The sequence below is a fragment of the Daphnia carinata genome, chromosome 9 (assembly GCF_022539665.2).
Source record: "Daphnia carinata strain CSIRO-1 chromosome 9, CSIRO_AGI_Dcar_HiC_V3, whole genome shotgun sequence".
Lineage (NCBI taxonomy): Eukaryota > Metazoa > Arthropoda > Branchiopoda > Diplostraca > Daphniidae > Daphnia > Daphnia carinata.
This window is the reverse complement of record NC_081339.1, coordinates 3,349,381-3,606,081: the sequence shown is the minus strand read 5'-3', so window position 1 is coordinate 3,606,081 and position 256,701 is coordinate 3,349,381. Positions and strand designations below refer to the sequence as shown.

General features: G+C 40.4%; 56 protein-coding genes, 6 long non-coding RNA genes and 1 pseudogene across 80 annotated transcripts in view; 39 read left to right on the top strand and 24 right to left on the bottom strand.

The window, feature by feature from the left end:
* Nucleotides 1-4,518, top strand: part of LOC130688668 (uncharacterized) — a 77,513-nt gene extending 72,995 nt beyond the window's left edge. The window contains exon 9 of the long non-coding RNA XR_009421810.1: nucleotides 4,509-4,518. This is a non-coding gene — a long non-coding RNA (uncharacterized LOC130688668). The remainder of the gene's footprint in view (nucleotides 1-4,508) is intronic.
* Nucleotides 4,519-17,875: 13,357 nt separating this feature from the next.
* Nucleotides 17,876-19,177, top strand: LOC130688662 (mitotic apparatus protein p62-like). Its single transcript, XM_057511661.1, has 3 exons — nucleotides 17,876-18,035; nucleotides 18,305-18,637; nucleotides 18,699-19,177. The coding sequence occupies exons 1-3, from the start codon at nucleotides 18,011-18,013 to the stop codon at nucleotides 18,869-18,871; spliced, it is 531 nt and encodes a 176-aa protein (XP_057367644.1). The 5' UTR covers nucleotides 17,876-18,010; the 3' UTR covers nucleotides 18,872-19,177.
* Nucleotides 19,178-19,633: 456 nt separating this feature from the next.
* Nucleotides 19,634-23,247, top strand: LOC130688665 (small G protein signaling modulator 3 homolog). Its single transcript, XM_057511666.2, is given in 13 exon segments — nucleotides 19,634-19,953; nucleotides 20,040-20,260; nucleotides 20,328-20,426; nucleotides 20,485-20,811; nucleotides 20,873-21,051; nucleotides 21,110-21,228; nucleotides 21,286-21,647; nucleotides 21,714-21,811; nucleotides 21,884-22,134; nucleotides 22,209-22,416; nucleotides 22,491-22,633; nucleotides 22,704-22,864; nucleotides 22,924-23,247. Coding segments are annotated over 13 exon segments (2,439 nt in total). The 5' UTR covers nucleotides 19,634-19,881; the 3' UTR covers nucleotides 23,123-23,247.
* Nucleotides 23,248-23,421: 174 nt separating this feature from the next.
* On the top strand, nucleotides 23,422-27,545 carry LOC130688655 (LIM domain-binding protein 2-like). 4 transcript variants are annotated; one of them, XM_059496967.1, is made up of 11 exons: nucleotides 23,422-23,515; nucleotides 23,881-23,958; nucleotides 24,891-25,284; nucleotides 25,369-25,970; nucleotides 26,055-26,157; nucleotides 26,221-26,503; nucleotides 26,584-26,680; nucleotides 26,747-26,870; nucleotides 26,938-27,074; nucleotides 27,141-27,321; nucleotides 27,421-27,545. In XM_059496967.1, the coding sequence occupies exons 4-11, from the start codon at nucleotides 25,596-25,598 to the stop codon at nucleotides 27,531-27,533; spliced, it is 1,413 nt and encodes a 470-aa protein (XP_059352950.1). In that variant the 5' UTR covers nucleotides 23,422-23,515; nucleotides 23,881-23,958; nucleotides 24,891-25,284; nucleotides 25,369-25,595; the 3' UTR covers nucleotides 27,534-27,545. The 4 variants fall into 4 exon arrangements, with proteins under 4 accessions (XP_059352950.1, XP_059352951.1, XP_057367634.1 ...); XM_059496968.1 differs by having other exon boundaries at nucleotides 23,428-23,793; XM_057511651.2 differs by lacking the exon at nucleotides 23,881-23,958 and having other exon boundaries at nucleotides 23,429-23,515.
* Nucleotides 27,546-27,996: 451 nt separating this feature from the next.
* LOC130688650 (intraflagellar transport protein 70A-like) lies at nucleotides 27,997-30,983 on the bottom strand. The gene is made up of 12 exons (XM_057511644.2): nucleotides 30,847-30,983; nucleotides 30,712-30,777; nucleotides 30,536-30,651; nucleotides 30,234-30,465; nucleotides 29,865-30,165; nucleotides 29,474-29,805; nucleotides 29,219-29,415; nucleotides 28,945-29,155; nucleotides 28,710-28,885; nucleotides 28,556-28,651; nucleotides 28,370-28,482; nucleotides 27,997-28,301 (listed from the first exon to the last, which is right to left on the bottom strand). The coding sequence occupies exons 1-12, from the start codon at nucleotides 30,898-30,900 to the stop codon at nucleotides 28,168-28,170; spliced, it is 2,028 nt and encodes a 675-aa protein (XP_057367627.1). The 5' UTR covers nucleotides 30,901-30,983; the 3' UTR covers nucleotides 27,997-28,167.
* A 105-nt stretch (nucleotides 30,984-31,088) lies between these two features.
* On the bottom strand, nucleotides 31,089-34,256 carry LOC130688666 (alpha-1,6-mannosyl-glycoprotein 2-beta-N-acetylglucosaminyltransferase-like). The gene is made up of 8 exons (XM_057511667.2): nucleotides 33,745-34,256; nucleotides 33,330-33,450; nucleotides 33,181-33,264; nucleotides 32,876-33,117; nucleotides 32,664-32,809; nucleotides 32,426-32,601; nucleotides 32,111-32,367; nucleotides 31,089-32,041 (listed from the first exon to the last, which is right to left on the bottom strand). The coding sequence occupies exons 1-8, from the start codon at nucleotides 33,879-33,881 to the stop codon at nucleotides 31,819-31,821; spliced, it is 1,386 nt and encodes a 461-aa protein (XP_057367650.1). The 5' UTR covers nucleotides 33,882-34,256; the 3' UTR covers nucleotides 31,089-31,818.
* A 74-nt stretch (nucleotides 34,257-34,330) lies between these two features.
* On the top strand, nucleotides 34,331-37,858 carry LOC132088317 (uncharacterized). 3 transcript variants are annotated; one of them, XR_009421809.1, is made up of 6 exons: nucleotides 34,331-34,696; nucleotides 34,754-34,848; nucleotides 34,916-35,092; nucleotides 37,326-37,410; nucleotides 37,475-37,633; nucleotides 37,721-37,858. It is a non-coding gene; the product is annotated as an uncharacterized LOC132088317 (long non-coding RNA). The 3 variants fall into 3 exon arrangements; XR_009421808.1 differs by having other exon boundaries at nucleotides 34,333-34,696; nucleotides 34,916-35,080; XR_009421807.1 differs by lacking the exons at nucleotides 34,331-34,696; nucleotides 34,754-34,848; nucleotides 34,916-35,092 and having other exon boundaries at nucleotides 36,831-37,410.
* LOC130688659 (apolipoprotein D-like) lies at nucleotides 35,412-36,744 on the bottom strand. Its single transcript, XM_057511659.2, has 6 exons — nucleotides 36,334-36,744; nucleotides 36,114-36,259; nucleotides 35,943-36,025; nucleotides 35,781-35,876; nucleotides 35,588-35,714; nucleotides 35,412-35,531 (listed from the first exon to the last, which is right to left on the bottom strand). The coding sequence occupies exons 1-6, from the start codon at nucleotides 36,454-36,456 to the stop codon at nucleotides 35,519-35,521; spliced, it is 588 nt and encodes a 195-aa protein (XP_057367642.1). The 5' UTR covers nucleotides 36,457-36,744; the 3' UTR covers nucleotides 35,412-35,518.
* Nucleotides 37,859-38,984: 1,126 nt separating the features above from the next.
* LOC130688651 (carboxy-terminal kinesin 2-like) lies at nucleotides 38,985-42,037 on the top strand. Its single transcript, XM_057511645.2, has 9 exons — nucleotides 38,985-39,364; nucleotides 39,423-39,569; nucleotides 39,646-39,726; nucleotides 39,786-39,984; nucleotides 40,046-40,340; nucleotides 40,399-40,801; nucleotides 40,918-41,135; nucleotides 41,207-41,372; nucleotides 41,434-42,037. Exons 1-9 carry the CDS (start codon nucleotides 39,217-39,219, stop codon nucleotides 41,766-41,768), a joined length of 1,992 nt encoding a protein of 663 aa, XP_057367628.1. The 5' UTR covers nucleotides 38,985-39,216; the 3' UTR covers nucleotides 41,769-42,037.
* Nucleotides 42,038-42,259: 222 nt separating this feature from the next.
* On the top strand, nucleotides 42,260-44,180 carry LOC130688657 (non-homologous end-joining factor 1-like). Its single transcript, XM_057511657.2, has 5 exons — nucleotides 42,260-43,141; nucleotides 43,199-43,396; nucleotides 43,457-43,595; nucleotides 43,657-43,907; nucleotides 43,973-44,180. The coding sequence occupies exons 1-5, from the start codon at nucleotides 42,992-42,994 to the stop codon at nucleotides 44,078-44,080; spliced, it is 846 nt and encodes a 281-aa protein (XP_057367640.1). The 5' UTR covers nucleotides 42,260-42,991; the 3' UTR covers nucleotides 44,081-44,180.
* A 2,334-nt stretch (nucleotides 44,181-46,514) lies between these two features.
* Nucleotides 46,515-48,426, top strand: LOC130688971 (carbonic anhydrase-like). The gene is made up of 8 exons (XM_057511993.2): nucleotides 46,515-46,560; nucleotides 46,625-46,810; nucleotides 47,013-47,033; nucleotides 47,184-47,348; nucleotides 47,437-47,587; nucleotides 47,663-47,768; nucleotides 47,833-48,060; nucleotides 48,117-48,426. Exons 1-8 carry the CDS (start codon nucleotides 46,530-46,532, stop codon nucleotides 48,324-48,326), a joined length of 1,098 nt encoding a protein of 365 aa, XP_057367976.1. The 5' UTR covers nucleotides 46,515-46,529; the 3' UTR covers nucleotides 48,327-48,426.
* A 1,956-nt stretch (nucleotides 48,427-50,382) lies between these two features.
* LOC130688970 (carbonic anhydrase 2-like) lies at nucleotides 50,383-53,885 on the top strand. The gene is made up of 10 exons (XM_057511992.2): nucleotides 50,383-50,522; nucleotides 50,586-50,780; nucleotides 50,858-51,061; nucleotides 51,129-51,288; nucleotides 52,239-52,262; nucleotides 52,337-52,498; nucleotides 52,605-52,755; nucleotides 52,810-52,918; nucleotides 52,980-53,207; nucleotides 53,266-53,885. The coding sequence occupies exons 4-10, from the start codon at nucleotides 51,129-51,131 to the stop codon at nucleotides 53,533-53,535; spliced, it is 1,104 nt and encodes a 367-aa protein (XP_057367975.1). The 5' UTR covers nucleotides 50,383-50,522; nucleotides 50,586-50,780; nucleotides 50,858-51,061; the 3' UTR covers nucleotides 53,536-53,885.
* Nucleotides 53,886-55,026: 1,141 nt separating this feature from the next.
* On the top strand, nucleotides 55,027-56,516 carry LOC130688291 (carbonic anhydrase 2-like; the record flags this gene model as incomplete). Its single annotated transcript, XM_057511267.2, has 6 exons — nucleotides 55,027-55,120; nucleotides 55,311-55,475; nucleotides 55,542-55,692; nucleotides 55,749-55,854; nucleotides 55,922-56,149; nucleotides 56,237-56,516. Coding segments are annotated over 6 exons (930 nt in total), but the record flags the coding sequence as incomplete, so codon positions are not given.
* Nucleotides 56,517-57,642: 1,126 nt separating this feature from the next.
* LOC130688289 (carbonic anhydrase 14-like) lies at nucleotides 57,643-61,063 on the top strand. Its single transcript, XM_057511265.2, has 8 exons — nucleotides 57,643-57,871; nucleotides 57,966-58,149; nucleotides 59,349-59,372; nucleotides 59,468-59,629; nucleotides 59,716-59,866; nucleotides 59,932-60,040; nucleotides 60,118-60,345; nucleotides 60,415-61,063. The coding sequence occupies exons 2-8, from the start codon at nucleotides 57,966-57,968 to the stop codon at nucleotides 60,634-60,636; spliced, it is 1,080 nt and encodes a 359-aa protein (XP_057367248.1). The 5' UTR covers nucleotides 57,643-57,871; the 3' UTR covers nucleotides 60,637-61,063.
* A 1,746-nt stretch (nucleotides 61,064-62,809) lies between these two features.
* LOC130688283 (carbonic anhydrase 2-like) lies at nucleotides 62,810-66,573 on the top strand. The gene is made up of 8 exons (XM_057511258.2): nucleotides 62,810-63,202; nucleotides 63,310-63,781; nucleotides 64,619-64,645; nucleotides 64,718-64,879; nucleotides 64,975-65,125; nucleotides 65,191-65,296; nucleotides 65,427-65,654; nucleotides 65,830-66,573. Exons 1-8 carry the CDS (start codon nucleotides 63,185-63,187, stop codon nucleotides 66,043-66,045), a joined length of 1,380 nt encoding a protein of 459 aa, XP_057367241.1. The 5' UTR covers nucleotides 62,810-63,184; the 3' UTR covers nucleotides 66,046-66,573.
* Nucleotides 66,574-67,683: 1,110 nt separating this feature from the next.
* Nucleotides 67,684-72,909, top strand: LOC130688290 (carbonic anhydrase 2-like; annotated as a pseudogene).
* A 7,668-nt stretch (nucleotides 72,910-80,577) lies between these two features.
* On the top strand, nucleotides 80,578-81,092 carry LOC130688302 (uncharacterized). The gene is made up of 3 exons (XR_009000406.1): nucleotides 80,578-80,692; nucleotides 80,767-80,928; nucleotides 80,988-81,092. It is a non-coding gene; the product is annotated as an uncharacterized LOC130688302 (long non-coding RNA).
* Nucleotides 81,093-82,140: 1,048 nt separating this feature from the next.
* Nucleotides 82,141-84,364, bottom strand: LOC130688299 (uncharacterized). The gene is made up of 3 exons (XM_057511277.2): nucleotides 83,184-84,364; nucleotides 82,843-82,946; nucleotides 82,141-82,778 (listed from the first exon to the last, which is right to left on the bottom strand). The coding sequence occupies exons 1-3, from the start codon at nucleotides 83,323-83,325 to the stop codon at nucleotides 82,620-82,622; spliced, it is 405 nt and encodes a 134-aa protein (XP_057367260.1). The 5' UTR covers nucleotides 83,326-84,364; the 3' UTR covers nucleotides 82,141-82,619.
* A 353-nt stretch (nucleotides 84,365-84,717) lies between these two features.
* LOC130688282 (BDNF/NT-3 growth factors receptor-like) lies at nucleotides 84,718-88,091 on the bottom strand. Its single transcript, XM_057511256.2, has 9 exons — nucleotides 88,002-88,091; nucleotides 87,698-87,856; nucleotides 86,720-86,823; nucleotides 86,097-86,658; nucleotides 85,900-86,033; nucleotides 85,676-85,844; nucleotides 85,576-85,613; nucleotides 85,345-85,503; nucleotides 84,718-85,261 (listed from the first exon to the last, which is right to left on the bottom strand). Exons 2-9 carry the CDS (start codon nucleotides 87,837-87,839, stop codon nucleotides 85,028-85,030), a joined length of 1,542 nt encoding a protein of 513 aa, XP_057367239.1. The 5' UTR covers nucleotides 87,840-87,856; nucleotides 88,002-88,091; the 3' UTR covers nucleotides 84,718-85,027.
* A 973-nt stretch (nucleotides 88,092-89,064) lies between these two features.
* Nucleotides 89,065-90,849, bottom strand: LOC130688288 (uncharacterized). The gene is made up of 6 exons (XM_057511264.2): nucleotides 90,648-90,849; nucleotides 90,378-90,581; nucleotides 90,024-90,314; nucleotides 89,677-89,961; nucleotides 89,479-89,598; nucleotides 89,065-89,385 (listed from the first exon to the last, which is right to left on the bottom strand). The coding sequence occupies exons 1-6, from the start codon at nucleotides 90,754-90,756 to the stop codon at nucleotides 89,288-89,290; spliced, it is 1,107 nt and encodes a 368-aa protein (XP_057367247.1). The 5' UTR covers nucleotides 90,757-90,849; the 3' UTR covers nucleotides 89,065-89,287.
* Nucleotides 90,850-91,095: 246 nt separating this feature from the next.
* On the bottom strand, nucleotides 91,096-92,679 carry LOC130688298 (uncharacterized). Of its 2 annotated transcripts, none has more exons than XM_057511275.2 (4): nucleotides 92,455-92,679; nucleotides 91,623-91,855; nucleotides 91,448-91,549; nucleotides 91,096-91,386 (listed from the first exon to the last, which is right to left on the bottom strand). In XM_057511275.2, exons 2-4 carry the CDS (start codon nucleotides 91,833-91,835, stop codon nucleotides 91,231-91,233), a joined length of 471 nt encoding a protein of 156 aa, XP_057367258.1. In that variant the 5' UTR covers nucleotides 91,836-91,855; nucleotides 92,455-92,679; the 3' UTR covers nucleotides 91,096-91,230. The 2 variants fall into 2 exon arrangements, with proteins under 2 accessions (XP_057367258.1, XP_059352959.1); XM_059496976.1 differs by having other exon boundaries at nucleotides 92,451-92,678.
* Nucleotides 92,680-93,716: 1,037 nt separating this feature from the next.
* LOC130688286 (actin-related protein 6-like) lies at nucleotides 93,717-95,516 on the bottom strand. 2 transcript variants are annotated; one of them, XM_057511261.2, is made up of 8 exons: nucleotides 95,478-95,516; nucleotides 95,254-95,364; nucleotides 95,083-95,200; nucleotides 94,824-95,016; nucleotides 94,561-94,753; nucleotides 94,287-94,494; nucleotides 93,951-94,213; nucleotides 93,717-93,880 (listed from the first exon to the last, which is right to left on the bottom strand). In XM_057511261.2, exons 2-8 carry the CDS (start codon nucleotides 95,331-95,333, stop codon nucleotides 93,751-93,753), a joined length of 1,185 nt encoding a protein of 394 aa, XP_057367244.1. In that variant the 5' UTR covers nucleotides 95,334-95,364; nucleotides 95,478-95,516; the 3' UTR covers nucleotides 93,717-93,750. The 2 variants fall into 2 exon arrangements, with proteins under 2 accessions (XP_057367244.1, XP_057367245.1); XM_057511262.2 differs by lacking the exon at nucleotides 95,478-95,516 and adding an exon at nucleotides 95,434-95,455.
* Nucleotides 95,517-97,822: 2,306 nt separating this feature from the next.
* On the bottom strand, nucleotides 97,823-102,103 carry LOC130688278 (uncharacterized). The gene is made up of 15 exons (XM_057511250.2): nucleotides 101,762-102,103; nucleotides 101,471-101,596; nucleotides 101,002-101,411; nucleotides 100,822-100,938; nucleotides 100,540-100,762; nucleotides 99,986-100,476; nucleotides 99,791-99,910; nucleotides 99,427-99,659; nucleotides 99,191-99,352; nucleotides 98,897-99,130; nucleotides 98,760-98,834; nucleotides 98,523-98,680; nucleotides 98,280-98,442; nucleotides 98,096-98,212; nucleotides 97,823-98,011 (listed from the first exon to the last, which is right to left on the bottom strand). The coding sequence occupies exons 1-15, from the start codon at nucleotides 102,043-102,045 to the stop codon at nucleotides 97,988-97,990; spliced, it is 2,937 nt and encodes a 978-aa protein (XP_057367233.2). The 5' UTR covers nucleotides 102,046-102,103; the 3' UTR covers nucleotides 97,823-97,987.
* Nucleotides 102,104-103,265: 1,162 nt separating this feature from the next.
* On the top strand, nucleotides 103,266-104,363 carry LOC130688296 (glutathione S-transferase Mu 1-like). The gene is made up of 5 exons (XM_057511273.2): nucleotides 103,266-103,435; nucleotides 103,492-103,629; nucleotides 103,698-103,880; nucleotides 103,946-104,041; nucleotides 104,106-104,363. Exons 1-5 carry the CDS (start codon nucleotides 103,400-103,402, stop codon nucleotides 104,304-104,306), a joined length of 654 nt encoding a protein of 217 aa, XP_057367256.1. The 5' UTR covers nucleotides 103,266-103,399; the 3' UTR covers nucleotides 104,307-104,363.
* A 60-nt stretch (nucleotides 104,364-104,423) lies between these two features.
* On the bottom strand, nucleotides 104,424-109,968 carry LOC130688275 (uncharacterized). The gene is made up of 2 exons (XM_057511248.2): nucleotides 109,632-109,968; nucleotides 104,424-108,702 (listed from the first exon to the last, which is right to left on the bottom strand). Exons 1-2 carry the CDS (start codon nucleotides 109,755-109,757, stop codon nucleotides 104,857-104,859), a joined length of 3,972 nt encoding a protein of 1,323 aa, XP_057367231.1. The 5' UTR covers nucleotides 109,758-109,968; the 3' UTR covers nucleotides 104,424-104,856.
* Nucleotides 109,969-111,007: 1,039 nt separating this feature from the next.
* Nucleotides 111,008-112,673, bottom strand: LOC130688293 (uncharacterized). Its single transcript, XM_057511271.2, has 4 exons — nucleotides 112,474-112,673; nucleotides 112,038-112,198; nucleotides 111,604-111,963; nucleotides 111,008-111,541 (listed from the first exon to the last, which is right to left on the bottom strand). The coding sequence occupies exons 1-4, from the start codon at nucleotides 112,490-112,492 to the stop codon at nucleotides 111,239-111,241; spliced, it is 843 nt and encodes a 280-aa protein (XP_057367254.1). The 5' UTR covers nucleotides 112,493-112,673; the 3' UTR covers nucleotides 111,008-111,238.
* A 650-nt stretch (nucleotides 112,674-113,323) lies between these two features.
* Nucleotides 113,324-115,660, bottom strand: LOC130688279 (golgin subfamily A member 5-like). Its single transcript, XM_057511251.2, has 7 exons — nucleotides 115,080-115,660; nucleotides 114,611-115,017; nucleotides 114,362-114,549; nucleotides 114,035-114,304; nucleotides 113,798-113,973; nucleotides 113,596-113,726; nucleotides 113,324-113,535 (listed from the first exon to the last, which is right to left on the bottom strand). Exons 1-7 carry the CDS (start codon nucleotides 115,537-115,539, stop codon nucleotides 113,446-113,448), a joined length of 1,722 nt encoding a protein of 573 aa, XP_057367234.1. The 5' UTR covers nucleotides 115,540-115,660; the 3' UTR covers nucleotides 113,324-113,445.
* Nucleotides 115,661-115,695: 35 nt separating this feature from the next.
* LOC130688285 (WD repeat-containing protein 74-like) lies at nucleotides 115,696-117,354 on the top strand. Its single transcript, XM_057511260.2, has 6 exons — nucleotides 115,696-115,852; nucleotides 115,916-116,150; nucleotides 116,215-116,431; nucleotides 116,504-116,605; nucleotides 116,673-116,776; nucleotides 116,855-117,354. Exons 1-6 carry the CDS (start codon nucleotides 115,759-115,761, stop codon nucleotides 117,294-117,296), a joined length of 1,194 nt encoding a protein of 397 aa, XP_057367243.1. The 5' UTR covers nucleotides 115,696-115,758; the 3' UTR covers nucleotides 117,297-117,354.
* Nucleotides 117,355-117,692: 338 nt separating this feature from the next.
* On the top strand, nucleotides 117,693-127,366 carry LOC130688273 (serine-protein kinase ATM-like). Its single transcript, XM_059496950.1, has 11 exons — nucleotides 117,693-117,960; nucleotides 118,016-118,806; nucleotides 118,879-119,704; nucleotides 119,772-123,563; nucleotides 123,627-125,103; nucleotides 125,167-125,443; nucleotides 125,504-126,156; nucleotides 126,213-126,535; nucleotides 126,593-126,672; nucleotides 126,738-126,979; nucleotides 127,050-127,366. The coding sequence occupies exons 1-11, from the start codon at nucleotides 117,754-117,756 to the stop codon at nucleotides 127,232-127,234; spliced, it is 8,853 nt and encodes a 2,950-aa protein (XP_059352933.1). The 5' UTR covers nucleotides 117,693-117,753; the 3' UTR covers nucleotides 127,235-127,366.
* Nucleotides 127,367-127,503: 137 nt separating this feature from the next.
* On the top strand, nucleotides 127,504-128,800 carry LOC130688292 (uncharacterized). 2 transcript variants are annotated; one of them, XM_057511270.2, is made up of 5 exons: nucleotides 127,504-127,845; nucleotides 127,918-128,045; nucleotides 128,110-128,321; nucleotides 128,385-128,503; nucleotides 128,592-128,800. In XM_057511270.2, exons 1-5 carry the CDS (start codon nucleotides 127,618-127,620, stop codon nucleotides 128,793-128,795), a joined length of 891 nt encoding a protein of 296 aa, XP_057367253.1. In that variant the 5' UTR covers nucleotides 127,504-127,617; the 3' UTR covers nucleotides 128,796-128,800. The 2 variants fall into 2 exon arrangements, with proteins under 2 accessions (XP_057367253.1, XP_057367252.1); XM_057511269.2 differs by having other exon boundaries at nucleotides 128,385-128,518.
* A 393-nt stretch (nucleotides 128,801-129,193) lies between these two features.
* Nucleotides 129,194-130,260, top strand: LOC130688294 (uncharacterized). The gene is made up of 5 exons (XM_057511272.1): nucleotides 129,194-129,416; nucleotides 129,481-129,608; nucleotides 129,684-129,820; nucleotides 129,902-130,020; nucleotides 130,088-130,260. Exons 1-5 carry the CDS (start codon nucleotides 129,222-129,224, stop codon nucleotides 130,247-130,249), a joined length of 741 nt encoding a protein of 246 aa, XP_057367255.1. The 5' UTR covers nucleotides 129,194-129,221; the 3' UTR covers nucleotides 130,250-130,260.
* Nucleotides 130,261-130,654: 394 nt separating this feature from the next.
* Nucleotides 130,655-147,015, top strand: LOC130688300 (dynein heavy chain, cytoplasmic-like). The gene is given in 26 exon segments (XM_057511279.2): nucleotides 130,655-130,734; nucleotides 130,802-131,072; nucleotides 131,170-131,278; nucleotides 131,340-131,817; nucleotides 131,880-132,935; nucleotides 132,991-133,126; nucleotides 133,191-133,567; nucleotides 133,821-133,853; nucleotides 134,187-134,258; nucleotides 134,321-134,775; nucleotides 134,841-135,885; nucleotides 135,949-137,037; nucleotides 137,105-137,908; nucleotides 137,970-139,087; nucleotides 139,150-139,607; nucleotides 139,676-139,780; nucleotides 139,852-141,633; nucleotides 141,701-143,016; nucleotides 143,094-143,688; nucleotides 143,754-144,314; nucleotides 144,379-144,734; nucleotides 144,736-144,899; nucleotides 144,959-145,281; nucleotides 145,346-146,097; nucleotides 146,162-146,434; nucleotides 146,505-147,015. Coding segments are annotated over 25 exon segments (14,055 nt in total). The 5' UTR covers nucleotides 130,655-130,734; nucleotides 130,802-130,837; the 3' UTR covers nucleotides 146,868-147,015.
* A 20-nt stretch (nucleotides 147,016-147,035) lies between these two features.
* LOC130688281 (mitochondrial ribonuclease P catalytic subunit-like) lies at nucleotides 147,036-148,786 on the bottom strand. 2 transcript variants are annotated; one of them, XM_057511254.2, is made up of 3 exons: nucleotides 147,646-148,786; nucleotides 147,447-147,577; nucleotides 147,036-147,388 (listed from the first exon to the last, which is right to left on the bottom strand). In XM_057511254.2, exons 1-3 carry the CDS (start codon nucleotides 148,771-148,773, stop codon nucleotides 147,061-147,063), a joined length of 1,587 nt encoding a protein of 528 aa, XP_057367237.1. In that variant the 5' UTR covers nucleotides 148,774-148,786; the 3' UTR covers nucleotides 147,036-147,060. The 2 variants fall into 2 exon arrangements, with proteins under 2 accessions (XP_057367237.1, XP_057367238.1); XM_057511255.2 differs by having other exon boundaries at nucleotides 147,036-147,348.
* A 238-nt stretch (nucleotides 148,787-149,024) lies between these two features.
* LOC130688274 (nuclear factor related to kappa-B-binding protein-like) lies at nucleotides 149,025-154,032 on the top strand. Of its 2 annotated transcripts, XM_057511247.1 has the most exons (10): nucleotides 149,025-149,295; nucleotides 149,393-149,940; nucleotides 150,028-150,698; nucleotides 150,758-151,218; nucleotides 151,300-151,741; nucleotides 151,875-151,962; nucleotides 152,021-152,353; nucleotides 152,424-152,715; nucleotides 152,777-153,077; nucleotides 153,133-154,032. In XM_057511247.1, exons 2-10 carry the CDS (start codon nucleotides 149,412-149,414, stop codon nucleotides 154,030-154,032), a joined length of 4,017 nt encoding a protein of 1,338 aa, XP_057367230.1. In that variant the 5' UTR covers nucleotides 149,025-149,295; nucleotides 149,393-149,411. The 2 variants fall into 2 exon arrangements, with proteins under 2 accessions (XP_057367230.1, XP_059352934.1); XM_059496951.1 differs by having other exon boundaries at nucleotides 149,025-149,940.
* Nucleotides 154,033-154,069: 37 nt separating this feature from the next.
* Nucleotides 154,070-155,288, bottom strand: LOC130688514 (probable cardiolipin synthase (CMP-forming)). Its single transcript, XM_059496973.1, has 5 exons — nucleotides 154,835-155,288; nucleotides 154,647-154,776; nucleotides 154,489-154,574; nucleotides 154,271-154,428; nucleotides 154,070-154,201 (listed from the first exon to the last, which is right to left on the bottom strand). Exons 1-5 carry the CDS (start codon nucleotides 155,219-155,221, stop codon nucleotides 154,108-154,110), a joined length of 855 nt encoding a protein of 284 aa, XP_059352956.1. The 5' UTR covers nucleotides 155,222-155,288; the 3' UTR covers nucleotides 154,070-154,107.
* Nucleotides 155,289-155,419: 131 nt separating this feature from the next.
* Nucleotides 155,420-159,334, top strand: LOC130688276 (2-oxoadipate dehydrogenase complex component E1-like). Its single transcript, XM_057511249.2, has 16 exons — nucleotides 155,420-155,622; nucleotides 155,686-155,809; nucleotides 155,881-156,263; nucleotides 156,322-156,417; nucleotides 156,478-156,625; nucleotides 156,700-156,782; nucleotides 156,845-157,127; nucleotides 157,204-157,305; nucleotides 157,382-157,541; nucleotides 157,602-157,818; nucleotides 157,875-158,020; nucleotides 158,087-158,135; nucleotides 158,201-158,266; nucleotides 158,333-158,374; nucleotides 158,440-158,591; nucleotides 158,651-159,334. Exons 1-16 carry the CDS (start codon nucleotides 155,472-155,474, stop codon nucleotides 159,200-159,202), a joined length of 2,754 nt encoding a protein of 917 aa, XP_057367232.1. The 5' UTR covers nucleotides 155,420-155,471; the 3' UTR covers nucleotides 159,203-159,334.
* Nucleotides 159,335-160,623: 1,289 nt separating this feature from the next.
* Nucleotides 160,624-164,036, top strand: LOC130688515 (histone acetyltransferase KAT7-like). The gene is made up of 10 exons (XM_059496957.1): nucleotides 160,624-160,662; nucleotides 160,915-161,393; nucleotides 161,452-161,621; nucleotides 161,693-161,986; nucleotides 162,048-162,185; nucleotides 162,243-162,505; nucleotides 162,562-162,788; nucleotides 163,123-163,316; nucleotides 163,386-163,472; nucleotides 163,537-164,036. The coding sequence occupies exons 1-10, from the start codon at nucleotides 160,639-160,641 to the stop codon at nucleotides 163,905-163,907; spliced, it is 2,247 nt and encodes a 748-aa protein (XP_059352940.1). The 5' UTR covers nucleotides 160,624-160,638; the 3' UTR covers nucleotides 163,908-164,036.
* Nucleotides 164,037-164,061: 25 nt separating this feature from the next.
* Nucleotides 164,062-166,020, top strand: LOC130688301 (protein C12orf4 homolog). Of its 2 annotated transcripts, XM_059496969.1 has the most exons (6): nucleotides 164,062-164,254; nucleotides 164,324-165,115; nucleotides 165,175-165,282; nucleotides 165,338-165,559; nucleotides 165,659-165,857; nucleotides 165,911-166,020. In XM_059496969.1, exons 1-5 carry the CDS (start codon nucleotides 164,165-164,167, stop codon nucleotides 165,845-165,847), a joined length of 1,401 nt encoding a protein of 466 aa, XP_059352952.1. In that variant the 5' UTR covers nucleotides 164,062-164,164; the 3' UTR covers nucleotides 165,848-165,857; nucleotides 165,911-166,020. The 2 variants fall into 2 exon arrangements, with proteins under 2 accessions (XP_059352952.1, XP_057367263.1); XM_057511280.2 differs by having other exon boundaries at nucleotides 165,659-166,020.
* Nucleotides 166,021-171,308: 5,288 nt separating this feature from the next.
* On the top strand, nucleotides 171,309-174,833 carry LOC130688303 (uncharacterized). The gene is made up of 2 exons (XR_009000407.1): nucleotides 171,309-173,522; nucleotides 173,611-174,833. It is a non-coding gene; the product is annotated as an uncharacterized LOC130688303 (long non-coding RNA).
* A 654-nt stretch (nucleotides 174,834-175,487) lies between these two features.
* On the top strand, nucleotides 175,488-177,977 carry LOC130688284 (adenosine 3'-phospho 5'-phosphosulfate transporter 1-like). Its single transcript, XM_057511259.2, has 9 exons — nucleotides 175,488-175,748; nucleotides 175,813-176,012; nucleotides 176,070-176,274; nucleotides 176,340-176,562; nucleotides 176,650-176,800; nucleotides 176,940-177,035; nucleotides 177,145-177,263; nucleotides 177,350-177,475; nucleotides 177,554-177,977. The coding sequence occupies exons 1-9, from the start codon at nucleotides 175,720-175,722 to the stop codon at nucleotides 177,719-177,721; spliced, it is 1,317 nt and encodes a 438-aa protein (XP_057367242.1). The 5' UTR covers nucleotides 175,488-175,719; the 3' UTR covers nucleotides 177,722-177,977.
* Nucleotides 177,978-179,158: 1,181 nt separating this feature from the next.
* LOC130688280 (transmembrane protein 87A-like) lies at nucleotides 179,159-182,292 on the top strand. The gene is made up of 13 exons (XM_057511252.2): nucleotides 179,159-179,563; nucleotides 179,626-179,720; nucleotides 179,786-179,920; nucleotides 180,003-180,221; nucleotides 180,289-180,423; nucleotides 180,497-180,645; nucleotides 180,713-180,931; nucleotides 180,999-181,119; nucleotides 181,194-181,371; nucleotides 181,432-181,514; nucleotides 181,576-181,628; nucleotides 181,700-181,727; nucleotides 181,785-182,292. The coding sequence occupies exons 1-13, from the start codon at nucleotides 179,398-179,400 to the stop codon at nucleotides 181,824-181,826; spliced, it is 1,623 nt and encodes a 540-aa protein (XP_057367235.1). The 5' UTR covers nucleotides 179,159-179,397; the 3' UTR covers nucleotides 181,827-182,292.
* A 1,872-nt stretch (nucleotides 182,293-184,164) lies between these two features.
* Nucleotides 184,165-186,778, top strand: LOC130688206 (DNA polymerase delta catalytic subunit-like). The gene is made up of 11 exons (XM_057511172.2): nucleotides 184,165-184,232; nucleotides 184,298-184,483; nucleotides 184,552-184,730; nucleotides 184,927-185,322; nucleotides 185,387-185,560; nucleotides 185,639-185,820; nucleotides 185,894-186,031; nucleotides 186,092-186,182; nucleotides 186,244-186,394; nucleotides 186,454-186,513; nucleotides 186,655-186,778. Exons 4-10 carry the CDS (start codon nucleotides 185,266-185,268, stop codon nucleotides 186,495-186,497), a joined length of 837 nt encoding a protein of 278 aa, XP_057367155.1. The 5' UTR covers nucleotides 184,165-184,232; nucleotides 184,298-184,483; nucleotides 184,552-184,730; nucleotides 184,927-185,265; the 3' UTR covers nucleotides 186,498-186,513; nucleotides 186,655-186,778.
* A 238-nt stretch (nucleotides 186,779-187,016) lies between these two features.
* Nucleotides 187,017-188,747, top strand: LOC132088311 (uncharacterized). Its single transcript, XR_009421791.1, has 6 exons — nucleotides 187,017-187,143; nucleotides 187,551-187,616; nucleotides 187,782-187,871; nucleotides 187,935-188,040; nucleotides 188,116-188,353; nucleotides 188,429-188,747. It is a non-coding gene; the product is annotated as an uncharacterized LOC132088311 (long non-coding RNA).
* A 634-nt stretch (nucleotides 188,748-189,381) lies between these two features.
* Nucleotides 189,382-190,332, top strand: LOC130688213 (uncharacterized). Its single transcript, XM_057511192.2, has 3 exons — nucleotides 189,382-189,593; nucleotides 189,661-189,731; nucleotides 189,820-190,332. The coding sequence occupies exons 1-3, from the start codon at nucleotides 189,569-189,571 to the stop codon at nucleotides 190,066-190,068; spliced, it is 345 nt and encodes a 114-aa protein (XP_057367175.1). The 5' UTR covers nucleotides 189,382-189,568; the 3' UTR covers nucleotides 190,069-190,332.
* Nucleotides 190,333-193,282: 2,950 nt separating this feature from the next.
* Nucleotides 193,283-200,832, bottom strand: LOC130688195 (uncharacterized). Of its 2 annotated transcripts, none has more exons than XM_057511156.2 (9): nucleotides 200,694-200,832; nucleotides 197,524-197,625; nucleotides 196,476-196,678; nucleotides 196,155-196,297; nucleotides 195,760-196,080; nucleotides 194,454-194,774; nucleotides 194,287-194,366; nucleotides 194,083-194,222; nucleotides 193,283-193,993 (listed from the first exon to the last, which is right to left on the bottom strand). In XM_057511156.2, the coding sequence occupies exons 3-9, from the start codon at nucleotides 196,498-196,500 to the stop codon at nucleotides 193,449-193,451; spliced, it is 1,575 nt and encodes a 524-aa protein (XP_057367139.2). In that variant the 5' UTR covers nucleotides 196,501-196,678; nucleotides 197,524-197,625; nucleotides 200,694-200,832; the 3' UTR covers nucleotides 193,283-193,448. The 2 variants fall into 2 exon arrangements, with proteins under 2 accessions (XP_057367139.2, XP_057367138.2); XM_057511155.2 differs by having other exon boundaries at nucleotides 196,586-196,678.
* LOC130688193 (polypeptide N-acetylgalactosaminyltransferase 2-like) lies at nucleotides 198,307-201,196 on the top strand. Of its 2 annotated transcripts, none has more exons than XM_057511151.2 (12): nucleotides 198,307-198,673; nucleotides 198,759-198,982; nucleotides 199,050-199,216; nucleotides 199,271-199,378; nucleotides 199,452-199,531; nucleotides 199,594-199,769; nucleotides 199,828-199,931; nucleotides 200,026-200,127; nucleotides 200,192-200,228; nucleotides 200,292-200,372; nucleotides 200,428-200,653; nucleotides 200,715-201,196. In XM_057511151.2, the coding sequence occupies exons 1-12, from the start codon at nucleotides 198,590-198,592 to the stop codon at nucleotides 200,982-200,984; spliced, it is 1,659 nt and encodes a 552-aa protein (XP_057367134.1). In that variant the 5' UTR covers nucleotides 198,307-198,589; the 3' UTR covers nucleotides 200,985-201,196. The 2 variants fall into 2 exon arrangements, with proteins under 2 accessions (XP_057367134.1, XP_057367133.1); XM_057511150.2 differs by having other exon boundaries at nucleotides 198,309-198,673; nucleotides 198,756-198,982.
* On the bottom strand, nucleotides 200,953-202,491 carry LOC130688204 (KRR1 small subunit processome component homolog). The gene is made up of 3 exons (XM_057511168.2): nucleotides 201,830-202,491; nucleotides 201,202-201,760; nucleotides 200,953-201,139 (listed from the first exon to the last, which is right to left on the bottom strand). Exons 1-2 carry the CDS (start codon nucleotides 202,325-202,327, stop codon nucleotides 201,239-201,241), a joined length of 1,020 nt encoding a protein of 339 aa, XP_057367151.1. The 5' UTR covers nucleotides 202,328-202,491; the 3' UTR covers nucleotides 200,953-201,139; nucleotides 201,202-201,238.
* Nucleotides 202,492-203,100: 609 nt separating this feature from the next.
* LOC130688208 (uncharacterized) lies at nucleotides 203,101-204,185 on the top strand. Its single transcript, XM_057511183.2, has 3 exons — nucleotides 203,101-203,330; nucleotides 203,409-203,594; nucleotides 203,690-204,185. Exons 1-3 carry the CDS (start codon nucleotides 203,288-203,290, stop codon nucleotides 204,037-204,039), a joined length of 579 nt encoding a protein of 192 aa, XP_057367166.1. The 5' UTR covers nucleotides 203,101-203,287; the 3' UTR covers nucleotides 204,040-204,185.
* On the bottom strand, nucleotides 204,048-207,542 carry LOC130688189 (mannosyl-oligosaccharide 1,2-alpha-mannosidase IA-like). 2 transcript variants are annotated; one of them, XM_057511145.2, is made up of 7 exons: nucleotides 206,829-207,542; nucleotides 206,612-206,750; nucleotides 206,009-206,227; nucleotides 205,755-205,934; nucleotides 205,249-205,687; nucleotides 204,791-205,191; nucleotides 204,048-204,728 (listed from the first exon to the last, which is right to left on the bottom strand). In XM_057511145.2, the coding sequence occupies exons 1-7, from the start codon at nucleotides 207,287-207,289 to the stop codon at nucleotides 204,612-204,614; spliced, it is 1,956 nt and encodes a 651-aa protein (XP_057367128.1). In that variant the 5' UTR covers nucleotides 207,290-207,542; the 3' UTR covers nucleotides 204,048-204,611. The 2 variants fall into 2 exon arrangements, with proteins under 2 accessions (XP_057367128.1, XP_057367129.2); XM_057511146.2 differs by having other exon boundaries at nucleotides 206,612-206,753; nucleotides 206,829-207,541.
* Nucleotides 207,543-208,007: 465 nt separating this feature from the next.
* Nucleotides 208,008-210,435, top strand: LOC130688218 (pre-mRNA-processing factor 17-like). Its single transcript, XM_057511198.2, has 9 exons — nucleotides 208,008-208,254; nucleotides 208,313-208,529; nucleotides 208,590-208,831; nucleotides 208,911-209,010; nucleotides 209,073-209,287; nucleotides 209,349-209,612; nucleotides 209,680-209,813; nucleotides 209,880-210,101; nucleotides 210,192-210,435. Exons 1-9 carry the CDS (start codon nucleotides 208,102-208,104, stop codon nucleotides 210,367-210,369), a joined length of 1,725 nt encoding a protein of 574 aa, XP_057367181.1. The 5' UTR covers nucleotides 208,008-208,101; the 3' UTR covers nucleotides 210,370-210,435.
* Nucleotides 210,436-210,468: 33 nt separating this feature from the next.
* Nucleotides 210,469-215,564, bottom strand: LOC130688217 (active breakpoint cluster region-related protein-like). Of its 2 annotated transcripts, XM_057511197.2 has the most exons (15): nucleotides 214,771-215,564; nucleotides 214,674-214,709; nucleotides 214,405-214,610; nucleotides 214,153-214,336; nucleotides 213,844-214,093; nucleotides 213,545-213,781; nucleotides 213,329-213,487; nucleotides 212,989-213,215; nucleotides 212,448-212,863; nucleotides 212,177-212,376; nucleotides 211,896-212,105; nucleotides 211,683-211,830; nucleotides 211,498-211,625; nucleotides 211,281-211,429; nucleotides 210,469-211,194 (listed from the first exon to the last, which is right to left on the bottom strand). In XM_057511197.2, the coding sequence occupies exons 1-15, from the start codon at nucleotides 215,439-215,441 to the stop codon at nucleotides 210,978-210,980; spliced, it is 3,438 nt and encodes a 1,145-aa protein (XP_057367180.1). In that variant the 5' UTR covers nucleotides 215,442-215,564; the 3' UTR covers nucleotides 210,469-210,977. The 2 variants fall into 2 exon arrangements, with proteins under 2 accessions (XP_057367180.1, XP_059352935.1); XM_059496952.1 differs by lacking the exon at nucleotides 214,674-214,709.
* Nucleotides 215,565-217,033: 1,469 nt separating this feature from the next.
* LOC130688219 (serine-rich adhesin for platelets-like) lies at nucleotides 217,034-221,148 on the bottom strand. The gene is made up of 6 exons (XM_057511199.2): nucleotides 220,888-221,148; nucleotides 220,691-220,802; nucleotides 220,447-220,605; nucleotides 217,532-220,352; nucleotides 217,396-217,458; nucleotides 217,034-217,217 (listed from the first exon to the last, which is right to left on the bottom strand). The coding sequence occupies exons 1-6, from the start codon at nucleotides 220,963-220,965 to the stop codon at nucleotides 217,157-217,159; spliced, it is 3,294 nt and encodes a 1,097-aa protein (XP_057367182.2). The 5' UTR covers nucleotides 220,966-221,148; the 3' UTR covers nucleotides 217,034-217,156.
* A 329-nt stretch (nucleotides 221,149-221,477) lies between these two features.
* Nucleotides 221,478-223,697, bottom strand: LOC132088316 (N(6)-adenine-specific methyltransferase METTL4-like). The gene is made up of 2 exons (XM_059496972.1): nucleotides 222,759-223,697; nucleotides 221,478-222,692 (listed from the first exon to the last, which is right to left on the bottom strand). Exons 1-2 carry the CDS (start codon nucleotides 223,524-223,526, stop codon nucleotides 222,363-222,365), a joined length of 1,098 nt encoding a protein of 365 aa, XP_059352955.1. The 5' UTR covers nucleotides 223,527-223,697; the 3' UTR covers nucleotides 221,478-222,362.
* A 130-nt stretch (nucleotides 223,698-223,827) lies between these two features.
* On the top strand, nucleotides 223,828-225,014 carry LOC130688205 (protein OSCP1-like). The gene is made up of 3 exons (XM_057511170.2): nucleotides 223,828-223,986; nucleotides 224,066-224,385; nucleotides 224,445-225,014. Exons 1-3 carry the CDS (start codon nucleotides 223,869-223,871, stop codon nucleotides 224,952-224,954), a joined length of 948 nt encoding a protein of 315 aa, XP_057367153.1. The 5' UTR covers nucleotides 223,828-223,868; the 3' UTR covers nucleotides 224,955-225,014.
* Nucleotides 225,015-225,542: 528 nt separating this feature from the next.
* LOC130688191 (ralBP1-associated Eps domain-containing protein 2-like) lies at nucleotides 225,543-228,053 on the bottom strand. Its single transcript, XM_059496963.1, has 7 exons — nucleotides 227,545-228,053; nucleotides 227,127-227,448; nucleotides 226,883-227,054; nucleotides 226,170-226,819; nucleotides 226,046-226,110; nucleotides 225,730-225,987; nucleotides 225,543-225,627 (listed from the first exon to the last, which is right to left on the bottom strand). The coding sequence occupies exons 1-7, from the start codon at nucleotides 227,788-227,790 to the stop codon at nucleotides 225,565-225,567; spliced, it is 1,776 nt and encodes a 591-aa protein (XP_059352946.1). The 5' UTR covers nucleotides 227,791-228,053; the 3' UTR covers nucleotides 225,543-225,564.
* Nucleotides 228,054-228,821: 768 nt separating this feature from the next.
* Nucleotides 228,822-230,888, top strand: LOC130688202 (ammonium transporter Rh type B-like). Of its 2 annotated transcripts, none has more exons than XM_057511166.1 (9): nucleotides 228,822-229,008; nucleotides 229,140-229,323; nucleotides 229,380-229,482; nucleotides 229,617-229,761; nucleotides 229,837-230,006; nucleotides 230,092-230,229; nucleotides 230,320-230,453; nucleotides 230,512-230,693; nucleotides 230,764-230,888. In XM_057511166.1, exons 1-9 carry the CDS (start codon nucleotides 228,822-228,824, stop codon nucleotides 230,829-230,831), a joined length of 1,311 nt encoding a protein of 436 aa, XP_057367149.1. In that variant the 3' UTR covers nucleotides 230,832-230,888. The 2 variants fall into 2 exon arrangements, with proteins under 2 accessions (XP_057367149.1, XP_057367148.1); XM_057511165.1 differs by having other exon boundaries at nucleotides 229,380-229,530.
* Nucleotides 230,889-231,430: 542 nt separating this feature from the next.
* LOC130688190 (cysteine/serine-rich nuclear protein 3-like) lies at nucleotides 231,431-234,949 on the bottom strand. Its single transcript, XM_059496960.1, has 4 exons — nucleotides 234,035-234,949; nucleotides 233,706-233,967; nucleotides 233,503-233,628; nucleotides 231,431-233,432 (listed from the first exon to the last, which is right to left on the bottom strand). The coding sequence occupies exons 1-4, from the start codon at nucleotides 234,583-234,585 to the stop codon at nucleotides 232,446-232,448; spliced, it is 1,926 nt and encodes a 641-aa protein (XP_059352943.1). The 5' UTR covers nucleotides 234,586-234,949; the 3' UTR covers nucleotides 231,431-232,445.
* A 278-nt stretch (nucleotides 234,950-235,227) lies between these two features.
* Nucleotides 235,228-236,010, top strand: LOC130688210 (uncharacterized). Its single transcript, XM_057511186.2, has 5 exons — nucleotides 235,228-235,301; nucleotides 235,355-235,426; nucleotides 235,478-235,617; nucleotides 235,688-235,871; nucleotides 235,934-236,010. The coding sequence occupies exons 1-5, from the start codon at nucleotides 235,274-235,276 to the stop codon at nucleotides 235,996-235,998; spliced, it is 489 nt and encodes a 162-aa protein (XP_057367169.1). The 5' UTR covers nucleotides 235,228-235,273; the 3' UTR covers nucleotides 235,999-236,010.
* Nucleotides 236,011-238,412: 2,402 nt separating this feature from the next.
* On the bottom strand, nucleotides 238,413-239,781 carry LOC130688211 (uncharacterized). The gene is made up of 4 exons (XR_009421802.1): nucleotides 239,649-239,781; nucleotides 239,395-239,578; nucleotides 238,988-239,332; nucleotides 238,413-238,884 (listed from the first exon to the last, which is right to left on the bottom strand). It is a non-coding gene; the product is annotated as an uncharacterized LOC130688211 (long non-coding RNA).
* Nucleotides 239,782-240,637: 856 nt separating this feature from the next.
* LOC130688199 (sodium-coupled neutral amino acid transporter 7-like) lies at nucleotides 240,638-242,829 on the top strand. Of its 2 annotated transcripts, none has more exons than XM_059496816.1 (7): nucleotides 240,638-241,008; nucleotides 241,068-241,267; nucleotides 241,338-241,498; nucleotides 241,573-241,819; nucleotides 241,897-242,159; nucleotides 242,221-242,423; nucleotides 242,506-242,829. In XM_059496816.1, the coding sequence occupies exons 1-7, from the start codon at nucleotides 240,849-240,851 to the stop codon at nucleotides 242,739-242,741; spliced, it is 1,470 nt and encodes a 489-aa protein (XP_059352799.1). In that variant the 5' UTR covers nucleotides 240,638-240,848; the 3' UTR covers nucleotides 242,742-242,829. The 2 variants fall into 2 exon arrangements, with proteins under 2 accessions (XP_059352799.1, XP_057367144.1); XM_057511161.2 differs by having other exon boundaries at nucleotides 241,065-241,267.
* A 228-nt stretch (nucleotides 242,830-243,057) lies between these two features.
* On the top strand, nucleotides 243,058-245,066 carry LOC130688203 (uncharacterized). The gene is made up of 4 exons (XM_057511167.2): nucleotides 243,058-243,196; nucleotides 243,274-243,441; nucleotides 243,502-244,378; nucleotides 244,512-245,066. Exons 1-4 carry the CDS (start codon nucleotides 243,140-243,142, stop codon nucleotides 244,727-244,729), a joined length of 1,320 nt encoding a protein of 439 aa, XP_057367150.1. The 5' UTR covers nucleotides 243,058-243,139; the 3' UTR covers nucleotides 244,730-245,066.
* Nucleotides 245,067-245,416: 350 nt separating this feature from the next.
* LOC130688187 (uncharacterized) lies at nucleotides 245,417-250,065 on the top strand. Of its 2 annotated transcripts, none has more exons than XM_057511142.2 (8): nucleotides 245,417-245,590; nucleotides 245,915-248,569; nucleotides 248,650-248,777; nucleotides 248,832-248,979; nucleotides 249,052-249,189; nucleotides 249,256-249,457; nucleotides 249,534-249,691; nucleotides 249,775-250,065. In XM_057511142.2, exons 1-8 carry the CDS (start codon nucleotides 245,527-245,529, stop codon nucleotides 250,020-250,022), a joined length of 3,741 nt encoding a protein of 1,246 aa, XP_057367125.1. In that variant the 5' UTR covers nucleotides 245,417-245,526; the 3' UTR covers nucleotides 250,023-250,065. The 2 variants fall into 2 exon arrangements, with proteins under 2 accessions (XP_057367125.1, XP_057367124.1); XM_057511141.2 differs by having other exon boundaries at nucleotides 249,052-249,177; nucleotides 249,241-249,457; nucleotides 249,775-250,061.
* Nucleotides 250,066-250,287: 222 nt separating this feature from the next.
* LOC130688201 (cholesterol 7-desaturase nvd-like) lies at nucleotides 250,288-253,425 on the bottom strand. The gene is made up of 6 exons (XM_057511164.2): nucleotides 253,097-253,425; nucleotides 251,909-252,252; nucleotides 251,660-251,852; nucleotides 251,320-251,511; nucleotides 250,603-251,234; nucleotides 250,288-250,536 (listed from the first exon to the last, which is right to left on the bottom strand). The coding sequence occupies exons 2-6, from the start codon at nucleotides 252,077-252,079 to the stop codon at nucleotides 250,363-250,365; spliced, it is 1,362 nt and encodes a 453-aa protein (XP_057367147.1). The 5' UTR covers nucleotides 252,080-252,252; nucleotides 253,097-253,425; the 3' UTR covers nucleotides 250,288-250,362.
* Nucleotides 253,426-256,701: the final 3,276 nt, after the last annotated feature.

Below are 256,701 nucleotides of genomic sequence, written 5' to 3'. Positions count from 1 at the left end.
AAGATAGCTGCTATTCGCACACCTTGCTTAGCTACACTTTTGCTTTTCCTTTTTTATCTGGGTTTCATTCCTCCTGTTCTTTTCAAAACTACCCATAGCCATAAGGACATAAATAGGCATCCCATAAAACTTTGTATGGAAAAAAAAAAAAAGAAGGGTCAGGAATAAACCTGTTCAAAAGGAACCCGGCCTTATATTTCAACGTCCTTCGTGCGTGAATATGAATAGACGTGGAACGTTGCACGTTCGAAAAACATCTCAGATGGGGTACAGATGTTTCCCTTTCTTTGACAGCCGCACAAAAGATGAACGTACTGCTCTCTTCAAAAGGAGCTATACGCAATAACGTAATCCTTCTTAGATGATTTTTTATTTGAAAAAAAAAAAAATGAGGAGGGGCTACAACTTCCGCATATTGCGGCAAAATATCAATATTGAATCTACACGAAGCCATTGCCTGGAACACGACAACTACGCACTGCCAACGGTAAGCGGTGGCGTTTAATGAAATCACCATTCAAAAGAAAATCACTCCCGTTTCCATGGCAACTGGCAAATGGGAAGCAATCTATCAGGTTCTGCAAACATGCGGAGATTCACTCTGTCGAACTCGAAATCTGGCGGCTTTGCAAAAAAAGAAATCGGGCAAGGAAAATCCAAAATAGAATGTCACGGAAGTTGACTGTCATCGCCATCACTTACTATGTCACACACACACCGGTTTCTTTTTATTGCCATTAAATCAGTGTATCATGCGATTTCATTTCAAAATATGGCCGCAATGCAAATTGATTAATGTATTCTTGATGAGTTTGAATTGCAAGTCGAGCGAAAGCGGATACGCGATTTGATGGATTTTATGAATTTATATTCTCCCCCCCCCCTTTTTGAATTTTTAAAAAATGATTCCTTTGGGGCTGGTTTGAATATCTGGCACAACTTTATACGGTGCGTGCAAAAGAAAACAAATGCCCGTCCATGAGCTGGCTCGCATCCATGCGGATAGATGAAGGCGGTTTGTGTAACATACTCTCAGCATAGCTTTTTGTGACTGGAACTATTCGTTACAACGAGGACACGGATGAGTAAAAACAAAAAAAGCCAGTCGGCTGCCCGCCAATTTCAAACAAACATAAAAAATCAAAAGAATGCATTTGCAAAAAGAAATGCCGGGACGTAAAAGGCTGTTGTCCGTAATCATTTTTTCGCACCTTTCCGACCCGTTCGTGGAATTGCAGTTTTAAATATTGCTTTCTCCTTTTTTATTTCCATATCCTTTTTGTTTTTTTCCAAATTCTTCTTTCCCGAAATCATAAAGCATATGGACATCTGACCTAAACTGCTTTAACTCATTTCGCAGTCTTTTTAGCGTTTCACTTTCGTGTTCATGCGCTGAACGCCCTTTGTAAACACAGATTGTATCACGATGACATAATTGGTATACGCTTAATTACCCACACCCGTATTCTGTTATGGGAGTGGCATCCAAAAAACATCAGCCTGGCAACACAATAGCGCACCGTATAGCAACAGCAAAAAGAAGGTTCGTCTTGCTGTGGACGGACGATGAACAGGAAATGAAACAAGTAAGCAACAACTCCCCCTGCTCTGAAATCCAAAATTGTTTTTTAATAAGTGAATAGAAATCCTTGAAGGGGGAAATAGAGCTGACGTGCGCCATTCGTTTCTATTTATACGAGTTGGGGTTTCTTTCTTACGAAATGTTCATTTCCTTCCAGCCTTTTTACTTTCCCCCTATGGAACAAGTTGATGGCAATCGTGTACGTCATATCAAATTCATTTTCAGGTTAATGGAGTCATCCGTTAGCTCGAACACAGTCAAACCCTTCGTTTATTAACTAAAGTTGTTCATTCGCAAATGTTGCCTTATCTGCGAGCTACTTCTAACCGATCATTTCACCTGATGGATGTTAATGGATAAATGACTGTTCACGCCCAACACTAAGTACGCTCTTGCACAATGTCCATCTTCCTTCGTGACACGCAAAACGGGCCTTAAAGTTAATGGATGATATTATAAAGGCCTTTTTGCTGGGCTGCAGAAGAGACTCGTGTTGTTCATAAGACGTCCAATAGGTACATAGAAAATCAGAATACGTGACAAAAAGACGAAACGACACAACTTCAAGAGATTACGTAAGATAGTAAACGCTCCTTTTGTTCGTATAATAAAAACGTACACGGCTTTTCCCCCTTTAGTATATATATGTAGTTTAAAAATAGGAGAGGATGAAGATCGTGACAATTCGTGAGTTCAGACGAAAGGGGCTAGTTAAAATACGAGCCGTACATTGAAACTTCATTTTATTTTAATCTGGCATTGAATCACTGACGCAATAACTCGTCTAAGCTCTCAATCCGATTGCTTTGTTTTATTCAGGATCTTCAAATGAATGTCAATTATGAAACGTCCAAACAGAGGAAATAAACGGACTCTTCTTTCCACTTTACGAAATTATTCCCCCAACACATTCCTTATAATCCTGTACTTAATCCCGACTGTTGGGGGAAATCCTTTTTCACGCTGCGGATTCTATCTGTCGTCGTCACTTCAACGTGATTAGAATCAACGCCGGGCTTTGAATTCAAAATAACGTGCCGTTAAAAGTACGTTAATTGCTTTCATGGCGATGCAAAGGGCAGTCGAGTTTCTAGGTGGTAAACGACAACTCCCGAAAAGAGGTGTGACCTTTTCACGTGCCTCCATTTCAATCCAACGCATTCATTATGTTCACGGTCACTACGATTCTAGGTAAGCATCCCAAATTAAGATGCTAAAATTGCTGGGTCTTAATTCAACGTATTGCTATAAACCTTTCTATTATTAACGAAGACGTACCACTTGAGCTTGTTTCTCCCGGACCGTCGTGAACATCCGCGAACGTCACACTCGGCCATTAATCATTTTCGAGTGGCGGGGGGGGACTAATGGTAATTTCCCTAACGAAGCATTTTGTATAACTTGCTTATATTGTTTTTGCTTTTGCTTTGTTAATTTGCTTGTATTCAATCGGATGAACTGCTATACAGTGTCAGCATTTTCTGTGTCAATTGCTCGGCTGTTTGAGTCCATTGTTTTTTACGAGACCGCTATACTGAAGATGGCTGATGGCGTTTTGCCCGTTTAACGCATCGTGCTAGACGGTTATGAAAAATGATGCGAGAGCCTCTCTTATATCACGTGAAGAACGCATGCTCTTGAGAAAATGATGCAACTATTTATTTAAAAATAGACGGACGAAATAATCTACTGATCCACTCGTGGAGCACAACACGCAAACGGCCTGATTTCAGGCTATCCCAGTTACATCACGTTCGTGATTGATGCAATCGTTCAACGATTACAAACTGCACAACAACAAACCGCAAGATTCAGAGGCACTTCTTATTGACGTTCGAGACGGACGTGAGTCACGCATTTGCATATTTCAGCCACTCTGATGAGCCTCGGTGAAGCAATTAGCCAGTGCCCAAAGTCCGCATCGAGCTGTGTTAATGTCAACACTTAAGACCCTAACCGTTTTTGCAGTTCCGGGACTCACGCGCGACCTTTAGTTTAATGTTTTTTTCGCACATCGTACATGGAGAGAATGAAAACTATACTGAAACCGTGTGCGTTCAATTAGAAATGTACCTGTTTGAAGGTCGGCTGGTTTGTTTTGTTTTTTATATTGAACCATTCGATTTGGGATACGCTCCAAGTTCAAAAGGGTCCGAACAAATTCAAGGGAAAACAGGTAACATGAGATAGCCCATAAAAACTTATTTTTGGTGACCAGTTTTCAACGCAATGACGGGCTTTTTCTTTTCCCCCCTTTTCGGAATTTGCATACAACCGGTACGACTCGAAACAAAATCTGGATAGCTCCACCCAAAGAAATCGGGTGGGATATGTTCCAAGCAGAAATATGATCGATGAGGCTATTGTGGTATGTTTACAAATGATAAAGAATGCTTGGGCAAGGATAATAACAGCCCCTCGAAGCTATTAAACAAACTTATAAATGATAAGAAATCCAGCTTTAAAATCAAATTCGTAGTACAGGTGAAAACGTCACAATCGTACAGATCAAAGGCTTTATGAATATCGACTCACGCCCTTATCAAATGGTTTCTCTTTTATAATTGAAGTAAACGCCCCAGAATGGCATTTCTCAAATAGTGGCAACGATCTTCGTTCTAATAAATACGTTTGAATTTTACCCTTATGGTATCCAGCAAAGGCTAAAAAGAGTATATATGCCGAGAACTTTGTATATCCGATCGAGAATCAAACTGTGTAAACCCCCCAATTTGAATAATGGAACGTAATCAATGCCCTTCTAGCCCATCGACGTTGCAGACTCTTTCACTGGCGGAACGCGACTGATAAAAACGAGACACACTGTTTCCCTTTTTACATGATTCAAAATAAGAGAGGAAAGAAGGCTCGATGAATTCAGTTTTACATAATGAATCGAAGCACTCTGGTCACGCTCGTACCGTAGTCGTCAAAACCAAGGGCTTGTCAAGTGCGTGCATCGCTTGTTATCTTGTGTACATTATTGAACGATACCGGGAAAAGACCAATATATATTTTTTAAAAAGTGGGACGACATTGATTATGCATCCATTGGCGTAATGGATTCGCCGAATCGCCTGCGCGCTAAGCCAAACCTGCTATATATTTATTGCAACATAACGGTATTGCATCATTGGGACCGCGTTATTCATTTTGCACGTTCGTTCACGTAGTGATCAACTGTCATCTTTTATTTGTTACTTGACGGATGACGTTTTCCTCGTGTCTATTGCTATCCCTGAATTATCATTTGCTAATTTGTCTAACTAATGGCTTGTACAATTTTGTTCCTGATGGGGGGAGGGAAACAAATCTAAAGTAATTTCCTTTTAATTCTTGTTTTTGTTTCATGGTAATCGAAACCTAAATGGCATTTCTGGCAAAGCAAATGGTAATCCATTTGGCCCTTTATGTTTTCTTTTTTCGACTTTGGCTGTCGAAAGAAACACGAAACCGGAAGGTCTCGTCATTGTTGTTTTTACATCCTCGATCTCCGAAAAGCCAGAAACATTTCCTTCATGAGGGAAGGAGGGCCTTTTTAAAGTGGAATGACCCACATGTATGAAAGGCCCTTCCGTAAGTGGAGGATCGCGGTACGCACGTCCGTGCGTGAACACACGAGCTGTGCGTTTAACACGAAACATGTCCCGACAGTCATTTGCGATTGGCAGGACAAGCCGGCACCGACACACACGCACTTCACAACTTCAAAAAGTGAATGTGCATGGAACTCTCTGCACGCGTGTGTGTACACAGCAAATGCATCTACACGTATTTATAGGGGAGGGGGGCATCAAAGTAAAACGTGTTTCTCCTCTCGATTTCTTTGTTGGGGTGCATGTCCAATCGCTGGAGGACATGCCAAGGACATGGGGAAAATTATATTTAAAAAAAAAGTATAAACTACCAACAATAACACAAAGCTGCCAATTATTCTAATTTCCATTTGTATATGGCGGACAACTGGTGAGACAATCAATCATCATGTTTCCGTCTAATCCTTCTATAACGCACTCAGACTGTGTGTAAGGCAATAAATAATGTACAACGGGTTCACCTCATTTCCATTGATATAAAAGTTCATCAAGAATTTAATTTCACGTCTAACATAACAAGCTTATGACGTGCAACAACCTGGAAGCCATCCAAAAGTTGATCATTTTCTTTTTGAGCGGCATGTACGTGAGCTGAGCGCTTGTGGCTGTACCAACAAATAACCTTTCTCTGTTAGATAACTTTCTGCTGCGTAATGGTGTAACTGTTTAAACCGACTATTCGTTATGACGTGGTGTCACATAAAACAAAAAGAACGAAAGCCGTTTTTCCCCGAGACACGGGCCCATTTACAATCGGCCTTTTCTCTTATTCTATTTATGGTCAAACATGTTCAAAAACAGAAAAACATATTTTAATGTTTAGGTCGTAATAAACAATTGCTTTCCATTCGTCCTTGTTCGCACCTGTTTATTGTTTTCACGTTCACGTTCTAGCTTTGGGTCAAACACGCATTCCAAAATCGTGGTGTTCTGGAACTCTCGGTTATGTGATCGTGTGCCCCCGTCGCTTACGATTTATGGTGATGAATGATTGACGGCCATCGTAGACATGTCAATCGGGAAAACTTCAACGAACAAGTCAATACGCGAAACTGACGTCTAACCTGTTGACGTTCGTGAACTGCTGGCAAACGAAGGACGCATGTCTACTCACGCAAATGATGAATGGTTTTAAGCCGTTAACGTCATGACAGATTGACACGTTTATAACGTTGAAAACGATATGTTTTCTTCGTCCTTCTCGTGTCAACAGTTCCAGGAGGGGAATTCGTGCATTTGCGCTTCCGTGTATATCCGTCAAAAAAATATATGCAAATGATGAATATTAAAAATTCGACACGCTGACGGACAGTCGGCGGGATTCGTCCTTTTTTTTGGAATGTTTACGACTTCGCCCTTCATCCCTATCCTTTTTTTCTTCACGAATTATTTTTTCTCCTAAATGTACTTGTCCGTAACAATATGCAAATCATGTCGTATGCCGCAATACGTACGGAAAATATGCTGGGCACATCCGAGGTGCGGACGTGACTCCATCCACAAGATGAAACCTCCCTTTCCAAAATGTTTGCAACGTACACGTAACACATTTTAATTCGACGTTCAGTTTATTTCCCGAAATCCGGGATCCCCTCCAACCTCGTCTTTTGATGTGTTTAGGCACGTCTCCGGTCAAAAGCCGATCGGGTTCATCGTTGGAAATATATAGGAACCGTTTGATTTGAACGACTTTTTTTGTTGTTGTTGTTGTCAGGCTGGAACAGAGCCAAAAAGAGCCTGTGAGAATTGCTGGAATAGTTGGCTCTGATGTGTACATTCGGTTCAGTAATGATGATTAGCTATGATGCCCCCTGCACGACCGGAATCACGAACTGATAACTGATACAGTGCGACGTATCAATTCAAGGCATTAAAAGACTGTGATCCAACTGATGTTCATTAAAAGGAAAGAGATTTAAGTCCCAAAAAAACAAATCCATTGAATTAAGAGAAACGTTTGACGCCACGTCTTTCGGGTACACGACGTCCGGCGTCCGTGACATTCAAAATCATTGAACGTCCCCAATTTCAGGACAAATCTGAGCGTTTGGCACTGCAGCCATTTTGGAGATCAATGTGGTGTAGTATGAACAATGTCCAAATCCACATCCGAACGTAACATTGTGCAATCGTCACGCACTTTATAAGAGAAGACGTGCAGTTTTATCGACGTTTCGTGAGTTTCCTTTCACTTAACGTTCCAAGTTGTTCTTCACTAAAGTACGTAGCGTAATCAGATCTGCGTACTAACAATGAAGTCGAGCAGGCAAGTAAACTTCTCTTCAACTTGCTTCATCTTATCGTTAGTATAAAACGTGAGCGTCTACCTGTTGGGGCTGTTGCGTTGAGAAATGAATATCAAATCTCGTTTTGGGATAAGTGAATTGAACTCAACTGTGAGAAGAGCGTACGATGGAACGTTATAGCCATTGGAGAAGACATCGTTCGATAATCGATGTAAAGAGGGACCCGATCATTTTCCACTCTATAGAGAAGCCACAAGAAAATAAATGAAAACGTGAAATGATCTAAACAATAAAAAAAGAAAAATGAAGGCAATAAAAAACAATAAGATGGCTGTCGTTCGTTATTGTCCATGACAACAGACAGGCTAAGAAAAAGAGGGGAAATTATTTTCTTCTCGAAATAAGGTACGTTGCGCAATAAAATAGCACACACACACAAAAAAAATGGCAACGTGATTCATTAAGTTGAAAACTGCCGAACGTGAAGAAAATTGAGGAAAATATATGAACACAGGTATGAGCAGTCAATTAAGGGAACAACATTATTAGCTAAATGCAACCCGTTAGATTCGTGCGTACTATAACGTCTCCTTTACATTTAATTGAATAAAAAAATAATAATAATCAACACTAATTGATTATTGAATTGTTAAGAGCGAGAAGACCAAGAAAGGAAAAAGGCTGAGGGACATGTTCCATGGCAAGGGCGGATCCAGGAAATGGGCATCGCTTGACACATTGAGCGAACGTCTCCCTCTAAATAAATTATTATGATATTTTTCTTAGGTCCAGTCCTTCCCTATGTTATTATTATTTTTGTTACGTATAGTATCTCGTACCATAGATGATCTATACATATAGTGTCATCAAAGATATTATTGGCAGTGTGCTCGCCTTAACTTGATCGATGATGTCGTTCGCTATAAATACACGCCATTGTATTACATGCTAAAGGGAAATCCTTCTGTATATATGGGATTCCCGTGCATTTAACAACTCGTATCAACACCAAAGAGGCTGTTGCACATCAGGCCATTAAATACGTCAAATGTTTTCAATTGTATTACACGTCACATGAAAGAAGGATATCTTTGCCCAGCTGGTTGGGTATAACCAACTTTTTTTTGACGACCCCCTGGACGACGCCAATCACAGACATTTTGAATATCATTTTGCCATCCACTTTGCCAACATCAGTCGACACACAGAATCTGGTTATGACTTTACGTTGGTGTTCAATCAGGGTCCCCTTTTCGGTATGTAGAACTTCCGTCTTTTTTCCATTATCCTGGACGTCTCTCTGTGAATACCATTGGCCAATGGAATGCAGAGAGCATTGATTCGGTCAGCCAGTGAACCGATTCCTTTGGCTTCGTTCCAGTTTATTGAACGCAAACCATGTAGGCGTGGTTGATGTTCAAACTCTTTAATGTTCCCTATTCTTATTCACGATCGAAAGCCTCCCTATCGGAATCAATCAACACGCACATATTGTTGCCATTCGAATGTTTCCAGTCGGGTACCGCGGGACTGACATTTGATTTAATTTCAATTAACCTGGAGTCAGGGTAAGGTCACCTTTTTAGTTAGCAGAACAACCTGGGTATAGTTTTGTTTCATTAAATGAATTAATGATTTCATTGTAGCAATTCATCTGTCTTTATTACCTTCTTTATTCTGTCCCTTCCCTAATTCCTTGGCAATTTGCATGCAAATGCCTCGATTAAAAAAAATTTGAATAATGATTCTTGTACAAGACGCTTGTCACTCGTCCGACTTAATGGGATAGCATTAATTATTAGACGATGAATTATTCTGTGTAACTTTGCCCTGAACAATGATTGAAGAGCATAAATGAAGACACACCAAGTCATCTTCCAGATGATTGATGAAGGACACATCATTCTAAATTGACGTGCTAAAATCTACCTCACGAATTTATTGCTCCCTTTCAGGAATTTAAACGATCGTGAATTTCAAAAGAAATTTTTTGCGTAATTTCAATTTGTTATTGATTGGCCAGTTCCTTTTGTTTTGTTTTCTTTTTCGGCTTCAACTCGCGGTACGTTGGCACACATTAAACGAAATAAATCAAGGAAGAAAAAAAACAAAGAGCTGTGCAGCTGCGTACATAATAAAGTGTCCCGCGTTCAGCCCACTCGGCTATATTTATGTACATTTGCCGATAAGAAAAAAAAAATCAGTTGCATATTTCCTTTTAAAATAACATCATATTTGAAATATGATTCGATGCCGACACGCTTTTTTCCATAGCGTGAAATTTACGTGTACATTAAAATATTCCCAATATAAAAGGTGAGTGCCGTCTCCCCCTCCCCTTTTTTATTGCCCATCACTTCGTTTTTTGTTTTTTGTTTTTTTCTAACGACATATCACGACCCCTTGGGCAGTTACCTACGGTTAACATTACGACACTCAGTTGCTTAAAGGAATTTAGAGAATCCAAAATAGATGTGTGCAGCCAACGTAAAGCTTTCTGAGAGATCCCACGTAAATATGGCGACAGATGTTGGGCGATGAGTTCCAACGGCGATGTCTTCCCCTACGTAGATACAGAGAACAGCTGTACATGTAAATCCAACATTGAAATGAAGGACTAGAGGGTATAAAAGCTTAAGGGTATCACGTTGGATAGAACTAGCTTATATTTAATATGAAAAAATGTTCTTTTCATTGTTTTTTTTTTAAATCCCACTGTCAAAATCTCGTATAAGAATTTGAATGTTTGCTATGGGGGAAGGGGTGAACAGAATTTCCAAGAATTCTTGAAATTAATAAAGAGATATTGCAGCTCAAGCTGGATAGAATTCTCGTTTGTATAGGAAATGACGCCATAAACTTTTCGTGAACGAAGGCACACCCAAAGACATTGAAAGCCAAGAAGTTTTCGAATAGGCGGCGTGTTTTGCTGTATACCCAGAGACACGAATGGTCTTATCATAATTACAAAATCTATCCGTTTTCTTCCAACCGAAATGGGTGTGTCGATAAATTTACCACGTCAAAACCAACTTTGAATCACAAAAATGTTTTTTTTTTTTGTTTCAAGGCTCTCCGTTATTAAAATTTTGTGTGAGTTTCACACAGGTATTAATGGATTACATTTGAGGTTGCTGAAGAGGACGATATTGAACTAAGAAATGCTTTTAATGTTAAAGCGAAAAAGAGGAGAGATGAAGGTCTGCCTCGTTCAACCTGAACGCAAAAATCTCCATAATAAGGCAATTGAATGAAGAAAAAAGGGCAGAGCGTTTTGTGGTTAAAAAGCCATTTGAAAAATATATATAGATGTGGGAGGACTTCAAAAAAAGTGTGTTGCAACGAAGCAATTGATTTCGTACGACATAAATGGCGATGTCTTTATTACTATACGTGTGTGTTGAGATTGCGCTTGTCAACGGTCTCTCAAAGTCAGCCGTTAAAATTTTGCAAAAATATAATTTAATGTTTCGTTCTGTGATTCAAAAGATACATGGCTATTTCGTAAGATTCAAGAATCGAACAGAAAAAAACAGACGTAGAAAAATCAAATCCAATGAAATATAGACTGGAAATAACTTATGGGCTGATCGTAAAAATGTGTGTTAGGTGTAAAATTGCTTGTTGCACCAAAATTCATTTTAGGACAGCCCACGTTTAGTTTCTTTGACTCGTTTTCCCTTTTACGAAAGAAAAGGATTTAACCCTTTTTTTCTTAAAATGGACACGTGACCTCTATTCCGGACGCACGAACGCAATCACGTGACATTGAATTATAAGAAGTAGTTGCGGAGAGCAAGACAATAGCCTCGACCGTACACCTGGTGGACGTCTGGTTTGATAAAATACCGAAAATAAACGATCCAAGATTATTCAGTTTTCAAAAAAAGAAGTTTGAATGCGTGTTGGTTGTCTGCGCATAAGAATCTTTTCTATAAAAGACTCTCTTTCGTCACATGATAAAAAAAAAGCCCAAAATAATTTTCAATCTCTATGGTTATTCTTTAAGTTAAAGGCTCGTTAGGCTTTCATCTTTCTAAAATGTGTGGAGTTTTTTTTTTAAATAAAAATATTCTCGCTAGAATGCGACCGCTTTTGTCAGAGGATGCTGGCAGTCCCTAACCACTTATATGCTAATAGGGTGAACGCACGAATTTTAAGGACAAAGAGAAAACAGGCCTATTTGAGAGCGATGGTCTGAAAAAGAAAAGCCATGCATATATAATATCCTACTGGCCTATATACATCATTAAGTATGCATAGCTCAAGATGTTCAATTCAGTCTTGTTGTTTTTTCTGTCGGTCTACTGTTGTGTAACATTTCTCCTTGTCACGGGACTTTGTCCAAAACTTTTATTTCTTCTTACCGGTTTTTTTTGGTCCTGTCGGGAGGTGATCAGTAACTCGTTCTTTTTTAAACGTGGAAACCATCAGTGAAATTTATGCACCAGACTTTGAACGATGGTCGTATATACCCAGTGAAGGGCAGTTTAACCACCACATTCTTTTGGGAAATGAATTATTTAAAGAAAAACACACACACACTTGCGGTCTATTTCTATTTAACATGCAGTGCTGTTTCACACCTAAATGTTTTAAAAACAATTTAAAAAATGTATGCCGACCTGTTTCAATTATTTGAAGATAACGATGTTGTTGATTATATCGAACCGATGCACGTGAATACAAAAACGAATGAAAGTGAAATTTCAAAATGGCACGAACTTTGTTTTATTCCAACAGTAGAAAACGATAGGTCAGTTCCAACACAGACGATGAGTCAGTCCTTGTAGTTACACACACCGCGTGACTATTCACGAAGACTGTTGGTCAATGGCCAAATGCAAATGAATGAATAATGAGAAAATGATTCACTTTTTTTTTGTCTTCCTTCTTCTCTTTGGAAAAAAAAATAAAATAAAATAAACACGCAACCTTATTTTGTCGGGATCTGAACTCGGCGCCCGACACAAGACGACTGTCGGCTAAACTTGAGAGACGACCATTACAAACGCTGCGTGTTTACTCGTGTCCACTTCTTTCCCCCATGCCCGGACACGCTCCCGCGGACATGGTAGCAAGAAAAAGAGACTGCCCGCGTTTTGCAGGAAAAAAAGGGGGGGATGCTGGACCTTGGATTTGAAAAAATCCTTCTTCATTTGGGTTGGATTATCAATGCGTACACACTGAATCTCGTTCTTAATTGCATACACACTTGTAGTTTCGTATTTTAATTGATCGAATAGAAAAGAAATTCCAAACCTCAATTTGTTTTTATGGTAATAGATTTGGATTTTCGTGGCATTGAGAACTGCATATTATTTTTATTTTTTTTTTGTTGCTTTAAGTTTTTCTTATCCAGCGGCTCTCCTTGAACTACCATGAGAATCATTGTCCTTCAAGTTTATTTGCATAGAATTGTCATATCGCAAATGATTCCCTTTTGAAAATTATGCACAAATTTTTGTCTCTCCCCACAATTTTTTTTTTTTTTGTTTCTCCCAATGTCTCGTTTTTAAATATCTTTCTTACTCTTCTTGCTCATAAAAGTCAGGGATAACAAAGAGGCCATGCCCGCTTACGCACCTATATTTTTAACTATAATCAAATTAAAGAAGAAAAGCGAGGATATCAGCAACCAGCTGTGAATCTCCATAGAACACTGTTCCACATCTTGTATGCTTACTCCATCTTACATAATAATGTTCATACAAGCAAAAAATAAATCAAAATTAAAATGTGCTCGTAAAGAAGGTCCATCCGGTTGCTTAGTTTTTCAAACGTTAAAGCTCTTATTTAGACGGGGGGTAACACTTGAACCCATTCACTTTGATCTTCGTCTTCGTTATAGCCATTGAGCACGCCCGTCTTATCTTTTTCGTTTCTCAACAAGGTCAGCATCTTGACGACGACGATTCAAAAACCTCAGATTTTTTCCACATCAAATCATTTCATCTATAAACGGCTAACACTCTCCGCCAAGTGCCATCAATTCTAACGTTGATAATCTGTTATTTTTAGAACCGTCGAGAAAATCCAATAGCCATCCCAACGGCAATAGAAATCAAAAAATAACCCACATTATTTAAAACTAGAACATTTCTTTCGTGTCTAGGCCTGTATACCCTTATGCGTGATCCTTGTAAAGGATTGCGGGTCGGACCTCGATGTTGTCTGGCGCAATGCGTGGACATGCGTTTAACACGAATATCTCAAGGGGACAAAGCTACCGGCCTGTTTTTTATTTATTTTTTTTTTTACAATTGAAATATAAAGCTTCAATGGTTTCGTGTTGTTTTACGTGACTGACCTACTTTACATAGGCCTATGGTCCCAAACTGCATCCAATTTTCTACCCGTGTAATACGTGTTTTTTTCGTGACCAGAGGCATGAGGTTTTTCTCGTTCGATATGACATTGGATGCCCGTATTCTTAAAAATGTTTCTAATATTGGCGAAGAGTATGTCTGATTGAAATTCAACGTTGGGACCGAGCCAGTCTAAATATATACACGTCTTTTGAACATTTCAGCTATCACGAGGTCAATAGCACAGCAGGCTGTTTGATCTGGGTTTAAAAAAAAAAATCGATAACTGGTCACTATCAAATGCTTCTCTGCTCCGTTACGTACAACCAGTCTTAACAGGAAGGATGTTGTTTACATCTCGCTGTACGCGCGTCTGTACGTAATCAATCAACGATATCAGCGTAGCGCACGTGATAGATGTGCGGATTCATAAACAATCGAATACTACAAGGCAATAATCGATATAATGTTTGAGCCACAGAAATAAAAGCCGACATTATTGGCAACTGTGTGTTGTTTATTTTTTTTTTCTCCACCATTAGCGTGACGTACGTTAAAAGTAACTTGATCCCTTTTTTTGTTCTTTTCTTGAAGGCAACAATCGCCAGAGGAGGAACACGGTAGACTTCTGTGTATAGAGCAACAGATAAGAAGATTAGTGGTAAGGAAAGAAATCTATTCTCATGTGTTTTTTGTTCTTTTACGTAGTCGGCATAATTAAATGACAAAGATTGGCCAGCTCAAGGCTAAATTGATGATTTAGCAATTGTTACCGCTACATAGTTTTTCTGTTTTTTTCGGGAACAAATTACTGGAACAGATCTTTTTGGATAACCAGCAAACAGGTTCGGGTTTTTCCCAGCAAAATAAGAACAAAAATGTGCACGTGTAACGCATTAACGAAATCTTTTTTTTTAACAAATGTTGTGCTACTATGTCCCCACGTCTTGCTTCTAATGAATCCTAGTTCGTGTCCCGCCATATGACCAGTAGTGACCTTTCATGTCAACGTCTCTTTAAAATCATTCTGGCAAAATCATCTCAACAGCAAAAAGTAATCAATTTTGAAAAAAAAAGCGTATAACATTTATCTTTGGCCATCAGTTTTCTTTCTATTTCAAGAGCTTCTTCGTTCCAACAGGATGTGTAATTTCATCCTGGAGGGGCATCAACGATCTCTATCGAACTAAAGGTAAACACTGAGAAAGGGGGGAAAGAACATACCAGTAGGCAACTATTATCTGACCTGTGTAGTTTGTTTGTCCTCGTTATGTACACTATTTGATATATTTACTCGTTTTTATTTGTCAAATTCTCAAGTGCACGACACACAACGCACTCTGTAATGGTGCTTACACGAATCCATCTGGCCCAATAAAAATGAAAAAAAAAAAAAACATTTATTGCAATCCGGGAAAAAAAATATCACTTACGTTTCACCCCATTGTGTTGCATGACGCAGGTTCAATCCATTTTCAAATCAGGAAAGAAAAAGAAAAAAAAAAAACGTTTTCTTTTGTTGATTGTTTAGCTTGCCGTTGTGGTGATCACGAACGACTGAAAAAAAAATAAATCACGCGGTCTTTTTTGCCGTTCGAATCGATGACGTCATACGTGTCTATGCAAAATCAATATACTCAGCACAATCCGTCATCAATTGCACAGATTGGACATTGATCTGAACTTTTCTATTGACAAATGCATCTCTAAAACGTGCTACGCATCAGGCACGCATTATGTTTTTACAATCAAGTAAAGGTCACATATTATGTAGATGAAAAAGAATCGATACGCTTTTTATTTTCTTAAACCATTAGCTTGTGCATCCGACGAACTCAGCGACCACTTGGTTAATCTTATTGCGTGCAGAGAGGGAAGAGAGGCTGCGGGCTCTTAGAATCAAACCACCCCGTACGTGACAAAAGGCAGTTCACGACGACCTGGAAGATGATGCAGGACGGCCTTATTCATCTAGCATTAGAAACATATTTTTTCAAAGAATATAAAAAAAAAGCTCTTCCTTTTTTTTTTTTACATAGAATTATATGCCTTGTTAGGTAGCTAGTTGCCTTCTTTTCTGGTATTTACATTTGATTGAAAATGGAGATGAATAGAAATATTGTTGTGATATTCCGATAATTTTCTTATCTTGCCTGTTCATTTCGTTCTAATTTTTTGCTCAATTTTCTGGAATTCATTTTATCTTCTCCGGCATTTAAAATATAATTTAGTGAGTCACAGGAATCGACACAACGAACTTAATTTCGTGTAAGCGAAAAAAAAACTTTTTGTATCCTCTGATGCAAGGTAAAGCCATGTCATTTTGCATTCTATGAGCCTCCGTTTCGGCATTTCCACAGTGACACTTGTGTGCCAGGAGGTGCGAATGAAATTGATGACTTTATTGACTAAAGAAAGCCGTCAGCAAAATGTCTCGACAGCACATTCCTCCACTCGTTACGTCTTTTCCTCGCTTTGACTAAGTTTTCAGGCATATCCCCGCTAGACAGTGCACACATGCACGTATAAGATAAACGACGGAATAATCTCGAAATCAATTAGACTCTATTCAGTGCGTTGCTCAACTGTCAAATAACGAAAAAGTCTGTCGAAGCAAAAAATGAACGTGTACGAAAAATGTTGACAAAATGATTTTGCATGGACCCTGTGTTATTTGAAGAAAATCATTTCTAAACAATGCACATCTATGTATGCCAGAATTCGTCTGCTATTCAAACGCCATATGGAGTAAACTGCGTGAACAATTTGGGCTCGTCCTGGTTAATGAGCGACTTCCGAGTCTGGGACTCTTTAACCTGACGACATTGTGCTCGGTACGTTCTGCTGCCAGCAGAATTTAATCAGTTGATCTATACAGAGCGACTGTGCTGTTGAATTAGGTCAATCAGTTGACGCATCCGTTCAGTAAAACGACAATCGTCCTTTGTCACCTTACATCGGGCTGTGAGCTTTGTTCTCAGTAGTCTCAACGTTCAATAATCTTCGTTTCGAGAAAATGTGCGAGCTGTCTGCTAAGAAATGAAGATCCCATTATAGTGGGAAAAACTTGCCAATCCACGCAAATCTTGTTGCAAAATTACTCGTTCTAATCATCCATTATTCTCTCTCATCTTAACTTCTTTATCTGAGTCAATTTCGTATGAATCCTGCCTAAGGTATATTGCTAAACTCGAGATCCTCTTATGTTTGTACAGCTCACTGTCCCCAGATTGATGTAGTCTACTCGCTGGACTTCTTTCTCCACGAAATACGTCTGTATTTCTCAGAAACTGGTGTTCTGCAACAGGCTTTTTCTGGTCTCAATGTCCCCGTTTTCCGTTTCATCCCTCTAATAGCTTCGTTTTATAACGCAGACATTTTGGTACGTACCTCCTTTCTTTTCTTATTATTTCAGTTGTTTGCTCACTGTCTTCCACGAAAAACGTGGGAGAGATCTCCTCTCCTTATCAGTCATGCCTAAGCCCAACCATGGGGTCATATTGGTAAAGGATTGGTGCAAACAAAAAAAAGTTATTTACAAATTTCGTTTGACGAAATATATGCTGCATGAAAGCTGCATTTTAAGTCTTGCCTAAACATCCGTTACTAAGACAGACAGCGTGTGACAGATAGTTTTCATTGGTATGTAATATGCACGTTTGGCCTGTTTTCTACCAACGTTTGTTGATAGAATGCAACTGAACTCGGGCTTTATGCAAGATCGACCTATTCTCTTTTGTCTTCTTGGAAGTGTCTGACCTCGAAGTTGACGTGCACTGGCAATTGATAGCTCGTCTGTTGGGGTCGTCGTGTACAACGTAAACAATTTCCAGTGGCCGTTACAAGTTCAGTGTACACAGAAATCGGTAGTTATTTTGACGTCGTCTTTGAAAAAAAAGGAGTATGCCTAATGGAAAACTGGCGCGCAAATGTTTGATGAAAAGAAATTCAACTCTTACAACCTTTTTACTTTAAAACTTCTACCTTCATAAATGAATATCTATAATCTTAAATTTAAATAATGGGAAATAAAGAAAATGAGCAAGCAACCGAGCATTTTTGTCAATTTGTCGTAATAAAATTGGCGGCGATTATTTAGGGGTGGTTTTCCAAGCTATTTGCATAGAACTGGCAACACATAAGAAAAAAGAAATCAAACTTCCATTTTTCAAGGGAACCGCGACGCGAGGACTAGCTGGAGTAGCCATCTGCACGTGGATTGATTTTCCTCACCGGCCCCATTTCATTTTCATCGTTCAGAATCATTATCTATACATCATGGTTGAAGAAGAATACTTTTGGGGTAACATTTTAAATTTTGTTTCAACTGTGCAGTCATCAGTTTCGACGCTTTTCCCGCGTGACAAGTTAATGGCAGCTCAGCCCCGTCTGATAAAAGATGCCGGTCGCGTGTTCTTTCTTGTAACTGAAAGATGGCCGCCCGCTGTTGCTAATATCTGCTACACAGTGGTGTGTCGTTTCGTTTGGGTTGTGTAGGGGGCACTTTGTCTGTTGGCTAGGTTTCTCCAGTTTCTAGTGGTGACTATCTAACACATTTCTCGTCTCCTTTAGGTGTCCAGCTCGATGCCAAAACCAAGGAAATTGAATGGAATCCGGAGAAGAACTTTCCCAAAGAAGAGAAAGATGATGGTATGCCCATTCCACGCCACAGCCTCATGATCAAGCAGGCCATCCTCAGTCATGAAGCAGCTGATGGAGAGATTGCTGTCATAGAAGCGGAAGCAGTTGGTTATGCACAGGCCAATATCAAAACCCTCATCTCAGTTTTGGTTCAAGGGAAAGACCATCAACGATCCCTCGACTTGGTTTTTCATGATGCCCCTGTCAAACTCAGGCTAGTCAAAGGTTCTGGGCCAGTGCATTTGGTTGGTGCTCATGGTGTTGGTATGCATTGCAAGTACGGTATTTTACCTAACTTCAAGACTAATTTCCTTTTCTCTAATAGCATATCGCTATATGGGTGAGGATGACAGTTCTGATGATGAAGATGGCATGGGAGAAGAAATGGAAGATGAAGATGATGAAGAAGAAGTTGATGTCAAACCCCCTAACAAGAAACTAAAGAAAGAAGAGACTCCCGCCAAGGGAAGTCCATCTAAACGAGGTGGCAAGAAATAGCGGGAAATTCGATCAATCAAGCATAAAATGGTGCTTCAAAGCGAGATCTGCTGGATTGCTCAATGATATACAAAATGTCATCTTTCAAAGGGATAGAGCGGCCAGTAGTTTTGCTTTTAAGTAAAACAAAATAGCTTTAGATCCAATTTTCCAAGTTTTCTTGTTTTCTTTTTCTTTGTTTTAAAAAATGATGTCGAGCTTTTTCTCGTGGTTTGTGAGGTTGAGTGAATCGCTCCGGGCCTAACGTGCTGCTCGGACCCTATGAATGAGACAAATACAAATGGTTGTCTCCATTGAAGGATAAAACAGTGGTGTTTGTTATGTGGTGGGAAAGTTTTACTAGAATGTTTTTCAAACCAGCCAAAATATGTTAAATTGTATTGAGATAAATAGTGATGCCATTTTAGATCACTAGTAAATCAAGCAATAGAGGACGCAGACTCCCAGTGGCCAGGCAGGTTTAGTGGTTAATCGATAGTGCAATCTGATTATTCAGTAGTGTGCGGTATGGGGTCTCATGAAGATGCAAATAAGACGTTAGAGGTACCTAGTTGTAAGTTAAGCAAGTAATAGGTAATGTGTAGGGCATTTTCGTTTGTGTTGTTTAACATGTTTTTCTTTCCAATCATTTGAATGCGGTATGAGTGTTTGGTTTTTTTATTTGTATTTTGTCCTCTTGGAATTCAGGAAGAATTTTTAATTCGTCAATTCATTTCCATCAGGAATTTGTCCAACGTTGTTTTATTCCGTTAGTCCTAGGGAAAAGTCTGTGGTTCATGAAACCACCACTTGGGAAAAAGGTACTGTCATCGTCACACTAGGGATGACTATGACGTCAACAAATTACGGTTTGAGCACAAGCAATTGTTGTTTGCTTCCACCATTATCATTCCCCTAAACTAAATTTACGCGTTTGCAACGTAGAAGGGAAACATACACGACCAACGGCGAAACTTGAAAGAGTTTTTGGAACAATTTGAAGTGAATTAGGCACACTACAGAAAAGTAAAATGGACCTTGCCCTCAGTTTGTTTGGAAATCACTCCACAGAAGGATATATTTCTGGCAAGGATATAGCATTGGTTAGTCATTTTGAAAAATTGTATATTACTTTAAAGTAGCAATTGAACACAAATATTAACTGAGCTTCATGATTTTTACTTCCAAGCAGAACTCTCAGGTTGCTTGTGCCGAAGATGATGATGGTGAATTCAATATTGACGTATCAGAAGGGATTACAATATCTGGAGATGGACAAATTCCTCCAGGACTAATTAATCCAGGTGGGCCTTTCTCAGCACTCATTCCTTCTATGGTTCCACAAGAGATATTAGTCAAATTAAATAACACAAAAGAAACTGAAGATCCAAATGAACAGCCAGAGTTTAGGTAACAAAGATCAAAGACAAAGACAAGGAATCTACTGCAAACAAAAATGATCAATTATCTGTTCTAGATTTGATGAATTTGGTTTTCGTGTAGAGGAGGAAGATGGTCCAGAGCCAGTATCTAACAAACTATTAAGCACACCATTTATAGAAGATCCACAGCAGAGGTATTTCAAAATCGTAAAATTTATACATACATTCAAAATACAGACATCTGTTTTCAAGATTGATGTGGATTGCATATCTGGAATTTACACACAATACTGAAGTTGGAGATTTGACATGGGACAAAGTGCAGCCTCGATTACTGCGTACAGAAAAGCTTTGCAATATGGTCAGAGCTGGCATCCCACATTCTCTGAGATCTCAGATTTGGATGAGGTTGTCTGGTGCATTGGAGAAAAAGATGAATTCTGATGTCTCTTACAAAGAAATAGTCAGAGCTTCGTCAAATGATCATCTGATGGTGTCAAGGCAAATTGAGAAGGACCTTTTACGAACGTTACCCAGCAATGTCTGCTTTTCTCTCCCCCAAGGAACAGGGATCGCGAGGTGAAAAGACAGTTTTTAAAATGCAAGCAAGCTGACGAAACTTTGAACCATGACTTTTTAGGTTACGCCGAGTATTACGAGGAATTGGGTGGTTGTATCCTGACTTGGGTTACTGCCAAGGAGTAGGTGTAATCGCTGCGGTTTTTCTATTACTTCTCGAGGAAGAGGATGCCTTTTGGTTATTGTGCGCCATTGTAGAAGACTTACTTCCAGCATCCTATTATACACCTTCATTGATTGGTTAGTTAAATATTCATTTACCACGAGAACTTTTAAATGACTTCAGTTATTTACTCAGGTGTCCAAGCAGATCAAAGGGTACTGCGACAATTACTTGTTAATTTTTTGCCTTCAGTTGATACGCTTTTACGAGATCACGATATCGAACTCTCTCTCATCGCCTTGCCATGGTAAGCAGTGGATTTGCGTGGCAGAGCTTCCGTGACTATATATTTCCATGTTTTTACACTATAGGTTCGTAATCTTTTTACGTCGGTGTTGCACATTCGTGTTTTGCTACGCGTTTGGGATTTATTTTTCTGCGAGGGCTCAGTGGCCATCTTCCGAATCGCCTTAGCTATGATAAAAAGCCACGAGCCGCAACTAAGAGAACTACAAAATTCAGCAGATATCTTTAACGCTTTATCAGACTTACCACGCCAAATTCATGAGGTTGATGAACTGCTAGACATTGCGTATTCTTTAGCCGGCTCTTTTAGCGATGTAACGCTCGATAGTTACCGTCGCCGTCATTTGGCCTACCTAATGTCAGATCGCGGCACATTAGTAGGCAATCCAGAATCAGCGGCCAATCTACCTAAGCAACATTTGAGCCGGTAAGTTTTATTGATGTTCGCCTGGTTCCGGTGAGATCCATTTCTTAAATACCGCCCAATTTCTAGGAGAAAAGTCAAAACGTCCCGCCCATTGCTACAAATGTTACTTTTTGGCGACGAAGAAGATCAAGATGATATGCGATCAAAGAACATCCGCCAAACTGGTTGGCCGAGCACCTTTGGTTTCACAACACGATGCAGTTAATATTTTTTTATCTCTCCATTTGATTTTTCAGAGGTCCTTGTCGATCTTCGGGAGGCAGTTCTGCAAATAGGTCGCCACTTCCAACTCTCAGATGCTAGGTTGGCTCATCTACCTCTAACACCGGACTATTCCATGGAAAGTCATACCCAAGACCACGAAATTTACGCTGGAGTGATGCGTAGTAAAAAGAGGAGAGCGAAAGCTTTGCTGGATTTTGAACGGCACGACGATGACGAGCTTGGATTCCGCAAAAATGATGTGATAACAGTAATCAGTCAAAAGGTATACCCAACAAAGACTAATTAAAAACTATTATCTTATTGAACAAGGGAAATAATGTTGTTTTGTTCCACAAGGACGAAGACTGCTGGATTGGAGAGTTAAACGGACTACGTGGTTGGTTTCCTGCAAAATTTGTGCAATTACTCGATGAGCGTTCTAAACAGTACAGTAGTGCTGGGGACGATTCCATAAACGAAAACATAGCGCATCTAGTTCGCGGTACTCTGGCACCTACAATCAAACATGTTTTAGAACATGGCATGAAGAAAGCTTCAATTTTAGGTAGGTTTGCGTGTTGTACAGATACTAAGTCGGAGCAGTAGATTATACCCGTCATTTTGTTCCGACTACATCAGGCACAACTTGTCACCCTTGGCTATTCATTGAAGAAGCTGCTAGCAAAGAAGTCGAGAAAGACTTTGCTTCGGTTTATTCTAGGTTAATACTATGTAAAACATTCCGGCTGGACGAAGATGGAAAGGTCCTTACCCCAGAGGAGGTTTGCTAATAGAAGAAACATCAATTAGTGTATTAATAATTGTTGTAATACTTTTCTGGTATCTTTTAAGCTTTTATACAGATGTGTTCAAGCCGTAAACATCACACACGACGTTGTTCATGCTCAAATGGATGTGAAACTGAGGAGTCTCATATGCATGGGTCTTAATGAACAAGTCCTCCACCTTTGGCTTGAAGTCCTTGGTTCAAGCATCAGTACAATCCAAAAATGGTGTGTTTGTTTTTTTAGCATTAGGTGTTTCATAGAGTTAACATTTGATTGTTTGGCAGGTACTATCCTGGCAGCTTTTTAGCCAGCCCTGGTTGGGTACAGGTTAAATGTGATCTACGAGTTTTGACCCAGTTTCCGTTCAATTTGAACCTCGAGTGGGAGCTACCTGCCAACAAAAAGAATGTCAATCGGCAACCCTTGAAAGAAGGCGTACGTGACATGCTAGTGAAACATCATCTTTTCAGCTGGGATTTGTGAATTCGCTACCACACTCCACCCACGCCACTATTTATATATAACTTATTGTTTCCGCAATCTAAATCCATTTTCAGTTTACATTTTTTCTCTTATCTAGTCTGCATTTCTGCCTTTAAAAAATCATAATACATATTTTTGAATGTTCAAAAAAAAAAATAAACATGACAACAGTTATGAAAACTCAAAACTTCGATTAATCGATAATGACGAACTATCGATACGGTAGTCCCCCTGGCGGGCAATAACAGCATTTCATGGCGTCCTGTTCCTGCCTATGACTTTCTTCGGCGGTGTTGAGTTTGTGTCTGTGAAAAATTTCATGTTCAATCAAGTCGACTAACGTGGAATTCCGTGTGTAATTGAACAAATACTTTATCCTCATTCCTGGCTATGGTGAGTAGTGTTCATTAGCGTTAGGTTTCAACCGGCATTCGGTTGTTTGGTTTGTTGACAACACCTTATGCACGGACGGCCAGAGAGGTTTTGGTGTGTTGTAGTGTGCGACTCGACAACTTCATGTTTTTCTTTACCCCTTGTTTTGCTGCGTTATTACTGGGCGAAAGTTAACTCCTTTTCCATCTACATTTAAACAACGTAGTGTGTCTTTTCAAATTTCATTCGAGTCGAGTGTTAAGTTCCTCCGGTGTCCATGTTCTCTCGTCTGTGTTTCTGTGAGTGGGAAACCTTGTGGCCAACAACGGCGATGTACCAGTAAAGTCAACACACACATCTAGCCTTGTATTTCTCTCTTGTTACAGAAGCTAAGAAGGAAACTAAAACATAGTTGAAGAACATTTGGAAAGAAAAAACGCCGTGATTATCTACTCGGTGTAGAGGTAAGGAATATCTACAGTTGATGTTCTAAATGTTCTCTGTAAGGTATTTTTGTTTTACGAAGTACGGGGTATCGAGTAGATCTCGCACTCCCTTCAGGCGATTTCAGATCTTTTTTTTTCTTTTTTGTAATTCTCTCTCTAGCGCGCTCTCCCCTCTCTTTCTCTCTGTTCAGAAGACTCGTCTCATTAAGATCCCTCCACAGTTTTTCTACCTGTGCGCGTGCCTTTCTTTTTCTATGCATATACCTTTTTTTTTCTGTTCTGCATCCGGCCTCTGTCAGGGTTTTTACACCTTTCCAGTTTTTAGCTGAAGAAGTCGTCTTCCAAAAAAATGGCAAACATTTTGACCGGATACTTAAAAAAAATAATAAAGTAACAAATAATGCCGGATGGAAAAGCCGGAATTGAATTGAGTATAATCTTTCTTCCAACGGATGTGCGGGGGGGAAGAAGAGGGGGGAGATGCTGGGCCTAGTATTGCGCTGCCGATGGATTTCTTTTATTCTCTTTTTATTACAATTTTTCCCTTCCTTCTCTTCTCTTTTCCCCTCTGTCGTGCACCTTGCTCTTCTTACGATCAATACTGCACACATACGTATACGCTAACAGAGGGGAGGGAAAACGAGGGACGGGTGGTGGAGGGAGGGAAGGAGGGGTTGGCAACGAATAGACACAGAAACTGTAGGAAGAAGATTAGAAGAGAATAAGAAAAAGAAAAGAATCTTATTTTGTTAATTTGGATGTTCATCAAATATTGGTAAAAGCCTGTTGTCTTCATAATTCCCCTCGTCTTTCAGTCTTCTGCCAGCATGAATAATTAGATGGGGAGCACAAGGAAGCGTTGGGTTGTCATAGCAAACGGCGGGATATTTGTTGCCCTGCCAACCGATGGAACTAATCCAGTTCTTCATTTGAATTTTGTTTGCGAGCAGACTGGATAGCAGCAGTCTCACTGTGGAGAGCCATCAACCACCCTGGAGCCACTTACAGCCTCGCTCCCTACCCCGGACTCGCTGAACCCGCACGGTGGTCCAGGAGGACAGGGGCTGAATAACGCGGGACCCGGTCCGGGCACGCCTCTCTATCCTGGTCCGTCGCCTGGACCGGGCCCCGGCCCGAATCCGGGATTCGCTACACCTACACACGGGGGAGGCGGGGGCGGGCATACACCACTTCCTGGACAAGGTAGTCACTTCGTTCACGGACCGCCTAGTTACAACTCGTCCCCCGTCCCGCCTGGACCCTCCACCCCTGGGCAAGGCGGAGGAAATTCCAACCATTTCCCATCGCCAGGACCCGGTTACAATCCTCAGGGAGGACCAGGAGGTAAGAACGAAACTTTTATTATTGGAAATAGCTTTTGATAAAAAAAAAAATCGCCAATCTAATCTAAAATTGTTCGCATTGTAGGACCGGGTCCTCATTTTAACGGACCTTCAGGCGCTCCTCCTCCGTTTGGATCGCCCTATCCAAGCCCCGGAAGTGTCGGTCCAGGTCCAGGCGGAAATTCGGGACCTCACCCTCCTCAGGGACACCCGGGATTCCCAGGTGGCTCGCATCCACAGTTCGGGCCAGGCCCGAACGGTGGCCCAGGTGGCCATCCGGGTTTCGTAGGCCACCCAGGACACGGACCAGTCATGCCGAGCGTCATGGCCAGCCCGATGGGCGGGCCAGGAGGTATGGGTGGCCATCCGCCTAACATGGGAGGTGTTGGACCTCCAATGGGTGGACCTGGATCGGGACCTGGTGGACCCAATCCCGGAATGGGTCCAATGGGTGGACCGGGACCTATGGGAGGAATGGGTGGACCAGGGGGACCTATGGGTGGACCAGGAGGACCTATGGGTGGCCCGCCTGGTCCTGGTATGGGTGGACCCGGAGAAAGAATAGACCACCCCGGAGGTCCACCTTTCTTCAACAGAAGGCATCCTGGTCCTTACTTTAACCAGCCGGATTACAGAATCTACGAACTAAATAAACGATTGCAGCAGAGAACCGAAGTAGTTGCAATGGTAAATTTTGCTTAAGTCATTCCACTTTATTTTGAGAGTATTTTTCATGATCCATGTTTTCTTGCTTGCGATTTTTATTGACAGGAAAGTGATAATCTTTGGTGGGACGCCTTTGCCACCGAGTTCTTCGAGGACGATGCCACTCTTACATTAACATTTTGTCTAGAAGACGGACCCAAACGATACAGTGAGTTTGGATTGCATTTCTTTTTGCAATACAACAAACGTTCATTTGTTAATGTTTTTTCAGCTATCGGTCGGACGTTGATTCCCCGCTATTTCCGCACCATCTTTGAGGGAGGCGTAACCGAGTTGAACTATCAGCTACGACACGCCAAGGAGTCCTTCCACCAGACAACCATCACTTTAGATTGCGATCAGTGCACTATGGTCACTCAGCACGGAAAGCCCATGTACACCAAAGTCTGTACCGAGGGTCGTTTGATATTAGAATTTACCTTCGATGATTTGATGCGCATCAAGTCATGGCATTTTGCTGTTCGAACACACCGAGAGCTCGTTCCCAGGCACGAGTAAAAACTGTTACCTCTTTTGAATGCAGCATCTTTCACGATCTTCATTTACTAATCTTTTTATGTATTTATCACGATAGATCTGTGTTGGCCAGCCAAGATCCTTCCTTGTTGGACCAAATGAGCAAAAATGTAACGAGGCAGGGAATTACGCCTGCCACCTTAAACTATTTGAGAGTAAGTCGTTTGTTCTTGATTTCGAGTGACATGAATCTAATTTGAATGATTGTATTTCCTTTATAGTTGTGTGTCATCTTGGAACCCATGCAGGAGCTTATGTCCAGGCACAAGGCTTATGCCCTCAGTCCACGGGACTGCCTCAAAACCACCCTTTTCCAAAAGTGGCAAAGAATGGTTGCCCCACCTGGTACGAATCAATTGAAATACACAATTTTTTGTTTAAGTTATTATTAACGTTTCATTTTTATTGACAGAAACTCAAAGGCCTCCAAATAAACGACGTAAGCGCAAAGGATCCCAAACTGGGGGAGGCGCGGGAATAAATCAAACTCAACCGGCAGCGCCCAACAAGAAACGATCACCTGGACCCAACTTCTCTCTAGCCTCTCAGGTATTTTGCTTTATCTAATTGAATTAAGATCAGCTTGTTACATTTGTCATTTTGTTGCAATGAAAGGATGTTATGGTAGTTGGAGAGCCGTCGCTTATGGGTGGCGAATTTGGCGATGAGGATGAGCGATTAATAACTCGATTAGAAAACACCCAGTATGACCCAGCCGTCTCTCTAGACGATCCTTCCGGCGGCGGCGGAGGTCCACCCTCCGCCCCTCCCTCCCAGTTCAACAGTGGGCCGCCTGGTAATTATCACGCTTTGAAAATTTCGTATCCCTCCCTTTTGTTTTGGTTTCCATTGACCGTAGTGAAATTTTCTTCTAATCAGCTGAACTTGGCTGCAGGACCTCAGGGACCGAACGATCCCAGTCCGTGGGGCGAGGTTCAAAAGCAGGGCGGCGGAAATAAAGGTGGTGGAGGAGACGCAGGGAAGAAAAGCCCAGCAGTAAGCCAGTGAGAAGACATTTTTTATTCAAACACAACATTCAGGTAAGTGGTACAAGATTCTTATCTTGATTTTTTGTTTATTTTTTAAATGTATTTATAATTTCTCTGTTCAGGCGAATCTCTCAAATCAGTCCCCCGTAGAAAATGAAGCCGAATTATATCCATCATTTGTAGTCTTCATGCGATTGCCAAAAATGGGGAACTGATCCTTTTTTTTTCGTATGTGGTTTTCATCTGAGAAAACGAAACAAATTTTACCATCTGATCGGCAGCCAAATCTGTGGAATCATTTCTGTATACAAAATGTGCAAATGATTTGGTGTTAAGAAACGGCCGCCTGTGTCCATCCCATAATACTTTGATGTTCTCCTTGCCCTTTGTCTCTTCCTCGCCCCGTGCATCCCGTTCCAATGGGGATTCTTTTATTATTATTATAATCAGTGTCATGAAATGTCATAGAGCGTGCAAATGGGTCTGTCGTATGTATTGTGTATTGTGGTGACACCTTTTGAATCTATCCTCCCTCATCCCTTCTCTCGTTTCAACCCATTCTTTGTTTCCCGTTCTGTTTTTTTTTTCACCCTTTTTTTTTGATTCAGTGAACCGGAGGATAAAGTGACAATACATCTTTACCCATTGTTACCTCAGTTTCGGATGATCTGAAGTAACAGACATTTAATAATCCTTGCTTCGTATGTTACAGTAAATCGGGCGCTGCTAACGTTTAAATTGACAGCTGTTGGATTTTCCAGGATCGTTTGTACTTCCCTTCCGTAAACTAGGTAAGAAGAAAGAAACGCTTTTTCAAAGTGAAGAAACACTGAAGAACACCAAAAGAAATCCTACACTGGCAGCTGTCGAGGAATTGCAGGATGTCGTCCAGAATTGAATCTTTAATGACCACAACTTGTTTGGCCATATTCTCCAGTAAGGACATGAGGCATCTCTTAGCGTAAAACCTAGCCCGGAAATTCAGGTAAAATGCAACTTAAATACGTTATCTTCCAAAAATTGCTACAAAAATTCTCTTACCAGGTATCGGTCCCAAGCTTCTGATGATATGGTTCCAGACTTTTGATCACGCGAGAGATGCCAAATTCGTAGTTGCCTTTGGAACAATACAGTGTCCTACGGAAGAGACAATCAGTGAAAGGATATTGATACATCGTTGGCCTGTTCTACATACCCAATAACCAGGTTAACTATAGACAAATGAAAGAACTTGGATTGAGGATTTTCAAGACTTTTCTGCTCTTCTTCTTTCTCTAGTTTCCTAAGAAGTTCTTCAGCTTCTTCGTTTTGTGACGTCACGAGATAGCAAACGCATAAATTGGCAAGCACCACGGCACTGACATCCAAGATCTGCAAGAAAAACACTTCATCAAGGTGATACAACATTTTACCATATAAAATAAACATACATTATCGTAATTTTGCTTAACCAGGGGCTCGTAGAAACTTGTGGCTTCCCGAAACTTGCTTTCTTGCATGAACAAAGTGTGCGCGACATTCAAACGCCAGACATCTGCATCTCCGCAAAGTTCTGCCGACTGCCGGAAAAGTTTCTCTACTTGAACGTAGTTTTCTCGATCCCAATAAATTTTAGCTTGATTCATCAAAACGGGCAAGTAACTACCGTAAAACATCGCTTAACAACTGGAATTTAAGGTAAGTTCAAAACCCTTATATTCTTACGTCTCCATGGCTTGTTCGTGCGCGAGCCCAGCTGCACTGATGGCGTGCGAACTCTGTTGTCGTCGAGCTTCTTTCAAGTTCGTACCGGTACGTCGAACCGTCTCCCCGTATCGAACACAAAGAGCGTCAAACTTGGCAAAGGCCTCTTCCGGTGACGTTTGCTGAATGATGAGCGCCTCGAGAAAATCAAACACGTACTAAAAAGAGAGAAACGTCGATCGTTAAAAAGCGTAGTGACGTAAGAGAATTGTTTACCGGACTAAGGTGTTTGTAAGTCATGTCTGCGTGCTCCGCCATCAAGTCGGCAGCCAAGTCGAAATATTCGTATTTACAGTAGAGGAGAAGCAGATTGGCGAATGTTTCAGGCGGGCAAACCAATGGCCCGGCACCAGTCAGTCGTGCCTCGGGATTTTCAAGTTGCTGTTGCATTTGTGTTACTTGCTGTAAGAGGAGGAACTGAAGTTTGTCGAAACTTTCACTCGGATTAGCATCGGCTGTTAATAGCGCCATGTTATGTAACGTCACCGGATCTAATTCCGATTCCAGTCTGGGGGGCATATCCGTCAGCGCTTCTTTGGCTCCGTCAACTAAAGAATGAATGGGTTACTAAGTAATGGATGATGAAACTGAAAAATAGATGCCTTACAATTCTTTAGTTGATACTCTGTTGCAGCTTTAAGATTGAAAGCTTCAACAAGGGCACTTTTATGTAGCGCTAGCGTGTTGCCAACCGACCGAACTTCCAATCCTTCGGTTGCCATGCCTACACTCAATTCCGGGTGATCTCGAATCCCGCGTTCGATAATGTCAGCGATAGACTTGATGGCGGGTGCGTATTCTTTCATTTTGTAGTGGCACACTGCCACATTATAGAGTAATTGGGGTTCGAAACCCGATACATGCACGGCACTTTGGAACTTGTTCAAGGCTCTTGAATAGTCTTCCTCCTACAAATTTTCGTAACATTTCTCGAGAATTTACATGCGGAATGCGAACGTATTTGAAATGCGCTTACTTTGAAACGGATACATCCCATGTTAACTAACGTATCAACGTCATTGCTGGAGCTCAGGGCAAAACATGCGTTCACGGTATTCATGGCTGCGGCCAAATCATCCTCGGCAAAGCGAATGGCTGCTTCTAGTTTTAACACTTTGCCCTTGAGTTTAGGATCCACGATTTGATTGCAAACCTTCAACGAGCTTCCATAAAGGCCGGCTTCGTAGAGCGACTGGGCCCAGTAGAGTCTATTTACAAGATAGAAGTAGATTAAAACCAACGAAATGCGGATATTTAGCTAACCATAGAACGACGTACTTGTATTCTTCTTGCTCGCTATAAAGACTGTACAGTTGTTCATAACAACTGGCAGCATTGAAAAAATCCTGGATTTGGAAGCAGCAATATCCTAATAATGACAGCCCTGCTTTTGACTTAAAGAAAAGAGACGTTTAAAACAGTTAGGTAACTTAATTTGCACTGCGTTTGCGTACTGTTGGGTTGGCATCCACAATTGTGACAAGGGTGGTGATAGCGTCGTGGTATCGCTCATCTTTGATCTGTTTGAAAGACATAGAAAACATTTTTGACGTTACAGATTAGTGATGCACATTTGTGTATAAAGTTACCATACTGTAGATCGTTTTTGTGAATTCGCCGTCTTTAATGTTATTGAAAGCCATGTCTAAACTCGCTGAAAAATCTTTGAAGCAAATCTAGTGAATGAAGTCGTACAAAACCCAATGTTTTTGTTTGAAACTGGTTGCCATGACAACATCACTAGGTGAACCAGTAAAAACCTACTGCGTGTTTTGTTGTTAAAACAAGTTTCATTCAATGGAATACTAAACTAGGTTAGCAACACGATCACTTACACCGTAAAGAAATCTATTCGTTTTGTAGAGGAAAATACACCGACAGCTAGGACACACAAATACACCCACACCACTCATTTAAATGGGACGAAAAAAAGAAAGGCTATTTTGACAGGGATTTGATTGACTAGTCGAGGATTACATTTCCATTTGCCTACACGCGTACGACGACAATTATAATTAGAAATAGACTCTGTTTCTATCTAGAATTATCGAGTAGGGTACATCGAAGGCACAGTCGATCGCATTACATGTAAAGGTCGGTGGATGAAACGAAGTTCAAAAAAGGTGAGAAAAATGAGAACACATCGTACCCAGAAAGGAAATCAAAAGCAGATTAACTTATGATTTTAAACGGACATAAATGCCTTAAAAAACACACCTTGTGAACTCGTGGCAGTTAACGCCTGTACCCAAAGACAGTAAGCTCACTAGAGTGTGCGCATGGAATTAAGACGTTTAATCCCCGATTTATGCGATTGGTTCACGTGACAATTTGCAGATTTCGTGCGAATCGAACTTTTTGGGAGACCGACTTGCCTGCTATTTTTAAGTGACTCTTGTCTACTGTATCACAATATTCCCACCATACTGTGCGACTGGGCTTTTTAAGTAGAAAGTATCGAAACACAAAATTTGTTCTACAAAGACGCCTGGTCGATAAGAACTACAACACTAAAATTGATTTAATCTTACCCTAGTGCAAGGGTACTTTACATGTGACAACTAGTCGATGACGGTGAGAGATAGGCACAGCTCTCTATCACGAGGATCCCCCCACCCACCATTTCCTTTTTTCAGACGAAGTGCTTTGCTACCCAACATATTTTTGGTTCTCAAAGTTGTTGGGAAAAGGGTTTCGGCCTTGCGCGCAGCCCTCAACGATGTTTCTGCTTTCTGCAACGTTGACGTGTCAGACGCACAACTCGCTTTACGGTGATGGACCCCACTGTCAAGAGAATATAAAACTGTAATTAGAAAAGCACGAGAAGGTAAAAGTGACATTGAAGAGGCGTACCATTCGCCTATATGGAATATTCGAGGAGCTTTCAAGACTAAAGCTCCCAAAATGAATTTCGTTTTCCCTTTCTCGTTGGGAAAATCGCCGAATAACGAAGGCAGACACTGTTGTGCAACGTGGAGTAGGGACCAGTCCCAATTGTAATCGTCCACAGAACAAAACATTTCAGAGCATTTTTGGAAATTTTGCCAAACTGAACGATTGAATGCCATGCCCATGTTATGTTTGCTGGACGCCCATGGTAACAATTCGACCTAAAGGAAGTCGGGGGTCAGGTTAATAGTTTCTTTTAATGCTGTTGATTCGAATTACCATATTCGATGCTTCCCGGTGGTTAAAGTATTTGGGATAAGATCCTAACGAGAGAATCTGGGCTTGATTGCAGAAATTGCATTGAGACCCTCCTCTAAGTAATGTCTGTTGAAGCCAAAGTACATGTAGAAAATCTTCTGCAACATAATGATCCTCTTCCATAAAAATGACTGGACCTGTTAAGAATCGTCCGATTAACTTTTATTAACCGTAATCCTAATGATTCTTTATTATTTACCATCGTAATCACGAAGAGCTCTGATTTTTCCAAATATGAAATTGGTCTTCCACCACCAGTGATGCTTGGTTTGACTGTATCGCGCTTCACGATAGTGGCCGTATAAATCTGGAGTTTCGGCGTTGCTACATCCGATCGCAATCGCCCTGATAATGAGGTATGGTAAAATACATTCAAACCGCATTATGAGCAGTACAATAGCCAATGTTTACCGTTCTTTGTTAATATCCCTCGGACAATCTGAAGGAGAGTCTCCCGGAAAACTGGACGGAAAAAGTTGAGTGGAATAGGGGAAATGAATTTGCATCACATTTGCAAAGGGAATGGACTGGATAATTTCATTCAGTTCTTCACTGTAAATGTTGTGTGAAAATACAAGTAAAGCTCTATCTATCCAAGCTGCTTGAGATAGACTTTGAAGTAGTTTCCTTAAGTACGAAATCCGATTGTGAACCTAGATAAAAACGCGAATCGTTAAAAATGTAACGTTAAGCTAGAAACTTGAGGAATAACGTACTTGAATTGTAATCACGATTCCTTTTGGCCAAATTTCAGTTTCATTAACTGGTGGCCATGAAATATGATTTGAATTCCAAATTTTCTGTAAAAATAATAATGCTTCTTTGCTTAAAGAGAACAAATAATTAAAGAACCATTTAAAAATACCTGTTCATTGTTTTCAAGAGTTATTTTTTCCATCAGTTCTGGAACAGTCAGGTTTGTGGGTTTGGCAAGTTCTATATTACTGAAGTTTGGATGATTTAATAAAACTGAGCTGCTATTAAACCTAAACGATTAGAATAAATACAAGTTCCGACAAAGGCAGATACCACAACCAAAAAGGTAAGGAAAACATGTTAGGATCAAAGTTCCCAAGCAAATTCAAATGATACTAATATCCCATTCATATCCACTATTACTGAATGTCCCTAGATTAGGAAAGTCTAAGGGACTTAATAAATATATATTATTATAGGACATTGATAACAAAGGAAGTGGTAGGGTTACAAAATCAGGATACCACAGCCAATGGCAAGAATTTCCCAGAGAGGAAAAATGATAAAGAACTTAGATAGCTTACCTATGTTCAAAGTCAATTTCAGCTCCACGATAAATGAAAACTCCAACATGGAGCCATAGGAGAGAGACTACTGCCAATGTTAGGCATACCCTCATCAAGAAACTCTTGCGTAGCTTTGTGACAAGAAACATTTTCATCTGGTTGATGGTGAAAGGGAGACTTTCACCGTCTCTCAAGCCTCCGAATTAAAAACTGTCACTATTCAACCGAGGTAGCGGAATAAGCACAAGTGATCAAGAAATGAATAAAAAAATAGATTTGGGGAGATTCGGTAGAGAATTCATTGTAGGATAAACAAATCTCTAGAAGCCATGGTACAGAATGAAGATGTCAAATTTCCGGAAGAAAGCCAAGGAGAAAGCGTCCCACTACACTCAACGACACAAACGCAGGGAGAACCCCGAAGCGGGCCGGAATTTCTCCACTGCTTTCCTACAACTGAGATCACGAAACTGATGAAAGTGGAACCAAAATACCGAATCCCGAACGAAAAAGCAGGCCAATCATGCCAAAATAAACAAGGAAGACGAGTTTATACAGGGCGCCTCTAGCGGTCGCATGCGATTATTGAAGTCAAATAAAAAAAGCATGAGTGCTACCTCCTTGTTTGGCATTGTTTCCACGTTACAAAATGTCACTAAGTTATCCAGGATTTCAGATGAACAATTTTGAAAACTCATGTTAATCTAATCTCATGTAAAACATGGTACAAGAATATTCTTAAAAAAGAAGCTTGAATAACCAGCACTGTGTGAGCCATGCTGTCTTCCTAGTCACTTGAAATAACAACAGACATCTTCCATGACGTCTTCCCGCCAAAAGCTATACCTAAACTCTTCCACAAAAATCTACTATATCTTTTTCATTTTTTCTGATGATTTAGGGAACTGTTTCATGTTTTAATAATGAGGACGCTGCTGGTGAACCAAGCAGCACAAACAACCCAAGAGAAGTAATAGATTAGTTCTCTAACATGCAAGAGTAATTACATGACTTACCTTGTCAATAGGTATTCTAACTTTTGGTACTCTTGGAGAACACCATCCGAAAAAAGAGTAACAGTAGTCAACGCCATGATCTGCATTATTCCCATGTGTGTAAAAGGTATGGTTTTCTGTGACAATCGATTAGCTGTGACTACTAATTTAGTGTCTTGCTTGCTTACCCACAGAAACCCACTAAATCGTCAGAACATTTCTTACCTTGGAAAGCAGCAAATGGTAAATCAGAAAATAATTGAGCAATACCTTGGCTGCAGCATTGGTCAGGACACATTGGTTCATTCATATTCCAGTTGCTGGTGGATGAACGCAACAACTTAATCGCAGTGTTTCCCGTGAGTATAGCGGTAAATCCGATTGGAATTGTTGCACACTTACTGCGCATCCTGATTACCATTTATTCGCCAATGTGGAAATATCTGGTAAACAGGTTTTGTCGCATCCTTAGGTTTAAGTTACCCACAGACATTAGTCGTCAAATTCGAATGCTACTCCCAGCAGGCTTTTATAGACCAACAACGTGCCGTTTGTTATTGAGCTTGAGCATGACTTTTGAAAGAATCCCACCGAATTCTTAACAAATGTCAAGCTCAAAATTACTTCTCACGATTATATAAGGAAATGCGGCTTTAATTTTATTTGCTTAAATAGTTTTGCTGGTCGGATAATGCGAGTACAGTACAAAGGTCGTCTTTGAGGGAACTGCATAAAAAAACTTTTATTTTGTAGCTGAGTAACACGGACTTTGGGGATTGATTGGAGCTATTCCCGTTTTAAGATTCCTCCCTGTAGAGAATTTATTTGTTACGAAACTGAAAAAGTATCGACATAGGTTTACTGACTTGCAACTGTTGTGATTAGTTGGGATCATCGACGCACGCCCCAACCCGTTACGGCTGAGGACATCCATAGCTGTTCGTAAAACAGAAGGATCCGGTTTGATTTCACGCGTTAATATCCACGTTATTTCTGCGTTACACGGGTAATTAGAGGAAGCCGAGTTCAACCTTGCTTTGAATGATGATTGTTACTTACGAGCATTAACTCCTGCCCTTGTAGAACAGCTCCAGACGACTGCATAATTTGTGTAGTCAGTGTCCAGCACCCAGTAAGGAACGTTTTCTGGTGAGACTATTTAAGTAGATTTTTCTTCAAGTTTACGGGAATATTTTAGTCTTTTGCTCAATAATCACTTACACGTGGAATCTTTAAAAGTAAATTCAAATTTTCCCGGGCTCACGAGTTTTCCGATACCTTTTACAGACACGAATCGGCTGATTCTGATAGAACGATGCAAAAACAGATATAAATATTTTTAAATCGACGTTAAATGTAGAGAAAGCTCACATAGAAAAAGAAAAATATTACATTGGAAGGACACGCTGGCCTTTGTTGTGAACGAGAATAGTATCATCGCCATCTAAGGTGTAGGTTTCGGAAGCACATTTCAATCCCGAATCCATGATGAACCAGTATCTTCTGTTCTTCATATTTTCATACCAAGTTCCGACGTACTGTTATCGGGATAAAAGATTTTTAAGTGAGAAAGAAATGCTGTAGTTTTTAGAGAGCTCTAAGAAAAATTTACCTTGGTCAAGTCGAAATCCTTTTTCACGTCAACTGTAGGACATCGTCCCATATTCAACGTTTGACAATTTATTACCCCGGTCAGCGTGGCAAGCAGTACGGTTAGTGCAGTACCGGAATGCATTGAAGGTTTAAGAACGTGAGTGTCTTCGCGATGCTACAAGAGATTAGCTTAGACTGGCTATGCGGACGCGGGATGTTTGAATGCGAGTTAATATTATATCTTCCTCGTCTGAGTAGGTCAAGTAACACATTCAAAAATTCCGGTCAAAAAGTCGCAGTTTATTCACACGTATACCGTTAGCATGGCCATAGGCATGGTCGTAAAGACTGTCGTGTAAATATTTTTACTATGCGACCTTTATCACCAGATACTAAAAAAAAAAGCTTGGTTGTTAAATACGGTATATTGGTTTTGTCGCGTACATGGAAGGAAACCGCACGCTGTGTCATTATTAAGTTAACAATTCAATTATGTATATGTTATGTTATGCACAGCTAGGCGAATAGCAATTACGAAGGCATCCTTCGATGATCGTGTCTGAAAAACGATTAAATTTGAACGACATTTTAACAACTTGTTCTGATTTGCGTGTTGTTTTGGATCCTACCTGCACCTGGAACGGTGATTAGTTTTAACCATAGACGTACGGCTAAGGCCGTTACGACTGAGTATGTCCATCGCAGCTCGAACGACAGAAGCTTCCGGTTTGATTTGACGCGTTAGAATCCACGTAATCTCTGTGTTATAAGAAAAAATTGACAACTATAAGGCAACTGGCATTTAACGTTTTTTGCACTTACCGGCCTTCATTCCGGCATTTTCAGAGCAGCTCCAAACAACGGCGTAGTTTTCATAATCAGTATCAAGAATCCAATAGGGCGCGTCCTCTACCGCCGTACCATGTACTTTTAAATTTAAATCATTATTGTTTTATTTGGTATCACAAGCAACAATAGAACTAAAATCTCCTACTTGTTACGTCATTAAAGGTAAATAGAAGTTTTCCTGGAGCCACATGTTTACCAACAGCTTTTACCGACACGTAACGATTGTTTCTGAAGAGTTTCACCAAAGGTACATAATTCTAAACCAATTACTTAACAGAAAACAAACTAAAATTTAATCCAATATCTTACAGAATCCGCTGGCCTTGGTGATGCATGAGAAGAGTGTCATTGCCGTCCAAAGTGTAGGTCTCTGAAGCGCATTTGAGTCCAGTATCCATGATGATCCAGTACCTTCTGTTTTTACTGTGTTCGTACCATTTTCCAGCATACTTTCAAAATTGAGAATCACAGTAAGTTTTCATTAACTTTGTCATAACTTCAACGAAAGTCTTTATTTACCTTGGCTAAATCGAAATCCTTTTTGGCGTCGATATTAGGACACCGTCCCAGCGTCAACGTCTGGCTATTGACGAAGCCAATCGTCATCGAAGCCAACATTAGAACAATAACAGGATGCATTTGACTGTTTTTAAACTCGGACTTGACTGAATCGACAAAACAGAATTCAAGGTTTGTTATATCCTCAGAGTAGGTCATATATAGTAAATATTTTAAGGAAGAAATTACGATAAAACAAGTTTTCGTTAACAAACAAGTCTACCGTTAGAATGGCTTTAGACTTGGGTCATCCCATCTGTTTTGCTTCTTCAATTTAAAGAGAAGTTAGCTATCAATTTTTTCTGACATTGCTAAGCGATAGGTGCGGGAAACAGGTTAATAATGAGACTCGTAATCTACGTAAGCACATACACTCATCCCTGTATTTTCGGAATTTCGATTAAGTGTAGTGTCTGACGTCTTCTCTAGCTTGTTTCGCCCAAGGCAAGCAACATTATGTCCCTAGAACAAAATGTTATATTCCATTAATTATGTAGCTGAGGGAGTTTTTGTCGATCAACATCGTAGGAATCCACTTATTATACCAGTTAATAAACTGCAATCATTGAAACCAAGTAATAGTGAATACAGATATCACTGCAGCAAGTTCCGTTAGCATATATCGTAAGCGCATTCAACGGCCGTTAGGGTCATGACGAAATAAAGTTCATCATTAAATTGAATATCCACAAAACAGTGGCTGAAAAATAAATTTGCAATGGAAATGCACCAAGTAACCCGGTTGACCCGCCCGTTCAACCCCAGCCCCGAATGACGCGCGTCATAGCACTTAGGGCTCGGCCCTGCGTTGATCTGTTTGGTTTTATGCTGATCGGGTTAGTCATTTTGTTTTCCATGAAAGGTCGACTAGGTTACGGAATGTGTTTTTTCTTTGCCCCGTGCCCCGTCGGGCTTTGGTCGGCTTGCCTAATTGGGGTGCGTAACCCGATTACAAGCAACTTACAGTTTGAATCAGCATAGTAGGTCTGTTTATCGCCTATTATTGATATAACAATAGACGGCAGGCCACTCAGCCTATTTTAGAAAATGAGATTCTTTAAACACAACTGTTTAAAATGTCGCCTGGTTGATTCCCGACACCACCCGCTGGAAAAATATCTGTCATTTTTCGGGGCGAGTGGGGCTGCCTGATCATAATTGATCGGGGCTGAGCTCTAGCCCGAAGGTCTGACATCACTGCGCTTTACTGACATTTTCCACGGAATGGCAACGCTGGTTTCATTCAAATTTCTGCCGTTAAAACGTTAATTCAAAGGCATCATCAGTAAAGTGGACCCCTAGTTGAGCTCTCGACTAGGCCGACATCAACATTTCCTGCTTTAAATAATTTTAGTAATTATAATTTAGTAAACTACGAAAGTTTTGAATTTTCCCTTAAAACTGTCAGGGTCTTCCATTGTGACTTTGCACTGTAGCTGCTTTCTAATCCAAAGTCTCAGAGACTGTCTTATTTACGTTTCAGCCAAACAAAGGGATGGCTAGCAAAATACCTGCTTTTACTTCGGGACTAAAACCCCCTTCTGCTGCATCTTCACTACCTCATCTGGCCAAACGCCGAGTTCCTGAAATGACTACATCCCAGCCAACAGAGAAACGTCCAAGAACAACGGATGACACTCAAAGTAAGTGAAATACTATTGATTAAATAATCCAAACCTATATTCTCTTTCTTATCTCTAGTCAGCAACCCATCAGCTAATAGATTGGTTCGTTCCAAGTCTGTCAGTAACCTAGCCACAGCTGCCCCAAATAGCAAATCAGCACCTGTGTCCCGAGCTCCCTCAAACACACTTCGACCTCAAACATCCTCCACTCTCAGCCGTGCAGGTAAATGTTCTTCAACATGAGCCTAACTTCCAGTGTTTGAGCTGTTTTTTCATATTCTTGCATTATAAATTTACAGCTTCCCGTCCCACTGCTTGTGCCAATATCACCAAAAAGGTTGAATCTATTTCAAATGCCATCTCCAACAAAGGTGTTAAAGGTGCAACAAATCATTATCTTTTGGTATGTTGTATGGTAATTTATTAGTTTAATATTTAGCCAAACCTCAAACATTGGAGAGCCGTATGATGATCATTGAGAAGCGTCTTGGAGAATTAGAAACTGAAAATGCTGAGAAAAAAGACACTATTACAGTACTGGATTCATCCAAGAAGAGTTTGGAAGTCCATTTAAAAGATAAAGAGAGTGTAGTAAATATCTTGTCAGAAGAAATTGACAACCTGAAAAAAGAAATCAGGTATTTGAAACTGCAGTATGGAGTTTATTCATCCCATTAATTTATTTTGTTCGTACTCTAGGACCTTGGAAGTATCGAATGCCACTGAAAAGAGTTTACTGGAAAATAAAATGCGGGAATTGGAATTTCAAAAAAGTCGGGCGGAACGCGAGCGGACCAACTTGGAAGGAGAGTTGATCGCTTCGCAGAAGGAGATAGTGGGACTCAAGTGTTCTATTGCTGAAATGAGCTCAGCCTCTGCTGGCTTGCGTGCTGAATTGGAAATCATTCAGCGACTGTTGAACAATGAAAAAACTGATAACATGCAACTTCGAAACAATCTTTCCGCGGCAACTGCGGAAATTCAAGAGCTACAGGTAAGGCTGTTTTATTTAATTTTAACTGTGTTCCATTCACTGAAGATATTTTTTGAAGACTCGTTTGCGACAAGAGGAAACTCTCAGGCGACAGTTGCACAATACGGTGCAAGAATTAAAAGGAAACATTCGAGTTTTCTGCCGAATCCGCTCAATCATTCCTTCAGACAAAATGCCTTCAGGAAAAATTCCCCATCTAAATGTTCTTCATCATCGCTCGCTTGAAGTTCACAAGTTAAACGCTGACATGACATTAAACGAAAGCGCTATGAATGCTCCAGCAAGCGGCAAAGGACCATCTAAATTCGAATTCACTTTTGATCGTGTATTCGGCCCTAATTCTACGCAACAGGAGATCTTTGAAGAATTATCGCAACTTGTTCAGTCAGCTTTGGACGGTTACAACGTTTGCATCTTTGCGTACGGCCAGACCGGATCCGGCAAAACTTTCACGATGGAAGGTAAAGCATTTTATTATTTTTAAATATTTTTTTCAAGATAAAAGCGCTTTATGCTTGTTTCTTTAAGATATTTATAGATGTTTATTTATTGTCATTATTCTTGTTTTGTTTTTCAGGGGGGACATCAGGCTCGGAATCAGACGGCATGATACCTCGTTCAGTGCGATTGATTTTCGCCGCTTGTGAATCGCTCAAGTCCAAGGGTTGGGTTTACAAGATTGAAGCATCGTTCTTGGAAATTTATAATGAGCAAATCCGTGATTTATTGGGGTCTTCGGGGGGAAACCATGAAATTCGCGTTGTCAATAATGAAACTGTTGTAACAAACTTAAAGGTGAAAATTCTAAATCTTATCTCCTATTGCTTTTCTTTTTAAATACTCAAATAACGGTTTTTGTTCCACAGGTTGAAGAAGTTACAAACGAGAAACAAGTGCACAACTTGCTTGCTAGAGCCCAACAACAAAGAGCAGTTGCTTCTACAAGTTGCAATGAGCATTCGTCGCGTAGTCACAGCGTTTTACGCCTAAAATTAACAGGAGTTAATGACGATACGGCTGAAACTTCAAATGGTAATGAGTTAATATACTTCCTTGACAAAGCATATCGTAAACACCTGGTCCTTTTTAATAGGTATCCTCTACATGGTTGATTTGGCAGGCTCCGAGCGTCTCAAAGAGTCTGGTGCCACTGGCGACCGACTTGTTGAAACTAAACATATTAACAAATCGCTTTCAAACTTGGGCAACGTTATCATGGCGCTTGCAACCAAAGAAAGTCATATTCCCTACCGGAACTCAAAGTTAACATTGCTTCTTCAGCAGGCTTTGGGTGGCAGCGCAAAGACACTCATGTTCGTCAACGTTTCTCCCAGGGAAAATTGTATCAACGAGACCGTTAACTCTTTGCGATTCGCTGCCAAAGTGAACTCCTGTCACATTGGTACTGCCGTCAAAAATAATAGTTAAATCTTTTGGTTGGGCATTTGAACTTCACAACACGATTGCAATTTATCCTATTTTTATGGTAGTATAGATTAGTACTTTTTGAGAAAAAATTAATTTACAAGACTTTATCCCCCTCCTATCGCATCTATGCAGTACTTTTATAATACTTCTCCGGATCATCATACTATCACACGAGTTTTGGCGAATGTTAAAATATTTGCTTGTATTCCTTCCTGCGTATATCATTGATCTCTTTTCCTTCTGCAAATAAAGTAAACGGCATCGTCTGACACCCAGAAAAGAACGAAAACAAAACAATTAAATTCGTTTCTTTTCTAACACGGCTAGAAACGAATAGAACTATATGGCAACAATGCAAACTGTTGCTATGGAAACAAGTATACAAATAAACATTGGCACGTCTCCCAGTTGTGGTCAACAGTAAAAAGGGAAGAACTATGATTCGAAGGAATCGGGCTGCTTGTGAATGCTGAAGAAAAGAAACTCGAATTAAGTGATATTAACTATATAAGAACCCTTTGTGCGTTCGCAAATCCACAACTTCTATTGACTTACTTAGACTTGATAGAACTGAATCATTTTGTTGTCTAAACATGATTCTCGTATGGTTTCTGCGAATTTTTGACAATTAAGTAATTGATTTAGTAGTAAACTTGCCAAATCAATACTTATTGCAGCTTTTGAGCAGAACAATCTATCAGGAGTGGCTCAATCCACATCTGTATAGGTTGATACATTTTAGTAGGCTACATTTTCACTTTCTTGGAACTGTGTAATTATTAGGTTTGTAAATTACTCGAACTTACCAGAATTTACAAAGTCATTTTAAAATTTAGAAACTTCTTGCATCATCTTTTCAACATCCCATTTAAAATTTGTCTTACTCCTGAAAAGCAAAAGTTTTATCAAATGCAATATTGTTTGTTGGTATCTACTGACAAAGCTTCTCTATGATTAAAAAAAATTACATGACAAAACTGTGTAGACAGAAAAACATTTCATGAAACTTCACTTTTCTCAGAGTTACAATGAATATATCTTCGACAAATGTTTTGGTGAAGTAAAATCTTCATAGAATTTGCAAGAAGGGTTTCTCGTGTAAAAAATATATATCTAAAGCATTGTGATGATGTCCTTGCTTTTGTTGGTTGTTATGTATTTTGCAATGTTGCTTGTCCCCAAAACCCACAATCTTTAACTTAAGCAGCCTGCTTTTCGACTTGATGGACGCGCTTGGTTGGTTGAAAATTGGGTCTGACGGATACGCAGTTCGTTTCGAATCGGACGAAGAAAAATATGTTACCTGTCTCACCGACATGGCTTCACTTTGGTGTCAACAACAAACCGCTAATGAAATCATGAAACGATGTCAGGTACATAGCTCTAGAGTAAGAGTATTTACTTCCTTATCTGCACGCTTTTATTTTTAGGATTTAAACCCATTGATTGAGACAACAGCAAAAGGTTTGATTCGACAACTTCGCGCTGTGCTGGCTAATAATCCCGAAAGTCATAATCTTCGTGTGGATTCCAATAATCAAATAGCTATTTTGAGAATAGAGTCTCGCTTGGAGAGTAATCTCCCTTTTATTTGGGAATTCGATTTGACACTGGAAAACGCTGATCAGGTAAACTGCCGCCAAATAAAATGATTTGCCTTTTATCGTAATTGCTAATTTAATTCATAGTTTCGTTCTTTTGTAATTCGCCCATTGTTGGCTATGCTAAGTGAGGCCGTAAGTATAGAAGACGAGCTGTGCACCATCATCAGAAGCAAAGATAAGCAGATTGATGACTACAAAGCCTCTGGTGCATCCGTATCCCGACGTAAGTTCGACAAAGAAAAATCTATTAATAGCCTACTATCATGATCACTTTCTATGAATAGGGAATTTGGAAACAAAAGAATTCAACGCAGAGGCCTTCTTCGCGTCACGTCCATGGCGTACAATCGATGAGAGCGTCAAAGAGGATATAACAGCGCTATTTTGTCGGGTCGTCGTTAGATTAAAACAGCTATATTCTACCATTGCCAAGAGGATTTTATCACAAAAACTAATGCCTGTTCTAAACGAATCATCAGAATCAACAAAATCAATTTCAGAAGAAATTGCCACCCCAAGAGAGTCGTCGTCAAAGGTCGCAAATCGAAGCGACACAAGTGTCTCTGTTGTTAACATCTCTATCTTTTTTCCGTGTTGTAGGAAAGTGAAACAAGCCGGGCAGAAGCCATTAGAAAGCGGTTATACGAAGAAGAACTGAATGAAATGGCTAAAAGCGCAAAAAAGGCCAAAATTAAGAAGATCTTGTAAATTTTGATTACTATAGGCTTTTTCCATTTTATATAATTGCATGGTAGCGTGACATTGGCTTTTGTATTATTCAATTAAACATCAACTGTACATAGGGCAACCATAGCAAAGGTGTTAAGGCATTGCCCACCGAATCACCCCAAGGGATTGATTTTCCCATCACCTTGGCATTAGTTTTTGTTTTCCTTACCTTTTTGTTTTGATAGTTCTCAGAAAGCTACAAATTTTCTAAATAGGCAGTTTGTCGGCACGTAAGAACTTGGGGAAAGGAAACTAAAATCCATTGTGGCCCCTCCTTTTCTTCGGTCACATTTTCTCACTCAGCCTCCAAGTCTAAAGGCTACCGTTGAAGTGGAGCAATACGACACATACGTACCGCAACCGAGCAGTTCAACATGTGTCTGTCTTCCAAAAAGTGTTGTGTTTAATTGTTAGTGGTTTATCACTGACCTATGGTAAATCCTAAATGATTTTTACTGTTTTCCTAAGCATGCTGACGCATAACTATCGCCTTTGAGCGTGTGGTAGTGTTTGTTTGAAGATGCAAAACAGTGGAATGGCTTAAACACGTTGTAAGAAAAGACAGGTTTGGTTCCTTGCCGTTTCAAACGGCTTTCTTCCCAACACTATCAGTATCCTTGTGACAGCTGTCCCGATTCAACATAAGGGTCAGGTGAGGCTGGAGCGCTTCATGGAAGAAACAACTAGCTGGAAACCAGGTCAGTACACAAACCGTAATTTACCCATTGAACCGGGAATTCGTAGCTTGTGTATCACTAAGTTAACTTGTTTGGCTATCGGTGTTAAACTGGTTCAAAAAATTGGGTTAAACTACAACTAGTCCACAGCCTTTTGTTATTGAGCGTTTAATCCTTTCAAAAGGGTATTATTATGAAAGTTTTAAGTGTGGAAGTGAAAAGGTAAATAACTGAGTTTTCATTTAACTGGAGGTATGTTGTTGCTTATCCGTAAGAATTTTCATACTTAAGAAGAGTGAAGAGAGACACAATCAATTACGTTCGATGACAGGAAACCCCATCTTGCTAGGACGAATGCCAGTAATAATTTGGACGGTTCCCCGAAGTTCAGCAGATAAAGGTGCAGCTGCAAATGCCCGTTGTATCACGCTAACAAGTAATAGTGTCTGTTTACAAGTTATAATCGGGCGTCTGGTAGTTAAATGAATTGCAATCCTACCACCGTACGTTATTGGCCGATGCCAGCAGCGTTTCTGAGCTGGTATTCCTCAAAGTTCAACGGACACAAGTACAACTAAAGCATGCCCGTCTGTATCAACTTAATTTGTAAATTTCCGTATATGATGTATGGTGTAGGTCACTGGTATCGTTGGGGTTACAGAACGCAGAGCGTAGGCACATCCGCTGCGGATGTGATCATGTAGGTTTCACCCATTGGTATGCATCAATTTCCAGTAGAACTTACTTACGCATTGTGTTAGGTGTAAAATATAATTAAGGTCTAGAAATATTATCCAAGTCATTCCAGTCCATTAAGGGTTTTTTTCACTAGGTTTAGCGCAACGAACGAACAACACCTTCGTAACACGAAGGAGTCTTTTTTTGTCTTTCTACATTAGTAGAAGTAAAACTGTTTCCTTCAAAAATGTGATGTATATGCGCAAGCACACTTGTCTGCATCATCCGCGAATACAATTCCAGACAACTTCTACAGACTTTTCTCAACACGCAGCTTAGGGTTGAGAAAAGTCAGTGTTCAACCCCAGGCAACTTATAGTTCAAAATGTCAGACACAGACACAAAGGGGGGAAACAACTTTTTGATGCTAGCAGCTCTCCTGTCATATCCCATAAATAGAATGTTGAGGGGTTTCGAAGATATTCCCCATTGGCGTAACCAAAACTTACGAAGAGAAACCAGTCTTTTGAAAAGAACCATGATAGTGATGCATCTTTCTTGTTTCGCTTCCTGGAAAACCTGGCTCCCCCCAGGTTACATGGCGGAACACGAATTTTACATTACGGTAGAAAAAAATAGAGCATCGCGTGTAAACGCAACAGCATTCAACTGAGCATTATTTCTTTCTTTTCATTCCTTTATTGGGAGAGATGGTCCACTCAAAATTAACTATTCAAAAACCTTGTCCATACCCATAGTTTTGGCCTATTTTAACAATGAACAACAACACAATGCAGGTCATCAAGCCCTTGATAGCATTTGCATTGCTGGCGTTGAGACGTGAGTGTGGGCGTTGTAGTTTTATATACAGTTCATACCAGATGAACTGCTGGACTCTGTCAGCAGACATTGCCAACGAAGGTTATCATAAGTCTTCGAACTTCCCAGCGCATCATCCGCAAGATCTGCACTCTCCAAAGTCATATTCACATTTGGACAATTCACTAAGAGCTAATCAGCTAGAATTGATTTCCCATAAAATTGCAAAGATCGTCTCGTTCAGTCTATGAACAATGGCAATGCGGAACATGCATGTTGGAAGCGGTGATAATGCGCTTTGATTTTCGTATTGTAACAACATTTTTATTTATTCATCTTTTAACAACAGATGGTCAAATGATTTCCATTCTTTGTGCTGTCGTCGTTTTCTGTCGACTGTTGCCAACTGGGAATGGGTTTCCAGTAATTGGTGACCACGAGACATCCGAATCAGGAAACGTTGAGAACGCGATTGCTCCGAAAAAAGTGTACACTTCTTCGATGTTTGAACATTGGAGTAAATCTGCATGGAAATGTAAGTTTCATTTTTAAATGTGCTTTAGTTCTAGGTCTGCTTTCTTTTAAACTTTTATATTGAGTATTGGCAATGAAGTTTCTCCGTATTAGTGCTCTGTTCGAGTGTAGTCAACTTTAATGTTCATTCTTTGTCGACAATTGAAAAGAAAGTATGCTTATTAAGCTGTTTAATTATGTTTTTTGTTCTCTTTATTTTGCAGCGCCGAGCTGGAGTTACAAAGGTAAGACAAAATCAATTGTAAATTTCTTTTATGTTGGTGCACAGTATTTTCAATTCCATATCTTCTAAATTTGGGGAGGGGCTGAGACAAAATAAAACTTGTTCTAATTACGATTAATTCAAAAAAATTTTTTAATCCCCTATCGTCAAGATCCTGCCGCTTGGGCAAGTATACCAGGTTCATCTTGCGGTGGCAACCAACAATCACCAATCGATATTGTTCCGAAATGGTCGGTCACGAGAGCTTATCCGAAATTCACGTTTCACAACTACGGAAATTTTGATCAAATGAATGCAATAAACAACGGACACACTGGTCAGATTCGTCATACATCATCCTCTTTTAAAATATCCAATCCAACGGTCACACTTGCTTTCTTATAAAATGAACATCCTTATGACAGTTGTGTACAGTCTGGACATCAACACTCCCGCAGATAGAATACCCTACATCACAGGTGGCGGATTGAACGACGAGTACCGGTTCCACTCTTTCCATCTGCATTGGGGAAGCGACTCTTCTAAAGGTAGTGAACACCTCATCAAATCAAAAAGGTATCATCTTTATTCATTTGCGTATTACCATAAAACTTATGAATCGATTACGTTTTTGCTTATTCCGCTTCAAAGTTATCCAGCCGAGTTGCATTTGGTTCATTACAACACCAAGTATAGTAGCTTTGCAGATGCCACAGGGCACTCAGATGGGCTGGCTGTCTTAGGAATTTTTATTAAGGTAACCTGGAACATTACATCCTGCATACCTTGACAACGATCCAATCTTGATTTTCCATTTGCAGGTGGGATTAGCTGACAATGAATTTTTCCAGCCTTTGGTCGACCAATTGGGCGATATCCTTGTTAATCAGGACGAGACTACTTTGACCAAGCTCGTCTCATTCCAAAACCTTTTGCCTCAAAAGACGACTTCATTCTTTCGCTACAGCGGCTCGTTGACCACGCCCAATTGCAATGAAATCGTTACCTGGACGGTTTTTGAAAACCCAATCAAAGTTTCAGAACGACAGGTGTTAATCTAAACGTGAATCTTTGTTTGTAAAACTATATTTAATTTTTATTACAGCTGAATAAGTTCAGAAGTCTCAGTGACGCTGAGGATGAACAACTCGTGAATAATTATCGTCCAGCGCAGCAGGTGAAAGGACGCATTATCTATTATCGACGCTATAATGGATGCGAACTTAAACAATCTTGGCCTTTGACGTCCACGCCCTTATTGGATATCTTCAAATGGGGTCAATGTCAACTTTACTATGCCTTATCTTGGCAATAAAGCAAATTAGCATCTGCTGACTGGCATAGAACGTCACCTCGATCGTAACATGTCGCTTGTTGGAACAATCGTTGCAGGATCAATGATGTTCATGTAACTATGATTTGTTACGCTTTACATTACTTTTAAATTAATATATTTATACGACTGAGAGACTTAATACAATTATATAAGCTAATTTAAATGCATGCTATTCTTAGATTAGGGAGGCTTAGTACTTTTCATCGTATTGATTACAGGAAGACATGCGGATGGTTGTTGACATAGAACATGCCTTTTTGCGCAAGATAAAATTGTTTCGAAAGTGATTAGTAAGTCTAAATTCGAATTTCACAAGTGGACTCTTATTCACTTTGCCGGAAGCTTGGAGAAACTTCTAAGTTTACAAGCGTTTCTTTATATCTGCATCTGTTCGCAGTTTCACCGATTAACAGAAAGTGAAAAGCTTATTCAGAAAGTTGTAATTAGTAACAAAAAAAATGCAAGAAAAAGGAAGTTTGTATCATTTCTCTTTCACCTCCGAACGATTATTGGCCAGAAAGAAAAACGATGAATAAAAAAAACATATTGATGCAATTACGATGTAGCCGCTGGAGATCAATTACGTTATCGTCTCCGGCAGAACATTTTAGCAACAGATGAATTCAACAACTTTCTAACACAAATCCATACGACGATTGACGCCACGTGATTGAGCTTTTCTTCTACGTTGCGTTTAGCGTCTAACTTATTTCTCGTCTATTTAGATCATTATCAGACGCGAAAGTGAATTTAAAGAACAGCATTCTCTCTGAACGAACGAATAAACTGACACCGGTCGTTTGCAGCTTTTCATTTTGTCTATTTGTTTTGATTGATCAACGGGGATTCATTTGGAGAACTCACCGGACGCCTTCCTAAGAAAGAAGTTACAAGAGGGAAATCAATGTCTGTCTGTGTCTGGGACACGTCTGTACACGTCATGCAAAACAACCGCTTGATATGTGCCGCCCTTAATGATATCTGTATCGTCAGACACATGGACTTACACAGGTAGAAAACCTGTTACGTGCTAAATTCAACATACCTGTGCTCATCGGTTTTAGATAGAGCAGGGCGTTTATGTTTCTAAACTTTGTGTCGTGCCACTTTCGGCGAATCCTATCGATACTTAACTGCCCACAGGTAAGATGGCATTTTACAATTGTTTTCGTACTATTTGCATTACAGTTTGATCACCTGCGTGTGACGTGCAATGGAGAGGGAAAACTAAACAAACTAGATTTTATGAGCAAGTGGCATGTATGCAAATGCTTTCAGGGATGGTTTTTGTATTTATGTTCCACCTGTTTTATCGCCTCCAGTAATTACTTTTTCTTTCATCCCATCGGCATTTTTGTTTTTTTGTTTTACCTTTTTTATTCCTGCAATTCCGAGAAACAGCAAATTTTTTCTCACTAGAAAATTCGTCATTGCACCGGAACATGGGGTAAGGGTGTTCAAAAATCCATAATGACCGCTTCTTTTTCTCATTTCTTTCTTTCTATCACCTTTTTTTCGACCCCATCCTTTACCTATAGAGGTCACCGCTATGACAAAAATCAAATGGCATTTAGTATCCGATTCGTGTGGTTCGACCTTTGCCTCTCTCCTTTTTCAAGCTGTGCGGACAGGTAAAAGCCCTAAAGTTTAATGTTTAATTGTTCAAATTTTCATTAACTTGTCATCGTGTTAAGCTTGGAAAGATTCCTTCTTTTTCACTCATTGCATAGAGCCATTACAGTCGTGTTTAAGTGTGTAACAATGTTGGGATTGGAGCTGACTAAACTAGGTTGGCGTGAATACATTGTTGTTGAGCAGCGCCTATTTGCGTCGTCACAGCTGGCCATATTCTTGAGATAAATCACCCAAGCCTAAGCAGCGAACAAGTTGCCTACGAGTTGTTAGATAGTAAGTACAACTTTGTTTCGTCCAATCATGTAAATGCCTGTTACATAATGTGTACGTCACAGGTAATGCGTAACGCTGTGCTCTTCGTTGCTGAGGTCGTTAATGTAGGGTGATTAGTTACCTAACCGTGTCGATGTCCAGCAGAATTGGTCTGTCAATCCATCAAGCGTAAAACATCGAGGTTATAGCCTGGTTCATCAAGAATTTCTTCCAGCACGTTTGAGTTTTCAATGGCTCGTTGAGTTCGAAGCACCTGTTGATGCTTAGGTAAACGACTTAAGTTCTCTGTATGATTATTAACAACACATTTTCCCTTTTGTGTAATTTCAGTACACAAAGTCAGAGTCGATTAAAGGGGTACGGGTGAATGATGGAATGATTTTACCTACCGGCCTGCCTTCAAGTGTATTTAGAAATCCTTCTTGAAACTGGTCCTGCCTTCGGTTTGTGCTAAAGCTGGCCGAAATGAAAGTAGTAAGCACTAAGAAAACGAGATTGACACGAAGAGAAAGGAAACAAGTGCAGGTATCCTCAAGTAACGACAAAAAATAATACTAGTACATATAAAACTAATTTTCCAAATGCTACCGTTGTTTACTCAGCGTTTAGACATCGTCAAGCAAACTTATCGCTTCAACGGCAGTCACGGCCGGCCATCGTCCGCTCTTCGGTATAATAATTGTGTAGTTTTATAGGGTCGTTCAGATTCAAACGATAACACGAAGTCAACGAGGTAAAACTGTCCAGTGTTAACCACCTGATGGTCATCCACAACGTTTTCAACACAAGGTGTTCTTTCGTTCAAGGTAACATACAGAATTTGATGTTTCTTTACTTTTAAGGATTTTATTTTCAATTGTGTGGATCTGCTAGATGTCGCGAACGAGCGTGATTAGTAGTCTTGTTATTACTCTCGTTTTCTTTCGACTTTTGGTGCCTACGACGTCGACGGAGACGTTAGAGGCATTACCAGCCACATCGGAAACTGTGAAAAGAAAATGGTCTTACAATTACAAGAGACCGGACCCAAAACGTAAGTACAAGTCTGTTTAGTATTATTGTATTGGGATGAACGCAAGTTAGTTATTTTCTTAGCTGTCTACGGAGTAGTCGTAGTATAGAGAAGGGCTAACGAAAAGCTTCTAATATCATGGAGAATGTGAAAATAAAAAGCGGACCGATAGTTAACATAATAGGAACTCGTTTAAAGACACACTGCTCTAGATTCACGACCAATTTGCTGCTGTAAATAATCAGGTTTTTTTTATTTGTAATCCAGTTTGTTTTTGCATTTGTTGTTAAAAAGGAATTTTTCTTGTAAATTGCTTTACAACTTTATCTCGGCGTGATGTCTATAATTTTTCTTACGTTTTTACAATTGTGGTTTGTTTTACTCGAACGCGCACGACCATATAGTTTTTGTTTGCTCTTTTTTATCTTGTTACCCATTGTTTACTAAATGTTCTTTGCTCTGCTACTTCAAAAGTCTATTTAGAACAACATTCTTTTAGCTGTATCAACTCGGGGACCTTCATTTCATCACGATGGGTTACTGCCGTTCATACTTTCGTTTCATTGTCTTGTTATTTTGATTACCACGATTATTACCTTCGAATTTCAAAAGTCCGAATTAAGATCGTTGTCCTTTGCTTCTTTATGTAACCTAAGGAGATGCCGCCCGCCGTTGTTACTGTCACAACTAGTTTTAATGGTGACCTGTTTAAGAACCGATATTCAAATTTAAATTTAGGTAAATTTATTCCATCATCCATGTTGAGCAGCTTTCCGTAATGGTGACTGCTTATATATAAGAATAGTTCAAGTTAAATTGTACTTTAAATGATAAGGACGATGTCATTTAAGGATGTGCGTGAGGAAATAGTGTCCGTTTGTTAACAATGTAGTTAAGAACGCTACGTTGCATAAAAATTGTTAGTTTGAATCAACGCAACTAACGTTTTCTTTTTAATGTATTTCTGGAAGCCAAGCCATCCTGGAGTCACAAAGGTAATATACAAGTTCTTACTCTTCGAAATAAATGAATTCATTATGTTGTATTTTCATTCGTGATTTCTTTTAAGAGCATGAAGCTTGGCCTCGGAAATTTCCAACGTGTGGTGGGAAACAGCAATCACCTATAAACATCCAACCAAATTCAACAATAATCACATCATACCCCAACTTTAAATTCCATAATTACGGTTTTGTCGAAGGCATGGAATTGATCAACAATGGACACAGCGGTGAGTTTTTTTCCTTTAAAAAATTTGTTGCTATCAAAAGAATTTGTTCCCGCCTCCATGTTTATATTACGATTATTTGTTGATGCGATTGTTTTCCTCAAGACAGCGGCTTACAATTTGCCAATTAACTATCCCAAAAAGAAGACTCCTCATATTAGCGGTGGTGGCCTGGATGGTATCTACCAATTCGCTCAGATTCATATGCATTGGGGCAATGATTCGAGTAAAGGTAGCGAACACCTCATCAAATCGAAAAGGTAAATACTTTCAAAATTTAACTGTCGAACTCTGTCGTCACATTCTGTTTGCAGCTATCCAGCCGAAATGCATTTGGTCCACTGGAACGTCAAATATGGTTCGTTTGCTGAAGCAAGTAAATATTCTTATGATGGTCTTGCTGTTCTGACAATTTTCGCAAAGGTAATTTGTTTACATTTATTGTGTAGAGTATGCACTATTTGTTTGGGTTCATTTTGTACAGGTGGTGCCCGACGATAATAAATCGTATCAGCCTTTGGTTGATCAACTGGGCGAGATAATTAAGAATGGCGATGAAACGATCTTAAGAAAACCCGTTTCGCTCTTTGATTTATTGCCTAAACGGACTACTACGTTCTATCGCTATTTTGGCTCTGTCACCACTCCAGCATGCCAGGAAATTGTCATCTGGACCATCTTCGACAAAGCGATTGAAATGTCTGAAAGACAAGTAAAAGCCTTTTTTTTTTATTCTTAAAATTATGAATTTTTATGGTATTTTCAAATAGCTAAACAAGTTTAGAAGCCTCGAAGATGAAGTAGGTGAACGGATGGTGGATAACTTCCGTCCACCGCAACCTGTTAATGATCGCACCGTATTTTATAGATCGCACAAAGTCCCCGACATTCCATTGTCTGTGACGGATCCTTATTCTCCATTTTCCGAAGCTTATAAATGGAGTAAATCGACATTCAAAAATTATGCAAACAGGTTTTGGGGAATGTTTGATCCGCCTGCCCATCTTCGTCACGCTTTTTGCCGAACTCGACCTTGTTAACTCCGATCCTGCCTACCTGTACGTAAAATGGCCCAAAGTCTTTGAAGGTTGTGTATAACTCGATCCGTGAAAGTGCGTCGTGAAAGAACAATTTATTGCGTGAGTCGATTGTGCTGAAAGAACTTTCGGCGAGAATTATATCAACAAGGTAATCGTTCAGTTTAGTCGAGTTTCATGCACGATGAAGCGGAGAACATCGGCGTAGGACATTGTTTGCCATTGGTATTTGAATCTTCTCACGTTTGGTCACGGTTTTCGTCCCTTAGCGTAAGTGTGGGGGAGATACGGTAACTGAAAGAATTAAATTTCCTTTTCTTTTTGTTTTGTTTCACCTAACGCATAAATATAGAATTTCTGTGGAAACCACTGAATTGTTAAATTCGTTTTCAAAACGTGAGTTATGCGTTTTTTCCTTTTTTTTTTTTAAACTACTGGCCGGATGGAAGGATGAAGTTTTTGCCGGAACAGAATTAGTTCTACGCATGGTGTAATTTCGCGGTGACAACACTTGCAGCCAGCACCGCTGAATTTGATAGGTAATTCTCACAACTGCCTTATTAGTGATTATGTAGTTGAAGAAACCGGTTTCCGTATCAAATTGTCAACACATGGTACATGTTATTTCCTTAAATGTATTTTGAAAGATGTCTTGCCTACTAGACTTTGACGCATGTACAGTATTTTCAAATGGGTGTGACCACATTGAATTATTCAAATTTGATGGGTTTATTGAACTACTGTTATTTAGCAGTGGGCAAAGGTTTGTTCTGAATCCACATTCCGATTTACAGAGTATACATATCACGCTGGTCTAAACCGTAAAAGGATAAGGACAGAAGAAACACAATGGATTGGGGTGACAGATGTCGTTTGTAGTGTCGTCCTCGTTGACCCGCAGTAGATGATAGTTATCGAACAACATCAGCTTCATATATGGCTTGATAATTACCATAACTTGAAGCGATGCCTTACGCCCCTCATCGAATTGTTACAACGGTAAGGTATGCCAAAATTATAAGCGTTTTTGCTTGATTTTTCCAACAGCTATGAACAGCAGATTTCGAGTTATTGATTCCATTGGCGAGGTCATTGGTCATGCACACCTGTAACTGTTTTCTATGCAGAATGTGGTCATACGGAGGTTAGATATTTAAGAGACGGAGTTTTGGTAGGGATTACTTGTTCGTTAGACTTTGGCAAAGAACATTCTCGGCAAGCTTCATAGCATTTCAATGGTGAATTTGTGGGCCAAGAGTTCAATGTGGAAAATTAGTTTCGTTGTTATTTTTAATCTTTTGTCATCCATGGACGCATTTCCGGTCGGTGACCAAAAAACCATCGCATCCGCAGATGGTTTTTCGCAGATCAGTCACAGCAGCTCGATGTTTGAACATTGGATTTATAAGAAATCAATGTCTAAGCGTAAGTATTCAAATAAATTTGTTTGAATTTTTAAATTGGTAAATATGTGCTTACGAATGATATCTTTAAACTAAAAATAACGGTTGCTCTTACAAAGATTATCAATTTCTCAAATGTTTTTTTTTTCTCATTACAGCTAGCAGTTGGAGTAAATGGTATGCAAGTAAGTGCTCTCGTTACGTTACAAAATTTAGCGGCAATAGATTTTTAGTCCTCATTTTACGGCTTCACTTTTGATCTCATGCTAAGTTACGTGCATCCGGAAAACCACCCTGCTTTTCAACCTTTTTAAAACTACATTGTATACCAGCTATATTAACGGTCGATTCAACTAAAAATGTATTGTTTCCAAGATCCAAATTCTTGGGCGGATTTATCAGGTTCATCTTGCGGTGGCAATCAGCAATCTCCGATTGACATCCAGCCAAGATCAACCGTGACGAAAGCTATCCCTAAATTTGCGTTCCACAATTACGGTAACATCGACAAAATGATTATGATGAACAACGGCCACACAGGTTAGTTTCCATTATTTTTCTCCCCTTACTTCTGGTAATCAATGGTTAAAATCGAATCATTAACAGCGGTTTACATTCTTCCGGGAGGACTTCCGAAAAACAGAGTACCTTACATCACCGGAGGTGGTCTCAATGGATCGTACGCGTTCATTCAATGTCATTTGCATTGGGGTGGTGATTCCACAAAAGGCAGCGAACATCTTATCAAATCTAAAAGGTACACTAGTTACTATTGTGTGATTGAATCAGTAGTTCAATTTCTTGTACACGTAGCTATCCCGCTGAACTGCATTTAGTTCACTATAATACCAAATATGGATCGTTTGCTGATGCCACAATGCATTCAGACGGCCTGGCCGTCTTGGGTATATTCCTCCAGGTGATTTGATATAAAAGAAACAGTCCTTTAGTGTCTTTAAAACTCAGTCAACTTCATTGTTGTACAGACAGGGTCGGATGACAATGAATCTTTCAAGCCTTTGGTCGACCAGTTGGGTGAAGTTGTAACAGATCACGACGAAACCACTTTAACGAACATAGTATCGTTCAAGGATTTGCTCCCGAAACAAACCACGTCGTTTTATCGCTATAATGGATCATTGACCACACCCAATTGTCAGCAAATCGTCATCTGGACCGTGTTTGATACTCCTGTGGAAATCTCTGAACGACAAGTGAGTAATGGTTTATTTGGTAGTGGGCTATAAATACTAAATTTAAAGTGACCTAATTAACGGATCAATAATCTTGTATGTCTATAGTTGAAAAAGTACAGGCAACTTGAGAATGCGGAGGGCGAACATCTGGTGAACAATTTTCGTCCAGCGCAGAAAGAAAATGATCGTGTAGTGTTTTACAGGTCGTCTACCAGATGCGAAATTTCGCAATCGTTACCGATCATGTCTTATTCATTTGCTTCCCAATTTTTGGCCTTTATTGGATGCTGAAATTCAGTAAAGTATGCGTAATGGTGCTTTATTATGGTAAAAGCTGATGGTGAGTGAACATGTCAGTTTTTGCCGTGTTTATTTTATATTTTAACTCCACCCTAGTAGCTTTATTAGAATCCCCCTGCACCTTTCGTGAAAAAAAACGCGTGCACCATACACGAAAATATACTTATTTAAATGCAACTAGGTGGCAAGGTAAAAGTTAGCTCTCTTTCAATATTAAATTAGATTCATTTGCGTTTTTTACTGTTTTATTATTTAAAATTCCGTACCAACATGGCAAAAAGAAGTTCAAAGATTTTTTTTCTATGAAATTCGATTAAGTAATCTGCCTTGGAGCGCACCAGTGCGTTAGTTGGGCGTGGCGTGAACGAACGGTGATTCAAATAGATTATGAAGTAAGTTCTTTTTCTTTTTTTTGTGGGTTCAATAAGCAGGTTAACTCGTTGAACCTTGCCACACTTCCAAGGGGCCCCGAATCGGTAGTTATTTCGGTTCACATTCGCTTACACTGCCCTCATACTGTCACGAAATTGAAATTCAGTTTTTCCAGGGTCGTTATGTTTTTCATATGCACGACGACATGAATTTTAATCAAAAATTTTAATCTCCATTTTTAAAATTGTTTTTCTTCTTAGCCTACCACCTACCCAAACAGTTGGCATCAACACGCAATGCATAAGTTATACGAGAGAAAAATGTTAATGAGAAATTTCACAACGTAAAAGTGAGCGTAACCTGTGTAAAAACAACTTCATTTTGAAAAGGGAATTCCGGTAAGTGATTGGTATGCACAAAGAGTTTGTTTTACTGAAAAGAAAAGCAAATAACTTGCTCTGTGTAAACCAGTAGCTAACGAAAATTTAGTTCACTAGACTGTGTAACCGAAACCGGGAAAGGTACAGCGTAACCTTTTCGCGTACAAGCTAGACTTCTAACTAAAAAAAAAATTTTGCTGCCAACAAAGTCAGTCTATAGCTGATAGAGTGATAGCATCGTTGGTTGTATTTATTTACACATGGCCTCCGTTCTCGCCAAACGAATTTGAAACCAAACCGGTCGCTTGTCGTTCAATTGGGCGAAAAGAAAGTATGGCTAGGTACGAGGGAAACGAGATTGACACAGATAGAAGAAAGGAAGGTTGGACCTCTAAAGTATTTCAAGAACTTCGAAGCATAATACGGCATATAAACAAATTCGTTCACCGTTAAGACCCGTTGATTCGACTGTTGGATACCCGCGTGAAAGCTACTCTCCCGCAAAGGTGGTAAAGTTTCATTTAGGGTACAACTGGTGGGTAGTTCACGGCGGTCGTGCACGTAATACTCGAAAACGATAAAGTGAATAGTGAAACATCACAAGTCTTCAAACACATCCGATCAAAGTCAAATTTGTGGTTATTACGAGGACGATATTCTTGTTCTTAATTAAAGAAGTGCATTCACGGTAGGGTGACAAATTCTAATTACCTTAACAGGTGTTAGTGCTTGTATTGACGTGACAAAAGTGTTCATTGTGCTTCGTTTCTTTACGTCTACAGATGTTGTTGCAGGCTTACGTAACAAATGTTTTGGCAATCGCTATTGTCTTCTTTCGAATTTTGGCGCTCGCAACGCCGGAGGCAGTAGCAGAAGCAGCAGTCAGGACAAAATGGCCACACAAGACTTCCAGTGTTCCAACAATCGACCACCGTAACTACGAGAAACCCAAACCTAAACCCAAACGTAAGTAAATCTATCTTACGTTTTAAACAGCACGATTGTTTATGTTGAGTACTTTGCAGTTGAAGATGAAATCAGTGTGGTAGCATATAGTTTATTACGTTGTGCAAAATCGTATGGTTTTCGAGAAAACCTGTTGTGCTAATTGCCCTTGTTTTGAGTTCAATTTTCGTAAGAGCAGTTATTTATCTAACCGTCGTGATAACTGAAAATGTTGTTACTGACAACAGAAAGCTGAAAAACTGTCATTAAATGTTTTCAACCTTACGTAATGGTAGCTATGAGAAATCGTTTTTAAATCAAAACTTATCAGTTGAAACACGACGAACTCTTTAGGGGAGCTAATGCATATGCACTGCATTCCAGCATTCGGGTGTAGAAAACATCAAGGCTAAACTTTCAATTAATGGTACACTTGATCTAGAACACGTGATAGGCTTTAATGTGTGTAAAAAAAAAAATGATTGCCTACATTCTTCTTATGACCAATGATAAGGTATTTGTTGTGCTTGTTCCTTTTTGTTTTGGCTAATTTTTGAAAGGGAAAATATTCCGTCTCTTAACAGTTGAATCTATTATTTACAACGTGAAATCGCTGTTAGAAAGCTCTTGTAACTCACTTTTCAATTTGCTGGAACAAGAAAATCGTGATGTCGACTCGCGACTAGTAGTTTTATGCTTATTCTCTCACGAGGCCATGTTTTTTAACTTTTGCATCATGAGCTTGTTCTGCTTTTCTGCTTTTTGATGAAAACGGGTTTAATCAGACAAAAATCTTTGGCTACTATGACCTTCTTTCTAGAAATCAAGGGAGCGAATACGTTAGCTCTTTATGGATGATAATCACGTTCGTTACAGCGAATTGAAAAGAGATGAAACGGCAAATGAGATCGGAGACGTGGCATTTTACATAGCTCAGATCGAAAGAAGGGACAACTACGTACACATTCAGCTCTCACTTTTCGTTTGTAAAAAGAGGCAAACTGGTTTACGCGAACTTCAGTTATGTCCAATATCGTTAGTCCGAAGAAGGTTAATTTGAATTGTTTACACATTTTTGATGAAACAAAGTTTCATTTACGCTCACCAATGGTTGCATGATATATAGTCTTAAGTTAGTCAGAAATTACTTTGTACATCGTTTGAAAGGCTTGTATTGCACAAAAAAAAATCACTAAAACATTTTCTTCTTAATTATTCAGATAAGCCGCACTGGACACACAAAGGTAAGCTTCTCTTTTCATCGTTTACCTAAAAATTTCCCGAAAATTCACTAGAAAACTCAACGTTTGTTTATTCGAATTCTATTGATTTAATTAAGATCAACTGGAATGGCCTCAGAAGTTTCCTACGTGCGGTGGAAGACAACAGTCTCCGATCAACATTCACCCAAAATCCACTGTGCTGGAAGCGTTTCCTAGTATAAAATTTCACAACTACGGGTTGATTGATAACCTGGAATTCGTCAATAACGGACACACCGGTTAGAACCATTTTTACATTCGGAAATAACCCCGTTGCGGAGATTTCTAAAATAGTTTTTTTTTTTTTTTACTGCACTAAAACAAGCTGCTGTCAATCTGCCCAAGGACTTTCCCAAACACAAGACGCCTAGCATTACCGGTGGAGGGTTGAATGGCACTTATGCGTTCGTTCAAATCCACATGCACTGGGGTTCCGACTCTTCTAAAGGAAGCGAACATGTCATCAAATCGCAAAGGTATATCTTTCATTTCATCACCTACTAGTTAACTTGTCTTAACATAAATTTAACTCGCTTTGTAGCTATCCTATTGAGCTACATCTCGTTCATTATAACACAAAGTATGGATCGTTCGCCGAAGCCAGTAAATACGCACGAGACGGCCTGGCCGTTTTAACAGTCTTGGCTACGGTAAGTGAATCGTGTCCTACATCTAGGAAATGGGATCTTCACCATCGATTATGAGTGAAATCTTTTTCATTTTACAGGTATCACCCAGTGATAGTAAAGCTTTTCAGCCAATGGTTGACCAACTCGGAGAGATCGTGCATAACGGTGACGAAACGATTTTAAGGTCACCTGTTGCGCTCAATCGTATACTACCCAGGCGGACATCATCGTTCTATCGCTACTTTGGCTCTTTGACCACACCCGACTGCCAGGAAATCGTCACGTGGACCGTTTTTGATAACATGATTGAAATTTCAGAAAGACAGGTGAGTGGAATTCTCTTGCATGGCATTTATAGTTTGAAATACGATCGTGATCGTTTACTCCGACAATAGTTGACCGCGTTCAGAATGATAAAAGACGAGGTTGGAGAACCAATGGTTAACAACTTCCGTACGCCACAGCCTTTGAACGAACGCACCGTATTTTACAGATCGTTCACTGGGTGCGAAATCTCTCGTTCGTTGTCCGATAATGAATCGCCCGTATCCGAAGCTTTGAAATGGAGCAAATGCTTGATGAGCTACGCTTTCAATTCGATTTTACCTTCATCCTAAACACGTTCATTAATATATATATATTATATTTAAATTTGTAATGTGACGTTGGTCGGTCGTGGTGAGTATCAGACTTTAGTGGGGTAACATCACCATCTCAATAGCAAAGATTTCGAAATAACATGTTTTCTAATTTATTCGAGAATCCTTAACGTAAGTGAATATTTAAAGAAATTTATACAGAAGTTTTTTTTTTCTGACGAGCACATCCCTTTTGGCCTTTATATTTTTTCTTGCACAACTGAGACATTCTGGCTTTGAGGCAACAGTATCACATAGACCTTTTACGACATGCATGCCATATTTTCAACTCAAAGTCAGTAATGGGTCTCCAAATAGTCTGGCGTCTTAAGTTCTCCTTTGTTTCTTGCATCTTTATGTATTTTACAACCCTTGACCAAATAGATTGTGAGACATTCTAATGTTATATCAATTGAATGTGGACAATCAATCTTTTCTTTTACATTTCACTTTTGAGGTTTGGGTCACCGATTGAAATGCAAACTATGTTGTGGGTTAAATTGATAAGAATTGTTTTCAAGGGTATCTTTTATTGTACACTGGCGGTCTCGTTATGCAGCCAGATGTCTGGAAAAATTCACCGCTTTTGGTTACCACTTAACGGTCACTCACTGGGTCTTTAAAAAAAAAAAATTTCTGCTGTTTGTTTTAGTTACGTTTCTCAAACCGCAGAGAAATTGGTTAACAGACCGACTATTGCCCCAACAACCTTCAGTAACGTGATAGTATAACACATTAGCCGGTGGAGGCAAATTGCTTACTCGTCTTTGACTAATATTAACCGATTAAAAACATTTTTAAAAACTATTTTAGGAATGGGGGTGATTGTTACTAAAAAGAAGTTGTAGTGTAACATCCATCTTCATCCTTTGCTTTTATTCTAAACAAAACAACTAATTATTTATTGCATTGCTGTAGACTCGTGTTATGGTTGGTCGTTCTTTTAGCCATCAGATTCGAGGACGCTTTTTGTTTAACCAATGTGTGGAACGGCGGCTGGAAAGGGAGAGTAAAAATTGCATAAATAGTTTTCAGTGACTATTAGCAAAATCGACAATGTGTCCTGAATAGATTCTGTCGGACGGAGAACGCTCTAATAACATACCAGTTCATCAACAAAGGTAAAAATGGCATTCATTTGAGACAAATAATTTTGCTTCATTATTGCTTAAGTCATTTTTTTTGTCGTCCTAGGAGCTATAACGTAGTTGTGAAACTCTCCAAAAGGACAGCCAGTCAAATGCCTCGCAGCCATACCTGCCAAATTCATTTCCTGATTCCGTGACCTTAAACAATCGCGTTCGCTGGAATTTACGTCTGACGTGGTAAGTTCACTGCACGAAATTTCTAAAGTACGGCGTACGTGGGGGATTACCACTCACGTAGTAGCTTAAGACTAAGCGAAAGCCCCGTTTTGAATATGTCTGATATTGAATTAACTAGCGCCAATCAATCATTTCGTTCGTTAGCACTAGGAAGTGTAATTTTTACGCAAAACGATCGTTAACCCAATATTTCAAATCTCACTTTCGCTAACGTCTCGTCCATGTCACGCAATACGTCCCAACTAAAATATTATGCAATTGATTGTGCATTTATTTCTTTGGCGACATAAGATAATTGTAATGTCGCAATTTGAGCTTAGGATTTCTACGTCTACCGGAAAAGGCCTTCAAAACAGTCAACACGATGTCGATAATAACAAGGAAGGCTGCCTTCAAATAAAATCTGTCCTTTATTCCGACAGTAAAACAAACGTGAAGCAAACAGGTTGGTGGGTTTTTTTGAGATGTACGGAATGTGGGTACATAAAAGGATTTACGTCGGACTGATAGGGTTCTACGCATTGTGATTCTTGCCGAATTAAGACGAGCGTGTGACCCTATATAGGATCTAGGTGTGTTCAAAATTGGTGCAATTTCAGGTGTTATCTATTGGTATAGTGCATAGTTTTCTAGCGCGCTGGAGCTTGCCGTTGGCAATGAAACCTGCTCCGATAGTATACACACTAATTTCACCTTCTCAGGGTCTCTGGTTTTTTATTTTTTTTTAGACGGTCTCGAAAAATCGATGCAAACCGGTCGGGTGTGGTCGATATCTTAGCGAATGGAAAGCTATGTAGACGAAGGAAAGAAGAAGGAAGTATGATAGATAGTAAAAAAAATAAATAAATAAATAAAAGGGTGGTTACATGTATCTTCCAATTTTTTGTTGTTAGTAAACTAGCATATGACCGAATGGTGGGCTGGGCAGTTTGTTGATTCGGCCTTTGGACATCGTCGAGGAAGCTTCTGGCAGTTGCGGCAATTTCCTAGTTTAAAAGCATCTCTTTGAAACGAACGAGGAAAACGAATTTCTAGTGCACATTCACGGTGTTGTCCTTACTATTTTCTAAAGCGATTAACGTGAAGAGTGAAACTAAAAAAAAAAAAATCTTTCCTCGGGCGGCACCGAATTGTGCTTAAAAATAAAGAGGAATTCTTGCGCGTTCTTCTGCGCTCGCGGACTCGACCTTCCCTCTTCGAGAATGCTATTTACATTTGCGGTAATCAGTTTTCACTTATCGGCTGAGAGATTTTTAATTGCAATAACAAAGGATCTTAATTTTTGAAATTTTTTATTTCCATTTTATTGCCAATTGCTTAATTACAGGTGTCGCAATCGAACGTGAATCGTAAATTGGCCAATGCTTTTGCTATCATCACTGTCCTCCTTCAAATTTTGGTGGATGTGGACGGATATCCCATCATTGGAGAGCCATTTATTAAGGATGCACCTTATACTCCGGAAGCTATTCCTGTTCCAACGAGTTCATCCACTGTAGAAGAAAGTCCGTCCACATCAACCACAGTAGCTCCAAAACTGTTGGATCCATCAACTACATCCGCTTCAGAATCGGAGCCATTACTTTCATCGACGACGTCAGCCTCGCCTTTATTGACGATGAAAACTTATCCATCGGAATTGATGTCGTCCACAAGTATTGCAGAAACGAGCTCTTCTTCGTCTGACTCGACTACGTCATTGCCTGTTAGCACGGAACTAACCACACATGCGAAAACATCCAACGCCGTTGTAGACGACACCATGTTTGAGCATTTTACGTTGAAACCGCAAATCAAAAGTAAGTAGTCTTTTTGCTTTAGATTTTCAATAGTTAGATCGCGTGTGAGTGCACTTTGGGCGGGATTTCCAAATGCTGTTCTGGATGGAGAATTCAAGGCTAATTTTTTATTTATCATTATTTTTTTTTAATTAATGACGAACTTGAAAACAAATAGGCGTAACCTGGTACATAAAAAAATTGATGTTAGACTCGCTGGCCGAACCATATGCCCTCACATTTCCTCTATATTTTTATTTTTTGTCGGTTATTTGTTTGGTTAGGGGGAGAATTCCAGACATCCTTTCGTTTTTTTTTTGTTCAACGTGAGCGGGAAACTCGTAATTCGAGCTGTTACGAAGGGCAGTTTTTTTGTAAAGTACTTTTATTTGCTTTTCACTTGTTGTACCCAAAATCAACTTGTGTGTAAACCGGTTGTGTTGGCCAACATACTTCTAGCTGCTAGCACGATGACCTTCTTTGAAAACTAATTGCGAGCCAACTGTCAGCAACAACTGGTGGCCCTTACTCGCGTGCGATGAAAGAACGCAACTCTTACTTTAGATAGTAAAGGCTTAAACTTCTTTACAAGAGAAGGCGCAATTGGAATTCCAGAGATAACAGATCGCAGATTTGAATCGGCTCCTTGTTGATCGATTCACCATTTTGGGCTACTGTTTGAACTGCAATGAAACCATGTAGCATAATCAGCATAGCTAAACCAGCTGAAATAAGATTTAGGAAATGGATTTAAATAGGTTTAGCGAAGGATTGCAAATGAGTAGCTATTCATCTTGCCGTTTTAATTAGTATGTTAAACAATGAAATATTCATCAATGCCTTTTTTTTTTTCCATAGAATCCAAACCATCCTGGACCCACAAAGGTAATGCTTAATACTTAAGCCATATTATTATATAATTCTTAATCAATTGTTTTTGCGATTATATTCATCAAGATACCACGGGTTGGCACAGCCAATTTCCGACTTGCGGAGGTCTTCAGCAATCTCCGATTGACATCCAGCCAAAGTCGACTGTCCTTACAGCTTACCCGAAATTTACGTTCCATAATTATGGCAACATCGAAAACATGGAATTAATCAACAACGGACATAGTGGTTAGCATTTATTTCTGTCTGGCCATGAAACAAAAAGTTCCTTTTCTTTCGACTTCATTGATCGTTTAAAAAATGCTTTTCAAATTTAAAAATAGCCGTGTTCAACTTACCACCAGACTACCCCACAGACGACATGCCTCACATTACTGGTGGTGGATTGGAAAATACCTTCGCATTCGTTCAATTTCACTTGCACTGGGGAAACGATTCGAGCCAAGGCAGCGAACACCTCATCAAATCTAAAGGGTACACAGTAATTAGATTTGCCTAAAATGCTCAACCTTTAACGTCTCATTTTTTCCCACGTCCAGCTATCCAGCTGAAATGCATATGGTTCATTTTAATACCAAGTACGGATCGTTCGCCGAGGCCAGTAAATATGAAGACGGTGTGGCAGTCTTGGCTATTTTCCTCAAGGTGATATTTGTAATTGACATAAAGGGCGTTTCCTTTTTTTTTATCTATCTCAATTTTAAATTAAAGTGAGGCTAAGAAAAATACGTGCCTCAACTATACGCTAATGAATTCATGAATTAAATATGTTTAGGTGGGATCCAGTGATAGCCAATCTTTTCAGCCTCTCGTCGAACAACTCGGAGAAATAGCCAAAGATGGTGATGAAGTCATTCTAAGAAACCCAATTTCACTTAGGGATTTGTTACCTGGACGGACTTCATCTTTTTATCGATACAGCGGCTCGTTGACAACTCCCGCGTGCCAACAAATCGTCATCTGGACCATTTTTGATACACCGTTGGAGGTTTCGGAAAATCAGGTAAGTTGAACGATGAAAAATCCTTGACTCTGTTGATAATTGATTGTTTATTCTACATACGATTTCTGAGAAAGACATTGAAATGTCTAAAAACTAAGGACCTCCATGAGAATTAGCTGAGTGAAAGTGTCCACTCTGATTAACCATTTTTTTTTTGTTTAACTTTATTTTTCAGCTCGAAAAATTCAGACATCTACGAAGCGATGACGGTACAAATATGGTCAACAACTTCCGTCCGACCTTGCCCGTGAACGGACGGACAATTTTTTATAGATCGTTCACTGGTTGTGAAATATCACGATCGTGGCCGATCACGTCGTCCCCTTTCTCAGAAGCTTACAAATGGAGCAAATGCCTGATGGGCTTCGCCTATAAGTCGGCCGCTCCATAGTTGTAGTGCGTTTGTCTTGCACGTCTTTTTTCGGTTGAATGTAAGCGATGCATTGAATGGATTTGATCACTTGTTCACAGATACGCCCTCCCTTGGCATTCCTCTAAAAGTAATTCCTAGTGTAGTGTTTAAACATTTATATTTTCAAATTATCACGAATATTCTAGTAGTCGAGACAGGAAATTTAATTTATAAGATGCACCAGGAGAAAAGCAAACATTGACGTGCTAATTTATCGAACCAATTTTCCCTATACGATTTTAGGGTATTCGCAGACAATTTCTATCCGTAACGATAATTAACGCACGAAAAGGCAATCAATTGGATACATCTTGAAAAATGGAGGACCACTTTGGCCTCTTTTCCTCAATACTTTTGTTCTCCCTGTTATTTCATCCCTTATGGCTGTCAACAAGCTCTGTGAATTCACATTTATACATTACTGAACATTTGACATTGTATGGCTGACTGTATGGATGTAACCTATTCGATATTCACCTACATATGAATATACTATAACAGTGTACATTTTTTGAGTCACTCTTATCAGATGCTTAAAATCACTACACAATCGAAAAATACGCCCGTAAAATCATTTTATTTGAGTACCATGTATGGTCAAGGTTGTGAATGGAGAACGTATGGCCACTTTCGAAGAAAACGGTCCTGTAAAACTGGTAATGTATCGTCCTTCGCCTCAATAATTAAAGTCGGCCAGGGTGTTTTGCAATTGAAAGATCATTTGATGCTCTTACATGTTAACCTGTTAATCAACTCTACTTTCAGTGAAGAGATTGGTAACCAAATATTGTTAGCCAGCAGTTTTCTGTTCAGCAACAAAACATTTGTTTTTCCAACATAAAACTGTGCTTGCATTATTAAGAATAGCAGTGAAGCAATTGGGTATTGCAAGAAAAAGGTAAAAGGCGTGTTAAACACCCACCTGAAAGTTTCAACTATGAAAACGAAAGAGAAATGCAACACAAGAGGTACAATCCCATCAAAGGGCTACACCTTGACCATGAAAACTGTTCCAAAAGGCTTCAAAAGAAGGGCATGATTCGGAGATATGTCGATAGTTGTAACCGGATCAACATTGTTTTATCGTCTCGTAACTCTATTCCGTCACGATAAAATCGGCACATAAAAAAACAACTGACTCTTCCCCAAACGATTGTCAAAATAAAACGTGACGATGCTAATAAACGCTTCCCAGATCACAATGCGTTATAGAGTTATTAATTTTTAAAGTAACAGTAAGATCGTGTGCAATGTAAACAAAGGAAAATAGGGATTGAAATGGCGTCTCATTCTGACTTGCACATCCGTTTCGTTTATCCTTGAGGCGTCCTGCAGGTGTTTCCAACACGAAGTGTTTGTCACATTTGACAAGTGTGTCTAACAATAGCCAACGCGTAAATGCAATGATACAGCAATTACAAATAAAAACCAAAAATCAATCAACATTTACTTTCGATATCTTTCTGAGAAAAATTTCATTTGCGTAATAGGTCATTTTTAACGATTTGGCAACTCGAAAATTTTTTGCTAAAGGAAGGGTAACGAAAAGGAAATAGCACCAAACCTTCTCAACTGTTTTGATGCCCATTCCACGTCTTCTACGTCAAGGTGATGAACCTCATCGTCATTAGCTTCAAAGTCAAATGCAGGGTAGATCTGTCATGGCCAGGTTCACCACCGTAAAGGACGGTCAATCATTCGTTTTGACATGCAGTTTTGGTCTGGAATGCTGATGTTATTAGTTTCCTTGTGGTTTACATAACCAAAGCCGATGCCCAAGCACCTTCGTGTTGAGTCTACGTGACAATGTAAGTTTTTGTTTTCTTTTCTTTTTTGGTTTCACAACTCGTTGGTATGTACCACCAGCAACTGTTTTCAGAGCCATAGCCGGATGCTGATTGATCAATTTTTTCGTTTGTGAATGTTGAAGGAACACAAAAAATGTTGAGTTAATTGGCAGTATGTGCTGGTTATTGGCCTTGAACTGCGGATTTATGGCGGCATGGGTGTTGGCCATACGCAGCATGTATTTTAAATGGCTAGGAAAATGTCATTTCCGCATCATGAAGCCACAAAGAGTCATCTTATGAGCTTTTACCTGCTATCCAAGTGGTTGCAACAAACCTAGTGGCATCTCAATTTATTGCTAAATAGATATTTTATCATTTAAATGTTTGAATAGAAACTAAGGCAATGAATCAGGCATTTGACTGTTCTTGGATAAATTTAGTCTTCCATGTATGTGACAATAGTTGACGTTACAATGGACAAGTCCCTTATTCCGGCAATGAAAGACGTTTTCTCAGACGGATAATTTGGCAAACGCTTTTCATTTTATTTGTAAATTAAAGTTTGATTTTTAAAGAATTTCATTGCTTTGGAGGCATGAATTACAGGTTTCATTGTAACGTTTTTGAAATGCTCGATTGTTGTTCCAAGAAAACGTGGTTGGTTGCCGAATTCCTACACAATGTATGGCTTGTTCCATGCACTGAGAAATGTTAAATATCTTGTTTTGTTGCTAACACTTTTGAATTGATCCAGGTCCAGTTGCATGAAAAGTCTGCCGAAATACTTTCCTGAACATTCTTGGATGGCAGATTATTTCGTAGATAGTCACGAACGTGACTAGGACAAAAACGAAGGATATCAAGGACGATTCGGATCTTTTACCAGTGAAGTCGTACACGACAGTTACCAGCCGGTCTTTAACACGAACAACGCCAGAGGTAAATGCATGTTCTATTCTTTTGTTGTATCCGGGAGTTTGTCCCCCCCCCCATTTTTTCAGAATTCCAGGTTACCTGATATTTCAAACCGAATGCGTTTTTTATCGAAACCCGATTGCACTGCTGGTTGCGAGTTTCCCTTTCACTTTTTGATGTTTGCGTAGCACAGCTTCTGGCGTTCTCTCATCAAGTGAGTATCTATTTGTGTCCCGTTGCCATAGTAGCTATTAAGACTAACCTGACAACCTGAAATTCTAAAAACGATTTTTTTGCGACATCTGAGAGTAGAAAAATTGTTTCGTAAACGTATATGCAACAAAATAGCAAGTCGATAGCTGATGCAAGTTTCTAACAACCAATTTGTCATTCGAATGTCAGGAATTGCTTAGTTGTATCCGTAAGAAGCGCTTTCCAAGTTGAATTGCTTTTCACATTTTATCGCACTGGTTTGCTATTCTTTGCCTTGGCGTTTGTTCTCGCTATTGCGATTTTAACCTTCGTATCCACTCGCTTACCCTACATTCCTGGGGGGAGTGGCGGGATGCCAACAATCTCAAACTGATAAATTCCATCTGGAATCGCGTAATAAGTAACATTTCACGGCAAGGTAGCATAGCATGTTGACAGCATACCCCAAAAGAATTTGAATGTCGTTATCCAATTTCTTTCTTGTGCTATTGGCATACCAGTTTTTTTTTTTCGAAGTAGAATGCAAACTTTGCACTCTTATTCGTCCTTTCATATGCATCATCATCATTCATTTGAACTTGTTTTCTATACACCAAGCTGTAGTTTGTTCATTGCCTCAGGAAAAATCAGACGATCAATTACGATGACGGCTATCGTGCATTTCATGAATAGAAAAGGAGCAGTAAAGGCGCTCGTTCAATTGTAAGTGATTGTGAGTAAGAATAATGCTATCGGCATAAAATAGGGCGAAGAAAAAGAAATAATGGAAAGTGATTTTAATGCAAAATTCGGTTTGTCTGGTACCACGCCCTTTTCATCAGCCTTTTATTTCCTTTCTATTATTTTTTTCTAGCGACCACGCCCAGCGAACAAAAATTGCTTGGCCCGTCAGTCGCCAATAAATGCACTTTCGATTTCGAGTTAGACGATTATTTAAAATGTATGTTAGCCCTCATTGTTTCAGGTGATTGATCGTTTTCCCATTTAGTTTTTGATATTGCAAAACGTAAAAGCTTCTGACGGTTTTTGCCATTGTTTTACAAATAACAGCGAGCCTTCTGGCGAAAATATTACATTCCCAGCAAACATGGTCTTCTCTGTGCAATCAGAGGAGAACAAGGTAATACTTTCAAAACCCGTTGATCCCTACTGGAATTTTCCTCATAAGACTTAACGTTCGTTGCCAACACAGTTTCGTAGACTTTCTGCGCTTTATTCCAAAAAGAAAATCATTCCCAACGTCCTTATTTCACGTGTACAAAGTAATATTGCGGCTTTTTGTGCTGGATGATAGGGGTGTAAAACCGGAGAAATCATCTGTTGTCTCAAGGTAAAAAGCAGGCGATGAATAATGAGACCATAAGGTATCACCCACAGTAGTTTTCAAGCTAGTTTCCCAATGCTGATTTCTTTTCCTGGTGCGATAAACAAAGGCCGTGTACCATTTATGAAAGACTCTCAGAAGGCCGTTCTTTTATTTTTAGCGACATTTGCATATAGTTTTATCATTTAATGTTAAACTAATAAGTTTTTTAAAAACAACTTACACAATTTTTAAACAATTCTACCGACATTTTTTCCCTAGAACTTGATATTACTCATGCAACTATCGGACGAATTGACTAGCGGTTTCACGTAGCGCTATTGCTCTGAAATCTAACTGGAACACTAACATTCTCTGCCAATTTTATCCCACAGGCGTGTCTAACGCCAAGGTAAAAATCTCACCTTCACGGATGTGTCTATATCCGGACAACGACCTTCTCGATGAGTGCCAATTTTCCTGCCTGGTTAATGAACTGTATTGGGCTCATTAGTACTATGCAAAAAAAAAAAAAGCACAAGACGTCAACGACTAAACTGCTGTTAGATTCTGAGGAACCACTTTGCTACCTGGCTCTTCCCTGCCACGGAAAAGCTAAGTAAAGAGCTAAATTATTGATCACTTCTTTTGGAGATTTTCATGGGTGAAGTATAGTGTTTGCATTCAAAAATTAAAGGGCAGCGAAATGAATGGTTTTTCTGCGGTGAACTTGTGCTATATTTCTTTTGTCCTTAATTACCAATCTGATTGATCGGGAATTTCATTCTTTTTCTCCCGTCAGATTATCTAAAGACATCGTTTAGTTACCTTATGGTACTATTCCTGTGCTACAGACTATCACAGGTTGTCCACAGCTCTTCGATCAAAATCGCAGAAAAAACGAAAGGTAATCGAGTAACAAAATTTAAAATTCTAGCTGCATAAAACATGTTTAACTTCATTAGAAATCGAAGCCGCAAATAAACACGTATTCGCCAAACCAAACGATGCGGTCCGCACTCATGAAAATCCTTGGTTTGAACATCAACCAATTTCAAGAGAGAAAGGTAAATACGTTTTTAATTGGTTGTAGTCTGACTGTTCACAAAGATTTTGTTGTGGGAACACTTTTCTTTCTGTCTGCTTCATCTAGACACCCAATCTTGGAGTTATTCAAGTATGTGGCATACCCAACTTACGTGTTTAAGAGTCTTGAAATGGCAAAACGACGATATTTGTATAGACCCAGATGCTTGGCCGTTTTTGTTTCCTACCTGTGCTGGTGATCGCCAGTCACCCGTTAACATTGGGACGGTCCTATTGCAATATTATTCAGAATTTTATTTTGGCAATTACGGTTGCATTGACCGGATGATTGTAACAAACAATGGCAACACAGGTAACTGTCCAATATGGATTATTATTTAATCGCCATTGGTGTTGACTGTTCTCTTAACGTGATTTACAGTCCTGTTTACTCTACCTCTCAGTTCTTCACCAGAATCTGTACCTTACATAATCGGTGGCGGATTACCTGACCGCTACAATTTTATCCAGTTCCATTGCCACTGGGGAAGTGATTCTTCGCAGGGTAGCGAGCACCGCATCGATTCCAAAAGGCAACGATATTTTGTTTTGGTGTCGATGTACAGTTTAACAAGAAGTGGATGTTCGGTTTTCTACTTGGAAAACCCTTGTAATTAATTAAAGTATTTTTAATACGTTACAGCTATCCGGCCGAACTTCACCTGGTTCATTACAATACGAAATATGATTCGTTTGCAAACGCGACCAACTACAGTGACGGGTTGGCCGTCTTAGGCATTCTTGTTACGGTTCGTTGTGCTCTTATTATTTTATTACCCATTTAGAAATAAAAAGTAATAAATTCGTTTTGGAATTGTTTTTTATTATCACCAGGTGGGAAAACCTGCCCGTTCAGCTCTTCGTACAGTTGCCGATCAGTTGAGCAAAGTTGAAAACGACTACGACGAAATGTCGTTGGAAAAACCTATTTCATTACACGAGTTATTACCATCTCGAGCTACCTTTTTTTTCGGTATTCAGGTTCTCTGACCACACCCAATTGCCAGCAATCAGTTGTCTGGACCATCTTCGACAATCTCATTGCTGTGTCGGAAGATCAGGTAGAATTACGAAATATCCACTGAAACCCTGCATTAACGAGGGATTTCAAATTCTTTTATTGACAGTTGTCAATGTTTCGAAACTTAAAAGGCAAAGGAGGTTTGATTTTGGTGAATAATTTCCGTCCCACACAGCCTTTGAAAAGACGCATTATCACGTATCGACCTCATACAGGATGTAATGTGTCTAGGAATTGGTCATTATTCCCCCTCACGTATCAAAGATGTCTATCGATATTGCACGTGTATTGCATCTTTTTATGCGATTTCTTTCCTCAACTTTTTTCTCATAAATTAGAAACGCAATGAAATGATTTCCTTAGATTTATATCTCATGACTGTATGGCTAGGTTTCGCCAACATGTTTCCTTCCCCTACTCCCCCAAAAAAAATCAAATTTCCACCATCTATGTTTCTTCAATGTCAACATCCTTTGCTATTTCGATTTCAAAAGCCATTTCCAATATAAAAGTTATCCCGTTTAGTGTAAACGAAAAACTGCTTAGAAGGATTACAGGCTCTTTAGTAAGAAATAGCAGAGAGACGTTGTTGGCAAATTTTAGGTACAAGAGGCATGCATGGCTGATGACAAGGAAAATCCTGTTTGAACAAAAGACAATCTAACATAAGTATCAACACAATTTTTAAATGCAAATTACTCACCCTACTTTTTAAAAAAGTAACCCTTCAAAACAACAAATTTCGAAACACTGCAAACATCAGTTTAACTTGTAAAAGGTAACCCCCCCCCCCCCCAAAAAAAAAAATATCGGCTTTTTTTTCTGTTTCACTGCTATCGCCATCTACCGGTCGGTAGATGGCGAAAGCAACCGAAACAAATGCCAGCAGAAAGCAAATAAATGCCAAAGGTGAGACATGCTGGAAAGGCTTGATACGAATGTGTAGGCGTAGTTTTGGAATTCAGAGGTGCTAGCTGGCTGTTTGGTAAAACTTCAGTTAAATTTGGTTTCAATTCAATATGTTTTATTTATTATTTGTGTGATTACGCAAAGGATAGGGCCATCCAGGCAATGTGGATATTCTGCCATGTACATGATAAACCTAGGATTCTTTGTCAACATGCAAGATGTTACCCCCTGGTAATGCTTTTCCGCTGAGTTTGTTTAGTTTTCTAATTTTAATCGTCAATGTCGTATTAGCAAACTACTGTTGACAGAAAAGCTGATACATTGGGACTATGGTTATGGCAATTGTGATGAATAAATCACCATAGATCAGTTGCCTTGCCTTCCCAATTGCAACAAAGACGAATCATGGGGTCAAAACTATTAAAAGTTGGTACTATTTTAATTGTTTTAATTAATATATCGCTAAGTGCTGATATTTGTGTAGAATGTGCTGGAATTCATGTCATCCTGGAGAGGACTAAACAAAAAGAGATGTATCCATGAAGCAGTTCATTAGTCATGTCCCAAATGAATGCCTGCGTCAACCAGCAATCTTTCAATGGCTAACAAGGATTTAATGGTTTTGAAAATCGTAGGCGACATTCCTAAATCCCACCTGTTAAAAGATTTGAATGCAACAATTTTTATTCTGAACTGATGCCTGCCAAATTCTTTTCCCATAAAATGAGGTGATATGAGGTTATAATGGAAATTGCTGTTAAGACTGCCGAGACCAGGTACATTATTTACCTTAACGTTTAGTGATCAAAACAACCAACTTTGTAACCTTTCTGTTTTTTATGGTGCATGGAACGTCCAATCGGAAAGCCCATGGAAGATCTCTGTGGCCAAGACGAAGAATTCTTCCAAACTTTCGTATTCAAGTTTTGGCCATGGTGATCATTTGCAACTGCATAGCCTTTTAGAAGCTCCTGCCAGGAATCTACAGGAATATTGCAGATGATGGATTTATGTACCATGTAAGCTATATCAATAAGAATGTTTTATGCTTATCTATGTTTTATTTTCTTAATTTAGATTAATATCAACAGTGAACCTGCGAAGGTTTCTGGTTGGGATGTGATGAGGAAAAGTTATGATAATTTGAAGTACGGAATTGAATTTCCCTCCATCAGCCGCCTGTGTATTCCCGCGTATTATGGTATTAATTATTTAAAAATTGAAGTGCATATCTGGGCTCCCTTCCTTTCCGTAGCCCCGTTTCCCCTTGACTCGTAATAAGCCCGTAGGGGGTCATGCCCCTACTGTACGGTATATATAAAAATAACATATACCGAGGTTTGGAGGGCTCTGGCCGGAAAGGGGACGTGGGGGTCCGCTTAGTCCGATGATGTGTTCACGGAGGGCGACGTGGCTACCCACAAATCCGAACTAAAGGTTAATCGCTCCAGTAAAAATGTTCCAAATCTTCGGCTCTTCTTCCGGCTTCTCTTAGCCAATCACCGGGTAATCTCCCCGGTGGGTCAACAAGGCAGTGTCTCCCCCTGCCTGGGTTGACGGCAACTTTTGAAAAGGCTATTTTGCCTTTTTAAAGTTGCAAAAATAATTGTAATGTGCAGAGAATTGTCAATAAAATTTTTTTTATAAAATATGTTTTGCAAAATTTGTTTCTTTCATTGTCTATGTTAGCTGTGTTCACACATTACATTTATCAACTTTTTTTTTATTTAGCTTGCTGATTTCACCTTTATTGTTTATACCACCTTTGATGGTAAGCATTGTTTCCATTGGTTTATCGTTTATCTGTAAGTATTCAATTAATATTTATTACATTCTTTGAATTCTTCAACTTAGATTCAAGGAACAACGTGTAATACCTGGATATTTTCTGAATTAATTTTGTATTTGTATTTTATCTTACTCGTAGTGGAACCGATCCCCAAACATTCAGCGTGCAACGCCGATGCTCTAACATTGAGCCACGAGATATATTTAAATTTTTTGTTATCGCATATCATATGTTATCCTCTAGGATGTCTATGCAGTCTTTCACAACTATATGTTTATCTCTCTATTGGTTTCAAAAGGTCCATAGCTCTGTGGTAGAGCCTTTAGCTGCGAGGGCCATATTATGGCAATCCGTTTTACACAAAAAAAAAAAAAAATTTCGCAAAAAAAAAAAAAAAAAATCACACTTTTTTCTTTTTTTCCGACACGTAGCCATCTACCGCTCAGACTCGTTATTACTGGCGTAGGCAATTTCAGTCCATTGGATGCCATTCGCAGTTAGTTCAGGAACGTGGATGTAGAATAACGCGTGGCTGGAGGAACAATTGAAAAATGGATAAGATAATACAACAAAAGGATGGTAAGTATAAACATTATTATATTGGTTTTCAATTATTAACTATTGTTTATTAGATCAAATTATGAAGCTGCAGGCCCAATTATTGGAACAACACAAAATATTAGATAACAGCAAAGCTAAGGATGGTAAGGCCTAATACATAATGATTCTATTTATTTGCTTTTATTCATTTGTGTTTTGTAGCTCAAATTTTGAGTCTACAAGCTCAGCTAAGGGAAAAGAACAAATTGGAACAGAACAGTTTCCAAACAGTGAAGGAGGTTTTTCCAAACTCAAACCTAACTGAACATGAGGATGAATTGGCATTAGGCGAACACAGTCAGGTACCTAAACTTTTCAAATAAGAATTCAAAATAAGTATAGAATTTTAACAAACAATTATTTATTGTTTAGTTATTCAGTCTACCACCTGACAGTGTGTTAAATTTAAATTCTGTTAGTGCTGCACAAAAAGAATCGTTAGTAATAAGCCCATGCAGTGAAGGAAGTGAACAATTGTGGGACCGTATTTGGGCCGAAAATGGGTGTGGTACGGAAACCAAGATATGGCACAAGTTCAACATGAAACATGGATTAGGTACTTTTCAGTTTTATGTCTATTGAAAAAGTATTTTTAATGCTATTATTTTGCATTCACAGAATTTAATGGGGGATCAAATCAAGTCTGGAAGTGTTACAGGATGGAAGAGTCAGCCTACAGATGAAAAAACACAGAGTGCATTACCATTAAGGTATGAGGTAAAGTAATAGAGTATGCACATTGTCTAATGAGAAGTACCATCTTGTGTTAATAAATCCAGTACAACAGCAATCCTTTATAGTTCTGTCACAGCTAGAAACCTCAAATAATTCTGCTTCTCTGTCTAAAGAACAACTTGTCCTTTACGTTCAGAGTGTTGGGGAAACTGGGTACTTAAATGGCCCTAAAGATGTTTTAATTTTGCTGCCATTGCAGAGATGAACATCATACATGGACTCTTTAGGTATGAAAGGATTTTTCTTCAAATAATTTTGAATTTATGACGAAGAATTTCTCCTCCTTTTTGCCAACCAGGTCTAATCTACCAAAAAAATTTTATCCAATAGGAAAGGATTTTCATGTACTGGGAACACAACTATCAACAATGCAACATTGTACAGGTGCTAGTTTATCATTCAAGAGCCTTATACAATGATGTTAATCTGCAATTTGTATGTCCTTCCCCAAGCTTCCACCAGAAGTTGAATCTATGAGTCATGTAAGTTACATGATCAACAGTTGATATGTTTAACGGTGTTGTTTTTCTTTTCTCAATATAGGTTAATAGTAACATTGGATCTGAAAAAAATTCTTGGTTGGGGCAAGACACTGAATAAATTGTATTGATTGGATGGATGACATGACATTTCTATACTTAATTCGGATTCCCCAGACGGTATTTGATATTAAAAAAATTGAAGTGCATATCTGGGCTCCCTTCTTTTCTGAAGCCCCGTTTCCCCTTGACTCGTAATAAGCCCGTAGGGGGTCATGCCCCTACTGTACGGTATATATAAAAACAACATATACCGAGGTTTGGAGGGCTCTGGCCGGAAAGGGGACGTGGGGTGCCGCTTAGTCCGATGATGTGTTCACGGAGGGCGATGTGGCTACCCACAAATCCGAACTAAAGGTTAATCGCTCCTGTAAAAATGTTCCAAATCTTCAGCTCTTCTTCCGGCTTCTCTTAGCCAATCACCGGGTAATCTCCCCGGTGGGTCAACAAGGCAGTGTCTCCCCCTGCCTGGGTTGACGGCAACTTTTGAAAGGGCTATTGTGCCTTTTTAAAGTTGCAAAAATAATTGTAATGTGCAGAGAATTGTCAATAAATTTTTTTTTTATAAAATTTTTTTGCAAAGTTTGTTGCCTTCATTGTCTGTGTTCACACATTACATTTATCAACTTTTTTTTTATTCAGTTGCGCAATTCAATTTCAATGTTTTTGCCACCGTTATATCGTTTATCTGTAAGTATTCAATTATTATTTATTACACTTTTTGAATTCATGAACTTAGACAAGGAACCACGTGTAATACCTTGATATTTTCTGAAGTAATTTTGTATATTGTTTTACTGACATGGGAATCGATCCTCAGACATTCAGCGTGCAACGCCGATGCTCTAACATTGAGCCACGAGATATATCTAAAATTTTAATTATCGCATATCATATGTTATCGTCTAGGATGTTTATGCAGTCTTTCACAACTATATGTTTATCTTTGTATTGATTTTATAATGTCCATAGCTATGTGGTAGAGCATTCAGCTGCGATAGCTGTTACACTGGGTTCAAACCTTACTAGATGTATAAAAATCTACATCTAAATGGAGGAAATAATATTGCAGTATTGCATTTCAGTTTTATTCAAAGTGTAAATGCAAGTCCGCAAGTGACTAGAAAAAAACCAACTTAACATCATATGATTCATGGCCCATTGGTAAAGCATCGGCGCGGAATGCCGAACATCTAGGGTTCGATCCCTGGATAATAATTGAATGCTTAAAGATAAACTATGCTTACAGGAAACAATGCTTACAGGAAACAATGCTTACCATTAAACGTGGCATAAACAATAAACGAGAATTGAGAAAGCTAAATAAAATGTGTGAACACAGACAAAGAAAGCAACGAATTTTGCAAAAAAATTTTATAAAAAAAAAATTTATTGACAATTCTCTGCACATTACAATTATTTTTGCAACTTTAAAAAGGCACAATAGCCCTTTCAAAAGTTGCCGTCAACCCAGGCAGGGGGAGACACTGCCTTGTTGACCCACCGGGGAGATTACCCGGTGATTGGCTAAGAGAAGCCGGAAGAAGAGCTGAAGATTTGGAACATTTTTACAGGAGCGATTAACCTTTAGTTCGGATTTGTGGGTAGCCACATCGCCCTCCGTGAACACATCATCGGACTAAGCGGCACCCCACGTCCCCTTTCCGGCCAGAGCCCTCCAAACCTCGGTATATGTTGTTTTTATATATACCGTACAGTAGGGGCATGACCCCCTACGGGCTTATTACGAGTCAAGGGGAAACGGGGCTTCAGAAAAGAAGGGAGCCCAGATATGCACTTCAATTTTTTTAATATCAAATACCGTCTGGGGAATCCGAATTAAGTATAGAAATGTCATGTCATCCATCCAATCAATACAATTTATTCAGTGTCTTGCCCCAACCAAGAATTTTTTTCAGATCCAATGTTACTATTAACCTATATTGAGAAAAGAAAAACAACACCGTTAAACATATCAACTGTTGATCATGTAACTTACATGACTCATAGATTCAACTTCTGGTGGAAGCTTGGGGAAGGACATACAAATTGCAGATTAACATCATTGTATAAGGCTCTTGAATGATAAACTAGCACCTGTACAATGTTGCATTGTTGATAGTTGTGTTCCCAGTACATGAAAATCCTTTCCTATTGGATAAAATTTTTTTTGGTAGATTAGACCTGGTTGGCAAATGGGAGGAGAAATTCTTCGTCATAAATTCAAAATTATTTGAAGAAAAATCCTTTCATACCTAAAGAGTCCATGTATGATGTTCATCTCTGCAATGGCAGCAAAATTAAAACATCTTTAGGGCCATTTAAGTACCCAGTTTCCCCAACACTCTGAACGTAAAGGACAAGTTGTTCTTTAGACAGAGAAGCAGAATTATTTGAGGTTTCTAGCTGTGACAGAACTATAAAGGATTGCTGTTGTACTGGATTTATTAACACAAGATGGTACTTCTCATTAGACAATGTGCATACTCTATTACTTTACCTCATACCTTAATGGTAATGCACTCTGTGTTTTTTCATCTGTAGGCTGACTCTTCCATCCTGTAACACTTCCAGACTTGATTTGATCCCCCATTAAATTCTGTGAATGCAAAATAATAGCATTAAAAATACTTTTTCAATAGACATAAAACTGAAAAGTACCTAATCCATGTTTCATGTTGAACTTGTGCCATATCTTGGTTTCCGTACCACACCCATTTTCGGCCCAAATACGGTCCCACAATTGTTCACTTCCTTCACTGCATGGGCTTATTACTAACGATTCTTTTTGTGCAGCACTAACAGAATTTAAATTTAACACACTGTCAGGTGGTAGACTGAATAACTAAACAATAAATAATTGTTTGTTAAAATTCTATACTTATTTTGAATTCTTATTTGAAAAGTTTAGGTACCTGACTGTGTTCGCCTAATGCCAATTCATCCTCATGTTCAGTTAGGTTTGAGTTTGGAAAAACCTCCTTCACTGTTTGGAAACTGTTCCATTCCAATTTGTTCTTTTCCCTTAGCTGAGCTTGTAGACTCAAAATTTGAGCTACAAAACACAAATGAATAAAAGCAAATAAATAGAATCATTATGTATTAGGCCTTACCATCCTTAGCTTTGCTGTTATCTAATATTTTGTGCTGTTGCAATAATTGAGCCTGCAGGTCCATAATTTGATCTAATAAACAATAATTAATAATTCAAAACAAATATAATAATGTTCATACTTACCATCCTTTTGTTGTATTATCTTATCCATTTTTCAATTGTTCCTCCAGCCACGCGTTATTCTCCATCCACGCTACTGAACTAACTGCGAATGGCATCCAATGGACTGAAATTGCCTACGCCAGTAATAATGAGTCTGAGCGGTAGATGGCTACGTGTCGGAAAAAAAGAAAAAAGTGCGATTTTTTATTTTTTTTCCGCCATTTTTTTTTTTTTTTTTTTATGTAAAACGGATTGCCATAGGCACGCCAAATAATTTTTGTCATGCATATTTTTCAAGACATCTAGTGGAGAAGTGGCTAACTCTGATTCGTTTTCATAGCTAACACGTCAGCTGCTCTGCCAAAATTTCTATCAGCTGTTTCATTTCGCGTGGCGTCGGATTGAGGATGGAAGCATGAAATGAACGTCTTCCTTCTTGAAATTTTACCGTCGATTTCGCCGTGTCTAAACCTGGATTTTGTGGGTTGAATCTGCGCTTAAAGGTAAAGGTAAGTTCTTAACGGTATTACGGCAGCTACTCGTTCATAAACTATTGTGTAACATATTCTAAATTATTTCAAAGGAGGAGCATTGCTTGGCTTAGCCAGCACGTTTTTGATCTCCATTACCAAATCCATCCCTTTCGCACCAGAGGTGCTACATAAAGAAGACAATTCTTTGCATTTGTTTTCACAACCTGGACCTCTTAATCCAGTTCTCCTTGTCCTTATCCAGTTTATATAAGGTAGTGTTAGATGATGTTAATATTTGTTAACTGTTTTAGTTTCGTTACTATTGTTTTAGGTCCTTGGGATTTACCTGGCATGCAGTGGTGGTCGCAGAAATCATCCTGGGACAGAAACAAATGCCATTAATGTTCTGTGTTAGTGTAATAAAAAATATCCAGTATCACTGTCGTGTTGTTAAATTACTATCCTGCACACAAGAAACAGAAGTTCCAGATGATTTGGAACTTGTACTTGTTCCCTATTGGATAGTCAATCTGTCACATTGTGAAGGTCTTTTTTTTTTTTTTTTTTAAGATGTTAACGAAATGTCTTTTTCATTGCAAAACGGATGTGCACTTACACTTTTGACGGCTGGAGAATCAGTAAAACTGGTAGGTGCTATTTCATTACTTTACCAACTTTCATTAGTTAGAAACAGTTTATATAGTAAAATGAAATACGAAACCAGGAAAATTAAATTTGAAACTGTTGATTGTCCCACCACCTCCCAACAATTTCACCACTGTTTTACAACAAAATACATAAACATTGAAATGCACACAAAAATACATACATACATACATACAAATACTTAACTAAATTAACTTGTTGGCTGCCACGCCGTGCAACCGTAGGTTGCTTCAACTACACTCGCTACATGTCGGGTCCGAAGGATCCCCGACCAAGGTGGGGCTTGTCCGAAGACAAGCCCGGGCTGGCACGGTGAAAGAGTCCATTCTGGGAATGCACACCCCAGGATATCTCTCACCGTGCCGACAAAGAGAAGTCCCTAATGGTGCATTGCCTAGGGCGCCTAATGGCTTTATGCCATTAGGCGCCCTAGGCAGTGGCGACTGCCCCCCCCCATGGCCATGAGGAGAACAGCGCCCAAGTCCCTACAACTACCAAAAAAAAATGGGAGCCAACGGCGTGGCAGCCAACGAGTTAACTTATACACTAACATGCAAAACAATATAAAACAATACCAAGGCGAAGGCGAGGGCGAGGGCGAAGGCGAAGGCGAAGACGGCGGCGAGACGAGGGCGAAGGCGAAGGCGAAGACGGCGGCGAGACGAGGGCGAAGGCGAAGGCGAAGACGGCGGCGAGACGAGGGCGAAGGCGAAGGCGAAGACGGCGGCGAGACGAGGGCGAAGGCGAAGACGGCGGCGAGACGAGGGCGAAGGCGAAGACGGCGGCGAGACGAGGGCGAAGGCGAAGACGGCGGCGAAACGATGGCGAAGACGGCGGCGAAACGATGGCGAAGGCGAAGACGGGACAATGGCAAAGGCAAAGGCAAAGATGAGGCGACTATCAGAAAAGTTTTTCTTATATGTCCTGCGTAACAGATGTAAACAAGTCAGATTCGAGAACCACGTTATTTTATAAAAAAGAGACAAAAGTATGGTTGGGGTGTCAAAATGGCACAAGTTGGGAAACAAAAACTAGATCGTGTGATTTCCTCAATTACTAGTATCATAATGTTGAAACTGACTGAAGTTAAGGAGTGCTATTCTAGGAGATGGCTTTTCATACTTAAAAAAGACATCTGCTACATGACAATCTTATATCTTCAATCTCCTTTCAACAAGAACTTGTCACAAACAGTTGTCATAAAGCTTTGCTTGTTGAATGAAGATTCAAGGAGTTCAAACAAGGAAATATCTAGCACAATCAGAAGTTAAAAGCTTGAATACAAAGGTGAAAAAGGTTAGTAAAATAAATTATATATCCAACGGATTAACCGGATTGAAAGCATTGCCAATCCAATCAGCGATATGGCGATAACTATGGGCGTGATGTAAACTAAGATCACAGATTTTACATCAGTGTAGCCTTGTTTAATATCAGGCGTCTCCGTTGAAGATGCCTGAAATGCATTTTTTTTTTTTAAACAGGCCGCTTTGCCAAAGCCTTGTTAACATAAATTTTACCTTAAAGATGCTATTCAATAGTTTATGTTCATCGCGTAACACATTTCGGTGGATGGTCACACGTGCCTTATTATTGCCAGGAAATTGGGAACTGTTTAAACTCACTAGGTAAAACAAATTTAGCATAAGTCAGTTGTCAGCTTCTTTGCGATGCAAAAATTATAAATGCAGACAACATAAGCGGTTGGTGATCCAGAAGCGAGAGGACCTAAGGTTTTAACCCCTATTTTTGATGACCTTCTCACCTGGTTTTCGTTCGCTTCCTTTTTAATTGTAGGCAAATTTTTGAAAACCATGATTTCGGCAAACAGATCACATCAAACCATAAACAAGTTACTTACCAACGTTCCGCGGGCAGGGCTTGTCAGGATTTTCAAGGCTTAAATCATGGGTGCAAATACAGATGAACGAGCCGTCTGATTCTCTCCTGCAACCGGCATCTATTCCACATCGAGCCGATAGACAGTCAGGTGCACCTTTCATTGAGTAATTATTTTTGAAAATTTTAAAAAGGTGTAAGTTTTTTTTTTTTTTTAGTGTCGGCTGGTAGTAACTCAGGTGAGATATGAAATCAAATCACGACTCAGTGTAGGTTGGCTACCAATTGAATCCTTCTTCAGCAACAGGTCCTATAAATCCCTTTATAGGCGAGATCTGGGCATTCGGATGTTACCGGCGGCGGCGCGGAAACTGCTGCAACGCTCCCGGATGAAAAATCGTATCGAAGTAGGCAGCCAAAATTTTACCTCATCCTTTTTTGTTTCAATAGAAAATTGGTTATGGAAGTAAATACATTTTTTTTTATTTCATCGGATACGATACCATCTAAAACACTACGGCTGGTTAGCACTAGAAGGAGTGTAGGCCAAACTGTCAATGTTTTTGCTGATTAGTCATGGAATTTCTTACGTCGGAAATTGTGGTGACATGAGGCGAACTATTACTAATTCACGTAAGTCAACTTCCTTTGTTTGGAAGTCTGCGGACAGCCGAAGGATACAATCTCTTTGTTAAAAACCTACTATCACGACGTTGATTGTGAGACAAAAAAAGGTCGGGTTGTCAGTAGATAGAAGAACTCAATAAACAGGTGCACCTGCTATCAAAATAACGACATGCACTATTCAGTATTGAATTATTTGATGAGCCAAAGTGAAGCACTCAGGCCTTTAGCAAATTGTACTCCAAGAGAGAAAAAAACTGCGATGTAGAAAGCGGACCCAAAACCTGTGCTACAATTGTTTACGCTTACACAAGTGTTTGTGAGCACAAAACAGTTGTTTAGAAACGATTTATCACACTTCAGTGGCTGGAAAAATTGTACCTTAGTCGTTGCCAAACAAACGTCTCTCGTTCGAGACTTCCTCTCATGTTAAATAAAAAAATAAAGCTCTCAAGTTTGCACTGCTTTGTTTTAGTAGCGTAACAGGTAAATTCAAGCGGAAAAAGAACAAAACCTACGAAAAAGAAAGAAGAGTGCGTTAATGTTGGTTTCGAAGACGCAACTTCAAAAGAGAAAGTTATATTGAAAAAATTTTTTTTTGACGAACCCTTGTTTGTGCATGACTAGCCCTCTTACCCACAACGTGCGTCCCTACCAGTGCGGATTGTTAATTTATACAACTTCCAACACAAAGGTTACACCCAATTCGAATACTAAATGGAAGTAATGGAACGCACCTTTGTTTTTCATGGATGAAATGCTTGACAAAGCTGATGGCCTCACATCCTCTATGAACCCAAAAATAAAATTTTTTTAAACATTTGTTTTGTATAGCTACTAAACCTATGCGGTGCCGACGTGTTCACTGATCAAAAAAAGTTTACGTTTTTATTCAAACACCGTCCCTACACCGTACCCTGTGATCAGAACGAGATGTAGACGAAGTTACAAAGTTCACACCGGTTCGGAGAGGATACGTAACGACAAAAAGTTTAAATAGACGTCACAAAATTCAACTTAGTCGGCGATCATGGAAACATGCGCCATAAATTACAAAAGGGTCGAACGCTTACCGACAACGATCAGGTAATGGGCTATCAGACATTAACACGATAATGCCACATAAACTACATTAGGTTATGTAGTTAAACTGCAGGATTATCACTATCCTTAAACGCCACTAAATTGATAATCTGGGCCCCATGAGAATATTTCTTAGTTTGATAGAGCGCAAGTAAGAAACTATTGTTCTAGATCAGGTAACGGTTGAAGGTAAACATAACGGTGGGAAGTTACTTGGGATTCCTCCTGTGGTGATGCGCTCGAAAATCCTGCAAGCTTAGCATGTATCTCCGTGAAGGATAGACGATCCGACGGCACCCTTTTCCAACAATGTTCGGTCATCAGCTGGCGGATATGTGGAGGTGTAGAATTCGGTGGTTCCAGATAAATAGAACCCACTATCATTGTGACTACCTGGAGGATATAGCATTAATAGTAAATATAATGAATTTCTTTTATTTAAGCCACAAAAAAAAAACTTAACATTAATGTCTGACCTCTTCATTAGCGTAGCCATAATAAGGTATTGCACCCATTGAGAAAATTTCCCAAAGAAGGACTCCAAACGACCAAACATCCGATTGTTCACTGAACTTGCCATATAGAATCGCTTCCGGAGGCATCCATCTGACGGGTAAGAATCGTGAGCCTCCCATCTACAATCAAGAGTGGTATCATCTGGCAAATTGTGCACGTGGATAAGAGAAATAACCGTGAACCTGTTTTACCTTGTAGTATTCATTGCTATGAAGGTCTCTGCTCATTCCTGAAAATTTAAAGTTTATCAAAATTATTTTCTGAATTTTTTAAATGAGTTTTAGTGCCTACCGAAATCGGATATTTTGATGATTAGATATGATCGCTCCTCTTTTGGTTGGAGAAATGGCCTTTCTCCCACCAGGCAATTGCGGCACGCTAGATCACGGTGGACGAAGTTTCGGGATGAAAGATATTTCATTCCATTAGCGATTTGCTCTGCTATCGGACCCAGATCCTCCTGTTACGGACAAGGGAAAATTAATGAGGAACTTTGAAAATTTGATTTCTTTTGCCTGAATCAAAGATCGTGTAGATGGATGATTCCCTTTTTCTTTGGAACTTGAGTAACCATTAGAAGTGCGTAGTAATTGAGCAAGGTCGCCCAATTCCATGTATTCAAACACCAACCAGGATCCCATGTTGCACTCTAGCATATTTTGTTGTTATTAATACACATGTGACTGTAAACACATTATTAATCAATACCTACCGTTGATAACAATACCATGTAAAGTCAAAATATTTTCGTGTGAAAACGAAGCCATCGTTTGGGCTTCACGGAGTAGTTCTCTTTCAGCTGTTGTGGAAGCGATTCCAGATGATGGATTTTTAAGCACTTTAATTGCTACTGCTTGGCTGTTATCTACTTTGATGTAGGATGGATCTGATGGCGGCAACGATGACTCAGGGCGTCGGAGGCGGCCGCTGAATACTTTACCAAAACAACCTTCACCAATTTCGTGTTCCAGTTCGATCCATTCGCGTAACAGGAATAAAGACACCTGTTCTGCATTGTCAATTCCCAAGGATTGGACATCAACGAATTCTTTTTGGATGGTGTTTTCACCAATATAACGTAAGTTTGGCCGGTTTCTGTTGGTCATTCGATAGATCCTTATCCACCGAATCAAACGGATTGAAAGCAATACAAGCCCAATCAATACGACGGCAATCATTATTGCCACCGTATACGAAAGTGCAAATGCTTTCGCAGTTGCAAATTCCCAGTCATCTTCATTACCATCCGCCAACCCAGGTGAAGACGGACGATCCTGTAGGTCAACAACAACTTATTGTACCGTGCAGCAGAAGTTAAGAAACTGCAAAGATTACCTTAACGCCCATGTTACTTGATCCGTGTTCTTGATTTAGACCAGCTCGGTGAACGGTAATCAGCGTTTTACTTTTGCCAGGTAACTCAGATCCAATTGAGAAGACTAAATTCAAAAGAAAATCATTTTTAGACTAAGTTCTGCTCGGTTTTAATTACATGGAAAATCGATAAGCTTGTCAAATCAGAGAAAAGAGGAAGAACGAATAAGGTAAGAACGCGAGAGCATATTTCCCAGAACAACCAAAAGCTAATGGCTTCCAGAAACAAGCTTGTATATAAGCAGAGAGTGGTTCCTTAGGATTTCTGACCGGGCCTAATGACAAACCAATGACGAAACATAACTTACCCAGATAGCCTTTGTTAATATTTAACGGGAATGATTTTCCCTTCCAACCGGTAAAAGGCGTCCTTTGTTGAGTGCTACAAATAAATGACTAGGTGTGTCTCTAACTTATAAGGTTACGCGAGGCCACTCACAATAAACGCGCTGCTCAAAACTAATGATTGCGAAAAACATCTATAGCTTCGCATCCCACAATTATTAACTGGAATTCTTTTCTTTTATTGCAAATAAACAGGTAAACTACTAGTAAAAGGTATGAATTGAGGTATGTTACAATGCATTTTTTCTATGACACGTGCCCCGCCACGGCGTACGTATTGACATTCAGGATGTAATCTCATCCGTCACTGTACATGACGTCAATTTTTTTTTTCAAGAGGGATACGCACGTGTGAATTAACGTACTGGAACGAAAACGCTATAAGACTAATGTACTGAAAACATTGCCCTAGTCTTTGATTAACATCTCCTCGCGGTAAAGGTCAAGATCAGAAGAAATGCAATTAAAACTAACCGCTTTGAAAGGCGGTAACGAAAGTGCACACAGAAATCTAATTTCGTCCCTTTTCTACAATCAAATGGTACTAAAAGACTTCTGATAGATTTAAGAGTTAAGACATTAAAATTCACTCACCAACATTTCGGGGACATGCTTTACCAGGTATCTCTGGACTGAAATCATGAGCACAAATGCAGATGAACGAACCGTCTTTCTCTTTCTTGCATCCCGCATCCATCCCGCACCGTGCTGACTGGCAGTCTGGGGCGCCTTTCATTTTACAAAATTTGGTACCTAAAAGATTAAATTGTTGAAGACGTTAATCTTCCGGCTGACGTGCTGCTTGCTATCGCAGAAGCAGTATTGTAAGGTTCATTTACTAATACCTAAGATCTTGTCAGCAGAATATACAGGAAAGGTGATATACAAGTGAGAATACCTCGTTCAGGTGGTAGGGTGTACTACCATTTGATCCGGGAACTATCCCAACATGTAAGACAAAGAGAGGATGTAGATCGTCAATGGAATAAGCGGAGACATCGACGGCGGCGACGCGAAATGAGCAGCAACAAGTTTTGCTTCCACCAGCACATACACCAGAACGAAATCGCCCACTCACCAATATGGCGCCCTTCAATAAGTGGCAAAAAGGGTTAAAGAAATTCGAATCACTTAAAGAATAAAATTTTTGCTTACATTTGTGCGATTTCCGTAAAAGTTTTTAAAAGCTAAGGATTTCGACCACCAATGATGTCCAATGGGTTCCAATAAAATCGCGACAGCACAAATGATTCAAGCCAAGGCCAAGAACAATTCTACCGAGTCATCAGTTCCAAATTGCTGTTCGTCCTTCTCGTGTTTCCAACCACCGAACCGCCAGGATCATATAACTTATTCCCACTTTGCTCAAATGAATCTAGTTCTGGCTTTGCTGATCAATATTGTGAAACAGAAAGCTAGAGTCATCGGAGACGTTCTCTTGTTACCCTACTTCTTCAACCGGGAATTGGTGTGACATTTTCGTGTCAAAAAACGAACAAAGTTAATGGAGTGTCGAACCTTGTCACCTCTCTAAAAATCTGAATAATAAAGTTTAGTTTTAAAGGTTATGTTAGCAAAATGTTATGTAAATAACGGAAAATAGAGCAACAGATTGGAAACCTACCACCATTATATCCGTTTCTTGCTTGTTGTTTACGTCCTACAACCGGGTCTTACAAAGAATTCGTTAGTATTCGGTCATACGGCCTATCAAATTTTAGTAGATTAAAACAAACAAATAAATAAGTTTTACGTTCCAGTCCCTCGGATACAGCTTCGTGCAGCTACTGCGAGATGCACTTTTGTTACTAGGTAACAACCAATGTCAGATCAACACAACTGCGTGCAGGAACTGTTGTCATTGCGGGTTAAACCGATGAGTTACTATTACACTCAACTCGCTCTGCTCGAGGCTTCGACGACAGTTTTTCGTAGAAGTGTGAAAAGCAGATAGAAATCCGGAATTTTCTATCTTTTATTAAACGGAAAAAAGCTTAAAGACTAGCATCAGCATGGGAAGGGGGGATCTCAAATGAAGTTTCCTTAAATAATGAATATCTGACTTTTACCGGTTACGTTTCAGTGGAGGGATGAAACTTTGAGAATCTGGGGCACCTCCCCCACAGACACCCACAACGAAAATAGAAAAAAATCTGCGAAATTTCAACCCCAAGAGATTTAGTACTAAATATCAAGAATTGTCTTTTTCACAGTGGTTCCTAAGGTAGAGCAGTCAACCACAGCTCTAACTAAGAAATCATTCGCGCTTCGATGAAATAAATCTAAAAGAAAGCAAACGAAAACAAAGTTATAAATTTTTACGACGTATCATAGATTACGTGTCCTTGGTAACATATAAGGTGAAAGATATTTACATCGTGTTTTGGGAATTCCATTGGTGAGCGCATCACATTTCAGACATGGAGGAAGATTCGTTGGCGAGGATGATCGTCCATATGCCAGAAATCGGCCAGTTATGTTCTTCCTATCAAAATCTGAATGAAATGGAAAAATAAAATAAAAATAACGTGATCGTTAAAATGAGAATAATATTCCATCATTAATTCGATTACCTGGAGGCTCTTTCAGACAAGGATTAGACATAACGTATGTAATAGAAATCGAATGGCCGATTGCTATACAGCTTGTATTTAAAGGGAATCGCCAAAGTAATTCTCCATTTCTGCCCGATAGGCCAATGAAAAGTTTCATCTTCGAATCACTTGTTATGATGGCAAGATCTGGAATGGTATCATTATCGAGATCAGCTAATGCATCGATATCAAGCACTTGTAAGCCAGAATCTTCTTTTGTTTTAAGATCATATGGAGGAAAATGGAATTCCCATATTACATCTCCTGCAAAGTCAAAATCATTATTGGTTACACAGAAATTTTGAATCACATTACATTCTAGATACCAGTTAGCGAGTTCAACGATGAGAGACTCTTTGCTACAGGAAACAATAGGCAGTCATCAACACCATCATTATTGACATCAATTAGGGAACAATTGATGTACTGAATTGCATCTGTGAAATTTTTCTCCCAAACTAATTTTCCATCTGCAGCACGAATGCCAAGCAAAGAATTGGATTCATTACTGAAGCAATAGGGAGTAGAAGCTAAGTGACTAGTTTCACTGCTTAGCAAAATCACCATTTCCTTTAATCTGCTTGTTGGTGAAGATGCCATTGCCATAGCCTGCACTCCTATGGGTAAAGAACAAATTTCAACTTTACATCTCATTTTGTATAATTTTTAACTATGATTACCTTTCCCAACAAGTTTCACTTCCCAATCTTTGGTTTTCACATCAGGTGTAGCTTTACATGTGTCAAAATCACAGGGCAGAATCCACAGAAACAGGATAATGAATACAATGCAGTTAATTATTGAAAATGCCAGGGCAATTTTTCTTCCTCTTGACATGGGAGGCTGCTCCATTTGCTGTTGAGGGGAAACTCCCCTTGAACGTTCTAGGTAAGAGAAGCAACTGTCATATTTAAGTTTCTAAATTTGTTACAGAGCTTGTTTGTACGTACCATACTGGGGAGACTTTTCTTCCAAGTTAAGGGTCGACGAATTAAACAACTCACTCTCAGAATCTTCACCTTCATTGCTGGATTGTACTTGTGGGACGGGCTTATACATTAGTACGATTAAGAGGGGAATATTACGTCTGGCGGACGGCCAATACTTAGTGTAAGGGGGATAAAAATTCAATACTGAAACTCCGCAATCAATCAAAACAAACAAAATTCTAATTTTCGATGAATCTAAGCAACCGGCGTTGCCAGGCCGTATTAAACAGGTTCAGAAATCTCCAAGTCTTAATGTCTTTACAAACTAACTCTTTCGGTTTCTTGGAAAATGGAAACTAGGCAAAACGAATCCAATATTCTACTCGGTTAGCTGTATCACAGTGTTTTCAATTTTTGTGTCTAGTAAATTTTATTTTCGAATTGGCAGATAATTTTCCCAACCATCGCATTCTACTAGGGGAATATCTTTATTTTGGGACGCGTGTAAAATACAGAAAAACAAACAAAATTTAATGGTTATATACCACAGCGTGTACGACAACGAGGAATAATTTTAAAGATTTGTTGCTTGGAAACATGTCGTTCACGCGAAGATACAGCTAAGAAGGCGCACACCCCAGCTTGTTTCGCCTTTCGGTTTATCCGAGTCATACTCGATTACAAGGTTTCTATTGACCCTAGGCTCGTTCCTGTTCGCGTTCCTGTTCAAATCATTGATCTGCTCGTTGCAGAACGCATCCTACACAAAGAATGAAAGACTTAAGATAGTCAGACGAGAAGGGTTAAAACAGAACGATTACTTTGTTTGGTTGTTCATAAAATGGTAAGGTGCGGTAAATAGCGTGAAGCGATTCGTTAGTCGGTCCGAATTCGTCCCATCCGTGATCAATCGTTGCTGTTATCTGACAATAGGATACAATTTTGCATAAATTCACTAATTCAGATTCAGCGAAGCAATGCCGTTTAATATGCTACCTGATTGAAGCGCCATGGCTGGTGGACAACACAACAGTTGAATCGATAAGCCGCCGTTCCTTTGCGAGATAAGTAACGTTGGATCTCTCTATCGCAAGCAGCCTGTTCACTGAAGTTTGCCGTCTTTCGACGCGTGGACAGTGCAAACCGAATTCGCCTGTCCGATTGGGACTTGGTAATCGCCATGAGCAACTCGTTCTCCGTCAACACCATTCTCTCTCCCGTATTTGTCCCTGTACGTAATACGCTTTAAGCTCCAACCGATCAGTAAGACTGGGTAGGACACAACCAAACGCGACTGCATTTGGCTTCTGTTAACAAAACAGAGGAGACCAAACGGAAAAACAAAGACTAAGCCCCGGCGTTGATATCTGAGATGTTTGTAAAAGAACTGTGGCATTCAGCAGGCAAAGCCAAATAGTTAATACTTTTTCCATTGAACTATGGCACACACTTTATGGCGCCTTTTGTCAAACGGTCGTCTTTTCTAGCTCTTGCAGCTGTTTTACTACTTGGAAAATCGAGAGAAACGTGAAACTTTGCCTTTGGCTATTAGGGGTGTATCAAATACTAGGCGAACGTTGGAAAAACGAAAAAAAATAAAATGCATGGATAACTGAAAGTATTCCATGGGTTTCACTACGGCAGGGTAAGTAAGCTACTCGATTCATATATACACAGCAACATTTAGGTCAAAGATTCCCTTTTCACACTAAACACGAAGCACACAATTGTCGGCCTGCAGCTCACATTAGGGAAACTATTAACTACATTTAACACGTTACTACACATACCAGAAACAGATGAAAACAAACAAAATCAATCAACTTACCAAAATCCTTTGGGTATCGAATCCAGAACAAGTCGAGTGTTTGAAAAACCCCTACCAGCTCCACCCGTGCGAATCAACACGTGCCAGCACTGGAATGTCTGTTGGATAGTTGTGAGTGTGAAGGTCGTTAAAGTTTTCAGAAATGCACTAGAACACTAAATTCATGTGGAAATGAATGTTAAAACTCTATTTCTTGTAGATAAACTTCTACAGAATTTAAAAAAGAGCGTATCAGTGAATGGATGACGCAGTTTTAACACATACTTTCTTCGCAACACTTGTTTGAAGACTGACAATACCCATTGGGGTTTTCCGGGATACTTGTGAATCGCGATGCAGAAATGCGATATATTAGTATCGATTGGCGCCAATTTCCGCCTTGATATTTTTCCATTGGTGCTTTTACCGAGATGCGTTTAATAATTTAAATCTTTAATCAGTTTTGACAAACAATGGCCAGTCGGTATCCTCTTTGATTTTCATAAAAAAGGGACCTAGTTTGGAGCTGACAGGCCATCAAAATCATTTAACGGTTTCTTTGTACTAATAGAAATAAAACTGACAACTGTCACTCGTCAACTGTGTTTACAGTACGTGCCTCTGCTCCAAATATCAGCAAACTACTCAGGTAACTGCTGTGACATAATCATCTTAGTGTTATCTGGGATTATCGTTCTGATGGCGAAATATTAGCCCTTGAATGTTGAGTCCATGCCCAGAAAATGAAGGAGTAACAACTCAACAATTCTTACCCTTTGGTCAATTGTTCGTAATTTCTTTTTGACGTTGTGGCAAGCTCGTGAAAATCGGTGCAAATGAAGCACAAATATCTAATTAACCTTTTTTGACTAACTAGTATGCATGCAATTGAAACATTGGTATTAAAAATATACAAATATTTACATATCGGCAATGCCACAAGTCTTATCTTTTCGTCAACGATAAACAATCACGTTTTCTAGCTGTTACTTTTGAGTTCGACGTTGACGTTCGCGGCATCATCAATAATGCCAGTGTAATACACCGATTTCTGTCCTAGCCGCCCTTCAGATAGGTATATTGCGTTGAAATAGAAAATTTCCCCGGAAAGCAATCTCTTAACCAAATCGGCGTCTTTCAGCTTGAAAATAAGTCAATATACAAATAACACCGAGTGCAGGGAACCATTATCTACCTGTGAACGGTGCCTAGCATTCGGAACGGCTCTAACTAGGACTGTTTCAAAACCTTATAGTTATCCATATCTCGTGGGAAAATAAAAACAAAAAAAACCGATACTTTATTGAATCACCTAAATCACACATCGAATCGTTGCTGACACAATGAAAATCCATGTTCTTCGTATTCTCGTCGTGTCACAAGTTGGGAAGAAAAATGGGGATCTTTCGTTAAGACACACCCGCCACGCCAGGCATCTGTGACTGGGCTATGGATGGAAATGGGTGGTTAGTCTATTGAAATAGTACAGTATTAAAGTATAAAATATTTTCGTATACTTGGATGCCAAATTGATGCGGACTTCGCATTCGGCCGGAGCCATTGTTCGCACATCTTTTTCTACCCTTTCTTTAAAGTTGGGCAAAGAGCAGGATCCACCAATCAGTAGAATGTTCTTGTACAAATGATACTGCACTTCCGATGGAAACTGTTCAATCACGTAGACGATGGCTTCTGATACGCCCATCTGCTGGATTCCAATATCAGACGGGTGGAAGAGTAACTCGGGGACAGCGAACCTTTCATTGTTCATCCTTATAACCTGTACCAAGTACAAATCATGCTAGATTACAACAACCAAAGAGCATATTAAGAAACGATGCAACGATTTGTACCTGTTCACCTGACCCTGCTTCATCCTTCGGTCGCATGTACCCTCTCCGAATGGTTGTGAAATCTGGAAGGACGTAATCTACGACGTATGGATTGTCTTTCCCTTTCTTTTGAGCTATCGCCATGTCGCCATTGAAATCTGTTGATACAAAGCAGGTGTCTTCTTTCAACTGGTTGATAACATACGTTTCATCCATGACATTCAATTGCCTATAAAAGAAAAAAAGGCATATGTAGTATCGATTCCTTTTCCTGTTACTGTTTTGTGGGATTTACCTATACGAAATTATGTCTTTCAAATGGTTGGTCAACATTTTCCCACCAATTTCGATTCTATGAACAAATTCTGTGATCTTCTTTCCTTGTACATAAGGAATCAGATGAGTAAAACTGTAACCACAATCCACGACCAAGCAGCAGAGTTCTGAGGGGTTTTCCTTTCCATATTTGTAGGCGCTCAGTGTTCCAGCTGTAAAAGTATCCACCATGTAAAGACTAAGCAAAACAAAGTTAACGATTTCAAAACTACCAAAACTTACGGTTAATTGTAAGAAGAGATTCACATTCCATTTCTTCAAACCAGTATTCACAAAGTCCTTCTTGTATAGATTGGAAATTCAAATATGGTTGAGTCAAAACAAGTGACATAGTATTTATGTGAACATTGAAACAGTCTTTCCCCATCAAGTAATCCCACACATCTTTTTGGGTATCCCAGTTTATCAGATAGCCCTAAATTATTGATATGTCAGTATCCAGTAAATTTTACTGTTTAATTATTTGAGTTTAGGTTTGTACCTTCTGAACTGGTAGAATGTAGTAGAGACCAGAAACATCCCGGCATTCATCAACCTGATCTCCTATGAATGGTCTTCTCCTCTCACTCTTTGCTTTCATCACTGCATTTGGCATAACTCTTAAAACAAATTTATCTATGACTCGGGCATGGGTTACTTAAATTAAATTTACCGTGGTTCTGAATTATTTGCAAAGCCGGCTTTTATGTTAAATCCGCCATTGTCCAACACGAAGATATGTTTGGCAGCCATGTTCAGTGCCAGTGTGTAGTGTATGTAATTTCTGATTTAAAGATAAAGGATAGGTGTAACGGTTTACATTTGAACTATGCTAATATAAGGTAATCAAAACCTTGAATAGTAAAATAATTAAAAGAAACCTTTCGAACGCGCTACCGTTAACAACAACAATAAGGATAGTGCACCATTTAGTATGGTGGCTCTAGTTCACAACATTCTCCAAAAACGAGGAACGCCTCCAACAGGGGTTGGGAATCATCTAGGGACTAGGTATCTCGCAAGCCGGGCCTGACCATCTCTGGGCCCGACTCGCATCACGCCTCCATCTCCTTTCCCTCCATAAGCTTTCGACCCTTTCCGCCCTCCGAATGGCGGGAAAATGTTAATGCCGCTTCAATTTCTGATGACGAAACGATATTTTGCAGCAGCATTAGGGATAGCTATTTGGCGCTGCCGCTGCAAAATAGCGTCCGTCAACAAAAATTGCACGGGTACGAAAATATCCCGCCATTCGACAAGGCCGATGGCAAATTGTTTCGTTATGGAGAGTTGGAAGCGAGCGTACTCATTTCTTTCTTTTGATTCGAAGTTCATGTGTAGATAAAATATAAAAAACGAGTGACCAATATAACAGTTTACGAATCAAATAGTGATATCCCCAAAAAGTTTCATGAAAGTCGAATTTTCTTTTCATGTATGTATACATTTTTGTGAATGTTGATGAAATATAGCCTAAGCAGACTCAGCAATAGATTTCTTTTACAAAATAGGTGCTTAATAATGTTTCTCTCACTGAGGCCAGACTACTGAAAAAGTTAGGGTATGTCAGTTCAGTGATTTAAAATTTTTCTGTTGAATGAATCTTGTCTAACCCATATTTGAAATGGTATTTATTAATCTAGGTAGAAATTGGCACAGATTCAAATTCCTTGCTTCATGTTTGCCTGTATGGCAGACGAGAAGAGAGGCTACCTACATTGGATATCACTGCACCATTCCATTAGTATCCATTGGCAGTCTAAATAGTTGATGCTGAGATAGGATTTGAGATTATGGTTGCCAAGGTATGTTTTGTGAACTATTCCATTTCAGATAGTTTGCACTATTGATCAGAAACTTTTTCAAGTTAAATGATATTTGTGTTTTTTACCTTAATCATTGGTTTTCATGTCTCCCTTGTAGATGGTGAATTCCAGACGTGCCTTGATGTTACCTTCAGTGCTCATTTTCTACTCTACACCTTCCCAATGTTTGCCCGCAGGATCCACGTCAACAGATGCATTCTGAATACAGCCATTGTATTTCAGATGGAAGTTTAGCACATGGTGAGATTTTAAGTTTGCATATCATTATTTATATTCTTTTTAACTACCAAGCATGACATTTAAAAAACAAGCTAATGTACAAGACTATTTTTTCTATAAAGCATTTGTTTCAGCTAGCCAATGAATGTTCCAATGAAATTTCCAAGCTTTCTATAGCATTGAAATAATAATACGCTGTTAAGATTATTTTAAACGGCTTTCGTTAGACTTTGTGGCTTTGACGCTTTAAGACGCAGACCAATGAGTGCGATATTTTTTTTATGGTTCCGTTCGCTATAAACAGAACGCCTAATGAATCGCGTGTATGACGTCAGTAGTTATACGTAGGTTAAGCTGAATAGTATATCAGCCGCAATTCTATTCGTGCCAAACCGTTGGTACAAACGTGCACAGAGATCGTGCACAGAGATCGTCAATGTAAATACGTCATTGTAGCCTTGTTCTTTCATTCTCCAGAAATCCCTGTGTTTGGCAAAAATTTCTAAATTCTCTGTCGAATGGTGTAAGGAACATTCTCCTAAAAGCATTGTGCGATTTAGACTTAGCACTTCAAAAACGCATTGGAATCTATGTGCGTTTTGTTTAAAAATATTGAAGAGTAGGATCTTTTCTTTCTCTTTTTTTTCCCTACCATTGTTGAGCGTTTCATGTTCGAATATTGGTACCATAGTGTGAAGTTTGACTGTGTTCCGTAAAACGACAGATATCGAACCCATCCCTATGGTAAATCATACAGCCATATTTGCAGTTTGACTTCTAATGGTCTATTTATTTTTTTAAATATTTGTATTTCTCTATACTTAATAGCAGATGGAATTATTGGACGCAGCGTTCGGATTTAGAAACATAAACCACTGTGGGATGTGCCCGCCGTTATTGAATGCGGATTGTTGAAGTTCACTACGATACATCAATATGTAAGTCTAAAACTACTTTTATTTTTAGTACTTTCGTTACTGATGGACCTTTTTGTTTCTTGTCGCCTATAATAGCTTTTTTGCCCTTTTGATTTGCACCGATAGCGGAAGTAATGTTGAGCGAAAAACACGACGGCAATAATTTTGGGCGGCTTTTTTTTTTGTCTTAGCGACGTGTTAGCCTCATAAAGCGTTTTTAAAAAATAGACTTATAGCAGGTTTTTTAAGCAGCTATCCGAGTTAGGTGTCCACATGTATTAACGTCGTCTCAATTTTAGAAAAAATGTTGAACAATTGCGATGTATCTTGTTTCGTTTTTCTAACTTTTTGCAAAAGCATCCTTTGTTTTTGCCACTATTTCTTTCATTGTTGCATGGTACCTGAATATTTTTTTTTCTTCCGTTTTGCACCATCGTCTTCATCTTCACCGTCGCTCGATCGCCTCTATCTGTATAGATAGTTCAATATTAGTTGACTGGTCTATAGTTTTTAGTTTTTTCCCGTACAAACAGGAAAGGCAAACGTCTCTTACATTGAATGCTGGTGAATAAGCTAGCAGAGCAGTGGTGCCTCCAGATAACTTAGCAGTAAACCATGACAAATGGTATGCTGTAAGCGATGTTTTTGTGGAAAAAACTCGTTTCCATGTCTAAAATTTTGATCGTGAAGCAGTGGTAGAATTCACTCATCTAATATAAATTTGAAAAAGGTATAACCTTAGCGCACCAGATGGTTATCTTTGACCCGTCTGATGAGGCTAGTAGTAGCCCATCGGACGAAAAAGCAAGAGAATGAATCGTATTTGAATGCCCGTCAAGAACACGGTTATTACTCTTTTCAGAGGGATTGCAAATCACAATGTTTCCGCCTAGTAATCCGCTAAAATGCAAAGTAAATAAATACGTAGTTAGAAATTAAAAGGATGTGTTGGTATGTAATTTCGGAAACCATCGACCGACCATGCGATAATTATGCTTGTTTGCAATTTTGTTGTGGTTTGCGCTTGGCTATCCATTTCTCTGGTCGGACGCAGTGCTAGGCAGTTGCAACCGGATGAAACTTCCAACGTGTGAAGGGGGTGTCCTACGAAAACCCGGCCCGCATCCATAGACCAAACCTCGTTTTTATAAGAAATAACCATCAACCTTTACTAGACACTCAGGTGCTACGTTTACAGATATAATTAAAAAAGATACCGAAATTAAATTGCTGAAGAAAGAATAGAAGACAAGAAGTCTTTTGACTTGGTTCCATTGTATAGAGACGCGACCCTAGACGTTGCATAAAATAAATGAAGCATTTTGCCACTATGCCCCAAGTGTTAAAAAAAAACCGTGTTAATGAAGCATTTTTCCATCCGATTGGAAATTATTTTCGCTTCGATGTTCTCATAAATCTTGACAACCAAAACATAACCATTTTGTGGAAAAGCGATATGGTTTTCAGATACCCATTGTACCATCCAGGTGAACTTGTCTTTAAACAATGGAGCTCGAATGATTTTATGGTCTCCGTTATTTGGTTTTTGACACGTCATGGTTAAGTCCCATATAGTAAGATTGTTATCCTGAAATAGTTAAAAGGTTAATCATCTGGCAGTAAAATCCTAACATTCGCTTCAACTTACTCCTTCAATAATGGCTAGCATATCATAATTGAAAGGATTCCAAGCGATCTCAGTGATTCGCGACGAATGCTCATTCATTTCGACGAGGGTTTCACCAGTTGGGTAGCGCCATACCATGACTACACCGTTAGCTCGTCCAGCAGCCAGTTGAGTTCCATCTGACTAATTAAAATATTTACTAGAAAGATAACGTACAGTCATTGGTCACTCTTATGAATAATTCGTTGAAGACTTACGCTCCATTCAAGTGCAGAAATTTCGCCCAGGTATTGATCTTGAACAGAAAGTACAATTTCGATTTTCCAATTCGAGAATGGTATGAATACATTTGCTGCTTTGAATATCATTACTCGTGTAGATCCACGTGCTAGTACCGGCTCGATTGGATGAAAACGACTAATGATGGTTACATGGCCGAGATCAATCATTTCACCGTGTGAGAGCTTTTTCTGAACTGGCCTAAATTCTCCTGCTCATTAAATTAAAATTCGGTAACGGGGGGCAATTTTTGTTTCTATGCTTTGTATCTATAATTTTCGTATCTATGCAGTAACTCTCCCTGACGTTAGGTGAAACCGAATATGTAATAGAACATCTTACGTTTAGGTGCAGGTAGTAAAGGGTGGAGTTGCTTCATGACTTCCGGTAACGTGATTCTTTCTGGTAACCTTTTGATCATGTTTTCGATTAAGATGTATGCAAAATGATCCTTTGGTAGATCTGAAAGTCGTATTTCGAGCAGTTACGCAATTATTTTTATTTTAAAGCAAATTACCAAATTTAAAAAATAATTACTTTCTGCAGTGATGAGTGCCGTTGGGTTGTTTTCTAATACGTTTGGTATGGCATAAGGATAAGTTCCAAAAGGATGGTTGCCATTCGTAAGAAAGTAGAAAAATACGCAACCCGCTGAATATGTGTCGCTTTGTATTGTTCCACGCGGGAGAGTGTCTTGTTCGTTGTCTTCTGCTTCGTTCAAAATCACCAACATTTCCGGAGCCATCCAACTCCAAGTTCCTTTCAATGCACTCTGCGAAAAACTTCCACGCACGTTCACTTTTTTACAAAACCCGAAATCCGATATTTTTATTTGGGCTGGACTAGTTAAAGAAATCAAAACATTTTCTGGTTTTATATCTCGGTGGACCAATCTGCTTGCATGAATGTAATCCAGCCCGTTGGCAATCTGGTAGAGAACTTGTGCATCTCTAGGCAAATTGAAGCCTTTCCTTCCTTTCTTAACACAGTCTTCAAGTGTTCCAGCGCAAAGTTCAAGCACAAGAAATCTATCAAATTCAATAAAAAAAAACTAATTCAGTTATTATGATAATTACAAGCAAATATCTTACAGGTATCGTTCATCTGTTTGAAAGTCGACGTTCAAGAGTTGCAAAACATTTTCGTGGTTGAGTTCCTTGGGTATCTCAGCTTCGCGTATTTCAGATACTTTACTTTCATGATCACCACCTTGAACAAATACTCTCTTGATTGCTACCCTTTTTCTTTGATATGTTCCTTCAAACACGACTCCAAATGCACCTGCGCCAAGTTTTTTGTTCTCATCGATATTTACTATGCGTGACAAGGAAACAATTAAATTGTTTTTCTTTGCAACTTTAAATAAGACATACCAGGAAGAATTTCAGCGAGTTCCGAAGCTGCTATGACTAAAAGCTGAGTTCCGTCCGCCGGTGGCTTTCCAATCATGTTTTTGATCGACTGATAAGCAAAATGCTTCGATGATAATTCTGCAATAAAATAATTGTATTAGGACAACTTTGGCAAGTGAGAGGAAAAAGTAATAATTTAACTATTTAGGTTGATTGGCCGTGACTCGGAAATGTTGGTTAGAATTTGCTTCGGACTGCCAAAAGGATGTGAACCTTTTTTTAGCAAATAGAAGAACAAGCATCCAGCGGCGAAGACATCATCATGGACGGTGGCGGTTGGGATTGAATCTTCATGTAATGCACCGGATCTATTTCTCCTCTTCCAGTACTTTGGGTGACTAAGCTCTAAATACTGTTGATAAATTTGCTTATATTGATCCTTTTCGTTCTTGTTTGAAAGTTCATCCGCTACATCTGATTCGACAGAATCAGTTGCCGAACTGAAATCGGTCGAGTTGGTTAGCCCGAATTCCGAAATCTTCACCCGAGGTGGTATGGAATAAGCGAAGAGAACCGTATTTGGATTTAGATTGCCATGAACAAGCCCCTTGCTGAAATAAGTAATCTTTTTCATAAGGTATGACAGAATCATGAAGAAACGTTTTATTACCTATGAATATAGTTGATTCCACTAGCCATCTGGAGAAGGAATAAAGCATCGGAAGGTAATCCGTGGTCATTACCGTAACGGCATCTTTGTTTGAGTGTGTCATAGAACAGTTCAAGAGCAAAATATCTGTTCGAAATTGTTTCATTAATTGTCAATTTCACAAAAAATTTTCACAGAGGCACAATAGGTAATAAAAAGAAATGAAGAAGCAAGAAAAAAATTGCCTACCTTTTCACCTATTTAACGCTGAGTTGCCAAATGGGAAACACAATGTAATTGTAAATAATTTACCTCCATTCAGTGTCCTCGGCGAATCCGATAATCTTCAAGACGTTTTCGTGGTTCAATGTTCCTTTTTCATGGCGTGCGACCAGCTTCTCCCACTGACTGTGACATTCCGTTTTCTGGTTTCTTCTGACGGCGACTTCTTTTTCCTTCCAGGTTCCTTTAAATAGATTGCTGTGGTACTGCTTTGGGTCAACCCAACTGCCTAGAAATAATTCATTTCTGCAGACTAAGTTCTTTCCAGCAAAAAGCTGGCCAATAGTTGCTTTAGAATTTTCACGGTTTGCCATTATTTAAAGTTTATTAGCAAAAATTTTTACGCTGAAGGAATGAGCAATACGTCGACAGAACAATCGCACAAAAGTAGCTGTCGTAGTTGCCCAGTTTTTTCTTTTATCTTATTTGCTATCTGTAACGTAGATTACCTTATCGAGTTCATGCATTGTTTTTAAATAGCTCCACATCAAATGCGATACGAACACCTTTTGGCTGTTGGCGTAGCTATTTGATTTGTGCATGTTTTATAACAATATTTTCTCTTGTACCAAAATAGATTATGCGTTGCTAATTCCAAAAGGCCGTAGACATAGCATCCGAGCAATTTTTCATCAACAATCTTACACAATTTGTTTGTCAACAGGACGGAGAACTCCCTCACACGGCGAGTGTTCTAAACATTGTTTCCTCGATAAAACAAAGGACGTTTTATGTTTTGTTCTAGTTTTAATCTAAATTGTTTTATCCTGTCCGCAGCTATAATTTCCCATATTTAATTGATGGTCGATACTTCCTTATTTAATCTAAAATCAGGACGAGCCATTCTAGTTTATCTGTAAAGTATTTTGTGTTAACGAAAAAGGAAAATGTGATTGTGCTCATCCACCCAGACGACAGACACTTCTTTTGCCAGTCAGTCCCATTTGTCGATATCTTTTTGTTTCCTCAAAACACTGGAAAACCAAGTCGTGCAAATCCAAGAAAAGCGAAAAATTCTTTTCGTTAAATTTCGAAAATTCGACACTGAACCCCCCATCAGCGGCTCTTTACAACCGCCGTTGTCGTTATATTTTTAACAGGAATGTGATTGTTAAACCGCCCAAAGGGACAATTTTTTGTTTTGTGTACACAACATCGCGGAATGACTTGTTCGTTCCGTGTTGTTGTACTCGAAGCAACGCTTTTTGTTATCACGATTGTCGCTTCAGCGGTTGAAGGCGTCGGTCGACTTACAGTTATGGCAAGAGGCACGTTCGTTTATGAATGAATCGTGCATTCTTCTTTTGGGCTTCAGACTACGGTTTTCTGAAAACAACTTTGTACTAAGAATATTGAACTTTTGCGCTGACTTTTGTTTTCGTATTTTTACACTCCCTCGAGCGAAACGTCCCTATTTAGCTATCCGTGTAATTCCGGGCTCTTCTTTACCGCATGACTGCGTCATGCAAATGTAACGTCACCTCTCAGTTCGAAAGCCTTCGAGCTATAACTATTCCTTTTTTTTTTTTCAATACAGAAAGCCCGTGCCTGAACTTACCGTCCTTGAATAAGACTCGAGATATGCGCTCTGACGGTTCAGTTGAAGCTTGATTTACCGAGCATCAAGTCGCTACATTTTCTAGTTCTCCCTTTTTCTTGGATTTCACGATGGCAGTTCGTCTTGGATACTGGAACATTAGAGCGGTAGGAAAGTCAATAAAAATTTTGAAATTATAAGCTATTAAACTTTTCGTTTTTAGTATGCTCAGCCGATTCGACTTTTGCTGGCCTATACCGGCACGGAAGTAGAAGAGAAACGCTACAACTTTATTGGACCAGAATGGGATCGTAGCGAATGGCTTAACGAAAAGTTTTCTCATGGGCTTGATTTCCCAAATGTAAGGTATTTTTTTTCCTTATCGTGAAAGCAGCAGACTTGAAATTTGATCTTTTCTTTTTTTATCAGCTTCCTTACTATATCGACGGAGATGTCAAATTGTCACAAACCTTTGCCATCTTGAAATACTTGGGTCGTAAACATGGATTGAACGCTCAAAATGAAGCTGAGCAAATCCGGATCGATTTGGTGGAAGCTGAGGCACTTGATATGCGTTCACGATGGGTTGCCCTTTGCTACGGTGCAGATTTCGTGAGTTGAATTGTTTAACTTGCTGATTTTGTATATTTTTTATCGATAAATATTTCATGAATTAGGAAGCAAACAAACCGGAATATTTAAAGAATCTTGCCTTGAAATTGAAAGAAGTGTCGGACTATTTGGGTACTCACAATTACTTTGCTGGCGATCACGTAAGTTTTATTTCCTGAAAAAAATTAAATGGAATAAAATTTTTATTGATTTCGCTTTTTTTAGATCACGTACATTGACTTCTTGATGTACGAATTGCTCGACCAAAACAGTCATTTGGAACCAATTGCTTTGGACGAGTTTCCCAATTTAAAAGCATTTCACGCTCGTATTCAAGGACTTGACCAAATTGCGGCTTACATGAAATCCGATAAGTTTCTTGCCCGTCCACTTAACGGCCCTATGGCATTCTTCGCCGGTAATTGATTTAAAATTACAGATACACACTATTAATTCGTGGTTACGTTGTTGTTGACATATAAAAATTAACCACTGAAAATATCGCTTTGTGTTTACTAAAATAAAAACACACCTGTTCGCACAAAAACCGTGTATTAATATCTGGACCAAGCAATATATATATATACGTAAAAATCTGTTTTAAAATTTGAGTAATAATCACGTTTGATTGACGATTAGAAAACGGATGATTAGGCTTAGATCAAGCCTTACGTGAATACGCCTTCGATGATAAAAAGCGATGAAAGGCGTAAGTGAAAACTGCAGAATTTTTTCTTTTTTTTTACAACCCAAATTTTCTTTTTGAAAAAAATAGGACGCGTCTATACTTTCTTTCGATGCTTTCAACCTGAAAGGAAGAGTAGTAAAAATAGGAGAAAAGACACATTCACACAGTTAAATGGCTACAGTTTTTCCTTTTTGTTTCTCAAGCGGTGATTTCACTAGCAAAATTGCAATTTTCTCATCATTCTCTTTTGTTAGCTAAAGTGAAGCAAATACTCCCTGCTGTGTGTTCTCATTCCGCTGGATTATCTTCCAATTCGATCGAATCGTACACGAGATCTAATCGTTCGATTGGTATAGCGTTCAGACTCCATTCCATCAAATCTTCTTTTGTCATCGCGTGATTTTCAATCATATCACTCTCCACATAATCACGACTCACGACCGATTGGTGAGCCGTTTCAGAGGCTACTAAATCGCCGTCCTTTTCATTTTGTCGGGTAACGCGTTCAGCCGTTTTCTGAACGAATCGTACCCTGGGTGGGAATCGAATTCGTGGCGACGTCCTGGGTAGCGTAACATTGGCCGTCGGTACGATTTCGTCTTTCACGATGACCGAGACGCTTTTTTTGCTGGCAGGCATTATAGTTCCGGTTCCATTGCCACGTTTCAATCCCTTAGTTCGAACTCGCTTCTTCTTCTTCTTCTTGCCCGCTTTCGTTGATGGTGTTACAGTCGATGTTGTTGTTTTCGTAGTTGTCGTTGTAGGTGCTATCGTTGTTAATGGAATTACAGTAGACGTAACGTATGGAACTTGTGTAGTTGTTGTTGGTACAATTTCAGCTATCGATTCTGTAACTACGTAGATGGGAACGTCGTCTGCTGCTGTAGTCGAAGTAACCTTATCACGTACACGTAACAGTAAGGGAGGAATCATACCGTCATCGAAGTAAAGGACGTCTGAATCAGATGAGTTACTTGAATAGAAATCTTCTTCAATAGGTAGGAAGCTATCAAGTTCGGATATCTGATCTTGATCGGGATTGGCAGTGATTAAATACGTATGATCGTTCTCAACACTTTGACTGTTGTATCCGACGGATTCACCCGCATCTTCTACCGGTGATGTTATTATTTTTAAATCACTTGTTTGTTTGGATGATTGTTTTCTTCTTGGTTGTGTCCTCTGGCCATATCCATCATCTGATTTCGATGAGCCTTTGAATTTATATTTAGCTAATAATGGAGATTCTTCATTGCTTGATGGTTTCTCTGTGACCTTTTCTGGAGCTCGAGTGCTGGATGGACGTGTTACTTTAGGACGGACAGGGCTATCTCTGAATGGCTTTCTAAATATCGGTTGATATGCTTTTCTAGGTGGTTCAGGTTTCCTTGTTGAAGTGGATGGAACTACATATCCTTCTGGTTCGAACTCTGGAGGTTCTGTTGGAGCTTCACCTTCTAGAGAATAGTCTAAATCGACGGTGAGTAAAGTTTGATTCTTTGGATTGAGAATTGGTCGGATTGACGTGACTCCAGAGGTTGATGTTCCAGGTGGATAGCCAGTATGTGGAACACCGTAAGGTCTTTTATACGGGGGTCGACGGTAGTTCACAGGTGGTCGTTTGTATATCGGACGGACGGGTTGCAATGGTCGTGGTGCGTACGGCCGATACGGATGACGGACTTCATCAGTTGGATGATCAATGAATGGACGTTCTGGTTGATATTGGGGTCGGTACTCTTCGCCCTGTGGAGGTGGTGATTGTTGCACTGGATACTCGGGATATAGAGGCTCGGTAACATGTTCGGGTTTATTTTCCGGTTCGTATGTTTCGACTGGTTTATCCGGGTAAGAAGATATTTTATAATCGTTGGCGTCGTAAGGAGGAGCAGTCTCAGCTTGGGGTTCATACGGGGTGTCCGGATAAACAGTGACAAGTTCGTATGATTGATCGACGTAAGGAGCAGGTTGGTACTCTGGTTTTTCTGGGCGTTCGTATTCAGGTTGGAATTTATACGGTGTTTCAGGTTTGTCCGGATAGGCAGCCACAGGTTCAGTTGGTTTGTTTGGATAAGCAGTGACAGGTTCATATGGATTGTCGCCATAAAAAGCCGGTTTATACTCTGATTTTTCAGGGCGCTTATATTCCGGCTTTTCAGGCCGCTCGTATTCTGGTTTTTCAGGCCGTTCGTATTCCGGTTTTTCCGGACGCTCATATTCTGGTTTTTGAGGCCGCTCGTATTCCGGTTTTTGAGGCCGCTCATATTCCGGTTTTTGAGGCCGTTCATATTCCGGCTTTTCAGGCCGCTCATATTCTGGTTTTTCAGGCCGCTCATATTCCTGTTTTCCGGGACGTTCATATTCTGCTTGCGGTTCATAAGGTGTATCCTCTTTGCCTGGATAGGCTGTGACAGGTTCGTATGGTTTCTCTCCGTAAGACGGTGCAGGTTTATATTCCGGTTTTTCAGGGCGTTTGTATTCCGGCTCAGCAGGACGCTCATATTCTTGCTTTTCAGGCCGCTCATATTCCTGTTTGCCAGGACGTACATATTCCGCTTGCGGTTCGTACGGTATATCCTCTTTGTCCGGATAAGGTTCATAGGGTTTGCTAGGATGAGCAGTCACCGGCTCATACAGTTTTTCGTCGTTAGGAACAGTAGGTTCATATCCGGGCTTCTGTTTTTGGTCATACGGTACACTCGGCTTGTCCAGATTAGGTTCATAAACAGGTTTCTTGTCAGGCTGGTATGGTTGGGTGGGTTCAGCTGGATAAGGTGGCAGGGTACCATATTCAGGTTTCTTTTCAGCTTCATACGTCTCTGCTGGTTTCTCCGAATACGAAGGTTTAATCGTGGGCTTTGCTTGCGGTTCAACGGCCTTTTCAGGATATTTCTGTTCAACCGGTTTATCAGGATACGAAGTCGCAGCTTCAATCGCAGGTCTTTGTTGCGGTCTGAAGCTTTGCGCAGGTGTGTCAGGATAGAAAGCAGGACGTTCGTAAGGTTGTTCGACATCCGTTTCAATTGGGTAAGGTACAGATGCCTTGAAAGGAAGTCGTTCTTTTGGTACGTACGATTCGGTTGGTTTTACTGGATAAGATGGAACAAAATCTTCAGTATTCGGTTTCGGTTCGTACGGTCGATACAGCGGTGTCCATTCATTACTAACTGGTTTATCCAGGTAAGGACGTTTTGTTTCTTGTTTGGGTCGTTCTTCGTCTTTCTTTGGGGGCACTGGTGGACGATGTTGGCTGGGTTCTTGAGGACGTTGTTGATTTTGCGTCGGAGGGACGGGCCGTTCCAAGTTCGTAACAAGTGATTGCTGTTGTTTGAAACGAGTTTCGTAGAACTGGTCAGGTAGATGGAATGGACGAATCGGCTGGACAGTGAGAATTTTCGGTTTCTCTATAGGTTGAAAGAAGGGATGGTACTCGTTTGGATCGTAGATTATGCTGTCCTTGATCTCGATCTTTGGCGGTTTTGCCTTTGGTATGTAAACTGGAGTGTCTGGGAATTTCTCAGGACGTGGGGCAGTATAAACCGGAGGTGGTGTAGTTGGCCTTGGTTGGCCCGTCGCATACGGTCGTGGTATATAAACCGGAGGTGGAGAAGAGGGAGATGAAGAAGCCACATCTTTCGAAAGTTGCGGAGGAGTTCGTTCAACATTTTCTTTCGGCTCTAATCCACCCTCAAAATGAGGTTGTTTACGCCCGTCGTCAGGTCTTTGTGTCGGGGTAGGGTGGATGATAAACGTATTCACCTGGCTCGTCAACACACCTGGATAAGGTGGACGATTAGGCGGTTTAAGTTGCGGCTGATATGGTGGTTTCTCATAACGAGGATCTTCAGAGTTATGCGGATTAAATCGATGCGGAATCCGAGGTGGAGTAATGGGGTTGTAAACTAAAGGATCAATGCGAGCCGCTTCATCATTAGGAAATGAAGATCCAGTTGTAAATCCCCAATGAGATTGTTCTTCCCGTAGGATGTCATGGGGTCCATTTTCGTAACGCACTGTCGCTCTGTAACCGTCATCGTCGGCAACGTAAGACACGATTTGCCATCGATTATCAGGTAAAAATATCCTGTACTCGCCTCTCGTTCTCCCTTGTTCCAGTTTTTGAGAATGGGTTGACTGCAAAAGAAAAAGGTGTAATAATAATATGATTTATTATACCACTATTATTGTAATGGGGACAAACATGTTGCACAACAAACCAATTTCGAATAAATAGAACTTTCGCTGTCGGACAATTTTTACTTAAACGGTGGCAATAAGTCCAGCCGACACTATTTTTAAATGCATTTCTAAAGTTCACGCCCTCATATATTCTCTCTTTTTTTTTACTCGGCATAAAAACAGGAATGTCATATTAAAACCCCCCGAAAACGAAGGCACTCGAGCGGATGTTTATAAGAGAAAAGCACACAAAAGTTACTGTGTGCGCACACACGCCATATGGGTCTTTGTTATGGTAGACTGCATTAGAGTGAAAGTGTAGCGAAAGGCAGTGAGCCTGAGTCAGTTAGCGTCGTGGCTGCATCAGCAGTCACGCAATTGCGATGACATGTAGTGACCACCTGCGATTCACCGAGATCATTTTGTTTTCCCTTTCTGCATATCTTGCGTCACTAATGCAATCCCTTTCATGAGAAAACGATAGACCACAACAGACGGCCAAAAATTTGGCTACGTTGGTAGGGGTTTTCTCATCTCTATACGCGAATTAAGAAATAACCGCGTGACTTACTGACCAAGTAGGGATAGTCTTTCTCATTTAAATTTCACTGTCGTGATCAACGAACACAGATCACTAACGAAAATGAATGAAAGATTCCAACCACAATATTCAGTTGTCGTTAAGATGCAGAGAAAGTAATATCGCTTGTTGTGGTTCGATCAATTCGTAAAGGGCAACGAGTTAACCTATCGCATCAACCGCAAACAATGTTTTTTTATTCTTTTTGTTATGAGCGAACTGAAAATTAGAAAGCTTGCAAAGTTGACACGAAAATTGTTAATAGCAAAGTGAAAATAAAAAATATGACATAGATTTGACTTACCCTTTTGGATTCCACTGCTTCTTGATCCTCGATTGGCTCTTGTGTAACGTGTTCCTCGGCACAAAAGACGGACACGATCAAAAGAGCGACGATGAACGTTGAGCGGAACATGGCAGACGGTGGCATCCACGCCAACAGTTTTTGAAACCTTTTTTCCGAATATGTTTTCGGCGTAGATAGTCGGAAACATGCGCCGGTTTGCACACAAAGAGAGAAGAAGCACGAATGGTTGGACTTTGCAAAAGACGAAGGCCTTTATATCAACTTGGGCCGTCCTCAGCTACGTTTCTTTGGGGATACCCGCCCAACAGTGGCATGCTCTTTTTTTTTGTAAACTTTCTCCGTGATGGCTCCCTGTTATAAATGGAAAAGTAAGAGAAAAACAATAATGATAAAACAAAACAAAAAAATATCAATGGGAAACGGTCAATTAAAAACACTGGGACAAAACGCACCGATGAGAGAGAAAGAGAGAAGGTTGTGTTGTTCGATCTTTCTTTCCTCATTGTAAATGCGTTTTATACAGTTCGTTTCTCCAGCTACTGATTTCCAACTTAGTCGACCACACAAAAGCTCCGTTGGCCCCAAATATTCCTCTTAAAATGTAATGGACGGGGACGATAAAATCGTGTTTTTTTCTTTTCCCTTAAAATCAGGTGATGATTTTAGAGCATCGAGCACGATTTTCAATCATCAAACATTTGAGAAATGCTGTTTAACTTTTGAGTAGCTGTAAGAGCTGCATCAACGAGCACGATAGCAATTTCAGACTAACATGCAATGCTTTAGCGTAACATTAAGTGGCGTTGCTCTACATCAACGCAATGACGGCAAATTCTTCCTATTATTTGCGTGTCAATTGCGTATGATGAATAAAAACAGTAATTGAAAGAAACCAAATCATAGGGTCGGAGAGAGAAAGTAGACAGGAGCTTCAGTTTAAGTACACAACCACCTCATTGAACACGTAAAACACCTCGACGAGAGGAGGGCAATTAAGAAACATCAACCACGTGAATTGGTGCCGAAAAGACTAACTTGCATAAGCACGAGAAATTCCGTCTAGAAGAACCTGATAAATGTCTGTTGAGCAAGTAGAAATTTCGGGTGATGTGGCGGTTTGTAAACTTATCTCGAGCGGATGAGTAACGAGTTCTCGTTTCGGTTTGCGACTTGTGCGTCTGCAATAGCTTTAATTCATCTTCCACTTTCTTTCAGCGACCGCGTCCTTGATGCTCTACCGACAAATGTCAAATAACGTTGTTTGCCAATATGCACATTTACTTTCGGTCAGTGGTCGAGAACCACCAATCCGTCTTTTTCTTATGCTAGATCGATCGAAATATGTAAAAAAAATGGAGACAAGGTTAATCAAACCGGATTGAAAAAGTTCTGGATTATTCACCTAGGTTTGGTAAAAGTAAGAACGATACAGCCAAATACAAATAAAAAACGGGGCGTCTTACACCGACAAGTAGTGCACGAGTTATTCACTCATGAAATTAACTGAGTTAATATCTAGATAAAACAATGCATAATAAAAGGGAAAATGGGCCGTGCATAGCAAGATACTGGCAGTGTAAAACGTTGAAAATATGAGATGCGGTTTAATTATTATTAATTTCATCGTAATCATAATAGTTACCGTTCTTCTCTGTTTTCATATACTGCGAATAAGATTCATAAGGCAGCGGATAACTGGGCACTGGGTGATGGGATGATCTCCAATCGGGTGGCAGATTGAAGTCAAGTGGCACTTGCTGCAGATCCGGTGTTTGGCAGTAGTTATGCAACGGCAGTGGCCAGAATGGGGATCCAGTAGTGGGCATCATCCAGCTATTTGCAGCTGCCATGTCGATTGGGTGGTGGGCAATTTTATATTGCTGTTGATCATTGTACCGAACGTTAACCTGACATTACAAACTGATGAGTACTTTGATCATATCATCGTGCATGGTGTATACATGATTACCTTGGGAGCTGCAGTTGACTGTTCCGATGTAAATGTGCCATTCTGAACTGACAAGGAAAAGGCAGATGGCACAACATTTTCTGCAGGAGTGGTCATCATATTTTCATTGGTCTCCCATTTAATTTCTTGGCTTTTTGAATTTGCAACGGATGAAGGAGCACATCCGGATTTTGCATGCGAGGAAGAGAACAGCACAATTGGCGGAGGAGCCACAGTTGGCAAACTCCAATAAGAAATGCATGGACGACGATCAGTATCTTGTAGATGTGCCTGCTCATTTATAGGCGCTTGAAAGAAACGACACATTCGGCAGATCTTTCCCGATTTCGAATCTCGTCGTCGTCGGTTGCAAAACCAGTTCTGAATTTTTCAAATAATAAGAATGGATATAAAAGAAAAGAAAATTAACAAACAAATAGTGTTCGCAACGTTACCTTGACACGTTGAAATGGTAGATTCATATCTTTGCACAGGTTTTCATACTCGGATTTCGACGGATAAGGATTGCTTCGGTAGACATGATCTAGATTCTTTACGATTTCCGGAGGCAGTACTAGTCGCTTTCGCGTAGGCTGTAAATCTATGATCAAGTTTTCTGCAAGGTAATAGAACACAAACAATTACGCAAGAAGCATGGCATTTATTGCCCGTAAGATTCCCAGAGACTTAAACCATGACGAAAATGAGGTTTCCAATGGTTTTCACCACGTGGCGAAAAGGCACAGGACTTCGATTCCCATTCCCAAACATTTTCGTAGAACTTGCCCTCTCTTTTTGGGGGAATTACTTTTATCATTACGAGTGGGAAACGATGTCTGGCACTATATAGCAAGTGGGGATATTCAGCTTAGAGATCAAGTATGAACTTGCCTGATGATAACTCGTCCATGACGACTATATTTGTGGGCAGCTATGCAAGGTCTTAAACCCACCTCAGTGCAATACTGGGTATAGAAAGTAGCATTCACTTCAATCAGAACTAGAACGGCACTTCAAAATTTAGGTAACGTTGGCAGAATAAACCGGCAAGTGAATTTAACGACATGCATTAACAAATTCATCCATTTTGTCCAAAGCGACCGATGTTACTGGACTGTTATACATTGAATCTCTTGACGATCAACGTAGCACATTCGAAGGGTCTCTGGGGAATTGAGACGAGTCCAGCATCAAGCGGGCAAACACATTAATAGGAAACTAAAGCTCATTTGTACGGCTTGTAGTACGTCTTTGTATGTTAATAAAATAATTAAGACCTGTAAAATGCAATGATATGATGGATTTTTCAAACAAAATAAAGACCGATACATATGGCAACTTGTTTTATTTCCGTTTGCTTCTTTCGTTTTCCCTCGCTTTTTTTTTCGCTATGGCCATCTAGCGATGGAATTAAAGGTGTTCTGATTGATATTTGACTGGCAGTTTTGTTACCGTTTTTAAAAAGATCGTGGTTATATTACGTAAAAACCTCCTGCTCTTTGCGATGTGCATCTGTAATGTAATTTAAACAAAGGTAATAGAAAAGTATATTATAACGATAGTGGCCGAAAAACCGAACATAGCAGCAGAAGTTTTATAGGCCATACCGCCATACTGGCCGTTGACTTGTGTCGTACAGTCAACATATTGATTTGAAGATTCAGCAGTATACAGACGGTTGACAGGTAAGTACCCTGTGCTTATCGGCTTACCAAGCTTACGCTTCCAAAGAATTTCATCATAACCATTAACAAAGTGTATTCAACAACCGAGTGATTATCACATAAGTCTAGAACGTATTTGCAGTCAAAGTTCAAGAAGTGAAGTGTACAAAGAATATGTAAAAAAGTGAATTCTTTTTTTTTATGAAGGGGATGTAGAATGGTTTGATACATGCATCTCTGGTGTATACGTTAAAAGCACGAAAGCAACCCAAAAATGAAGCACCACCATCTAAATGGAAAATAAAAAGATAGAGGTTAAGTAGTTAAAAAAAAGTAATATCTGTTTTACGTAGAAAAATAGCACTAGGCGAGCAGCAGGTCGTCGACGTAAGGCTTGCCCGAATCGAAAATTTAAGGAATCCAAGCTCGAATAGGCATGGCGCATGCGCCGAGAAACCCCCGTCGTTACTTTCGCCAATTCTAAGGCAACATACATCAATTCTGTTACCATCACCCTTCTATATAGCATTTTGTATATTACGACGCATTACCATCATCAGTTATATTGAGCAGAACGCGTGTTGAAGTCTCATTCTCCGATGGCGTTCCATTACTAGTCCGCTCTTTGGTAGCTCTTTCCAACTGGAGCAACAATGAACTACGCTCAGATTGCACTTTTTCCAACACGGCTTGTTTTGCAACTAAGGTCTCCGTTAACGTTCGAAGTCTGTATCGAAAACCAAAAATTATCTATCTATATTTATTTTTTATTCGACATTTAACTGTACCGTTGTTCAAGCTCATCTTGAGATGGTGTTTTGGAATTATTTTGTTTACTAGTCAGTTGGTTCCTCACCTTGCTCAATTCGATTTCAAGCTGTTGGATTCTACCAGCTGACTGTACTTTTTGTTGCGAGAGATCTTCGCGGACATAACGCAACTCTTCCTCTAACTGTCGTAGTTCGTTTTCTACCAGTTCTTTTTTTGCTCGCTCCTCTAGCACTCTAGTTTCTGCAAGACTGCTAGCTTCGCGAATTTGACGGATTTCCGCTTCGTACCTAAGCAAAAATAAAACATGTAGTAAACAAAAATATTTCGAAAGAAGCACCTCACACCTAGCTTCGAGACGTGCGATTTCTTTTCTACATTGTTGTAGTTGGGAATTAGTCTGGGCTGTTTCTTCTCGTAGAAGATCCCGTTCTTGTTGAAGTTGATCCAACTCTGCCATTAACAATTCACTAGGAAGCTGAAAACTTTCATCTGTTTTCTGTTGTTTAATGTCTTGCAATAGTCTATCCTTGTCCTACATAAATTTTGATAACGTTATGGATTGTGACTTACTATATCGCTTGATCAATTTAAACCTGTAAGATCCTTTGAGCCCGAAGTTTATATTCATTTAATGATTGATGAACTACTTCTAGTTCTTCCTTAGCTGTCTGCAGTTGATACTGATATTGTTGTGATTCAGCTAATAAGTTGCAACGCTCCTTTTCACTTTGGTTCCACTGAAGTTTCATTTCAACTTCTAGAGATTGCCTCTTCTGAGACTCTGTTTCCAGCTGTGATTGGATGTGTTCCAACTTTGTTTGATACCCCTGTTCAACATGGACTGCTTCTATTTTTCCCTTTAGAGTAGTTAGTTCAGCATCCTTGTCTAGGATTTGATCAGCTAAGGCCATGTTCTCTTTTCTTAAAGATGACAGTTGTTGTTCAACTAACTGGACTGCAGTTGCCTGACTTTTTAACTGCTGTTCAGCAACTTTGGCTTCTGAAATATGCAGAAATGGAATTCTAATTTTACATGAAATGGCAACAAGGAAAATCCTGTACCTTTTTGGGCTTGTTTTGCATGTTGCATAGATTGCCTTATTTCTTGGTTAAGTGATTTTATTTCCTGTTTCAGCAAACTGTTTTCTTGGATGATACTTAAATCACCATTTGAGTAGGCGCTAGAGCTTGATAATGTGATGTTAGTAGAAGCATCCAGTACATCACTATTTGTGTTGAGCGAAGCCATTAAAGTAGCATCAAGATCAGGTTTGGATTTGCCTGCTTTGGAAAGATCAGACATTGAAACACTGTTTTTAAAGTTAACAGCAGCTGGCCCAGTTTGTTGCCCATGGTTAGAGGAGAAATCCGAAGCTACAGATGCACCAGAGTCACGTCTCGATTGGTTGGGGGTGACACGTTCTTTTGTTACAAGCACTGATTGAGCAGCAACTGCAGCATTTTTGTCAATTTTAACGAGGAAATCTTCGGCTTTTCCTGCCAAATCGGTTAGCCAAGACATTTCGGCGACAACCCATTAACCGACTTTCTTAGTGCGGAAACTGTAAAACGAATGCACTATATTTCGGCTACAAGAAAAAACTGATGACGAAAACAAATCCACAAGTCAGCTGTCAAATTAAGAACTCAAAACAACATTGCCAAACTTTTGCTTTTTAATAGGTTTGGCAACATAAGTGTCAGACTCCGATCTCTAGCAGACAGTAATTTAAAATTTCAGATGCCATGCTGCTCCGTAGTCGGTAGTAGGTTGATAATGTCGTCAACACAAGATTTTAACGTCTATGTTGGGGCTGAAACGGGGTTGTTTAAAGGTAAACTAATTTTTAATTGCAAACGAAACAATATCACTAGCTTTAAACTCATGTCGTTGTTAGGTGTAAATTTCAACAATCACCAAACCATAACGAAAAACCTGAACAGTTTACAGTCGCTGGATCGCCAACAAGAAATAACATGTATGGCGTGGGGAAATGACGAAGAAACCGAAATATTAATGGGTCTTAGAAGCCAAAAGGTTAAGATATATGACACAGAATTTAAAGGCTTCTCTGGTTGTGTGGAAACACCATTTGGTAAAGGACCTTTACGTGGAGTAGGAAAGTTTAATGAGTAAGTGATAACTTAGCCATGTTTTTGCACTTGAAACAGTAATTTATCTATGTTTTGTCATCAGTTCCATTATCACAGCTTCTGAAAGTGGAGATGTCAAGCTTTGGAAATTCAAGGCAAGTCAGCAGATTGAATTTCATGCACTAACTGCTGGGGAAAGTCTATCACGTATGCGTGTCTCACCCTACAACAAAAACATAGTTGGCACAGGGGGTAAAAAGAATGACCTTCAGCTTTGGGATGTGGAGAATGCTCAGCACCCTGTATTTAAAGCAAAAAATGTATGTTTATCCTAAAAATGTGGTATTTTTTTCTGACTTGACTGTAATTTTCAAATTGTGTTTCAATAACAGGTCAGAAATGATTTTCTGGACATGCCAGTCCCTGTATGGGTTAGTGATCTTGCATTTGTGCCCAATTCTGAACAAGTAGCTACGTGCTCAAGACATGGACATGTAAAGAAAAAAAAATTTATTAAAAATCTATGTTTACCGTATGAATACTAACTTTTTAAACTTCAAGGTGCGGCTCTACGATCCAAAGTCGCGTGGCCGTCGCCCTGTTATCAGCTGTATTCCGGAGGCAGAAGAAGCCTGGACATGTATAAGCATAGCTTCGAGATCCAAGTAGAGATACTCTCACATTTATCGATTATGTTCAAACACTCTTATTTATATATATATATATATATATTATTTATGCAGCCAAGTTCTTGTCGGTAGTGGAAAAGGAAGAATGTTGCTGTATGATTTCCGCCAACAAAAAGTTGTTCACGCGTACCGCGGATTTACAGGGGCAATTCGACAGATAGTGTGCCATCCTACCAAACCGCTAGTTGTTAGTGTTGGACTTGATCGTTTCGTCCGCTTGCACCATTTAGATCGACAAACACCTCTTCAAAAAGCATACTTGAAATCAAGATTAAATGCTGTATTGATGCGTCAAGATTTTGGAGTACTAGCTGATCAAGATGTAGATCTTAATGAGGAAATAGTTGACACTGAAAAAGATACACTTTGGAATACCATGGAAGTAATCAAGGATCGAACATTTACCGAAACTGAAGACATAGTGGACAAAGAAGTGGATGCAACACCGACCAAAAACAATGGTAGTTCAAGGAAAAAAAGGAAAACATTACCCTAATTCTTTTGGGACCGTATGACATGACTTTTAAATGAATAAACCTAAAGCTTGTAACAAATTTGCGTTTCGTTAGATCCGCATTTTTGCCCGTCCGATTGACGAACTGGTCCGCCGATTGTGCCCCGAATGACTATTTTCGGGGCGGGAACCCGATTATAGGCAATCGGGGCCGATCCCGAACTGTGAGCAGTTGTTTTGGTTCGGTAGTAAAATGGAATTATGTGGCCTGATGTAACCGATTTATTATCTGAAAATTCTGATTATCTAAAAATTTAGGGGATTAAGACTATTGTGAGTAGATAAATTCTTATCAACTTCTTGGTTAGTCTATCGTGCAACCTCGCCCTCAAGCGGTGGAATTCGAGCTATGTTCAATTTGTTTTGATTTGCATAGTTTTTTTCAACACGTGTGTCGCCCAGTGTTTCCTCTAGGTGTTTCTCCCCCATAGTCACATACATGGGGGAATTTGAAATTTCCTCCATAATTGAAGCATCGAAATGCATGGGAAGTGACAAAATTACCGAAAGGCGGAAAAATGCAGAAACTATTACAAGATTGCTGGGCAATCAAAACTACATTGCAATTTTGGACGGTAACACTGATACAAACTATGGATTTACGTGGAACGATGTATTCCACGCGGCAGTAACTTACATGAGCAAGGTTATTCCAATTCACACAACTATTTGGAATGATTCAAACTATTTTTGTGTCACAGGAAGTGGACAAGTTTAAACAGGATGAAGCAAAAGGTGTTGGAATAACTCAAGCTCAGAAAACTCTAAGAGAAAATCAACTACAACTCAGTGCAAATTGCCTTTTAAATGTGATAGTTCTGGCCAGTGAACGCAAACCTAGACTTGATGTAGATGAAGTCTTGGATCACTGTTTGATGGCGTTAAAAGATCCTTTCATGCTGGAAAAATTTGGAAGAGATCACCTAACTGCACTTAATCGTGAAATTTTATCAAAAAGAGGCTATTGGTCTAAATTAAAACCAAATGCCTGGCTCAGTATTTTCCTTATAAGTTTGAAAATTCTACGAAGCCAACTTCCCAACAATGTTACTTATGTCTCCTTAGCCAATCTTCTGAATTATGTAATGTGTCATGGTACTCTCCAATCAGACATTCTACTTAAAGTGAGAAAAAAGTTGCAGTTTTTCAAAGACAACCTTAACAACAAAACTGTACTTCAAAAAGAGCATTTTCTAGTCCAAATCTGGATAGATTCAGCTATTCAATTGGCTTTTGCTGTAGGATGTGAAGATAGGTTTCTTTTGTGTAGGCTGACTGAAGCCACTCTAAACACAATCCTTGATCTCTGTCACGATCACCTAGAAGACATCGACCTAATAGTCCAGTACTCGCTCCTTGCTATGGTTGCCCATCATCCCTGCGGAATCGAACCAAACGAAATTGGCTTTATGGTCGCAGGAAATGTCGATGATTGGTTGCGAATTATGCGTCGATTGCATAGTTTGATCGATTTCATTATCAAGACAAACCGGTGATAATTAATCATTCCTTATCATTTTCAACTTCATCATTAATCTTTTGTCTTTATTGATTTTAATTATAGGCAACGAAACAAGACAGCAGAGAAGAAAGTATTTGACCTGGAACAAAACACCGTTACCCTGGCTGTCCGTGTAGCTCGGCAAATCTTTTCATTGCCAGATTTCAGCATGGACGTCACACGCATGGGCATTATGGATGAAACGTCCACCTCACAAATTTCTGGGCCATCTACTAAGAAAAAACGCTTGATGTCGGGCCTTTCGGAATTGATCGATCGTTTGAGGACGATGGGAGCTACTAACGAATCCATTCCATTGCTTCAAATTACCACGCATTTTGTCGCAATTTATCCAGAATTTCCTCAGACTCACGAGATGAAAGAGTTGCTCAACTACGTCGTAGACGTTACTCACGATTGCCGCCAATACGAAATGATGGCTCACTGCCTTAAATTATTTCGCATTGTGTGCATCGCCTTGTTCGAACAACGGCCAGACAGCAAGGAATTGATTCAATCTTCTCTTCAATTGGATAACGTGGCCAGATTGTTGGAATCTGCATTCAAATGTGTGGTAGCGCACAAATGCCACAAAGAAAGTTTCCTTCTTATGGCGACTTTGCTACTGTACCGACTACCTTCGGTACCAATGGCTCGTCAAATCGCTCAATTATTAGCTAGACCTGGCGGTTCCATTCCGTGTGATCGTCATTCCATGCTATGCTTAGCTGCCTTTCTTCATCGCTACGTCCTACCTGACCATTCTTTTATTCGGCCATTAGAAGTTAACTTCAAAAGTTCTTCCAACTCCATTTGGAATGTATGGGGTGACCCGGTTGGAGATCGCTCTATCCGTTTAATGTTAACGGAATGGCTATTAAATTGCAGGGTATATTATTTTTGATCTATTGGAAATATTAATAGATTGTTAATAATTTTAATTGTTACGTGTTTAGGGCAAAGAGTATGACGCAACAGCGGATCTACATTTTGGGTTACTAGCTGCCCTCGCTATGAAGCAGCCAATGGTCGAAAGGAGAGCCATTTGCTCTCAACTGAGCCAACTTGGAACCCAAACACAGTTTGACTTTGAATGTCATCGTCTAGAATCCAAATTTCGTTTCATCGAATTCCTGGATGGGGATCAATCGGTTCTAGCAAAAACCCCTAACTCCAGTACATTAAGGCCGTTAATCAACTACCCCATGTCAACAACAGTCCTGGAAGAACAAAGTGCATTGATCGTTGATCTCCTCGTTCGGATGGAACTTCACATACAAAATTACAAGAAGATAGTCATCGATCTACTTTCAGCACTAGATGATGCTATTCTTTTGCTCTCATTGGTGCGCAACTTTGTTTTGGCTGGTTTAACTTCAAACACGTCCCAGCTCCGCGAAATGGCTGTACTGCTTGTCAAGCCCATTTTTGCACTTATCTTGTCCGAAGAAACTATTTACTCCCGTCGATGTCTTCAAACCTTCACCGCCATGTTCAGCATTGAATCAAGTGGTGAAGACTATTTACGTCCGATCATCTGGGACCTTTGTTTTGGGAAACTTGTAAGCGTTTCTTCACGCACCGAGTCAAAAGATGACACTTTTGGTGAAATCCGTCGAGGTGGGGCAAGCCACCCTTCCATTCCAGTAGCCGATCAAAGTAAAGAAGAAAAGAAAACAAGCTTATTCGATCCTTGTCTGCTAACAGACCACGAAGCATGGCATGTGGAGTTGTATCGTTTATTGTCTATCGTCTCTAGTCCCTCCGATCCGTCCGAAGCAGTTCGTCCAGTTTATTGCACAATGAAAACGGATTTACTGCGAGCATTAGCAAATGCTGGAACGGATCCGGCTTCCTATTATCATCTTCAACAAAGTATCTGTTTACTCCAGGCCTATTGTCGAGCACCTCTGCAATTATTAGACGCCGTTCACGTCATGGACATGGTTGATTTGCTATCCGGATTAGGCCACCAATTCATCTACGATCACGAAGCTGCATCCACTATACTGCGTTTACTTCCTCCCTTAACCGTTCATGTATCCAATGTTGGTTGTTCATCTTCCAAAGCCAAAATCATCAGTTTATTTCTCCGCTTTCAAACGGAAATCCAGGAAGATATGTTCGGCCCTCCAGTTGAAAAAGCATTTTACCAATGCCTTGCAAGTCTTCCATCATCAGCCAACTGGCTTAAATGGGGTGCTGGAACAGTTGAATCGACAGACCCTATATCCCCAATTTGCATCGAGGCATTGGCTGGACTGAATCGCCCATTCAACTCCACAGCGATGGCCACCAGCCTAGTTCTACATCAGCTATTTGACTACGGTGATACTGTGTCCACCAGTTGGCAAGACAGTCTATTGGCTACCCTTTCATCTGCTGTTGTCACCAAAGAATTCATTAATTTAGATGAACAAAGAGATGTTGCTATCCGATCCGCATCAGTCCTTCAACTACTGTGTTCTCTGATCGTCAAAAGCCCTTGGGCAGAGAAAACAGCATTGGTTATGATGCTACGTTTTACTCGTTATCATTCAGTTGAAATTGATAATCTCCAACGTGCCTTGGAACTAGCAGCTCGCCAACTCAATCTGGACTATTATGGATGGCTCGATTCGCGACTGGAATTTCTGCTGGATCGGTGGCTGGACACGGAAGATTTCAACAACTTTCCATTCGGCATTTATCACTGTTCCAGCTTGATTAGCTTTGTGGAGAAAAACCAAGAAATTGTCGTGCCAATCATGTTTTTGAAAAAAGAGGCTCAAAAGATGGCTCAACTAGCGCAATTAATGGGTGTTGATGTGGCAGATATGGTGTGCCAGCACCTCGCTGCCATCATGGCCAAAATGTTGCCTCTTCTCTCCGAAGCCAAATTAAAAGGACCTGAAGTGCCAGTAACATTAAATCGATTTGCGCAGACCAAATATCAAGAGATACATCAACTTGTACTAGATCGAAGTCGCACAAGTCAAGCGCTTAAAAACAATTTACTGGAATTAACAAGTCGCCTTTTATGTAGTGTTTATGATGCCACCGTATCCGCCCAGCTCTTCGGTCCAGAAATAATTCTTCCGCTCACCGGATCATTCCGTTTTGAGAAAGCCGCTGTAATCGACGCTATTCGACATTTCTCACCTGATGTTATTGCTGATATCAACACCGAACCATTTGAAAATTTTGCCCTGTGGACTGCAACGCATCCGTGGGAAGTCCACACTCTTCTTGTGAAATTATTTATCGCCTTTGAGATGGGCTGTCGATTGACAGACAAGCAACAAGCTTTAGTTAACCTATCGGCAGCGTCGGATTTGCTAGTAAGTTCTATGGAAGAAAATCAACAGTCAATGCTGTTTTACGTCTTCTATTCAATCGTTCATCGGATGGGGCATGTAATTCGCAAAGATGAGACGGACGAAACGTTACGAAGAGGTGCACTAGTGATCGTCAAAGGACTTGTTGTTAAAATCATAAATACATGTCCACATATCGTCGGCCAGCTGTTGGTGACAATTGTCGGCTTCATCACCCCCTGGGCGAAAGCTTCTAATGGACTCCAATGGCTGGCGGTGGATATACTGGAACTCCTGATTGTGGAACACGGTGATACATTGAAAAATTCAATAGATCAGTTGAGTCCTTTTCCTAATTTACCACAGTTTGCTCGTTTGACCCGGGCATTTGAAAGCAGAAGACAAAATAGGAATCGTTCACTCGAAGAAGAGATTATCGTCTTTTTGGGTTTAGTAACTCAATTAGGATATGACGATATCCCAGTTGAAAGTGTGGAAAACCTTGCGAAGCTATTGGCCAAGCGGAAGAAGGAACTGACGGAACTCTACGCCAAACTAGAAACTGGAAACGGATCATCTTCCGACTGCATCCGCAGTACTATACATCGCCTCGTTTGCAGTTTGATCCAGCTTTGCAAATCCAAACAGAATTTAACAGAGGCAGTTGCAGTCGCCCTAGGAGAACTAGGGCCAGCTGATTTGACAACGTTGATTCTTCAACCGGACACTCCCGTTCCTGATACAACAACTGTACAAGGTCAGATGGAATACCACGCTCAAAGTCATTCCACTCTCCAATTGGCCGTGACCGTCTTCCCAATGCTGGTGCGATTCTTGTTCACGAGCGACAGCATCCAATTGCTCAACTTGTCCGGCCAGGTCATGCTAGCAGCTATGGATAGCGTAGAAGGCCAGCAATTTGCTTTACTAGCAAATAAATATTCATGGCCATCTCGTGATCTGATTCTACCATTCCGAATTAAACCGCAAAAGGATAAGAAGAGTTTATTCGTCGATATGCAGTACTTTGACAGCAACGTTGATGACAATTTACTATGGACACAAGCAGGACATTCTTCGTGGCTAGTCCGGCTGACCTGCACGCTCATAAGCGCATTCAGTCCGCCTAGTTTCTATGCTACTCTTTTGCCTGTTTGTCGCCTACAGCCGGAATTCTGTTCGGCCCTATTGCCGTTTGTTGTTCGCGCTATGCTGACCAGTGGTGAACAACGCATTCAAAGTGTTATATCAATGCACATCAATGCTATTTTAGACCCGTCCAACAATATGGCTGAAGCTTCTGTCAAGACGATCCTTCAAATTGTGCAACACCTGAGGTCCCAGAAAGGTGAAAAGAAAACAGATTCACCGTGGGATCGAAATTTTCGGCTTAATTTGAATTACCTCAATGCCGCCAGAGCAGCCCAGTCGTGTAAGGCTTATTTCAGCACGGTAAAATAATTGTTATTCTTTTTTAGCTGATTAAAAACTTAAAATTTATTTGCTATTTTTCAGATCATGTATGCCGAAATTTGGCTGGATCGTTTGAATACGACTGGCCATTCAGAGCCACTAAATGATGCTGGAGATAGTGGTTATAGGAAAATGCAACCTGTTCAAGATTTACTGTTTGAAGCTTACACTTGTACTGGTGAACCGGACGGCCGAACTGGATTCCAATCACTTCCGGACATCCGTCGCTACGAACAAGAGTCGGATTGGTTCCGAGCGCTCGAGTTTTACGACGCACAGGCTTCATATACTGACTCGGAAGATCAACAGACGATGGCATTATCCGCCTTATCACGATGTGGCCTCTACCGGACACTGTCTGATGTTACCTGCAATCAAGATAACCCAGCCATAAGGGAATATCAATACGAATGTGCTTGGCGTCTGTCGAATTGGGACCAACGTCACGAAGCAGAAAAGGAAGAGAAAGCAGGTTTCCAGCAATTACTTTTCAATTCACTCGTCGCGTTGAAACAGGGTGATCAACCTGAACTGATTCGCAATTTATCGCAATCACGTTCTCACGTTATCGACCATCTACGTCAAGCTGGCAGTCTAGAAAGCTGCCGCATTATCTATCCTGCTTTAACTCAGTTACGATTGATCTGCGACCTGGAGGATATCAGCCAGTCTGACAAACAATTGGCTGTTCTCAAAGAAAAGTGGACGCAAGATCGTTTAACTGTAAATGATTTTAACTACATAGAGCCATCTTTAACTCTGCGTGCGGTTATGCTGAAAGAGCTTTTGCCACGCTCTACCGAAACAACGGCAGCTTTAGTTGACACGTTGCTCGAGACTTGCCAGAAAGCCCGTCAGTATGGAAATTACCCTGCTGCTGAACGCTGCCTAACCCAACTATCGACGCTCACCGGACATAATAAAGAAGTTCAAATGAAATTTCATTTGGAAAAGGCGTTGACTGAATGGCAACGTAAAGACGGTGATCAAGCACTGAATACGTTACGCTCCTTGTCGGCTACGTTGGAAGCCGATGCGATTCGACATCCAATTTATCCGCGAGTTTTGAATCTTCTCGGCCAATGGCTGCATGAAACACGTTCCGAGAATCCTCGTCAAATTCTGTCCCTCTATTTCCGCAAATCTCTTGATGAGGCTGACGATGCTCAGACCCGTCATAAATGGAGCGGATTTGAAGGCAAAGAAAATCCATCCGCGTCTAACGTTTCAGAAGCGCGTCAAATTCTAGCAGCTTATGCCGATTCGCTTTACAAAGACCTGCAAAGCTACATCGAATCCAAGGATTTTGAGACGCAACAAAAACTTGCCAAAATCCGGCAGGGCCAGGCAGCCGAATTGAAAAAACTTAGAGCCAGCGCAACGGAAGGAAACAAGGATGAAGTAAGACGTGCCAATCTCTTCATGACAAATGAAACGACAAATGACATGTGCGAGTTTGAAACCTTGTTCAAAGAACGAGAATCGTATTTACTTGAAGCTGTCAAAAATTATTTAGTAAGTATTCTTCCATTTTGGTTGAGTTTTCATTACTAAATCATTTTTATTCAATTATTTTAGGAAGGCATTCGGCAAGAGACAGGAGGCGAGAACAAAAATATTTCTTTTGATGTGAGAATATCGCGATTGATTTCGCTGTGGTTCGACAATCGTGCCAACGTCGATCTCACGGAATTGATGACGAAAGGGATAGCTCAAATACCTTCTTATCATTTCATATCTGTACTGCCTCAGTTGGCTGCTCGTCTAGTATCTAAACCGAATCCACAACTGTATCACGATGATTTCCCCAAATTATTGCAAAATTTAATGGAAAAATGCGCGGTGGAACATCCTCATCAGTATACTTCTATTTATTGCATAGAATTATTTGATTGTTAAACGTATTTTTGTTAATGCAGCACGCTTCCTGTCATCTTAGCTCTTGCCATGACCAACAAAGATAAAGAAATTGAAGAAGGATCTCGTTCAGCAAACCATCAGCCGGATGAAGATCGTGTGATTGCAGCCAAGAAACTGTTACAGAAAGTGGCCAAACGCCCAGAGATCGGGGACCTTTGCAGAAAATTGGAACAGCTTCATTTAAGTTTGATCCAGCTTGCTAATAAGGAAGCGAACCCGAAGGATCGAAGTTTAGAGGCACTCAAACTTCCGCCCGAATTGCGTGACATCAAAAATATGGAGGACGTAGCTATTCCCACCTTCCCGCTAGCAGTGAATCCCAATGGCGTATACCAAAAAGAGCAGGTGGTAGGGATAGTCTCATTTGATCCCAATTTCATGCTAGTGGGCGGTATCAATGCTCCTAAGAAAATGGCCTGTTTGGGTACGGATGGCAAGACCAGGCCCATGCTACTTAAAGGAAAAGATGATTTACGTCAAGACGCTGTTATGCAGCAAGTATTCTCCACCATGAATCTGTTCCTGGAACGAGACGAACAGGCACGCCGACGCAAATTAAATATTAGAAAGTACAAAGTGGTTCCCCTGTCTAGAAGAAGTGGATTGCTGGAATGGTGTGAAGGAACGAATCCTATTGGATGTTATCTGATGGGTAAGAGTTTATGTTTTGATTGAATTAAGTATTTTTATTAAAATTGTTTATTCCAGGTAAAGATGGCAAGTCCGGTGCGCATTCGCGTTACGCTAAGCCGGGCGACCTGGGTACCGAGGAGGCCAGGAAAGAAATGGCTAATTTGATGAACATTAAAAGCTCAGAGCAACGTTTCCAGCGCTTCCAGGAGATTTGCGCCCGTTTCCCACCTGTGTTTCGCCATTTTTTTCTGGAACAATACTCAACGCCTTCGATTTGGTTCGAAAAACGAATAACATATACTCGCAGCGCTGCCGCATCTTCCATGGTTGGCTATATCCTTGGTCTAGGGGATCGCCATCTACAGAACATTCTCATCGATGAATACACAGCCGAGCTGGTAATTTCACGTAACTTCCAATCACCGTTAAAATTATAATACTTAAAAAATTTATAGATCCATATTGATCTTGGGATCGCCTTTGATCAAGGGACGGTTTTGCCCATTCCTGAAACAGTTCCATTCCGGCTGACTCGGTAATGACAAGACATTTAATATTCCCATGTATTCAATCATAATTATTTAATGGTTAAACCAACAGTGACATGGTAGATGCCATGGGCGTTATGGGTGTAGAGGGTATATTTCGCCGATGTTGTGAATTTACCATGGAGGTCATGCGGAAACAGCAGGATAGTATCTTAACTCTACTGGAAGTACTTCTCTACGACCCACTCTACGTATGGACAGTAACACCACAAAAAGCCGCTGCTTTGCAACAAAAGCAACGCAATTTGAGCAAACGTCGCGATTCATCTGCAATAGGCACCCTCCCCGAAGAAGGTATTTATTTCAGTGTTGATATCTCCTTATCGCGTCCTATCGATGAATAACAATCTTGCTGTATTTTCAGGGTCTGTCGATACAGAAGTTAACGAGTCCGCCAAACGTACTCTGGTTCGGCTGAGTCAGAAGCTTCGAGGAGTGGAAAAAGGAACTCCGTTGTCGGTACGAGGTCAGGTCAACTTACTCATCCAGCAGGCCACCGATCCTGCTAATTTGTACCGTATTTTCCATGGGTGGAGACCACAAGCTTGAAGAGCTACCTTCGCCAACGTTCGCTATTTTCAGTATTCCTTTTTTTTCAAATTTATTTTTTCTAGTTGGGGTTTTCCTTTTTTTAAATATTTCTTTTCGCTACAGTTTATCGCCTGCAGAAGTTGTGTTTGTGATATTTCGTTTACCGAGAATTAGAATAAAAGAAAAGAGGTGCTCTCCCAGGAGAGGAACCCAAAACAGGTTGAGACTACATCCTCAATTTGAAGCCAATTTCCCAGTAAAAGGCGACCAATCGACGTTAAACTGAATCATCGAGTCGACGTTCTTGTTTCTTTTTCATGTTTGTCTTTTATCACTCAACAATGTCATTCCTGCCTTGAATGCAGACAGAGAAACAAGTTTTGTATCCCAGGTAAAAAATAATGGCTTCAACTAGCAAGACCGTTGGGTCGGGACTAGAATTTCCAGGCAAACACGTTTATGTACGCTCCACCAATGAAGATACCGAGGCCCCCGAGCACCAAGCCCGCGTCCAAAGCTGGATCCAAGACTATGAAAAGAGTCGCCAAGTTTTCGTATTTCCAACCCAAACTGTACGCACGTTCGCAACTCTACTTCTTGTCCTAGGATTGCTGTCTCTTATAGTCCAGGTATTGCAAAGCAGCTTCGCTATTCAATTACAATTAAATTTATTTTGTCAATTTAATGGTTGTGTAACTTAGATTGCTTCGTCTTCATTGCGCTATGCATTCGCGCCCAGTCTTCTTGGCTCTGGGATCTGGATTGGCCTCTTCTGCGTGGCCACGGGTGCTGTTGGTTGGGTTGCTTCTATGAGGCTGAGTACCTCAATGTAACGTTAATTATCACCGATAAATTGCATAGAATTGGAAAATGAAGTTTTTTCCCCCCAATAGGCTATTAGATTTTAACATCATGGCCTTGATTTCCACCGCTCTCTCGGCCATTATCGTCGTTTTAAACAGCATCGGACTGGAAATGTACACCAAATTGTGTTACAAATCGATGGTACCGACGCAAGAGAATCTCATTACCAGCAATCAAAATGACACTGACGTCAGTGCTGGAAGACAGGCGTCTAACGCCCTTAACTGGGTCGGAGATTGCGGTACGACTTTATCTTTTAAATGCATATGATAGGCATGATTTCTTAATTGTGTTCGTCCCACAGATCAAGCATCTTTTATCCTGATGGGCATTGTTGTTTTTCTTCACGTACTTCTTTTCCTGACATCGGCCAGTTGCAGCTCGTACATTTGCCGAGCTCTTAACTCGTCTTACAGCGTGCGTGTAAGTCCCACACAGGTTCTGTACAAAAAAAAAAGGGACTTCCATTGCGAGGCATTTAATTAATTTGTAATTTTATTCACATATTCAGGCCCCACCGCTCGTCATCTATCATAGCGACACTGTCGAAGTAGGCAAGAGTGGACCTGGTTCCACCGCAGCTACAACAAGTACAGTACCTACTGGATCTGCTGGAGCTGCAGCTGAAAGAATGATGGAAAGGCTGCATCATGTTGGATTGGAACGAGGGCACGAACACCACGGTGGAGGCTTCAATACTCCTGCCGTTCCCTAAGAGAATAATAATGAAGCTTTAATGCCTGAATCCTCCATTTCAACTCGTTAGATGTTTTGGTTGTCATTAGAATATGTCAATAAAAGTCGGTAACTATACCTGTTAGTTTCTTTAATCTTTGTCTACCTGTTATAGGTTTTTTTTTTTTTTGCTAGGGGATCATGTATGATAAAAATTAGCTTGAAGATGTATTCCCAAGAGATTCTCGAGAAAATTCATTTGACCAACGCCGGAATAAACGTTGTGATTCGAGGAAAATAACGTTTAGATGGAGTCCGATTCAGTTACCGAAAACCCTGTTCTGATATCAGTTAGAAGACGACTTCGTTAAATCGCTAGTGTACTCTTAGACTCTTAACACTTGAGTAAACTCCATTCGAAAGGTGGTACTGAAAGTCTAAAGACAATCCTTTGTTTTCTCTGAAGATGATGGAATTTCCTGGAAGAATTTATATAAGGGCTGAAGATGACATACATTCAGCCGAACATCAGGCCATGGTGCAGAAATGGCTAGGGGAATTTGAGAAAATAAGCCGACAATCTTTTGTTTTCCCAGAGAAACACATCCGAAGCTTTGGATACGTGTTTATCGTTATCGGTCTGCTTTTAATGATTATCCAGGTACTGTCTTCTTGTTTTGTTTGTTTCTTTTGAATAGATGTTATTCTTTCCTTGCATGTGATAGATTACCTTGTCGTCTGTTCAACATGCTTATATCCCAAGTCTTCTTGGTTCGGGAATTTGGATCGGATTTCTTTGTATTGCGACAGGAATCGCAGGAGTTTATGCAGCTGGAAAAAAAAGCAATAAAAAGTTAGCGAATCTTTAAATTTCTGCAATTTTGGTGTGGAAATTTTAAATGGCTGACATGTCATCTGTTTTTTTCAGCTTACTGGATTTTATGGTCATGACGACAATTCTTAATATATTTTCGGCCATGATCGTCATTCTCAACACCATCGGCCTTGAAATGTATTCCAGACTTTGTTTCTCGGGAAGAGGCAAAGAATGGATAGGAGAATGTGGTAATGTGCAGTAACGTGAATACGACGTTATTAGTAAGGGAATCTTTTAGTTTTCATTGATTGAAATATCTCGTATTTTAGGCCAAACAACTATTATATTGCAATCGATTCTTGTGTTTTTGAATATCCTGCTGTTCCTATTATCGGCACTGTGTGGCGGTATCGTTAGTAGAACGCTGGATACATCATTTCAGATTCGGGTATGTACACATTCCATATCAAAATTCTGCATGTGTTTTACACTTACGTATTCACTTTTGGGTCCAGACACCTCCGCTGGTGATTTATTATAGCCAAAGTCCGATCGAAGAAGTCATCCAAACTGAAGAACAGCAGGCATCCAATACCGAAGACCAGCAGACATCCAATACCGAAATGACGCCAGAAAACAAGGATACCGAGCAACGTGGTGACATGCCAAGCGAATGAAGAGAAATCGAATGACGAAAATACACCTGAATAGCGTGAAACGCGTTTGAATGTGATTGGCAATCACGAAGTATTTTTACTTAAGATGTACACTAATCCCACATGTCTCGTTGACTTTGTTTTAAATGCGCTCTCTTCTGTAGCGTTAAGAGTTGCCGGATTACTATTATGTGGAGATTGCTCAAAAATATTACGTCATTTCGTTTTTTATTTTGTTGTAGTGTTTTTATGAAAAATAAATAAGCGTAAAACTATTTAATTACGATTGTTGGCAAAAAAAGTACATATATTTTTAAAGAATTGTCATATTCGAAATTTTAAAGTGGTCGTTCGCCATCGCACGAACGACTGTGTCACAGATCCCACACAGCTGTGAGCTGAGGGCTTGCAGTTGCAGTGACACTTCATTAACCAATAGGTAGTGTGGTAAGGAGTAAAACATTTGGCGGTCAAACGTCATCGCTGTTATTTAAATTTTTCGGAAGGTAAGTGATGTCATTTCATTAATATTTTGATTCGATAATTTGACATAGTTTTAATTTCAATTTCAAGTTGGTTGCATAATCAACAGGAAAAGATAGTTCGGAAATGACGGACGTTTCGGACGTGGGCGACCAAGCCCAAGTCCAAGTGGCTTTGGCCGACGTCAACAATTTCTTGAAGTATTTAAGAAAAGCTGTCCCCATTTGCTTGGAAGAAGATGTTGTCACTTCCCAGTCATTTGAAACTGCATTGGGGGACAAAGTTCACCAGGAAGCAATCAGAAAATTCATCAGCGACCCACAGACAAGAGCAATTTTCATTCAGCGCAGTTCAACAAAAGGCAAGTCTATTGTGAGAATTTTCTGTCAATGTTCCCAAAGTTGTTAGTATTGCAGTATAGTGTGTTCTTAACCTAAATGTGTTTTCCCTGTACCTAGATGAAGATGCAGTTGCTGGAGACCAGAGTGGAGAAACTGAGGATGACAAAGAGCTTGTAACTTATTACATCTCAACAAATGTGCAGTTCACTAGCTCAAAGATGAGCAGGTATGAGTGTCTGTTGGTATAAGAAAAGTTCATAGTAAAATTATTAAGTTTTTGTTTGCAGCATTGTTTGCATTAAACGTGGAGCAGTCCTTGAAGCAGACAAGCAAATCATTCAGCAGATTCAGCTGGTCAACTTTAGTGAAGGCTCTCCGTATGAAACACTGCACTCATTTGTCAGTGGTGCTATGGCTCCATACTTCAAATCTTACATCAAAGAATCGGGACGAGCTGATGCCCGTGATGGTGACAAGATGGCCCCATCTGTCGAGAAGAAAATCTCCGAGCTCGAGATGGGTTTGCTTCACCTCCAACAGAACATCGACATCCCCGAAATTTCCCTACCAATTCACCTCACCGTGAGCCAAGTTGTCAAGAAATGCCTTGAGGAGAACGTCAAGCCTAAAGTGGCTGATTTTGGCGATAAAGTTGAAGACTCATCTTTCCTCAATAGTCTTCAAAATGGAGTCAACCGCTGGATCAGAGAAATTCGCAAAGTTACCCGTTTGGACCGTGATCCTTCATCTGGAACCGCTTTACAGGTAAATATATTTTAATATTTGTTGTCGAATACCGAAATTGTATCGTAATATTGTATTTAAAGGAAATCAGTTTCTGGCTGAATTTGGAGCGGGCCCTTTTGCGCATTCAGGAAAAGCGTGAAAGCCTGGAAGTTGCCTTAACTTTGGACATCTTGAAGCATGGCAAACGCTTTCACGCCACCGTCAGCTTCGATACAGACACTGGTCTGAAGACAGCCCTGGCTATGGTCAACGACTACAACCCACTGATGAAAGATTTCCCCATCAACGACTTGCTGTCGGCCACAGAACTGGAGCGTATCCGTTCTGCGGTCATTGCCATCTTCAACCACCTTCGCAAAATTCGCAACACCAAGTACCCCATCCAGCGCGCTCTACGCTTGGTCGAGGCCATTTCGCGGGACCTTAGCAACCAGCTCTTGAAAGTTCTGAGCACCCGCCGCCTCATGCATGTTCCCTTTGACGAATTCGAGAAGGTGATGAACCAATGCTTCGAAGTCTTCAATACTTGGGACGACGAACACGAAAAGTTCCACGGATTGATGCGCGATATGGCCAAGAAGAAGCGCGAAGACATGAAGAGCTTTTGGCGCGTGACTCCGGCCCACAAGAAGCTACAGTCGCGCATGGAACAGATGCGCAAATTCCGGCGTCAACACGAGCAACTTTGCAGCGTCATCGGCCGCGTCTTGCCACCGATGCTACCTCCACGCCAGAACTTGAAAGGTCCGGATGCCGTCGCTCCGGAACAGCAACGCATCAGCCCCGAATTCGCCCTGATGAATCCAGCTGATATTAACGCCATCGAAGAAGTCAATCTTGCTTATGAGAACGTCAAGGTGGTCGATGGCTTGGACATTAGCAAAGAAGGCACTGAAGCTTGGGAGGCGGCTCTGCGTCGTTACGAAGAGCGCATCGACCGTGTCGAAACGCGAATTACAGCGCGTCTTCGCGACCAGCTCGGCACTGCTAAGAATGCCAACGAAATGTTCCGCATCTTTTCGCGCTTCAACGCTCTGTTCATCCGGCCCCACATCCGCGGCGCCATTCGCGAATACCAGACTCAGCTGATTCAGCGTGTCAAGGATGACATCGAAGCCCTCCATGAAAAGTTTAAGGTATTGCGAGCAATTATCTTTAATTATTCTTATTCTATTTAAATCTTTGCTCCAGGTTCAATATCCGGCGAGCAAAGCGTGTCGAATGAGTCATATCTGGGACCTTCCGCCTACGTCTGGTTCCATCATTTGGGCTCGTCAGGTCGAAAGGCAACTGAATACCTATATGAAGCGCGTCGAAGATGTTTTGGGTAATTTAACAAAATCTATTTCACCTTTACATTTACCTTCATTATTTAATCTTTCGACATCCAGGAAAAGGCTGGGAGAACCATGTCGAAGGTCAGAAACTGAAAGCCGATGGCGACAGTTTCCGTCTGAAGCTCAACACTCAAGAAATCTTCGAGGACTGGGCTCGTAAAGTTCAGCAGCGCAATTTGGGCGTTTCGGGCCGCATCTTTACGATCGACACGCAGCGAACTCGCATTGGAGGTCGGGGCAATACTCTCCGTCTCCGCGTCAATTTCCTGCCGGAGATCATCACGCTAGCGAAAGAAGTCCGCAACCTCAAGATCCTCAATTTCCGCGTGCCGCTGGCCATCGTCAACAAGGCTCACCAGGCCAATCAGCTCTACCCGTTTGCCGTCTCGCTGATTGAAAGTATCCGCACCTACGAGCGCACACTGGAGAAGGTATCAACGACTTTCTATCATTTAATAGTTATTATGATTGACCAACCTTTTTGGAATGTATTTAAATATTAATTGATGAGGACAAGACGCCCGTTATACGGGGACATAATTTTCTCACCGCCTTGTGAATAAGAGTGAATTGATAGAAATGTCCAGGGGGTTTTGAATAGCCCGCCTTTTTTGACACAAAACATTTCATCTCTTTTCTCTTCCTCCCCTCAACAATTGGGCTGTTGTTATGTCAACGCCATAGCTGGCTATTGGACAGCCTTCAGCCCCTTCCAAGGTTAGCCTTTAGGGCCGTTTTTCCTACAATTTTTTTTTTCTTTTTATCATGGCTTTTCTCTTCTTACCGTCTCAATAAGCCTGACCCACTCAATTGATTATACTAGTAGTACGAATCACGCACGTCCGCTTTACATTTCACAAATCCGGGTTAAATGCTCATGGCCGGGCTAACTGCGCATGCTAAAAAATTATGCTTTTTTTTTGTTCTATAATTTTTTTTCGTTTTTTCACTTTTTGGTGGAAAAAGACTCGGCTTTATTGACATGACTAATAGGATCAAGAACGAGCTAACTTTCATTACTAATTCCGAATAACTTACAAAATGTTACAGATGGAGGAGAAATACAACGTGAGTCTTCTGGCCGCCGGTATGCACCGCGAAGCCCAGCTCTTGATTGCTGAGGTAATTACATATTCTATTATCATAAAATTGTTTAGAAAATCTAATAAAATTTTGTTTAACAGGGTGTTGGCTTGGTATGGGAATCGTACAAGCTCGACCCGTATGTCCAGCGCCTCGCTGAATGCGTCTTCCACTTCCACGAGAAGGTTGACGATCTGCTGGCCATCGAAGAGCAGATTGATGTCGATGTCCGTTCGCTGGAGACTTGCGCCTACTCGGCCAACACCTTTGCCGACATTTTGGGCAAGATTCAAAAGATGGTCGATGACCTCAGTCTTCGCCAGTACTCGAACTTGCAACAGTGGGTCACCAAGGTGGACGAAGAGGTGGAGAAACGTTTGGCTTCTCGTTTGCAAGCTGGAATTCTGGCTTGGACTCAAGCTCTTGAGGGTCGCAAAGACGCCGATGTCGATAATACAATGGATACGGATGTGCCTCCAGCTCCCGCTGTGAAACTTGGAGGACAGCCCCAAATTCGCACGATCGTTCACGAGATTCGCATCACCAACCAGACAATGTGTGTTAATTATTAAATATCTCCAATTTAATCTGTTGTCGTGTAACAACATGTTTGTCTTTCAGGTATTTGCATCCGCCTCTTCCAGAAGCTCGTACCAAGATCTACGAGCTGATGTTTGCCTGGCAAGCGATTGTCACTTCTCTTACTCGCATCCAGAGCACTCGTTACCAAGTTGCGCTGGACCGTCCCACTTCGCAAACATATCGCGATCTTCTGACGAAGATGCCCGACGGCCCCGAAGTGTTGGCTGCCGCCTACACCGCCATTGAGGGACGCATGAAGGAGGTGAAGGTCTACGTCGACGAATGGTTCAACTACCAAGCGCTCTGGGACTTGCAGCCCGAGAAGCTCTACGGAACTCTGAAGGAGGACATCAGCTTGTGGATGCGCTGCTTGAACGACATAAAGAAGTCGCGCACCATCTTCGACACGACTGAAACGCGCAAGGAGTTTGGAGCTGTCGTCATCGACTACGGCAAAGTCCAGAGCAAGGTGACGCTCAAATACGATTCGTGGCACAAGGAAGTGCTGGGCAAGTTTGGCGCTTTGCTCGGTAACGAGATGGCCCAGTTCCACACCCACGTCAGCAAGTCGCGCAGCGAGCTGGAACAGCAGTCCCTGGAAGCCGGAAGCACCGCCGATGCTGTCGGACTCATCACGTACGTCCAGTCGCTCAAGCGCAAGATGAAGGCCTGGGAGAAGCAAGTGGACACTTACAAGGAAGGCCAGCGCATTTTGGAACGCCAGCGCTTCCAGTTCCCCAACCAGTGGCTCCACGTCGACAACATCGAGGGCGAATGGGGCGCTTTTAGCGAGATCATCAAGCGAAAGGACAACGCCATCCAAACACAAGTGGCCAGCCTGCAACAGAAGATTGTCGCCGAAGACAAAGCGGTCGAAAGTCGGACGCAGGATTACCTAGGCGATTGGGAGAAGACGAAGCCGGTTGAAGGCCACATGCGACCCGACGAGGCCCTCCAACGCCTGCAACTGTTTGAGACTAAATATTCACGCCTGAAAGAAGAACGTGATAAGGTAGGCAAGGCCAAAGAAGCCCTGGAACTGCAGGAAACTGGACCCATATCGACCAATGAAGAGCGCATGCAGGTAAATTCATTTTTATTTTTAATAATGGATTTTTTATAATGATGATATTCTTGTGATAAACAGGTGGCATTCGAGGAAATGCAAGATTTGAAAGGTGTTTGGTCCGAATTGCGAAAGATTTGGGAACAGATCGATGAAATGAAAGAGAAACCTTGGCTCTCCGTCCAACCTCGGAAATTGCGTCAGCAGATTGATAATCTTTTGTCTCAAATGAAAGAATTGCCATCCCGTCTTCGTCAATATGCGTCGTTCGAGTATGTCCGCAAAACTCTTCAATCCTATGGCAAGGTTAACGTCTTGGTGACGGAGTTGAAATCAGACGCTTTGAAAGAACGTCACTGGAAGCAGCTCATGAAACAGCTACGTGTTAATTGGATCCTTTCGGACCTCACTCTCGGTCAGGTCTGGGACATTGACTTACAGAAGAATGAGCCTGTTGTGCGTGATGTTATTCTTGTCGCACAAGGTGAAATGGCTTTGGAAGAATTCTTGAAACAAGTGAGAGAAGCCTGGCAAACATATGAGCTAGAGCTGATCAATTATCAAAACAAGTGCCGGCTCATCCGCGGCTGGGATGACTTATTCAACAAGGTGAAGGAACATATAAACTCCTTGGCCGCCATGAAGTTATCACCATACTACAAGGTGTTTGAAGAGGAGGCGCTTACTTGGGAGGAAAAGCTGAACCGAATCAACGCTCTATTTGACGTCTGGATCGACGTCCAGCGTCGGTGGGTCTACCTCGAAGGCATCTTCAGCGGCAGCGCTGACATCAAAGCTCTTCTCCCCGTGGAAACTTCACGATTCCAGAGTATCAGCTCTGAATTCTTGACCCTGATGAAGAAAGTTTCGAAATCTCCCATGGTCATGGATGTACTGAATATCCCTGGCGTCCAGCGTTCTCTTGAACGCCTTGCGGATCTTCTGGGCAAAATTCAGAAGGCACTCGGAGAGTACCTTGAACGGGAGCGTGCATCTTTCCCGCGATTCTATTTCGTCGGAGACGAAGATCTGCTGGAAATTATCGGCAACAGCAAAAATATTCCTCGTTTGCAGAAACATTTCAAAAAAATGTTTGCTGGTGTGAATGCTATTCTATTGAATGATGATAATAACGTTATTCTTGGCATTGCCTCACGCGAAGGAGAAGAGGTAAACAATTCGAAAATTCTATATTTGAAATTGTTCATAAATTTGTTTTTTTTTTCTTTTGTGTCAGGTGATTTTCAACACGTCAGTATCAACTGTTGAATACCCAAAAATTAATGAATGGCTTACGCAAGTGGAAAAAGAGATGCGTGTTACTTTGGCCCAGCATCTGGCGGATTCGGTTCGCGATATCCGCCAATTCAAGGAGGGCGTTATTGATCAGCCTGCATTTATGAGCTGGTGCGACAAATATGAAGCGCAAATTGTTGTTCTGGCTGCGCAGATTATGTGGAGTGAGGATGTCGAAGCGGCCTTGCAAGCGGTCAGCACAGCTGGTGACAATTCATTAGCGCCAGTCCAGCGTGTATTGAGCCAAGTAGAATCAACGCTTACAGTTTTGGCTGATTCTGTGCTCCAAGAACAACCAGCTCTCCGCCGCCGCAAGTTAGAACACCTCATCAATGAATTCGTTCATAAGCGCACGGTTACGCGACGGCTGATACAGTCACGCATAACTCATCCCAAGGCTTTCGAATGGCTCTGCCAGATGAGGTTTTACTTCGATCCCAAGCAGACGGACACCCTGAAGCAGCTTTCAATCTACATGGCCAACGCCAAATTCCAGTACGGCTTCGAATATCTGGGCGTTCAAGATCGACTTGTCCAGACGCCCCTTACAGATCGTTGTTATTTGACGATGACGCAAGCTCTCGAATCCCGTCTCGGTGGTTCGCCTTTTGGACCTGCCGGAACGGGCAAAACAGAATCCGTCAAGGCCCTGGGACACCAACTTGGTCGATTCGTCCTCGTTTTTAACTGTGATGAAACGTTCGATTTCCAGGCCATGGGCAGAATTTTTGTTGGTTTGTGTCAGGTATGGTGTCAAAATAGATTTTACGTCATTGGACGATGAACTAATTTGTTTGTTTCAACAGGTCGGAGCGTGGGGTTGTTTCGACGAGTTCAACCGTCTGGAAGAGCGTATGTTGTCGGCCGTCTCCCAGCAGGTACAAACGATTCAAGAAGCCTTGAAATCCCAAAAAGACAACAAGAAAGAAGGCAGTCTCGTCATCGAACTCGTCGGCAAACAAGTCAAAGTCTCCCAAGACATGGCCATTTTCATCACGATGAACCCTGGCTACGCCGGCCGCTCTAATCTGCCCGACAACTTGAAGAAACTCTTCAGATCGCTAGCAATGACATCGCCAGATCGCCAGCTCATCGCCGAAGTCATGCTCTTTTCTCAAGGATTCAGGACAGCCGAAAAACTAGCCCAGAAAATCGTCCCATTTTTCAAGCTGTGCGATGAGCAATTATCAAACCAATCTCACTATGACTTCGGCCTTCGTGCTCTGAAATCTGTGCTAGTATCAGCTGGCAATGTCAAACGCGATCGCATCCAGAAAATCAGAGAAGACATGGTTGAACGCGGAGAAACGTTCATAGACGAAAGCGTGATTGCTGAAAACCTACCTGAGCAGGAGATCCTTATCCAATCCGTCTGTGAGACGATGGTTCCGAAATTAGTTGCTGAGGATATTCCTCTTCTCTTTTCTCTCTTGACCGATGTCTTCCCTGGCATTGCCTACACACGCGCAGAAATGGCTGGTCTTCGTGAGCAGATCCGTAAAGTATGCCACGAGGAGTATCTCATCTGCGGCGAGAACGACGAGCAAGGCTCCATGTGGATGGAGAAAGTGCTCCAACTCTACCAGATCAGCCAATTGAATCATGGTTTGATGATGGTAGGTCCATCCGGATCGGGAAAATCGACCGCTTGGCGCGTTTTACTCAAATCGTTGGAACGGCTTGAGGGCACTGAAGGAGTGTCCCACGTTATCGATCCCAAAGCCATCTCCAAAGAGGCGCTGTACGGTGTCCTCGACCCCAACACTCGTGAGTGGACCGACGGCTTGTTTACGCACATCCTGCGTAAAATCATCGACAATGTCCGCGGTGAAATCAACAAGCGGCAATGGATTATATTCGATGGTGACGTCGATCCCGAATGGGTTGAAAATCTCAACTCGGTCTTGGATGACAATAAATTATTGTAATGTCACGTTATAAATTATCAAATCCTGTCTGTATTCATGACGTTTGATTGTTCTGCAGGACTCTGCCAAATGGTGAACGTCTCTCTATCCCGCCAAATGTTCGGATTATGTTTGAAGTACAAGATCTGAAGTACGCCACGTTGGCTACAGTATCGCGTTGCGGCATGGTGTGGTTCTCTGAAGATGTTCTCACGTCTGAAATCATCTTTGAGCATTACCTTGCTCGTCTACGTCACGTTCCTCTCGAAGAAGGCGAAGAGGACACTGTCCGCACTTCGTCTGGCAAACCGGGCGAGAAGAAAATTGAAGAAGTCTTATCGCCTACCATCCAAGTGCAGCGAGATGTGGCCAATATTCTGCAGCTCCATTTCTCACCTGATGGAATGGTTATCCGTGCTCTGGAACATGCAGCTACCCAGATTGAGCATATCATGGATTTCACGCGATTCCGGGCTCTAAACGCTTTGTTTTCCATGCTCAATCAATCTGTTCGTAACATCCTGAATTATAATCATAGTAAGTCTTTAACTTTCTCTTTATTTTGAATAAATTTTTAATTGTTTTCCATTGTTTAAAATAAATAGCTCACATGGATTTCCCGATGCAGTCGGATCAGCTAGAACGCTATGTTCCCAAAACTCTTGTTTATGCTATTTTGTGGAGCTTTGCAGGCGATGGCAAACTTAAAGGTAACAGTGAAATCTCTGTTGATTTTTTGCTATTAATTCGGTTATTTTTAAAATTTTCTTTTGTCTTACAGCACGAAATGATTTGGGAGAATTCTTACGGGGGCTGACGACTATCCCACTTCCACCACCAAACATGCCTATTATCGATTATGAGGTCAGCATCGGAGGTGAATGGGTACCTTGGTCTTCGAAAGTACCTCAGATTGAAGTGGAAACTCACAAAGTGGCCACTCCAGACATTGTCGTTCCTACACTGGACACCGTGCGGCACGAGTCACTACTCTACACCTGGCTGGCCGATCACAAACCATTGGTTCTCTGTGGTCCACCTGGATCTGGTAAAACCATGACCTTGTTTTCAGCACTAAGAGCCTTGCCAGACATGGAAGTCGTTGGTCTGAACTTTTCATCTGCCACTTCGCCGGAACTTCTTCTCAAAACATTCGACCATTACTGCGAATACCGCAAAACGCCAAACGGTATGGTTCTGTCGCCCGTCCAGCTGGGCAAGTGGCTCATCCTCTTCTGCGACGAAATCAACTTGCCGGACATGGACAAGTACGGCACGCAGCGCGTCATTTCTTTCCTCCGCCAAATGGTGGAGCAAGGCGGATTCTGGCGACCGACTCCGGGCGGTTCCAGCGGCGATCAGTCCTGGGTGCGGATCGAGCGCATCCAGTTCGTCGGAGCTTGCAACCCACCGACGGATCCTGGTCGCAAACCTTTGACGCATCGCTTCTTACGTCACGTTCCTATTGTATACGTCGATTACCCAGGACAAACTTCGCTTAAACAGATTTACGGAACGTTTAATCGAGCTATGCTGCGACTTGTTCCATCTTTGCGCACTTTCGCTGACCCGTTGACGAATGCCATGGTTGAATTTTACCTGCTCTCGCAAGAACGCTTTACTCAAGACATGCAACCGCATTACGTCTATTCTCCTCGTGAAATGACACGTTGGGTCCGCGGCATTTGCGAAGCCATTCGGCCGTTGGAAACGTTGTCTGTCGAAGGCCTCGTTCGTCTCTGGGCGCACGAAGCCCTACGCTTGTTCCAGGATCGTTTGGTGGAAGATGTTGAACGCCAATGGACGAATGAGAATATCGATAGTGTTGGTCTGAAACATTTCCCTAACATTAATCGCGAAGAAGCTTTGGCCCGTCCGATCCTCTTCTCCAACTGGCTGTCAAAGAACTACATCCCTGTCGACCGAGAGGAATTGCGTAGTTATGTCAAAGCTCGACTCAAAGTCTTCTACGAAGAAGAGCTTGATGTTCCCCTTGTTCTCTTCGACGAAGTCCTCGATCACGTCCTCCGGATCGATCGTATCTTCCGCCAGCCGCAGGGTCACTTGCTGTTGATCGGAGTTTCTGGAGCCGGCAAGACGACTCTGTCGCGTTTCGTCGCCTGGATGAATGGACTCTCTGTTTTCCAAGTCAAAGTCCATAACAAATACACCGCTGCTGATTTTGATGAAGATCTTCGTCAGTTGCTACGTCGAGCCGGCTGCAAGGATGAGAAGATTTGTTTCATGTTGGACGAGTCCAATGTCTTGGAGTCTGGATTCTTAGAAAGAATGAATACCCTCCTGGCCAACGGAGAAGTACCTGGTCTGTTCGAAGGTGATGAGTATACTACGCTCATGACGCAATGCAAAGAAGGTGCTCAACGAGAAGGCCTGATGCTTGATTCGGCTGAAGAACTTTACAAATGGTTTACGCATCAAGTTATGCGTAACCTCCACGTCGTCTTTACCATGAATCCTTCGTCAGAAGGATTAAAGGATCGTGCATCAACATCTCCAGCCTTGTTCAACCGTTGCGTACTGAACTGGTTTGGTGATTGGAGTGGTGAGTAGTATATTCAAAAGAATGTTGCTCAATGCTCTGGGATTATTTTTCATTCTTTCTTGTGTAGATTCTGCATTCTTCCAGGTCGGCAAGGAATTTACCAACAGAGTGGATCTTGAAAGACCCAACTGGATTGCCAGCGATCACTTCCCGGCAGCTTTCCCGGCTCTACGTTTACCACCTTCGCATCGTGATGCGGTCATTAATGCAACAGTGTACGTTCATCAGACGCTGCATCATGCTTGCGCAAGGCTGATAAAACGAGGGGGCCGCAGCACAGCCATCACTCCTCGCCATTACTTGGATTTCATTAACCAATTCGTGAATTTGTATCACGAAAAACGTTCCGACTTGGAAGAGCAACAGCTTCATTTGAATGTCGGTTTAAATAAGATCGCCGAGACTGTGGAACAGGTCGAAGAAATGCAAAAATCTCTAGCTGTGAAGTCACAAGAGCTTCAGACGAAGAACGAGGCTGCCAATTCGAAACTGCGCCAGATGGTGAAAGATCAAAACGAGGCCGAACAGAAGAAAATCACGAGTCAAGAGATTCAGGCCATGATCGAAAAGCAAACACACGAGATTGCTATCAAAAAGAAAGATGTCATGGCTGACTTGGATCAAGTGGAACCGGCCGTTATCGAAGCCCAACAGGCCGTCAAAGGCATTAAAAAACAGCATTTGGTTGAGTTGAAATCGCTCAACAATCCTCCAGCTCCAGTTAAATTGGCGTTGGAAGCCATCTGTCTTCTTCTTGGGGAAGCTACGTCCGATTGGAAGACCATCCGTTCCATCATCGTCCGTGAAAACTTCATTTCGACGATCGTTAATTTTTCTACTGAAGATATTTCCGATAACGTCCGCGATCAGATGATTAACAAATATCTTAACAATCCTGACTACAACTTCGATAAAGTTAACCGTGCTAGCGTTGCTTGTGGACCCCTGGTCAAATGGGCAACGGCACAGGTCAACTACGCTGACATGTTGAAGCGCGTTGAACCGTTGAGGAACGAACTGAAAAGCTTGGAAAAGCAAGCAGATGTTAACAAGAAACGAGGAGAAGAGACGACGACGCTGATCGCTACCCTTGAACATAGTATCGCTTCATATAAGGAAGAGTATGCCTTACTCATTTCGCAAGCACAAGCAATCAAAATGGATCTCGAAACAGTCCAGGGTAAAGTAGATCGCAGTATTGGTCTTCTAAAATCCCTGGGTATTGAGAAGGAGCGCTGGGAAGCTTCCAGTGAAACTTTCCGTACTCAGATGTCAACCATTGTTGGTGACACTCTTCTATCGTCCGCGTTTTTGGCGTATGCTGGTTACTTTGATCAGCAGTACCGTCACAGTTTGTTTACTCGATGGTGTGCACATCTTCAGGTAACGATAAAACAAAAGATTTGTGTCATTCCTTTTCTATATTTACAGTTTTTCATTTTATTCACAAACTTTTACAGGCGGCTAACATTCAATACCGCTCGGATATTGCCCGCACGGAATACTTGTCCAATCCAGATGAGCGATTACGCTGGCAAGCAAATGCCCTTCCAGCAGACGAACTCTGCACAGAAAACGCCATCATGTTGCGCCGATTCAACCGCTATCCGTTGATCATCGACCCGTCTGGACAGGCGACCGAATTCATCATGAACGAATTCAAAGACCGCAAGATCACTCGAACGAGCTTTTTGGACGACGCGTTCCGCAAGAACTTGGAATCAGCCTTGCGTTTCGGTAACCCACTCCTGGTACAAGATGTCGAAAACTACGATCCCATTCTCAATCCCGTCCTGAACCGCGAATTGCGACGAACTGGTGGCCGCGTTCTTATTACGTTGGGTGATCAAGACATCGATCTTTCTCCGTCGTTCACCATCTTCCTGTCGACTCGCGATCCTTCGGTCGAGTTCCCGCCCGACATTTGCTCTCGTGTCACCTTTGTGAATTTCACCGTCACCCGAAGTTCGCTGCAAAGTCAGTGTCTTAATTCCGTTCTTAAAGCTGAACGACCTGATATTGATGAGAAGCGATCAGATCTGCTTAAACTACAAGGTAAATATTATTTTTTATATCACAGTTGAAATCTGTAAGTTTATTTAAAATTTATCTAATTACAGGAGAGTACCATTTGCGTCTGCGTCAGTTGGAGAAGTCTTTACTTCAGGCGCTAAATGATGCCAAAGGCAAGATCCTTGACGATGATTCAGTCATAACATCTCTCGAAACGTTGAAGCAAGAAGCTTCTGAAATCAATAAGAAAGTGGAGGAAACGGATAAGGTCATCGGAGAAATCGAAACTGTTTCGCAGCAATACATGCCACTGTCGCAGGCATGCAGCAATATCTATTTCACGTTGGACTCGTTGAGTCAGGTCCATTTCCTGTATCAATATTCGCTACACTTCTTCCTCGACATCTTCCACTCTGTGCTATACAATAATGCCCGGCTGAAGGAAGTTAGCGACTATGGCCAACGTCTCTCCATCGTGACGTCAGATCTTTTCCAAGTGGTCTATTGCCGCGTTGCCCGTGGTATGTTGCACATTGACCGCCTTACTTTCGCTATCCTTCTCTGCCGTATTCATCTGCGAGGCCTTAACTCTGAACCACACTTGGATGCCGAATTTCAACACTTTTTACGCGGCAAAGACGGAGTCCTCAACAATACCGATTTGCCTGGTAATCGTTTTTATTTCGTTTCGTTATAAAATAGTGTTTATAACCAACTGTTTTTATTACATAGAACTTAAAAGCCTTGGTCTAAGCAGCGAGGAAATCGATGCTTTGGCTCGGCTCTCCATGAAATTGCCAGCCTTTAAAGGCCTTGTGAAGCGAATCAATGAGTCGTCTGACGAATTCACACAGTTTTTACATCATAACTTGCCTGAAACATGTGTGTCTGCCATTTGGGACACCGAAAAGCCATTGAGTGCCATCAGTCAGGCAATGATGAAACTGCTGGTTATCCAGGCAGTTCGCCCCGATCGAGTAATTGCAGCTGGTCACCAACTTGTTGATGCTGTTTTGAATGAGACGTTCATGCCGGCCGGCGAAAGAGAGTTGGACCTCGCCAAGATCGTCGACACGGAGGTGAAGGCTTGGAACTCCAGTTCTCCTCTGTTCCGCCCCTGGATTTGATGTTTCTGGTCGTCTCGACGACCTCGCCACAGAGCTTAACCGGCAAATCACCAGCATTGCCATCGGTTCGGCGGAGGGTTTCAGCCAGGCTGAAAAGGCCATTAATTCAGCTGTAAAAACTGGAAGGTATTTTGCTTTAAATGAATAGAATTGTATGAACTGGAAGTAACATAATTTGGTTACAGGTGGGTAATGTTGAAAAACGTTCATCTTGCTCCCCAATGGCTTGTTCAGCTTGAAAAGAAGTTGCATTCTCTTCAACCACACGCCAATTTCCGCTTGTTTTTGACAACTGAAATCAATCCAAAGATTCCAGTGAATCTGTTACGCGTCGGCGAGGTTTTAGTATTCGAACCGCCACCTGGCATCCGAGCGAATCTGTTGCGAACATTCAGCGCAGTGCCAGCTACTCGAATGATGAAAGCACCAAACGAACGTACTCGTCTCTACTTCCTATTGGCTTGGTTCCATGCTGTTGTCCAGGAACGCTTGCGCTACTGTCCTCTTGGTAAAATCACTTTATTAGACTTTTCTCCGTTAACCCAAATTACAGTTTTTCGTTTTTGTTCCAGGCTGGGCTAAATATTACGAGTTCAACGAATCAGATTTGAAGGTTGCATGCGACACTCTTGACACTTGGATCGATACGATGGCTTTAGGACGAACCAACCTTCCACCAGAAAAGGTGCCATGGGATGCACTAAGCACCCTCTTGTCCCAGTGCATCTATGGTGGCAAAATCGACAACGAATTCGATCAGCGTCTTTTAGCTTCTTTCCTCACCAAGCTCTTTACGCCTAAAAGCTTCGAAGCGGATTTCCTGCTTGTTTCCAGTCAAGAAGTGCAGTCTGCCGATTCGTGTCGTATAGTTATGCCGGAAGGAATTCGACGTGACCAGTTTTTGCAATGGATTGAGGGATTGTCTGATCGCCAATATCCAGCTTGGCTAGGATTGCCAAACAATGCAGAGAAAGTGCTGTTGACCACCCGAGGCACTGATATGGTTACCAAGTTGTTGAAGATGCAACTGCTGGAAGATGATGACGACGATGAAGATGAGTCAGCGTATTCGGCCTCAGCCCAACGGGACAAAGACGAAGCCGCCGCACAGCGCAGTGATGGACGTCCCGCTTGGATGCGTACTTTGCTTGAATCTGCTCGTACCTGGATGGGTCTCCTACCCGATTCACTTGTCACATTGCGCCGTACAGTTGAGAACATCAAGGACCCACTGTATCGCTTCTTTGAGCGTGAAGTCAATAGCGGTGCTAAATTGTTGCACGACGTCCGACAAGATTTGAATGATGTCATCCATATTTGCAAGGTAAAATTATTGATTAATTTAATTGTTTTTTTTATTGATTAATCGTATCTTTTCCATATTTCAGGGCGAGAAGAAACAGACAAACTACCATCGCCAGATGCTCAGTGAACTAGTTAAAGGAATTCTACCACGATCTTGGCGTCGCTACACAATTCCAGTTGGCACGACGGTTATTCAATGGATAACAGATTTCAGCTTGCGTGTGAAACAGCTTCAGCAAGTGTCACAGGTTGTTTCACAGAATGGGGCACGTGAGCTGCAAACTGTGACGGTCTGGCTCGGTGGACTCTTCAATCCGGAAGCGTACGTCACGGCTACACGCCAATGCGTGGCTCAGGTATGTTGACAGCATTGCTTTAATTACCGAGAACAACGGTATTCAAATGTATTTTTCCACTTATTTGCAGGCAAACAGCTGGTCTTTGGAAGAGCTTACACTTCAGGTGACTATTGAAGACCAGGTATCGTCGGTGTATGATGACCGCTGCTTCAGTCTCAAAGGATTGAAGCTGCAAGGAGCTGTGAGTAAGGAAAACAAACTTCTTCTCACATCTGCCATGATGACAGATTTATCTCTGACGCGACTACGCTGGAGCCGAGTTCAAGGAGTACAGCCAGTGGAAGCTGGATCAGTGACACTGCCCGTTTATCTAAACGCCAATAGAACGGAAATCCTGTTTACCGTTGATCTTGTTGTCGCCAATTCCGAAGAGAAACTCAGTTTCTATGAACGAGGAGTTGCTTTAATGGCTTCAACATCATTGAACTAAATTTGTGTTATTGCTTCTTTTTGTTCCCCTTTGTTTTGCTTGATTTATTTGGTGATTGGAGCATTTAGTTAGTCGCTTAAGTCGCATTATTGGAGTCGTTGTATCGTAACTCTAAACAGAAATACAATGGCATCTTATGTAACATTAATACACTGATAACAATATCCCAACTTGCACAACCAAATTTACTTCACTACGTTTGAGACTTGGGTTGCAAACATAGCCAAGTAGTAGGTGATTCGTAGCTGTAACGAGGAGTACCATCGTCGTAAGGGATGTGCCAGTATCCGTCGGCAAATTGAGATACTGTACGGTAAGGCCGGGGGTAGTGAAAGTTAACTGATCCATTTCTATCGATCCTGACTATTTGTACTTGTGCCCTACGCTGCCACAATCGGAAAATTGCTTGTAATCGAAAATCGGCCAGGCGGAAGAGATGGTCCCGGAAGAGATCGTCCGAGACAAACTTTGTGTGTTTACTCTGAACAGCAGCACACAGCAAGAAAGGATCATCACGCGATCTAAAGATTTCAACTTAATATAACATAATACTTAATATAAGACAAAAACAACAATTACAAGTTCTCTGTGATGAAAACGTGGGCTTCTTGCTTCATTCTCTGTAGAGCTACTCCTGTAAGCAAATGCTTTCTTGTAAGGACGAGTACTCGCAATTTCTGGTTTGTGAAATGCTTCACCACCGACACAAGCTGGCCCAAATAAGTAAACAGTTAAGTAAAATTCAATCAGAAATGCGAATATCACCCGAAAAACTTACCGCATCAACTTTTGCCGAAGGTTGTTTGCGATTTTTGGAACTCATATGATAAGCCACGTTCAATCCATCTATGACAATATCGTAAGGTGCAGTTGTTTTAATCAGCTCCTTGAATCGTTGAATTTCTTCTGGTTTCGACCCTAGAAACACGTCTGTTCCCAAAAGCACTTTCTCAGTGATCCTTTTCCGAAGAGCGGCGAACTCTTCGTCGGTTATATCCGTGTTCTGCAAAACCTTTTGACAGGATCCGCATCTTCCAGTGTCTTCATCAATTGCAGTAAACTGCCCAACAAAGGGATCTCTGGATCGATTTCGTAGCACTTCCTCAAGTTGTTGAACAATCGGTTGTTTTAGAAAAACGCCAGAACGAGCCAGGAAGTCCGAGAAGATTTCCCAACATTCGTGATGTGCTGCACACTTTCTGAGCCAATGTTCATAGACAAAGTCAGAAATAGGTCTCTCCTTTGCTATCATTTTCTCCATCCACGATACAGCTGTATCAAAATGATTGTGACTAAGTAGACAATCCACCATAGCATTCATAGCCAAACTAAATTGGGCTGTTTCGTCTTCCTCTAGTAGTTTTAAACCTTTCTGCCATGAATCAGTAATACTCAAGCCTAGGATAATGCTTTCTTTAGTGGCTGCATCAAGATATTCACCATGTGATTTAAGAACGCTACACAGTTTTTCTATTTCACTCTTATCCTCAACTTCTGCACTGCAAAAATAGCACAATGATAAGAATTTTGCTAAGGTTGCTGTGTTTGCTTGGCGACCTGTTTGGTCTATGTGGAGCAAAAACTGTTTACCTAACTGATAGTTACGGCACGCTAAACACATACGCATGAAAATTGCGTCAAAACTTTCCTTCGTCAATAATTTACTTTTATGTTTTGAAATTAGGTTTTCCTGAAATTGGTGAATACCAGTCAAACTATGGGTGGTTTTGATGAACTGTTCCATTTCACTTTCAAATTGATTCACATGGGGCGCATGTTGGTTTAACAATTTGGGTGCACTTTCGTTCAGAGCTTTCCTATTATTAAACGTAGCATACGCTGATTTTACGTGAAAAGTACCGGAACGGCGGAGGGCAAGAAACTTTGATAACAATGTACGGTTCATTTCGAAGTTCACAAATAGACGGTAATTTTTAAAAGGTTATTGTTAATTTCAAACACATTTTTCGATTTCTGTCTGCTAGACATTAAAGTTGCCATCAAATTATATTATGTAGTTGAATTTGATATTAATTTATTTTATGATCAAAAATTGAAGCATAAATAAATAGCTTTTTGTTAAGGTAAAATTTAAATATATTTAAAACCAAACAATCAGAAATGAAAAACTTGGCAACTTCTGCGCAAGCAGGCTATGCCTGATACACGGATAGCAAACGACTCGATCTGTGCACCAAAAAAAGTATTATGGAAAAAAGCTTTTTAACGCACCGAAACCGAAAGAGCTATGCTATCCCCAACAAACTGGCTGGGCAAAGTAACCTGGTTTACGCATTAAGACTTACGTTTAGGGAGCTGAATTCCGCTGAACGTACAGAAACCGACACACTTCATATTTTGGTGACTGTTTGAAATCAATCAACGAGTGATAATCGCCAAACCGAAGTTATTCATCGCAAAACAGGTAGTGCACTGTCGGCGACGAATGGTCAAATACGAATGATTATCACAAGATCTTACTGGAATGCAATTGAGTGTCTGGATTTGACCTTGTCTTTTTGCAGCATCTGCTGATGTGATGTCATGGATCCACTGTTTGAAGATGAATCCATGGACGTATTGGCCCAGGAAGATGGACTAACGGAGTCACCTTTCCAGAATCAACATTCTCACTACACTCAACCCATATTGGAGACCTGTTCAGTGGAAGGAGAATCTGTTGTGTTGCCAACTCAAATTTGTGAAAATGCTTCTGTTCTCACAGAAATGCTTAGCTCTGACCTGCTATCAGAAGTTCTTACCCTAGAAGATGTGCAACATCTTCATACGTACTTGCCAGCCTTTCAAACAGACTTGGAAAATGAAAGACAGAAAACATGGACTATGCTTTTTTCAAAGCAGAATTTCATGTTTGGAAATCCTGTCGAGAACTTCAGCAGGAAGATGGAGTGTGGCCTCTATAATCCTGATATTGCTCAAACAAGAAACCTCTTCCAAAAACTTCAGAAAAAGAATGTGAAAAGAGAGCAGAGAAATTATTATTTTAATTTACTCCAGAGTGTTATCATGTCCAGACAACAGTTGATTGAAGCTGCCTCGCAATTGCCACCTGGTAAATTTTATGTCAAATAATAATATTTGAAAAAAAAAATCATTTCCAATCTTCTTTTCATTATATTTACATGTTTTCAATCTCAAGGCCAAGCTGTTCGTTTGCAACCGTCACAGGGCAATAACAGAATGGTGGCAGGTGGCAAAACAAACAATTTCCTTACAGACGAACGAGTCCGCAAAAGATACTTTGACGAATTAAAAGCAATTGATTGTAGGAACTCAGATGACGACAATTATCCCGAAGGCCCACCGCCGCCCCTTTCAAAAAAACAGCGACGTCACTTGGGTTCAATTCAAGGATCTTTGAGCTGTGATATCAAGCCAATTCAGTCGACATTTACTCAAAACATCTATAATCATCTTGTTGTTGTGGAAAATAAGCTCGACAAAACGGCGGAGGATGAACTGTCACGTAGCAAAACTGCCTGTCCAGGCAATGAGCTTTTTAGTGGGAAGTTATCTGTGGACAGCAGTTCGAAAAAACATGTCGATACCAGACGATTTGGTGAGGACTTCAAGCCCGTCTTAGACGTGGCGTCACGGGTGTCCTGTTCAAAAAACGTTTACGAAGTGAACGAGGAAACTTACAAAATCATGTTAAGCAAGCATCGCTCGTTGAAACGAGAAGGAAAACTCGCACTTGAAAAAAGCTTTAAAGACACCACCTTGCAGGATATTGGCCAACGTGTTCGTATGTGCATATTAAACAAACGACCTGCTGCACCAAAAATCCTGGAATCGCCTAAAAAGAACAAAGTAAAACATTTTATTCTTAATAATTTTAATACATGTTTTTAATGTTTCTCAATGTTAAGCCGATTGTGAGTGCAAGCAGCACTTCGGATGAACAAGATTCGGAAGCCGATACACCCAAAAAAGGCAAAGTTAAGAAGCCCGTCTCAGGTCCGGTGGCAAAACCGACAAAAGCTAAGAACCCAAAAAGTCGACCAGATCGAACAGAGTCGGTCTCAGCTACCTTTGAGCAAGGAGAACGTAGCAGTATGACGATCATGAGTGAATCTGAAATAAAACAAGAAGCAACCGAAATACCACGTCCTATTACTCCTCCTCCCATAGAAAAGTGTCCTACTCCACCTCCTCCACCACCTCCTCTTCCACCTCCACCGCCTCCCTGTTTGACGCAAGACACTCACTCTAGCTTTTTCACATTATTGCGGGAAGTTCTCATAAACAACGAACTGCCAGCCACTTTAAAACAAACCACAGACTCTGTGGTCGTTTGGAGTAGCTCCCCAATATCCCCTTTGAATGAATGGTAATTTAATTTATTCGAAGATCCCAAAGAGAGCATTTCTGCCGAATACTATTATTATATATATGATTTTTTTTCTTTCAGGTATTCGCAATTGATGCTTGTTCACCAAAGGGCAAATGGCTGGACGAGCCTAGTCCAATCTGCCCTAGAATTCTTGATGGACCATGGACTAGTATCTGCAGCTCAAGATCTCGGTCAACTCCCCGTACATTCCTGGAGTGGCCAAGGCAGAGATAGCGATGCCCTCTTGCAAGATTTGTCTGGTATTTGGCTCCAACAGCAGCAGGATAATAGTCTTGAAGGCAAGCTTGACGTGGAAGGCACTAGCGAGTTGAACGATTCCATGCTCAGTTCACCACCTGATCCAACTTTGAATTTGGTTTCGGGTCTTGACCTCAGTGAGGATATTTCAGACGTGGGTTCTTCCTCGTTATTCGATTCTGCAGATGTGGTTCACCCACCACGATCCGTAACATCTTGGACAGTAAAGCCAAGTACAGCCGAAGACAAGGCGATTTATCAGGTATATGTCGTAATCAGTTTCTGTAATTGTAGCCAGGTTTTTTTTTTTTATTTTCGTTTGTCTTTGTCCATTTTCCTTGAAATAATCCATCTCTTGTCTAAAAGGTTAAGTGTGTTTTTTCTTTCGTCTGCAGGAACAAGAGCGTCTCCGATACTGTCAACCGCATAAAGCGTTTACTTTCCGACAACATGGCTATGAGAGTATCGTGGGCCCGGTTAAAGGTAAGCTTTGTATTTATTTACGTACGTTTTGCACCTAACTTCCATTCACGCATTATAGGCGTTTACACACCTGGCCAAGGAGTTGGTCAGCCGTCGAGCAAGGTACGTGGCCATAATCTAATGGTTCCGGATCGCCCAGCTTGCGTCACCCTCCTATCGTTGGTTCGCGACGCGGCTGCTCGGTTGCCTAACGGTGAAGGCACGCGTGCAGAGATATGCGAGTTGATGAAGGAATCTCAGTACCTGGCATCCGGTGCCGAGGCTTCTCTTCATTCTGTCGTTAGTGGCGCCCTTGATCGACTTCATTACGAGGCAGATCCATGCGTGAAGTACGATTCCGCTCGGAAAGTATGGATCTATTTACATCGTCATCGCTCAGAAGCTGAATTCGGTAGAAGAAATGTTTATTATTTATATTCCATAACCTAATTACTAATAAGTATTATTTATTATCTCCATAGAACAACTACACAAACAACATCAGGGTATGCCTAGTAGAGTTAAAAAGCCACGAAGTGAGCAGCGTCGTTCGTCTGGCGTTGGAAGTAGTCCTGCGTCCGCGAAAAACAGTAAAATCCCGCCGCCTGTTCCGATTCCGGCAACCAGTCCTGTTTCGCAAGCGCCTATCATACAGCCCCCTTCAGTCCCGGAAATCCAAATTCCTGTACAAGCACCCGTTTCGGTCGCAGTCATGAAAAGTACCCCAGTCAAGTTAAATAATTCACCCATTGTAACAGTTCGCCAAGAGCTAAGGTAACTAGGAACTTTAGAAAATGCTATATGGTTTCTATAATCCACTGTTTTGTTTCAATAGTAAATCTCTAACAGCGCCAGTAGTAGTTGCGTCTCCCTCTGGCTCAACCCCGACTGTCACAACACCAGTGACCGTCACAGGGATTACGCCGAGTACCGGAGCCGGCCCGGCCACCATACAAACTTTTCAGATCACGACATCGACTGGAATTCAAACCATTCGTGTGGCAGCACCAGCCAATTTACCAACTGCACTTTTAGCTAGAACTCTCCAGATTTCTGCCCAGCAACAGGGTGGTCTTCAAGGACAAAAAGTTATCGGCACGCCGACGCTTGTAAATGGAAATTCGTCCATCAAGCAGGTAATGGAAGAATCTCTGAATCCGACAGAACATTGTTAAAATCATTTTTGTCCAGGTTATCTTATCTCCTACGTCAGGAAAGACCACGAATACAGCTTTACTTTCAAGCCCACGGGCACCTGTTCCAAATGTGCCACCTACGACTATCTCAGTGCCAACATCCTCGGCTTCCAGCATAATAAGATTAAATATACCGGTTACTGCCGCTACAGTGTCAGGAATAATGGCGAACACAGCCAGAGCACGATTTCCTGGAAGCCCTGTACGCCTAGCTGGAAGACAAGTTGTTAGTACGAGCAATTCAGTTACATCTCCTGTTCAAACTTTCCTCATACGGCCTCCAACACCGACTACGGCCAGCAGTGGAAATTCACCATCGACATCCAGTGCTCCGAGACTTGTGATGGTTAATAACAAATTAATCAACCTAAGTTCGACATCAATTGCCGGACAAATGGGTCCCAACACTCGCATGGTGAGGCCCAACATTGCTGTCAGCATGGCCAGTGTACGTAAAGCAGTGCCATCTAGTCCGACGACCGGGGCAGCGCGGCCGGTACTAGCCAGGGTAGTGACTGGGCCTGGTGGAGGAACTCAACAACAGCAAGTGATCACTTTAGAAAATTTGTTGTCCTTGACCAACGCCCATCACAAAGGAGGAGCTAAGACGGGAGTTGTTCAACTACCCCTATCAGCTATAGCAGGGCTGAACGTTGGAGCCTCGTCATCGACGAATCAACCTACCACTGTTCTTTTGCAGAACGTCAAAGGGGCCCAGTCTATTCTTTTGCCTGCAGGCTTTCAAGGTGGGACAATTAACATCCGTGGCGTTCGAGTGGCCACCCTTTCCCAGCAACAGCAACAACAGCCAGCGGGGCAGCAACCCAAACCAGCGTTTGTAGCCCGACTCGTCGCACCCCCACAACCACCACCACCCAAAAGCTCTGATGTATAGCACCTATTGTTGAATTTTATTAGGGAAAAATGTTGGATTATCACTAAATTCACATAATTTGTCTACATTCATGTTTCATTTTGCACGAGATCGCGTTATGATGCGATAAGTGTTTTTAGCAAACACATAACTGAGTCCCGATAAGACGGTTGTCGTTCCTGTCACATACCTGTAATTATTTCGGTCGTGTTAATACACGCTTCATGATTTAACAAATGAAATAACGTGATCACGTTACCATAAAACGGGCAGAATTGGTTCTCCAACACTAAATGCAGGGACGGCAAGACTGCAGGCCACGAGCAGTAGCTGAACGGCAGTGTTGAATTTCGAAATATTTGTTGGCGCTAATTGTGCTGTAGCCAACGAGGGATCGAAATAACGACCCACAGTTCGCTTCGTAATAAATGATAAATGAGACAAATAAATGGTTATCCTGGCATCAAAACAACTTACAGGTGGCTCCAAAGAGATGTAGCGAACATAGAAACCAGAAGCAACAAGTAAAGAATCTCTCGCAACAATAAGTACAGTAAGTGGCACTGTAAGAAAAAATTTTAAATAGCTTTTTTGAATAATAGTTTGTTAGCTTATCTTAACCTTAAATGCATTACTTGGAATAACTCCACTAAAGGTAAGACTAATGAAAAGGGTTCCTATGAGCAATTTATCAGCCAAAGGGTCTAGAAAACTCCCAGCTAAAGAAGACTGGCTGGGAAATGTTCTGGCTATCCATCCATCAAGCTACAATAAAAAAATGCCTATTAGAATTACAAACAATCAGATTTATATAAACACATACTAAATCAGTGATTCCAGCAATCACAAATAAGCCAAATGCAGTAGGATAATCATTTTGGATGACTAGATAGCCAAGTATTGGACACATTATCATTCTGCCAACAGTAAGAAAATTTGGTATCGTGAGGATATTCTCGGTCTGGTCTTTAACGTTTTTTCCTGGAAGATTTTGAGTGGAGTACAGTTTAAGGCTCTTTACATTTTCAAATACTTGGGACATAAGTGCAACGTTTTTCATTCCTTTTTTCCGGTAATGTGCGATATGGCGAAAACGTTGCAGTTGACACACCATTACAGAGGTTGATCGGTAACGTAACACCGACGACGTTATATTTGAATTGCACGTTTTAAAAATGCTGGATAGCCTGAGAAGGTTCATGCTGCACATTATGATATCATGCCTTTTAAAACGATTTTAAAAGGCACAAGCAAATGCATGCAAGTATCTAGAGTTCTCGGTTGTTGTTTTTAATATCAACATGCCATCTGTGAAACGTGCTGCAAGCTCAAAAGCAGCCCCGACAAACGGCAGCTGTATGTACTTCTTATGTTTTTTATAATTCATTTTTATAATTGTTTTTAGCAGACAGAAATAGAAAGTAAAAAAATAATAAATCACGACCTTTGATTAATAAAGAATGACGAGTTTGATGTTGTGTCGGAATCAATGTAATTTGAAATATTTTCAACGGGTAGTTTCACCTCTTTCTTCCTTTCGGGGTTATCATAGTAGACAGGGCGTTTACGGTTTTAAACCCCAAATCCATGCTTCTCATACCAATAATGCAGGTGCTTTGGTTTTTAATGTAAAATCACATTGTTATAGTACCTGTTCCACTTTTATTTGCTTAGATGGTAAAGAAGGAAATTACCATTTTCGAGATCAAAATCCCAACCTTCTTAGATTGGTTGAGGCATATCACAGATATGGTCATCTGAAGGCTGCTCTTGATCCACTTAATTTGCAAGAAACACAGTATTAAATAATACTTATGGATAGCATATTACAAAATCTGATGAGTGTAAAAACCATTTGTTTCCCTACAGTAATGTACCTGAATTATCTCCATTATTCTATGGATTACCTGATACTGAACAAACTTCTGATGTTGTGCAGCAATTACAAAAAATGTATTGCAGTTCAACCGGAGTTGAGTTTATGCACATTGAGTCCCTTGAAGAAAGAGGATGGTTAATCGCTGAACATGAGGCAATTAGTTCCTTGGAAGTTGATCCTGTAACAAAGAAGGAAGTAGCTGAGTCTATGATAATTTCCCAAAACTTCGACAACTTTGTCGGGTCTAAATTTCCCACAGTGAAACGTTATGGAGGAGAAGGGGCAGAGAGCTGCATACCCTTCTATAGGGAAATTTTCAAATTGGCTTCTGCTCACGATGCCGAGCATGTATTCATGTGTATGGCTCATCGCGGTAAATTTTGAATTAATACCATCTTAATCATTTTTAAATGTAAAAACCAATAATGCAGGGAGACTGAACCTGCTAACCGGTATGCTAAATTGCCCATACGAACTCATGTTTAGTAAAATGAAGGGCCGAAGTGAACTTCCTGTTGGAACGAAGGGTAACATATTCTAGTAAATCACTAATTCAATATTGCTTGTTAGCATGTTCTCACTTCTAGGAATTGGTGATGTATTGTCTCACTTAACTAGTGTGACAAAATTAAATTTCGATGGAAAAAGTGTGTCGGTTACCATGCTTCCCAATCCCTCTCATTTAGAGGCTGCGAATCCGTTTACGGCAGGAAGGGTGCGTGCTGAACAGCAAAGGTAACCAAATTCGGTTAACACTAAAACTAAACCAATATCTCGTTCATGGAAATGTTCAATTTTGGGTGCTCCAGGATTCAAGAGGGTGATTACGGCTCTGGAAATATGGGTGATCGCGTGATTTGTCTACAGGTACATGGAGATGCTGCCATTTCAGGTGTGATATTAATTTTGGTTTTTTAAAATCAATTTTTACTATCAGTGAACGATTCGCATTAGGTCAAGGAGTTGTGCAGGAAACGCTTGCATTTAGCCAAGTTCCACATTTTACTGTTGGAGGTTCTTTACACTTAATTGTCAACAACCAAGTAGGCTACACCACCCCTGCAGATCGCGCTCGTTCGTCACGATATTGCAGTGATATAGCTAAATCGATTGGGGTGCCGATCATTCATGTCAATGGAGATGATCCCGAAGCGGTTGTTCGTGCCGCACGTTTGGCATGGAACTACAGGAAAAAATTTCGACGTGATATTTTCGTAGATGTGCTTTGCTACAGAAGGTATAAAAATTTGACTATTAGGAGTGAGCGCATGTTTTCCTGCACGTTATTTTTTAATAATCTATCCAATATTCAGGTGGGGTCACAATGAAATGGACGAGCCAACATTCACTAACCCCGTTATGTATTCAGCTATTCATTCTCGCGGCTGCTCCATACCTGATGCCTACTGCCGAAAGTATATCAATAGTACAAAGATCAAACACGATCGTGGCTAAGTTTGTAATACCATTATAATACCAATATTTTTATAGGCTCATAGATGAAGGAGTTATGGACAAAGAAGCCCATCAAAACTTGCTAACAATCCATACGAACCAGATGAGTATTGCGTTCAAAGAAGCAGATTCATACTCACCTTCAGCCTCAGCAAGCTACAGCCAAGTTGGAGAACAACAGTCAAAAGCGCTTAAGGTTTCATTTCACCATTGTTCAGATAGAAGCTTTGTATTAGGAATTTGTTTGGTGTAACAGACAGCAACGGGAGATATCACATCCTGGGATACTGGTGTGGATTTAGACGTTTTACGATGGGTGGGGGCTAGGTCCGTTCACATACCTAGTAATTTTTCCCTCCACCCAACGTTAAAAAGAGGCCACGTTGATGCTCGTCTTACCAAAATTTTGAGTGGCACTAACTTGGACTGGTCAACGGCAGAATCTTTGGCGATAGCCTCTTTGCTTTATCAAGGTAGATATTTTGGACCCAACATTTAATAACGAGAACTGTAAGCAAAATTGTCTTAGGTTATGATTGCCGAATTAGTGGACAGGACGTCGGTCGTGGCACATTTTCACAGCGTCATTGCATGTTAGTAGACCAACAGTCGAATGAAGTTTATATTCCCTTAAACGATCTTGGAACACCTGACGGTAGCCAAGGTCATCTGGAGGTATGGAACAAAAGGATTTGAATCGTAGTTAAAAAAAAATTTCAGCTGAATTTTTGAATTTTATAGGTTGCCAACAGCATCTTGTCGGAAGAAGCGGTTTTGGCTTTTGAGTATGGTACGGAGATCTTTTAAAGCAACCTGGGGAATGATTGTGACATCTTTTTCTTGTTGTGGCCAAAGGTAATAGTGTCGGCCGTCCGGACGCTCTGTGCATATGGGAAGCTCAGTTCGGCGATTTCTTCAATGGTCTATATCTTCAGTTGATTTCGAAAATTTTTCGGCATGTAACAAGATTTGATTTTTACGATTCAGGGGCTCAAATTATCATCGATACGTTTGTGACATCGGGCGAGAGTATCCAAATTAATTTATTGATACCGTAAATGCCTTCGTGTAAAATAAATTACAACTTTTAATAGCTAAGTGGCAGCTACAGAGTGGATTAGTGATGGTGTTACCTCATGGCTTTGATGGTGCTGGACCTGAGCACTCCACTTGTCGAATTGAACGCTTTTTGCAGTTGACTGACAGCCGAGAGGACATTGCTGATTGTGACGATATCAATATGCAGGTAATTGACGCCGTAAATTAAACAAAAATTCAAATTAATGGTTGAACATTTTTCGTTAGGTGGTCAATCCTACCACACCCGCTCAAATTTTCCATTTACTTCGACGGCAAGTTGTACGCCCATTTCGCAAGCCCCTTATCGTCGCTGGCCCGAAATTACTTCTTCGTTTCCCAGCTGCAGTATCAACATTACAAGATTTAGCTCCTGGCACCTCATTTCAACCTGTGTTAGATGACACATTGGAATCTCCTTCGGATGTCCGACGAATGCTTTTCGTCAGTGGAAAGCACTATTATGCTCTTAACCAGCAACGCCAAGAAAAGGGGTTGAAAGACGTAGCTATTATCCGTTTGGAAGAACTGTGTCCTTTCCCGGCTCTTGGTATCCAAAAGCTGGTGGCCAAATACTCAAATGCGAAGGAATTTATCTGGTGCCAAGAAGAGCCTCGTAACGGAGGTGCCTGGAACTTTGTTGAACCCCGTTTTCGCAATGTAGTTGGTATTAACCTTCGCTATTCTGGCCGCCCAGTTTTGGCAGCGCCTGCTGTCGGGATTTCTGCCCAGCACAAAATCGAGGTAACCAATTTAGTGAAAGACATTTTCTCTGGTTAAACGCCTCCTTAGCATTCTCAGCGCAATATCGCGGTACATTCATTGTTCTACAAGCTTACTGTTAAAACCAAGATTTGGTGCTTGATATTTTAAATTTATTTGCAAAAAACTACAAATACAATGCTAATATGGGATTCAGTGGAATAAAGTAGCTGCATTTGCTCAATTCCAAAATGAGTCAGAGTCGTCACCTCCTACATTTTGGCCACTCAGCGGACCAGAGATCGGATCGTCGGCGCAATCAGAATCAGAGTCTAAACGAAAAGGCTTAATCTTGTTAGGAGATTGAGAAGCACGAACCAGCTCTACTGATTCGCCAACAGCAGTGGTATTGGACTGTAACTCCTGGATATCGTCATTAACGTTATTGGTATCCTCAGGTTCAAACACAACCGGTTCATCTACCGGGATTACTGCCGTTTGCATTGAAGGATGCTTTATTTCACTTGTGGATAATGGGGAAAAAATCGCCTTTTCTTCCTTTTCTTTATCTAAATAATGTTCAAGGACATCTTCACTTGATTCCTTATTCATTGTACCTAAATTTGCAATGGATGTTATTGCCAATGCACAGGATGTTTCTTCTTTAGTTGTAGCACTGGAGAAAGTATTACTTGACGAAACAAACTGATTTTCTTGCTGAGGTGTTGCCAAATTATGGGGAGGATGGTGGATTTCCGGTGTAGATAATGAGACTTGTTTAGTTTCTTCACTTCCCCGAGGACTTGAGATATGCATAGTTTCTTTATGGTTTGGCACCAAATTACTGTTTATAACCCTTCTATCTTTTGTTGTACTTCGATTTTCATTCTTTTCCTTATGATGTGGCGTAGAAGAAAAAATATTTAGATTTTTTGTGTTACTACAGGCCATTCGCTGCATATCCATATCTATTACAGGAGATGGAGTGTGAGGCCAAATCCCTTCTTCATGTAAAGAGTGTTGTTCTGAAGTTGAAGAATTGTGTGAACTGTTAACAACCTTCTCTTTCATATGTTTCAAGCCACTACACCCAGGCAATGGGCAATCAACATCCACTGTAGTTGTAGCAATATTTCTTTGAAGTTGCGCCCAAAATAAAGGATTATGTTGCATAAGCATTTTTTCAAATTGATTTCGTAGCTGTTGGGCACTTTGTGTTTGTGCTACCAAATCGAAAGATTTCGCTTCGAATTTTTTTAGTTTCACCAACAATCGGCGATTGGATTCTCTACTCTCTGTTTCCTGTTTACAAAATTGTTGATAGGAACATTTTAGACTTTCACTAAATGCCCCCACATTAAAATTCATGATGGCTTGTACAGTTGTATGTTGATTCGCCGATTCAAAAACCAACACACAACACACTAAAAAATGGCGGATAAAGTGTTGTCAATAAACAAACTAGAGCAGCCTCAAACATAGTAGCATTGATCCCCTGTCAACGCCATGCAAAAATGTCCAGCAAATCTAAAAAAAGGGTATGTTAAACCATTTTAATCGGTTTAAAATTCGCTTCAAAATGATTTACTTCTGTACTTCTTGGATATACTTGCAAGGGATTGTCTATGGGAAACATTTTGTGTGGTCAATATTCAAATAGCACTTTGAAAATGCGCAACCTGTTAGGAATCACTCACCAAATTTCATAGCAAAATATTCCACAAAAATTCTCGTGTTATAAGATATCGGCTAACCCTACATCTCGTGTGTTATAAAATTATATTCACTAGGTGAGTACATCAGAAGACTCAAGCTCAAGTAGCAGTAGTGATAGTTCATCTTCATCATCATCTGGAAGTGATTCAAGTAGTTCTGATTCTGAAAGTTCACAAGCTTCAGCTAACAAGCCATCAGTTAAAAAAAAGTTAAATAGAACACGAGTGTCTAGCACCAATTCTAGTTCTGATTCTGGCCCCAAAAAAGAAAATCTTGTGAAAAAAGATGAACCCAAGAAAAAACAAAATGCAGCAACAAGGACAAAGCAAACCCTACCCCCGAAAAAAGGAGCCGCTGCAGTGCCTACAAAACCTCCCAAGAAACCCCCTGCTAAGAACAGCACACCAGTCAAAAAGCAACCTCAACCAAGTTCAAGTGCAAATGTTTCTGAAGCAAGCAACAAAAGTCCTAAATTACAGCAAAAAATGAGGAGTATTTTCAGCCCAGAAAATAGCAGCATGAGCAGTGACAGTGAGGCTACTCCAAACCCCAAGTATTATAATTGTGTGTTTTTGCTTTGTGCTCAAATGAAGATTTTTTTGTGAAATTAGGAAAAGTACAGTGTTGCAGTCATCTGAAGTGTCTGATTCAGATACAGAATCTGGAAACCAGGTCAACCAATCCAAGTCAAAAGGTCCCCGTGCAAGAGTTCAACCCAGACCAGCAGCTAGGAAGTCATCTGATAGTGAAGGAGAGAATAAAACACAAGGAAAACAACCCGGTAATTTTTTTTTAACTGTGTATATTTCGTAATTACTTGGTGAGCTAAACTGCATGTGATGCAACTCGTAGCGAGGAAATTAACAAGATCCTCCAGTGCCCGGATAAGAAAGAGTAAACATGTCATCGGTAAGGTTTCCGATTCGGATTCCGAACCTGAAGTGCCAGTTAGTAATAAATCCAGTGGTGCGACGGCGAAACGGAAGCCAGCTGCAGCAAAAGGTAAATCTGCCTCAGCTGCAAATCGCAAACTGCAACCCAAAGAAATAAGTAGCTACAGTGGTAGCGCTCCTTCATCTCAAGAAAGCTGTAACACCCCAACCATGGAAGAGAGAAAGTGCCCAATGGCTGGATGCGATTCTTCAGGTATGAAAACTGCAAATAGGATGCAAGTAAAAATTGTATTATTCACTTTCGTTAATTATAGGGCATCTGAATGGGAAGACCGACCGCCACCTAAGTTTACAAGCCTGTCCATCTTATCATAATTTAACAATGAGTGAATGCGCCGCGCTACGTCTTAATGCAGAATCTCAATTGAATCACTGGTCTGCCATTAGTACAAGTAGGTCAATAGTCGACGTTATCAACTTCATAAAAATAATAATCATTATTTTATTAGACCGACAAGATTTTCATGTTCGAACACCAAGGTCGCCGCGGTCATCAGGTCCGACTACTGATCAACTAAAAGAACAGCAGAAAGTCCGCCAAGCTCGAGCTCAGAAGTCTGAACGGAAGGATATTGACACATCAGCTCCGGCTGAGCTGGACGAAAACGCCGAAGACAAATGGAGAGAAAGGGAACCTAACCTTACAGGCCTCACGTCGGAATACGATCTGGCTTTATTCCGGGCATCCCAGGCTGAAGCCAGCACTAAATATGTAATTTGGTTTTCAAATATTTAGAGAATATAAATGACTTTGAATTTGATTCACAGGAGGAGGAACTGAAGAGTTTACCAGCGTCTGGTGGGCTTCGCTTTATTGAAATGGGAAGATTCGAGATGGAAGTTTGGTATCAGAGTCCCTATCCCGACGATTTGGCCCGCCTCCCGAAGCTCTACCTCTGCGAATTTTGTTTAGTGTACATGCGTTCGCGTACAATATTAAGGAGGCACGCCGCAAAGTGTGTCTGGAGACATCCACCCGGTGACGAGATCTATCGGTAAAGCGAAATTTACGTTTCACCTTTATTATTTTTTTGTTTTTCCTATTCCTACTTCGTTGTCTTTGAGTTCCTTCCCCCATTTTCTTTCAATCCTTTTTACTTTTCATCAAATCGTCGTAGATCTTCCAGATTTCTGGAGGTCAATCTTTTCCTTTGTAGAGCAACATCTTTAGACGCTGGATCAACAATCGAACGGTCGGGGTTTCCATTAGCTTCGACACCGAACGACGAAACAGCTCCTTCTTTATCCAGTCCTTACCCCATTGTTTTTGGCATCAAATTTTAAATGTGCTATTGCCTTGACAAGGGCGCCATTTTTCTTCAATTCTAGGAAAGAGAAGGTGAGCGTGTGGGAGGTGGACGGTCAGAAACAGAAAACATACTGCCAGAATCTATGTTTACTGGCAAAGTGCTTCCTCGATACCAAAACCCTGTACTACGATGTCGAACCTTTTCTATTCTACGTCATGACTGTCGCCGACTCGGAAGGTTGTCACAGTGTCGGTTATTTCAGCAAAGAGAAAAGTGAGTTTTTCATTGCATACTTGAGCTGTTAATGTCTTTTAATGGCAACCGTTTACTTACCAAAATTAGATTCTTTCCTCAACTATAATGTCTCCTGTATTATGACTCTGCCCCCTTACCAGCGCCAAGGATATGGGCGGCTGCTCATCGATTTCAGTAACTAATAAATGTTTATGTAGTTGAAAAAAGAGTCACACAAAACATTTCTTAATCCTTTCAGGCTATTTGCTCACTCGGACAGAGGGCAAAGTGGGTTCTCCAGAAAAGCCACTTTCTGATTTAGGTCTCATCTCTTATAGATCGTACTGGAAAGATGTGTTACTAGAACACGTCTGTTCCTACCCGGGTAAAGAGATCTCCATCAAGGACCTCAGCCAGGAAATGGCAATCAACGCGTACGACATAGTCAGCACGTTACAGGCACTCGGCATGATGAAATATTGGAAGGGAAAGCATATCGTTTTGAAAAAACGCGATGTGATTGAAGAGTATCAAGAAAGAGCAAAGCGGCGTGGGCCTGAATGGAGGCACACGGATGCCAAGTACTTAAGGTGGCGGCCATTCGTCGTACCGCAAGAACCACCACCCTAAAACAATTTTTTATTTAGCCGAAATTCCGTGTTTATGTTCGTAAATTTTTCGCTCTTCCCGTTTATCTTGCGCCACTGTTCTCTGTTACTCTCCCCTCCCCTCTTGAAAATAAAAATGGTCGTTACTCCGCAGCCAATAGATGACGTTGCTTAGTACTCAGTCAATTCACTCCCATTCGTAAGTTTGTCAACAAACAGCTGGTGCAAAGATCAAATTTTAACTTTCACGTTGGAAAAAAATCGAAATTGTGGAATGTCATGGATGATTCTGAAGTGATTAGTCAAGCACTAGCTGGTTTGATTGACACAGAATTTGTTGCGAAGCAACTTGAGCAAGCCTTCAAAGATGTAAGCACATTTTCATCCGTCAATTTGTATTTGAAACAACGATATCAATAATCTGACACTGTTTTCCAGGAAATTTTGGCCAATGCCTCCAGCGAGCAAGTGTCAGATGAAGAAGTCATGGCAGATGTTTATCAGAGAGTTCTTCTGTCTCCTGCAGTTGAATCGCTTCTAACTCAAGAATATGAACTATCCGTCCAAATGCAAGACTTGGTTGATGAACAGGAAAGAGAATGGCAGGAATTAACTCAAAGACAAACAGATGAACTTCAGTATGCTGTTGATCTTTTGACAGAAGTAGAAGTTAATGAGGTTTCAGTTCGTCACTGTGAAGAAAGGCAAATCTTTGAAAGTGGATGGGAAAGCAGACTCATCAATGTTCAAGAAACACAGAGGCTACACTTTAGAGAATGGCTACTTGGCATGGCTGAAATTGTTGAAACTGGAGGACAGTTGCCAATACGTCCTGAAGATGATTTTGAGCATGTTCCTCGTAACCTGGAGAATATTGATGTTGAAACTGTTTTCCGTCTGGAAGAGAGTTTCACTATACAGCTGGGGGCTCAAATGAAACAAACTCATAACTTGAGATTGATTTCAGCTGATGTGTTAGATCTGTGCAGGTTGCCATTGACAACTAGCAACGACCCTCAACGTCTCCAAATGGCTCTCTCGCTCTATTCGAGTAATCAAAGTGGACTAGTCCTGTTAGTCGATGATAGGCTGTCAGCCTATACAGGCATGGAGAAAGAATTTCTCCGAATTTGTCGAAGGGGAGCCGAACTTCATTTTCCTCGCGCCGATTTGCAACTTGAAAATGCTCGGAATACATTTACTACCAATGCCTACAATTGGAGGCAGCAGGTATGGTTAATTTCGCAATTTAATGAAAATATTCAAAATTTACTAGATATTTCGATTAGATTTCGAATCGTCGAATCTGTGATGAAGAACTAAACAGTAGCCCACCTAAAACGAAAACCCCACGGCTTGGTGACATGTACGTGAGCCGGCATTCCAATCTCGCCCAGGTATTCGATATTGCCTTATTGAATAAAGAAGAAAAGTTAACAAATAATATTTTAGGTGCACGTGGTGTTCCATTTAGTATCGGACGACAGCGTTCGATCGAACGAGATCAATTCACGGCACCCGGTACTCCTGGGCCTCCGCCATATTTTGCGGACTGCCGTTGTTTCTGATATCACGACCTTGACCATTCCCTTGCTGTTGGTGCACGAGCTCAGCGAAGAGATGACTGTACCGTGGTGTTTACGCAGGGCTGAGCTCGTCTTCAAATGCGTCAAGGTGTAGTATTCGCATTATTAAGGGGATAAAGGGAGCCACTACAACAACGAAATCGTTTGTTTAAAGGATTTTTTAAAAATTATTTCTCGGGGATTATAGGGCTTCATGATGGAGTTGGCTTCCTATGGTGGTGGCGTCGATGCCAGAGGAACGGCCTCATCACCTACACTTCAGTTTTTGCTACCTCGAGACGCTGCCGACGAAGTGTTTCACGCTTTGGCCGCCATGCTTCCTGGCGTCTTTCGAGTCTCGAATCCGTTGGTTCTGCGTTCAGATGCGGCTCGATGACTCTTTTCAAGTAACACAACTTTATTATATAAATCAATCATTCCCTTCAAAGATGGTTACCAGAGCCGAATTCAGTATCCTGTACCTATTTGCAGCGATCAATATTTGTGAAAATTGTGTCACATGGGCTAGCTTTATCGAGTTTGATACCGGTAATAAAGTTTCGCCCTCTGCGTTGGCTTTCCTTTGAGAACTACAAATAATTAGGGACCATGTTAGAGAAATCCTTTTAGTTAAGAGGAGGGTTAGAGGAAGGTATAGACCTTGAGGTGATCCGATTACAGGTGAGGGATATAACCTTTTTGCTTGGGGGTAGGCGGTTGAAAATGTCAAGTCAAGAGAGAAAAAAAAAGAAAATCTAGAAGAAAATCCATACATCTTATAACTGTTATATTTTGGAAGATGAATCACGAAATTTGTCATTTACTTTACATTATTTTAGTACCGGAAATTTTTAATGGCTTTCTTGGGGGTTTTTTCCTCCCTCTTTTTCGTGAATGGATGTTGCCTATTTCGATTTCCCGTCTGCTAGTTTTAATGGCGTCGTCTGCGCGGATGTTGTGCGAAAAGAGCTGGGCGACGCGTAGACATCAAATATAGAATAGAACCATCCAAGTTCCTGCTTTTTCGTCTTTGTACCATTCTGGTTAAGAGCCAACGAGAACGAAAAAAAGTCTTTGCTCTCTGTCAAATTGTTCGCTTGTGTGTGTGTTTATTTCAGTGCTGCTGCTCCTTTAGTACTATACAGCAACCGGACTGTCTAGACGGTTGCCAGACATAGAAGAGGAGGAAAGAGGGAGGGTTTAGAGGGGGTCCTGTGCACTACGTCCTACACTGTTGTAGGGTTCCATTTATATTTTTAAATAATAACACCAACGGTTTTACGTCAGGAAAAGAAGTCCCCCTCCGGCTCTCTCTCTCAATCATAAATAGGAGAGGCCTGACCCCATATGGACACCCCGTTGGGGTTGAACACAGAGGGGGAGAGAGTTAACCCGACAAGTCTTCTTTTGTCTGGTTCTCTTTCCATCCTCGCTCTTTATGCGCTACACAAAAAAAAATTTTCCATTCGGGACGATGCGTGAATTGATAGCGCTGAGCGTCATTGATCCGACCTTGACCGGGAAAAAAATGCGTCTGGCGTCACGGTCCAAGATAAAAGACGGGAATTTTTTTTTTCTTGCACCAAACATCGACGTCCATCGTCGAGACGTTGGCCACTCTCAACCGATAAAAAAAAAGAAGAAAAAGAAATACCAACGAAGTTGGAACCGCCTCAACGCTCGTCAAGGCCGAAAAGCCTTGCTCGGCTGTAAAAGTGTGTGCGTGTATCGATCACGTGACTTGAGTCGAGGTTACTGACGTCGGCGACCGATCGATACGGCTATGCCGGGGTTCTGCGGCAAAACAGGAAGCGAAGCCGATATTGGTAAGACAAATACATTTTTATTTAATGTTTTGCGCTAGCATCTTTTTTGTTTCTTTTCTTGGTAAAGCATCTTCGATGAGAGGTCTGATTGGCACTTTTGATGCTATATTTTTGGCCGAGATGTTCATTTTGAGCAAGCGACAGAACAAGAACGTCTGGGGTTGTCGCAAGCGACGTCTTGCGGAGCTCTAGGTACATGAGTTACATAACTCTATGACTCTGCTAGTACAGAGTACGATAGATTTGAAGCACATGCAATGTCTCTGTCGGCCACACCCATAAAAAAGCGTAAAAACCTTTTTTTGTTTGCACCAACTTTTGCCAAGAGAGTCTGTATGTCTGCCAAAAGTTTTTTTTTTTTTTTTTTACAGTGGTGGAACTTTTCTTGTTTTCACACAAAAAAAATGTTTGATGACCATACATGCGTCTGCAAGTGCATCAATCGATGTTGGTCTCGACATTTTCAGAGAGGGAAAAAAAGAAATTTTTCCAACCGCAAAAAACATCAATCTGGAAATCGCCAGCTGTCGAAAGGAATTCCAGCAAGAAATAACGCGATCATGTCGGATTGGTAAAAAAATCCGTTGAATGAGACACTCCCCCCCCCCCCCCCGAACACACTCGTATTGCATGCAAGCAAGCACACACCAGTAGACGATTCAATTGAATTGAATATTCATTCACCTCTCTGCTTTCGAAAGTAACAGCCTTGAAAAACAAAAATGGAAATAAAAAGGAGCTTTTATTGATACACCACACGTGTATCTTTCGAGGGCGTTGACTTTTCCCCAACATTATTTTCCCCTCTCCCCCGCCATCTTAATGATTCCATTATTTAAAAATGTTTCCTTAAAAAACTAAAACTATATTTGGTAAAAAAAAGTTTTCTTTTCCTTGCCTGTGTGTGTGTTGGTTGACGATTCGTTGCATTCCCACCGTTTAGCTGATTGAGCTCATTTCTTCTGGCTCAAGTTCCGCACCGATGCCCAAATAGCGTTCGGTTGCTATTAGATTTCATTCTGTCAGATCACAGGAGCTCTCCCAACTTAAGAAGTCATTTGTTACAACATGTTTCTCTTTTTTTCTCTCTCTCTCTCTTTTGACAATAGGCAAAATAACTGCCCACCAAGTGTTTTCCCTCTTTTTTTTTTTCTTTTTTTACAATGAAATTGCATTGTTGCCAAAGTGAGGATATCGTACTGGTATTATGGTGACAAACAGTCATCGAGGACCTTGTTCATTCTGCAATACCGATAAAACGATTTCACGTTGATTTGCATTTTGTTAGAGAGACTATCTTGTATTAAAGAGAAACCAGTTGTTCCAGGAGAAAACAACAAAACAGCAATTCTTCTCTATGCCAATCGATTTCCCCCCCCCCCCCCACACACACACAGACAAAAAGGAAAATGGCTACCAAAGTGGATGAAAAAGAGAAATGTTTTTATTCCATCTTATCACATTTTTCCTTGTTATTAAGCTGATAGCTATTAGGTTAGTTTAGAAATGATGGCTACTGTAACATTTTCACGTTTAACTTTCGTGACAGCCGAAAATTCTGTTTTTAACGGTGAGGAACCGTCTGGGCTCCGACTTGTCTGGGGAAAAAAAAAGAAATTCAGTAAACGTTTCCAGACATGCCCGCTGTGGAATGTGGTGTATCGCCGTATGTGTGTGTGTATCGTTAAACAGCGAAATATTTTCAAAAACCAGCCAAATGGTGACTAAAAGGTAATGAAGTTTTACTTGAACGGACTTCATGACCTTGTTTATGTTTGTCTGTATTTATTTTGGCATTTGAAATAAAGGAATTAGCTTTATAGGCACACACGGTGAGGGGTGTACAGGGAAAAAGAATCCTCTTAAGCTCCAACACCCTCTGGCACCAGATGAAACCTCCGTGTGTGTGTGGAACAAAAGAGCATCTCTCTCGCTCTCACACATACCGAAGAGCAAAAAGCTTTTTCTTCCCTCCACCCTCGTCTTCCTTGTCAGCCATCAACTCGGATGTTCCGTGAGGGGGTGAAAAAGAAGCATAATAACAAGACTGTCGGCTGATTGGTCCGCCACTGTTGCTAGGTCTCGTATCGGTCTCGAAAGAAGTGCTTCTCCCCTCCTTCCTTTTCGAGAACAGCCACCCCACCCCCTTCCATTGCAGTTGCTCTCCGTCGTCTGTTTCTATCCTGGCAAAAATGTGTCACAAGTCCATTATTCTTTGACTTTATTTCCCTTTTAGCCGCATCCAATTGGAATGTCCGAGAATTTGGAAAAGCGAACTTTGAAGTACATGTCATCCGGCACAAAGTTCAGTTTTCCGTTTGAAAGAGTCACGGTCCGTCAATCGGTCAGATAGAGCTTTATGCATTATTTGTCACGCAGTTTACAGCTGACTATCAAGATGTGCAAGGTAGGTCAGGTCAATAGCCTGGCTCTGTTTTTGTTGTTCAACTCGACATGTCTTGATGCCTTTCTCTCTCTCTCTCTCTCTCTTTACAACAACAAGAAAACAAGCATCCTCCATGTTGTGTTGTTCATTTTCTTCTTTCTTACCCCATCTAATGTTTTGTTGTTTGGTCCTGGGTACATGAACTCTTGACCCGCCTCTAGCCATAACAGGCATGAGTTCCAGACTTGTTCCATCATTTCACGTGCTCGCCCCCCTCTCAGACTTTCCTTCTTATTTTGAATCTTGAAAGCTGACTTTTCTGACTGCTGCATGTTATATGCATTACATTATTAACCACTACCCCTATATAGGCATACAGTAAAAGAAAACACGCAGCTGAAAATTCCCCTCCGCCTCATTGTGTTAGAGCCGCCATGTTTCTTTTTACCATGTAGCTTTTTTCTTTTTTATGTGTTGAGGTGAAAATCGTAGCTGGCCCGTCGTGAAGGAAGCAGGACACAAGGTCGACTGAACCGAAATTCCGATGGCAATTCCCCGAAATTTGGTAACCGGAACTCTTGCAAACTTAACCAACCCAAACTGGTTTTTTTGTTGTTGTTTGTGTTGGTCGGTAGGACAAAAAGAGATCACATTGTTTCAAACATCTGATTGGCGATATCCGCAAAAGATATATTTTTTTTCTTTTTCAGTTTGGATAGCCATCTTGGATGTGTGTGTGCACATAATAAGAGAGTATATAGATTAGACCCATGTGAAAATTGGCAGTTTCCTTTGAGACAGCGGTTTAGGAAAAAAATTACGAAAAAAGATGACGATCATTATCGGAGTAATCCATCTCTTTTTCGGCCAACATAATACCCTTCAGTCGTGTTATTTATTTTATTTTTTTTCAGGAGAAGGAGAAGTTGCGGTCAATCATTCGAAACTTATTTAGGTTTGAGGATCGAACAAACAAAAAAAAAGGGGAAAAAATGTAGTTGGCTTTCTACGTCCGTCGTCTGGTTCTCCAAGTGGTTTCTGCGGTTCCGTTTCTTCCTCTTGTCAAACAGACGAGGAATCCAACACCCAAAGAAAAGAACCCCCCTTCACTCCACCTAGTCTTATAATAGATGTAATTTCATAGTCTACTGGCGCTGGCTGACGTGCCTCCTGTGTGAAGGTGTTTCAAAATTCAGCCACACTACCCCGTTTTCTCATTAGAAAAAAAAAGCAAAGCATCTCCTTTTTTTTTTCCTTCATGATCCCCCACACCATTCTCCGTATAGATTAAACCCAACGGTTTTTATGACTCGGGCTTCAGGCTATCTTTGGGTTCCAACAACAACAAAAATGTCGAAACCCGTTGGCCAACGTTTGGATGAGAAAAAAAAAAAGCCGAAAAAGGTATAATATACAATACACGTACATGATTTGCATCGGGGTTGACCGGATGTTTTAACGACGGACCAATTAATGAAAGAACCGATCCAAAAAGGAAAGCAACCGCTGCAAATTATGCTCGACTGTCTGTGTCTGTGTGTAGTTGGGAAAGGAAACTCAGCTAAGAGAAGGGGGGAAGGTGGGAGGGGGCCGTGTGTGTCTGGGTTTTCCGAAGGCTGCAGCAGCCTGCAGGGTAGACACACACGCATAACACACTACGGGGGTAATTCCCCTTCCTTTTTGGCTTTTCATTCCTCCCCTTCTCTTCTTTTTTTATGACGACCCCGTCTGAGTTGGAGAGAGAGCGAAGCAAAAGCTCCAGAACCAGACAGAAGGGTCTGAAAACCAGACACGGACGAACCCCTCGCTCGCGTCGGTGGCAAAGCAAGTAATCTGTTCTCGAAATGGCGGTCTTAGTTTTTTCTTCCCCACGTTCGTTCTCCCTGGAAAAGAGAAACAAGCAAAACTTTCGCAGCAGCTGCTACGAAATCAGGTAATAATAACCGAAACTACTGCTGTTTTTTTAAAGCTAGTATTCCTCTCTCTTTTTTTTACGTGTGGGGGCTGTGCTGCTTGCGCCGTGTGGCTACATGTGGGTGTGTAAAAGTCGTTTCTACCATTTTTTTGGGTTCCTACAAGTCTTAACTGGGGAGGGTTGATTAACTAGTGACTTAAAACAATTGGTAGTTGAATTAATCGTAGCTAATGTTTTCAATTGTGGTACCGGTAAAAGTTAATGCGGAAATGAATTCAAGACCATGGTTCGGGCGAAAGGTTCAACGACTTACATCAAAGGGAGAAGGGGTGGGAACGCGCGCGCGCACACACACGCAGAGGGTTGGAACTCTACTTGGTGGTAGCCCTTTGTTCGATTACCAACGGCCCTGCTATCTCCTGTCCTTTCCCTGACTAAAAAGTGGGAAAGTGGAATGAGGGAATAGTGCGACTGCCAGCGCCTCTAGCTGTCGAGTTTCTCAGTAGCTCTTGAGGGTCACCGCAGAAGCCGGGACAAAAAGCAGACAACTGGCTTGTTTCTCACAGTTCTTGAAACTCTTGCCCTGTTTTTTTTTCGTGCTCATTAAAAGGCATGGACAGCTTCCATTTTTTCTGTGTATAGTGATGCAACATTCATGTTAAAAATATCGCTTGAACATCTCGTAAATGTACTCGCTACAATAGTCTTGTAGAATGTGTGGGAAGATCTTGTCTTTTGAACTTAACAAAAAAAGAAAAGAGATGGATGTTCCGGTGCGGAAATGCCAGACCTCGAAAAGCTTCCGGGTGAATTTCTTAGACTTCTGGAAGGTCCCACAGAAATGATAGTACTTCTTTTAGACAGTCTTGCGTCAGCCTTTTTCTTAGGCCCCGCCTCCGTCCTTTTCCGTCAATGTCCTGACCATTTACGGTCCACGTCTGTGGCATAGAAATATTCAAAAATGTTATCATTAAAAAGAAATTCTTTGATAAGACGTCTACCTTTTTTTTTTAGAAAGCGTGGAGAAACCATTAGGTGTTGCTATATTTACCCGTCTGCGTAATGATTTGGGAGGGTGTTTTTTTTTTTCTTTTAAGGATCTAAAAGGAGAAAAGTCGATGACCTGGGCTGAAATGTACCCATCGCCAGCGACTGATTCTGACGACCTTGAAGAAAAAGGAAACAACCAGCTGGATTAGCCAAGGACGGGGTGGAAGGTAGCAACACCCAAATGTTACAGAGTCCTGCACGTGCCCAGTCGCATCATTCATGAAACGACCTCCGTTCCGGGGCGAAAACACTTGGTCGGATTATTGTGTTTCGTTTCGCTTTCAGAAACAAAGTTTCTCTTCCCTTCTCCCCCCTGCGTTTTTGCCAACAGTAAAAAAAAACCTTTTGCACACACACAGAACCGGTTCGATAACCTAAAGTTGCTGGTTGTCATTCGAAAACCAAGAAGAAAATGTTAAGTGGTTTTACAGCGAGGGGAAAGCCAAAGAGAGAAGTGTCTTGTCAGAATCCATGATCGAGTATATTGGTGAAAAACAGAAAAAGGCGAGGAAGAAGGTTTCAAGTTTCACGGTGGCTGGAAGGGGAGCTTGAGGGCAGGTGGAACGGAAATGGGTGGGAGGTTACTTTAACTAACTTATCACGTGGCCGTGGTTTATGAATATATCAGATGGTCCCTTTTTTTTTGTCTTCACTCGCCCACCGATGAGTATCTATTTGAGGTACGTTACAGGCCACACGACATTCGTCTGCTAGTGACGTCACTCCCCCGCTCTGCTATAGAGGGAATGACATTTTTAGTGCGTGTGTGGAAGAGTCGAGACAACAGAAATCGTTGAGTCACCAGGCCGAGTCTGATAGGTCAACAACTGACAGATTTCACCATCGTGAGTCGGCATCATGATTCACCACCCTCGTCTACTTTCTACATGACTGGGTTTGTGTTTTCTTCTTATTCCAGAAATTTCTTACCATTTTTTTTTTTTCAACCTTGGAATTATTTTCAGACGCCGAATAGAAACCAGAGGAAAAGTTGACCACACCATGTTGAAATGTGTGCAATAAAGGCGCAATGCAAACACCTGGTGGTGTGTGATGCTTTTGGCAGGAATGCTGTTGCCCCGTTGATTAGATCACAAAAGGAAGGTCGGCCCTGACGTCGTGACGTCATTTCGCCTCGCCGACATTCCAGTGATTTCCACCGAAAACCGTTTGCGTGTGTGGGTTGGCGGAAGAGAGAGAGGGAAGGAAAAGTTAGAAGGAAGAAACGAAAGAAAAAAAAAGCCAGACAGACGGGGTGTGTGGGTCCGAGAGAAAGGAGGAGCTCCCACGCCATGGAAAGCCCGCCCACTTTTCTCTGGTTAGTGGAGCTGTGTCACAATAGTAGCCAAAGCCAAGACTCGCTGCAGATTCACCAACCAGTCTTCATCCGGCTGTTCTCCCGTTAACACTTGCATATCTCTCGCTCTCGAGTGTCAGCCGTAATCCTTAACTTAAGGTTTACATTTAACTTTAAATATTACTTGTTTTGGTTTTTAGTGTCATCAATTTGAAAATTATTTGTGATTTAATCAAGTACCATTTCTTCGACACATAACTGGCTACTCCTCGTGCTGCGACAGGTGCTTCCGGCTGTGTTCAATATTGCGAGTCAGGTACCTGAAGTAGCGCGCGGAGTGGTTCGGAACGATCGCCATTTTACCGGTGCTGCCGCCGCCATCCATTCCCTCCCCTTCTCCATTGCTTCGTTGTGAATTCTCAACCGCCGATTGGCCTCATTCCCAACTTGTCATCGATCCAGGATGTTAGTAAATGCCATATCACCTTTAATCTATTGAACGAAAAAAAGATTTGCTGTGATGCAACTTATTTTTGTTCCCCCGATTTGTCACTGAGCCGTCTGGTGGATTACGTAACGAAGGCTTTTCTTATTATATTCGCTTCGTTTCAAGTGATAATTCCATTGTGTTTCGTGGTTTGCAACTTGATTTAACAAGTAGACAACGCCCAGAAAAGAGAAGCACCTGTTGTTCATTGTACTTCATCAGGTGCTCTGGTCAGTCGTACATGAACGTTTCCTTCATCTAAGGAAATCACATTCCCGGCACCTGCTGGAGTGCAATTGATGCGAAAGTGCACTTGACATCCTTCGATTTTCTCTGAAATAATGGTCATTTTTAATGTGGTTTAGCTGTCATGGACTTGATGTAAATTTGTTGTTTTTTGAATACATAAATTTCGACCTCGCCATTAATGTGTTATTCATTTTAAAACTCTTTGGTGGAATTCAATCGAGTTAGAGAAAACCGGCTAAGATTGTGCAATGGGTTGAACAGATACACAGTACTAGCGACGGACTAGACGAATGGCTAGGGAATAATTAATTCCGGTGCAGTGGACACCAGCTAAGAAAAAAGACGATGCGTCAATCCCTTTTGGTTGTGTGTAGATAAGAAGTTTTTCGGGGGCTTGAAAACAAGGACAATGCCAGTGACACCGGGTGCAGTAAAGCAATCGCTTGTTCCAACTTCATCACCACATACACACGCATTCCATGATTAAATTGCAGCCGGCGTTTCTTGCTAGATACACGCCGCCAGAGTTGGTAGAAGAACTTTGGCGGCATAGCAACAAGATTCCCCCTCCAAAAGTCGGCTTTTCTCTGGAAAGTTGACATAAAAAGCCACTCTTCTTTAATTTGATTTCAGTTTCTCCTTCTGATAAAAGTTTTTTGGTTACTGTTAACTCGTGTCACGGACATTTTACCAACTAAGTCCATCTATTGGTCACCAGATGGCATGCACAACTGGAAAATACCTTTAGTTTTGATTCTCAAGGGATACTGTTTTAATAAAGAAAAAAAAAATTAATCGTTTATCTCCGAAGAACGGTGGACGACCACCCATAATTCAGTCAACGGCTTCGAAGGTTATGCTGCAGTTTTTTGTTTGTCTTTAATCGGTGTATAAGAATTTCATCGACAATATATTGACCGACCGGCTAATTTACCGAAGGGGTAAAAATGTGTGTTCTTGCGTAGATGATGACGACGTTTAGCCACGTCGTCAACTTTTCTCAAACCATCAACAGTACATCAACGGACTGATTGTTGACTGTGCAGACCTTCAGTCGACATGCAGAAATGCCCAGGAGCTACGTTGTTGTAATGGAATTATAATTCTTTAAATGATAAAGTTTTTATTGACTACTATTTTTTTTCATTTCAGTGCACTTGTTGTTACCACTGGCATTGCCACCTGGGTTGTTTCTTTGATCATCAGTAATGCTGCTAAAGTTATTGTTGATGAGAATGGTGAAACCTCATGGGTCCTCAGATTTATCTTCACCATTCTTGGTTATACAACAGTTTTTTTGCCTTGCTACGTTTTAATTCACCTGTCCCAAAGACATAACCTTCACACTCTTGGTATGTGTACAGCTGAATGAAAATTAGCAACAACTAAAATGTTACGCATGCATACAGGAGGTTGTCAATGGAGACTTCTACGCCTTATATTGACAGGAACCACTTCAGAAATTGTTCCAGAGACAGACATCTCCTCTGCAAGACCGTCAAATACAAATGTGCAAACATTATACCAGAAAGCACTTTCTCTATTCTATTGTTGTGCAGGTTTGCAAGTTTCTTATTTATTATGGGGAATTCTTCAAGAAAAAATCATGACAAGGTATAATGTTTAACTATATGTTTTATCAAGAAGGAAGTACTAATTCGTGAATTGTTGAATGACAGGGATTATACTGATGGTGATAAGGTGGAGAAGTTTACTGATTCTCAGTTCTTGGTGTTTGTTAATCGGATATTAGCCTTTGCTTTCTCTGGTATTTATCTTCTGATGACTCATCAGAGCGTCCATCGCACTCCCTTGTACAAGTACAGCTTTTGCTCAGTCTCCAACACGCTCAGTTCCTGGTGCCAGTATGAGGCCTTGAAGTTTGTCAGTTTCCCCACACAGGTATTGTGACACATTTAAATTTTACCCTGAATTTATGTTTATCTGTAATAGGATTCCTGATCAGGGTTCAATTTGACAACTTTTCAGGTTCTGGCCAAAAGCGCCAAGGTCATTCCAGTTATGTTAATGGGGAAATTGGTATCGCGAGCGCAGTACAAAAATTACGAGTACGCCACTGCTGTGTTAATTTCAGTAGGAATGACTGCCTTTTTATTAGGATCGGGTGGTGATAAAAAAGGTAGGCAAATATACAAAAGAAGAGAGCGGAAAATGAAAGTTTCCTATATCATTTCATTGACGAGACTATTCCTTTTCTTATCTGGTGTGCACGTCCTTGATTTGCGTGTGATAATGATACGTTGCATTCATATTTCCAGGAAATAGCGTAACAACTGTGAGCGGTGCTGTGCTCCTTTGCGGCTATTTGATATTCGACAGCTTTACTGCCAACTGGCAAAGTGCCTTGTTCAAAGGTATAATCCTGCATTGCTCATATCAGTTGGCTCTATCAGACGCTTGATGTTTTCTCCGATGTTTTCTGTTACGTGGATGATTCCATTATCACGTTCCCAACATCGACAGAACATAAACCGAGCTCAGTTCAAATGATGTGCGGAGTGAATCTGATGTCCTGCCTTTTCACTTCAGCTTCACTCATACAGCAAGGAGGATTCTTTTACTCATTATCCTTTGCCGCAAGGGTATAATAATATCTTACCATTTAAAAAATTATTTACGCCTTCACAGTTATAAATTTTTCGCATTTGAATTTTGCCATATGAAATAGCATCCCATTTTCATTATGGATTGTCTGCTAACTGCCATTAGCTCTGCGTCTGGACAACTTTTCATTTTTGCTACCATATCAAAATTCGGACCTGTTGTATTCACGATCATTATGACTGTTAGGCAGGTACTGTACTACCAGAATGATAACCATCACAGTTAATAACTAATGAACACTCACCAATACTGCGTTCTTTCGCCACAGGGATTGTCCATTTTACTTTCGTGTCTTCTCTACCAACATCACCTGTCATCCTTGGGCATTTTGGGTGTATTCATAGTTTTCCTGGCAATCTTCCTACGTATGTATTATGCACAGCAACATAGGAAGCGTAAGTTAGAAGCAAACGAAATATCTGGAAGCAAAGTTTGAGCAACTGTGACTTGAGAAAATATCTTAACTGGAAGTACTTAAATTATTGGAATCTCATGCTTTTGACATGAATGGCCGCAGCACATTTTAAAACACAATAACGGCTTGTTACTCTTTATAGTACGAATGATGTACGGTGCAATTTACTGACCAAAACAAAAAAAAGAAATCAAGAATGTTTGTATATTTGTTTTGTGACTTGTTATAACTTAGAGAGAAGGTTGCGTCAATACAGACATAATTTTTATGACGAAAAGTATGATTGTCAACGAGTGTATCCCAATTTGGATCCCGCATGCGATTATTTCCACTCGCAGTACGTAGCTTTGCCAGAGTAAGCTATTAACAAATGACAATCACGTTAGAATCCTTTCTTTTTTTTACTAACTTAGGTTTTAAACAAACCAGTATAACACTGCCAACAGCGACGGCGCGATCAACAAAATTGATGCAACAAGCGGAACGGTTTGATTAGTCAGATTGCCACGTTTCCCAATCTGGATGCGAAGAGATTCAACGACGAGTAGAAGAAGGAAGAGGACAAGCTCGGAGATGAGGGTTCCGGCTGCGTAGGGAAATACCAACCATTTGTATGTCTGAATGGAAAATTCTGCAACAGCAAACACAACCAAGTAAATACCAGAAAAATAGAGACAAATCTGTAATACTAATGTTGTAATCATTATTTCAGGGAAATGGGAGCGGGAAGATACGATTTGTTATTAAGTGCATGGCTTTCCGGTTTCCTAGGAAACAGATAGCTGTGGCTGTAGTGATGGATAATTGCCTTCGTGTAGAATGTCTGGATGAATTCTACTTGTTCAAATATTATTCAAAATTACATGAACTCACGTTTTGCACTCGAGTGTATTAAAAGCGTTTTATGGTAACGAGGTTTTAAGTCTATCAGAGAAGTGGTTGGTAATGTTGGGTTTTTGATTGACGAGTTTGAGGTGTCTTCCGTGTGGCATTGCCATGTCAGGAGAGGGTCGTCAAAAGACAATAGAAATTGTCATCGGTTCTGTAAATTATGATGGGTTGGAAGCTAATGTTTAGGATTAATAATGAAGGGCTGATTTCCTATAGAATTTTAATACGAGGTTTCGTATTTTCAATTTACGAATTTGATCATGCTCATGGCTCATGGGGAGGATGGAATAACACATGCAGTTTTAGCTGTAGATTCTGCGTCATCAGGAATTGCCCAAATTCTGCCTGTGAGTCTTATGATGTGGGTATCCAATTACTACGTAATTAAGTGTTCCAGGAATACGACAGACATTGATATTTACTATGTATTAATGATATTTAAAAAGAAATAAGAAATGTTCGGGTAAATCAAAAAGACATCTACCGGGCATTTTTAAGTTACTTTAACAAAGCGAATTGACGTCGTCTACTTCTGATTTTCATGAAGTGCCAAGTTGGCGTCCAGAAAAAGTATTCGTGATAAAGAGAGACAAAGTTAAAAATTCCTATTGCATCACTTCCGTTCATATGAGGCAATAATCATTTTCTGTAAAGTTTGATATCTAGTGTTCACATCAAGCAAAAACTCGAATCAAGCTTTGATTCATTGTATGTATCCGCCCTGGAGTGGTGCTAGTCAAAACAATCAATGCTGCTGATAATGGTTTAACTCAGAAGATTTTCAAGCCAGCCTGTTTTTTTTTATAATGGAAAACAAACAATTACTATCCATTTACTGTTTATTGGCCTTTTGTGTGTGTACAATATCTGCCTTTCCTGAGAAAGGTAAATGGACATTTGATATCAATCAAGAGAACCACTTTGTTGGTGTATCAAAGAGTATGTTTGCGGGCACTAACATCACTGTTAAAGGTAAGTTTTCTGTTTGAAGATTTTTATGTCATTTTAATTATTAATTAGGCAACATTTTGAAGTTCAAAATTGCAGATCAGAATCCACTAGTTTAAGCATATCATGGAAATTGAGGCACTCACCATGTTGGCAGGAATATCTTGGTTTAGAGAATATTGTAATTTGCTTAGGGTGGTTTTTTCATTTTTTTATCAGATTAAAAGAAAAGTTCAAAATTATTAGGAAACTAACACTGGTCAGTTACATCGGTACTACATGAATCCTCATGTTATCCCTGAATGGTTAAATTATAGTGCTGCTGACTATATTGCGTCAGAAGAATCTATAGCCACATGTGATGGATCTACTATAAGCATGGTAAATAGAATGAGAAACAAAAGTTTGTGATACCGTGATCCACTTCTATTGTTTAATGTGTTTTATTTGTTTCCAATCTTAGCCTCAAGTATTACAGTCCATTGATAAGAAGCATACAAAACATGTAGCTTCTGAAGAACAACCACAATATGTGGTTCCCAAAGAAGGAGTTTATCTCTTTGTCGTAACAATCAAACCAAAATCGCCGTTAGGAGGCAATCATTCGTACACTGCTCAAATTTTAATTGATATGAAGAGTGACTTTGGATACCTGTCGGTGATCGATTGGCCGTTACTACCGGTACACATTTTTATTGGGATGTTCTCATTCATTATTTATCCAAATTCTTTAACAAATTTTCGTTTAGTTTTACGGAACCATGTGTGGATTGTACACTATTATGGGGATTCTATGGCTGATTGTATCGTTATGTAGATTAAAGGATATTTTGAGGATTCAAATGTGGATTGGCGCCGTCCTTTTTCTTGGAATGCTGGAAATGGTAACCAATTTCAAACTTTTTTCCAACTATTTTGTTTTTGTCTCTGTTCATGGCCTTGATTTTTATTCACCAGGCTGTATATTTAGCCGAATACGAAAGCTTGAACAAGACAGGAGAACTGACTGTTGGCGCTCATTATTCTGCCGAACTCCTCTCTTGTTCTAAACGAAGTCTAGCAAGAATTCTTGTCTTGATTGCATCGATGGGCTTTGGAATTGTGAAGTAATTAGAAATGATTCGTTGTTGGTTTAGAGATATCTTAATTAAATTTTGCCAATCATAATTCAAGGCCGCGCCTAGGTGCGATGCTACAAAGGATCGTTGGTGTTGGTGTTGTGTACATGGTCCTGTCGGCAGTTGAAACATACCTGATATTGGTACAACCAAAGAACGATCGGTCTCGTAACATATACGCCGCCTCCTTCCTGCTCGCATTACTTGATGCTGCTATATGTTTCTGGATCTTTCTGTCGCTTGTGCAAACCACTCGCACCCTTAGGCTCCGAAGGTATAATGATGATGTGGTTTAAAGAAATCTATGATTACTCAACTAGGAAATACTTACCACGATACAGAAACACTGTGAAATTGTCGCTGTATAACCACTTTACCAATACTTTAATTTTCGCCGTGGTTTCTTCATTGATTTTTATGCTGTGGTCTATATATTATCATCGGATGGATACTTGCCTAAAAGTATAATCCAAACTTTCTCTCTGGTGAAACATGGACTGCCCACTTTTAAAAAATAGCAACTTTCTAATTTATAGGACTGGAAGGAGCTATGGTTGGATGAAGCTTTCTGGAAGCTGCTGTTTTCACTTCTCCTTTTAGTGATCATGATTCTATGGCGCCCAACGAATAATAACCAACGCTACGCTTTCACTCCATTGCTTGACTCGGGCGATGAAACTGAAGAGGATGATGTAATGGTTAACGAAAATCTTGGTAAGCGTCCCCCGTTTAGCTAGCATGAATATTGTTTATTTACATCCCTGTATGTTTTAGGGATGAAAATGCGTGTCAACCGAGCAAGTAGAGCCAATTCTCCATCGCCCAGGACAAGTCGCGATGGCCCATCTGGCTCCATTGTAAATTCTATAAATTAAACATCATGTAGTTTCCTTCTCTTTACTTTTTGGTTGTTTGCAGGAAGATGACTTAAAGTGGGTTGAGGAAAACATTCCCTCGTCTATGGTGGAATCGTATGTCATAATTTGCTTTCATGACTGCTACATTCCTACCGATAAAACTCTTTTGTATTTTTTCTTTCTAGTGGTCTTCCGCTTCTGGATTCCGAAGAGGTAATCGAAATATTACTTATAATAAACTTTCAAGATGACATGCTTTTCTGTTTCTAGGAAATAATGACTACCCGGTTTGAATTGTCAAAAATGCAGTAAAGTGTCTGGGACTCTGAGCACCTCACTATAGCAAGTTTTCAAAATATGGCGTAACTTTCAAACAATAATAAGGTTTCCCTGATAATTTTCGACATAGAATTGCAGTGTTTTGCTATTATTTAATGAACAAGAAGAAGGAATAGCGAAGTTGCTCCAGATAATGGCCAATGGCGTTTTCTTTCGCTCAGTTAAGACACTGAGATAACGTAACATTATATATTCTTTTCATACACTTATATATCTTACTACACATAACTTTGATTAGATAATTTGCAGGTAAGGGTGATGAAGTGAAATTGCTGTAGTTGACAATTACGGAATGATAAACGACGGGCGAAAGAGTGAAACCAAAGAAAATTTGGGTCATTGGTAAGCATCGTGAGGTATAAATGATTGATAAATTCCACCAGAAGAGTATGGCTCTGTTTTGTAGTAAGGAATTGTATAATAAGGTCCTGGAGCCATGTATGAAATTGTTGGAATGAAACGACGTGGTGGTCTTATATGAGCATGGGATTTAATCACTTTAATCAAAGCGTGTTCTACAAAAATTAGAACTATTCAGCGCAATTTCTGATGAAAAACCGTGAAATTTAAATACCTTCTCGTCTTTGGCGTACTCCTCCGTTGACCCCTATTCCTAACTGTAGTAAAATCAGACATACTACAGCAGTTAACTAAGTAAAATTTAATACGTAACGTCAGGATCCATTGGAATTTTTTTTTGCAAAGGAAAAGTTATCAAACTCACGAGTAAACGGAAATCCATGATGCGAGTCTACGACGCGAATTTGCTTAGCACACCGTTTTGAATCGTAGCTAAACACTAACTGGTTAGTCTGTCAGAGGCATCGAGCACGTTATCTAAAAGTGAAAGTAACATGTTACACGCAGTACAGTTACGCCGTATTATCCTAGTTTGAAGTACGTGCAGTAAATGTACATGTATGCCCGGCCGATGACCCTCTAAGCTTCAAATTACGCAATATCACGCTTTCATAACTTTTGTTCAAAGAAAGTGGTGAACGGTGGATGCAGGACACAATGGTCAACGACGTCATCATACCCGGAGCATCGAACAAACCCACATTTAATTGTAAAACCATGTGTATTAGACGTTCAATTCTATGGCATCGCGATTTCATTTTCTTGTAAAGAAAGAAAGAAGATAGAGGATTGTGAAATGGAAGTGAACAAATATTAATCTTTTCACTTTGGGTGTCCAACTTTGCCCACAGCTAGCTCACACAGTAGATTTTATTTATTGATGCCACAATTCATTGCCACAAGGAAAGCTCGAAACATTGTTTGTATGGGGAAGACATCTTCACTTTCAATATGATTATAACTATATGTATAAGGAAAACATGTCATCAGGCAAATAAACGATAATAAATCTTACACGAACATCGTGCGTTAAGTAGGCGTGTTCCTGTCCGGTAAAGAGTCTTTTTTTCTGAGCAAGCGATCTTGGTTTTTCACAAGGCCACAACAAAGTTTTGTTCGCTACCAACATTGTTAAACATAAAAACACCGACTGTAGAATGAAAATCAGAATGGTGGAATATATGGCAATCCGTTTTACCCAAAATAAAAATAAAAAATATTGGCCTTTTTTCTGTTTTACTGCTGTTGCCATCTACCGGTCACATTTCTAGTTAATTTAGTTAACGAAAAACCATCATACTCCATTTTGGAATAAACTAAAGGGAAGGAGCAAGAAATTTAAGTGTGTTTCCCCCAGTATTACGCTTTTTTTTTTTTTTTAAAGTTAAATCTTGATTTGGATAATTACTTTAAATTTGTTTTAAAACATTTTATTTGTGACGGATAAAGTTTCTCGTAATGACCTTTGCGTCCACAAGAGGCGCCTTAAACCGTGGCTCATCGGGCAGCTGTTTTTTCAGGCATATTACTAGATTGGCTTAACGCGTGAAGTCTGCCTTCCTCGCTCGATTTTCCTTCTTGACCTCGTGGCTTTGGCGATTTTTGGCGTTTAATTTACTCATTTTTCAACGCTTTTCAAGATACGCTAATAGATAATAATTAATAGCTGATACTAATGTTTGAATAATTTTGAGTTGGACAAATTTTGTTGTCTTCGAAAGATTAGGTGGTGGAAGTCGTACTTGCCATGAGGTAAGAAAAATAAAAATACTATTCGGGTTAGTACATTCTAGTCTGGCTAATCCATAGTTATTAAACAGTTCGGAAAAGGACATTTTTCCATGTAATGCTCACAAGGAGGAGGTGGGAGTCGAGCATGTAGGTGTCATAAGGTGAATATGAAACTTGTATCTAGTTTTCTTTTACTAAAGTTTAGTGTTCATTTCCAACCAAGAAGCGGGCCATGTAGCAAGGGATTTTCCACAAGGAGGGGTCATTGGTGGCAGCAAGTGTTACAAGGTAAACATCAATTGTATCTTCACAAAAAATATTTTATGTTCCAGTGTTCATTGTCTTACCCCTAGTGTCATGAAGTTGGCCACACCTCAAAAGGCTGTACGAATCTATTCATGAATTGACGGAAAACGGAAAGCCGCGTGAACAATACATTCCGGAAGCTGTGACATGCGATGAAAAGGAACTGTTTAAGTGGGATCGTCTGTGGGGAACGCTTTAACAATTTTGATAAAGTCATTCTCCATCGAATCCAGGTAAGGCATTTTTTCGAAACAGTATTTTATGATTTGAAAATATCTATTGGGTTTGCTTTTGGTTACAGGAAAAGATGTACCTCAATACATAACATCACTTGAAGAAGCCGGCCTGCGCCCACTACTACTTCAAAACATTAAGAATTCTGGCTACATCAAACCAACACCTGTACAGAAAGCTTCAGTTGCAGTTATTCTTGCCAAAAGAGATTTGATTGCTTGTGCTGTCACGGGCTCCGGCAAAACGGTAATCCAATTAATTAACGCTGTGTAATTTTGAAACCTTTATGCCCTCGTACTAACTTGATTCGAATGGGTCGGTATGAACTGGGTAAGTCGGTGATTGCGACTGCTAAAAGGTCCAATTGCATCTAAGATACTCAACAAACCCTTCGTGACATTCGTTGATTAAGTCATCTAAAATTTCACATTTCTTCATATAGGCGGCGTACTTGGTACCGGTTATGAACATATTGTTAGAACAAGGTGTTGCTGGCCCGTCCCCGCCATGGTTCAAAAGCCAGAAGTTGTAATTGTCGCTTGCACTCGCGAATTTTCGATTCGAATTCACCGCGGGTAGTGTAAATTCTCCTACAATGCGGTTTTAAAATCTGTCATTATATATGAAGGAACTGTAACGAGCCATCAGCGGTCAAATCTTCAAGCTGGGTGCAATACTCTTGTCGCGACCGCGGGGCGACTCGATTATTTTCTCGACCTTGGAGTATTTTACTTCTCCACGGCCAGGTTTTTAATTTTGGACGAAGCTGATCGAATGCTTTATGGGTTTCGGTCCCGATATTGAAAAAATTGTCAACCATCCAACGATGCCTCCGAAAGTATTTTCTCGATGGCTTTTGAATATGAGATTTGACTGATGTAATGCTATTTGTTTCTCTGTAGGGAATCCGTCGTGTTTGTATGTTTACGGTTTCACTGTCGCACAAGTCGGAAAAATCGCCATATCTGGAAATTTGGCAAAGTGTGACGGATTTTGGCAGAACTATGATTGAGAAAACAAGAGAGGATGTGGAGTCTAAATTTTGCGTCGAGAATGGCTATGCCCAAGACGCCAAAGTAATATCCCTGGATTATGAATAATTATTTGCAGATGTACTGATTAATGGATTTTCTTTTAATTTAATATCACGTCAGGTAACCTATGGTAACACAGATACCGTAATGGTGAAATTCGGTGTACCCGGTGTACCCACGGTGGCCGAAGCCATGGAATTAGGCCGAGAAGCTGCCGCATTTGTGTCGGCAAAATTTGTCAAACCCATTAATTTGGAATTGGGAAAAGTCTATTACACCTATTTATTGATCAACAAAAAGAGGTAATTGCGGTTCTGATTTATAAAGACTTGTTAGATGAGATACCAGTTGTACTGACTGTTTCTGTCTTCACAGGTATGCAGGATTGTATTGGACCAAACCTGAAAAGTTTGACAAAATGGATTGTAAAGATATAGAAACCGTTCGTCGTGATAATTGCCAACTCGTTGCCAATCTTATCAATAGCTGTCTGCAGAAAATTTTGGTGGAGCGGTAAACAAAAAGTCATCAATTTTAGTATTCGAAGTTTGAGGGTTTGATATTTTCTCTTAGAGACCCGGATGGAGCCTTAGAATACGCCAAACAAACAATTTCCGACTTGCTGTGCAACAAAGTCGATATCTCACTTCTGGTGATTACCAAGGTAGAGCGTAAATATGTTTTGGAATACTGTGATTTTATCCGTTTGTCTTTTATAAGAAAAGGAGCTGACTAAAACAGATAAAGACTACGCCAGTAAACAAGCACATGTGGAACTAGCTCACAAGATGCGTAAGCGAGATGCTGGTACAACGCCAAAATTAGGGGATCGAGTTCCGTATATCATTATCGCAGCTGCTAAAAACGAACCTCAAGGTTCGTCTTTGGATTTCAAAGTTTTCATGAACTATTAAGTTTTCATACGTCTTCTGTAGGCGGAAGACCCGATTTTTGTCCTGGAACACAGCGTACCTATTGATGCCCAATACTATTTGGTAAATCAGCTTTCAAAACCCTTTGTTTGGATTTTTGAACCCATACTTGGATCTAAAGCGGAATGATTGTTGCTACGTAAACACGGACTCATCGCATTTATTTGCTTGACATAATTGAACCGTTTGTATTCCGAATTGTAGATGGTTACCATACCCGGACGCCTTCAGTTACTTCAAAAATTGGTGGATTGGCTAGCTTTACCACATGCAAATCCACGTTTGTTGGATGCAAAACCGTCCTTCCAGACGATAGTGCTGTATGCAAGTAAGTCTAATTTCTGCCTAACTCGGCGATGTTTGTTAAAATTACTGTTCCAATTAAACAGATTTCTTCCAGCCATCTTGTACGAACGATGTGGTCTGGCGAATACCTTGCCAAGGTGACCATGCATTACCTTCGAGTGTATTTAAGGTATACCATTTACTTGCTTTGTAAAAGCTAGGTTTTTAACTTGTGCATCATAACGATTTTTAATTGGGTAAGTTGCAAGTCGGTAGCTTTGTTCCGCAGTTTCCCATACCAGCATCCTGCTTCGCGAGAACTACTCTACGTTGTTCTGGGGGGCTTAGACGAACATCTGAATCCGATATTGAAGAAGTCTTGCATCGATGGACACTGACAAAATATAGGTGAAATAGCTAATTTTTTTTATTAGCAAGGTTCATTTGTGTTCCAACTCATTTTATTTTTCAGGAAGCTGCACATGAATGTTGTGTATTTTATCATAAGTAGAATACAGAAAGATTCTGTAGTAGTAGATCTCTTTAGTTGGGTATGGAAATTGGCTTTGGTGTGTCTGGGGTCCGATGGGGTCTCAGTTGCATTTGATCCTACTTGTTATTTATCACTGCCAATGCCAGTCGAAAAGGAAGTACTAGTTGACCTGTATTTGGCTTACATGGATCTTTTAGCAGAAAGTTTTCTGCTTTCAAAGGATTCGAAGAGTTTGCAAAATATTATGTCTCTAGGATTCCACAGTTTTACGTAATTCAATTGACAAGAAATTTATACTGATTCTTGTTTTATTTTTCTAAAGGCAGACTCGTATTTATAAAGAATTGGGATAGAAAATTGATGGAGGCTCAGTACCAAAAAAATTATGGTAAGGAAAAACTTCGTTCTCTGGTAGTTTTTTAGTTAAAATCCTTTTTGTGCAATTCATTTTTGAAATTGTTTATTTCATTTTCGAATGGTTTCGTTCACATTTGTTGTTCATGTGAGATGTTATATTTACCAGTTACTGCATTATATTTATCACTATTGCAAGATGTTTGTTTAGGAATTACTACTGTTTTGTTTATCTGGAATGTTGTGTGGGAGTCCATCAGGAATTGCTGGTCTGCAGTAAATTTGTCAGGTATATGTTAACTCTCATCAGCAAAATGTTCTGCACTAATTGTGTTTGGTTTTCTTGGTATAGGCTAGGTCATGAACATCAATGAATCAGAAAATGTTTTGCATGGGTGGTGAATGTTCTGACAGTTTTAACAGTTGTGATGTGGTGTATTTCACTTCCACGTATCATGGTATTCTTATCTATCAGTTGAATTGTATGGTTAATTTTCTGTTCGTGTAACCTCATTTCCTCTTGACTCATCTAGTAGAAGTTGGTGACCTGATACAATGAACATGGAAAAATCACCTTCGCCCACGTTGACGATGATACCTGTACCGAAGTGCTGGAAACTAAAATTAAATTTTCTTTACAATTTGGTTTCAGGCTATCTTTATAATTTTTTAATAGTTTTGCATATGTTGATGAGTCCGCAAGCTCTTAGCTGATTTCCTCCTTTAGATACCGCCTGTCGACGATTTGACAGCCTCACACAATTAAAGAACGTATGCCAAGAAGTAATTGATTCAATCTAATGTGTGCAATGTATACTAATTACACCATTCAAAACAATATTCCAGGCCAAAGTGAGCTCTTCCGAGCAGAAAAATGACGGCGTATCCATTTAATTGAAAATAGGCAAAGATAACGCGCAATTCGCGTCCTTGTCTCAATGGAGAAATTTTGCCGTGGAGCTTATAACCGAAATACCATTGCAGCTGTTCAAAATAAGAAAAGTGTATTATCATACAGATGTTGACTAGCTAATAATCCAGAGATACTTCAACTTGCGAAATTTCTAGATGTGTGTGAAGCGCAATCAGCATCCTTGTTGAACTGTGAGCTCAAATCATGTATTTTCCTAGAAATATCTAGGTTTTTGGATAAATAAATAAAAGACAGTGAAAAAATCGGGCTCAAAAAACATGTTAAATCGCTATATTTTTAAAATGCCGTTCGTGGTTTTGGTCGCTGTATTTGTTAAAATAAAATTGAAATGGTAGTAGCCATTAGGGGGTGGGTGGGGGGGTTTGGGATTCACGCTCTAAAAGTATGTTTAAAGAGCTCACATCAGTGCAGTTCCCGTCTCAAAAAAGCAAGATTTTCAATTTTGATGAATTTTTCAGTTGTTAATTGGAAAACAAGATGACGCTGCTGTGCCACTATTTACTTGCTGACTATATGGGAGCGGTGGAAGCTGTGTTCGAAAGTTTCTGTTAAATATGTCATATTCCAATGGAAAACTCAAGAAAATCTAATGGTGCTTCTGTTCGTTTTCATCCCTGAGTGTGTTTTGGAAGTGAAGCCACACAGAATGCATGGTGCTTATGGTACATATCTTGTAATCACCTATGCCAGCTGTCAAACCAAAAAACTATTAGCAACCTACTATGTTGCATTCATCAAACTATACCAGTGCTCATTGAGAGGTATTAGACTAATGTTTTGTTATCAGAATCTCATTGACGGATTTTGCTTTTAAGGTTTAGCTCATGAAACTTCATTTGTAAACAATACTTCCCGTTGAGGAATGTCACCAAAGATGCAAATCCTATGGGTAGGAATACCATAATATGGTTCTTCTACTCTTTAACCACTCATGGTCTCCTGTCAATCGTGATCTGAGTGGTGCACCATATTCATCTTCGTTGCAGTGTCAACTGTAATGACAGTCATTTTGGCAGTTGTAATCTCTACTTAGCCTACCAACGGACACATACATGTACCTCAACACAATTTCTACTGGTATTTTGAATTTTTCTTATGCCTCATATAGTTTGCTTTTTTATTTAAATTGAACATTCAACCATAGAATTGCCAACTCTTAGCCGTCTGCTGCCTATTTGCTGGCCCTACAGTCTTTCTAGCCATCGGACAGCAGAAGTAAGTCAAATTGCTTTCAACGTTTGATTACAACAACTATCTTATATTTCCCACTAACTAGTTCTTTTTCTTTACTTTTACGATTTAGAACAAAGCCTTCTTCGTCTTCGCCACGCCCGTCGTCACCTCGCCCGTCATCCCGTCTTCGCTTCGCCCGTCGTTCCGTCTTCGCTTCGCCCGTCGTCCCGTCTTCGCTTCGCCCGTCGTCCCGTCTTCGCTTCGCCCGTCGTCCCGTCTTCGCTTCGCCCGTCGTCCCGTCTTCGCTTCGTTTATATCCCGTCTTCGTTCGTGGTATGGTTGTGTTTTGTTTTATGTTGTATTATGTCTTGCGAATTAACCCGTTGGCTGCCACCCACCCACTTTGATCCCCTTTTTTTTGTAGCTTGACAGGGACGGGCCGCGCTGTTCTGCTCCATGGTCTATCTGCCATGGGGTGGAGCAGCGCCACTGCCCAAGATTGGCCGAATGGCCCCAAAGGCAATGCACCACAGGGAATCCCTTGATCGAGACGGCGATGTAGACCTGGGATGTGCATTTCCGTAAAGGTCTCATCGTCGTCTCAACCCGGCCCAGCCGGCCCCCTTGGTCGTTATCCCTTTGATAGCGACAGTAGCTATTGTAGATAGGTGGCGTGGCAGCCAACGGGTTAGTTTTAAGTGTATTTGTGTATGTATTGTATGTTGTATTTGTGTTTTGAAATGTATGTAATAGTGGTGGATATGTGGGTGGAAGGAGGGACAATAAAAACGAATTTACACGATTTACTTTTGTATTTATTATTTAGTTATACATTAACTGATATGGGGATCGAACCACAGACTTCTTACGTCACAGGCCAGCGCGCTACTGTTATGCCATAGCTGCTCTTAATAATAGTGTTCAGGATTATGTTATCTATATAGATATGCAATTCACATTAGCTTATTATTGAATCCACATTAATTGTTCATATGTTCATTGTTGGTATAATGGTAAAGCGTGCGGTTGTCACCCTGGAATACTAGGGTTCGATCCCCATGTCAGCTAATGTAAAGCTAAATATTAAATATAAAAGTAAACCAAAAAAAACCAATAAAGATGAGTTGAGCAGGCTAAATAAAGAAAAGGTTGATAAACGTAAAGTGTGAACACAGCGAAAACAGACAATGAAAGAAACAATTTTGGAAAAATATTTTATAAAAAAATTTTTATTGACAATTCTCTGCATATTACAATTATTTTTGCAACTTTAAAAAGGCACAATAGCCCTTTCAAAAGTTGCCGTCAACCCAGGCAGGGGGAGACACTGCCTTGTTGACCCACCGGGGAGATTACCCGGTGATTGGCTAAGAGAAGCCGGAAGAAGAGCTGAAGATTTGGAACATTTTTACAGGAGCGATTAACCTTTAGTTCGGATTTGTGGGCAGCCACGTCACCCTCCGTGAACACATCATCGGACGAAGCGGCACCCCACGTCCCCTTTCCGGCCAGAGCCCTCCAAACCTCGGTATATGTTGTTTTTATATATACCGTACAGTAGGGGCATGACCCCCTACGGGCTTATTACGAGTCAAGGGGAAACGGGGCTACGGAAAGGAAGGGAGCCCAGATATGCACTTCAATTTTTTAAATATAGAATACCGTCTCGGGAATCCGAATGAAGTATAGAAATGTCATGTCATCAATCCAATCATTACAATTTATTCAGTGTCTTGCCCCAACCAAGAATCTTTTCAGATCCAATGTTACTATTAACCTATACTGAGAAAAGAAAAACAACACCATTAAGCATCTCAATTGTTGCTCATGTGACTTACATGACTCATAGATTCAACTTCTGGCAGAAGCTTGGGAAAGGCCATACAAATTGCAGATGAAAATATTTGTATAAGGCTCTTGAATGATAAAATAGCACCCGTAGTATGTTGCATTGTTGATAGTTGTGTTCCCAGTATACTGAAAATCCTTTCCTATTGGATAAATTTTTTTTTTGTAGATTAGACATAGTTGGCAAAAAGGAGGAGAAATGCTTTGTCATAAATTCAAAATTTTTTCAAGAAAATTCCGTTCATACCTAAAGAGTCCATGTATGATGTTCATCGCTGCAATGCCAACGAAGTGAAATATCTTTAGGGTCATTTAAGTACCCAGCTTCACCAACACTCTGAACATAAAGGACAAGTTGTTCTTTAGCAAGAGAAGCAGAATTATTTGAGGCTTCTAGCTGTGACAGAACTATAAAGGATTGCTGTTATACGAGATTCATTTACACAAGATGGTACTTCTCATTAGACAATGTGCATACTCTATTACTTTACCCCATACCTTAATGGTAATGCACTCTGTGTTTTTTCAACTGTAGGCTCACTCTTCCATCCTCTAACACTTCCAGACTTGACTTGATCCCCCGCTAAAATTCTGTGAATGCAAAATAATAGCATTAAAAATACTTTTTCGATAGACAAAAAACCGAAAAGTACCTAATCCATGTTTGATGTTGAACTCATGCCATTTCTGGGTTTCCGTACCACACCCATTTTCAGCAGTCTTTATGGTAATATTAATCAAAGCCACATGTACCACTATGAAATGGATGTTGAAAAGCAAATAAAAACCTGTTGAGATGGATACCAGGAGAACCAGAATAGATCTCAATCAACTTCAATTATTCCCTTCCCTATAGTACTTAGTGACATAGCATAATAGATATACTTGCCTCAATTCAGAACCATAGACCAACGGAAAAGAACACAGAAATGTAGCTGTGAAAGCAGATCACTTTAAAACACAGGATCAGGTATAGATCACCTAAGAGTAGACCTAAAATGCAAAGGCAAAAATATTGGGCACGATTGCAGTTGACAAAGCATAGTAGCAAATAAAATAATTATCAAAGAAAAACATATCCACACTTGAGTTGCCGAATGGAGAGTTTGATGCAATCTATGGCAATCCGTTTTAACTCCCCCCCCCCCTTTTTCTTTTGTACACCTACCGTCATCTACCGGGAAGATTTTAATTAAGTCTCTAAATACAACTTTACATATGCTAGTCATATAAATATATGTTTTGAATTAATAACTTTATTTAATTTACATATAACTAAACCTTATTTTATTTTGCTATATTCTGCTTGCTTAACTTAATTATTATTACTATTCCTTGTTAGCTTTTCATTTTGTATTGCATTTTGCAGCAAACGTAATGAATTAAATTCTAATAACAATGAGAATAACTGTTTGTTTTAGGTATAAATAATATGTTAGAGTAATTTGAAGTCGTAATTGGTTGTTGCGGTGTGAAAATAATACGCAATAACGACTTGATATTACTCAAACATACGTATGTATGTGTACACAGACCACGTCTGTCTTTCCCACAATTATTGTGTTTGCCAAAGTACACATATATGGCAATCTGCTTTACCCAAAACAAAAATTTGAGTCCATTGGATTCTGTTGGCTTGACTAAGTCATTTGGCATAGCTAGCCAATATTCATCCATTGAGCCACAAGTCACATGATATAGTTGTTTTCCCATATTGAGCAATCATATCTATACTTACATGGAAATATTTTAGGAAACCAGCCATTGGTCTTGTATTATTATTTTTTAGTAGGAACTGCCATAATATGACCCTAATTATAATGGATTATAGCAAAGTGCAGTATTATACGTTAAAGGACAGAAGGCCTCTAAAACAGCTGTAAATAACAGAAAATTGTATTGGGTTTCTTTTTACTTGTGATTTGAAGGTGTGCAGCGTAAATCCATTGGAGCTGTAGAAAACTCAATAGTAGCCTCTTTACATGCTCCGCAATTGGGTCCCAACTGATTATCAATCCATTTGGCACATTGGTTTGATCTGTATCTGTGGTCCGGAAGGGTAAGACACATATTTTTTGCCGTTTGAAATTCCTGGACGGCTTTCGGACGAAATTCATCAGCCATTCTATCCGGAATAGCTTCCACTCCGGCACAGACTACGTATTTGCCGTTCACAGCACTCAAAACTGATGTAGCTTCTAGATAATTCAGGCTGCGATTGTTGCTGTTACAATGAAGTGATCCATGTTGGACACAATGGCCAAGCACTTCAACGAAATATTGCAGACTATAGTCAACAACGAGTCGCGTTAAATGTGCAGGGTAACCATGCTTCGGTACACGAAAGGAGGTGGCAGATTGTCGAACCTCCACCCACCTATGTCCGCAATCGTCTTTCATTGTCAAGGTGAGGAGACCATTGGCACAGGCGAGATTGGCGAATTCCGAAAGGCAATCTAGTAAAATGAATATTATGCGTTGCTAAAGTTCAAAGTCATTCTGCGATGGAAAATCAGCACACCAGTATAGTATATCTATATCATACCTAAAACTGGTGTTATGGGCACCAACCTAGGTATTCTCCTCTCCTTTGAGACGTTTCCTATGTTTTCATTTTCAAATCTTACATCATGGCAAGAAGACGGTTGTTCTGCATTCTGGATTTGAAGAAGTTGGCGCTTTCGGCTAAATCAGAAGGACCATTACAATTTATTTTACTTCTTTTCTCAAAAGAAAGATTTTACAATACTGGCTGGTTACTGATGATGAGCTGATAAATTTCTCATTTCGATTCCTTTTCCCTTTTTTTCCTGTTGAATAATTTTCGGGCTATAGAATCAAATACAAATATGACATTACGTTTTTTTTGTATGTTTTGTCTAGTGTTAAATTTGTTGATGGACGAGAGCACATTACCAATTTGAATAGATGTGGTTTAGTAGTGTGATAAGTTGTAACACAATTTTCAATTTGTGACGAAGAAAGATTTGCTTGTTTGCCTGTCAATTCCAAGGGCTGTTGATTTTCTCCCGGCAACGGATCTTGCTCAGCAGAGCTGACGAATGTAGAAGATTGCCTATCATATGTATCACACACAGGAATTACTGGAACAAACTCTGATGACTCATGAAATTTCGAGGAAGTTGATTGGTGATCAGCAACATTTTTGTTCTTAGCTGTGGGGTGATATTGATGGAATGTGATATTGGGGTTCTGTTTCTTGAGATGAGTATAGCTCTAAGACAAACAGAAATAAGTAATGGTTAGCAAATAACAATTTCCTCATCCAACGAATACAATCCACAGTACAAATATATTTTGGCTAAGGTCAACTACCAAACAGGCAAAGACAGGCAAGCTTCATGACAGCTTGGAAGGGGCTCGGAAATGCAGTTCTTCCTAAAGATTTTGATCTGCAAAACTGATGGTACTTTCTTAGAAAATCACATCGTTTTACGATTACATCCGGTTTTACTATCGACATTCTTTTTTTTTACTTGTTTACTACCAAAACTGCATTAAACAAGTATTCTGGTTTAACGCGATTGGTAGTCACATTATATCAGTGGCGGAAGCCTCCTATTACCAGGCGATAACTGCAATGCTACTCTTCAACCTTCACGTTTCATGGAAATCTACTGATTGTGGGTCGCTTAAGGTCAATTAATTCAAACAGAAGTTGTGGCATAATCTAATGAAACAAGTTACAACTAGAGATGGTATACCTTGCGAAGTTTGCCAAAATGTTAGGTTTCATCAACGAATAATGTTGGGACTAGGGAACTATTTTTCTGCATTTGCTCCACAATGTTGTCTTGTCAATGATCAATAATTTCCTGATCTTACCCTTATTGATGCGTTGTATGAACATATAGGTTTCATTTTACTTTTGTATATTATTTTGCAGAGATGTTATCTCAGGTGGATGACCTTGTTTTCATAATGTTCCCATAAAATGTTATGCTATACAAAATTGTCACCACTTTACTGACTCCCCAACGCTATTGTTTGTAAAGCAATGAGAGACTTAACGTTTCCATCTGAAACTAGTTACCAACGGCTACTTAACATGCAATAGCCGATGTTACGAAACGCTTGCGAAAGTGTCTGATAAAATCATCAGCTAGTAATTCTTCTACGCCGACGCACATTGACTTTCTAACTTACATAGTTCTACCTAACAGGAATGTTGGTGTGAAATGGCAGTTGAGTATTTACTTACACTGACGATGTTGTAGAATCTTCTGAAGTTTGCTAACCATCCATTGCTGGCTCCGAAATTTGATATTTCTAGCTGAGTTGCATAATGTCTTGCTTGATTTTGTAACATGGGTCCTGTAACTCGGATACCACTGGCTGTCTGTTGCTGATACCAATCATGAACCGACCGGTTTATCTTTTCGTTACGTGAGTGTCGAAAACGCTTGCGGGCGCCAATCGAAGGATTATTGCGACCCATAACCTCCCATTCGTGGATGTATCGCTCCTTTTGCGTCAAAGTGTTAAGAATCTGCGTTTTGCCACAGCCAAACTGTGTGGCCAACTAAAATTGTTTAAAATTCTACACGTTAACACTGCAGAAATTTTTTTATAACATACAATTTTTTAAATTATTACCTGCCGCATTGATTTCCCCATTTGTCTGGCTTCGATTACCTTAATCCTTTCCGCAAGCGACAATCCTAAGCGAGTTTTCGGCACGGTTGACGTTAGCTTGAAACGAGATTGCTGGGCATCGTCAGTCATGGTGACTTTGTTACCTGCACAACAAACTCATGCGATTAGATAAAGAACAGTGCAGCAGCTGGAACCTCCACATTACACGAGTACGGACACTGGACAATCGAACACAAGATTTCTTATACTCTGTGACGCTCAATGTCTAGTAGCCAAGTCATCGTGCAACTGCACAAAAGTTTTAAGAGCGTGGTCACATACCCTGTAAAACTAAGAGGAGGGGCATTGTGCGATGGGTGAAGGAGCATGATTGCCCTCTAGCCGTTTTACTATAAAACGAGATGTGTTATCGTGCAGCTATATAATAATACCTCTCAAGGTCTTTGAATTAAAATCCAAGTCCATCCTTCGAAAAGTCGTCCACACTCACCGTCTGATTTCAAGGTTGAGGAATACATTTTCGTCTACAGATTGAAAAATTCAATTATATTAGTCTTTATAAGGAACAGTCTATATTATCAAACATCGTCGTCAACCATATCCGATTTCAACCAAACGATAGCAGTATTAAAAAATCTGGTTCTGCTGGTTTTTGCTATTTATGTGGTAAGAGTTGTGCCATTCGCTAATCTTTTGTCATGGGAATATCCAGAAAAGCCAATTAAATGTTGATCAGTTTTAAATCTGTCCTAGGATTTAATTACCGACTTTAAATTCAAATAGATTGTTGCAATTAGATTACACCGAATACAATCGATTGTTTAGCCGTTCTATAAACAAATATATGTTGCATCAGCAATCTAGCATTGCATCACATGGGCGCAACACACTTCCAGGAAAATTTTCTACTTGTGATAGCTTTATCCCCTTTGGGAAGCCCCACTTTTACTTCAAATACCGTATATTCCGCAAGCGAAATTCCCCATTTTTATCGGGTACAGAAACTTTAAAGAAGAAGAACAGCAACTACAGCAAGAACAATGATAATAATAATAAAGTCTTTGAGTTAGTATTACTATTGTTCTAGCGTACCGGAAGACCCAAAGCCCCTTTGAATGGGATGCTTCATCAGGTTTATACGCTAGGCCAATGTCTGAAATAAAATTCATTGATGCTCAATAGTTCCAAAATCTATCCTTGAAACCACTGGATGAAGCCATCACGAGAAAACCAACTTTGCCAAATTATTCACTCATCCGATAAAAGTAATAATGCAGATGAGAGCCTACGATTACGCTGACAATTATGGCCAAGTAGAAATGCCAGGCATGCGGGAAATAATAATAACAACTGTGAGTTGGTTTATTACCTGACAGGCAGAGATGAAAGATGATGCGTCTCCATTTGTTGGTACCGTTTCTCGCTGACAACCGTGCGTGATTAGGCTACCCTCCTTAGCACTTCCAAATTTCTAAATTCCAAAAGAAAAATTGAACCAGTTAAACGGAAAACTAGTTTAACAGCCGTTAAGTTGACCAACGAAATTTCAAAAAGTGTTTCGCGGTAGACAATGAAGTTCCTACGCGCTATTTCTTGAGGATAGAATAATTTGTGATACCTCAGGGCGGTATTAGCGCGGGAAAAGCACAGCAGACAGCAATTTAGGAATCGGGAACACGCATCCTTATAGACGTCCCCATGTCTTATCTGTCTGTGCTCCATTTGTAATGAAAGACAGTAACACAAACAATTTCATTTGTTTTTACTGCGGGGCTTAAAATTTAAAGTTGACGGTTTACAAAAAGCTCGTCACATTAGCTACCGACCCGCTTTTTCATTCTGGTTGTCACATGTTTCACAGGTGAATTACACGATCCCCCTTTTTCCAGTCAACTTATTTGCAGCTGCCTAAAAACGTTTGTTTTTTCTAGAGTAACTATCCTGACATTTAGAAAAACTGTATTTAATGCAATTGATTAACTACTGGGCTCACTAAGTCTGCATTCGCAAGAAAATAAATCGGAATAAGTCACGTGACGACCGAATTGCGCTGAACACCATTATTTGAATTTTCGGGAACTACTTTTTTTAAAGGATAGCTTTAGATGTCGTTCGAGAGAAATTCGTAGTAGTTTTCTACAAGGCAACTAGGGGCGCAGCAGTCAAATGTCAAACACTAAAGGATATTTATTTCGATGTTGTTGCTATGAAGTGAACGCGGAAACCAAAAAGTGTGTTAAGAGATTTCGACCCGTACATGGAAAGCGTGTCTTCTAGTCATTTTGCCGTTCCTCGAAAGAAAACCTGCACGAGAAACTCGACTGGGAATAGAAATTGCTTGGCCCTAGTCCAACAACGTTCATTCGGTTTTCAGACCTCTGGCAAAAAGGATGGTCTTGCTTTCCCCAGCTAAACGTCAGTGATATCGATCCGGAATGAAACGTAAATACAAACTGCTAGCCTATTCCCTGTTATGGGTTTTCGGCGTAGGCTTGTTTGTTTGCATGTTGGGAAATAAGGTAAGTTGGAACATACTTAAATCTATACAGAAGTTATGAGAAAAAGAAAAAAAAACGTGTAACAATTTTTTTTTGCTTCTAGAAGGATGTTGGAAATAAGGCTCTGCGGCTAAAGCTGAAAAAGGATGAACTTGCTGCCATAGACCTAACTGTTTTCAACTCATCTTTGGCATATTTCAACGAAAAAGCATACATCTCTAAAGGACGACTGAAACCTGGAGAAGATGCTTATCATAATAATAAATTCAACCAAGAAGCTAGTGATGTGTTAGAGTCTAATCGTGTTATCCCAGATTACCGGCATAGAAAGTGAGTGCATAATCTCATTCAAAATCAGTGCAGTGAAACGAATTATTTTTGAAAAAATATTTTGTAGATGCCTTGATTTAGAATTTCCCAAGGATTTACCTTCAACTAGTGTAATTATTACCTTCCATAATGAAGCCAGATCAACATTATTGCGCACAATTGTTAGTGTGCTCAACCGAAGTCCTGCTCATCTAATCAAGGAAATCATCCTTGTTGATGATTTCAGCAATGATGGTATGGAAAATGTAAATTTTTAGTTTCAATCAATTCCAAAAATCAAAGTTTTAGCTAGTGATGGAAAAGAACTGGTCCAAATAGAGAAGGTTATATTGGTGCGAAATTCGAAACGCGAAGGCCTAGTCAGATCTCGCGTCAAAGGCGCCGAAGTTGCAACAGGTAAAAGAAAAAAACCCTTGATATCTCGCAAAATACAACTATTATTACTATTGATTGTTTTTGGTTTTTTTAGGGGAGTTTCTAACATTTTTGGATTCTCATTGTGAGTGCAACGATGGCTGGTTAGAACCGCTGCTCGCTCGTGTAGCCGAAGTATTTCGTATTTTTTTGGCACATTTTTTATTTTTAGTTTAATTTTGTTGAATTTAACCAAGGATCGAACGAGAATTGTTTGCCCTGTCATTGATGTAATAGCAATGGATAGTTTTCAGTATATTGCAGCTTCAACTGAACTCCGAGGAGGGTTCGATTGGAATTTAGTTTTTAAATGGGAGCTATTGCCGGCTGAAGAAAAAGCTCGCAGGAAGAACGACCCGACTATACCGATTAGGTAACATATTTTGCGTACGTTTCGTAATCACCTAACACTATATAATGAAATTCGACAGAACACCTATGATTGCTGGTGGATTATTCGTCATTGACCGCAAATATTTTCACAAGCTAGGTGCCTACGATCTTCAAATGGATATCTGGGGAGGCGAAAATCTGGGTAGGTGAAACTCAGTGTTAACGATCATTGAATTACGTGTGAGCTCAAAACCGTTCTTTGATCCATTCACTATTAATGGTTTCATCACGAACAGAGATTTCATTCCGCACATGGCAATGTGGTGGCCGCTTGGAAATCGTTCCTTGCAGCAGAGTAGGTCATGTTTTTCGTAAACAACACCCGTACTCTTTTCCAGGTTAATTTATAAAAAAAAACTATACAAGAGAAGGGCCACTAAAAAATAAATTGTTCGTCCCTAGGTGGTTCCGGAACGATCTTTGCCCGGAACACTCGCAGGTAACAAGAATCTATAAACCAATATCTGTTTTGATGAGTTTCAAAGTTCATTTTAAAAAATAGGGCGGCGGAGGTTTGGATGGACGAGTACAAAAAGTACTACTTTGCTGCCGTGCCAATGGCTAGAACCGTGTCGTTCGGAAAGTAATACCACGTGTTAAGCACTAACATTTCAGTACTCTTAATGAAATATTCACAGCATCACCGACCGCCTCGCACTTCGCGAGAGTTTGGGTTGCAAACCTTTCAAGTGGTACGTTGAAAACGTATATCCCGAGCTATTGAAGCATTTGCCCACAGTGCGTGACCCAAGTGGTACTAACTCAGGTGCCATAAAATATAAATCGCTGTGTTTCGACACCTACGGCCGCGGTGCCGGCAGCCATATTGGCCTATATGCATGCCATATGACGGGTGGCAATCAGGTACAAGTCAAAAGAAAAGATGAACTTAAGATTGACTTACATACATTGTCCGGGTTCGCAGGCATGGCTGTACCTTGCTGGTCGATTACGTCATGGCTCTTGGTGTCTGGCGCCGCCTAACCCAGCATACATTGGAGCCCAAGTAATCACATTGCCCTGCAGCTCCAGCAACGATCAGCTGTGGGACAAACTGGAAAGGGGCCAATTGCGTGGTGTTACCGTCATTCACAGACTCTCCAATCTATGTCTTGACGCACGAAATGCTCAAGAAATTACCGTACAGGAATGCAATCCACAGCTAGATACCCAAGAGTTCATATTTACTCGCTGAGAACTAATCCTTTCATTTATGGCAAAACGAGATCCATGGACTTCTTTCTGACGTACGCAACCATCGTAAATGATCCCGCTGAAAATCAACAACGTTCTAGTCACAGACAGATGGAGCAGCGTCTTCATTGATGGAGCTTGAAATTTGTGCCAGACCTTATAAATTTACCTTTTTACATACTCTTGACTATGAATACAATTATAGTGCCATTATTTACCGTTTATATTTCAGTCAGTTGGGAATTTTGCTAAGTTTTACACACGTTTACTTTTAGCTTGGCTTTTTCGAATTTTATTTTTTAACTCTTCTACGTTCACGTCCGAAGCTGTGGCTGATTTGGTTCCAGACGAGCTTGGTTCTTGTGGTGGAATAAACGCGCTTTCTCGTCGCTCTTTTCTTCGGACTTCCGCTTGTTCTTGTTTTTCTTGGTTCTCGTTCTTTTTGCGCTGCTTACGCTGTTCTTCTTTCAAGAAATATTCGCCAGTAGCCAGCAACTTGTCGACCTTGCTCTCTGGTGGTGCCGGAGGGAATGGTGTGTATTCCTTCTTTGCACGTTTCTTTGCAGGTTGCTTTCTCTTGCTTGTGTTCTTGTGTGGTATTGTGGGCAGGAAACGCTCCCACGACTCATTTTTTAGTTTCTCATCTTTCGCGAGTTCTCTTTTTATCATGAGGGCTTTAATATGATATATAGGGTGAACATTTTCCATGGTATCTTCAACCACTCTGCGAACTTGTTGAAGGCCACGATATGGCCCAACAGCTGAAACAGTATTGCCCTATAATTTTACAGAGAAAAATTCAACAGGTAAAATCTTTATAAAAACTTAAAACTTCTGTTTAAATACCTGAACAAGAATATAGCAACTTGTTAATAACTCCAAAGCTTTAAGTGTTGATCCATTAGGACCAATTAATCTTTGTCTCCTTTTCACAAAACGATCTTTATTTTGCGTTTGGGTTCCAATCTTTATGATATCACATGCCACATCATCATTCAGGACTTTGGTTGCTTGTTCATATGGAACACTTCTGGCAAGTAGCTTGACCATGTCACGAGCTTTAAGGATAATGTATGGATCCCATGTCTTTCTGGTGGTCTTAACTGTCATACTGCCCTCAATCACATCTAGCTCTGCTTTCAAATTGTGTTCACTAAGGGCTTTCTGGACAAGGGGCCAACATTCTCTGAGGTACACTTCTCTGTATTTAGGGAAAAGCGTTGCAAATGAACTTTCCTCTAAAAGGCCGTGTGGATTGTGTTCTTGCTTGAATTCTGGTAGTTTGATTTTCCAAGCATTAACGACGGTTTCAGGATTGACTTCTTCGCTATTTGCGTCTATCATATCGAAATCTTTGATTTTTAAGTTGATGTACTGAAATTTAAAACAATTGTTCGCTTGTCAAGAACACCACGTGCATATGCTACCTTTGTTGAAGTGAACACTACAAGGGATTTCGTATTGTCGTCTACATTACTGCCACCAGCCGGACTGTCATGGTAGTATGAATAAAGGAGCATACACTATCTAGTATCTACATATCCCACTGGAGAGTGAAGAGTTTGAAGACTCAAGAACAGCTCTGGTCTCTGGCTTTTGATGAAGACAAAATATAGCAGATGTAGGCAAATTCCGTAAAGGAAAGCGCAACGAATTAACGTTTCTTTAAAGCTACCTTTTGGTGTTCAGATTCGGAGAAATTCCAATGAATTTCCCTTACTCATACACCGTACGTCCATAGTATGGAAAGGGTATGGACTCCATACCCTTTCTCTGAAAACCGGAAACCCGGACCTACTCTTTAATTTTGGACCCTCTATCCTGCTCCTTTCGTTCTACCTCGTGATTTTACTACGTTGCCGAGATGCCGATTTTAGTAAATTCCCTTGCATTTGTTTTATTTATTCATATTGCTTATTCTCGCGGTCTCAGAGACAAAGCTCCATTTTCATAGTACTCCAGCATTATAATAAATCCCAAATCGTCAGTTGTACTTGAAAAAATGAAATTATACCATTTCAACATCAATTTTATCCCAAAATGTACACTTTGTGCGTGAAATACGCACAAAAAATGGTAAACAATGTAATTCTTTAAGGATTTTGAACTGTAATGCCAACTGACTTCAACTTGTCGCCTAGCCAACAACCATGAACTTCGACGAACCTGCCAAAGGAAAAGGAACTATACATAGAAACATATAAATGGGTCGTCACAAATAAGAAATCAGGAATTTCGCTGAGTTACCAACCTGCGTCTGCCGTTTGAGGCTGGGAACAAGTTCCACAGATTTTCTCTACACCCATGGACAGTTGCAAAGATAAAATCAAGGAGCTGTACAAAATCGGTTAGTGTTCTATGTTTCTAGTTTTCAAAGAAGCCCTCTTTTTTTTAAAGCATAATTTTAAATCCCCAAACTTTGCAGGCGACTGGCGAGGTATTGTTCGGCTCTTCGAAAACGGTTTTTGCGACGAGAAACTTCTCTGGTTTCAGCCGGACTTGGACGGAGTTGATTTTCTAGTGAAAAGTTTAACAACAATCGGAGTAAAGGGAATATCTAGTATTGGTTGTGGTACTGGTCTGCTCGAATGGATCATTAATTCTTCAACAAGTACGTAAAAAAGATAACGAACGTTATTCTTTCCTTGTAGAAAGCACTAAAAAACGTACAAAATTAACACGAGAGAACGGCTTTTATTCGTGCAGGTCTGCCTGTAATAGGCTACGAAATTGACCAAGGTTGGTGGGAAAGCAGATTTAGCCCTCCAAAATTTTGGAATGAAATTGAATGCATTGATCCCGCAATAGTGCCACGACTTAATCCTCAGTTTGCGTTACTATTCTGTTACTTCAACAATTTGAAAGCCTTTGAAGCGTATCTCGAAAGCTACACAGGTGACTGTGTGATTCTGATAGGCCCGGATGAGAATAATCATGAACGTTACTGCGATCCACAGCCGTTCCAGTTGAAAGACAGTGAATGCTGGCGCATTCACGCAATCTGGCGAACTAAGTTCCTCGAAGCAATTGTTATATACAGAAAATCTGCTATCTAATACCACTGTGATAATAAAATTCTTTTTATTTACCCTCTGATTTGATGCACATGCATATCGAATGATAACATTACAAAAGGAAATCCAGTGCGAAACAAAACTGCATTCATGGTGGAGCTTTGATTCCCCCTATTCTTGTCGTGTGTACAGGCGGCTTTAGAGTTGGAACAATAATGGTCATTATTAAATGTCCTTAAATTGTCATTAACAACAGTTCTTATAGTGAATGGAAACATTTCAAACGACGCAATCCAAATAATTCACAAATTTCGCTACAACTGATGCAAAATGGGAAAACTACCCTAATTGTTTAACTGGATGAAGATGTAAAATAACATTTAAATTGCAGATAGCCTTACACTAAGCAACACTTGACTTTGTTAACGTAACAGCGTCATTTAAATGAACGGTCAAACAAATCCATTCCACGAACGGAGGAAAACAATTACGAGTACACCTAGGGGTACGTTCTGTTAATCAGGTGTTACACACGTGCCATTTCAAAACAATTATAGGAAACGGTGCTAGCTCTTTCTTAGTTTTCTGATTTACAAAGACTGTTACATTCGTTTCTATATACCTCGATAGAGAAGATTAACCTTTTTAATTGGTAGAGGGTGGGCTTCCGTGTTGAACACCCATTCGTCAAGAGAAACCAAATCATCGTCGCTAAAGAGAAGATAGAGATACTGCAAATCGGAAATAAAAAGTTACTACACTGCCTTGTCGTAAATTTGAGATACTTGCTTACCTTTAACGTTTCAGCCAGAAAAAAACTTTGCTGGACATCATCTTGTGTGGGTTCATCACTGTAGACGTTCTTGATGCCGGTATATCCACCGTCAACACGACAATGCTTCTCTAGGGCCTGTACAGCTTCCCATCCCCATTGCCGGTAACGTACGTCATGGGTTAGTCTCCAAAGGACGAAGTAAGATTCGATAACTTCCGGTCGTAAAATATAGTATTTTTCATTAGACTTCAAGGCTTTGGCTTCAATTGCATCGGAAAAGCGGAAAGCCTCGGGCCCAAGTTTGGTGTTGGTTCGATCATAAGACTCATGACAGGTGTGTGTGATGGCTACCCCCAATTCTTTATGTTTACTCTTCAACGGTTCCTCTAAATGTGTGCCTCCCAAGGCCAGCATTCCGCCTATGAGTAAATGGAAAAATTACAGAAAATACGTAAAAACAAAATATGTACGCAAACCTGTAAAACACGCCAGGTGGTCCATTTTGTGTTCAAGTCGATTAAACTTCATTTCGGCAAAGTAAGTTAGGCCGCCGTTTGACTTTTGGATCAACTTCCCCACTGCGGCATCCATGGCGTCGACATACATTTCTTTGGCCTCGTCATTTGTTTTACCGCTCTGTAGCCACGATTTCAATAGGTATTCGTAAAACGAATCTCCTAATGCGCCCATAGAAATATGCTGTTGGCCCCATCGTCCAGTTTTCGGATTAAGATAATTGGGATATAGCCCGTCCGGTCTATCCTGTTTCTTGATAACCTGTGTGATTTTCTCAATTTTTTGCCGAAAAACTGGATTGCCAGTCACATCTGACAAATAGTTAAACTCTAAACTCATTGTCCCGAATTCGGAAAGGATACTGGAACCACTACTGGCCCACGCGTAATTTTTACTCGTCTACGAAGATGGAGGAAAAAGATAGGCATTAAAGTTTTGAATTTGATCATGAAACGAAGTCACTTACCCCGGAACCGATATTAATCAATGCATGTGGTATACCCGTAAGCGTATTAAATGCCGGCAGTAGTTTCTCGGCGATATGTAGGGCTTTTTCCCGAAACATTGAATCGCCAGTTATGGCATAGCACGAAAGTAAGCCACCAACAAACCGAATATTAGTCTCGAAAACGGATAACTCCGACGACTAACAAAGACGAACAAATATAAAAGATTACAGGGTTCGTACAAGAATTACGATAACAATGTATGCGTGATTACCACTCCTGTCAAATTTAAGTTGTCTTCCACCCAATCTCGACCTCGCTTAAACTCGTCCATGAATCCCATGATGTAAAGGGTATCAAGACCGTCGACAATTGAAGCTCCGTAGTTGCCCGACCCAAAAATTGATGCGCTATGGCCTTTGTGACTGATCGGCCGTAATTCATTTTTCCCCCAGGCGTACGTGGCGTAGTTGTCCCATGCATGCTTCATCATCTATAAAAAAATTAATTTTAATTATGTTTAGCCTAGCAATTATTAAATCTACAGGTAGTATTTATTCTAAAATTTTATTCTAATATCACCTAAGCCGAAACCAGGTATAACCTAGAGATTATCGAAAAGATACTTCGGCTACTGTAAGACAATATTATATTCGGATTTCGACAAGGTTTAACATTTGACAAACAAGATTACTGCAACCTATTTTCATCCCTGAGAATTAATAAGGTTATCAGGCTTCTCAACAAGGACGTAGCAGTATGAAATGGTCGATTAGATCTGTTTTTTAATGCGGTACGAAAACCAAAAACAGCATATCATTACTGATATCTACAGGAACTTTCTGTGGATACATAAAATGCCAGAAACTATTTATACCTGTCGAACAGTTTCTCTTTTCGCCCTTATATCTGGTTCAAGATCGCCACCACCCTGAACCTTTGGCAGCCGATTTTTTTGTTGATAACGAACGTTTTCACCGCTTTCTCCCTTGATACCTCCATCAGGTTGTGTAGTGCTGCTGTAATGAATATTGGTGATACAATAAGATGTATAATAAGCTTTAAACACAAAATGTAAATTAAAATAATAGTACCCAGAAACACCAGCTTCACTTTTACTTGATGGAATGACAGGCCTAGGAAGAACTTTCATCTGATTTTGCTCCAGCTCTAGCCTTTCTTGTGTTTCAATTTTGGCTTTTAGTCTGGCCTGGTCTTCAAGTAAATGAAAATCAGGTTTGTCAATTTGACCATGATGTTGTTGTGCTCTGCCTTCATGAACATCATCTTTTGCTAATGGTGGTAGTTGCAATATAAATTCTGGCCCAACTTTCTGCACATGTTCATAGACCTTGTACACACTATTGATTGATGGCAAAGCAATCCCTGTACGTAGCTCAGGGAGAAAGAAAACTGTTCCAAAGCAGCCCACCACAAGTCCAAAACACACAAACCCCAGCAAAACTCTTTCCTTGGAGCGACACAATTTGTTTAGAGATATCGGTAACTTGGTCGGTGACCTATGATAGGTAGGTAAAATATTCTCGAGACCCATTTCGAACCGAGTTGCCCTCCAGAGCAACTATTGCACAAGAATGAAATAGGCAGCACACTCCCACAAGTCTATGAATTTCCATCCAATCCAATTAACTGGTCTTGTTCTGCTCGTTATAGGAATCACCCAATTTCAATGTTCATCGCTTATCAAACTTTGCATCCAGCTTTTTGCCACCACCACCGTGTGATAATTCTAAACGCTGTTGTGGCATAAATGCCCTGGCTGACAAAAGCAGACTACTCGCCCTGCTGGCAGGTTTAGTGGATATAGTAAGTACGGACTGCCATGCGACTGCTGTCACTTTTTTCCGCGCCATCTACATGAGAAATAAATGTAGATTTCTGATCTCATGCAAATTGTAGAAAGGGACAAGTTCCAGTGTCCCATCCCATCTGTAGCTTCCACGAAATGGTTCAAATTTCATTCTAGATTTATTTAAAAAGGAAAAAGATTTGAAACATAGAAATAAGCATGCTGTTTTTGTTGAAGTAGCCAATCTATACTTTTCTATGCAGTCAGATGGTAACTAACAACATGGGGCATGAAAGCGCGATTTAGTTACGAAAATAAATTTTCAAAATATCAAATGGAAAGCTATGTAATTAATCAATCCGTATAAAAAACAAACCGAAGTCTATTTTATTTTACCTTCTAAATATTTATGAATTACCTTTTTTCGCTTTCTTGGCGATGTAATCACTGGCAACCCTGCTTCTAACGTGTTGCTTGACATTTTGGTTGTATCTTTTCGCGGTTTGCAAATGAGATAGTTGAAAAAGTTTTTGGCTTGTTAAATAAATAATATTGTAATGGCCTCCGTGGCAGCTTTGCGCGAATATGGAAGTAGTGATGATGATAGTGGAAGTGGAGAAGATTCTCATCTTAACCCCATTAATACGTCGGAGTTAATTAATCAGAAGTTAATCGTTCCCGTAACGGCAGCACCCGACGTTTTACCAAATGCAAGTTATAATTTTTACAAGATTATGTGAATTTGAATAACTGTGATAAACTTTATAGGAGGAATTAGATCCTCTGCGGCATGTAGATCCTTCTTCTAAAGAACTGCTATATAATCCTAAAGCAGAAGAACTCTTTGCCCCCACGTTGGGACCTGATTGCCCTTTCAAAACTGGGCAACAAAGAGCACATAGGAATACAGTTGCTGGATTTGTTGAGCCAGCCCATCTAAGTGAATTCCAGTTTGAGGCACAGCGTAAAACTTTTACCAGTTTTGGTAAGAATATGTTTTGCTTCAGATTTTGTTCCAGCCACTCAAAGATTACTGTGTAAACAGGTTATGCCCTAGATCCTACTGTTGGACTGTCTCAGAATGAAGGAAACAGTTATGTAGGTGACATCGAGTCAGCTGAATCCTCCTCCGGACGAACAGTGTTTGAGAATCCCAATAGACCTGATCCCAGCAGAGCTGGAGTGAAAAGGAAAATAGAAAAGAATGATGATTCTGCTGATTTAGAAGGATATAAAGGACCTTGGGCTCCCTATGAAAATGAAAGTCGAAGCGCTAAGCCCTCCGAGGTAAAACAGTATATCCTTTTACTAAAAACAAAAGGTAAAAAAAAAAAAAAAAAAAAAAAAAAAAAATTTGTCATTGCAGGCTGACAAAGCAGAGCTTGATGAGTACTTAGCTAAAATGAAGAAAAGGGGTAAACCCAGGTATGAAGAAAAAGCCATTGAAGAAAAAACATCACTTCACAGTAAGAAACTTCTTCAGTGTACTATATGCATAAGAAAACTGAAATAATCATCATTTTTACAGTTGATGACCCTGTGGATTACCAAGGCCGAAACTTTTTACACGCACCTCACGACATTGGAGTCAATTTGCGTTCTGATACTCCTCCTAATAAATGTTTCATCCCCAAAAAACAAATTCATGCCTGGACAGGACACAACAAGGGAGTTGCCCAAATTCGGTGGTTCCCCAAGACTGCCCACCTACTTCTTTCATGCAGCATGGATGGGAGAGTCAAGGTTTGTTGATGGTTGAAATTTATCCTGTTAAAAAGTAGCTTTTGAATATTTCACTCATTAGATCTGGGAAGTATACAAAGATCGGCGCTGCGTCCGAACTTATTTTGGTCATCGGCAAGCTGTTCGAGATATTGCCTTCAACAATGGAGGCGAAAAATTTCTTTCTGCAGCGTATGATCGTTACATAAAATTATGGGATACCGAAACAGGACAGGTTGTATCTCGATTTACCAACAAAAAAGTTCCCTACTGCGTCAAGTTCAACCCTGAAGAAGATAAACAACATCTTTTTGTGGCTGGCATGGCAGATAAAAAAATTGTCTGCGTAAGTTGTTAACAGCTTTACGTATCCCATTTACTCCTAGATGGTTACCTATTTCTTATTTACGTAGTGGGACACTCGTACCGGAGAAGCTGTACAGGAATACGATCGGCATTTAGGTGCCGTCAACACAATTACCTTCGTCGATGAGAACCGTAGATTTGTGTCTACTTCCGACGACAAGAGTTTGCGCGTATGGGAATGGTGTGTTGAAAAAGCGCATTAGATAGTTAACATGAGTAAACATAATTGTTATTTTTTTTTACCTAGGGATATTCCTGTGGATATGAAATATATTGCTGATCCTACGATGCATTCCATGCCTGCTGTTACCTTGGCTCCAAATCTGAAGTGGCTCGGATGCCAGAGCATGGACAACAAGATTGTCATTTATTCTGCGTTGAATCGCTTTAAACTCAATAGGAAAAAAACTTTCAAAGGACACATGGTCGCTGGTTATGCTTGTGGCCTTGATTTCTCTCCTGAAATGAGGTTCGTTGTTAACATTTTTGTCTTTCGCCGCTGATACGTTTTTTTAAAATTTGGATGTTATCGAATTCAATTGGTTTTCGTTGCTTGCAGCTATGTCATCTCTGGCGACGCTGATGGCAAAGTCTTCGTTTGGGATTGGAAAACAACTCGAGTGTTGGCTAGATGGAAAGCACATCAAGCAGTTTGTAGTTCCGTTTTATGGCATCCTCACGAGACATCGAAGATTGCTTCAGCTGGGTGGGATGGGCTGATAAAGTTCTGGGACTAATGTGAATTCTTGTGTCGTTTATCCAATTTAAAAGTCGGACAAATTAATAAAGGCTTTTTTTCTTCATTGTCTTGTGAATAGCGCAGAGTAGTACGAATATTTTACGTATACATATTACTGTACTGTACTGATCTAGGACATACGAAACGAAAAAAAAAAACCAAAAAAAACAAACATTGTCTCAAACTTATCCGTTTTACGAAGGCGGTTATGCATGTAATTGCTGTAGTATACCGCGATTACTATATCACAACTCTACGAACATACAAACAAAATGCACCAAAAATATAGCCTTCTGAATTATACCAAAATTTAAGTAACTCTAAAACTCTTAAACTACGACTTTGTTATCATGGCAACATGTTTTGTATAAGAAATGGTCAGCTCTGGATTAAGATCTAAAATGTAACACATCTCATTGACGTTGTCTTAGGCAATATCAACAGAAGATAAAATATTGCATCTTTTTGACTTAATGAAAAGAATAATGGTCCCTGTTGTTCTAGTTTCTAACGTGAGAATCATTAAGATTAGTTTCTTACTGAACGGGCGTGTGCCTTACAATTGATCCCAGATGGACGTGTGTAGGGTAGCTGCGGTAAAGTACATCAAGCAGTCGGGAACTGAATTGGAAGGCGGCGTGCTCTTCTAAGTAGGAAAAAGTGAAGTATTCCTGCTTGCGCCATTACATCAATTGTTCCCATCGCCAATTGATCAAGACTATCAGGAGCGTCTGAAGTAGGAGCTGGTCGCAACAACGTAGGGCCGAAGACAGTAGCTAGATTATGGAGAGACATCTTGTTTTTCACTTCTTTGCTGTTGACACTAAAGGAATTAAAGACAAACGTTATCGGTGGCATCGTAACTAATGGCTTCAAGAATATAAAAAATGACAATCAATTTAGACTCACCGAACCAAATGGTCCAACAAATACAAAATGACCGTTTGGTTCAATTGAGGTAACGAGGAGAAGAGTATGGTCAGCGTTCTTGCGCCACCATCACTTGTAATGTCCTCAACACCACTCATGGAAGCTGCCACGTCTAGTGTGCTAAATGCCTGAAATCGAAAAGAGACATGTGACTTTGTTATTTGTTTGTTTTTTACGTTTCCAGTTAATTTTCAACCTGAAGAAAATGCGGATAAAGTCTGTCGGTGAATAGCGCTTCTGGTAGCTGGCGTAAATATAATTTCAGCAAACCGCTCGTGGAATTAATATCAACGTCCTTCAGAATAGCATCTGACTCCAGACCACCTTGGGAAAACCGTAAGTATTGTGATAATAAAATCCAGTGTACTAGAGATAACTTACGAGTATCAAAAGTTTTGCGTAGCTTAGCTATGTCGGTAGCAAGGCCTGACACTCTGTATATGCCCAGCTCTTCTAGCCCTCTACGCTCAACTTCACGGACACAGCAGGTGATAATGAGTGGTATGCTTCGTTTCTCCCGATGACACACCTGCAATTAGAAGTTTAGGAGCTAAACAAAGTTTTTGGTAGGTAAACGGTTTAACGCATTCTTACCTCTTCAATAGGAACGCCAAAGATGTTGGAGGACGTACCGCGCAATGCCGGCCGGCGTAACGTTACATCATGGGATATGTAACGGAAACTTAAACACAAGGTTAGGTCACTATCCGATGTAGCTTCTGCTGAAGATAATCGAGTAGAAAACTGGTTAGTTAGTGGGATGTACTGCGGGCCATTCAAAGATTTTAACCATGGACCAGAGAGCTAAATACAAATTCAAGAAGTAAGAAACTGGGTTGTTAAGTGTGCCGTCGAGCATAAAATCTAATAGTTACCTCAAGTTCAGCTTTGCCACGTAAAATATGCGTTTGTTTTGCATCTTCTTCGTACAATAAAATCCGCATTCCTCGCGCTCCTTCCAGATCAATATGAAAATCTTCCTCCCACCGAGGTTCCAAGCTTTTAACTGCCATCCTGGTCCGAGCTTTATGAAAGTAATGCCCATACGAGTCTAATTCGAATACCACGTAAACATCTATAGAGAAGGAAAATTTTTAGGCACAATAACTGGCGCTGTTTAGGGGTTTCCCCCTTTCAGAATCATACCGCAATGCTTTGGCAATCCAAGAAGGGAGTGTACTACCACTTGTAGTTCTCCACCGATTGCTTGTACAGCTAAACTCTTCATAAGTCCAACAAGCGGCTCAACCGCTGTTCGGCAGGCTTTGATGTGGGTTTCTACCTCTTCTGGTTGTAGGTAAACAACAGGTAACCGCTCAATGTTTCTCCTCAGGGTTTCTGTTGCCTCTACCCACAATGTCCGTTCAAACTCCGAAGAAAGCAAGAAAGTGAACGATTGGCTTGATTTGCTACATGCTCCTTTAGGTTTATAGGAAAACTTTAACGGAAGGTTGGGCGAGTCTAAAAGCAATTTAGCCTCTAAACAAGCCAACTTCTTCCGTTGCCTGTCCGATCCAGTTGAGGAGCGCTCCAATTGCGTTCGTGCAGCGGCTGCCTGAGACCTGTGCAATTAATTTTGGTTAAAAATATCATGAGAAAATTTTTGGTAACAAACCACAATCGATGTAACCCATAACAATATCCAACACAGAAATGAGCTTTAAGATATTTTCTCATTTTCACTAACCTTAAAGACGCGACGTTTGTTAATGCGGAAATATTCAATTTAGCAGCAGAATCATCCATCGAAACAGAAATTTGGGCCAATGGAAGATACCATTTGATTTCCAAATTAGCTCCAGCTCCTTTATATTTGGTACAGACTATAAGGTCAGTAAAGAGGAAGCAGTGCCGTTGTTTTCTTTTTCCATCTGCCTGAAGCTCCACTAAGAAACCGTTTTTAACTAAATGCCTCTGTATAGGGGTAACTTTACATTACTAATCACCAAAAAATTATGGAAGAAATCCGCTACCGAGTTAGTGGTACATTCTACTAACAAATGAAAGTTTAAAGAACGACAGATTACGCTAGATTGGGTGACCGGATGATTTCTGGCAGTCTGGGCCGGAAATAATGACTGAAGTTGATTTGTGCTGAATTCGCTAAGAAAAGTCTTTGTTATCAGCTGAACTTCTTGTAGCATTCCATATGCAGGTTCATCTGGCCCACTCACATCAAGCAAATCCTACAATGAAAAGGTGTCACCAACATCAGTCGATAAACCTTTTACTAGTAAGTTTACTTGTATAACGGCAACATGTCGTTGAATACGAGCAACTGGCTTATGTAACAAGTCATCTAGAGTAATGACCATTTGTTGATTGCTGGACCTCAATTTTATTCGACGAACCAAATCAGCAAACTGAGTTGAATGTTGGCATGCTTTTCTTGTCATTTCCAACGCCTCTTTGAAATTTGACAAGAATATAGCGTACTCGGGAAGAACATTGTCGGAAAAGTTTTTAAGCAACTGAACAGCCTAAAATGGAATAAATATTCATTTTTGGAAGATACCACATACGAATAATTTTAAATCAATACCTGAATGAGGTTGGAATCAACGAGTTTTATACTTTTGATGTTTTGTAGAAATTCGGCATGGTGAAAATGTAGCTGAGGAATATGGAAGAATATGCAGGCAATTTCTTCTTTAGTTAAAACAGGTTGGGAACTGCTTAAAGCAGCTGTTAAGGCTTTGCTGTAATGTAGGACTACATTAAGGGCTCCTACATAGTTTTCTTCACTATCAAAGAAATTCTGTAAAACAAGCTGCTGTTTAGCTGTCAAAGGTCTGCAACATGAATATAGAATCAGTATCCTGTTAAATGAAGAATTAAACCCAAATCTCACCGAGATGAATCCAAATCATCTAAGTTAGACAAATTAGCGTACAAACGACGCCGGAGGCTTCCTGTGCTACTGCTATCGTCAGATATAGTGCTGCTAAAGGACTTTAAAGTTCCATTCCTCTCTGTTTCCATTTCTCGTTCATCACTTTCATCTGGTTTATCCAGGAGATAAATGTAATTTTCAGCTAAAGCAGTAAAATAGGGAACATATTAATAAACATATCATTTTGATAAAGGTATTTCATTAACTAACCATCAATGTAGCTAACATTTTCTTCTTGTGGGACAGAGTCATAGAAGGCATCTTCATCAGATAATTCATTTGGCTGGGAAGGGGAAACTGTAGGAAGAATAGTTTTTGAACTTTCAAAGAAGGCAACATTTCGTAATACTGCTCCTTGATCAGAATCCATGTCTGTTATTGGTGTGAGTCTTTTCAAATCTCCATTTTCTGGTTCCCTATAGTTAATAATTGGAAAAATTTTAAAGGCCTTCCCTGGTTTTTAATTATTCATTTATTACCTGTTTGGAAAGTTACCCAGTACATTTTCTGGTTCCCTGTAGTTATAACAGTAATTTTTAAAAGCTTTTACACATATTACTTTTAAACCTGGATTACCTGTTTGGAAAGTTACCCAACACATTTTCATAATCTGCTCTTGGATTTTTAACATTTTCATAGCTTATCCGGCGTTTTGAACCTAAGTCAGCTGTAATTTCCGATATGCTTCTGGTTGTAACAAGTGGAGGTGAAGCAGATGAAGCTCCATGTTTAAGGGTTGGTTTTGTTTGTAACTGCTGAATTTGCTGCTTTGTCCAAGCTATCAAATCTTCTGGTTTACCTTTAGAGGGACTTTCAGATGGGGTTGAAACACTTCTTGAATAGTGTTTCAAAGGCTTTGGAGGTGCTTTTGGTCTTTCTGCTACCTGTTTTGATTGTTCTTGAGAATTTTCAAGTTTGTTGATAATGGAAATAACAGTGACAAAATCAGACTCTGACGATGCTGCATGTGGCTTTTCTGTTGCTAAAGCCTGTGAAGTAAGTAAGCTTCCAGTCAGAGTTTCAGAAAGATTAGGTAATACTTGCTGTTTTCTGTTTCCGGCGTTAGAAAGTATTCCTTCAAGAAATTTGACGTAGAATTCTTCTTTGCGGACTTCTGACTTCAAATACTCGAGGTTTTTCTTATGCCTAAGAAGATTTGCCCGAGTATCTTCTTCCCAAACAGTAGGCAAATCTTCTCCTGGAAATTCAAGTTTCCAAGCTCTACAAAAATCACTAAACTCATTCATGATTCTTATCTTGCAGTTCTGTAGCGATTGCCTTCATGCTAAAGACAACAAGTGAAATGAACAAGCATTGTCATTTTATCTCCAACAGCTAACTGTCGCAGGCTTGCAACTTTCTCTGTTGATGCAATTTCGATTGTCGCTTGTTTGCATACTGGTTTTCTATTTCAACACCAGGTGGCCGTGTACCAATGGGCGGGAATCTTTACTCTATAAAGCAACAAGGAATAAAATTTAAATTATTATATTGTTATTTATAATATATTGTTTATTTTATTGTTGGAATTGACGAAATATTAAAAAAATTTAATAGCATTAAAAGATCCGAACCCGGGAAATCAGCATGGCAGCCGTAAACTCTGCCATAGCGCCATACATCATTCACTTATTACATACATAAGCTACCTATTTAATTGAAAGACACCCAAAGCTAAATTTGGTTGGGGATGTGCGGTTCTGGCACAATGGTTATCACCCTCGCTTTGTATTCTGTCGGACCCGGGTCCGCTGATCCCCGCCACCTCCAATTTCCAAGCCCTCCCTTCCCTCCACGCTCTCCTCCCACCACCCTCCCCTCCACCCCACCACATCATTCAAAATCCGCAAGATTCATCGATCTCATCGAACTACGCAACATTCAGCATCTTCACTACAACGGATTCGCAAGATTCTTCGTCTATCGAATTAAAGCAAGCTTCTACAACATTAACATCGGATCAAGACGCAAGATTCTACGCCTTCAAGAAAGAAAAAAGAAAGAGCCATGCCTACTATAACGGGGCTAAAATGGCACAAAATTCGATCTGAAGTACCGTTCACTACCTTGAAGATCGACCTACAAACTGAAAGGTAGAGAAGAGGTAATCGTAGCTCGTAGGTTGTTCGTAAGTCTCCCACGCCACTAGGTTCATGGATACAGGCAGCTAATCATCGGGCTGTGTGACCCAATTCGATACTCGTAAGTTTTTGTTGTTTCTTACTGTTTCTAACACCAGAAGAGCGTACAATAGTGCGCCTAGCAGGTTAGTAGGTAGGAAGGCTTTAGGAAGGTATTATATTTTTGAGTATTTAAAAGTATCCTTGAAGATGTGACGTTTCAAGTTGAACATACAACTTCGTATACAAGTTCCACCACTACGGGGTCTCTCACCAATTCAATGATAAGAGGATGAAATTTTTACGACAGTTGAGAAACGCCAAGCGATAGTAGAATCAGTTGTTGTCAACAGGAAATCCTTTGCCACTTGACCGCGAACGCGTTCGGCTGGAGTATTGGCATTATTCCCGCTGGTTGCCGCCGCAAAGGATGGCGACAAACCGTCATAAATTAGTCGGCCGTTTTTAAAGGTACCTTTACCGCCGATAACCTAATCAAAGTTGACACTAAATTGTTGATAGCTGCCAGTTAAATCTTCGATAAGGATACATGTTTCTTAATGCCAATCTTTCCGAGGGACCTAGTTGATTAAGTAGTTTAGTAGTTAATTAAGTATCCGACAACATGGATGTCCCATTACACTTCACATGTCAATATTAATTTAGAGGCGATACAATCATTAAAATCCAAATTATTACACTGAAAAAAAAAAAGAATTGAGCAGAGCTTTAAATATGATTTTGAGTGGGGATTATAGGTGACCAACAATTCAAAAAAGGCAAATTTTCACAATGGCTCCGTGATAGTAAATGACGCGTAGAAGATGTATTTTTTTTTCGCATTAGTAACCATGCAAAGGGGTACGTAATAATCCGCGAACTCTTCCCTCTTGCGACCCGTAGCTACAAAAAAAAAGCACAATTATAATAAATTCTCTACTTATCAAAGAAAGATTTTTTAAATGTTGCGCCATTGCTAATTAAAAAATATAGCTACGATAAAGGAGTTGGCCAGCTTTTAAACACATTACGAACATGATCATTTTTTAGTTATCATATAAATATAGAATTATAAACAGACCTGTTTTCGCTCGCTGCTACTTGGGTAACCGTAACCGGCAGGAGAGGAGTGTTTTTTCTCTTTCTGATAAATAATTAATGATTAAATTTAAAGCTTATTAATTTACATTGTTTCATTTTTAAGAAAATAAACCTACCTTGCATATGTAAGGGCGAGTATAGTGAAAACCAACAGGAGTAACAAAAGCAATGCTCCAAGGGTACCAACAACAGCGTAGAAAACATTTCTAGATGGGTCGTCGATTTCATTTGGATCTCCTGTTGGATTTACCACGGTACTAGACATCTCAGAAATAGAGCTGCCAGTTTCAACGCTTGTTGGCGGATTAATTTCTGTAGAACTCGTGAATATGGCTTCAGTAGAATCCGTTGTAGAACTTAAAGAGTCATCGGTTGTATGTAAAGACGTATCAATTTTTGTGGTAGACTCAGAAAACCAAGGCTTCGTTGATGTCGTTTCGATTATTATGCTTGACGTAGAGTCTGATGAAGAAGACATGGTTGATTCCGTTGCCTGGGAAACATCGGTAGACGATGAATCTATAGTTGTGAAACTTGATGACGATGCAGTGAAAGAAGTAGAAGTAAAAACATCAGATGTGGAACTGGCAGAAGAGCTTTGTGTTGCTGTTACTTCAGTCGATGAGGGCCATGTAAAGGATGTCGTTTCCACCGTAGTAATGTCACTGACGGAGGTTTCTGTACTCGAAGACAATTGGGAGGTAGACGTAAAAACAGATGTTGAACTCATGGAAGTAGAAATTTCTGTTGTTGCTTCTTGGGAGGAAGACGAGGAGAGGTCTGTAATGGTGGTTTCTGTTGTCACTTCAGAAAACGTCGTGGATGTTGAATCCGAGCTAAACGATGATGAAGGTTCGCTTGACCAGGTGGGAGATGAACTAAAATCTGTGGTAGAAATTGAGGAAGAGCTTCCTGTTGTTATTTCAGTGCTGAAGGGCGAGGTTGTGATCTCTGTATTCGCCTCTGTAGATGCTTGATCCGTATTCGTTGATAACGATATCTCAGTTGATGAAGATGAAGAACTCATATCAGGGGATGTACTAGACGATTCTGTTAGTAATTCAGTTGATATCATTGTCGATGTTGACGAGAAACTTGTTGTTTCTGTGGTAGCATCAGAAGACTGGGTGCTGTCTGTCGGTGAAGTCGATGACGAAAGGTCGGTAGATGATGTAAAAGATGTTGGAGTAAACGAAGAGCTTTCTGTTGGTATGTCAGTGGTCACATCTGTTGTTGATTCCGTAATACTTGTGATTTCTGTTGTAGAAGTATCGGTGGATGAAGGATATGGGCTTGACGTAGATGAATACTCTGTTGATGAAGTCATTAACGACGTAGAATCAGGACTTGTGCTAAAAGAAGATATCTCTGTTGATACTTCTGTTGTTGCATCAGTTGACGATGAAGAGAACCAGGTTGATGTTTCAGTTGTCAACATATCAGTGGACGAAGTTTCTGCAATCGTGGTTGAAGAAAATGGGGTTGATGATATGAAGGATGTAGCGTCAGATGTGGAACTGAAGGAGGATGTTTCCACTGTCTCAGTGGAAGATGTCTCTGTGATTGTTGTAATTTCTGTTGACTTTGAAACATCACTGGATGAACTTTCCGTCACTGTTGACGAAGAAAATGATGGTTCAGCTGATGAAGTCGAAGTAACATCAAACGTTGAACTAATGGAAGACGCTTCAGATGAAGTTTCAGCTGTTACTGTAATGTAAGATGAAGTACTATCCGATGATGTCTCAAAGAAATCTGTTGATGTGGAGCCTATAACTGTGCTCGTCAAAGAGGAAGGCTCTGATGACGAGGTAATAGAAGAAGAATCCATGGTTGATGAAATAGAAGAGCTCTCGCTTGATATTTCAGTTGTGAATGCCGAAGAAGACGAGGATGCTTCTGTAAAAGTTGTTATTTCTGTTGTTGTCTGTGAAAAATCAGTGGACGAGGTGTCTGTAATTGTAATGGACGACGAAGGTTCCAATGATGTGGTAGAAGACGTAAAATCCGAAGTTGAGCTAAACGAAGAGCTTTCCGTTGATATTTCAGTTGAAAGCTCGGTAGAGGATAGCTCCGTCGAAGTTGTTATTTCTGTTGTCATTTCAGAAACTCCAGTGGATAATGGAGATGTGTTTGATGGTGATGGAGTTTCAACCGTGGATGTTATACTGGAAGTCGCATCAGGACTGGTGGTAACGGAAGACGGTTCGTTGGATTCTTCAGATGTTGGTTCAATGGATGTTGAAAACGTTGAAGTCTCTATTGTCGATGACGATGGAAGCTCAGTGGAGGAAATAGCGGTGGATGTAAAATCAGATGTTGGACTAAAAGACGAAGTTTCGGTAGACATTTCAGTCGACGAAGAAGACTGCCATGTAGAAATTGTGGTCGATATATCGGTGGAGGAGATTTCCGTAATTGTACTTGATGTCGGTGAACCTTCAGTTGATATGGTGGGAGGCGGAGTAACATCAGTCGTGGAACTATCTTGTGTAGTAGACGAAGAGAGTTCCGTTGTTTCAGAAAAATCGGGGGATGTGTTGTCTGTAATCGTATTTGATGATGTTGAGAGATTCGTTGAAGACGATACAGTAGATGTCACATCGGTTGTGGTAAAATAGGAAGAAGCTTCTGTTGAACCATCCGTTGATGATGAAATACTCGTGAACGTCGTTGTTTCCGTACTCAGTCCAGAAGAATCTGTACTATCTGTAACTGAACTTGTAGAAGATGCAATTTCTGTTGATGTACTAAAAGAAGACGTTAAATCAAAAGTTGAACTAAACGAAGAGCTCTCAATTGGCGTTTCAGAGGTCATCATAGAAGTTGTGTCAGTTACAGTAGTAGGCGAAGTAATTTCTGTTGTTTTTTCGGATGAAGAAGAGGTCACGCTTGTTATTTCTGTAGTTGATTCAGAAGAACTGGTAGACGAGGTATCTGCAAAAAATGGATGTCAGAATTAGTGAAAAATTAACATGTTTTTGATAATAATATAGTTTTTACAAAGAAATGGCAAGCGTATAGAGCGTACCGTGAGTTGTGGAAGTCGATTTGTAAGTAGTGGTGCTTTCCGGCGTAGTTGATGTAGATGTTACTGTCGTCGGACAAGAATCTCCAATACACGGAACAGTGGGAGGAGTAAATATAGTAGTCGTAATTGGTTGCGATGTAGTCGTGTCAATAACTACAGCTGTTAAATAAGGACGCTTTCGTTAAAAGATTGCCCGGGCAGACTTTAAATTACATCGTCCCTTTAAATTAATCAAATCTAATACCTGGCGAAGTTATTGGAACATAAGACGTCGTGAAAATACGAGCTGTAGATCTGGAATTTTCGATCGATGAGGCCGAAAATTTGGTTACGGATGATGAATTGTTTTGGGCATGCTAATTGATTCATTGCAAAAAAAAACGGATTAATTATTAATTTGTGGTTTGCACCATAATTTAATGTTTAAAATGTTCTACTTACGGAATGGTGAAAGTGAAGGACAAGCGCGAGACATATAGCAAAGAAAGATTTCTTTATCCGAAATATGTGTTTCATCATTGAACTTTACCTTTCGACAGCTTCAAAAATACTGACTGGTATGTGCCGACTTATTTAAGTACACGGACACTTTTAAATCTTTGTCTTTTGGTTATCTATCGTCAACTTTTTGTCAACCAAGGAGACTAGACACGTCGTAAAAGAGATGCCGATATAGGACGTCATTGGCGTTATTTGACGACACGGCTATCAGGTATTCTGTTTTCACGCGTCAGACTGTAGTTCACGAAAAGCTTTCAACTGCAAATATGCCGCCCCCAATATAGAGTCCAAATCACTTGCTAAAATGGTGCCAATGTCATATCGTTAAGCGTATCTTGTTTGTTTCTAAGTCTAAAATTTTTTACAGTGAAATACTGGGAATAATTACTTACCGGAAATGTCCTTTCGACAATGCATGTTAGTGCTGAGATCAGGTACAAATTTAACTCTTACGTAGTAGAATATGCCACATCATCCGGGATCGACGCTTCATTGACGGGATTACCATTTGTCTTATTGACAAGAGGATGTAAAAGATATGGCACGTTTATTTTTCTGAATGTAGCTTTGATCTATAATTTTCACTCTACTACAAACAGATAATATTAGTACAAATAAGCTTTGTCTCTAGCGTTGTCATACGTCAACTATTTTATCGCCGTGAATATTAGGCCATAAATCAATCGGTTACAATACAGGGATTTTGAACTTAAAATAATAAGCTTTAACGCTAGCGGACAAAAACAAGTATGGATCTTGTAAGTTCAATCCGTTGACTCCAATCCCATAAGCTTTTAACGCAATCATTCTTATATCAGGAAAGTCTTAAGGGATTTAACCAGAGAAATCATTGAACGTGGTTTAATGATAAACTTTATAAAGTTAGAAGGATTTCGAGAAAATGGTCAGAAATGAGGCAATTGTCGTGGCGACAATAAGAAAACCTTTAACCTTTCACTTGCCCTTTATATCTATTGGTTGTTTGGTAATAGGTTATGGTGGGAAACTACAATGGGTGACAGTATCTATCATCACAAGGTTTCAATGTGGAAATTTTTCGATTTGTCACGTCGCATTCTATCAACACATTTTTTCAACATTTTTTCAATGGATCGATGATTCAATAGTTCATAGAGATTACTGGTGACAGCAAGTGACGAATGTTTGCCAACCTCGTGACATTTTTCTTTTAAGACTGCTTGGATCGTTCGTTTAGCAAAGCCAATCAGGAAAGAAAGGAAAATTAATTAGAAGAAAGAAAAGTGCTCCAGTTATCACTAATGATTCAGTTTCAGAATTCGCTTTTTAAACATTAGGAAAGTGTGTCAAGTTTGCTTAACAATACAAAAAAACAAAACATGTTTTAGTATGGTAAAACAAAAAAAAGATTATGAAAAGCTTATCTTGAAAAACGATTAAACGTTCCGTTCTCTCTCTTCAAATAAGCTAATGTGTTGCAAAAGCGGCAACTGATTTCCTAAGCTAACAGTTTCCGGCAAAAGGGAACGCGCAAATAATTCTAATGTCTGACCATTTCCTTCGAGAAACGGTTGGAGCAACTTTTGAAGAGGTGGTTTGAACGAATGTATGGCACAAGGTATGGAAACAAATATTTGTCTATCCGGAATTGGCACGCTTGTTAATCCTTTAACGGAATGCATTTTACGTGCCAAAATGACCCTTTCAAAAGGATGTTTGCCGCTGGGTCCGTTCCATTCACATACAAATTTGCCAGAGACCGTAACCTGGCCATTAGTATAGTCATCAGTGATAGGAAATTGTGGTAGAAGATATATTTGTAAAGCACTTACTTTGATCCAAAACCAGGTAGCAATATAGGTTAGTTTCCAGAGTGGTAGTAAGGTACTAGTAAGATAGTCCAGATGTGTCTTCGAATTGGTGCACCATATAGCCACTAAAGCACCTTCAGTGCAAAGGTCGGCAATAGGTAAAGTAGCCAAAATGTCGTTATCCATCGACTGATAACAGTTTACACTGCCAGATTTTCTCTTGCGCTTCACGAACCGGTTCGTCCAAGGGGGATCCATGACAATTAGAGAAAACGTACAGCCAGATTTTGTTTTGAGGGTATCCAGATAAGTGATGTCATGCTTGTAAAACTGGCTATGAGGAGGAAGGATAAAAGTTTCACCATTTATTTCCTTCTCTATCACACATTCTGATGAGTTGAAGTAACTCATTTCAAGATTGAGATCTTGGATTTTCGAGCCAGATGCTGAAGACAGAAACTGAGTCACTAGATCACGAACAGGTTTATTATTTGCAGCAAAATCTAGTGGTGACGGTGATGGCTGAAAAAACTTTGATAACTCAGATAAGAAATCTAAAACTTTTGATTCTTCAAGGGGTAACTGTTTAACTTCATGGTTTTTCTTACGCTTTCTCCTTTTGGGCACACCACTTGCCATTTCTTGGGCCACTGACATAGCTTCTTGGTCTTTCAGAAAAGGAGTGCGTATATCAAACAAACTACGAAGGTATGGCCTTCCACACATTTCTTCTGACAGACTACGATGGCACACAAAATAGCCAGCATCACTCTGGTGTAGAATAGCCATGCTTCTATGGGTGCACAGCTACTTGAAAAATTTGGCCAACTAAGGCACTAACACATCAACGTACACGTTACACATATGACTGAAATTTCAAAATGGCGTTTTCAAGAATAATAAGAGTAATAATAACTAAATAAACCAGGGGAAAAGATTTAATGTTCGCGCGGGAACAGACAGTACACATGTGTCTTGGAAAACAAGAAACAATATGGTAACTAAGAAGCCTCTTCTAGTCATGAAGTAAAGTTGCCTTGGAAACAAATTGTTTCTGTTTGTAAGTTTTGAGAAACGAAAATTTCAGGAAATTGTAGACTAAAGGATTTTTTGCAAGTTTTGACGAAGAACATGGCCCACATTCTTCAAGCTTTCCCCTTATTATATTTGAATTTAGGAGGAGAGCTGCTTTACATTGTAGAACAACGTCTTCAAGCTCAGGATGTTTCAGTTGAAAAATGTGTTAAAGGTAGGAGAATAAAAATACTTTTATTCATTCTACCTTTGTTTCTATCTAAACCTTCTTTTTACAATCGTTATTAATTTAGTTTTGAACGATTTACTCTCAATGATGTTGGATCGACAGTACCTCAACCGAATTTTTCGGCCAGACAGGCTGAATTCGCCGTCCATGTTGAAGTCTTTGATGGAAAATATTGTCCATTCTTCCGTAATGCGACTCGGACAAGACAGTCTTGACAAACTTTACGATTTAATGGCAATGTCGGTGAAATTTCAATTCGTTTCAGCTCCAGATGCCCAGTCGTTGTTAGCCATTACAACAAATCATGTTGAGAGCTGGATGCAATTAACTGAAGACCCTGAAACCATGTTGCAGATCCAATTTTCAAAGGATTTACTTCTGACGGTACACTTATCAAAATTCCTTCAGAAATTCAAATGGCCAGCATGTTTCTCTATCAATAGCACTATGCAAAACTTTCGCCATGGGCATGGATGACCATACGGCATAGCTTACTGAATTACTTGCAACCATGCAAGACTCGCATTACCACATTCCTCGGCAGAGGATTGCAGAGTCAGGCCGGCTATTTCCATATAGATAACATGCGTCCTCTTCCAGAAGGCATCGTTCTACCAGAACTTACAATGGGAAATTGCAAACCTTACAATTTTCAATGCGGGCAATCCTCCATAATTCTAGGAAGCAACATGTTCAATGATTACCAACAACCGCCACTTTTTCGGACAATTGGATTTACGTCACTGCAACGGATTATTGCTAAATCAACAGAAAATGATACTCAGTTGAATTTGAAAGAAGTGCAGGTAGGTTCCACAACAGCAGACGAAAAAGTCGAATCGATCCAGCTGGAGCTCAAGAAAATTTCGCCTTCAGAGCACGATACTATGAAAGTCTTCGAAGAAACGCTGTTGGATCTTTTCGATGAAGCCACTGTGTCAGAAATAAAATAAAATAATCTTATTCACGTCTTATAGCATTCCTTCATAACAATACATTGGTTATTTGATTTATTGTAGCCAATCATTCGTCGGCATGATGAGGGAGAAAGCAAGGAAGGAGCTGGCGGGGAGGCAACGGGTGGGATAATTAAATGTACATTTAGGAGATTTAGAAATAATATGACCGAGAGGTGGATGAGCGGTGTGTGTGCGAATACCGTAATTTTACAATGTTCCCGACACGTGTGCAAGAGAGTGGAAGAAAGAGAGAGAAAATTAAACAGACTGAATCAAGGAAAGGTGACGACGGAAGCATATCTTCGAATAACAAAGTAGCAAAAAAAGGATAACAAACTAACAAGTAAATCTTTCAATCCCCTCTCCACTTCTCTCACAAGAGAACAAAAAAGCTGCCATTTTTGTTTCTACTTTAGCTCTAGTAGAATGCTTGACGTGGTAACGTTTTATCTCCAGGAAATGGGAGAAGGAAAAAAAAATTAGAGAAAGAAAAAAAATTATCAGACTCATTGACTTTGGCTTGAAACTTCACCACCTCACAACACCTAACCTCCCGGTCGACAATAAAGCACTGGCAGTTCGTCGTTCGGTTTACACCTTTTTTTTAACACTGAGAATCGGTTAAGTGCATTTTTTGAAGACGGAGTTCTAGGTGATTTCTCTCTTCCTAAAACAAACAAGTAGAACATCAAATAACAATTATCAACTTTAAGTTTATATCAAATAGTTTTACTAAAAGAAAGATCCATTATTCAATAAAAAAATTTACTTGGATATCAAACAACTGCTTGGTCAGAATTTGTTGCTGTTTCCGCAGGACTTCGCCTCGACGTTGGTGGTCTTCGATGACAGATGTCAAACTTTTGGTTGCCGTCGAGGTGTTTAATAATACACCGAGTTTCTTTTCAGGAGTTGCGCTGGTACTCACAGCAGGAATGGCAATCGGTCCGGTGGGCCTCCGGTAAACCTGGAAGGCTCCACCGCTAGTGGTTTGATTGTTTGATTCACTCTCTTTCCTAGGAGAGCCCTGATGACGAAATCAAGTCGTTACGCATTCATTTCATGCTCTACAAATGCTTCCTTACCATACTAGGCGACACGCGAGGAGGAACAGCAGGTGGAGCAACAGAGTTCAATCCAGTATTGCGACCTGAAATATATAACATGTTTAAAACGAACCACTTTGTCTTTAAGAACGAAAACAAGTACCAAGTTGATTTAGGTCTAACGAAGAGCTCCTGGTGTGCCCTCTATACGGTCGTGGAGGAGGAGGAGGCGGTGGTTCTTTTTTACCAATCGATGAATTCGCAATTAAAGTGGCAGAGGGAATGGAGGTCGCGTGGCTAGTCAAAGTGCTACCGAGGGAAGTAACAGTCGAAGGTTGGGGTAGGGAAACGGCACCAGAAGACGGACCCATTTCAGATGACTGCTGAGACTCGGGTGTAAGCCGCAAGGCGACTGGGTGTAGAATACGTGGATCTTGTTCCACCTGGGCCCGTTTGAAGTCAAAATTCACTGGTTGGGGACCAGGTGATGCCACCGATCCGGTAGGAGAGTCGACAAATTTGGTCCAATGCTGGACGGCGCCAGAACCATCCACGGCCGTCTGTACGCTAGACGATGAGGGTTTCACTTGGCTATTTTGTGGCTCCTTATCAGTGACTGTTGTCGCAACAGTTGATGCCACTAGTGTCGACTGTGATGCTAGGGGTGCAACTTCAAGCATTTGCAAAGGATCAAGTGCAGGTGGCAATTGCTTAGGCAGTGCAATCTTGTTCCTTCTTAATACTACCAGGTGCATTGCTGTGCAAAATTCAGCCAAAGACAGAGCACCGTCCTTAGTCACATCGCTCAGTTGCCTGTAAGAATTCCGCCAGAAAATAAATTAATTTGCTTTGGCACAAACCATGTGTCATAAGTACCAAATATGAGAGAGTTCAGCAGTCGGAAGTCGGGATTTTTCAAAGAACTGTTTAGCTTGGGGGCCACCAATCAATCCATTTGGGTCAGTTTGAAGTGTTTTGAATTGGACTTTGTAGTAGGATAACTGGTCTGGACTGATCTTCCATAATTCTTCTTCATCAATGTCATCAACTGAAGGGAAATGATACATTCTGGGAATCTTATTTACTTAGTTAGTATCAAACGACAGGAAATTTGGCCTACCATCATTGGAATAAGAAAGGTTGCCTCCATCAGAATCACTACTTGGGTTATTTGAAGTTCCAACATCAGAGTCAGAACTGTTGATATCCACCAATTCAATATCCCTTTGGTCGTCTTTATCATCTTGCACATCCTCATCATCATCTTCTTCTTCACCCTCGGTTGCAAGCAGCTCTCTATGTTCTTCCGCTCCCTGCCAGTAGTTTTTGGGGTCAACAGTTACAGCACTATTTGTGGGTGTAGGAGATTCTGTATCACAGTAAGAAGGATCTTCGCTATCAGCATCAGTGGTCACACCTGGGCTACTATCATCCTCTGGTACCTGGAAATTAAAAGTTGGTTTTAAAAAAAATCCAATTTGATCAGATTATGTTGTCAAACCTTTGTTTCACAACAACATGACTGGCATATTACTAACCGAAACAGGTGACTGGCCAGCATCAGAAAGTTCTATTAGATCTGGACTTTTGGGAGGCATCTTCTTGTTGCCCCTGACATGATGGTGCAGGTTCCTTGTCCTAGGTTGGTGAACAGTGTGGGACAAGGAGTGGCATTTTGGAGAGCTGGTAGACAGCATGTCAGTTTCACTATTCACATTGACTGTATGATTACCAGTCTCAACATCAACATTGAGGTTTGGCAAAATTTTACTGCTGGCCAACATGGTGGGGCATCGATTTTTATCGAAACACAAGAAAACTTGCTACGATGGTTTCATAAAGACAATAATAGACGATTTGGCAAAATTTTTGCTATCTCTTCTAGACCAACAGTAATAAAGCAACGGATTAAATTTGCAAATCGCCAATGCGTTCAGCTGTTTTTCCCCCACACAGGTCTGAAAGGCGAACACCAATGCACTAGACAATGAAAATTTCTATTGGAACTGTCGCCGTTATTCTCCTGTCGAACGAGTCGCATGCAAGTATAAGAAAACGACGCCACCAAGTGGTAAGTTGACGCAGAATGCCTGCTTGAGTCGTCTTTTAGGATTTTATCAGTTTTGAGGTATTAGCACAACACGCATTTTTAGTTTTGTCTGGGAATGAAGGCTTCTATGTAGCCAGTCGTTGTTTCTTTTTACTAAAACTTTTTTTTTTGTTAATTTGATGCAACCCTTTTGTTAACAGGTACACGTACACTGAGCAACAAACCACGCGCCTCGAGGCATCTGTATTTCCTTGTTGTTACATGTGAAACGTGATTCATCAGCGAGACGGCAGTCTGCCATGTGACTAAATAACAATATAACATCAACATGACATAGAACACAACGTCCAAACGTGTGTTCGGTGCAAATTAAAACTGTTACAACATGCTTGTGTACAAAGTGGCAGTGTTTTTCTTCTGCATCCATGTCGAACGTTTAACGTTACGGTAACCCATCCATCGTTTAGGTCGGTAAGGCACATGTTCGTTTACCCGAGTATTACGTAAAAGATCGGAGTAGTTTGTGATTTTAATGATTTATTTATTTTGTAGCATGCGAATTTATTTGGCTAGATTGCACCAACCTATTTTTAAAAAGCTTTCACAGTGGGAAATCTTACTCTTTGAGAATCATCCTTAGTAGGGCTTTATGAATGGAGCCTGAAAAGGTCAACTGGTGAAGGTAACTTCAGAATCTACGTATGGTTTCTTGTAAAACCAGCACTGTTGTCAGTAGCAGTTTTACCAGTTACAGGAGCACATGCCATGCATTTCACGATGGAGAATGGCAGTTTCGCATTGTGTGCGATATTTCTTGAACTTGCTTTATGTTGGGCATTTGCGATGTTTGTTGATTATACTGGAGAATCCATTGGAATTGTCGTAGAAAACGATCCTGATCGCGTTCGTGGAACTCATCCTCGAAATCATCTTTCATCTGTTTACTACTACAGTAATTAATGCTATTCACAACACCTAAAGGATTTCATCTCTAGCAATGTTATTGCATTCACTTACTTTTTCATTTGTCTGCCAACACATGTGGATTTTTTTTCTAAATTTTCGCACGTTGTTTGCAACCAGTGTTCCAGGATGTTCACTTGACGATGGTCGTTGGGTTTGGTTTCCTCGGAACTTTTTTAAAACGATATGGTTACAGTTCTGCCGTTCCCAACTTGTTGATCGCTGCGGTTACCCTCCAATGGGCGACTCTGTGCCAAGGATTTTTCCAGATGCAACGAGGGAAAATACACGTTAGCATTACCAAGTAAGTTTCCTGCTAATTAACTACTGATTATTTTTATTGATATTTTCTACTCACAGCTTATTGCATGCTGATTTTGCCACATTAACCACTTTCATTTCATTTGGAGCTGTTCTTGAATTGACCACACCAATTCAGCTAATAGTTATGGTCATCTGCGAAGTATTCATTTTCGCTGCTAATGAATATATAAGTCTTGATATCCTAAAGGTAGGGTACATTACTCGTGAATAATTAATTCTGTTATTTTACGTATTAATATTATTATTATTTTAATTTTTAATTATTTAACTTAGATTTCCGATGTTGGAGTTTCTATGTTGGTTCACGTTTTTGGAGCTTACTTTGGCCTGATGGTGAGCTGTGTCTTGCGTAATAACAGGCCGGAAAAAGAGAGCGTTTGCATCACCCTTCCTACTCCGGATCTTTTCTCTGTGATGGGTATCTTTCTTAATTGTTGCCTATTTATAAGAAAAACGGAAAGATGAGAATATTTTTTTATTGGATTGCTTTTAGGAACAATATTTCTCTGGCTATTTTGGCCCACACTAAATGCTAGTTTAGCTCAAGGCGATGCCCAGCACAGAGCTGTTATTAACACATACTACTCTTTAGCAGCTAGTGCAGTTGTGACTTTGGCCATCGGTCTCAGTTCTTTTGTGGACAAAAAACAACAGTTTTTCACGGTAAGATGACACTCGAGCACATTCAAAGTTGGAAGTTCTCGCTGCAGTAAAAGGAGAAACCAAAAACGTTAATAATTTTTTGAAGGTACATATTCAAAACTCAGCGTTAGCAGGAGGGGTTGCCATTGGAACGGCTGCAGACATGATGATTCATCCGTTTGGTGCAATCATCGTAGGAAGTGTCGCTGGACTAGTTTCAATACTAGGGATGGTGTACTTAACTGTAGGTTCTCGTAACTAACAATAGCTAATAACTAATGCAAGCCATCATGTTACTCTACTACTTGCCCATTTAAACCATCATTACCTTAAGCCAGGAATTAATCGAAAATTTGGAATACGCGATCCTTGTGGTATTCATAACCTCCATGGTCTGTCCGGATTAATTGCCGCTTTCGTTGGTGCTATTGCGGCTGCCCTAGCAACTGAAAAAAATTACAATTACAGGTGAATTTGGTCTTTCTTACTTCTTTTCCAAAAATAATTTGAATTTACAAATTTTCAGTCTCTACCGGCAATTTCCTGCTAGGACAGCAATGGGTAAAACTTTAGACTACTGGGATATCCAATATCATGTGGAAAACGTGCAACCAGGACTCGGTCGTTCGGCATTAGGCCAAGGAGCTTACCAAATTGCTGCCCTAGGAACCACTTTAGCATTTGCTCTCGTCGGAGGACTCATCACTGGTAAAATGCAAATGGATTTTACGTTAGAATATGTAATGCACTTATCTGTTACCTTATTCTTTTATAACAGGACTTATCCTCCAGTTACCTTTTTTTAACCAGGCAGGGAGGAATGCTTTCACTGATGACGAATCGTAAACTCGTGATTACGTTTCGTTTTGTTCCAAAAATTAATGGATATGTAAAGAAACGGATACACATCTATACAAGTAAGCTAAAACATCTTATGAGTTGTCCTTTCGAAAAAGTATTTTAAAATTAGGTTTTAGAATACTCTACAATTTCGAAATAGTAATCTACTTAAAAATAGTTACCATTAACTCATGCCACAATGTAAGCCAAGAAGCCTACACACACATGGACATAACGGATGAACATTGCATAGGATATCTTTTTTTTTAAAGAAAGGTTAACCGGTAAACTTAGTTCTTACCATCAGACGCTGGAGCTCAGCATGTTTCAATGCACTGCTCTGACTTAGGATGTAAATGTCACGCACCACTTCTGTAAACTGATAAAATCGTCTAAAATGATGCAAGTTCCAAAACATTATACTAAGAAAGTTCCAGGGGTTAAACTACCACAAGCCATCATGAGCAATAAACGTCAAACTTAATACTTACTAACAGGAGAGTGGTATTCACGGACGTCGAATTCCGGCCTTGTTCCATCTGATACGATTCACGGTGTGCATCAAAGTTCAGGTTGTTTGGGTGAAGGATGAACTTTGTACCGAATTGACAAGAAAAACAGATTGTATTGATGGTATTGTTGCGGGTTGCCCATTTCTTCTTCGTACAAGAATAAGAAAAGAAACAAGTGCACGCGTTTTAGGTACAGAACACATCGAAATCGAGTTCATTGGGAACTCGGATACGATTTACTAGTTTGGATTCTGCCAACAAGTTACAGTTTCATTTTAAATATAAATTCATTGCATCGTTGAATTTTGTCATTTTGTCATCAGTTCTTGATACCAATTCGGAGGTAAGGTGAGAAGGGGTACAGTACACGACAAGCAATATAAAACTCACTCGGAAAGGTAAAATTGGGATCGGCTTTATTTTAAATTGTTCTCGGTCAGGCAGTCATTAAGAAAGGTAAATAATACTGTGGGCTTTCAAATAACTTGCTAGCACATTCGGAGACAAAGATGACTCACCCGGGTGAGTGATCTGAAAACCTAAAACTGCAACTGGACTATTAAAGACTTCACAACCCTGTTCGGTAACAAACCAAATGGTATCGTCGGCCTACCGCGTTGTGTCTTAAAAATTTGTTTGAGTTTCTGAATTTTGTTTTTCTCCATGCGGCTTATGTTATTGAATTATTATTATTTCTTTCTTGTTTCCTTTTTGAATTCGGCCCCGGAAAGCAAAACAATAACAATCAACAAGTCGGATAACAAAAACGAGAACGAACAACCAAAAAAAAAAAAACTGTGTTGCGCTTTGGCCGAATCGCATTCGAATCAGAAGGTCGAGGACGATGGGGAAAAGGTACAAAATAACTATCTAAATGACGAGCCCTTCGTCCGTTGAGGCTTACTTAACAAAGCGAGCTACAAAGAAAGTTCAAAATGGCATAGTACGCGTTAATCGCTATTTTGGCAAATGAAAAAAACGAAAGAAAGAAATAATAATCTTACCCCAAAACATGCCAGAGCACGTACTGGGCATTAATGAAAGCGTTTACAAGGTGGGAAAAAAAGGTAACTAAATTAATACGTTACGCCGAGAACATGGCATACCGTCAAACAGACACCATGGTCTCTTTAACAATGGTGGCCAGAGAACTGCTCATATCGAGAACGTCCTCTTCTGAGCTACTGTTGGACGATTCGGTCTTTGGTGCATCGTTGACAGCATCGAGTACTGAGCCACCGTTAGAACCACTGCCACAAACGGCGTTGGCATTAACACCGTTAACACCAAAACTAGAGCCTTCCTCCGCGTAACTATAAATCTCATCCGTAGCGTTGTACGTATCATTAGGCGCATGATGATAATTAAACACCTGTGGATCAAACGATTGGTAACTTTGACCGTATTCGGTGTAAAATTCTGCTGTGCTATTATTGACAGCGCTTCCGGCATAGCCTGAACTACTACTGCTGTCTACCAATTCGGTGTAATGTTGTTGAGAATTCTCGCCCGCTACCTCAGTAGAATGGTATCCCAATGAATCATACGGAGCTTGATCGTAGGTGAAGACTTCCGCACTGCTAGCTGCACTAGGTCCAGAATAAAGCGGATAAGTATTGCTTACGTCATTGGAATAATGACAAAACCATCCGTTTTCGGGCAAGGGCTCGGGAACAGGGTAGCTAGCATGTTGTTGCGGTTGCTGTAGCGCCTGTTGATGCTGGTCTCGAGACGATGGCAACTGCATCACACTGTCCCAATTATAATGTGACTCCGGCGGTACTAACGCACTAACCGTGCTTGCCACACCAATGTCTATTTCGCTGGCAGGAAGCTCATCGATGTTTTGTAGTAACGGGTGTGGCTGATTATGATGAGGAGGTTGTAGGCTTTTACTGGGCTCTTGAGTATTTTCTAGCTCCATTCGCATCAGTGTATGGATGAAATGGGTCCGAACACGTACCGGATTAAACTCGACACGTCCTGATGGGTTACCGCATGCTTCTCGCGAACATCCACATGGGAAGTTAAGCCTATCGACCTGGCACTGAATACCTGATTGGGCACAGGAACACGATTCAGGATCGCAATAGCCCTAATAAGTAAATTAGGGCATGGTCAGCGGTCAAATTTGACAAGTTACATGAAATTTAAGCAAGTTTTACTTGGCACGAACATCCACAGGACTCCCGAGATACGCGGATTTGACGGCAATCATCTTTCTCTGATGTTTCTATCTTCCCAATCCCCGATTCCCGTAACAATACTCGTCTCTGCCTCGTCGGAACAGGCTGACGAAAACAAGATCAAAAGTTAATTATTTTAGTTGATTTCTTTCGTCAACCACACATATTTCGTATTTCTTTACCTGTAAAAAATAATAGTTGTCAACTTCTAGTTCAGAATCAGACACATCGCTTATTTGTTGTCCATCTGCATCACTATCATCGCTATCGGATTCTTTCACTTCATTCTTATTTTTGGTGTCTGGATTACTGTTGTTGGCAAAGACTTCCAAGGTACTGTTGGTGGCCTCTAGAGCTGTAGCTGCCGCTGCTGCCACTGCGTCCTCTTCGCTGGCTTTCGTCGCACTACGACTCTTTCTTCTTTTACGTAGCTGGAGCAACAATCTAGTAAATGTATTTTGTTAAAACTTGTAAAAATGTGACTTAATTTAAACAGAATTTTATGACATGCCTACGATGATTCCGTCTTTGGTAATTTGCATGTTCAGCTAGAGTAAAGCTTTCCTCATGGCTGTGCTTTAGAGCCATACCCAGTGTTGAACCCCCTTGTGAAGGAATGCAGGTGAAACCTTGCGCTCTGGGGAAGTAATAAGCTGTCACAGATGAAAACGAGATCTTCTTCTTGGGTTTTTTAGCCAACCCAGCTCCACCAGATGTGTCGGACAGCACAGAACTTGGTCGCTTATTGATGTTTGTAGTCAGATCAAAAGCATCAGAGGATGATTCAAGAATTTGTCCTTCTTCCACTTCAGAGAGACTGGTCGACTTAGAAGATATGGGGTCTATTTCTTGATATTCACGTGTCAAGTCTTGTAATGCAGTAAGAGGTGACACTAGGACAAGGGGTGAGGGGACAGTATCTGCTTTTTCTTCATCATGAAGTCTGGTTTGTTTCCCTTGCTCTTCTTCATTGCAACACTTTCCCACTATGGTATCACTGTCTACAACTGCTGATTTGGTTGCAAACAAACCCATGATGACATCTGTATTCACTGATTCCATGATTTTCAAACATCAAGAGTAGTCATCCAAGGCTAGACTTTTTGCCATTCAAAAGGGGGAAGCGCGCTGGTCCAAAAGCGTGAAAATCAATACTCAACTATCGGTGCAGCGGGAAAACATCATAGCAACAACGTCCTGTTAGTGACTTCGTGGCTTACTATCGAAGGGATTTAAAAGAAAATAAATGATTTTTGAAAAATGCATGAAGCGGACATGTTTGTAGGCGTAAAGACCCAAAAGCTTAACAGCTAACGATCACGAAAATCTATTCCTTTAACAATTAATACGCTCTTGAAAAACAAAAGTTTTCTTTCACTTATTCTTCTCTTTCGTCAGCTGGGCGCAGGACGCCGCCCAGTGGAGCCGCCGTCTAGCATGTAGAATTGGAACTATATTTTCAGAAATTTTATTTTTTGGAAAATGTTGCTTTATAATTCAGTGAAATTAATGCATAAATATGGCAATCCGTTTTACATAAAAAAAAAAAAAAAAAAAAACCAAAAAAAAAAAAAAAAATCCCACTTTTTTCTCTTTTTTCTACCCGTAGCCATCTACCAGTCGGTTTCGTTACTACAGGCATATAAGCAATTTGAGTTAATTGTATCCTATTAGCAGTTAATTGAGTAGCGTGGCTGGAGAAAAACGCGTGGCTGGAGAAAAACTCGTGGCTGGAGAAAAATATTTAAAAATGGATAAGATAATAAAAGATAAGGATGGTAAGTATAAACATTATTTTATTAGTTTTCAATTATTAATTATTGTTTATTAGATAAAATTATGAAGCTGCAGGCTCAATTTTTTCAACAGCACAGAATCTTAGATGACAACAAAACTAAGGATGGTAATATGTAATGATTGTATTTGTGTTCTTTTATTCATTTGTGTTTTTTAGCTCAAACTTTGTGTCTACAAGCTCAGTTACTGGAAAATAACAAATTAGAACTGGACACTTTCAAAACAGTGAAGGAGGTTTTTCCAAACTCATCCCTAACTGAACGTGAGGATGAGTTGGCATTAGGCAAACACAGTCAGGTACATAAACTTTTCAAATAAGAATTCCAAATAAGTATAGAATTTTAACAAACAATTATTTATTGCTTAGTTATTCAGTCTACCACCTGACAGTGTGTTAAAGTTAAATTCTGTTAGTGCTGCACAAAAAGAATCGTTAGTAATAAGCCCATGCAGTGAAGGAAGTGAACAATTGTGGGACCGTATTTGGGCCGAAAATGGGTGTGGTACGGAAACCAAGATATGGCACAAGTTCAACATGAAACATGGATTAGGTACTTTTCGGTTTTATGTCTATTGAAAAAGTATTTTTAATGCTATTATTTTGCATTCACAGAATTTAATGGGGGATCAAATCAAGTCTGGAAGTGTTACAGGATGGAAGAGTCAGCCTACAGATGAAAAAACACTGAGTGTATTACCATTAAGGTATGAGGTAAAGTAATAGAGTATGCACATTGTCTAATGTGTTTATTTTATTAACAATTCAAAAGATTAATCCTAGTTTCAGCCAAACATGAAATAATCCAGAGAAGTACCATCTTGTGTTAATAAATCCAGTACAACAGCAATCCTTTATAGTTCTGTCACAGCTAGAAACCTCAAATAATTCTGCTTCTCTGTCTAAAGAACAACTTGTCCTTTACATTCAGAGTGTTGGGGAAACTGGGTACTTAAATGGCCCTAAAGATGTTTTAATTTTGCTGCCATTGCAGAGATGAACATCATACATGGACTCTTTAGGTATGAAAGGATTTTTCTTCAAATAATTTTGAATTTATGACGAAGAATTTCTCCTCCTTTTTGCCAACCAGGTCTAATCTACCAAAAAAAAAATTATCCAATAGGAAAGGATTTTCATGTACTGGGAACACAACTATCAACAATGCAACATTGTACAGGTGCTAGTTTATCATTCAAGAGCCTTATACAATGATGTTAATCTGCAATTTGTATGTCCTTCCCCAAGCTTCCACCAGAAGTTGAATCTATGAGTCATGTAAGTTACATGATCAACAGTTGATATGTTTAACGGTGTTGTTTTTCTTTTCTCAATATAGGTTAATAGTAACATTGGATCTGAAAAAATTCTTGGTTGGGGCAAGACACTGAATAAATTGTATTGATTGGATGGATGACATGACATTTCTATACTTAATTCGGATTCCCCAGACGGTATTTGATATTAAAAAAATTGAAGTGCATATCTGGGCTCCCTTCTTTTCTGAAGCCCCGTTTCCCCTTGACTCGTAATAAGCCCGTAGGGGGTCATGCCCCTACTGTACGGTATATATAAAAACAACATATACCGAGGTTTGGAGGGCTCTGGCCGGAAAGGGGACGTGGGGTGCCGCTTAGTCCGATGATGTGTTCACGGAGGGCGATGTGGCTACCCACAAATCCGAACTAAAGGTTAATCGCTCCTGTAAAAATGTTCCAAATCTTCAGCTCTTCTTCCGGCTTCTCTTAGCCAATCACCGGGTAATCTCCCCGGTGGGTCAACAAGGCAGTGTCTCCCCCTGCCTGGGTTGACGGCAACTTTTGAAAGGGCTATTGTGCCTTTTTAAAGTTGCAAAAATAATTGTAATGTGCAGAGAATTGTCAATAAAATTTTTTTTATAAAATATTTTTTGCAAAATTTGTTTCTTTCATTGTCTGTGTTAGCTGTGTTCACACATCACATTTATCAACTTTTTTTTTTTTTGCATTGCTTTATTTGTTTTTGTCACCTTTGATTGTAAGCATTGTTTCCATTGGTTTATCGTTTATCTGTAAGCATTGTATTATTAACCAGGGATCGAACCCTGGATGTTCGGAATACCGCGACGATGCTCTACCAATGAGCCATGAATCATATTGTGTCAAGTTGGCTTTTTTTTAGTCACTTGTGGACTTGTATTTACACTTAGAATAAAACTGAAATGCAATTCTGCAAAATACTCTTCTACATTTACTCTACTTCATTTTTACACATCTATTGAGGTTTGAACCCTGGGTAACAGGTATCGCAGCTAAAGTCTCTACCACAGAGCTAAGAACCATATGAAAGCAATAGAAAGATAAACATATAATTACTGCATAAACATCCTAGACGATAACATATGATATGCGATAATAAAATATTTTGATATATCTCGTGGCTCAATGTTAGAGCATCGGCGTTGCACGCTGAATGTCTGGGGATCGGTTCCCATACGAGTAAAGCAATATACAAAATTACTTCAAAAAATATCCAGATATTACACGTTGTTCCTTGAATCTAAGTTGAAGAATTCAAAGAGTGTAATAAATAATAATTGAATACTTACAGATAAACGATTAATCCAGGGTTCGATCCCTGGATAATAATTAATTAAATGCTTACAGATAAACGATAAACCAATGGAAACAATGCTTACAATCAAAGGTGACAAAAACAAATAAAGCAATGCAAAAAAAAAAAAAGTTGATAAATGTGATGTGTGAACACAGCTAACACAGACAATGAAAGAAACAAATTTTGCAAAAAATATTTTATAAAAAAAATTTTATTGACAATTCTCTGCACATTACAATTATTTTTGCAACTTTAAAAAGGCACAATAGCCCTTTCAAAAGTTGCCGTCAACCCAGGCAGGGGGAGACACTGCCTTGTTGACCCACCGGGGAGATTACCCGGTGATTGGCTAAGAGAAGCCGGAAGAAGAGCTGAAGATTTGGAACATTTTTACAGGAGCGATTAACCTTTAGTTCGGATTTGTGGGTAGCCACATCGCCCTCCGTGAACACATCATCGGACTAAGCGGCACCCCACGTCCCCTTTCCGGCCAGAGCCCTCCAAACCTCGGTATATGTTGTTTTTATATATACCGTACAGTAGGGGCATGACCCCCTACGGGCTTATTACGAGTCAAGGGGAAACGGGGCTACGGAAAGGAAGGGAGCCCAGATATGCACTTCAATTTTTTAAATATAAAATACCGTCTCGCGAATCCAAATTAAGTATAGAAATGTCATGTCATCCATTCAATCATTACAATTTATTCAGTGTCTTGCCCCAACCAAGAATCTTTTCAGATCCAATGTACTATTAACCTATGCTGAGAATAGAAAAACAACACCATTAAGCATCTCAATTGTTGCTCATGTGACTTACATGACTTATAGATTCAACTTCTGGCAGAAGCTTGGAAAGGCCATACAAATTGCAGATGAAAATCATTGTATAAGTCTCTTGAATGATAAAATAGCACCCCTAGAATGATGCATTGTTGATAGTTGTGTTCCCAGTATGCTGAAAATCCTTTCCTATTGGATAATTTTTTTTTTTTAGATTAGACATGGTTGGCAAAAAGCAGGAGAAATGCTTTGTCATAAATTCAAAAAATTTTCAAGAAAATTCCTTTCATACCTAAAAAGTCCATGTATGATGTTCATCGCTACAATGCCAACGAAATGAAACATCTTTAGGGCCATTTAAGTACCCAGCTTCACCAACACTCTGAACGTAAAGGACAAGTTGTTCTTTAGCAAGAGAAGCAGAATTATTTGAGGCTTCTAGCTGTGACAGAACTATAAAGGATTGCTGTTACACAGGATTCATTCACACAAGATGGTACTTCTCATTAGACAATTTGCATACTCTATTACTTTACCTCATACCTTAATGGTAATGCACTTTCAGTGTTTTTCAACTGTAGGCTCACTCTTCCATCCTGTAACACTTCCAGGCTTGACTTGATCCCCCACTAAAATTCTGTGAATGCAAAATAATAGCATTAAAAATACTTTTTCGATAGACAAAAAACCGAAAAGTACCTAATTCATGTTTTATGTTGAACTCGTGCTATTTCTGGGTTTCCGTACCACACCCATTTTCGGCCCAAATACGGTCCCGCAATTGTTCAATTCCTTCGCTGCATGGACTTATTACTAACAATTCTTTTAGTGCAGCACTAACAGAATTTAACTTTAACACACTGTCAGGTGGTAGACTGAATAACTAAGCAATAAATAATTGTTTGTTAAAATTCTATACTTATTTTGAATTCTTATTTGAAAAGTTTAGGTACCTGACTGTGTTCGCCTAATGCCAATTCATCCTCATGTTCAGTTAGGGATGAGTTTGGAAAAACCTCCTTCACTGTTTGGAAACTGTTCCATTCCAATTTGTTCTTTTCCCCTAGCTGAGCTTGTAGACTCAAAATTTGAGCTACAAAACACAAATGAATAAAAGCAAATAAATAGAATCATTACGTATAAGCCCTTACCATCCTTAGCTTTGCTGTTATCTAATATTTTGTGTTGTTCCAATAATTGGGCCTGCAGCTTCATAATTTGAACTAATAAACAATAATTAATAATTGAAAACCAATATAATAATGTTTATACTTACCATCCTTTTGTTGTATTATCTTATCCATTTTTCAATTGTTCCTCCAGCCACGCGTTATTCTCTCCATCCACGCTACTGAACTAACTGCGAATGGCATCCAATGGACTGAAATTGCCTACGCCAGTAATAACGAGTCTGAGCGGTAGATGGCTACGTGTCGGAAAAAAAGAAAAAAGTGTGATTTTTTTTTTTTTTTTTTGGCGAAATTTTTTTTTTTTTTTGTGTAAAACGGATTGCCATATATACAATCCGTTTTACAGCCCCCAAAAAAATATCAGCCTTTTTTTTTTGCTTTACTGCTATTGCCATCTCCCGGTCAGATTTCTAGTTAATTCTCTACGTACATACACCGAATATTTCTGCTCCATCGCGCTAGCGCTGTAGCGTACTGGCGCTCGGGCTTATTTATTCGGGCTTAAATTTTTTTTCGGCAAAAACTGGAACTCATTGGAATTGGTTGAATATTACAAGATATACTCCAAATTGAATGCTGATTCCGGAAAAATTGCTTTTTTTCATTAAGTTAATCTTTTTTCGTTTTTGAAATATACCGAATATTTGATGCGATGCTAGCGGGCCAGTACGCTACAGCGTAACGTAAAAACAAAAAAATTATTTACATGTAACGCCATCTAAGAGTAAAAAAAAAAGTCATCAACTAATCCTTAAACTGAAGAACCTTAAAGAAGATAAACAACTAAATAAACAAGCCCACCATTAAACAAGTCCATTATTGTGACACATCGTCTTGCAGGAAAGAGGCGTTTGGGTAGTTTTCCTTTTAACGCAAGAATATAATGGGGTCGTATTTCGACCAGTTTGAATACCAGCTCTCCTAGAACTGTTAATTTTTTCCTGTCATTATTTCGTTTCTGCCATGGCGAGCGTGATTGAAGATGCCGAAACTTACCAGCAATCAGGCTTAATCGTACCTTCTTTTAATCTCGACAATAGCAACGACCTAGTGCCTCTAACTAATCCTGCATCTGATGTTTCCACCCTCCGACGCCCTAGCTCTTTGGGAAATTCTTCTCGTGGTTTGTTTAAGTTGAAATATTATGCTGGTCAAACCTAATTTCCAACTCAACTTCAGTAGGTACCAGTAATCTAGGAACTATTTTCCTTATTGTGAATGCCGCACTTGGAGCTGGATTGCTAAATTTTCCTAAGGCATTTGATCAAGCTGGGGGTATTGAAGTTGCACTTATCATGCAAACAATTCTTGTTATTTTTGTGATAGCTTCACTACTTATATTGGCCAAGTGCTCTGATGTAAATGGTGCTGGAACAGTTCAGGTAGCGTTTCGAAATGCATGTATTTTGTGTGTGCATAGATTTTTTACAAACATTTACCATTACTTCATAGGCTGCCCTTCATGGAGCAAGTGGCAAAATTGGCCAACACATTGGTTCATTTTGTGTTGCCTTGTATTCTTTTGGGACATGTATAACATTCTTAATCATAATTGGTGATCAGTTTGATAGAGCACTGGCTTCTTTATATGGGCCAAACTTCTGCAGTTATTGGTAAGTTGCGGCTGTTCATCTACTCATAATTGGAGTACATTTAAGCATGATATTTTCTTTCTCAAATGTCTCAGGTATATGCAAAGAGAGTTTCTTATCCCAGCGTGTTCCACAATATTCATTCTTCCACTCTGCTTCTCTCTGAGGATTGATTTTCTTAAATATGTTAGCCCCGTCGGAGTATCATCTATCGTGTATGTTGTTGTTCTAATTGCCTACGAGTATTTTGAAGGAGATTACGTACCTGGACCAATAAAAGAAAATCCAAATAGCTGGACAGACGTCTTCCTTGTAGTGCCAGTCATTTGTTTTGGATACCAGGTATTATGGTCTCTTTTAAATCATTAGAGCATACAACTGCTGTCATGTTTTTGTTTGTTTTCGAATTGTAAATCTAGTGCCATGTGTCAGCAGTGCCCATCTATTCGTGCATGAAAGAGAGAACAATCAAGCGTTTCTCGGTTTGCATGTCTTCAGCGATCTTTATGTGTTTCGTGGCCTATACCGTTGCGGGAACGTTGGGCTATCTAACTTTTGGTAGCAACGTACCAAGTGATATTCTTCAGGCATATGACGCCTCCCAACCTCATGTCCTCGTTGCCATTGTTGCATTAGCTGCGAAAAGCTGCGCCACTTATCCCATTCTAGCATTCTGTGGAAGGTCAGTTAGCCAATATTTTCAAATCAAAACATCACATGTAACCTCTGCCTACCTTGGACAGGGAAGCGTTGATTAGTTTAGGGCAGGATTGTGGGTCGGCACCGTCGATTGGCTCCGGCCAGCAGCGAGAAAAATGGGGGCGTATTCTCATTTCCATTGTATGGTTCGCTTCCAGTCTCATCTTGGCTGTGTTAATTCCAGACATTGGTCAAGTTATTCAAATTTTGGGCAGTCTAGCTGCTGTCTTTATCTTTGTCTTCCCGGGTAAGTAGATATTTTCTTCTAAGATAAATGAAAAAAAAAGAAAAAATAAGCAACTAGAAATGAATTTGATTGTACCTTTAAGGGATCTGTTTACTGCAAGTTACCTTGAGGCAAGATCCTTCTATGATTCGCCGCAAAAATCTTGCTTCGTGCCTTTTTGCTTGCGTCATCATTGTCCTAGGCGTTTTTCTCTTTGGACTTGTCCTCACCCAGGCCATCAGGATTGACATTGCGGCCTCATCCTCCAACCATTCGTCCCAGTTTCCTTCGCTATGCAATGTAACCCAACTCACCATGCTACGATTAGGAGGTGGTTAATCACCATGACTAAAGCGTAGCTGTCTCTTCAACTTTTGTTTTATTTCTGGTTCCGTTCGAGAATTTAAATACACGTTTCTTTACCGAAGATTGCATTTTGAATTGCGTTCTGTGTTTTCAACTTTTCTGATAATGCGTGTAAACCATATAATGGTCTACGGTAAAACGTAGGCCGGTCAGGGTGCAAATTACACCCAAACAATTCTGCCCAGCTACATGGTGTAACTAGGCAGAGTTGTTTGAACCCCTAGGAGGGGGGGGGGGTTCGAACATAAATTACTTTTGGAAACTTGGCAACATGGTGACGTTTGTTTTCGTTTTGATCCGTCTGCTACGCAAATTTCTTTAGATTTGAAATTGAAATATCTAATTAAATCTCAATAATTGACATTTTCAGAATGGAAGAATGTGCATGTGGAGGAGCGATGATCGTCATTCAAAGTGCAAGTGAAGAGGTATTTATCCTTTAACTTGTTAAAATACGGCTTCTTTCGTCCATGTTATTACGACTGACTGCAATCTTATTATCTAGTTTCTTCAATGCCAAGTGTGTGGGGAAACTAGAGAATATACAGACAGCAACACTTTCGACTTCGACTATATAGGAAGCGGTGATGCTGGCAACTCTAAGTTTGTTCATGAAGATGGAGAAGGAGCCAAAACAAAAGGAGTAAAGTACAACAGAGCTGGTATTTCAAAGGTAAAATTAAATAATAATGTGTTTGTATCCCTGTATCTTTACCTGACATATAAAATTTAGGGAAGGCAAGATGGGAAAACTGTTATACAGACACTTTGTCAAAACTTTAATGCAGGAAGTTTAGAAAAAGAAATCCTGAATGTTTTCAGAAAGCTCTATGCGTGGCGCAACCTTCCCGCAGTTGCAGCTGCAGTTTTTATCACTGTTTATCGAATGCGGCATCCCATTTCCATCAAGCAGGTTTTGCCTGTTTTGGACCGTCCTATAAGTTTACAGTGCATTGGCGATGCTTTGAAAAAAATAGAGCAATACCTCAAAGACAAGATGCCCGAATCAGTCCACACATCAACGTCAGCAAGTGGTGAAGATCTGCCAAGCTCGGGCAACGATGCGGGTCTTGATATTGTCTCACGAGTTCGTTCAGTATTGCCTAATTTAAAAGTCGAAGACCCCTTCAAGCCGACAGAGGACATAACCCAAAGGGTCTATAACACCACGGCAAAGATTGTCAGGATTTTCGAGCGACGGACGAAAAGAAGTTATGATCCTCGCCTTATGACTATTGCAGCTGGCTATTTAGCATGGCAATCCTGTCACTATTATGATAAAGATCATAACAAAGACGTGCCTTTCACCGAGCTCAGGGAACCAACCGAGGCGAGAGACTACCAGAAATACTTGGCACAAACCCACCTCACTAACATCGATGTCGTTGTTGCTCGTTCAATTACGAGGAACGTGGCATTAATCTCCGATGAGTTGCTACAGCTGTTCAATCACATGACTTGGATCGAAAAGAAAAATAAAAGAAGGAAAGATATTCCTAAGTATCTTGAATTGATACTTCAATTCCAAGGAATGACTACAGATGCGTTGAACGAAGAGGATGAAATTCAGAGGCTTAACGAACCCATCATTGTTCCTATTATACCCAGAGGTTGGATTTATTTTTTTCCTTATTCTCTTTCACTACATTGTTTTCGCGTCCCACGCTCTATTGGACTGTAAATGAAAAGAGTATTGAACTGGCATCCTAAATGTCTTCTTTTTCCGTTTGTACGCAATCACAGAACTGACCGCGGAAGAAGAAGCGATTTTGGATTCGGCTGAATTAAGCGAAAAGGATTTACCAGATGCAGAGGTGGCCAAGTATTTACGCTCCGATGTGGAACTCAACCCAATAGACGTGCATCTCTCTTTTTCTGCCGACTTGGATCTGGAATTGGCCGAACTCGAGGAGAAAAGACAAGTGAAGCAACTAATGAAAAAGGCAAAGTCCGTCCTGTAAACTCTGTGATACCTTTCGCTTTCCTCAAAATTTTTTTTTTTTTTTTCCCGTCGCTTTTCCCTTTTTTTTTTTACATTCCACACCGTTGAGAAAATTCTCGGGGCACTCTCCCTTTTGTTTCTCCCATTTGATTGCCGTCTTGACGCCGTGTTATCGTCTTATAATGTATTAAATGATTGGTTCCCACAGCCGTAAAACTCAGTGTGGGGAGGGTTCCTTAATGTCGCTGTAGGGCGTTTCTTATGATGACCGTCGGGAACTGTATGCATGGTTACTCAACTCAGAAAATACAATTTTCTGACAAATAAAAACAAAAAAAAACAGCTGCAAGTGAGTTTGTGAATGAAAGAAATGGCTGGCCAGTCATTTACTTAAACTTTTAAGGAGTCAAGCACCCGCTCTTGTTCCTTCTTGTTTTTCCTCCTTTATCCGACACGTCGTTTTCTTCTCTTTTTTTTTGTTTCGTGAGAGTCGGCGTCGTTCTTTTCACTTTGGCTCGTTTCACCAGGTTATTCACCATTTTAGCTTGTTGGTGTTATTTTGTTTCCTTCCGATTGGCGTTGAGCGCGCGGCCGTTGGAGAAGAAAAACCTCAGGATGTAGACAAGAACCCGGTGCAATCACAAGATCATTCGCTCACCGATCGAGCTCCCGACAACTTCTATCTAAATATTGTCTTGTAAAATAAAGACATCAGTCTTTTGAATTCCATTGGTAGTTGAGTTTTGTTTTTGATTCAAGTGAGTTTCACAGTCGGACATCCGGACGGATCACGACGTCCAGATCAACAGCTCATCGATGGATCTTACGTTAATTATCTTTTTGGTGCTAGCCAACAGCGATGTGCGGACTTCTCCAATCGGTGAGTCAACAAAAAGGCTTGAAATTTACAAGTTTCGGTCGAAGTTCCAGTCTTTTATTCACCGGCCTTGCGGTAAAACACACTTCCTCTGGTTATGTTTTGTTTCGGTTCAGTTACCACCTCAATTTTAGAAACACTTTCTCTATTCCCTTTTCTTTCTCCCACTAGTTGTTGCTTCTCGTCGTGCCTTTTGATTTTGTTGGCCACTTGACGGCTGGATATAAAATTTTTTGTTATAAAAACGGGACTTGGAAGCGCAGTTGAAACGAAGCAATAGCCTTTTCAAAGCCAAACTTGACGATTAACGATTGCCTCTTCATTCAGGTTTTATCGGATGGCCGCAAGATGCGATCAATACTGGAACGGGAAGTATATGGCACGTTTTCCGGCAGGTACACGCTTCCGAAGTGGCCAGTCGGCAATTTCTGTCGTCATCAAGAACACCGTCGGCCAAAGTAGCCGAGACGACAAAAATCATCCCGAAAGAAGAACGAAGTAGATCGTACGAGCCTTCATTCACCATCATCAGCCGAATCAAGTCACCTATGGAGCAAATGCTGGCCTTAATTCCAGCGCGACCCAGCTGGACGCCGGGTTTCCTTGGCCGTCGAACGGAAGCAATCTCCACCCGCAAAGAAGAGTCATCCAGCCGGACGTCTTCTTTGAACGGCTTGGCTCCCTGGTCGTCGCACAACGCCAGCAATTTATTAATTATTGGCGAAGCGGAACCGGTCGTCGATGATCAACGGCACGTGGAGACTTCAAGAAAAAGCGCCGGCCTCTTCACAGTGGAGAAAGGCATGGTGAGATACCGGGGTTCTCAGCGGGGGGAAGATCTGAACGGAAACGGCCACTACCCTCCCGAATCGCCTTCGACTTTTGGTCTGTGGGAAATGTTGAAACTGCGTCGACCGCAGAAATGGGAAGCGCTAAACAAGTTATTACCAAGCCAGTCTACCACAGAGAGAGAGCCAGCCATTGAGCCAACAACGACGTCGACGACGCCGTTCAGCTGGAACACCGAACAAGCCAAGAATGAATCCCATCATTGGCTGGAGAACGTCGACTCTCTTACGCTAACGGAGATCAACAGCCGGACGGAAGAAGCGTCTACCATCTTACCCACAACTATTGCCAGCATAACCGACAGCCAGGAACAACCGGACGCAACAACGGACCGTAACGCGAGCTCATCTGAAGATTCCGGTTCGATCCCCACTACCAGGCCATCACCAATAGCTTCTCATCAACTAAACAGCAGCGGGTTGGTAGTGCGCATCGACGAGTCGATATATTACGCCGTAACGGATTCATTTACAGATAACGGGACCATCGTTTTCAAACGTTTCCAAACGAACGGAGCCAATCAATCTGGTTGGAGTGATTTGTCAGACATCGAAGTCTATTATCCGGGTTTTGGTCAAGTTGCCATAAACAAGCCAGCGCAGCTGATTGTCTTCACGACCATCGTAGCCAATGTCGATGAAATACGATCCCAACAACAAGAATACGCAACAACTCAACCGGCACAGACGGGTACGATGGGCGAACGTCCAACGGTACCGATTGTTACGTCCACTTTGTCCCCGGTTGAAACCGAAACAATCGCCTTTGACACTAATCGGAATGTCACAGTGGCAGATAATGAAGAAGATGTCAAACAAGGAGCGGCCAACATCGTTGCACATCAATTGCAATCGTTGAGTCCCGTCTTCCGGAAAGTGGATGATGATAAATCAGCCGTAAATAGCGTTGAACCCAATTTGGACAATGAAGCAGCAGACGTGGCAATGAATTTCGCCGTTTCGGCTCTCGTCAATAACGTGACAGACGTGCCTACCAGTTCAACTGAAGAGCAAATGACACCGCCCTTGTTAAAGACCTTGGAGAACCTGTTGCTGACCCACCTGTTGCCACCCATCAGCTCCTCTTCTTCCATCTCTTCGTCGGTTGCTTCATCGCCAGCCATTTTTAACGTCACATCCCCTTCGACGCCGAGTTCCACAACGGTTAGAACTGTCTACCATTTCACGTCCGCCTCTCCCTCAACATCTACCAGCTCTTCGACAACGTCCACGGCTAGCACGTCAGCGACAACATCCACATCAACCGAGTCCTATTTCTCTTGGCTGTTGCATCACGCAGCTTCTGCCGAACCCATTCGATCCATCAACGATTGGTCATTTGCCTCGCAGTTGATTGAACCCGCACGGATGTCGCCTACCGATCCAGCATCACACTCAACGACCGTTGTACCAGAAGAAATTATTCAAGCCCCCGTACACTACGACCCGGCCATTAACGCTGGCACATTGTCATCGCACTCGATGATCATTCCAGCTCGAAGTTCGTCCATTGTGCAATCGTTGCCGTCACGCAAACCGATTTCAGAACGCATCGTCACGACTGACCAATTCTCTTTAAATGCCGTTACGGATAAACGGCCCGTCTCGCAAACAATCGCGTCTCCCATACAAATGTTTACGCTCAAACCGGAGGTCGAAGCCTCGAAGATCGTCACAAACAAGCCAGTGAGTAAAAAGAATAGCGGACTGGCATCACTGATTCTCGCCCATACATCGGCTCTAATGTCCGGCAAGAATTCGCCATTCTCGAACGGGAATCGACGCCCTTCTAATTCATCGGATAATCGACAAACAAAACGGAATTCCCTGCCGGAACCAGCGCCTGTCACGGCCTCCGTTCACGTGATTGTGGCCAGTCCGTTTCCCGATGCGGAACAAGAAGAACAACTTCGCCAACGATCTTTAGATTCTCGCGTTCGAAACAATAACAAAAATGCAATCAAAACAGGGAATTCTTCGTGGGCTTTTCCTTCCTTTAGTCAGTTGATTGAATCTCCCGAATTATTGCTAAGTAATGTGGCTTCTTCGAATGCTTCAATCATCCGGGCAGTGAACTCGGCTCCGATCTCATCGTTCAACGGCAACACGAATGACGATCTACCATCGCTACCACGTAAGCCTTTCAAAATATGCTACGAATAAAAATGTTGTTCCCTAACGAAAACGTAAAATCCTGATTTGGGATGAGGACAGGATTTTCTTGCGGAGGTCAATCATCGTCCGACGAACTGGTTCTAACCAACCCGAACTACCCAAATCCAGACGATGATGCCGGGAATTGTGGCTTTCGTCTCCTCGTCAATTCGAATCACGTCTGTCAGGTAAAAATGAAAAGCGTACCTTTTGTAGACGATTGTCTGATTGATTTTTTCCAGGTGAGGGTCGAATTTCGGGATGGCCGGATGTTGCTGCCCAGGAAAGGAAACTGCGTTCATCAGTATTTGACCGTCTCCCAATCAACGAGCGGCCGTGTTCCATCGGTGGTAGAAAACAAGTTCTGCGGATTCAATACAGATCAACACTGTGAGAATGGCATCATTGAAAAATAATTGAACAACTTTCATTTTGAAATCATCCTTTTTTATCTCTTTAAAGTTTACGTGGAATTGGCCGAATCCGGAACGAATTCGCGTCATGTCGATTTCAAAGTCAATACTAAAGCTGCTGGTTTTCCTTACCGATATTCGATGATCGTCAATCAGATCAATTGTGATTTGCCCAGTCCGGATAAAGGTATAATCACTTCTAAACTTCAGTGGATTCTAACTCGAAGTTAACATCGAGTTTCATCATTTGCAGCACCGACTGGATGTTTCCAGTACTTCAACAGCCGATCTGGTGTGATTAAGAGTTTCAATTTTGAGGGCGGTCAGTACTGGAACAATCAAAACTACCGTATTTGTATCCGATCCATCAGCGATTCGTGTACGCTGTCTCTGTCCAGCACAGAAGGAGATTTCGGCATTCAGAAAGCCATTTCTCGACGTGTTCCTGCCAAAAGGTATTTTGCTTTTAAACAACATCAAACAAGCTCTTTCACATCAATTCAACAAAAATTTTACCTGCTGGATGCAAAGGGCCGGCGTTGGAATCAAGGCTTGTCCTCGTGATTACCTGTTGATTCCTGGAACAGTCCAGTCGGAAGAGAAAAGCCAATCGGGAGAAAGCAACGATCGATATTGTGGTTCCAAATTCAGCGATCGTCCTGGCGATTTCCGTCACAGAATCGTTTTGGGTATCGATTTCTTAATTATGTCCCTTTAAAAAAGAGATTATTCAAGTTAAATTGATTGATTAAATTGTCAACTTCAAATTCAGCCCGGATGCAGAACGACGTTCACATGATGACATTCCGCGCTGGAGTGCCACAACATTACAACGCGAGCCATCACGGTCCAGGATTCCGCATCGATTTCGAGCAAATCAACGAATGTCGTGATTTGCCAATCAACTTAAACATGAAGATCAATGGCACTGAATCGGCAACACTTGAAGAAGATGATGATTATTACGATGAAGAAGCTACAGTTAAGGATGTCGTAAGAAGCAAGATGTCGTTCGAGTGAGTGATGATTTTTTAAATCACTCGTTTCTTTTTTTGTCACCTGTTTAACCACAAATATTTGGATTTGCATTTTGCATTTGAATCTCAGTCTTATTATCTTTGTAAATATTTTCTTTTGTTTTCAATTGAGGCGTTCCTTTTGTTTTGTTTTTTTACAATCCTGGTGATTAATTAACAACCGAATCGATCTGATGTCATTCAACATTGACTATCATTATAAAAACATGTCAAAATACACAACGATACAAAACCAAAATCTGTTATCGTACAACGCTAACAATTAAAAGACGAGACATAGAGATTTACGTTTAAAAAAAACATAATTTTAAAGATTGTTTCAATCACCAATCGAGGGATCCCTTTTTATTTTCGATGATCGTTTGCAAACGAGGTGAATTCTCTGAATAGAATTGCTGATACCAACGACGATGTCGACTAATGGTCCGATCTTCCGACACAATCAACGGATTTTTAACGTACGTTTTGTGATTCCACACGGCCACGTCCCGTTCAAACTAATCGAACAACGAACAATGTCTTTTTAACCCATAAACAATTTGAAAATGAAAAATAGACAATACCTGAATGGCTTCGCCCCAGAGGATGAGTTTCGCGTAAGGTGCGATGACGGTCGGTGAGGTGTACAACCGGTGCAACACTCGCTGGGTAAACGGTTCGACAGGTGTCACCGTTTGCACCAAGACGCAACGTCCCAGCGAAGTGTTCATACGCAAATGAACTAATCCCGGTCCGATTTGTTTGGCTTCAACGTCCATCAGAATGAACGGTAAGCGTCCGAAAAGACGCAAATCATGTTTGATAGTCGTGACGGCCAAATGCCAATCAGGGGATCCCGGTTCGGGACCTTTCCATCCGACTTCCCAGTGGTGATGTAAGAAAGGCGGCCAGCTGTTCGTTTTACGATCGTCCTCCCTCGTTATGGCCCCCAAATCAGATCCAAACAACATGGACGGGCCGTGAAGGTAACCCAGATGGGCAACATCAGCGCCATTTTCCGGTATTTCTTGAATGTGAACGTTGACTTTATATTCAGTTCGTCCGCGATAATGCCATCGGCCAGAACTGATCTCGTCCAGTTCGGGCACGGTCCATTCCGGTTCGAGGCTCTTGTCCGACTCGGCGTGATACCAAACGAAAATGAAGCCATTGACTTCGTGGGTCGGCCATTTCTTGACTCGCGCGTTCGACGGAACTGGTAGAATGCGAGTAGAATACACACAATCATTTGCATATGGTTGTCTTCCTAGTTACATTGAAAGGTGAAGAGTATCGCCTACCTTTTCCTTTCGAATAAGGAACTGAAGCGCATTGGCCGTCGTGCCCATTGAACTGCCAGCCGTGAAACGGGCACTCGATGCAGTCACCGACGACTCGTCCGCCTATGCCCATATTGGCTCCCAAATGAGGGCAGTACGCGTCCAGGACGCACGCCTTGCCTTCTTCGGTCCTAAAGACGGCCAAATTCTCGCCTACACACGTAACGAAACCCAATTATAGAATGACATAACCAGATGTGATGTGTCCGGGGTCTTTTCCAGTCGTCCGTTTTTGGTAAAGGACGACCAGTTCAATGCATTTTGTATCTAAAGATTTTTAAGTTTGATGACGTAATCATACCGAGAGCATCGACGGCCAGAACGTGTCCGTTCTTCACGTCTTCCGATTCGCACAGAGCAAACCATCCGTTAGGATAGACGGGCGGGACGTCACCCACTTTCTTATTGCGTCTCGCTTCATTGGCCAGCTGAATTTTGGTCCGCCCGTAACGATCCCACCTGACTTGATCCTTGTATCCAGTGTCGCATAAATCCTGTACAAACGTTTCTGCAAACTGATTTTCTTTTTTCAAAATTGAGGGAAACTTACTCGGATGCGATTAAGTGGTCGGAAAAGGATGTAATGCACAATCCAGACGAGTAACATAGCGGCAGCCGTGGCTAACAATTGAATTAACATCGCGCTCTTGTCTTCTGCCATCCAAGTTGGAAACGCAAGCACATCCACCAGGGACGAACCAGATGACCAAAAAAAACTCATCTTCCAGGAGTTTTGGAAGTAGATTGATTCTACCAGTTCCAGCGATTCTTCAATTCGCAATTTAATATCTCTTCTTCCAATAAAGAGATTGAAACTATTCCGGTTAGCGGATGAATGAGCCTTCTACCATCAACTAGCCCGCAACACGCACGACTGTCGCAGTTTCTTTCTGACTAATGCAAACATAGCAAAAAAAAAAAAAAAGAAAAGGAAAAGAAAAAAAAAAGAAAACAAAATATATGAACCAAAGAAAAAGAGAGACAAGGCTATAAATGTAAGATGATATAGTAAGCCGCGAACGAAATACGAAGCTCATCTTCCTTCTTTCTGCGAGACCTCAATAAAAACCCTGCCCGTCTCTAGTGGCTTGTTTTCGCTCCCTGGTCTACCGAAAACGTTACGAATCGTTGTTGTTTGGTCTTGATCAAAAAAATTCAAATAAACGCAGACTCGAAGGGAAACACGTACGACTCGTTTATAAGAACAAAGCGAAATGCGATTTGTGTTTATCGGTTTTTCTAGATCTACTTATTCGATGGAAAAAAAAAAAAAAAAAGACAACAAGAGAAAAAGCTAGTTTACGTTTAGGGATGGTTTTTTTTATGCCTTCTACCACGTATACACCTGTCTGCCAGGTAATATAGCAAGGTCGCCGTAGGGCGGTGCGGTTTTTTTTTGTTTTTTTTTTTTTTTGCCTTTTTTCTTCTTCTTTTTTAAACCGTAAGAGTGGGAGGAGCGTGGTTATAAAGGGAAAGTGACGAACTGCTAGCTATGTTTCTTATTTTTTTTTTTTTTTTTCAAGAGAGAAAGAGGGAGGATCTCTCAGATGAGTTGGGAAGGTCCAGCAGAGAAGGTAGTTGCGTCAACCTTGGCCGCCTGATATGTGTCGCCTACCATTCGTCCTATTTCAACCTACCTGTTCCTACATTTTTGTTTAACATCCATTCAAACTAGAGTTCAAAATGAATTGAAATAAGAGACACGATAAGTTTAATGTTTTGTCTTTTGCTTTTTTACCTGGATGAAAACGATGGCGAATGTCCGTAGAGAAAAAGCCCAACCGCTATAAGAAGGACAACGGTAAGTAAGACAGTTAGTGGGGGGGAACGTTGTGCACGCCACTCTAGTCGGCAAACAAATGCGGAGAAAACGAGTGAAACAGGTATAGTCAGGCTAACAATATTGTTGTCAAAAAAAAAAGCTGGTTATGTAGATCGAGGATGTTAAAGCTCGCAATCAGAACGTTTCGCAGTTGGAATCGTTTCTTAAGCTACCGCTGCACAATTCACAGGGAATTTGTAATTGAAAAAACGATACGAGAATGCTTTCGTTTAACCTCAAAAAGGATTCATTGAACTTTGTTAGCGGACAGACGGCCAAGTCAAACAGCGTCAAAACGTGTCAACTGCATATATTTATGCGCCGGCTAGTTCATTATCAGTAGAATACGCTTATCAACCGTTTGCCTTGTGCCGCTTAAAATGCCAACACGATTTTCTAGAGCTTTCATTATGAGTTGATAACGTAAATTTACTTAGCGTTACGCAAAGTTTGATCTACATTACCTCGTGACGCAAATCCAATGACGCTCTATCAGGTTTTAACTTCCTCGACACCTCAATTCGCCACGAGCAAAATCACGATGGCCAGTCAGTGAATAACACAAAATTTCGTTCGATTAAAACATTACTATTTCGATTTTGAGGTTGACAGAGAACGATGATTCATTACTATCGTATTGTTTTTTTTTTTTTGAATGTAGTTATCAGTAGTGATTCACGCCGTTGTTTGAACAAATTCAAGCAGTGCGCAAAGAATTGGAGAATGCAGGACACTGATAAATCGTGCTAGTAAATCGTTTTGACATCGTTTTCGAGTGACGGAAACGCCGATTACGTAAAGAAAGACAAACAAAATGTTACAAACGAGAATAGAAATCGAAAAGGAAATAAAATAACAGTTAGTCCGGAAACGATTGCCAGTTGGCATAGAACTAATGGAATTGTCAATACGGCCTGGGCAGATGCGCAACGGCCGGAACATCTGGCTCGTGAAAAAAAAAAAAAAATCAATAAAGCTTAACGTAAAATATAGATTTAATCTTCTACAATATTCAGACCCATACATGCACCATTTGAATTTGACTGAAGTTCTTAACCGTCATTGGATTTAATTAATGGCTCGCCATCAATCGTCAACGGATTGGCGTGTGTGGACATTGTCGAGTTTTTTCCTTTTCTCTGGAAAATCAATTAATAGGACCTCCATGAAAAATGTCTATGGGGGGGGGGGGGGGGGGTGACGCCCCAAACTCCCGCCGAACAGGATCGCTCATTAAGAGCGATCCCCATTTCTTTCAATTTTATCGCTTTATCGCAACGAGATTGACGTTAAAAAAAAAAAGAAAAAGAAAAATCCCTAGACAATGAATGGCACTTGTAGTAGCCTTATATGTTTACTAGCCACCCGTATTGTATGGAATAGAACAAAAACAAAACAGAAAAGAAAGGGAAATTGAGATTTCGATTCTTTTAAACCGTCTGTTTTAGGATGAAAAGGATTTTTCAAAAAATGGGTGTGGGCTAAATGGTCATTGGCCTGTAGAGTAGTGCTGTATAGTATACAGAACTTTGAATTAACGAAGTGGGCGAAAAAGGAAATTAAAACGACACGGAACAGGTATTCGAAAAGGTGCGGTCGGGTAGGTGAGCGCTCGTAGAGAAGGGGGGGGGGCCACTTGTTCCAGCTACTATCTGGAAAACATCGTGAAGGACTATGCAGCATAGAAACACCTTTGCGCGTAGCTCTGTTCGTGCGCGTCATTGAAATTCGGGAGAAATAATAAGAAACATCAAAAGATAACAAACAAATTTCGAGTTTGTCTTTTTTCGTGTCATTTGAATTTTCCCTTTTTATTTTCGGATGAAGCAAAGATACGACCGCGAACATTTCAGCACGGATTGAATAGAAGACGGGTCATTTATTATAATATTACAAGCAGAATTCTTTTTATCTTTGACTCACGAACGAAGGAAAAACAAAAAAAAAAGGCCACTGCTCCCTAAAAGATTTGTTTGTCCTCCCCCCCCCCCCCATTTTGGTATCAACATTACCTGTTTCTTGCATAAAATAACTCGTTTTATTTTTAACTGTTGAATTTTTGTTTGAAATCTGAAAGCTTCTTTTATTTATTTTTGAATTTCAATTCGAAATGCAGATGGGAAAAATTAGTTCCAAATAAGGTCAACTCAATCGATTCTAGTTTATTTTTAACCCTTTTTTTTTTTCTCTTGTTGTTTGTTTTACAATTCTCTTGCAAGTCCTTTCACCTCGAAAAATACTACCCCCTTGATCTAAAACTCTGGAACATTTGACACACGGCGAAAGTGGATGGACGAAATAGTTAAAATACCTCAACACACACGCCCTCATAAAAGCCAAAAGAAAATTCCTGTTTCGTTTTTCCTTTTTCCTGCCTGATTTTTATGACCAACTTTTAAACGAGTTTAAACATTTTAATAAAATAAAGGACCTTATTTAGCTGGGCTATTGCCCCTGCCAAAAAAAAAAAAAACTAATTTTAAAAAGGGTTAAAAAGGGGGGGAAATGCAGTTCGTTGAATGTCACACGTATAAAACAAAACATCCATTTATCAAACGAAAAAACAGTGGGAAATGAAAGCAAGACTTAAACAGGTACAATAGTAAAATGGAGTACCTGATGTGGGCAGGTGTCGTTATCCAAAGAAGACAAAACTCGTCGTGTCACTGAATGGAACATCGTACGAGTGGGGAGGGGGAAACCAAAAATTGCGCCCTTGACGTTCGTAACTGTATACACATAACGTTTTTCTTTTTCTTTTCTTTTTTTTTTTTAGATAATCACAAGAATGACAGTACTCCCACTAGAATGTACTGATTTTCATTTTCGTAGGAATATACGGGGGAGGTCGTTGGGTAGAAATCAAGACACACACACACACACACACACATACGTAAACGGTCTGCAGAGGATAGAGATGGCACTTGGAATGACTACGTGGCACACACAGGTAGTTTGAAGAAAAAGAAACAAAAGATAAACGCATGACTGACCTTTTAATGCATTTATTCGTACCCTACCTTTTGCAGAAATTGTTTTTTTTTTGGGGGAGGGGGAGGGTAGGATGATTGATTTTTGTTCAATTTCGGAATGTCTCTTAACCTTTAAGTTCATTTTCAAGAGAACGAAAAAACATGACCATCCCCCTCCAACTGCCTGGTTTGAAAAATAAAATAAATTAAAGGTAAATGCAAAAAACATAAAATAAAATAAAAGGGGAGAGAGAGAGAGAGAGAGAGAACGGCCCCAACTGGAATGGAGTTGCCCAGGACGAGGTTATTCCAGAGGCTAAAATTAATGTTTTTTTAAAGAAATAAAATCTGTCAACCTTGAAGATCAAAAAAGTTCCAGGACGATGATAATTTGGCTCTGTCTCTTACAGAGAATCACTCTCCTTTTCGACATGTATTTAATACCGTACGTAGTAAAAGAAAAAAAAAAAAAACCCGAAATTGGATTGTCTAATTTTATTTTAAAGGCCATTCGATTGGCGGCGGGATGACCGGACCAACGGCATTTCG

Excerpts from the sequence above, each read along its gene's own strand:
- LOC130688662 (XM_057511661.1), top strand. The coding sequence starts at position 18,011 with ATGGTTGAAGAAGAATACTTTTGGG. Across the intron at positions 18,036-18,304 it reads TGAAGAAGAATACTTTTGGG|GTGTCCAGCTCGATGCCAAA; the intron begins GTAACATTTTAA and ends CGTCTCCTTTAG. Across the intron at positions 18,638-18,698 it reads GGTTGGTGCTCATGGTGTTG|CATATCGCTATATGGGTGAG; the intron begins GTATGCATTGCA and ends TTTCTCTAATAG.
- LOC130688655 (XM_059496967.1), top strand. The coding sequence starts at position 25,596 with ATGCCGAGCGTCATGGCCAGCCCGATGGGCGGGCCAGGAGGTATGGGT. Across the intron at positions 25,971-26,054 it reads GAACCGAAGTAGTTGCAATG|GAAAGTGATAATCTTTGGTG; the intron begins GTAAATTTTGCT and ends TTTTATTGACAG. Across the intron at positions 27,075-27,140 it reads ACTTCTCTCTAGCCTCTCAG|GATGTTATGGTAGTTGGAGA; the intron begins GTATTTTGCTTT and ends TTGCAATGAAAG.
- LOC130688650 (XM_057511644.2), bottom strand. The coding sequence starts at position 30,900 with ATGGCTTTCAATAACATTAAAGACGGCGAATTCACAAAAACGATCTAC. Across the intron at positions 30,652-30,711 it reads TTGTGGATGCCAACCCAACA|TCAAAAGCAGGGCTGTCATT; the intron begins GTACGCAAACGC and ends CTTTTCTTTAAG. Across the intron at positions 29,416-29,473 it reads CTTACAAACACCTTAGTCCG|TACGTGTTTGATTTTCTCGA; the intron begins GTAAACAATTCT and ends CTCTCTTTTTAG.
- LOC130688666 (XM_057511667.2), bottom strand. The coding sequence starts at position 33,881 with ATGAAAATGTTTCTTGTCACAAAGCTACGCAAGAGTTTCTTGATGAGG. Across the intron at positions 33,118-33,180 it reads GAATCGTGATTACAATTCAA|GTTCACAATCGGATTTCGTA; the intron begins GTACGTTATTCC and ends GTTTTTATCTAG. Across the intron at positions 32,602-32,663 it reads AGCTCTTCGTGATTACGATG|GTCCAGTCATTTTTATGGAA; the intron begins GTAAATAATAAA and ends GATTCTTAACAG.
- LOC130688659 (XM_057511659.2), bottom strand. The coding sequence starts at position 36,456 with ATGCATTCCGGTACTGCACTAACCGTACTGCTTGCCACGCTGACCGGG. Across the intron at positions 36,260-36,333 it reads AGGATTTCGACTTGACCAAG|TACGTCGGAACTTGGTATGA; the intron begins GTAAATTTTTCT and ends TCCCGATAACAG. Across the intron at positions 35,877-35,942 it reads TACTTTTAAAGATTCCACGT|TCTCACCAGAAAACGTTCCT; the intron begins GTAAGTGATTAT and ends CTACTTAAATAG.
- LOC130688651 (XM_057511645.2), top strand. The coding sequence starts at position 39,217 with ATGGCTAGCAAAATACCTGCTTTTACTTCGGGACTAAAACCCCCTTCT. Across the intron at positions 39,727-39,785 it reads CTCCAACAAAGGTGTTAAAG|CCAAACCTCAAACATTGGAG; the intron begins GTGCAACAAATC and ends TTTAATATTTAG. Across the intron at positions 40,802-40,917 it reads CAAAACTTTCACGATGGAAG|GGGGGACATCAGGCTCGGAA; the intron begins GTAAAGCATTTT and ends TTTGTTTTTCAG.
- LOC130688657 (XM_057511657.2), top strand. The coding sequence starts at position 42,992 with ATGGACGCGCTTGGTTGGTTGAAAATTGGGTCTGACGGATACGCAGTT. Across the intron at positions 43,397-43,456 it reads CACTGGAAAACGCTGATCAG|TTTCGTTCTTTTGTAATTCG; the intron begins GTAAACTGCCGC and ends TTTAATTCATAG. Across the intron at positions 43,908-43,972 it reads CAAGAGAGTCGTCGTCAAAG|GAAAGTGAAACAAGCCGGGC; the intron begins GTCGCAAATCGA and ends TCCGTGTTGTAG.
- LOC130688971 (XM_057511993.2), top strand. The coding sequence starts at position 46,530 with ATGGCAATGCGGAACATGCATGTTGGAAGCG. Across the intron at positions 46,561-46,624 it reads GAACATGCATGTTGGAAGCG|ATGGTCAAATGATTTCCATT; the intron begins GTGATAATGCGC and ends TTTTAACAACAG. Across the intron at positions 47,034-47,183 it reads GCCGAGCTGGAGTTACAAAG|ATCCTGCCGCTTGGGCAAGT; the intron begins GTAAGACAAAAT and ends CCTATCGTCAAG.
- LOC130688970 (XM_057511992.2), top strand. The coding sequence starts at position 51,129 with ATGTCGCGAACGAGCGTGATTAGTAGTCTTGTTATTACTCTCGTTTTC. Across the intron at positions 52,756-52,809 it reads CACCTCATCAAATCGAAAAG|CTATCCAGCCGAAATGCATT; the intron begins GTAAATACTTTC and ends TTCTGTTTGCAG. Across the intron at positions 52,919-52,979 it reads TTCTGACAATTTTCGCAAAG|GTGGTGCCCGACGATAATAA; the intron begins GTAATTTGTTTA and ends CATTTTGTACAG.
- LOC130688289 (XM_057511265.2), top strand. The coding sequence starts at position 57,966 with ATGTTGTTGCAGGCTTACGTAACAAATGTTTTGGCAATCGCTATTGTC. Across the intron at positions 59,630-59,715 it reads CGTCAATAACGGACACACCG|CTGCTGTCAATCTGCCCAAG; the intron begins GTTAGAACCATT and ends CACTAAAACAAG. Across the intron at positions 60,041-60,117 it reads TTTTAACAGTCTTGGCTACG|GTATCACCCAGTGATAGTAA; the intron begins GTAAGTGAATCG and ends TTCATTTTACAG.
- LOC130688283 (XM_057511258.2), top strand. Across the intron at positions 64,880-64,974 it reads AATCAACAACGGACATAGTG|CCGTGTTCAACTTACCACCA; the intron begins GTTAGCATTTAT and ends ATTTAAAAATAG. Across the intron at positions 65,655-65,829 it reads TGGAGGTTTCGGAAAATCAG|CTCGAAAAATTCAGACATCT; the intron begins GTAAGTTGAACG and ends TTTATTTTTCAG.
- LOC130688299 (XM_057511277.2), bottom strand. The coding sequence starts at position 83,325 with ATGAAAGGTGCACCTGACTGTCTATCGGCTCGATGTGGAATAGATGCC. Across the intron at positions 82,947-83,183 it reads GCCCTGCCCGCGGAACGTTG|TGAGTTTAAACAGTTCCCAA; the intron begins GTAAGTAACTTG and ends TGTTTTACCTAG. Across the intron at positions 82,779-82,842 it reads TATTGAATAGCATCTTTAAG|GCATCTTCAACGGAGACGCC; the intron begins GTAAAATTTATG and ends AATGCATTTCAG.
- LOC130688282 (XM_057511256.2), bottom strand. The coding sequence starts at position 87,839 with ATGAAAGGCGCCCCAGACTGCCAGTCAGCACGGTGCGGGATGGATGCG. Across the intron at positions 86,659-86,719 it reads CAAGTAACATGGGCGTTAAG|GATCGTCCGTCTTCACCTGG; the intron begins GTAATCTTTGCA and ends GTTGACCTACAG. Across the intron at positions 86,034-86,096 it reads ACATGGTATTGTTATCAACG|AGTGCAACATGGGATCCTGG; the intron begins GTAGGTATTGAT and ends AAAATATGCTAG.
- LOC130688288 (XM_057511264.2), bottom strand. The coding sequence starts at position 90,756 with ATGTATAAGCCCGTCCCACAAGTACAATCCAGCAATGAAGGTGAAGAT. Across the intron at positions 89,599-89,676 it reads TTGTCTGAAAGAGCCTCCAG|ATTTTGATAGGAAGAACATA; the intron begins GTAATCGAATTA and ends CATTTCATTCAG. Across the intron at positions 89,386-89,478 it reads TGGAATTCCCAAAACACGAT|ATTTATTTCATCGAAGCGCG; the intron begins GTAAATATCTTT and ends GCTTTCTTTTAG.
- LOC130688298 (XM_057511275.2), bottom strand. The coding sequence starts at position 91,835 with ATGGTGTTGACGGAGAACGAGTTGCTCATGGCGATTACCAAGTCCCAA. Across the intron at positions 91,550-91,622 it reads AGCCATGGCGCTTCAATCAG|ATAACAGCAACGATTGATCA; the intron begins GTAGCATATTAA and ends TCCTATTGTCAG. Across the intron at positions 91,387-91,447 it reads TTTATGAACAACCAAACAAA|GATGCGTTCTGCAACGAGCA; the intron begins GTAATCGTTCTG and ends TTCTTTGTGTAG.
- LOC130688286 (XM_057511261.2), bottom strand. The coding sequence starts at position 95,333 with ATGGCTGCCAAACATATCTTCGTGTTGGACAATGGCGGATTTAACATA. Across the intron at positions 94,754-94,823 it reads ATCTCTTCTTACAATTAACC|CTGGAACACTGAGCGCCTAC; the intron begins GTAAGTTTTGGT and ends ATACTTTTACAG. Across the intron at positions 94,214-94,286 it reads AAGCAGGGTCAGGTGAACAG|GTTATAAGGATGAACAATGA; the intron begins GTACAAATCGTT and ends TACTTGGTACAG.
- LOC130688278 (XM_057511250.2), bottom strand. The coding sequence starts at position 102,045 with ATGGCAAACCGTGAAAATTCTAAAGCAACTATTGGCCAGCTTTTTGCT. Across the intron at positions 99,660-99,790 it reads TTTACTACCTGCACCTAAAC|GAGAATTTAGGCCAGTTCAG; the intron begins GTAAGATGTTCT and ends TTTAATGAGCAG. Across the intron at positions 98,835-98,896 it reads AAAAATGCTTCATTAACACG|GGTCGCGTCTCTATACAATG; the intron begins GTTTTTTTTTAA and ends TGCAACGTCTAG.
- LOC130688296 (XM_057511273.2), top strand. The coding sequence starts at position 103,400 with ATGGCAGTTCGTCTTGGATACTGGAACATTAGAGCG. Across the intron at positions 103,630-103,697 it reads ATGGGCTTGATTTCCCAAAT|CTTCCTTACTATATCGACGG; the intron begins GTAAGGTATTTT and ends TTTTTTTATCAG. Across the intron at positions 103,881-103,945 it reads TTTGCTACGGTGCAGATTTC|GAAGCAAACAAACCGGAATA; the intron begins GTGAGTTGAATT and ends TTCATGAATTAG.
- LOC130688275 (XM_057511248.2), bottom strand. The coding sequence starts at position 109,757 with ATGCCACCGTCTGCCATGTTCCGCTCAACGTTCATCGTCGCTCTTTTG. Across the intron at positions 108,703-109,631 it reads AAGCAGTGGAATCCAAAAGG|TCAACCCATTCTCAAAAACT; the intron begins GTAAGTCAAATC and ends TTTCTTTTGCAG.
- LOC130688293 (XM_057511271.2), bottom strand. Across the intron at positions 111,964-112,037 it reads TACCATTTCAACGTGTCAAG|AACTGGTTTTGCAACCGACG; the intron begins GTAACGTTGCGA and ends TGAAAAATTCAG. Across the intron at positions 111,542-111,603 it reads AGTCAACTGCAGCTCCCAAG|GTTAACGTTCGGTACAATGA; the intron begins GTAATCATGTAT and ends TTGTAATGTCAG.
- LOC130688279 (XM_057511251.2), bottom strand. The coding sequence starts at position 115,539 with ATGTCTTGGCTAACCGATTTGGCAGGAAAAGCCGAAGATTTCCTCGTT. Across the intron at positions 115,018-115,079 it reads TGCAAAACAAGCCCAAAAAG|AAGCCAAAGTTGCTGAACAG; the intron begins GTACAGGATTTT and ends TGCATATTTCAG. Across the intron at positions 113,727-113,797 it reads GCTCAATATAACTGATGATG|AATTGGCGAAAGTAACGACG; the intron begins GTAATGCGTCGT and ends ATGTTGCCTTAG.
- LOC130688285 (XM_057511260.2), top strand. The coding sequence starts at position 115,759 with ATGCCATGCTGCTCCGTAGTCGGTAGTAGGTTGATAATGTCGTCAACA. Across the intron at positions 115,853-115,915 it reads TGAAACGGGGTTGTTTAAAG|GTGTAAATTTCAACAATCAC; the intron begins GTAAACTAATTT and ends TGTCGTTGTTAG. Across the intron at positions 116,606-116,672 it reads CGTGCTCAAGACATGGACAT|GTGCGGCTCTACGATCCAAA; the intron begins GTAAAGAAAAAA and ends TTAAACTTCAAG.
- LOC130688273 (XM_059496950.1), top strand. The coding sequence starts at position 117,754 with ATGGGGGAATTTGAAATTTCCTCCATAATTGAAGCATCGAAATGCATG. Across the intron at positions 125,444-125,503 it reads GCGGTGGAACATCCTCATCA|CACGCTTCCTGTCATCTTAG; the intron begins GTATACTTCTAT and ends TTGTTAATGCAG. Across the intron at positions 126,673-126,737 it reads GTTCCATTCCGGCTGACTCG|TGACATGGTAGATGCCATGG; the intron begins GTAATGACAAGA and ends TTAAACCAACAG.
- LOC130688292 (XM_057511269.2), top strand. The coding sequence starts at position 127,618 with ATGGCTTCAACTAGCAAGACCGTTGGGTCGGGACTAGAATTTCCAGGC. Across the intron at positions 128,046-128,109 it reads ATGAGGCTGAGTACCTCAAT|GCTATTAGATTTTAACATCA; the intron begins GTAACGTTAATT and ends TCCCCCCAATAG. Across the intron at positions 128,519-128,591 it reads TGCGTGTAAGTCCCACACAG|GCCCCACCGCTCGTCATCTA; the intron begins GTTCTGTACAAA and ends TCACATATTCAG.
- LOC130688294 (XM_057511272.1), top strand. The coding sequence starts at position 129,222 with ATGATGGAATTTCCTGGAAGAATTTATATAAGGGCTGAAGATGACATA. Across the intron at positions 129,609-129,683 it reads GGAAAAAAAAGCAATAAAAA|CTTACTGGATTTTATGGTCA; the intron begins GTTAGCGAATCT and ends TGTTTTTTTCAG. Across the intron at positions 129,821-129,901 it reads AGAATGGATAGGAGAATGTG|GCCAAACAACTATTATATTG; the intron begins GTAATGTGCAGT and ends CTCGTATTTTAG.
- LOC130688281 (XM_057511254.2), bottom strand. The coding sequence starts at position 148,773 with ATGAACCGTACATTGTTATCAAAGTTTCTTGCCCTCCGCCGTTCCGGT. Across the intron at positions 147,578-147,645 it reads CTTCGGCAAAAGTTGATGCG|CTTGTGTCGGTGGTGAAGCA; the intron begins GTAAGTTTTTCG and ends TATTTGGGCCAG. Across the intron at positions 147,389-147,446 it reads GTTTTCATCACAGAGAACTT|ATCGCGTGATGATCCTTTCT; the intron begins GTAATTGTTGTT and ends TGAAATCTTTAG.
- LOC130688274 (XM_057511247.1), top strand. The coding sequence starts at position 149,412 with ATGGATCCACTGTTTGAAGATGAATCCATGGACGTATTGGCCCAGGAA. Across the intron at positions 151,219-151,299 it reads ATATCCCCTTTGAATGAATG|GTATTCGCAATTGATGCTTG; the intron begins GTAATTTAATTT and ends TTTTTCTTTCAG. Across the intron at positions 152,354-152,423 it reads TCGCTCAGAAGCTGAATTCG|AACAACTACACAAACAACAT; the intron begins GTAGAAGAAATG and ends TTATCTCCATAG.
- LOC130688514 (XM_059496973.1), bottom strand. The coding sequence starts at position 155,221 with ATGTGCAGCATGAACCTTCTCAGGCTATCCAGCATTTTTAAAACGTGC. Across the intron at positions 154,777-154,834 it reads TTGCTGGAATCACTGATTTA|CTTGATGGATGGATAGCCAG; the intron begins GTATGTGTTTAT and ends TTTTTATTGTAG. Across the intron at positions 154,202-154,270 it reads CCAATTCTGCCCGTTTTATG|GTATGTGACAGGAACGACAA; the intron begins GTAACGTGATCA and ends AAATAATTACAG.
- LOC130688276 (XM_057511249.2), top strand. The coding sequence starts at position 155,472 with ATGACGAGTTTGATGTTGTGTCGGAATCAATGTAATTTGAAATATTTT. Across the intron at positions 155,623-155,685 it reads TTCTCATACCAATAATGCAG|ATGGTAAAGAAGGAAATTAC; the intron begins GTGCTTTGGTTT and ends TTATTTGCTTAG. Across the intron at positions 157,542-157,601 it reads AACAGTCAAAAGCGCTTAAG|ACAGCAACGGGAGATATCAC; the intron begins GTTTCATTTCAC and ends TTGGTGTAACAG.
- LOC130688515 (XM_059496957.1), top strand. The coding sequence starts at position 160,639 with ATGTCCAGCAAATCTAAAAAAAGG. Across the intron at positions 161,987-162,047 it reads GGCTGGATGCGATTCTTCAG|GGCATCTGAATGGGAAGACC; the intron begins GTATGAAAACTG and ends CGTTAATTATAG. Across the intron at positions 162,506-162,561 it reads CTGAAGCCAGCACTAAATAT|GAGGAGGAACTGAAGAGTTT; the intron begins GTAATTTGGTTT and ends TTTGATTCACAG.
- LOC130688301 (XM_059496969.1), top strand. The coding sequence starts at position 164,165 with ATGGATGATTCTGAAGTGATTAGTCAAGCACTAGCTGGTTTGATTGAC. Across the intron at positions 164,255-164,323 it reads TTGAGCAAGCCTTCAAAGAT|GAAATTTTGGCCAATGCCTC; the intron begins GTAAGCACATTT and ends ACTGTTTTCCAG. Across the intron at positions 165,560-165,658 it reads TCGTCTTCAAATGCGTCAAG|GGCTTCATGATGGAGTTGGC; the intron begins GTGTAGTATTCG and ends CGGGGATTATAG.
- LOC130688284 (XM_057511259.2), top strand. The coding sequence starts at position 175,720 with ATGCAGAAATGCCCAGGAGCTACGTTGTT. Across the intron at positions 175,749-175,812 it reads TGCCCAGGAGCTACGTTGTT|TGCACTTGTTGTTACCACTG; the intron begins GTAATGGAATTA and ends TTTTCATTTCAG. Across the intron at positions 177,264-177,349 it reads CATTATCCTTTGCCGCAAGG|CATCCCATTTTCATTATGGA; the intron begins GTATAATAATAT and ends CATATGAAATAG.
- LOC130688280 (XM_057511252.2), top strand. The coding sequence starts at position 179,398 with ATGGAAAACAAACAATTACTATCCATTTACTGTTTATTGGCCTTTTGT. Across the intron at positions 179,921-180,002 it reads ATGGATCTACTATAAGCATG|CCTCAAGTATTACAGTCCAT; the intron begins GTAAATAGAATG and ends TTCCAATCTTAG. Across the intron at positions 180,932-180,998 it reads CGCACCCTTAGGCTCCGAAG|AAACACTGTGAAATTGTCGC; the intron begins GTATAATGATGA and ends ACCACGATACAG.
- LOC130688206 (XM_057511172.2), top strand. The coding sequence starts at position 185,266 with ATGGGTTTCGGTCCCGATATTGAAAAAATTGTCAACCATCCAACGATG. Across the intron at positions 185,821-185,893 it reads TTATTGATCAACAAAAAGAG|GTATGCAGGATTGTATTGGA; the intron begins GTAATTGCGGTT and ends CTGTCTTCACAG. Across the intron at positions 186,395-186,453 it reads TGCTAAAAACGAACCTCAAG|GCGGAAGACCCGATTTTTGT; the intron begins GTTCGTCTTTGG and ends CGTCTTCTGTAG.
- LOC130688213 (XM_057511192.2), top strand. The coding sequence starts at position 189,569 with ATGTACCTCAACACAATTTCTACTG. Across the intron at positions 189,594-189,660 it reads CCTCAACACAATTTCTACTG|AATTGCCAACTCTTAGCCGT; the intron begins GTATTTTGAATT and ends ATTCAACCATAG. Across the intron at positions 189,732-189,819 it reads CTAGCCATCGGACAGCAGAA|AACAAAGCCTTCTTCGTCTT; the intron begins GTAAGTCAAATT and ends TTTACGATTTAG.
- LOC130688195 (XM_057511155.2), bottom strand. The coding sequence starts at position 196,619 with ATGGACTTGGATTTTAATTCAAAGACCTTGAGAG. Across the intron at positions 194,367-194,453 it reads AACCACATCTATTCAAATTG|CCCGAAAATTATTCAACAGG; the intron begins GTAATGTGCTCT and ends TTGATTCTATAG. Across the intron at positions 194,223-194,286 it reads TCATCATCAGTAACCAGCCA|CCGAAAGCGCCAACTTCTTC; the intron begins GTATTGTAAAAT and ends CTTCTGATTTAG.
- LOC130688193 (XM_057511150.2), top strand. The coding sequence starts at position 198,590 with ATGAAACGTAAATACAAACTGCTAGCCTATTCCCTGTTATGGGTTTTC. Across the intron at positions 199,379-199,451 it reads AGGCGCCGAAGTTGCAACAG|GGGAGTTTCTAACATTTTTG; the intron begins GTAAAAGAAAAA and ends TGGTTTTTTTAG. Across the intron at positions 199,770-199,827 it reads GACCCGACTATACCGATTAG|AACACCTATGATTGCTGGTG; the intron begins GTAACATATTTT and ends GAAATTCGACAG.
- LOC130688204 (XM_057511168.2), bottom strand. The coding sequence starts at position 202,327 with ATGATAGACGCAAATAGCGAAGAAGTCAATCCTGAAACCGTCGTTAAT. Across the intron at positions 201,761-201,829 it reads GTTGCTATATTCTTGTTCAG|GGCAATACTGTTTCAGCTGT; the intron begins GTATTTAAACAG and ends GTAAAATTATAG.
- LOC130688208 (XM_057511183.2), top strand. The coding sequence starts at position 203,288 with ATGGACAGTTGCAAAGATAAAATCAAGGAGCTGTACAAAATCG. Across the intron at positions 203,331-203,408 it reads CAAGGAGCTGTACAAAATCG|GCGACTGGCGAGGTATTGTT; the intron begins GTTAGTGTTCTA and ends CAAACTTTGCAG. Across the intron at positions 203,595-203,689 it reads GATCATTAATTCTTCAACAA|GTCTGCCTGTAATAGGCTAC; the intron begins GTACGTAAAAAA and ends TTATTCGTGCAG.
- LOC130688189 (XM_057511146.2), bottom strand. The coding sequence starts at position 207,289 with ATGGGTCTCGAGAATATTTTACCTACCTATCATAGGTCACCGACCAAG. Across the intron at positions 206,228-206,611 it reads AAAGAGAAACTGTTCGACAG|ATGATGAAGCATGCATGGGA; the intron begins GTATAAATAGTT and ends ATTTTTTTATAG. Across the intron at positions 205,688-205,754 it reads TGATTAATATCGGTTCCGGG|ACGAGTAAAAATTACGCGTG; the intron begins GTAAGTGACTTC and ends CCATCTTCGTAG.
- LOC130688218 (XM_057511198.2), top strand. The coding sequence starts at position 208,102 with ATGGCCTCCGTGGCAGCTTTGCGCGAATATGGAAGTAGTGATGATGAT. Across the intron at positions 208,832-208,910 it reads GAAGCGCTAAGCCCTCCGAG|GCTGACAAAGCAGAGCTTGA; the intron begins GTAAAACAGTAT and ends TTGTCATTGCAG. Across the intron at positions 209,613-209,679 it reads CAGATAAAAAAATTGTCTGC|TGGGACACTCGTACCGGAGA; the intron begins GTAAGTTGTTAA and ends TTATTTACGTAG.
- LOC130688217 (XM_057511197.2), bottom strand. The coding sequence starts at position 215,441 with ATGAATGAGTTTAGTGATTTTTGTAGAGCTTGGAAACTTGAATTTCCA. Across the intron at positions 213,782-213,843 it reads TTGATTCCAACCTCATTCAG|GCTGTTCAGTTGCTTAAAAA; the intron begins GTATTGATTTAA and ends ATTCCATTTTAG. Across the intron at positions 211,626-211,682 it reads ACGCAAAACTTTTGATACTC|GTGGTCTGGAGTCAGATGCT; the intron begins GTAAGTTATCTC and ends GGTTTTCCCAAG.
- LOC130688219 (XM_057511199.2), bottom strand. The coding sequence starts at position 220,965 with ATGATGAAACACATATTTCGGATAAAGAAATCTTTCTTTGCTATATGT. Across the intron at positions 220,606-220,690 it reads TGTTCCAATAACTTCGCCAG|CTGTAGTTATTGACACGACT; the intron begins GTATTAGATTTG and ends CTTATTTAACAG. Across the intron at positions 220,353-220,446 it reads ATCGACTTCCACAACTCACG|ATACCTCGTCTACCAGTTCT; the intron begins GTACGCTCTATA and ends CATTTTTTGCAG.
- LOC132088316 (XM_059496972.1), bottom strand. The coding sequence starts at position 223,526 with ATGGCTATTCTACACCAGAGTGATGCTGGCTATTTTGTGTGCCATCGT. Across the intron at positions 222,693-222,758 it reads CTACCTGGTTTTGGATCAAA|GTTACGGTCTCTGGCAAATT; the intron begins GTAAGTGCTTTA and ends ACTAATGGCCAG.
- LOC130688205 (XM_057511170.2), top strand. The coding sequence starts at position 223,869 with ATGGCCCACATTCTTCAAGCTTTCCCCTTATTATATTTGAATTTAGGA. Across the intron at positions 223,987-224,065 it reads AGTTGAAAAATGTGTTAAAG|TTTTGAACGATTTACTCTCA; the intron begins GTAGGAGAATAA and ends TTATTAATTTAG. Across the intron at positions 224,386-224,444 it reads CAAAGGATTTACTTCTGACG|CACTATGCAAAACTTTCGCC; the intron begins GTACACTTATCA and ends CTCTATCAATAG.
- LOC130688191 (XM_059496963.1), bottom strand. The coding sequence starts at position 227,790 with ATGTTGGCCAGCAGTAAAATTTTGCCAAACCTCAATGTTGATGTTGAG. Across the intron at positions 227,449-227,544 it reads CTGGCCAGTCACCTGTTTCG|GTACCAGAGGATGATAGTAG; the intron begins GTTAGTAATATG and ends TTTAATTTCCAG. Across the intron at positions 226,111-226,169 it reads GTTAGACCTAAATCAACTTG|GTCGCAATACTGGATTGAAC; the intron begins GTACTTGTTTTC and ends TATATATTTCAG.
- LOC130688202 (XM_057511165.1), top strand. The coding sequence starts at position 228,822 with ATGCATTTCACGATGGAGAATGGCAGTTTCGCATTGTGTGCGATATTT. Across the intron at positions 229,324-229,379 it reads ATACACGTTAGCATTACCAA|CTTATTGCATGCTGATTTTG; the intron begins GTAAGTTTCCTG and ends TTCTACTCACAG. Across the intron at positions 229,531-229,616 it reads TAAGTCTTGATATCCTAAAG|ATTTCCGATGTTGGAGTTTC; the intron begins GTAGGGTACATT and ends TATTTAACTTAG.
- LOC130688190 (XM_059496960.1), bottom strand. The coding sequence starts at position 234,585 with ATGGAATCAGTGAATACAGATGTCATCATGGGTTTGTTTGCAACCAAA. Across the intron at positions 233,968-234,034 it reads CAAAGACGGAATCATCGTAG|ATTGTTGCTCCAGCTACGTA; the intron begins GCATGTCATAAA and ends TACATTTACTAG. Across the intron at positions 233,629-233,705 it reads ACAACTATTATTTTTTACAG|CCTGTTCCGACGAGGCAGAG; the intron begins GTAAAGAAATAC and ends TGTTTTCGTCAG.
- LOC130688210 (XM_057511186.2), top strand. The coding sequence starts at position 235,274 with ATGGATAAGATAATAAAAGATAAGGATG. Across the intron at positions 235,302-235,354 it reads GATAATAAAAGATAAGGATG|ATAAAATTATGAAGCTGCAG; the intron begins GTAAGTATAAAC and ends ATTGTTTATTAG. Across the intron at positions 235,618-235,687 it reads CATTAGGCAAACACAGTCAG|TTATTCAGTCTACCACCTGA; the intron begins GTACATAAACTT and ends TTTATTGCTTAG.
- LOC130688199 (XM_057511161.2), top strand. The coding sequence starts at position 240,849 with ATGGCGAGCGTGATTGAAGATGCCGAAACTTACCAGCAATCAGGCTTA. Across the intron at positions 241,268-241,337 it reads ATGGTGCTGGAACAGTTCAG|GCTGCCCTTCATGGAGCAAG; the intron begins GTAGCGTTTCGA and ends ATTACTTCATAG. Across the intron at positions 242,160-242,220 it reads ATTCTAGCATTCTGTGGAAG|GGAAGCGTTGATTAGTTTAG; the intron begins GTCAGTTAGCCA and ends TACCTTGGACAG.
- LOC130688203 (XM_057511167.2), top strand. The coding sequence starts at position 243,140 with ATGGAAGAATGTGCATGTGGAGGAGCGATGATCGTCATTCAAAGTGCA. Across the intron at positions 243,197-243,273 it reads TTCAAAGTGCAAGTGAAGAG|TTTCTTCAATGCCAAGTGTG; the intron begins GTATTTATCCTT and ends CTTATTATCTAG. Across the intron at positions 243,442-243,501 it reads ACAGAGCTGGTATTTCAAAG|GGAAGGCAAGATGGGAAAAC; the intron begins GTAAAATTAAAT and ends TATAAAATTTAG.
- LOC130688187 (XM_057511141.2), top strand. The coding sequence starts at position 245,527 with ATGGATCTTACGTTAATTATCTTTTTGGTGCTAGCCAACAGCGATGTG. Across the intron at positions 249,458-249,533 it reads CGACGTGTTCCTGCCAAAAG|GGCCGGCGTTGGAATCAAGG; the intron begins GTATTTTGCTTT and ends CTGGATGCAAAG. Across the intron at positions 249,692-249,774 it reads CCGTCACAGAATCGTTTTGG|CCCGGATGCAGAACGACGTT; the intron begins GTATCGATTTCT and ends CTTCAAATTCAG.
- LOC130688201 (XM_057511164.2), bottom strand. The coding sequence starts at position 252,079 with ATGAGTTTTTTTTGGTCATCTGGTTCGTCCCTGGTGGATGTGCTTGCG. Across the intron at positions 251,853-251,908 it reads GACCACTTAATCGCATCCGA|GATTTATGCGACACTGGATA; the intron begins GTAAGTTTCCCT and ends ACGTTTGTACAG. Across the intron at positions 251,512-251,659 it reads TCTGGCCGTCGATGCTCTCG|GCGAGAATTTGGCCGTCTTT; the intron begins GTATGATTACGT and ends TTACGTGTGTAG.